The sequence below is a fragment of the Cotesia glomerata genome, linkage group LG7, assembly GCF_020080835.1.
Source record: "Cotesia glomerata isolate CgM1 linkage group LG7, MPM_Cglom_v2.3, whole genome shotgun sequence".
NCBI classification, from domain to species: domain Eukaryota; kingdom Metazoa; phylum Arthropoda; class Insecta; order Hymenoptera; family Braconidae; genus Cotesia; species Cotesia glomerata.
In genome coordinates, this window is record NC_058164.1 from 1,476,269 (window position 1) to 1,711,679 (window position 235,411).

At 27.7% G+C, this 235,411-nt stretch overlaps 23 protein-coding genes and 1 long non-coding RNA gene across 50 annotated transcripts; 10 read left to right on the forward strand and 14 right to left on the reverse strand.

The window, feature by feature from the left end:
- The first annotated feature begins 2,078 nt into the window (after positions 1 to 2,078).
- LOC123268519 (allatostatin-A receptor) lies at positions 2,079 to 17,862 on the forward strand. 2 transcript variants are annotated; one of them, XM_044733671.1, is made up of 5 exons: positions 2,079 to 3,714; positions 6,741 to 6,870; positions 8,754 to 9,026; positions 9,121 to 9,366; positions 17,742 to 17,862. In XM_044733671.1, exons 1-4 carry the CDS (start codon positions 3,278 to 3,280, stop codon positions 9,364 to 9,366), a joined length of 1,086 nt encoding a protein of 361 aa, XP_044589606.1. In that variant the 5' UTR covers positions 2,079 to 3,277; the 3' UTR covers positions 17,742 to 17,862. The 2 variants fall into 2 exon arrangements, with proteins under 2 accessions (XP_044589606.1, XP_044589607.1); XM_044733672.1 differs by having other exon boundaries at positions 8,772 to 9,026.
- Positions 17,863 to 42,940: 25,078 nt separating this feature from the next.
- LOC123268967 lies at positions 42,941 to 43,892 on the reverse strand. Its single transcript, XM_044734433.1, has 2 exons — positions 43,576 to 43,892; positions 42,941 to 43,473 (listed from the first exon to the last, which is right to left on the reverse strand). The coding sequence occupies exons 1-2, from the start codon at positions 43,859 to 43,861 to the stop codon at positions 42,941 to 42,943; spliced, it is 819 nt and encodes a 272-aa protein (XP_044590368.1). The 5' UTR covers positions 43,862 to 43,892.
- Positions 43,893 to 60,558: 16,666 nt separating this feature from the next.
- Positions 60,559 to 86,740, forward strand: LOC123268506 (trehalase-like). The gene is made up of 9 exons (XM_044733652.1): positions 60,559 to 60,860; positions 69,526 to 69,642; positions 70,468 to 70,769; positions 70,909 to 71,087; positions 74,109 to 74,290; positions 75,920 to 76,166; positions 79,858 to 80,098; positions 80,357 to 80,556; positions 86,602 to 86,740. Exons 1-9 carry the CDS (start codon positions 60,763 to 60,765, stop codon positions 86,731 to 86,733), a joined length of 1,698 nt encoding a protein of 565 aa, XP_044589587.1. The 5' UTR covers positions 60,559 to 60,762; the 3' UTR covers positions 86,734 to 86,740.
- Positions 86,741 to 90,918: 4,178 nt separating this feature from the next.
- On the reverse strand, positions 90,919 to 93,789 carry LOC123268539 (B9 domain-containing protein 1). Of its 2 annotated transcripts, XM_044733704.1 has the most exons (5): positions 93,584 to 93,786; positions 93,309 to 93,420; positions 91,815 to 91,923; positions 91,367 to 91,485; positions 90,919 to 91,058 (listed from the first exon to the last, which is right to left on the reverse strand). In XM_044733704.1, the coding sequence occupies exons 1-5, from the start codon at positions 93,704 to 93,706 to the stop codon at positions 90,946 to 90,948; spliced, it is 576 nt and encodes a 191-aa protein (XP_044589639.1). In that variant the 5' UTR covers positions 93,707 to 93,786; the 3' UTR covers positions 90,919 to 90,945. The 2 variants fall into 2 exon arrangements, with proteins under 2 accessions (XP_044589639.1, XP_044589638.1); XM_044733703.1 differs by lacking the exon at positions 90,919 to 91,058 and having other exon boundaries at positions 91,217 to 91,485; positions 93,584 to 93,789.
- A 135-nt stretch (positions 93,790 to 93,924) lies between these two features.
- On the reverse strand, positions 93,925 to 104,770 carry LOC123268494 (aconitate hydratase, mitochondrial-like). The gene is made up of 9 exons (XM_044733630.1): positions 104,592 to 104,770; positions 101,710 to 101,864; positions 99,172 to 99,338; positions 97,896 to 98,651; positions 96,842 to 97,044; positions 96,483 to 96,771; positions 96,139 to 96,412; positions 95,612 to 95,960; positions 93,925 to 94,899 (listed from the first exon to the last, which is right to left on the reverse strand). Exons 1-9 carry the CDS (start codon positions 104,622 to 104,624, stop codon positions 94,759 to 94,761), a joined length of 2,367 nt encoding a protein of 788 aa, XP_044589565.1. The 5' UTR covers positions 104,625 to 104,770; the 3' UTR covers positions 93,925 to 94,758.
- A 637-nt stretch (positions 104,771 to 105,407) lies between these two features.
- Positions 105,408 to 107,173, reverse strand: LOC123268510 (BUD13 homolog). 2 transcript variants are annotated; one of them, XM_044733660.1, is made up of 3 exons: positions 107,027 to 107,173; positions 106,271 to 106,825; positions 105,408 to 106,207 (listed from the first exon to the last, which is right to left on the reverse strand). In XM_044733660.1, the coding sequence occupies exons 1-3, from the start codon at positions 107,125 to 107,127 to the stop codon at positions 105,496 to 105,498; spliced, it is 1,368 nt and encodes a 455-aa protein (XP_044589595.1). In that variant the 5' UTR covers positions 107,128 to 107,173; the 3' UTR covers positions 105,408 to 105,495. The 2 variants fall into 2 exon arrangements, with proteins under 2 accessions (XP_044589595.1, XP_044589594.1); XM_044733659.1 differs by having other exon boundaries at positions 105,408 to 106,825; positions 107,027 to 107,171.
- Positions 107,174 to 108,538: 1,365 nt separating this feature from the next.
- LOC123268968 (ankyrin-3-like) lies at positions 108,539 to 112,301 on the forward strand. The gene is made up of 2 exons (XM_044734434.1): positions 108,539 to 111,896; positions 112,291 to 112,301. Exons 1-2 carry the CDS (start codon positions 108,539 to 108,541, stop codon positions 112,299 to 112,301), a joined length of 3,369 nt encoding a protein of 1,122 aa, XP_044590369.1.
- Positions 112,302 to 112,305: 4 nt separating this feature from the next.
- LOC123268521 (speckle-type POZ protein B-like) lies at positions 112,306 to 114,335 on the reverse strand. Its single transcript, XM_044733676.1, has 2 exons — positions 113,963 to 114,335; positions 112,306 to 113,478 (listed from the first exon to the last, which is right to left on the reverse strand). The coding sequence occupies exon 2, from the start codon at positions 113,455 to 113,457 to the stop codon at positions 112,402 to 112,404; it is 1,056 nt and encodes a 351-aa protein (XP_044589611.1). The 5' UTR covers positions 113,458 to 113,478; positions 113,963 to 114,335; the 3' UTR covers positions 112,306 to 112,401.
- A 215-nt stretch (positions 114,336 to 114,550) lies between these two features.
- LOC123268489 (exosome complex exonuclease RRP44) lies at positions 114,551 to 121,963 on the reverse strand. The gene is made up of 12 exons (XM_044733607.1): positions 121,812 to 121,963; positions 121,564 to 121,737; positions 121,147 to 121,495; positions 120,841 to 121,070; positions 119,676 to 119,954; positions 119,275 to 119,559; positions 117,706 to 117,943; positions 117,361 to 117,619; positions 115,797 to 116,261; positions 115,556 to 115,724; positions 115,186 to 115,467; positions 114,551 to 114,900 (listed from the first exon to the last, which is right to left on the reverse strand). The coding sequence occupies exons 1-12, from the start codon at positions 121,863 to 121,865 to the stop codon at positions 114,781 to 114,783; spliced, it is 2,904 nt and encodes a 967-aa protein (XP_044589542.1). The 5' UTR covers positions 121,866 to 121,963; the 3' UTR covers positions 114,551 to 114,780.
- LOC123268540 lies at positions 118,287 to 119,340 on the forward strand. The gene is made up of 5 exons (XM_044733705.1): positions 118,287 to 118,435; positions 118,488 to 118,651; positions 118,711 to 118,829; positions 118,884 to 119,125; positions 119,173 to 119,340. The coding sequence occupies exons 1-5, from the start codon at positions 118,419 to 118,421 to the stop codon at positions 119,192 to 119,194; spliced, it is 564 nt and encodes a 187-aa protein (XP_044589640.1). The 5' UTR covers positions 118,287 to 118,418; the 3' UTR covers positions 119,195 to 119,340.
- Positions 121,964 to 122,241: 278 nt separating the features above from the next.
- Positions 122,242 to 127,764, forward strand: LOC123268525 (nuclear distribution protein nudE-like 1). 2 transcript variants are annotated; one of them, XR_006510244.1, is made up of 9 exons: positions 122,242 to 122,357; positions 122,941 to 123,169; positions 123,261 to 123,551; positions 123,629 to 123,765; positions 124,864 to 125,055; positions 125,455 to 125,597; positions 125,777 to 125,961; positions 126,167 to 126,237; positions 127,427 to 127,451. XR_006510244.1 is itself a non-coding variant. In XM_044733682.1 (8 exons), the coding sequence occupies exons 2-8, from the start codon at positions 123,084 to 123,086 to the stop codon at positions 127,485 to 127,487; spliced, it is 981 nt and encodes a 326-aa protein (XP_044589617.1). In that variant the 5' UTR covers positions 122,243 to 122,357; positions 122,941 to 123,083; the 3' UTR covers positions 127,488 to 127,764. The 2 variants fall into 2 exon arrangements, 1 of the variants encoding a protein (XP_044589617.1); XM_044733682.1 differs by lacking the exon at positions 125,777 to 125,961 and having other exon boundaries at positions 122,243 to 122,357; positions 127,427 to 127,764.
- Positions 127,765 to 128,334: 570 nt separating this feature from the next.
- Positions 128,335 to 130,899, reverse strand: LOC123268549 (histone H3.3A). Of its 2 annotated transcripts, none has more exons than XM_044733718.1 (3): positions 130,508 to 130,899; positions 129,437 to 129,578; positions 128,335 to 129,317 (listed from the first exon to the last, which is right to left on the reverse strand). In XM_044733718.1, the coding sequence occupies exons 2-3, from the start codon at positions 129,562 to 129,564 to the stop codon at positions 129,035 to 129,037; spliced, it is 411 nt and encodes a 136-aa protein (XP_044589653.1). In that variant the 5' UTR covers positions 129,565 to 129,578; positions 130,508 to 130,899; the 3' UTR covers positions 128,335 to 129,034. The 2 variants fall into 2 exon arrangements, with proteins under 2 accessions (XP_044589653.1, XP_044589654.1); XM_044733719.1 differs by lacking the exon at positions 130,508 to 130,899 and adding an exon at positions 130,263 to 130,378.
- Positions 130,900 to 133,038: 2,139 nt separating this feature from the next.
- On the reverse strand, positions 133,039 to 145,264 carry LOC123268548 (histone H3.3A). 2 transcript variants are annotated; one of them, XM_044733717.1, is made up of 4 exons: positions 145,254 to 145,264; positions 141,997 to 142,003; positions 133,984 to 134,116; positions 133,039 to 133,864 (listed from the first exon to the last, which is right to left on the reverse strand). In XM_044733717.1, exons 3-4 carry the CDS (start codon positions 134,109 to 134,111, stop codon positions 133,582 to 133,584), a joined length of 411 nt encoding a protein of 136 aa, XP_044589652.1. In that variant the 5' UTR covers positions 134,112 to 134,116; positions 141,997 to 142,003; positions 145,254 to 145,264; the 3' UTR covers positions 133,039 to 133,581. The 2 variants fall into 2 exon arrangements, with proteins under 2 accessions (XP_044589652.1, XP_044589651.1); XM_044733716.1 differs by lacking the exons at positions 141,997 to 142,003; positions 145,254 to 145,264 and adding an exon at positions 134,596 to 134,755.
- On the reverse strand, positions 142,473 to 152,960 carry LOC123268493 (RING finger protein unkempt). Of its 11 annotated transcripts, none has more exons than XM_044733629.1 (11): positions 151,647 to 152,960; positions 150,115 to 150,324; positions 147,401 to 147,823; positions 147,089 to 147,312; positions 146,460 to 146,602; positions 146,079 to 146,258; positions 145,798 to 145,990; positions 145,438 to 145,709; positions 145,138 to 145,350; positions 143,360 to 143,692; positions 142,473 to 143,267 (listed from the first exon to the last, which is right to left on the reverse strand). In XM_044733629.1, the coding sequence occupies exons 2-11, from the start codon at positions 150,228 to 150,230 to the stop codon at positions 143,109 to 143,111; spliced, it is 2,256 nt and encodes a 751-aa protein (XP_044589564.1). In that variant the 5' UTR covers positions 150,231 to 150,324; positions 151,647 to 152,960; the 3' UTR covers positions 142,473 to 143,108. The 11 variants fall into 11 exon arrangements, with proteins under 11 accessions (XP_044589564.1, XP_044589562.1, XP_044589560.1 ...); XM_044733627.1 differs by lacking the exon at positions 151,647 to 152,960 and adding an exon at positions 151,238 to 151,501 and having other exon boundaries at positions 146,079 to 146,243; positions 146,460 to 146,590; positions 147,110 to 147,312; XM_044733625.1 differs by lacking the exon at positions 151,647 to 152,960 and adding an exon at positions 151,238 to 151,501 and having other exon boundaries at positions 146,460 to 146,590; positions 147,110 to 147,312.
- Positions 152,961 to 154,208: 1,248 nt separating this feature from the next.
- Positions 154,209 to 190,832, reverse strand: LOC123268484. 3 transcript variants are annotated; one of them, XM_044733589.1, is made up of 12 exons: positions 190,669 to 190,832; positions 175,387 to 175,706; positions 162,695 to 162,913; positions 161,264 to 161,568; positions 160,723 to 160,794; positions 159,767 to 159,990; positions 159,578 to 159,675; positions 158,624 to 158,935; positions 157,915 to 158,301; positions 157,315 to 157,834; positions 156,609 to 156,765; positions 154,209 to 156,507 (listed from the first exon to the last, which is right to left on the reverse strand). In XM_044733589.1, exons 3-12 carry the CDS (start codon positions 162,803 to 162,805, stop codon positions 154,875 to 154,877), a joined length of 3,819 nt encoding a protein of 1,272 aa, XP_044589524.1. In that variant the 5' UTR covers positions 162,806 to 162,913; positions 175,387 to 175,706; positions 190,669 to 190,832; the 3' UTR covers positions 154,209 to 154,874. The 3 variants fall into 3 exon arrangements, with proteins under 3 accessions (XP_044589524.1, XP_044589523.1, XP_044589525.1); XM_044733588.1 differs by lacking the exon at positions 175,387 to 175,706; XM_044733590.1 differs by lacking the exons at positions 160,723 to 160,794; positions 175,387 to 175,706.
- Positions 189,046 to 190,706, forward strand: LOC123268556. Of its 2 annotated transcripts, none has more exons than XR_006510251.1 (3): positions 189,046 to 190,121; positions 190,182 to 190,451; positions 190,631 to 190,706. It is a non-coding gene; the product is annotated as an uncharacterized LOC123268556 (long non-coding RNA). The 2 variants fall into 2 exon arrangements; XR_006510250.1 differs by having other exon boundaries at positions 190,197 to 190,451.
- Positions 190,833 to 191,407: 575 nt separating the features above from the next.
- Positions 191,408 to 193,972, forward strand: LOC123268516 (WD repeat-containing protein 89). The gene is made up of 7 exons (XM_044733668.1): positions 191,408 to 191,714; positions 191,783 to 192,009; positions 192,079 to 192,413; positions 192,513 to 192,641; positions 192,713 to 192,807; positions 193,566 to 193,668; positions 193,743 to 193,972. Exons 1-7 carry the CDS (start codon positions 191,548 to 191,550, stop codon positions 193,893 to 193,895), a joined length of 1,209 nt encoding a protein of 402 aa, XP_044589603.1. The 5' UTR covers positions 191,408 to 191,547; the 3' UTR covers positions 193,896 to 193,972.
- A 295-nt stretch (positions 193,973 to 194,267) lies between these two features.
- On the reverse strand, positions 194,268 to 210,772 carry LOC123268481 (rho guanine nucleotide exchange factor 18). 8 transcript variants are annotated; one of them, XM_044733580.1, is made up of 16 exons: positions 210,431 to 210,772; positions 209,718 to 209,809; positions 207,890 to 208,210; positions 206,457 to 206,836; positions 206,186 to 206,335; positions 205,888 to 206,078; positions 205,253 to 205,402; positions 204,840 to 204,915; positions 204,626 to 204,755; positions 204,091 to 204,277; positions 203,300 to 203,371; positions 202,293 to 202,346; positions 200,643 to 202,164; positions 200,384 to 200,566; positions 198,581 to 199,290; positions 194,268 to 198,437 (listed from the first exon to the last, which is right to left on the reverse strand). In XM_044733580.1, the coding sequence occupies exons 2-16, from the start codon at positions 209,755 to 209,757 to the stop codon at positions 198,077 to 198,079; spliced, it is 4,527 nt and encodes a 1,508-aa protein (XP_044589515.1). In that variant the 5' UTR covers positions 209,758 to 209,809; positions 210,431 to 210,772; the 3' UTR covers positions 194,268 to 198,076. The 8 variants fall into 8 exon arrangements, with proteins under 8 accessions (XP_044589515.1, XP_044589513.1, XP_044589514.1 ...); XM_044733578.1 differs by having other exon boundaries at positions 205,253 to 205,405; XM_044733579.1 differs by having other exon boundaries at positions 205,253 to 205,405; positions 210,662 to 210,758.
- Positions 210,773 to 211,633: 861 nt separating this feature from the next.
- Positions 211,634 to 216,840, reverse strand: LOC123268504 (probable ATP-dependent RNA helicase DDX55 homolog). The gene is made up of 6 exons (XM_044733647.1): positions 216,622 to 216,840; positions 215,529 to 215,636; positions 214,283 to 214,555; positions 213,855 to 214,213; positions 211,858 to 212,761; positions 211,634 to 211,758 (listed from the first exon to the last, which is right to left on the reverse strand). The coding sequence occupies exons 1-6, from the start codon at positions 216,724 to 216,726 to the stop codon at positions 211,720 to 211,722; spliced, it is 1,788 nt and encodes a 595-aa protein (XP_044589582.1). The 5' UTR covers positions 216,727 to 216,840; the 3' UTR covers positions 211,634 to 211,719.
- A 114-nt stretch (positions 216,841 to 216,954) lies between these two features.
- Positions 216,955 to 220,909, forward strand: LOC123268517 (porphobilinogen deaminase). The gene is made up of 4 exons (XM_044733669.1): positions 216,955 to 217,549; positions 217,725 to 217,797; positions 217,877 to 218,060; positions 219,776 to 220,909. The coding sequence occupies exons 1-4, from the start codon at positions 217,484 to 217,486 to the stop codon at positions 220,548 to 220,550; spliced, it is 1,098 nt and encodes a 365-aa protein (XP_044589604.1). The 5' UTR covers positions 216,955 to 217,483; the 3' UTR covers positions 220,551 to 220,909.
- Positions 220,830 to 222,278, reverse strand: LOC123268547 (mitochondrial import receptor subunit TOM20 homolog B-like). The gene is made up of 3 exons (XM_044733714.1): positions 221,843 to 222,278; positions 221,374 to 221,639; positions 220,830 to 221,045 (listed from the first exon to the last, which is right to left on the reverse strand). The coding sequence occupies exons 1-3, from the start codon at positions 221,964 to 221,966 to the stop codon at positions 221,001 to 221,003; spliced, it is 435 nt and encodes a 144-aa protein (XP_044589649.1). The 5' UTR covers positions 221,967 to 222,278; the 3' UTR covers positions 220,830 to 221,000.
- Positions 222,279 to 222,780: 502 nt separating this feature from the next.
- Positions 222,781 to 228,020, forward strand: LOC123268483 (tonsoku-like protein). The gene is made up of 3 exons (XM_044733587.1): positions 222,781 to 222,897; positions 223,003 to 226,029; positions 226,905 to 228,020. The coding sequence occupies exons 1-3, from the start codon at positions 222,885 to 222,887 to the stop codon at positions 227,849 to 227,851; spliced, it is 3,987 nt and encodes a 1,328-aa protein (XP_044589522.1). The 5' UTR covers positions 222,781 to 222,884; the 3' UTR covers positions 227,852 to 228,020.
- On the reverse strand, positions 227,907 to 230,044 carry LOC123268533 (U6 snRNA phosphodiesterase). The gene is made up of 4 exons (XM_044733691.1): positions 229,924 to 230,044; positions 229,671 to 229,822; positions 228,204 to 228,538; positions 227,907 to 228,122 (listed from the first exon to the last, which is right to left on the reverse strand). The coding sequence occupies exons 1-4, from the start codon at positions 230,031 to 230,033 to the stop codon at positions 227,931 to 227,933; spliced, it is 789 nt and encodes a 262-aa protein (XP_044589626.1). The 5' UTR covers positions 230,034 to 230,044; the 3' UTR covers positions 227,907 to 227,930.
- A 131-nt stretch (positions 230,045 to 230,175) lies between these two features.
- On the forward strand, positions 230,176 to 234,315 carry LOC123268502 (uncharacterized protein KIAA2013 homolog). Its single transcript, XM_044733644.1, has 7 exons — positions 230,176 to 230,356; positions 230,425 to 230,932; positions 232,321 to 232,558; positions 232,627 to 232,868; positions 233,028 to 233,252; positions 233,394 to 233,668; positions 233,801 to 234,315. The coding sequence occupies exons 1-7, from the start codon at positions 230,197 to 230,199 to the stop codon at positions 233,986 to 233,988; spliced, it is 1,836 nt and encodes a 611-aa protein (XP_044589579.1). The 5' UTR covers positions 230,176 to 230,196; the 3' UTR covers positions 233,989 to 234,315.
- The last annotated feature ends 1,096 nt before the right edge of the window (positions 234,316 to 235,411 follow it).

Genomic DNA, 235,411 nt, shown 5'->3' on the forward strand with positions numbered 1-235,411 from the left:
CACACTACTCACAAAAATTAAGGGAATATAAAAAAAATGCAAATTTTTTTTAGATTTTTGACGGGCTGTTTTTCAGCGGAAAATGATCGTTCGGTATTTAAAGCTCTGAGTCATCGACAGATGATTACGACGAGCATTTTGATTTTTTCGTTTGCTGGAAAATTTTTCAGATAAACGACCTTAGCGATAGTAAGCTTATCGCCAATTTTCTTAGCATTGGTCGCATTTGCGAAATAATCAATGCGGCCTCATGGCCGAAATCAGATGAGCCCATCGATGACAGCAGAATGATTTTTTCCTGTTAATTATTTGCAACAATACGACTGACCACATCGCCACGAACCAGCTTCCTGAAAATTGCGAATGCGACTTTACTCTCAGAAATGATTTTGTTTCGTTTTGCTCACATTTTGCCTCAGCTCATCAGTAAATTTTGAATAAAAAAGACAAACAAAAAAATTTTTAAATTAAAAAAAAAAATTTTTACAAAAAAAAAATTTTTTTTTAATTTTTTTGTTTGTCTTTTTTTTTATTCAAGTTTACTGATGAGCCGAGGAAAATTGAGAGCAAAACGAAAAAAAAATCAATTTTTCATTTTTCTGAAGATTGCAGCACGATAATGGATAAAATCTCATTCCTTTAATTTTTTCAAAATTTTGAACTATCGGGGCGGAAAAACTACTCAATGGATCAATCTGAAAATCTACAGAGTTTTCAGGGGTACATTGAGGTGTAAAAATTCCTGCAATGTCTAGCTTCCCCGTCGATATTTGTTAAGATACAGTCGATTAACCAAAATAAGGGAAAAAGTCACTTTTTTCAACTTTCTTTAACGCGGTATCGTACATCGATAAGATTTTTTTTTCTGAAATTTTTTTATGAGATTTTATTGGAAATTTTTTCCAGTTTCCAAAATTGTCCTTTTTTTTACTGTGCGATTATTGGTTGCAGAAATATTGATTGTTAAAGACATAAACGTCCTTTTTCGTCTAATCTCGGATATCTTCGCAACGAATGGTCATATCAAGCTAAATAAAAAATGACATTGAAGCTGAATAAACAGGCTATCTGTTCCATAAGGTCGCTTTATCTGAAAAAATTTTTCCGAACCCGTAGAGCGAAAAAAAAATCAAAAATTTCGAAAATTTTTTTTTTCGCTCTATTTCTTCGGATCATGTTAAAACCGTGCTTCCTAAAAAATTTTGACCTCAAAATCTGAAAACTAGAGACTCAGAGCTTTAAAATGCATTTTTATTTTTGCGAAACGATCATTTTCCGCTGAAAAACAGCCCGTCAAAAATCTAAAAAAAATTTGCATTTTTTTTTATTCCCTTAATTTTTGTGAGTAGTGTATAAATAAAACAAATATAATTTATATAAAATACAAACTTTATAAAAAATTTCTCTAAATAAATCTTAATAATTTACATTGAATATTCTCAGCATGTAAGTTTTTAAATTATCCATCATTACACAATTTCTACGATACTTGTTAAACTGGATAATAGCGTTTTATTATAATTTTAATGACGGGATAATCGTACAAAAAATAGTTGCCAATTAAAAACTCCTTTTTTTACAACCAAAAAAAAAGTTCAACATATTTAAAATCAAATATAAAAAGTATGTTTATTTAGGCTCTCGATTTTACCTAGCTTTTCCCTACATGTCTCTTTTTCTTCCATCTTTGCATAAGCTAATACTCGGGTATGGAACTCAGGATGTGTTTGATCCCCGTGATCCACAAATGTTGTAGTGTGAGAGCTATTACGACGGCGCGATCGTCGACACTCATTTAAAAGTCGGCGGCAGTTGTGGCTCGACTACTGAATCACTTTGTCCTGACGCGTCCTACCGTCAACTTACTTCACTTACTACCATAGTATCAAAAACTACCTTCAGTTAAAACCACTCAACACTAAGCAGGTGACAATCAGTGTGACAATTTATGTTTTTATATCAAGGTGTCATAAAAATTATTTTTTTAGTTACTGAGTGTTTCAAGTTTTTGATTTTTTATACGAAAATAAAATTGTGTCTATTTAATAATTTTTTTTTTAATTAATTTCACACAAAACTTTTTAAAAAAAAAATTTAAAAAAAGCATTTGAAAATTATGAAAAAATTATTTTTGAACTTTAAAAAAATTAAAGTGTACGTGAAAAGTTAATTTCAAAGAAAGTTTCGCTCAAAATGACAAAGCATGAGTATTTTAATAGAACCTCATCTATTTTCCGGTTACTCAATAATTGAAGGGCAATAGGGTTACTAATCAGTGGTCACTTTGTTACCCTGAACAAAACCTTTGTAAACATGGATCCTGAAAAGGCGAAACAACGTAAAAACAAAGAGTGTTTTCTGAAGACTTTGTTGTAAAAAATCTTTGTTCTTGATTAAAAGTTACTGTTTTATTAATTAATTTTCATCAGAACAACAATAGAACTCTGAAAGTTTTGTATTTGTTTCATTTCCTCGTAAAGTGCAATCCAAATATCCTCACACGAAACTTAAACAAAGTTTATCCGAAGATAGTTTTCCGAAGCTGTTTCGTATTTATTGCTTGGAGATAAACTTTTCATCGCTCAAGATACTTTAGAATTATCTGGGCTGTTTATATTTTAATATAGTTTGTAGTTTATTAATAGTCCACCCACCTGTGCCAATATCCAACAAATAGATAGATAAAAAATCAATAACAAATTTTGTTTTACGATTAATAAATCCGCAAAACTTTTTTTACTGACTAAATTTATATTTATACAAATATTTTGTTTTATTTATTTTCTTAAGCTAACCTTTGTTGATTTTGATTAACAATCCCTCGAATTTATACGCACCGGGTGATATTTTATTTGGCAAGTCTTGTACGCTAAATAAAGATTTAAATCAATACAAATGATAACTTATCAATGGGAAAAAAAAAATCCGGAATGTTTGAATTGAAGCCAAAGAAGACAACGAAAAATCCAAGGCAAATATTTATCACTCATGCTTTCATATCCATTGAAATAATAAAATGAATATTTTTAAATATTTAAAGTACATCGATGATGATAATTTATTTTTAATATTATTTTAATTATTATGAAAAAGTATATGTATATAAAATTAAGAAGACATAATAATAATATTACATGATAGTAAACATTCTTAAGAATGATACAATATTGTACTTAGGATTAAAGTTAATCCTAAAGCGGCAATATAAGTTACCGCTAAAGATTTACAAAGCAGTCCAACTTTTATTAATAAATTTTTAATGCCGTGAAAGAAAGTAATGCTGGAAGAAATGGATGGTTTTTCAAATCAAAATAGTTCCCGGTGGTGGGACACGAGCATCAACACTACTAACTGTACATCGATGGATCTAAACTGTGATGAGTATCCTTCTACTGGAGAGCTTAATGAAAGCATGGTAAAAGTGGTTGTGCCTATATTTTTCGGGATTATTGGGTTACTGGGCTTAGTAGGCAATTCGCTGGTGGTAATTGTAGTCGCGTTGAACCCCGGAATGAGATCGACCACTAATATTTTAATCATCAATCTGGCTATTGCTGATTTGCTCTTTGTTATATTTTGTATACCATTTACTGCTACGGATTACATCCTTTTGTACTGGCCGTTTGGTGACACTTGGTGCAAAATTGTACAATATTTAATTATTGTCACTGTATGCGCCAGTGTCTACACTCTTGTTCTGATGAGCCTTGATAGGTGAGTTTTATTTTAATTTTTTTTATTATAATCTTAAAAATCGGAAAATTTGAAAAAAAAAAAAAAACTGATTCTGGGTTCAAATTTTTTTTTTATACACGGAGAGAAATTTATAGGAACCTCTTCAAAAATTATGGGAATGATTCCTATAATAAAATGATCATTATAGGTATCAATCCTATGCTCATTATGGGAACCATACCCATAATTTATTGGAAACATTCCTGTACAATAATGGAATAGCTTCAATATATTATGGGAATGGTTCCTATGATATTATGGGAATGACGAACATAATAATAGAAAAATGTTTATGTTCATAATAATGAAGCAATCACATAAAAAATATATAGTAATTATTATATATTTTTTTGCTAATAAATTTTTTTTGTAAATAAAAATTGATTTTTCACTAGAGTGAAAAAATTTCTTTTTCATAATTTTTATTCACGTGTGTACTTAATCTTAAATTGTTTATTCTAACTCAGTTATTATTGTGTTAGATAATATTTAAAAATATTGTAGCAATTCTAAAGTTTCTCTAATAAAAGGGATATTTTCTCACTATACAATTAGAGGAGCAAGGTAGATATGGAAATTCATTGTTTATTTTTACAATTTCATTTTATTTTTAAAACAAATTATTTATTTACAATGCATACGTTGAATATTTATTAAATCCACCTTTTGGGTATGTAACTTTTATTATTTATATGAACAATATTACTTATTTTACATATTTCAAATGATGTTATTGGGAGGCAAGTAAAATTATCGAAATTACTAATAATTTCAAATGCTTCAATGTGGTCATCGAAGTCACAAATAACTTGAGTTGTAATGATAAATATCTCAATATTATTAGGCATCATCACTATATTATGGGAATGGTTCCTATAATATTATAGGAATGGTTCCCATAATATTATAGGAATGGTTCCTATAATATTATAGAAACTACTCCTATATATTATTGGGACCATTCCTATATATTATGGGAACCATTCCTATATATTATGGGAACCATTCCTATATATTATGGGAACCATTCCTATATATTATGGGAACCATTTCTATGTATTATGGGAGCAATTCCTATATATTATGGGAACCATTCCTATATATTATGGGAACCATTCCTATATATTATGAGAATCATGCCGATATTACAGTTATAATTATAGGTATCGTTCCTATAATTACAGGAACCATTCCCATAATTATAGTAACATTTCCCAAAAATTATGGGTACGATTCCCATAATTTAAGTAATCGCTCCTAACATTTCATTAAAATTATAGGAGTGATTTCCATATTTTTCTCTCCGTGTAGTTTTTTAAAAAGAAAAATTTTTTCCCCGAAAAATTTTGTAGAAATTACAAAATTTTTTTTCCTAGAAAAGAAACAAAAATTGGATGGTTTTTAAAACTTTTAAATGTTTACAATTCTTCAATACTTTTGACAGTTTTCCTCCTAACTTTGCTCAAGGTATTGATCAAAAAAAAAAAAAAGTATTATTTCTGTCATGTCAAAGTTACGATCGTTTAAATATGCAGGATTACGCAAGCCTCGATGAAACTGATTTAAAAAACTAACGATGTGGGGCTGCTGAGGGTTAAATTCATCGAGCGAGTGGCATATTCTAAAAAAATTTTCACTTTGATTTTTATATTTTTCTTTTCTTACAATTCTAATTATAAAAAAAAAATTTGCATTGCAAACGATTATAAGAATGACTTATACAAAAAAGTTTTAGTCATACATTTAACACCTCCTGAGGCTTTAATTAGCCTCTTGAATAAGTACTGCAAAATTACGTCTATTGTAATTTTCTTAATGGCTCATTATAACTTAAAGGGTCATTGTTATGTACGAATATAATTTAAAATGCAAAAAAGGATACTCTGCCGTAGAAGTTTCAAATTTAACAACTGTATATTTTTAGAATAAGTTTTTTTATAATCCTGCTTTTTGAATCAATTTCTATAAAAATAAACTTTTAAATTGAATTCTGCTTCGAAAAAAACTAGTTGAATTTTTTTGTTTATATATTTTTAAAAATATGTTTTAGAATGGGTTTTTTTTTAAGACAAGAAAATAAAATTCTTAACAAAAAAAAATCATCGTTAATTGAAAAAAAATAGAGCTTTTCGATAAAAAATCTGATTGTAAATTGAAAAAAAAAAATAAAATTGATTAAAAAAAAAATTCTTGACCTAAAAAAATAATTTTGAGGAACTTCATCGTCTTGATTTGAGTAGAAAAATTTTTGAACTGAGAAATTTTTCTCGATTTAAATAAATTTTGTTTAATTAAAGAATTTTTCTTGATTAAAAAAAAAAATAAACTCTTCAAAATAATTTTCTTAGATCATGTAGTTTTTTTTTCAATATGTGCGTAACACTTGTACCTATTAGATTTAAATCATTAATATAAAACATTTCTGTAACGATAGTATTAAATTCAAAAGAAAAATTACATTAATCATAATTAAATAACGGATTCAATTAGCAAGAAATCTAAATTTAAGCGTAATAACTAAAAAAAAAAAAGATTTCCCTCGGATTCCTTCGGCAGGAAAATAACTTGAAATTTCATAAGATTGAATTTGATCGTTTTAATGAGATATTTATTTATAGAGTGATATTGGAAGCCATGTATAATATTACATACATTTATTATCTTACCCTAATATAAATTATCATGATTCTTTCATGGACGTAAATAATCACCTCGAGCTATCCTCGCAACACGATGTTTATTCAATCTTACCGAGCGTACCATCTGTTGTCTGTAAACACAAAAAAATCAATAGCACATAATCGTGATAATAGTAACTGCAAAATTGTTTTATCCTTATCTCTGGCAAAGCTTCACGTGTGAACGATTAAACTTAAACAATTGGGGAGAAACTTAATACCCACTTGCCCTCGGAGTACCCTTGATATAAGTTGCGTATATATAAGTTGTCAGAAAATATATTATCAAGTATAATAATAACAAAGAAACTTTTTGTTTTATGCAAGGTACTTGGCAGTCGTACATCCAATAGCCTCTATGACTGTGAGAACAGAAAACCACGCCTTCCTGGCGACTTGTTTTGCGTGGTTAATTATTCTAACAGCGTCTATTCCCGTGCTTATTATCCACGGTGAGGTGAGTAATTTTTTTTTATTTCTACCAAGAACTTCTGGGCATAGATTCATCCTTAATCCGTATTGTATTTATTACATCAAACGGAACTTTATTGTAAGCTGAGTATTCACGTAATTGTAAGGAGAAGGACTTTTTTATGTAAATTATTCAGAATTTAGTTTCGGTTCATGTTGAAGTAAATAGTCACGATGCAACTCAGAGAAACTCACTAATTTTTTAAGATTTAATTTTAAGATTAATTGTTATTGCAAAAGTTTTGTTATTTTTGAATAAAGAAGAAGGTGGGATCAAACTAAAGATTAGACTTTTGTAATTGTTTTAAAATTGAGACGATAAAATTTATATGATTAAGTTGATGAAGAAGTCACAATACCCACATGAAAATAATTTATATAAAAAATATATTAAAAATAAATTAATACTGATAAAAACTCGTGAACTGAAAATTTTTTTCGATTCAAATAAATTTTACTGGATTAAAATATTTTTTTTTCATAATTTAAGACAATGGTGTACTCTTAACAATGATTTTCTTGGTTCAAAAATTTTTCTTTTGAGTCAAGTGAATTTTTTTTTTTTCAGCGCAACTTTTGCCCGATTTTTTGTATTATTTTCATTATAATTCAAATAGATGGGAAATTTATGTGCAAAAACATTTTTCAAAGTGTATAAAAAATGTAATTATGGAAGTATTATATAATTTTAAATACATTTTTTGATATTTCTATACATGCATTTTAATTATAGTTAAAATATATAAAATATTCACGAAAATCAGCCAAAAGTTAGCTATTGAAAATATATTTTTATACGTATATTATTTATTTTTATATACTACTTATTTTTAATACAGAGTGTCCCAGAAGTAACGGACGCCATTGTAGCATCTGATAAACAAAATAATTCTGAGACGAAAAGTCCTTAGCCATTTTTTAATCAGACGCATAGATAATTAATTATTAATTAAAATAACGTCCTTTTATGCGTTAGAGAGAGAGAGAGCACTAGTGTCAAGTCAATTGCGTTCCAACGCAGACGCTTGCACGTGTGAATGTGTAAGTAAATATGTGTGACTACGTTAGCTATAGAAACTAGTTAGTCATACAGTTAGTTGTGTCTTTGTTTGGCACATACTTTATTGGACACTGGCGCTCTCTCTCTAACAAATAAAGAGACGTTATTTTTAATTAATAATTAATTATCTATGCGGTTAATTGAAAAATGGCTAAGGACTTTTCGTCTCAGAATTATTTTTTTCATCAGATGCTACAATGGCGTCCGTGACTTTTGGGACACCCTGTATATTTTTTAAACAAATTTTTTTAATAGCACGGAAAAAAAGAGAATAATTTAATTATACATAGCTATACTCGGGTTATAACGGGTAATTGTAACGCCGTAAGGCAACAATTAAAATTTAATAAATAATAATAATTACATTATAAATAGTAACAAGCGTCGTTTTATATAAAAAACTAGAAAATTGCAGTTCGAAATAACATTTTTATAAATTCAAAATTTAATGTTAATTTTCAGAGCTTTCAATGTAATATTTACACTTTACAATGTAATTCTTACAAAATCTGTAATAATTATAATCTGAAACTAATTTTTTCAGTTTTTTATATGAAGCGCGGCGTTAAATTATATATTATAATTTTTCTCTTTTTCTTTTTTCGGTGTAGAAGTCAATAAAATGCTCAACATTGTATCAAAACTAAATGATTTACATTCAAAAAGTCCTTTTTTCTACAATTAAAATAATTAATAATAATATCAATACCCCGAGCAGAATAATATTAATTATAAAAAATAAAAATATCTCCAGAAGTTCTTAAAATTACGTGAAAAAGTTCAAGGAACTCGGAAGTTAATTTCTGCAGATTTATCCGTCATTACAGCGACCAAGTAGTCAAAGACCAAACCAAATGATGTGTCGAATTCGCCTCGACGATCGAGTGGTTTTTCAAGTAACATTTTTTTTATTGAGCTACGTGATCCCTTTAACGCTCATATGTGGTCTCTATATATGCATGCTCATAAGACTGTGGCGCGGCGCACGTACCAGTGCTGAAAGTCGCCGGGGTAGAAGGAGAGTAACTCGGCTTGTGATTGTCGTAGTTGGAGTTTTCGCCTTTTGTTGGTGTCCTCTTCAGGTCAGTTCTAATTTTTATTTTATAAATTTTTGCATCTACAACATAACATGTAAAATTTAATTTAATTGAATCAATTTTATTTCAATTGTTACAGTTGATATTAGTGGCAAAATCACTAGACTTTTATCCGCTGTCAACGGCATCAGTGATGTTTCAAATCGCGAGTCACGTTTTGGCGTACATGAATAGCTGCGTCAATCCCATTTTGTATGCTTTTCTGAGTGAAAACTTTCGCAAAGCCTTTAGAAAAATAATTTACTGTAGACCGAGATATAATCCTCAAGGAATTGGACCTCCTACGAAGACCACCAGAGCTGCTAGTAGTGGTGATATACTTTAGGTATGCTATTTTTATAAGTTAACAATTATGATTGAATTTTTATTTTTATAAAAAATCCTTATTTTTTTAAAAACAATTTTTCATTCTACTTTTTGTCCTCGAAAAACTTTTAAGCTTTGCCAATTTTTTAAAATATAAATCCTCGAACCTCAATTTATTTGAAGTAAAAAAAAAACTATCGCCACTGTCGAGCCAACTTAGTAAAATATTTTTAAGTGAATCCATAAAATATAAAAAATTTCACTATTTCACCCGACTTTTACTCGTAAAACACTCCCGACCTTGTAGGGTATTAATATTAAAAAAAAAAAAATGTATTATTTCTAGTTCAAGTACTTTGTTTTTGTTTTTTTTTTTTTTTTTTTTATGGGGTGAAAAAATTAAAAATAATAAAATAAGAAGGTTCATCGACTCAACTTAATAACTTAATTTTTTTTTTTAGTAATTAATTTATGAAGATTCTGTTAATTGTTTTTGCTCGTTAAAATTTAAGGAGCTTGATTTAAAATGAAAGTATCAGGAACTGAAGTATCTATTGTAGTTCAGAAGCAAGCGTAAATTACGAGAAATATATCGGTATGCTTTTCTCTGATCACCAAAATGGCAGATGATAGAAGGGATAGAAGGGTCGAAATAAGAAATGACTTGGTTCGTATATATTGTAATCGTCTGATTGAAGAGTATAGTCTGTGGCATTGTTACGAAATTTTATGGTATATAGAGGTAGGGAAAAAGGGAAATAATGAAAGAAAAACGTGTTGGTTTATAAATAGTCTTAATGTTTTTTTATTTTTCTTTTTTTATCATCACGGAAATGTATTGCGATCAATACTTTGAAAGTAAATTAATTTTTGTAATACCAACTGCAATAAAAGAGGAAAACATCAACTGCGTTTTATTACGTAATTTAGTTTATTTTTAGCACATAGGTCATTATTTGGTAAATTCCCGTACACTTAACTCAAGAAGATGAGTGCTTACATAAATCTCTTATGATAATTGTTAAACTTTTCTCGTTATACTTTTTTACCTCACGTACATCAGTATCTGTGTTTAAATATAATGAAGCTTCCCATCCTCATAAAATAAAGAAAAAAAAATTTCTTTTTCATTGGAATTTTTTTTGTAGCAAAATTGAGATCAGGAGTTACTAATGGGGCATTCCATAGTAATTGGTGGGACATTTGACTCTGGAATTCTATTAATTATCTATACTTATAAATGGAGAGCCGGTTTTTTTTGTCCGGTTATACTGCGAAAATTACTGAACCGATCGAAATAATACTTAGACCATAAGATGTAGCGTGTTTCGGAGAAGGTTTTAGTATATGATATGGTGGTGATTACTTATCCGGAACCTATATTTTTTTGACTTAGAAATAATGAATTTTTATTGTAACTAAATTTATCCTATTCGATTGTCATTTATTTAAAATACATTTTTTAATTCTATTGGTTATGTTTATATACTAGGCAGATTTCTTCACTTATGCGAACTGCTATTTCCTTAACTGAAACTTTCAATGCTCATTAAAAATTTTTTTTTTCATATCAATTATTATTCATTTTTGTAAGGAAGACACGGGAATGTTATAATGATTACACATTGAAAGTTACAATGAATATTAGTTAAAATAATTACATGGATAAAAGGTACATGCCAATTCGATAGAATTGGGAATCTGTACAAGTCAAAACAATACTCTAATTAAATTTCAAGTCTAGATCTAAAAATGCAATTCTATAAAGTGCCCAGCGGAGCGGGCGAGTAACAGCTAGTAAGCTATAATTATATGACTGAAACTTATACTATAGTAAAATTTATTTTATAATATAGAAGAATATCTAATAAACAACATCTCTTTGTCAAAAACCTCGATTACTTTTTAAATTTCTCGTAATTATCATTTGACAGAGTGCAACTGGTGGGACATCGAAAAATCCTTCTCTTTTACCGCGGTATATTTAAAGTCCAATTTCAGTTCGACCACTAAACTTTTAAAAAATACTTCCCTCTCAATAAAAAATTTATCCTACAAACATTCAATATTATGAAGAATTAAACTGATTCCCTACGTAGCAACAATTAAAAAAATTTTTTTTATTGTGACTGGCGGGACAAGTACAAAATGTCTACATCAAGTTGTTTATTAAAAAGACTTTTATATTATTTCAACCTTAGAAACATTATTGTTTATATATTTAACTATAAATTATTTAGGATAATAAAAAAAAACTAATTAAAAAACACAAATAAAGGATTTAGTATGCTGACAACACGATCTTGATAAATTTAGGTGTTAATTAATAATGAACATAAAAAAATTTGTTTTTAAAACTATAATAATAAGTATGTTAGTTAATAACAAACATAAAATGAATTTGTTCTTAAAACTATTAAAAAAACGTTTGACTCGGATAGAAGTTAGTACGGCTGAAAAGTTACTAGGAGAGAAATAGTATATTACACTACAAGGGCAGAAAGTTGAGATTCCTGCACTGCGCGCCATGATGCCCGAGGCGAAGCCGAGCTTCGCTCGACCGATAACAACGTACTCGGTTTTGTTGAGAATGCACTCATAATCTCAGCCTCGTGACGTCACTTCAAGCTTACCAAAATACCATTGCGCATATGTATAGGAAATAACTATTTAATGACCAAATATGTGCGTTGCAATGTTCAATTGATTGATTGAAAAATAATTGGTGCGGATTTTACTATCAAAATTTTTGTTAATCCGAAAATAGTGAACTACGGGCTTTTTCTATTTTCATATCACGCGTGGGATGTTTTTAATTTTCTGATATGAAAAATTTTACGTGGACAACAATTGACTTTGAATACTTTGCTTGATTGAAATATTTATTTTACTAAAACGATTCAATTGTTTGTTGTTTATTCTTTCATTCAATTAATTGTTGTAGAATTTGTAAAAATGTTAAGCCAAGCTTTTGGAATTTCTGTAAATGAATTAAGTTTGAGTCAAAGGGTATTAAATTTGTTGTGTAGTGTCCTACAATTGTAGAGGGAAATCCTTGATTTCAAACGTGGGGTCCGAGGACACTCTCTTTGAGAGAAACTATCTATTTCATCCATTGGATTTAAATGTTTGCATTGATTGCGTCAAAGACTATTTTACTCAGTACTAACTTTTTCTTTAATGTGAAAACTTGCTTCATGTTAATGTTTGCATAATTACGATGTTTACATAATTACGACATTGTTTCAAAAAATTATAATTTCAAATGAATAAATATTTTATTTTATATAAAAAATATTTTAAAAAATTGCATTTATAATTTTTATAAATTTCTTTACATGTCATTTTTATAAAATAATTTATTTGTTAAAAAGAAAATAATAGTTAGCACATAAATTAAAAAAAACTTTTAACTTTAATAATAATAACACAAACAAATTTTATTAATTCAATGCTCAGTAAAAAAGTCTCGAATCTTTTTTTCAGTATAAAAAATTTTATTTTTTTTTTGGTAAAGTAAACTAACGTTGCTTAAAAAATAATAATTAATTACTGTTTGCCGAGTAATAGCTGATATATAAAATATATCTTGTGTAACGGAATTATATTATTCAACTTTTGCAACGCTTGCCTGCAATATACAGCAGTAATTAAATGAACTTTTTAAATGCTGGTATATTATATTTTTCTGAACTAAATATCAAAGTGCATTTCAATATTTAATTGCTCTATTAATGATTAATTTTTATAATATAAGAATAAATATTAAATTAAGTTAGAAAGTTCGGGAAGATAAAACAAAAGTACAATTAGTAAAAGACAAAAGAAGTGCGAACTCTAAGGAAATATTTACAATTAATTAAAATGAAAAATTACCATGTAAAATTTTTAGTTTATTTTTTCAACACAAAAAAATTTTTCCTAGGATCCAAAAAAAAAAAAATCACTTAAAATATTTTTCTCGCGCTAATTGCCGTTGAAAAAAATTTCTTTTTTTCCTCAAGTACTAAAAAAAATATATAGCTGACTGAAAATCAATTTATTGAAATCGAAAAAATTTTTATGACAAATAAATTTACCGAACGCGACTATTGTTTACTCCTTCAGAGGGTTACTGAGCATAAATAATTATTAACAAAGAAACGAATGATGATGACTAGACAATGTTGTACTAGGACTATACTACTCCGGGTCTCCTCGAAGGGTCCTGATGGAGTAAAGAAAGAGGTCTCGGGGTTTAAGATATTCGCTTACATTAGAGAGTCTGAAAATATTAAAGGTAGGCTTCATATTTTCCGATGTACTCCACTTTGCTGGAGACCCTTCTCTACAAAAAACATTAATAAAACATAATGCGATACAATGATAAATACATTTTTCAAGTTGTAAGGAAGATAGTGAGCGTAAAAGGAATAATACATCAATCAGTTTGATACTCATGAAAGATATGGGGAGCCAAGAGTTTGTCAAATAAAACGAAATTTCTTCAAGACAATGTTAAGAAAAGAATTATATATGTTTTGCGGCAAACTACACTGGATATAATATTACATGTCCTTTTTTTATGATCGAATTCTATTCGACTTTATTTATTTCAAGATATCATCTTTGAGTAGTTTTCCATTTTTATTTTGACCTTAACGACAATATGATATTGCAAAATTAAAGCTTGTTCTTCCGTTATGTTATATCGCATATCATACTGTCGCAACAAAGTAAACATATTTTATCGATTGAGGGCTTTTAACGCAACCATGTATCTCAAATTTTTATAGTTAAAAGTTTCAACCCAAAAAGATAACAATTATCTGAAAATAAAAATTAATAATTAACTATAAATGCGTTATTGAAAATAATTATTAAATGTAACAATTATTATGGCAATATGTGTTTAACAAGATAAAATTTTTCTTCACTCAAAAAAATTTTGTTTCACTAAAATGATTATTATTATCTTCATAAATATTTTTTTGAATTTTTTGTAGGTTGCCTCAAAATTTTCCATTTTAAAGATACAAGGTTTTGTTAGAAAATAATTAGATGAGTTATTTTTAAATATTTTCAATTATTATCGAATCTATATTATTAAGAGAATAAGAAAAATTTTGTCTCTCGGATAGTCATATGATAAAGTCGGTTTTTTTGGTGAAATTTAGTGTCATTGCAAAGGTCTTGACTTGAATTTGAACCTTTTCAAGGTTTCATATTATTCTCACCGATAGTCAATTTATGATGATAAGTATTTAGGCTGCATTCAAAAATGCTCTATCTCTAGATACATAATTAAGAAATGACCTTGTATCTTGTAAACTATTGACATTTTTAAAGATATAAGCTCACCCCGGCATTACACTCATCAAGACCTTTCATTTGAGTACCCACATCAATTTTTCATATATTTATATATATTATATATATGTATATATGAAAAATATATCAAAATGTATGTGGGTACTCAAATGAAAGCTCTTGATGAGTGTAACATCGGGATAAGCTTATATCTTTAAAAACATCAATATTTAAGAAATGACCTTGTATCTTGTCAACTAATGATATTTTTAAAAATATAAGCTCACCCTGTCATTACACTCATCAAGACCTTTCATTTGGGTACCCACATCAATTTTTCATATATTTATATATATTATATATATGTATATATGAAAAATATATCAAAATGTATGTGGGTACTCAAATGAAAGCTCTTGATGAGTCTAACATCGGGATGAGCTTATATCTTCAAAAACGTCAATATTTAAGAAAGTACAGTGCAATTTAACAAAAGCCATTATTTAATAAAGCAAAATTTTAATTTTTTATAGTTCACAAGTCACGGCAGTCACATAGTGACTACAAGGCTGCTAGTTTTGATTATTCTTCGATATATTTTAATAAAAATTTCACTATTACAAATCAAATCTTATTTATATTTCTTTATATATTTTTTTATTATTATTATGAATCTAATTCATCATAAGTCTCTAAGTAAGAAAATTAATTATTTATAAATAATTAACATTTGTTGATTATTTTAACTCCTCTTTAGTCATGCTTTATATCTAATTATAATTATTCTTTGTTATATTATTATGTATATCTACAGTTTGCACACAAAATCTGTCTGTATTTAATATCTTGCCATTCGGCCTGTGCCTTGGCATTTAAAATAAATAAATATTACGATCATATATTTTTAATAATTACAAAGGCACCAAAAATAGTCGAAGAATTGAGTTATAACTCAGAGTTACGTCAGAGTTCATTCTACATGCAAAACCATGTTGTACTTCATTCCTCAGTTTTATTTATCTTATTTCAATTTTACTCGAAGCTATTTCGAGGTAAAGTCAACACGATAAATTTGAATTACATTTAAATGCATAAAGTTCATTAATTGTTTTCTATTTCACTTTTAAATCCAATAAAATACGCTTCGAGCAAGTATCTAATAAAGATCAAACTTTTCAAATGAAAAAGTAATATAAAACACAGACTTATTCGAATCCTACACAATTGTAGTCATTAACATTTATGTTATTTGGATTTAAGTTTCAAAATTTTTATATCCGAATATTATTTTTCTTTGAACATTACTAAGAGAATAAAACATCTACTTATTGCTTTATGATTAATGTCATTTTGCTTTCAAATCAGTTTATTTATTTTAGCATAAACAACACTTTTATTAGAGTAGCAAATCATCTCGTGGAAACAAACCCTTTGCTGTCATCACAGAGACAGTAAACAAGACGAATGTTTTATCATTTGTACACTGTATTATATTTAAAAGTAGAAAAATTTTTTCACATATTCAGATGACAATTATTTTCTCTTAATAAACAAAAATGATGGAGTGTAATTTATTGTTCTTGAAAAAAAAGTTATGAAATAACAAAAATATAATGATAATAAAGTATTATGGTGAGCACAAAATTATCAACGCTTCAACTTTCATCCTCTAGCTCACAAGATCCCACTTGGTAAAGCCAGCCTGGATATTTTACGCGAATATCTAGATGGAAAACGACAGACGTAATCTTTCAGGATTGGCTTTTTAGTTCTGCTCGTTTAACGCTGCTTTCCTTTTAGCTTGTTAGCTGCATTAAAGTTACAAATAGTAAAAGCATGTATGGATAACCTAGTAAAATGTAAAATGGGAAACTATTTAAAAAGTAGAAGTTTCTGATGTTCTGATGATGATGTCATTACAATTTACTCATAGGATTTATAGATAAAGAGATAAAATAAATTTAACGTAATGAACAAAGCAGTGACTTTTAAATTATTTTAACTCCAAATTTGGAAGTATTCATCGTGGATAAAAAAAAACTATTTTTGGCTTTGAGTATTGTTAGCAATAATTTGACAAGAGTTTAATTTGTTTTATTTTGTAATACGAGTATATTTTTTTACTGAACTTCAATTAAAAGAAAATAATATAACACAATAAATTAGTTTTAATTATAAATTCTATTCTAAAAAATTCATTATAAATTGGCTAAAATTAATTATTAATTAATTTTCTGTCAAACGTTATGCGCTTACTGACATAATAATGAAAATTTCTGACTCAATATCTCTTTGAAAAATTATCACCAGCGTATGAAATTAATCGGATACAAAATTGTAATTTTATGTAAAAAGTAAAGTTTATTAAAAATGAATTGCATACTATTATTAATTACAATTCACATTTATCATTGTTGTTATTCTGCCTTTGACGACTTTTAAAAAAATTGGCTGTTGATATTCTGGATGAACAACTGGATTTCGACGGTGTGGTTTTCAATATCCAGCATTGATTTATAGTTATAGTGATACCGCGCACAGAAACAGCTTGTATAAAATTAAATGTAGTACCGTGATATATGATATATTCTATACCCATATGCCATATTGTAAGCGTAATTGAGTTTTTAAAATAAAAAAAATCTCATTTCAACAATTCGCCCTTTGTAAGATTTTACAGAGCTTCAGTAGAAAAATATGGTGCACTAAAATATCTTAAAAAATTATTTAGCAATTCAAAACTTATCGTTGGCCTCTTCAGTATTTATTGGCTTTTAAAAAACCCCAAGCTATGAATAATCGATGGAGTATTCAAACAACGAATAAAATTTATAAAAATTGACTCTGCTATAAAAGTGTGACAGAATTTACAATTTTATTTAATTTAGCTCTTTCCGTTATCTTTGGTGAATTCGACCTGCGGAGAAAAACTTATTTAAAAAAAAGTATAGATCGAAAGATACGTACGTGACTAGAAGGAAAATCTAAGAAAACTCAAAAATAAATAAGGAATATTGAAGAAGTGAATATTTGCAAAGCAGATAAACTTTTTTCTCTATTTTAAGTAAATATATACTTAACCTTTTTTTTTTTTTTTCATTTCAGATAAATGGAACGCTTTCAAGGGAATAAGCAATTTTTGTTAATTTCTATTTCAACATATTTTTTTTTATTCAAAAAAATTTTTAAAAATAAATAAAAATGTATTCTTACTTAATCATTAAATTTTTATTTTTTATCAATTTATTTTTCAAATTATTTGCAAAAAAAAATTACATATTACAATTTATTAAGTCCACAAAATTTAAAATTTATTACTATCTCTCACCAATATTTACTAATTAATTTAAATTAATAAAGTCTCCTAGTGCTTCCAGTTAATAAAAATAATTAAAACCCAAAAACAAATAATTCTCTCCGTCCAACTAAAAAATTATTACCTCAGATATTAATATTTTTTCCCACTAATATATCTTCTTTATTCGGGCCTTGGTCTTGAAACAGGATCTTAACATTCGTTACCTTTTTAATAACTACCCAGCTGCGGATACGGCTGCGGCTGACTTACTTATTGTACTTAATTTGCCCTAGCTACATTGGGGTTCGAACCCACGCTTGGGCTCCAGATCGAGAAGTAAAGTCTAGATCTTACTCTTACTCTTTAGACTTAACCGCTCGCTCGTGAAAATTTATTTTTCCAGATGAAAAAAATAATTTCAATTAATATTATTATTTACGCCAGAATAAATTAAAAATAAATATCAATTACTTCGTGTCAATAATTATACTACACACTATTGTATTCGCCTCAATTGAAACGGAATATGTACAGAGACGGATGAAGAAATTACGATAGTATTATTAATACCGATTATACTTTATCATGCATGAATATTTCAGCGTTAATATTATTCCAAAGTCCTTTTTATTAAACAATTAACATATATACATGAAAAGTTGACTATCGAAAGTAAAATATCGATAGGACATATTCCTTCGTATGTGCTTACAGACAAGATAACATGATAGAACGTTCCCCAATTCTGTAGAACCATCTCAAGCAATCTGTTCACTTGACGTGCTTTAATCATGCCGGACAACTCCCATTAATAATGCTTCCTATCAAGTCTTGGCTACCCGAACTTTTTAATTTCGTAACACGGTTCATATTTATTATTTATTATGGTTTATGTTTAACGACCCCGTACAAAGGCAGTATTACTTTAAAACTTTTATAAACTCACTGAATAACGTATCAATATTTTAACTTTTTTTTTTCCTTATTTTATTTTATTTTATTATTCTTTTTTTCTCAACTTACTTTTTCCCTTTTTTTTTTACCGCAATAAATCGGCGCAATCAGATAGGTAGGGAGCAGTGTTGCCAAGGGATTTATTTTCCTACGATATCAGTACAGTGAATGTAGAGAGAAAAGTTAAGTGGAGTAAGGAGTAAAACGCAAAAAAATTAAATAATATAAAATAGAAAGTAAAAAAGTAATTTCCTTTTTATTTTACACATAATATTATTTTCCAATAAATTTTTTTTCCTCAAATTTTTACGTACTTGTTGATAAGACGATTAAATATATTTTACCTATAAAGTTTTTTTTTTAAAAGCAAATAAAGTTTAAACTTTTTTTCTTTGAATCATTGATTTTCTTTTAAGAAATTTAAATTTATTTTAAAAGCTCCGAGGTATAAAGTGTAAATTAATATTTAACTATAAAAATTAGTACTGAATTTTTTGAAATAAATTTTTTTTTTAAATTGATAAAGAAAAAAATTCAGATTTTACTACAATGAAGACGTGATGATAAAGAAATTCCCCAGAGGGATTACTTCAAATAGATTTTTCACCCTACACAGATAAAGTTCTCGAGTCGATAGCTTCTTTGAGGCTTATACATAAGGCCTTAATAAGCCGCGTATAAAGTTCATAGGAAGTGCAAGTCAGAGAATCGTTACAATAAAAGATTTCATATTTAGAGCTTTAAGATTGCGAGAATTTCACACCCTCGTAAAAGTACTACATCGTTGTTTGAAGATCCACGCTAGTTTTAAGACTTGTTACTGACAAAAGTTCTGCTTCAACTATCGACGACAAATACTTGCTTGGTTTAGTTATAAATCAATGAAAAGTGGTTATTACTCTTATTTCTCATCTCCTAATTTATTTCTAGTTCAAGTGATTGTTGTCTTATCATTTACGATCAAGATGAAGGTTTAATTGATGACTAATTATAAAATGAAGGCTTACGCAGGTGATTATCAGGCGTTAATTTTGGTTTACGGTCTCCTTGATATTGGTATGAAACCTTCCGTATTGCCGGTCGTATCAAATATCCTCGGGCTATTATCATCTTCTACGCTCAACAATGAAATTGCGTTTCCATCCGTTCGCATTTATGTTCCATCTTGAAAAACCCCTGTGCTTTGTTTTTATTTGGAAAAATAATTATTGTTATTTATTTTATCGTTCCAAAAATTAGTAAATTTTGTTTTCCATCTTTAAGAAAATTTATATATTTAACAATAATAAAAAATTAATTAAAAAAAATCATTGATTAACTAAGAGTACATTTTTTTTATAATTTAAGTCTCTATTTATATTTTTTAAATATTAAAATATTATGCAATGCCACCAAAAATGCGAATGTCAATTAATGTATAATCTAGAGTAATTAAAATGTAAATAGAAAAAAATGTCTATAAAAAAAAGTAATTATATCCATAATTAAAAAAAGATATATAATGTTATGTTACATATATAAATTATTATTAACGTTAGTAAATAAATGTAAATTGTATTAGGAATAATTGTTACTATATTATTAAAAAATTCAGTATAAATTTAAAAATATAATGAATGTTATTAGGTGTTCAAAATAATTGAAATAAAAAAATAGATGGATGATGAGTGAATTTGTGAATATTATAAAAAAAATTATGGCAGAATAATTTATCTAAAAAAATAGAATAGAAAATATCGAATCAGCGGATGACGGCTCACGAGCCCCGGCCTCTTCCGCTTGACTGTCGATAGAAAATTCAATGTCAGTTATAAAAAGGTTAATCTTTCCAACATATTTTTTTTATTTTATACTAAAATTACTTAACGTTCTCGTAGTCATGTGGAAAATTTAGGGGAGATATTTAACAAGATAGACTTTCAGTAGGTTGAACCATTTGCGTATTTCACGAATTCTACTAATATAATAATGCTGAGGAAATTCCAATTGAATTACTTTGTTAACGAATGCTTGAGTTTGAATCATTTTCAAAAGATTTTAATTTGTAAAAATTTCAATTGATGGATTTATAAGTAAATTTTCAAGAAGTTGAAGACATGATAAATTTATATTTGTTAAAAAAAAATATTTTAAGTAAAAATAATCAATGGTATAAAAATTGTGTCTAATGAAAAGCTCTTTGCTGAATATTACTTTTGATAAGAAATAAAATAACTCACCGATACATCAGATAGATAAATAAAATTATGCATGTTGTCTGAAATTGAGAAATCCGTATTTTATTCATTGTTCAATAATCAAGTGTCCTGTGGAGTAATTTTATCATCGAAAATAAAATCAAGGTTTGATTTTAAGATAAACTTATTTTTAACAGACCGTAGAAAATTATGAAATAAAAACACAAGTACATATCTATGCTAATTATACGTGAAATAAATTTTTTTTTATCATTCCAGTTCAATAGAAAGATTACTATAAATATTGGTCGCAAACATTTTTAAAATTAAATAAAATTATTCATGCTCTTTTATAATATATTCTATTAAATTTTATAATTTCAAGGAAATAAAAATGAACTTGTTAATATGCATCGACCAAAATATTAAATGTGAATATGAAAGACAAAAAATTAATTTAAATTTACTAATTGTTTTTTATGTAAAAAAATGTATATTTAGTAATTTTGTTATTAATTATTGTTATTAATTTTTTCTAATTATAAAAACGAATGAAATTGTATATATGTAGTGGAAAAATAAAAAAGTTACTCAATACAATTGTCTGAAAACTAATTTCATATCATTGTGTAATTTTATTTTTATTTTATTGACTCAATTTAAATAAGCTTTTATTTTTATTTTTTTTTCCTTTTTAATAACTCTATTGTGAAATGAAATCATATTCTCTATCGAGAAAATGGAATTGAGATTAACCTTCAAAAAAACTAAAGTCATGATCTTAGGAAGTAATAGCAAATTGAAGTTACTCGAAGGCTATGATCTTCCCCAGATAACCATTGACGGAAAGGTTATTCCATACGTAAATTCAACTAAACATCTGGGAATTTACTTAACTAACAATCTCTCCTGGGACATCCATGTTGCACATATTACTCGAAAGGTTTATGGAGCACTAAATAGCCTTAAACATAGGAAGAATATACTCTCCACATACACTCGCACACAGAAAGAAAGGTTCACTTGAGCCAAGAAAATATTTTTCTTCATAATTATTTACTTGGGCGAAAAAAAATTTTTTTTTGACACAAGAAATTTCACTTATTCCAACAAATCAATTCCCTTGCTTCAAGAAATATGTTTCTTGATCCAAGACAATTTATTTAAGTTAAGAAAATTTTTTTGTTTTGAGAAAATTTCTCTCTTGCTCCAAAAAATTAAGTTCTTGACAGAAGTAAATTTTCTTGTCTTGAGAAAATTTTTCTCTTGCTCCAAAAAATTAAATATCTTGATAGTAAATCTTCATTAATATTTCTATTGACTAACATGTCAAATGGGAAGATCAAATAATATTGAATCATTTTTTTCATTCAATATGTATAATTGCGCGCTAAAATAATCTAAAATAGGTATCAAATATTCAAGAGAAAAATTTTTTCAAGATGAGAAAATTTTTTTCTCAGCTAAAGTAGGTGGCGCTGCTTCCCTAAAGTATCTAAAAATCTTGATCAAATATAAAAATTTCTTGTATCAAGAATTTTGATAATTTGAATTAAGAAAAAATTACTTCCACCAAGAATAGAATTTCAAGAAAAATTTTTACTTCGGCCAACACAACTTCGGTCTTCCTTCGGGCGACCGAAAATTTACTTGAGCCAAGAATTTTGTTCTCCAGTCAAGAAATCTTTCTTTCTGTGCAAATTATTAATAACTGCCACAATTCTTCCGATAATCGAATACTGCTCATTAGTGTTGCTGGATTCCTCTAAACGATTGGATTATAAATTGCAAAGATTAATAAATAATTCAATTAGATTCATATTGGATTTGAAACGAGATGAACATATTACTCCTCATAGACTTTCTCTAAAGTGGCTAAACATTAAGACAAAGAGATTTTATTGCTTGGCGTGCTATTTTTATAAACTGTTATCCACTGGTGAATCAAAATTCTTACGGAATTTATTCATAGAAGAGGATCAAGACATTAGACGATCAGAAAGAATAGCAGAAAAATACAATAACGTCATGTTTAAAATACCACACTTTACTACAAAATCATATGAGCATTCATTTGTGGTGTCAGCGATACGGCTTTGGAGAGAACTGCCCATTGAAATAATCGAATCTCATAGTTTGGAAACATTTAAAACAAAAGTTTTGAATTTTTCATGAAATTACAAACTGACGGTAAATTGTAAATTGTAAATCTCAGAAAAATCTAGACAAATCTCTGGAATTTACATATCTACATGCATATTATATTATATTAAAATGTATCATAAGTATTCATTTGTACAATGTATTATTTATCATGGTAATACTTGCTATAACTGTACGTGTACTTATTCTTATCTTTATATTTAAATATTTGTAAATTTTGCCATTCGGCTTACTGCCTTGGCATTTAAACCAAATAAATAAATAAATAAATAAATAAATAAATAAATAAATAAATAAATATTATTGCGACAATATTTAAATTATATTTTCTAGTCAATAAACTTGCAATTTACTCTTACAATACATTTGCTGATCTGGAAATTTTCCCTGGGATTTAAAAGAAAGAAGTAAGGAAAAACTTTATAGCCAGCATAAAATTAAATGAAGCTGACTGACTATTATAATATTGATGACTTTATGTCGTCTTTTCTTTTTGTAAGTTTTTTTTTTTTTTTTTTTTTAGATCCGTGCAATTGCACTTTTTTATCATATAAATTACTATATTGATAAACAGAGAGTATAAATTATGTATTCTTCAATATAAAATTGAAACAATATTTTTCATTATAAGTTTCAAGTTATTACTAAAACTTTATTAACTTGTTTTCATTGAATAAAATAATTATAATATAATATAACTTTGAGAATATTAATTAACTTGTTAGCAAATGGAATGAATAGTATCAGAGTAAATTAAGTGCGGTCGGTTTCATTCACATATGCTAGAAAGTTATGATGTTATGTATAAATTGCTGGAAGTAAGTATACATTTGCATGATTAAAAAATTTGTTTTAAAGCTCGATAAATTTTGGTGAACGTTCACAGCTATTAAATTTGTTAAATCCCATAAAGTTTAACTTTTCTTTTTTAATGGCATATAAAACATAGCTTATTTTTTATTAATTTATTTATTCAATTTTCATGTCAAGGCAAACTAGCCGAATGACAATAATATACATAATTTTTATAATAAAGTACACGTATAACAATATTAAATATATAAGACTAACATCATCATATTTTAAGGAAGTTAATAATTTTGAATGATTTAATAACATAGTTGCAAAATTCAATAGTACTGTACTATTTATAGGAATGAGAACAACAATAGAATCAATGAGCAATATTTGAAAGCTAATTTTTTCAATGGTAACATATTAGATACTTTAGTAATTTAGAATGTAAATTTTTGATTTAAAATTTTTAAATGGCCTGTTTGACATTTATAGTACATTTTCTCGTTCTAGTTTCACAAAAAATTCAAAAGCTTTATTTTTGAAGGAGTCTAGGCTAAGTGATTTTATGACTTCAGTGGGTAGCTCTTTCCAGATTCGAATTGCAGAGATTACAAATGAATGCTCGTAGATTGTAGTCGAGAAATTTGGCATTTTGAAAAGAATGTTATTAAATTTCGCTGCAATTCTGTCAGATCTTCTCATATCAGATGGTTTATCTATAAAAAGACTCCTAAGGAACTTGGCTTCACCCGAGTTTAGAAGCTTGAACATAAAGCAAGCTAAAGCGTAAAGTCTTTTAGATTTAATTGTGAGCCAATTTAATTTATGCCTGTAAGAAGTGATATGTTCATCACGTCTAAGATTGAATATGAATCTGATAGTGTTATTCACGAGACGCTGCAGTTTGTAGTCTAACTTTTTTGGTGAATCAAGAAAGACTAATGAACAATATTCAATAATTGGGATGATAGTGGACATGACTAAGAGCTTGCGAGTGGACGTAGAGAGAATATTTCTCCTATATTTCAGGCAATTTAACGTAGCGTAGACTTTACGAGTAGTATGGGCAACATGGACATCCCAAGAAAGATTTCTGGTTAGGTGAATTCCCAAATGCTTGGTTGTATTAACATAGGGTATTACATTTCCATGCTTATTACCATTTTTAGAGCTTAAATTTCAATGAAAAGTAACATCTACCCTTGATTTATGGAAAAATCACTGACTAAAGTAAGCACATATTCTAATGACCTCATAAATTTAGCTAGGCCCTTCAACGTGTAAATTACATTGAAACAATTGAGATTCAATTTTTTTTTCATTTAAACATGAAAGTTTTTGGAATTTCAAAATTTATTTTTTAGCCAATTAACTAGATAATAGTCACGCATGAGTTTTATATTGCTAATATTTCATTTTTTAATTTTTATTTTTATTTAATTTAATTTTTATTTTTATTTAATTTAATTTTTATTTTTATTTAATTTAATTTTTATTTTTATTTAATTTAGTATAATCTGGAGTATATTTGCTATTTTCTGAAATTTTTTTTCACCACAGATATCACTGAGTATAATATGACAGGATATGCAGTGTCATTTTGTTCTTTCCGTGATAGTTGCGAATTATTCAATGTAAAAATTTTACATTTTTTAATTAAAATAAATTTAAAAACATCCATTTTCTTTAATTTATAATTTTTTCTTATTAATTAAAAAAAGCACAAATTATTTAAAATTTTCAAAAATTTTATTAATTGATCATTTTGTCCATTAAATAAAAAACAAATCATCAGAAAAAGTATTTTTTTTCAATATTGGTAAATTATTGGATTAATGAAAAAAAAAAAAAAAAAAATAAAGAAAAATATTGTTGGTTAATTTAATTATGCAAACATGAGCCGATAACAGTCTCGTCAATAATATCTTACTGAAAACAATTGAAATTGATCGTAATTTATGCACGTCATGAAGGTAGTATGTAAATTGTACTTTGTGATATAATACGACAATATGAAACAGGACTCAGCATAAATTAGTCCATAAATTAATGAGCTGACAAGTTGTTAACCTATTGGTAATACACTCAACAATGCATAAAAAAATCTTTTGCCTTACCTCTGGCAAAAATGAAGCAAAGTAACAAATTAACTTGACGTGTCAACCAAATGCGGCTGGTCTAGATAGGTTTACCGCGATCAATAGCACCACGATTGTATATGTATGTAGTAACTGCATAAATCACAGTAGTAACGAGTTCTGTAACTATTTTGGTTAATACATGTTAGCGTAGAAACTAATTATTGAATGCGGTTGATCTAACTTCTCATGTCGGCGGGCGTCCGTTCCATTATCTCGATCTTATTGTATTCAGCGTCATTACCGAAATTGCATTTATACTATATCACATGTGATAACCACTAATTTAATTTCGGATCATTCGTTTAATTAACTGAATAATTACGCGTATGCATACATATAGTAAGGATAGGGGAAAGCTGGCCTACATATAAGGGTGATCCTGTACTAATGGATTCATGAATTTTTCATTCATTCTCATATAAAATTGTAATTTACACCATTCCAATTATAAATATGTATTGCACTTAATATATGTTATTATATATTCATTTTAGCATTTAAAATTTAAATTGTTACGCTCGCACTTATGAAACTGGTTTAAATCAAATTACGAAATATTGTATAAATTTATGTATCAAATTTCACCCTATCAACCCACAATATTTTTAAAATTATTTATTCCCATATTCCAAAGCTGTTTATATAATAAATAATTTTTTTAAGACCACACACGGAAAAAAAATATTGCTAAAATAACTATCCAACGTATCCTCAAATGACGTTTACTTAAAATAACAGTCCGATTATCTGACTTAAAGATTCATTTGTTTGATTTAACTTAAGCATATGGAGAATAGCTTTTGTTAAGATATGAACATGAAAAAAAGTAAACTTTAAAGTTTACTCAGATTCCGGTTAATTTTTATAGTTTCAAACAGTACAGCAGACATCGGGGTGGCACAAATATAAATATTACAGAACTTAATAATGTAGAAAGTGCAAAAGCCACAGTATATAATTTAATATCGAAAATAAGTGATTAGTAGCTATCACAATAGTAAATAACGAGTCTCTCATCTTAAAAAATTACAGTTTCAAACAGTAAAAATTGCCATTTCAATATATAATCCATACTATGAGAAGAAGGGGAACTCAGATCAGGAGAAGGGGGTCTCACTCTGGGAGAATTTAACATTTGAAACAGTAAAAATTATACTTTTAAAATATACATTTTACCAATGCAAGCAAGTCAATAATTATAGTTTGATTTTTAGCTTTAAGTTTAAAATTTACCATTTAACTTTGTAAATATTGACGTTGCTTGTATATAAAATTTAGTAACCGTAGCATATATTTTTTACATATCATGCGATCATTTTTTAGGTACGAAATGATAAATATCAAAGTCAAAATTCTTAATTATTATACTTTAACATTTTCGACATTCACATAGCAAATATTACTGTTTGAAATAGTATTTTCTTCCATTTAAAGAATAAATTATAGCGTTTAAAGGATAAATATTATAAAATGAGTGGTAAAATCACGATTTTACAGTTTGAAATGGTAATTTTTAGCAGTTGATCATTACTTATTATAAATCGGCTATTATTTATTACAGTTTACTTTTTTCCGTGTAGTTACGTCAAAACATGCAATTGTTTTGTTAATTTGAGGATCTATATAGTTAAGTCAAAACTAAATGTAACACCTAAAATAACGATACGTATCCTCATTCTAACGATATTTTTCATGAAAAAATGAGTAATTGAAAAATTAGTCTCTGTAGCCATAAGATGAGCTCTGATGAGCAAAAATACGGAAAAAACAGCTTCGAATAATATTTTTATACGATAAAATTCTAAGTGTTAGTTTTTACAGTTTTGAAATATTCTTTTTACAGAGTTTACAAAAATTTAATATATTAAACTGTAAAATTAAACTGTTTTTTGTTTCCGTGAAGTCCATTTCCGGTGTATATACTAGTCTGAAATTAATTGCCCTCTGAAACGTTCATGATAAAAGTCGGATATCCCGGTGGAAGAACTGAACTATAAAGAATAAAAACAAATTGAAGCTCATAAATAACCTTCGCATTGTTTCAACCAAAATTTTTCCAACCCTAAAAAAACCCACATCATTGTAGATTTTCCTGACCAATTTATGCATCTACTCTGGTTTGCGTTAACCAATGCGTGACATGTACGTGTTCCACCAGTGACTACGAGAAAACTAGATCGATACAGTTGACCGGGCTATTGACAACCTTTCTATGCATGATAGACTTAATTCAGGGTATAATACATACTCCATTTCCTCCACTACGGAACTTTTTCCTCTGAAAAATTATTCCTCTATAATTTGGAATGGAATAATTTCTTCCGCCTACTAAAATACTTCAATTACAATTCACATTTTTTTTAAATATTACATTCGTAAAAAAAATGCAAAAATTTCCATGAATATTGTATTTATAAATATTAATTTTCAACTATCAAAGCTCGGTTCAATTGGTATTAAAAAATATAGAGGATGTAAACTGGAATAATCCGTTTCGATTACGCTAAAATTCATTTCAATTTTATTTTTAATAAAAACAGCATGGCTTTGCTCTTGTTGGATAAATTTGACCCTCAATAAATTTGTTTTTATTTTTAATATTTTTCAAGGACTAGATATTGTACAAATAAAAATTTATAAATTTTTTTTGTGCTCCGAAATCAATGGAGTTATAAATTAAGATTTTTTATATAATTTCGTGATTATTTATATTTTTTTGTTCTAAGTCAGTTATTTATATGAAAGTATTATAACCTTGTAAACTATTTTACACAATCATAGAAGTAAAAATTGTTTTATCCCCATAGTTTTTTCTTTGTATTGTTATACAGTAATCCACGATCCATTCTTCTCGTATTGAAATTGTACTATTTGCTTATTACTAACAGCTTTTATATCCGTGAATCATTTTAACTTCGCACAGCAATAAAAATCTCAATTTTATTTTTTTTGCATATGGTTTTCGTAAAATATTTGTTTTTCTCGCTTGCTGTAGAATTGGATTGACGCACAAAATAAATGGAACGTGTTAAATTACATGTTTTTCTGGCTTTAAAATTTTTGAAATTGAGCCAAAAATATGAATGGTTGTTCTTCTTGTTAAGAAATAGTTTATTGCAAGGCAAGTGGTGATAAAAAAGGATTTTAAACAAGTCTGAATATTGATAACTCAAGCGATGAAAATAATTTTTTTAGAACATTGGAAAAAATTAAAATAAAGAATTACTGTTCATGCTGAAAAACTTTAATCAAAAAGAAAAAATGTTTTTTTTTTTTGTTATTAAAGAAAATAAGTAGAATTTTTCATGAACTAAATTTTTTCTTGTGTGAAAATGTCTTTCTGGAACATTAAGTGACTTGACATAACTTTTTTCCGCATTTTAAGATTTCTGGAAATTAAATGATGTGAAATAGAAATGAATTATAAATGTGATTTTATTTTATAAATTATGTATACAAGATTTCGCATTTTAAATAGCAATAAGTTTATATCTTGCGTCTGAAAGGAGAGTGACAGTTTGATTGCAATTTAATAAACTTAAAAAAAATTCATTGACAAAACAATAAATAAAGAAAAAAATAAAAGTTTACAGAACTTAATAATTCATTTTTTATTGCGATGATAAATAGAAAATTCTTCTATGATTTATTTTTTGTTATTACCAGTAAATTGGCTTTATCAATTCCATATATTTTCAACCTCAAATGATATTACAAAAAAGACAAATTCTCCACAAAAAATTGCTAATTTTTATTTAAGAAATTAAATGTTTGAAAATTAAATTAAATATTCAGTTTTTTATTTTGGAATAAATTTCGAATTAAAATAAAATAAACTTGAATGAGATGGAAATCGAAGTGATTGTAAAATCAATCTGAGATTTTAGGAAAAAGTAAGCTTCTAGGTCGAATTTTCTACGCCAGAGAATCTTAATATCATTCGTCTGACTTCGCATTGATAGCGATAGATCTTGACAAGATAATAATTACGATAGTGACAAAAAAAATAACTACGCTGACATTACGGGGGACAGAAAGTTTAATAAGCGGATAAATAGATAAAAAAAGTAAAGCAGTAACTTCATATTTTTATTAATTGAACTTTTTGTTATACATTTTATACGGTACAATAATTATCTTCATCTATTTTTAATTAAATAACGGATCAAAAATTTTTATTTTCTTTTTCAAATTTTTTTTTTTTTAGTTAATTAAATAAAACTAATTATTTTTTTGTCCCTAAAATACGATGTAATATTATGACTATTAACTTTTGACTTATGGTATCGTAATTTTCACCCCAAATATTTAGTATCTTCAACGACCCGTAGATAAATAAGCTCTCAACTTTAATATGCGGCTTTACAGTCTATAGTTTTTTTTTAAGTTTACAAATTCTTCAACGCTTACTGTACAAGCATTTTGCTCACACAACTACATTCATCTTGTGTCATTGTCGTGATCTTGTAAAATGTCGCCCAAGAGACACTCAAAAACACGGAAGTGCTGAAGAAATAAATTTCTTGTTCCTGCATAATTTAAATTCTTGTTAAAATTTGATATCTTCATTGAACTACAAAAAAAAAAAAAAAAAAACAAGTTCATATGACTTGAGATAATTTTTTATGATCCAAGAAATTTTTCAATAAACCTTAAAAATTTCTTGAGTGAAGTAAAATAATTTCCTGAATTATAAAATCTTGGATTGAGAAAAAAAATTTTTTTAATAGCTTTTTTTTCAAGTTGCAAATAACTATACTAAAGGTTTTTTTTATCTCGTCTAGGTATTTTTGTTAAGAGCTTGATATTCCAGTACTGCATCGTACTCAACATCCTGAGAGATAGATTTAGCGAGTGAAATTGAGGTAATATGTACTCGAGTAAATATAGTTACTGATCTTCTTTGCAGTTAAATATCCTTCCTCGCTTCGTTTTTAGTGATCTTTCTATTAATGCTGTATTTGATCATGATACCGTGTTTATACATTTAGCTGTTTCACTGTGCGCTGCATTGTTCTACCTCATCATCTACATTAAGTGAGCCTGCTTTAGATATCCGTAGTCTGGCATAAGCACTTGAAACAAATAATCGGTCTTGGAATATGCAAGTTGGCAAATTTGCTAAATTTATAAGCAAGTACTGCTTGGAATCAAAAACAATTCAAATGCTATGAGGTTAGTTATTTTTTATTTATAACTCTATAAATATATACAAATTTTATTTATAAATATAGGGTAGAAGTACCGCTTTTGGCCACCTTAACACCGTTTTTGACCTGTTAACATTTGAATTAATTTATAAAAAATTAGAATATTCTAACCATATTTTTGTTGAATTTTCAGAAATTTATATTAAAACAAATTGAGTTTGTAATGGTTTATTAATATAAATTCATTTCTTTCGTGTATTTGAACAATAAATAGCCATAAACAGTATAGTGGCCACAAACGGTACTTCTACCCTATGAAAATCTCAAAGTTCAAGATGTCAAAAATCAAAAATCTGAAAAAAAGCTCATGAATAATTTTTTTTTTTTAATTTTCAATATTGCAACAAAAATTTACAACTCCTTTTAAAAATCTAAAATTTGTATATTACATAATGATGGTAACAATTTCAATTTATTTATTAGTCAAAATGCACAATATAGTCGTGTTCTATAGAGTTGAAAATTTGAACTGCACAATAAAAAATTTTGCGTCATTACATAAAAAAACTCAGTGTTAAAAATTTTTCTATTAAATATTTAACACTTTTATGTGTAAATTTAACATTTATTATATTACAACACAAAAAAGTGTTAAATATTTAACATAAAAATTTTTAACGCAAAATTTTTTGATGCAATGACCCAAAATTTTTTACTATGTGTGCATGGAACTGGGTACAAACAATAATAATTTACATAAAAAATAATATTGAATAAAAATGAGATAAATTAATTTATTTGATTTTTATTACAAAAACACATAATAATTTTATAATTACATAAGTACTATGATGTATTTATTTAAGGTTTAATTAAGTAAATTTAGAGCACCCTAGCGGTTTCGGTGCCACCGATAAAACTCTGTAGAAACTCGTCCGAAACTCAGCGTAACGACGGAGCATAGTCAGCGCATATGGGGAGTAAACTCGGAGTATTGTGTGCAGTTGTGACACATAAAGACGATAGTGGTTAATAGGTGTTTAATTGAGATCGTTACGGAATTTGGTTGGAATTTTGCTGGTGTTCTCATGAAGTTTTCCCCGAGTTTTATCAGTGTTTTTACAGGTTTTCTGTCGAGTTTAGTCAGCGTCTTTACCGAGATATTGTGGAGCTTTCCAAGAGTATTTTGCGAGTTTCATCGGAGTTTTTGATGGATAATGAATGAAAAACCGAAAAAAATAATTCGTACAGACCGGGGAACTCGAACCCGGACTATTTGATTTCTAGCCAAGGGCTCAATCGGTCAAGCTATCTTAGACATCATCAGTATTATCTATTTAGTCACATAATAAGACCCACCAAGTAATAAACAACACTGTCTATCTTACGGAAACCGAAAAAGTTTTGAATCGCTTTATGTATTGATAAAATTCTAATTTTAGTTATGATAATAATATTGATTCAGTGTAACAACTGTAAACTTTTGACAATTTCATTATGATGTCATTTTTTTTATATATCATATATTTTACTTATAAACTTCATAATATATTTATTAAATAACATATTCTATGTAGATAAATATATTTCAACTTGTAAACAAATAAATTAATTAATAAAAAGTACACCGTAATTGAAAAATGATTTATTTATAGTCATCTTTGTGAAATTAAAATTAATTTTCATGCCGTGAAGTATTATTAATTGCGAGTAAACTCCACAATAACACTACCAAAACTCCGAAAAAACACCAGCGAAACTCTTATAAAGCTCCGCAAAACATTGAAAAAAACTCGACAAAAACTCCCTAGCAACTCCGAAAATACTCAACAAAAACTCGACTGTAACTCCAAAAATATTCGACAAAAACGCGAGGAAAACTCCATAGCGACTCCGAAAAAACTCGTCAAAAACTTCTCGAAAACTCCAATAATACACTTTTGTGACTCCGTGTCGTAACTGCACACAATATCAATAAAAATCAGTAAATAAATTTCACAATAAATTTCATTTAGGTTAAATTAATATAATTTGATATACATTTTAGTAATTAATAATGAATAATTAATTAATTCACTAATTTATGCATGCAAGCTCAATAAATATACTAATCATATTTGAGATAATAATATTAACATTAATATAATCATTGATTATAAATTTACAATGGAAAAAATGTATGCAAGCTTTAGGAATAAATATATATTTTAACATAAAAATAAAATATTAAATGATGTACATCAACATGATCCAGACAGAAAACTATCTGGATAGATTTAATTAAACCATAAACCGCAGCTTGAGCTGCTAATGAAATGTGAAATTTCACCAAAGTAAGGTAAATATACTCCGAATATAATATAGATGATAACACATTAAATTATGTTATTATTATTGCTATTATTATAATTATTTTATTTTTGAGTTTTACTTGTATACCGTTATCTGGTTTTTACAAGGCTGATATCCCCACTTTATCTCCATTCTATATCTCCCTCTTTATTGCGGCTGTGGACCGACTTGTGCTTTCTGTACCGTATTCACCCTGAACCTCACCTTCTCAGGCTGTTGGAAAAGAATCATGGGGAAACCACAGAGAAAACCCATGATGAAGTACAGTCGGAGCTGGGCTAAGTCTACAGTGATTGATAAGAAACTCTTCTTTATCGACCACTGGAGCATTAGGCCCCTCTCCTAGTGTGCAGAGATCCCTCGCGCTAGCCAACGTTGACTAGAGTGTTCACCCATTCAAGTTGTTGCTTAAATGTGTGATCGCCCAAGTCAGAAGTGTGCCGCCCGGCTATCTCTGCCACTTCCAGAGGCTTGCAACGTAACGTAACACACATATTTTTAATTATAATCACTGAAAAATATTGGTGCGTGCTGGGATCGAACCCGGGTCGGGTCCCACTCTTTCAAAAAGCGAGCACCGAGCCGACCAGGCCATAGCCAGCCTCTTGCTATTATTATAATTATTATTACAATATTATTAATCTAATATGCATTAGCTTATAATATAGAAGTAGAATAAAATTATATTAAAGCTATTCGATCTTATTTTTATTTTTATCAAGCTTATAGACGATACTGTCTCAATTCTTTCAAGTAAACTTCGTTTTTATGCAGTAATAAATTTCAGGCATAAATGAAATAAAATAATAATTTTTGAACTTCGTTATTCGCACCTATTGTTCATATCTTATCTATTAATAAAATCGCAAATACTCAATATCATTTTATAAGAAAAGCCGAAATGATAATGCCATTGAATGAAAATTACTTTTGCTGTGATAAAAAAATGGTGACGTTTTAGTCTGAATTGAAGCAATTCATAGTACACCGACCGACTAAAATGAATAAAAGTGATGCTATGTGGAAAAATGTGAATAAATTTTCCAATTAAACACTTCACGATTGAGCATCAAATTTAGCTCAAGTCTATTTAGATCATTTTCAATCAAATAAATTATAAAAAAATTGTAAACAACTGAATTATTTTTGTTGGAAATTCAACTGTAAACACAACTTGTGTAGATACAACCGTGCAATTAATGTAAGCAATTCAAACTAGAAGGGTTTGATTGCGGTGGACCAATAAACAGTATTTATTTTGTATATCATTTAGTCTGTATAAATTTAGTCTCTCCTCAAAAGGTACTGGGACAATTAAAACTCTCACGGTGAAAAATTAAAATGTTAAAACATTAATTTGTATTTTTTATTTAATTTTCATCGAGCTGAAAAATATTTTTACTTTTAGTTATCAGGTTTTTAAACTTTAAAAGTTGTGTCAAGAAATTTGTTGCTGTGTATTATGACAATGAAAAAAAAAACTAAATTAATTCGAGAGAGACTCTTGAACTAAAACAATTATTTTAAAGAGAATTTATAAATATCAATTTTTTAGCGTATCTTTTGTGGCTTTTATTGCATTATTTTATAGAATAAATAAATAAATAAATAAGAGTATTATTGTCTTAAATGGTAATTAAAAAATTTTCTTGGGACTAAAAAATTTTTTTTGATTTAAATGAATTTTATTTGATTCAAGATTTTTTCTGCTTGACGCAAAAAAATGAAACTTTTTAATTTAATTAAGTTAATTTTTTTATCAATGAGTGTTACATTAAAATATGATCAAATTTTAACGAATATGTTATAGTTTTCTTATATCAATATAATAATTCAATAATCTAATCAAATCCGGCCGATCAAAACTGCTCGGTCTAATGTTCTTGAATAATACAATCAATATACATGTATTTAGTAATATCCTTCTATGTTACCCTTTGTACGGTACCCCTTTGGTATTTCTTCTATATATAGTTACACTTAGTTCTGCTGCCATGGCAAAACATATTCTGATTATAGGTACTGTCTTTCCTACTAATAACTCCTATAAATAGATTTATTTCCATAATTAACATTTTACAAAATCACGAAACATATTCGTTTGATTTTATTCAACTAGAATATTAATTTCAAACCCAGAAGTTGTTAATAAAAGTTTATTAGTGACGATACTGTTTTTATAATTACAGTACACAGCCACTAAGAACATAAAAATGAACGAATAAGCTTAATAAGCTCAAACAAAAGTACTCCAAGCTAATCTGAAAGGAGAATGTGGCATGAATGTCGAAATGAAACCTTTGAATTATTATTCAGTGAGACTGATTTCGAATTCATACTTTTTTCACTTTATAAAAGCTTCATAATAGAAGGCGCTAATCACATATTTTTCAGACATGACAAAATTTTTATGTGAAGAAAACAATCGCATGTATATTTTTATAAACTATTTCTTTTACCAACTCTGTAATAATTTAATAATTATTTATAACATAAATATTAAGCAGATGAAAATATACTGAAAAAAAAACTACTTGATTTAAGAAAATTACGTTGAAGAGAACCATATTATTTAACTCAAGAATTTCGTGTCTTGAATCTTGCTTTCTGAGCTTAAGGAGGTACTCTGCAAAATCACTTTTCTTACAATATTCTTCAATTGCACGCCTCATAGCGCGAAGCGCGTGAGGTTGTGCTTTATACTCGACTCGTCAAGGTCAAGCAATTTTGTGATCTTTAAATGTCTCTATCACAACCATATTACACTTATACAATAATATAAGTAGATGTACACCGAGAAAACACTTAAATTAAACCATCTTTTACTTTCTAAAATCATTTCATATCGCTATTTTGAAAAAAAAAAAACGTTTTGAAAAAAATTTTACGTGGACGAACAAATTGATATTTCAAGACCGGATATTTTTTATTAGTTTGAGAATGCGATGAACTGAGTCCGTATTTCATATCAGTAGCCTAGTTTACGTATTTTTTTTTTTAAATTGAAATTTTATTAAAATTCATTACGATACAACCGTACAAAGACAAACGAATTTTTCTTATTTGTCACGTGAAAACTATGGCGCCACTTGATGAAGCTAGATTTTTATAAACTGCGTGCGCATATGACAAGAAAAAAGGGCACTGGTATTTGAAAAAAAAAAAAATGTAAGAAATTACTTAATTATATTTTTTTTTTTTAAATCAATTACACAATTTATTTTTTAAAAAAAATGAATGAGCGTTATGAGGCATGCACTTTTGGATTTTCCAAACTTTTTTTGAATCCGCGTACTTTTAAGTGTCCTCTATACGAATAATTTTTTTTTAATAGTAATTTTCGAAATATTAGCAATTAAAAATTTTACATCTAACATGTATTCCCTATCTTGACCGTAGTTAGAGTGAACATTTTATTGAATATAACAACCATATTTTTCTTAGAATTTTTTTGAAAAACTGAGAATATTTAATTGAAGTTATAACGAGTATTTTTTTATCAAAAATAACATAAACGAGCGGTATTCATTTTTTTATAAAAAGTGTTTTAAGTTAGCGACTGTCGATATTTTACGTGAGTGGAACCCGTGCAAAAAAAAATTTGTTTCGTTATGAATTTCATTGTGAATTTGATAATGAAATTCAGATTTTGAAACAAATATGAGTTTGATAATGAATTAGCTATAAAAATCCTCTAATTTTCTATTGCAGCTGAATCTAACAGCTAACCAACAGCTGAAATCTAATAATTTAATGGGTTATTTTTAAAAAATTACTTTTCACTTTAAACAAGTGATAAGTACATTATAAAAATCGTATATTTCCAGCTTTGAAGAAGATTCAAAATTGTTGAATCTAAAGAAATTAAGACAACGAAGAGGAGTAATTCATGATGAATTTGATAATAATGATTATCAATTTAGTACGAGAGTCATATTGAATTAATTATAAGATAAATATGTTTTATTTTATAATTGTATTTTTTGTTTTTACCCCCGAAATTTCAAAAAAAAAACTATTTTATTTAACTTAGAGGAAATGTATTACTAATTTAACAGTAATCAACAAAAATCATGGAACCATATAAAATTAATACTTGATTCATAATAAATTTATCATAAAAAGGTTATAAATTTTATATTAATTTGATCTTACCTTAATACTTGATTCATAATAAGTTTATTATAAATCATAAATAATTATCATAAATAAATAAATAAATAAATAAACTTAATTTAATAATGCAGAATGAAATATATTTTTTAGTTTATTTCTTTTTTAAATTATTCAATAAATAGATTTTTTTTTGTAATAGCACAAACAACGAATTGTAAACAATAGATATATATTTTTAAAAATAAATTTTAAATCTTGTTAACGCTAACATAAGAGTCACAAATAATTTTTTTTTAAATAGATTTATTATCATCAAATTCATCATGAATTACTCCTCTTCGTTGTCTTAATTTCTTTAGATTCAACAATTTTGAATCTTCTTCAAAGCTGGAAATATACGATTTTTATAATGTACTTATCACTTGTTTAAACTGACAAGTAAATTTTTAAAAATAACCCATTAAATTATTAGATTTCAGCTGTTGGTTAGCTGTTAGATTCAGCTGCAATAGAATATTAGAGGATTTTTATAGCTAATTCATTATCAAACTCATATTTGTTTCAAAATCTGAATTTCATTATCAAATTCACAATGAAATTCATAATGAAACAAATTTTTTTTTGCACGGGAAGTAAGTGAGTGATAGTCTGTAAAGAGAGGCAGCACTAGTGCGAGAGAAAGAAACCAATAGCCAAAACCTATTGGTGTCTTTTTTTGCCGCAGTACCTCCTTAAGAAATTCTATACATGAGAAAAAAATTACAATGGTAACATCGTATACTCGGATCTGACTTTCAATACGGTCACTTTAAAATGTGAAATTATTAAAATGACCGTATTGATACGATATTATCATTGTAACTTTTCCTAAATTTTTTTTCCGTCTACAACTTCGATCAAGAGTATATTATTTTCGTGAAAAACAAATTCTCAATTGAAAAACATAATTCTTTTTAACATAATAATAATTTAGTTTTGCTTTAATAATTTTTTATTCTCGGTTTACAAAAAAAAAGGTTTTTTTTTTATTAAAAATATCAAAAAATACTTAAAAAAAAAAATTTCTTACTTGAACCTATTCTAAAACATTGAAGACTTATTTTTAAAGTATAGTATAGAACATAAATCTGAGCTTTGTTGGTATTTAATTATTAAAATAAGTCGGTAATATCTTGAATCAATATTTCCGTCTATCCTAATTCAAAGCAGAAAAATTTTCGTGTAAGACATAATTCACCTGGCTTGAAAATATTAGCAAGAGTGAAATTTTGAAGATAATATTTCTCATGAATAAACAAGTTTTTTTCAGTGTACACACATTGCCTATGGGCAAGATGGAACAATAAATAAAATTTATATTAAATCCTTGATCATCATTAATGCTAACAGACCCTTATCCTTTAATTTTTCTTATTTCCTTGGTTAATATTATTAGTGACATGATATAACTACGATTTATATTTTGTTAACGGTATTTGCAGTGTCCTCATGGTTTCCGTAACTACTGACAATAAATCTTTACGCTGCTGGGGATACTGTTGGGTCATCTTAATGAGCGTAGTGTCTGTTCTCTTATTTATTTAATATATACTTCCAAAAAAAGAAAAAACAAATATATCAATTAACCCTAGACTGGTCACCCGTATAGCGTGACGCCGCGTAACAACTACTCAACCTGTAGAGACTCGCTATAATGCGAGCGAGAAACTAAAAAAATGGTGACCAGTCTAGGGTTAATAATAAACTTAAGAGTAATCAAGAATGTTTTTTTTCTCATAAATCCGAAATAAATCTAACTAATTACACAATTAACGATACCTTGATGATAAAATAATAAATAACATAAAACAGTGTATTAAAACTTTAAAATCTTGGCTCAACTTTCAACACCAGTGAATTATCCTTAAAAGTTTTGATAAATAAATACAGAATAAAGTGAGAATTATAGACAGTTTAATTATCACAACGCCGCCGGTCATTGAAATGAATCCTTAATTCCTGTGTTGACTCGGCTTCCCACGAACTTTTTTCTCAGTTCACTGGATTCCTATGCCAGCCGTCATTCAGCCGCAAACTTTATTCGCAACCCAAACTTTTTTCTTTCCAAGAACTTATCTACAATCAAAATCCATTTTTTGCCCGTCTAAATCTAGAATTAATCAATTGTTATCAATAAAAAGCAACCTTTAGAAGTTTTAACGCAATTGAATTATTTTTAAAAGTCTCTCAGTGTTTTTCAAAAAAATCATTACACGAAGAGAAATTTATAAGAACCTTTCCAAAAATTAAGGGAATGGTTCCTATAATAAAATAATCATTATAGGTATCAATCCCATGCTCATTGTGGGAACCATACACGGAGAAAATTTTATAGTAGAGTTTACTATCTAGTTATGGTAAGTGTGATAGTAGTAAATATTATTTAAATTATTATGTAAACCATCTGAATTGTAGTAGTTACCATCCTGATGGTAACTACTACTATTATAATGGTAATCAATAATAATAGCTATTATTATTTTAACTAGTTAGATAGATAGATAGATAGATAACTTTATTTATGCCAAAGCCAAACTGGCCAATTGGCAAAACATATTTACATCGTATATAACAATTTTTACATTTACATTGTATAACAATTTTTAATTAAAAATATAATATAAACATAATCTGAAGATTTAATTTTTATATTTATGGCTTAAAACATAAAAATCTGAAGATTTAACCACTTAATATTTTGATTTGAATTTAACTAAACTACTTAATTATCTGAATTAAATAAATAATCAAACATCTTATTCTTGAAGACTTCTATACTAGACGCTCTTATTATGTCCACTGGTAATTCTTCCCAGAGACGAATGCAAGTTACTATTATTATCATAGTATATAATAGTTACTACTATTATCAAAATCGTAATTCCTAATATAACCTGATGGTTACAGTTACCATCAATAATAATAATAGCTACTATCTAAGCTAGTAAAAAATATTTAAAAAATTAAAAATTTGCGTTAGCGTGGATGCTTTTCTGAATGAACTAAAAGCAATTGTAGCGCAGTGTAGTAAAAAAAATTTTAATCTTACAAAAAATTTTTAAAAAACATAATTTTCAAAAAATCTAAGATTTTCAAAAAAAAATTTTGAATACAATGAAGCTTTAAACTAATTATTAATCATAATTATCTAATTATTTAAAATGAAATAAACTCATCGACCTGTTCAAGTTATGCATTCTGTTGAAGAAATTCAATGCACAAATTATCAAAACTAGCAACCTGCAGTCCCTAGTTGACTGCCAAGAATTGCGAACTATAATAGATAAAATTTTGCTTAATTGTATAATGATTTTCGTTAAAGGGTACTTTACTTTCTTAACTATTGACATTTATAAAGATATAAGCTCATCCCGATATTACGATCATAACGAGCTTTTATTTGAGTACCCACTTGCATTTTTGATATATTTTTCATATATACATATATATAATATACTAGCTGACCCGGCAAACGTTGTTTTGCCATGTGAATAATTTCTAGAGAATTTCTAGTGTAGAAAAAAAATTACTAACTTATTGGAAGTGTATAAGGATGTGGAATATGAGTGAAAAAGGCCTGGAGCGCTGTGAACGATGAGGGAATGTTGTTTAAAAATAACAAAACACCAAACATTAATTGTTTTAATTTATTAAAAGTAATAATTATTTATATAATTAATTAATTACATAATATTAATCTCTTAATGCTGCAGCGTGAACAATATTTTTTGTTAGCCCGTCTTTAGCTAATACAAACAAACTTGATGGTTTACCCACTCGAGAGCATGCAACGTATAATTGTCCATGTGAAAAACATGATATGCTCAAATCTAAGCCACAAACAGACATTGTTTGGCCTTGGGATTTATTAATAGTCATTGCAAATGCCAATCTAATCGGAAATTGAATACGCTTAAATTGAATTGGCAGATCTGTGGGTATAATAGGTATTCGTGGTATCAATATATTTTCACCTCGAAACTTGCCATTTAAAATGGTGCCTTCGATAACGTTTTTCATTAATTTTTTAATGACTAATCGCGTACCGTTGCATAGCCGTGGCGGGTTCAAATTACGAAGCAAAATAATTGGAGATCCAACCTTCAATTGTAAGTTATGTGGTGGCATGCCTGGCAAATCTAGTGAGTTCAAAAACTCTGTTGAAAAATTTACAGCTTCAGTGTCATCGCAAACTGTATCAATAGATTTATATGATACCAAATCCCCTGGCAATAACTGTTGTATCTTCAGATTTAAAATGTCAACGTCCACATTTTTTGTAGCTAACATTGCTCTTTCTGCAAGCCACTCGAGATTTATGTAATTCGTGTGTACATCGGGAAATATTTGTTCAATGAGAGCATCTTGCGAATCAATGATTGTGCAGAAATCATTCGCTAATTTTATGTATCCAGTTTCAGCTATAGTGACTTTTCACTGTCTCGTTCGTGAAATATACACACTGACCATTTTCAAGATGAACGGCTAACTGAACAACTGCTGGATCCCGTTCATGAATTGGAAAACCAAAGATACGCCAAACAGCTTTATTGGAGCTGATGTACCGATCTATTTGGTAGAGCGTTATTTCATCGTTTTTATTTACTGGAGGAGCATTCACATTAGTATTTTCCACTCTAAACACCGCCATGTCACTGCCTTTATGGACATACTTGCAAATGTATTTGATGCTCTTCACAGAACTGCAGAACTCAACATTAATATGAGCATTGTATGTTTTGCTCAGCAGGGGCGAATATGGCACGACCCAACGATTGTCAATATCAATGTCTGTGTTGCTGATGTTTTTAATAAATGATTGTCCGTCATTATCTGGATTCCTTCGACGATATATTGGATATCCGTCGACATTTGTGATTGTATCGTTAGTGAAATTTTTTGTACATTTTCCATCTGACATGCAAGGCGATGAACGATTAAAAGTACCACATGGGCCATGAATCATGTTTGCTGTAACAATATCAAACAGCAATTGATCAGTAGACGGATCGGGAATTTCTGCAGAAATTATATTATCTATTTCTTCAGGACGGATTTTGTCAATTAACCAAACCAAAATGTGGGCATGAGGTAATCCTCGCTTTTGCCACTCAACCTAATACAGCCAGCAACGTGTGGAACCGAATACATGTGATTTAGTAATAAAATTTATTAATGACTTCAGCTTTTGTCTAAACATACGTGCTGTAATGTCATGACGATGTATTGCATTTTGGCCAGGCAACAGCAAAGATGTAATCTCTGGCCATTTTGGATTACATGTGAACGTGATAAATAAACACGGTCGCCCATATTCGCGCACGAAAGTCAGAGCATCCTGTATATACTCTTGCATATGACGTGGACTGCCTACGTACGATGATGGTAGAATGACAGAGTTACCAATTTCGGCGGCGTCGGCGTTGTTGACAATAGCGTCTCGCAAGTGAATGTACTCTTCCACACGTAGCTTGAGTTGATTATATCGTAAGTATCGTAGTCGTTCGCCTTCTATCTTCGCGTACATGTCGACCATGAATTGTTGACAAAGCTCTCGAAATCGTAGAATGACGTTATCCAGCCCGCGTCTAATCATCAATCTATACGCATAATAATCCTTCGAGCTAACGTTCTTGTTTGTTTCGGCTCCTGTAATAATATATTCATAAATATTAATTTAAGTTAATTGCGTTTAATAATTTAATTGTTTTGTTAAAAGTGTAATAATCAAATTCATAATAAATGAAGTACCTGATACGGGATCTCGTTGTTTAATATTTATGCTATATCCGTCTTGTCCCTTCCAGAAGATTAGCGGATATTGGAGAGCGTCATATGAACGGTGTGTATCAGCAATGAACTGAAGATTATTATTTCTCCTACGAATCACAATTTCTCGTGCACCTGTACGATCGCCAACCATGATTCCAGCAACGTCGTCAGCAACAGGTGCATTGAATCTACGAATGTGTTCTCCAGCTGGTGTTTTATCAGGATTAATAACAATAGCGTGATTATCGCTTTCTAATTTGTGCATGTGGGATTTAAATATTTTCAACAATTCATTATGCTCATTCAATAGAGCATCCAGCTCACTGACGATGCGTCTAGCAAAGAATGAATCAAGGTTATTGTAGCCACAACGTGCATCCACGTGATAATAATTGATGTTATCGAGCGGGATAGAAAATGATAAAATTATGAAAATGACTATTAAAAAGCAAGGGTTGGTGATAAAAAAGTGCAAATTTAGAGTTTTATGTATTTTTTTATGCCACATAATAAAAAAATAAAAAAAAAAAAATTTTATCAAAAAAATAAAAAAAAAATTTTTAGGGTGAACACCCCTTATCACTTAGAGGTTAGAAAAATAGATAGTAGCCGATTCACAGGCTTACTGAATATGCATAAAAAATTTCATGAGAATCGGTCAAGCCGTTTCGGAGGAGTATGGGAACGAACATTGTGACACGAGAATTTTATATATTAGATATAAATATATGAAAAATTGATGTGGGTACTCAAATGAAAGGTCTTGATGATTATAATGTCGGAGTGAGCTTATATATGTAAAAATGTCAATAATTCACAAAATATACGTTCATTTATTAATTATGAATCTAGAGATAGAGTATTTTATCTTAATGATATTCTCTTATTAATATAGATGATAGGATTACAATCAATTCAATTATAATGGAACTATTAAATGATGTTTCATTATTTTATCTTGTGAAAAAATATTAATAATTGATAATAATAAGACTTTTTTAGTAACTCAAATCTTGGATGATAGCTATTTTGATAATCATAGTCAATCATTCAAGATAATCAATAACAGCTCTAATATTTGGAAATTTTTATCATAAATGGATTTAAACGATTGTGTTATTATTTGTTTTAATATTTTAAAGGAAAAAATGTTCATAACTAAAATATGGATGCAAATAAAGAATTAAATTAAATAAATTTATAGTATTTTTTCTTTTAGAATTTTTACAATCTGAGATGGTTACAGTTACCATCTTCGATTATAGCAGTTATAATTTTTAATAATTACAATTATCATTTTCGATAGTAATCGTTACCATTATTAATAGTAACTAGTACAATTGTCAATAATAACACCTATTATTTTGTGACTAATTAATTTTATTACCATTTCAGATAGTAGAAGTTAATATTTTCGTATAGTAAATACTATAATTAATTTTTCTCCGTGTACCCATAATTTATTCGAAACATTCCTGTACAATAATGGAATAGCTTCAATATATTATGGGAATAGTTCCTATCATATTATATGAAATGATCCCTATATTATTAAAGGAATGTTTCCTATAATATTATAGGAATGGTTCTTATGATATTATGGGAATGGCGCACATGATAATAGAAAAATATTTATGTTCATAATAATGGAGCAATCACATCAAAAATATAAAGTAATTATTATATATTTTTTTGCTAATAAATTTTTTTTTGTAAATAAAAATTGATCTTTCACTAGAGTGAAAAAATTTCCTTTTCATAATTGTTATTCACGTGTGTACTTAATCTTAAATTGTTTATTCTAACTCAGTTATTATTATATTAGATAATATTGAAAAATATTGTAGCAATTCTAAAGTTTCTATAATAAAAGGGATATTTTCTCACTATACAATTAGAGGAGCAAGGTAGATATGGGAATTCATTGTTTATTTTTACAATTTCATTTTATTTTTAAAACAAATTATTTATTTACAATGCATACGTTGAATATTTATTAAATCCACTTTTTGGGTATGTAACTTTTATTATTTATATGAAAAATATTACTTATTTTACATATTTCAAATGATGTTATCGGGAAGCAAGTAAAATTATCGAAATTACTAATAATTTCAAATACTTCAAAGTGATCATCGAAGTCATAAATAACTTGAATTGTAATGATAAATATCTCAATGTCATTAGACATCATCACTATAATATTATAGGAATGGTTCCTATAATATTATAGAAATGGTTCCTATAATTATAGGAACCATTCCCATAATTATAGTAACATTTCCCAAAAATTATGTATTATTACAATTCCCATAATTTAAGTAATCGCTCCTAAAGTGGTATAGGAAAACATTTCATTAAAATTATAGGAATGATTTCCATATTTTTCTCTCCGTGTACAGTTTAAATGATTAACGGAAGCTTAATTATTTTCGTTAAAACTTTTATTGTTTGCTTTATCAAAAACAAACTTTTTGACGCGCGCTTTTTTAGATTAAATTTTAGACAGCTAGATATTTCAAGAGAATTTACGAAAATTCACGTTGCTAATTACTATAATAATTATTATTAAACAGGCAAGTAACTGTTGTCAAGTTTCAAACAATTTTTTTCTCCAAAATTAATCCTCTATCTCCGCATAACACAATTCTGAGGTTTCATAAAATTATGCGTCACAAATTTACAGCAACAAAATTGCTAACATAGTCTTGAATATTTTGAAACTTCGTAGACTTAATTAGTTTGAAATTAATTAGTGTAAATTTATTTAAAAAAAAAATATTCTTTTAACGCAACTAGTTGTTTAATCCATTGAAATTCTACCAACGTACCTGTACGAGCTGCGGGAACGACATATGTGACGTCAATAAAACTGTGATCAAGTATCGAAGTTTTTCAACCACGATTTCCGTAGTTTACTTACGGAACAAAACTCACAAACTTAAATGCTCTTGTTTAAATATCAATAAATCAATATTTATTCACTGAAATTTGATCGATTATCTACCATCAATAAATTATAAGCAAACAAATGCTAAATTTTTTTTCAAGCACAAAATAAAACCTAAAATAAATTCAATAAGTTACTGAGCTTTTAAAAGTTTGAAAAATAATTCTTTCACCGGATAAAATAATGTATTACTATATGAGTGATTCTCTGTAAGGACGTCTTAAATCTGTACAAAAATGTACGACCAAATTATTTTTGATTTTATTAGAAAAAAAAATTAAAAAGGGCTACAAAACTATCAGCTTAATGACAATAAATACACAGCCGATTAAATTTTTTTTTTTCGATATTTGTGTATATTTTGCTATATAACATGACAGGGGATTGTTTTTTTTTTATCAAATTGAGAAAAATCAAGCAAACTATTTCAATGCATTCAACTTTTCAAGTTCTCAATAAATATTTACATTAATTAGAATCCGAACAAAAACAGTTTCACTGTAAAAAAAAATCGCGCCAAGTCCACGTTCATAAGACTATTAAGAAAAAAAAAATTTGTTTTTTTCTTTACAAAAATATATAAAATAAAAAAATAAAAAAATCCAAGTAATCGATATGATTGTTTATGATTTTCGGAAATTAAAAAAAATTTTGTTACAAATTTAAAAATTAAAAAAAAAATTTGGAACTTATTTAGTGTGCTCGGTTGCAAAATATTTTACTTTTAATGAAATTCGTAAAATCTATTTACTAGGACTTTAAAAAAATTGAAATACACAATGACGCACACCAAGTACGTTCCAAAATTTTTTTCTTAATTTTTAAATTTATAACAAAATTTTTTTTAACTTCCGAAAATCATAAACAATCATATCGGTTACTTGGATTTTTTTATTTTTTATTTTATATTTTTGTAAAGAAAAAAACAAATTTTTTTTTTCTTAATAGTCTTATGAACGTGGACTTGGCGCGATTTTTTTTACAGTGAAACTGTTTTTGTTCGGATTTTAGTATTTTTTGTAATTACAATAAAAATTTACAATTGGTACCAACTTAAATCTGGCGTTGGTTGCATTTTTTATAGCAAATTATCCCCTTGAAACTACAGTTTATGTAAAAATAATTCCAGCGCACCCTGGCGGGTGTAGATGCAAGCTGTGAAATATCTTTTTTTAACTGTAGTTTCCCATCTAATGAAGGATTACTATGCATTCTCGAATTATTTAGTCTGTAGCAGATCACTTTGTCCATCGAAAAAAAGTCAGGATCGAAATTTTTGCGTTGCTATAGTTTGTGCTGATTAAATTTAATAATTTCAAGTAGATTAATTGTTATAAGTGAATATAATTAATTAATAACAGTCAAATAAAGTATGAATTACTGTTATAATATACAATTTAGGAAAAAAAAGTACCGTGGAATTAAATAAAATTTTGCAACCTCAAAATAACCGTTCTGCTTACAGTAAACACAGTCGGTAGTCTGGCGCTCCGTTTACAGCAGATTTAAACGGAACTTGGCGCCAGATTCTACCGAATCTGTGGATAATATTAAGACTTATAGATCCAATTTTATAAATAACAATAGCTGCCAGGGGACTGAGATTTGAAGTGGCCCAGATACATATTTCCAGCACAAATGGTGTTTTGACACTAAATAAAATGGCGATAAAGCGCTAACAGCCCTATGGTTATTAACTCAAGGCTAGTTAGGTCCTTATAAACCTTACAAAAGGCAAAATAACACGCTGAATTTTTTTTTTGGCTTTGAACTTCTGGCAGGGGACTGTTCTTAAAGTCTTAAAGTGCTTGGGACAAGCTTTGGTTTAATGAATTTAATGAAACAAATTAATTTTCGGTACTTTTTAATGAAGAAGATTGTTAGTTAACTAATTAAGTTTATAAACATTATGGACCAAATTCTATATTATGGACCAATAACTTAAAATTTAATCCTAAAGTTTTAATTTTGGGAATGGGACGGCCCAGGTGACTGTTATTTCGGTGGTTTACCAATTTATAGCAAAAAAATCAAAATTTATTTCATTTTAGTTTTCAATGCTCCAAATAGAAAAGTTTTTTTACTTTCGAAATAAATTTTTTTTAGTAACAAAATAACAATTTTTCTAATAAAAACATGCCCGGGAGAGCAAAAAACATTCTTACAGAGAATCACTCATATATATTACGCTATAACAGGAAGAGGCTGGCAATGGCCTGGTCGGCTCGGTGCTCGCTTTTCGAAAGAGTGGGACCCGGGTTCGATCCCAGCACGCACCAATATTTTTTCAGTGATTATAATTAAAAATATGTGCGTTACGTTACGTTGCCAGCCTCTGGAAGTGGCAGAGATAGCCGGGCGGCACACGTCTGACTTGGGCGATCACACATTTAAGCAACAACTTGAATGGGTGACCACTCTAGTCAACGTTGGCTAGCGCGAGGGATCTCTGCACACTAGGAGAGGGGCCTAATGCTCCAGTGGTCGATAAAGAAGAGTTTCTTATCAATCACTGCAGACTTAGCCCAGCTCCGACTGTACTATCATGGGTTTTCTCTGTGGTTTCCCCATGATTCTGTTCCAACAGCCTGAGAAGGTGAGGTTCAGGGTGAATACGGTACAGAAAGCACAAGTCGGTCCACAGCCGCAAAAATTAAAAGTAGAAATGAAGTGTCGGGTGGGACTTGCTGAGGTCCAATATGAGAAATAAAAAAAAGCGTAGAGCTAGGAGAAAAAGAGGAATCAGCCTTGTAAAAACCGAGAGGTGTACAAGTAAAGCATAATAATAATAATATATAAAAAAAAAATATATTTATACTTTTATTAACTCTTTGAAATACCAAATTTTATTTTATGTAGGTTTTTGTCGTTTGTTTTCAGAAATTAAAATAACTACTCAAGCCAAAGCTTTTAAAACAATTAATAATTACCTTATATATCTAATCAAAAAAGATAAATATATAATTGTACTCCTCTTTGATTATTAATTAACCACAAGAAGATATCAAAGTTTGCCGAACGATAAGAAACGACAAAGTTAACTTTTCAATTGCTATCTCTGAGACTCAGACTCAACCCAGGGGTTTAAGAAACTCGGAAAAAAATTTTAAACAAAGTCAGTCTTAAAAAAATCAAAAACTTCTGAAGAAGTATTGATCTATGATATAATAAATTTAAATTTGAAAAAAATAAACCCGTAAATAACTTTGACGCTTAAAAAAGCTTTAATAACGCAAGCTCGAGATGATTTAAGTCATGGCCCCTATCCTGGCTCCTTTGATGGCTCTATCCATTGAGAAACTAAAATTGCTGTCAGCAAGGTCAAGGAGAGAAAATTGTTTCACGCAATAAATTGTTTTTTCATGAATTTTTTTATAATTTTTATTATTCTTGACTAGGAGATTTTGTAACGTTCTTCAGTTATTTAAAATTATTGTTATAAGTTATAACTTAACTTTTAAGTGAAAGCGTGAATAACATTTTAATAGAAAAATTCTGATATTAAATACGCAACAACGTTTTTTACTGGAGCTTGATTAAAAAAAAAAAAAAAAATATGAACGTTGATTAAATTTTCAAGGTCCAAAGATAACTTGCAAAGACACGTTTCCCAATCCGTAAATTAAGCTTGAATGTATGATGAAAACAAATCGATTATGTTTAAGATGTTAAGCGCAAGCGTACGTGTCGTTACATCTTAAGATTTTATTTAAATTTATTCATAAAAAAATGGTCAAACAATTAAAATTAAATGTTAGTAATTTTTTTTTAAATATAAATTTGAACTTTTTTATAATAAAGTTTTATAATTAATATTTATTTTCAATGTATTGGAAATTAATTAATCTGAAAGCAGAATCAACGCACAAAGCAAATAATAGCCAATGTTTATTAATTGAGTTTCTCCCTCGATAAGGCTGTAATATAAACTCTAATTTAATCCATTCTGCATCGAAAAAAAAATATTAATTATCCACGATAATCAACTAAATAATTAAAGCGCCAGAGGTCAGATTTTTTTTATTATTTTATTTGTTTAAACTTTAGGAGAACTTTGGATGGATGTAAATTTTAAACGAATCTAATTTAAATATCGTATTTAAGCATAAATTTTTAATCCAAAAATTTTTACTGTAAATATTAATTGTTAAAGATACTCTAAATAGAAACTGTAACATTTCAATGAAAATTACTCGGCACTTTTCACGCTCTATTAATTATTGAATAGTTGCAGAAAACCTTGGTAGTTATGTATTGAGAAGTCTTATAGAAGGTTTAGTAGGTACTTTGGTAGCGAGAAAAGCTTTCCAAGACACTTCATCTCAAGAATCTTTCTGTGAGATCACTTTTTATCCGGTTAAAGGTAAAGGATTATTATCGATTTTTCAGAACAAGTCGAACAAAGATTTGAATCACTGGTTTGAGATTGAGGTTATCCGGTTTATATTTCTAATATATAAATTATTATTAATTACTATGACAATTTATAGCAATGACCTTTTTTTTGTATAATGTATCGACGGCTTAATTAGCAATTGGTCTAACTCCTTCTTTTTTAGAGAGTAATTTTTTAACATTTTGATGTAGCAATAGTCCTATTATAAATGATTTGAATGATCCAAACCAAATTATTATACATTTATTAGATATTAAATTGTTTATAAAGTGATATTAAAATTTAAACTAATTGTTTTTCCGTACAAATGGAAGATTCTCTAAAATAGAGTTAGATAATTTACTAATTAGAATGTCGGTATGATTGTTAAGTCAGATAAATCAAATTTTGATTAAATGACAAACTTTTTACGAAAAATATTAAAATTTTCTAAAAGTTCAAGGGGTTAGATAGATAGATAATTTTACTTATGTCAAAGCCTTATGCGGCCGAATGGCAAGTAAAGTATACATTTTTTATAAAACAATTTATAAAATACATCAAAATAAATTTATAACAGAAGTAATGACTGTGAGAGAAATAAGAAATTTATATGAATAATTTTAACTTACAATATTGTTTGTAATTTAACTGAACACTTTAGATCGTTTAATTTGATTCAATTAATTATATATCTAAGTTAAATAATCGAAATTTTTTTTTCTTCAAAAATTTCATGACTAGACAAGGAGTTTCCTCTTCTTGAAAATAATAACCGATGAAAATTTAAAAACACTAAAAAATTTTAAAATTCAAGGCAATCGATTTGAAGTGAAATGTCCTTTGTACGCATAATATTTTCCCAGGGGATTGATAACTATTATTCAGCTCAAATATATTCAGATTGGTTCAACATAAATTTATACAAAAATATTCGTCATAGATATTAGAAGAATTTGAATAAAAATTTGCAATAACATTTTACTAATCGATTTTTTTAAATTTTTCAACAGAAAATTTTAAAGGTATAAAATTACCTCATTTACTTCTGAGCTATTAAATATAAATTTTACAGCATTACCTCCACCTGTTAATTGCAATATTTAATTATGTAATTAACTTGTAAACATCAAACCAACTTAGTTATATTTTCAGGGTTTCTTCCGAATCCTTTTCGATATTAAAGCAAATTTTCGGATCTCTTTGAAAGTTCAATTTTACAAATTAATTTATGATTAATAATGTCAAGCCATCAAGAATTTAATTACATCATTCCATAAATTATTTCCCCTGAAAAGCTTTACAATTTCATATCAATTATCGTTACTATGCTTGTAATTACATTTAATTATAATTTATAAAGAGTAAAGTATGAAGAATAACTTTATAGAAATTTAATATTGTAGTGATTGACACTTCATTTTGTTAGTTATTTACTGAAAGAACAAAATGTGATTAAAATTAGTTGATTTTATTAATAGATTCATTATTAAGTTTGAGCTTTGAACCTTGTAAGAAGAAAAAAGAGTTTAATAATTTATTAGTTTATTTATTCATAAACTTGTGAGAGAAATTTGCTCTTTAAAGGAACTTTTTCAGAAGCTTTTAGTATACGTTAAAATAAAACGCCACTTTCATAAAGTAAATTACATTTACTTATCCATTCGTTTTATTATTCATGTATTCATATTAAACAACAAAAAGGAGCGTGGGCTTTTCTATATTCAATATATAAACACATGCAAAAAATTCTAGTCTTATAACTAGTTCCTCTGTCTGCAAGCTTTTTCACCTAAAAAATATTTTAAAACATGTTTTTCGAATAAACAATATATTTAAAAAAAAAAAAATCTGAAAGATGGCTCTGCAAACTATTCATATAGAATTTCGAGTTCAAAACGTTTGAAAAATTTAGTGATTCGTTAATATTTAGATCTTTAAGCCCAAAAATAAAAAAATTGTTTAAGAACATTTTTTTGAAGTTTTGAAAATTTACTCGACCTTATTTTATAAGCACAAAAAGTATATATGCGTCAATTGGTTAAAAAATTTCAAAATTACACTGAGAAAAGAAACTTAACTTGAGTAAAATAAAATTCAATTAAACCAAGAAAAATTTTTCTACTCAAAATAAGAAAATGAAATTCTTCAAAATTATTTACTTGATTTAAGTAAATTTTTTTTTCTGTGTATCTCAAAAAAATTTTAAATAAGTTTTTTATTTATTTTTAACTATTCGTCATATATTCGCTTTACTAGGTATAAATTTAAGAACATATAAGGGCCTTACATTCACGCTGTGTGGATTTATCAGGATTTTTCTATGTGTTGTGACGCGCCTCGATATTTTATATAAATTTATATAAAATTATTATTAGTTATTAAAAATAAAGTCAGAAAAGAATGAGAAAATATTACGAGAGAGTGTGAGAGAGAAAGACAGCCGCGCGCAGCCTACCCGGAGAAAAGAAAGAGAGGAAAGAGACGGCGAAAGACGCCGAGAGACAAGCGAGAGTAGTAGGGGAAGCAGCCTGGGAAGTCCCGTAGCATAATTCCCGCGCGCGCCGTGAGGCAACGCGGTGTCGCTCAAACTATTCGCCCGAAGAGTATTGCTTCTGAGTTGTTAAAAGCAATTTTCTGAGTAGTTTTTGACAGATCAGCTCAAGCTTCTGAAGCGGGTGGTACACTTACAGAAGAAGTCTTGAGTGCTGTGTAATACAGATTAGAAGGATATAAGGTAAAAGACCCAATATCGGAACGATTTGAAAATTATTATTTTATACATTTTCTCGTACTCAATCAAATTAAACAAACTTTTCTCTATTAGAAACCTCAATCTTTTTTTCACGTAATAAAGATTGAATGGAACTTTAAATTATATTGGAAATATTGAAAAAAAATGTTAATGATGTTCAATAGTCTTAGATCTCTGACTTATCAAGGTCTCTTAATGGTTTTGCTAAGAAATCACTCGATGATCTTAACAGGCGAGACCATCTTTTTCTCGCTTTGCTCTCACGGAGCTATCTCTGTCGCACTTCCAACAGCAGAGCAATTGCAGTTTCGATTGGTTTCACGAAACGAATGAAATTTTTGAAAAAAATGCTTTGTGGTGAAATAGTTTATTAAATTATCTATTATCTCTAAAAACGTTTTTTCAAAATTTCCATTCGTTTCGCTAAGCCGATTGAAACTGCAATCACTAGTCTCGGCTGTTAAGCTCATAGAAACCTAATGGAAATACTTTTCACTAAAATTTTTTTTTTATGTATTAATACAAATACTAAGAATTCGATGCAATTAATTGATAATACAAAAAAGCTCCTATTGTTATTTAAAATTTACTGTTCGTCTATTGGTACACCCGAAATGAGCTAATACCCAGTATCGGAACAGTCAGCCATATTGATATTATTTATTTACATTTACGATATATACTGTGTTGATTGTTTACATCAAGCACAACAACAAAAGTTTTTGTGAAATAACATTTAATACAGAAAGTAATTTTATTATAAGAATTGTTTCAAATATTCGTAAATTTTAACTTGAAGAACAAAAGCAAATTTCTGTTTTGAAATTTTCATTTTTACATAAGTGTCGTCAAGTATGAACCTCGAATCGTTTATTTTTTTTTTTTTTTGATTTTTAGTAAAAATTTATTTGATTTTTTAATATTAAATAATTATTGTAAGTTTCACTATGCATACATGTCATTAGAGTTCTGAATTGACTGCTTAATTTTTTATAGGTAGTAGTAGGATGCCAAAAGTTAAGTCGAAGATAACATTTTATAAATTCGTTTTATAAATTCAGAAAAATTCACATAAAGTATTATGATTTGTTAATTAATTATTTAATTAATCCAGCTTACGAAAAGCGGACTCTTTAGATTAAAAAAATTAGTTTTATTTATCGTTCCGGTATTGGGTCAACCATATTCCGGTATTGGGACTAGGCATTTAAGGTGTTCCGATACTGGGTCTTTTAGACTTTTTCAAAAAACATGTTTTTTTTTTAATATTAAATTCGACAAAATTGATAAATTTAATTATTTTCGTGTAACTACATGTTTATTCTATATGATTGGATGAATTATTATTACTAATGAACCATTTGAATATTTTCTAAGTAATAAAAACCAGTCATGTACCCTTCGTCGTTCCGGTATTGGGTTTTTTACCTTATCCCCCTTCTAAATTAAATCTGTCCTCACAGTGGATCTTTTTGAGCCAGGTTGACCTGAGGTACTCGGGTCACCGAATAGCCTCTATTTCACGGCAAGAGGCGAGGTTTTGGTACACGACCTGTCGTTCTCGTAACGAATATTGTGGGAAATAGCTATTAGGAGGTTGGCGACACCTGGACTTGGAGGTACTCCTCGTCGGAACACCTAGGGGGAGATACGGCTGGGCGTCGAGGTACTTCACAAAATCCCGGTATCTCTATATTTGGACAACCAAGCCCTCTTGGTTGATAAGAGGGAACTGGGGAGAGTTAGATAGATCCGCGGACGCGACGCGTAGTCCCCAGTAGGCTGCAAGTAGGTTACGGCTTGTCAGTAGTATTTGTATATGTGTATATTAGATTTTGGGGTAAAAAGTTAAGATAATACGTATTGTTTATTGTTTGTAGTGTATTGAATATTGTATAATTGTATCTTGGTTTGCAATAACAAATTTGAGTTGATTATTATTTTTATGAGATTTGATGAATAAATTAACCTTATATTTGGAATCTGTGTTATTATTTGGTTAAGATTAGTTAGTTGTAAGTTTATCTGTGTTGCGTGATCCCCATCCCGACCCTGGACACGGCGAGCTAGAGCACGGGGAAGACGTGTTCATCACGACGAGGCTTTAAAACCTTCCGCAACGTCCCAGTGTTAATAGACACTTTTTAAATTTAAAGTAAGTAATAGGGTGCGTCAAAATTTAATCTTCGAAAGCAACTTTTTAAAATTGGAATTTTGAGTTTCGCTTTTAACAGGAGCTGCATTTGAACATTTACTAATATATTTTGGTGTGTCACGATTTATTTGATATTCACAGAATTTTTTAACAGGAGCTTCGTTTGGCCAAATTTTGAAATTTTTAAATTCCTGAAAAAATACTTAAACAAAACTCCTGTTAAAAAATTATGTGAATATCAAATAAATCCTGACACATCAAAATATATCAGGAAATGCCCAAACCTAACTCCTGCTAAAGGCGGAACTCAAAAATCCAATTTCAAAAGGTTGCTTTTAGAGGTTAAATTTTGACGTACCCCAGTAAGTAAATTTATAAGTGTAGAGCATAAAAATATGGATATTTGATAAAATTTCAAATTTTCAAAATCTGACCAAAGATAATAACTCATTACTTTTAAAAATTGTTATATTTTCAATGTGAAAAATTAAAAATATCGAGATTTATTAATTCTAATGCCACAGTATAATTTAAATTGCATTTATTTATAGTAGCATTAATTCCAATATAAACCTTTGTAAGCTCTTTAATAATTCAATAATTAATATTCCCTCATTATGTAATAAATTGAACACATTACTCAATCATTTATTGATTTTTCCACTCTGAATGATAGCATGTTGTTGGTAATTATATTAAATATTATATTTACGCTGTTACGTACAGTATACAAAATTAATCGTTTAATAGTATTAAATATCCTTTGAAATCGAATTAATGTTTAAAATCACAAATGGACTAAATTGAAAAAAACAACCAGATAACCCGGGTATAAACTCTTCCCGATAAATAGCTCTGGTCTGACCCACCTCATAGATATTGTCATAGATAGAGAGTTTTTGTGAAAGATATGTAACACAATTCTTGTGTTATTTACTGGAATTGTAGCTTAGTAGTATACAATTGGGGTTGTGATTGGCCAGAGGTATTTTATTTCCAGGAATGTTATCGTAAAGTTGACCCAGGTAGAACTGTAATTTGGAGATGTAAATGCAATGTAGACGTAGATAACCATAACCCTGTACATTAGTATTCTATCGACCGTTGTACTTAATACCGAACATATTCCACGGTTTTATCATCTTCGTAATGTCGTCATTATGAATAATTTCTAGACTTTCCAAAAAAAAAACAAATGGTTAAATTATTTGAACGTTTCTTGATATAAGTTTATTATCTCGCTCAGAAATCATGAATTTTAACATCCAAAAACCTTTAAAACAAGACAATTTAATCAGTAGGACGTGTATGAATTCTACTGTCACTCAGTTATTTTGAGGCTCACGAGTAAAATTTTAATAAGACACATTGATTAGGAATTCATGCACTTTTGACAGAAACAAGACATTTTCTTCCTTTGAAAGGACACTAATTAGATTAATATTAACTCTTAGAGTTTTTTTTTTAATCTCAATCAAAGTATCTACCAACCGCAATCTGAAAAAAAAAATTAACTTGATTCAAAAGAAAAATTTTCGAATCAAGAAAATCGTTCTGAAGAGTTTCATGGTCTTAAATTAAGATAAAAAATCCTGGAATAAGTTAAAATTTTGTTTAATTAAAAAAAATTTGTCTACATAACTCAAAATATTTTTCTTGGTTCCAAAATTTTTTTTTTTGAACTTAAATTCTTTTTTTTTCTATAATTTTCTTTTCAAGTCAACTTTTTTTTTCAGTGGATAAGAAAATTTTAAATTGATGATATTAATAAAAGCTGATAAATTTTATTTTCCTAAATATTTATCGTTATTATCTAATTTTAATATTACTTATCTAAATTTGCTCGATAAATTAAAAATTGACCACTATCAATTTTACTATTAACTCAATAATCTCCAAAAAATATTTACAATACAAATAATTAAGATATAGTAACAGTTACCATCAAAAAGTATAATAGTTATCATTTAAGCTAACTAAAATTTTATATAAAAAATCAGTATCCGTAATAATAACAGTTACCATCCTCAATAACAATCACTACCATAAAAATGAAAAATATTACGATACTTTATTACAAAACTTCTATTAAATGATAATTAATTCTAATTATACAATTATAAAAGTAATTATTACATCATTGGAAAATTTTATTATCTCAGACGTTTATCATAAAAAATTTCGTCTTGTAGATGATATAATTTTTAATTCCTTCTTTAAAAATTCAATCTATTTGAATTTTACAAGCGTGGTAGACATTGAAATTGGAATGATCCACTGTTAAATACAGGTGATAAAAAATAAATTATTATCTATTGAAGCTCGATTTTCAGACTATGTTTCGATATGTCATAGATAAATAATGAATATCCACAGATAGTGAACATTGACTTACATTTCACAACTTATCAACGTAATCCATCATTTCAAAAATGCATTAATCTTCGTATAATTCTGATCGTTTGATAACCTTTTCAGACTTTACACGTAATATCACTGAGTGCAATTTCTTACGCAGTAAAAAATTTTGCGTCATTGCGTCAAAAGAATTTTTGTTAAACTTTTAACCCTTTTTTGTCTTAGTTTAACAGAATAAGCGTTAAATTTACACATGAAAGTATTAAAGAATTTTTAACACTAAGTTTTTTCACGCAATGTCACAAAACTATTTAATGTCTTTTATATTATTCAATATATATTTTTGAATAATAAATTAATATTATGTGTAAAGTTTTATATTTTTTATTTGCAATTAGTTGAATTTCATGAACATTATAAATTAAAATTAATAACTAGTATAAGAATCGATTTTTCTATAGCATAATAAAAGTATAAAAAATTATAATAAGATTTCAATTTACATGCAGTAAAGTGCATTACCCATGGGAAATGAAAAACTTAACGAACTGTTGTTTATACTCAAGCTTAAAATTGGCTTGAATCTTACTCTACTATACACTTGCGGAAATTTAACTTAGTAGAGTGTAAAGGTTGAAAAATGAAAGTATAAAACGAAATTCGAAGTATAAAATAGAAAGCTAATTTTTTTTAATTTAATAATTGTTCATTTAATTAATCAATTAAATCTATTTTCATAATCATAATATACAAACAATGTTAAATGTCAATCCTACATCGGAGTTGATAACGTCATTGAATTTTATCAATCGTTAAATAAAAAATCTCGTCTCGGCGATAAGTATAAGCTTCTAATTGATTATTTCTACATTTTTGTTATAAAATTTCCGATAACACTCGAAAAAATAGAGCAATGAAATAGCGTAGTTAAATTATAAATAAAAAAATTTTAGCAAATTTTAATTGCTTTCGCAAGAAAAAATTGCACTCGAGGGCAATGTCACGTTAAATATTCTTCACTACACTCGGAAATTTATGTAATCTCTGTAGGCACTTATTTTATGCATAAGAGAGTAGAAATTCTAGGGTGTCATATCGTTTTATGACAGTTAACTATTTACAACTCAAATAGGTCATAAAATAACTATTTTTAGAAAGTTTATTATGTATTTGCAATTAATTAATCAATTAGTTAATTGACTACACAATCAATAATCATAATTAAGAGAATTAATCTAAATTCTTATAAAATTTGAAGCAATTTATTTGCACAGCGGAAACAATGCAAAAGTGGTCATCAGAGGAATATTTTTAATTAATTAACCTGAAAACAATCTAAAAACTTGCATTCTACCGGTCTGATAGTGATAACTGCAATTACAATCATCCTCAACTTGCATTTAAAGTGCTCTGAAATCTAATCGTATGTTAAAAACATGTTTGCTTCGTTGAATAAATTACCAAGTTATATTTATATCTGTAAATTAAGAATAATTTTTCACGGAAAAAAAGTTTTTTCTATTTTTTAAACGAGTTCACTTTGATTAAAATTGTCTGCTATCAAAGTTTCTTGTTTATTTCTACAAATTGCGTATTAATGATGATTTAACATCACAAATTATTAGTAATTTAAAGATTAGATTGACTTGATATCAAATCAGTGTGATAATTTAAAAATTTTTATCAATCAGTTTTTTAAGTGACTTTTTATCGAACTATAATAGTATTTTTTCAATAAAATAAGAGTTACGTACTGTTTAGATAAAGATAACTATCATTAACATCAATCAGTAGTTAATGAATAAAATCATTATAATACAATTTTCTTATTTCATTAGCATTTTAAAGTTAAGCTATGAAAATAAATTTTTTTTTAGCAAACTATTTAATTTTTATTACAACGTAAAAGTTTCTGTCAACAAAATAATGAAGAAATTTTTTACCTAATTTCGAGCTTCATTTATTTTTATATTCACTATAAAAATTTCATCACTTCTAATGATGAAAAAAAAACGGAGATTTAAACTTTTTTAATTCAGAATTGAATTAATATTCAAATCGAAAGGATCATAAGGGATAAGCCGGGTTAGAAAGTCTCGAAAAATTCAAATAAATTTTTTATAGGATTTCTTAATGAATTTCACGGCTTTCAATTAATTTAAATAAATAAAAATGACTTACCCCGTCCAATAAAACCGATTAAACAAAAAATTATTAGGCTCTGTGAATTGATAGTATTCACATGAGCCCGCCAATGGCAAGTCTCATAATCGTCAACCAATGAGGAACCTTGAATCCTCGAGTATTCTACCAATGGTCACTGTAACGTTATCAATTTGGACTGCATATAACTACGACTTGTTAAACGTTTTAGGGTCATTCGGTAAAGTGGCAGGCTTACAACTGCCACTTTTTGATTTAACCGGACAAAATACTGTCATAAAATTCTTATTTCAACCGAATGAGTTATTTTATTTGTAAATTATAAAATAATAGTGTCAATTTAAAATATTTTATAATTATAAATTGAATTAAACTTCAAAAGCTAAAAATATTGTTGTGTGACCTTTAACATGTTCTCACTTATTTTATTGTTGACCGCCGGTTTGGCTTGTCAAGCTAATGCTCTTAACATCATACCAACCCCGGAAAAATCAAATTTATGCGACAGGTAAATTTAATTATTTCTCAATTATATCACTGATGCATTATTAATTATTATTATTATTAACTTGGCTTTTAATAAATTTATTCGATATTCAATTATCTTTATTTTGTTAGAAAAAAAAATGGATTTTTAAAATTCGTGTCTAAAAATTTAATAAAATAAAATTTTTTAAATTTGTCCAGTGATAATATTTATACAAACATTGATTTAAAAAAAATTTAATCTATTTTATTATTCTGTAGGTATCAGTAAATTAAATTAAATTGACATCTAAATGTAAACAATAAAAACATTTAATATTTAACTGACTGTCATTGTTTCTATACAAACAATGGAGCTTCACTCTTAAATCGGATGTGAATTATCAAACTTTTATATTTTATCCTGATAAAATGTCAAGTTCATATGATTTGACGTTTCCTTTTTTGATAAAATGATTAAATTAAATATTTAAGTGAAAATATTTTGAAATAAGAGTATTAATTTTAATAGCACATTGTAATTAATTTTAAAAACTAAATATATTTATAGTTGACAAATAATTTAATTTTCTTAATAATGATACGTCAAGCTTATACCTTAATGCTATCAACCTATAGTATTGTACGGAGAAAACCTCATAATTGTTCAAACTTGGTTATTGTCCAAGTAAAAGCAATTATGTAAGACCGCTTACTTTAACAAAACAACTATATATAACGAGGAAAACCGCATCGACGATAGATATATAATGCAGCGTTCACTTAATCTCTTATTTTAATTATTTTGATATATGCAATTAATTATAAAATCAAACAGTAAAATTAATTGTAAATTCTATGAAATTTTACACTGATGAAAAATTAACTCGATTCAAGAGAAAAAAATCTTGAACCAAGAACGTTGTATTAGAAATTTAAACTATATTAAATTTCTGTTCTGTCCTTCTAAAAACGATTTACTAATTTTTCAGTCTTTTCATTTAATTATAATCATTGAGATCAAATTAAATATAATTATTCCCTGACGTTTTGACTTTTTCATTCTCCTAATTCTTCTTTAAACCATTAATTTAATTGCTATGATTATCTAATATAAGTTACTGATTGCTAAGCAAATTGAATTAACTATTAATAAATAGCCTTTTGCCGCCGTTTCCGAAATAATGGTAGCTACAAAATGTATATTAATTAAATCAAAAATCATTGTATTTAATTGTTCAAACTACTTTGTAACTATAAATTTATATATAATAACGTAAAAATTTATAAATTATCTACCTGATGTTAAATTAGGTCTATCTCAAATTAATAAATAAATCTTAAATTAATTATTTAAGAAAGTCGGAAATTCTCATTTTTTCATAAATTTAAACCTATTGATTTTATCTGGTAAAATAATTCTTCGTAATTGACTGGAAATTCCCATTCTGGTACACAATATAGAAATAAATTATGGCTTTGTATACCTAGACTATGATTAATACCTGTAGACTCAACAATTTAAATTCAATTGTTTGTAGGAATTTCCATTCGTTAAAGATCCAGACATATGCTAAATGCTTAAGAAATCTTTTTGCCAATAGCTTTTATAATATAATAAGTTTAAAATGTATTTAAGTAACACAATTACAAGATTGTAAATTTAACATTTAGCTTGCGAATAGTTTGGACTTATTTTCTATTTTTTTGCTCCAAACAACTTACCCTAGTTCAAGATATATTGTAATTATCTGTCTAGCCAGGTACGGAATTTCTAAATTAATGTCTGACTCGACTGAAGGCCTTGCTCTAAATTGCTCTACACGGAGAAAAAAATTTTTCTATAGGAACTCTATAGTAGTTAGTTAGTTGTAAAAAGTTCCAGTAGGTTAACGTATTCTTATGGTAACAATACCGTTTGGCTCCTGCAACTCTACATCGTTGAGCTCTGAGAGCTAAACGTTATTTACCTCTCACAACTCTACAGGATCGTTCTGAGACTATAACAAATTTTTGGCAGTCTGCTTAGTAATTTTTTCTTACGATTTAGCATTGATAATTTAATAAATACATGCGGCAGAATGAATTTATATTGCCAACAATAATTGTATATGACAAATAAGAATAGTATTATAATAGAACTTATATTACAAATAAAAATTATTTGTAAAATAATAAATAATAGTTTAAAAAAACTAAAAACACGCTTTTTATAGAAAACCAAACTAAAAAATAGAAAATAAATTTTAATAAATTTAAATTAAGAATAGTGTTAAAAATTTCAATAAATATAAATTAATAATAGTGTAAATAAAAAAATGTATTTTATTTTAAAAAAAGCGTGGGGTGCTTTTTAAGATATTATCAAAATGATAATCACTCTACTCATATCTGTCAATAAAATATTTATAACTATTGACACCATGCACCCCACGCTGTTTTTAAAATAAAATACATTTTTTTATTTACACTATTATTAATTTATATTTATTGAAATTTTTAACACTATTCTTAATTTAAATTTATTAAAATTTATTTTCTATTTTTTAGTTTGGTTTTCTATAAAAAGCGTGTTTTTAGTTTTTTTAAACTATTATTTATTTTTTACTTTTTAGTTTGGTTTATTTATAAAAGCGTGATTTTTTAGTTTTTTTAAACTATTATTTGTTGATTATCAAAAATATTCAGGCGCGCAAATTACCCACGGAGAGTTACATACTGACATACTGACATACTGACAAACTGACATACAAGTGAAGCTAATATAAAGCGTGTAAAAATATGGTCGTCACAAAATTATCTTATTTTCTTAATTATACCAATAAATATTGTACATAAAATCACTGCCATGTATGCACAAGAAAAGATAAATAAACGAAAACAAATTTTATTTTGTGTTAAATGGGATCTTTTTAATGTATTCCGATAACTTATTACTTATCACAATATATTCAACCAATAAATTAAATTAACAGTCACTGCAAATGAACCTTGAAAAACCATAAATACAAAACTGTCCTAACGAAATTCAATTTGACAAAAAAAAAACCTACTTCCTTAAATAAATAAACTGGAAACTTAATTGTCATATATTTTTAATAATATGGATGAGTAACAAAATAATTCTGTTTGTCATTTTAGAAGGTTTTGAAATATGTCAGCGCACTCCACTACTGCGCAACGTAGAGCGCTCCCAATTATACCGTTTGGTTCTGAGAACAATCCCGTAGAGCTCTGAGAGCTCAACAACATTGAGTTACCAGAACTAAATAACATTTTGTAAATGTTATAGTAAACTGTGTATAGTTGTGGTAACTCTACAGTTAGGTTACCAGAACGAAATTTTTTTTTCCGTGTACTATTTGTTACCAAATTTTTCATTTCAGAAAATATTTTTGGTTTAAGTAAATTAAACTTGATCCAAAAATTTTTTTATCGATGTAAAATAACAGAAAAAGTAAATTTTATTAATTAATAAATTGTTCAAGCCATTAATTTTTTATAAAAGCTCAACTAATATAATTGACTTCATAACACAACTTTTAAAAAATATGTCTATCATATAGTAGTATATAAATCTTTATTTCTTAATTACCTCCTTGTCAGGGAGCTCTGGAATATTTTACCGATAAATAAAACTCTCGTTTTTTCATATTTACTTTCTCAAGTCTTATCCTTAAATTACTTTATCATATCCATCTCTCGACCTTCATAAATCAAAATATTATTTCCTACGCTGTCCAAAAGATCCCAATGAAAATTTAACCGGAAAAACGGAGCATTTGATAAACCTAGAAAGAAATTAAATTCACAGCATGCTTCAGAAATTTATTAATTTAAGTCAAGATCATATGAACCAATTAATTTCAACTAAACAGTGACTGCTAACCTAAAATTTATTGCCAAATTTTTAAACTTTAGTCAGCTAATTTAGAAAAATTTTTCTAGGATATTACCAGTTGTTATTATTAGAATAACTGGTTTTTTTCTTTATCTATTACACTACGAACTTGTAAAGATACCGATGTGTAGGTCACTAACCATTCATGCATGATCCATATAAAGTACATGATCCATATGTAATATGCCGTACACGAAAGCATCTTAATGCTTGCACGTCAACTATATTATAATTAATGATCTGGTGCTAAATTGTTCAAGATTTATTGTTATTTAACTTTTTAACTTTCTTGTCATAAAAATTTAAAGTCTTTACAAAAAAAAAAGATTTGTTTTGATCGAAGTTTTATCAAATATGAAAATTTTAAAGTCTTCAATAAAAAAAAATCTTTGAATTTTAAATAAAAATAAAATCAGAAAAACTCTATAAAAATTTCAAAGTTTATCATTTTTGACAAGCAAAACTAGGGCTTCATGCATCACCCTCAACTTTTCGTTGAGCGTGTTTGGCAGAATAACAAAATCCTCAATAAACTCGGACCCAGTTTTAAGAACATCAGTGATACCCTAGTTAACTTATCCATAACTGTTGCCAAAACATAAATAATGTAAAGGAAATAAAAACTTTCATGAAACACAAAATAATTTTATTGAGTATCTTCGACAGCATTGTGAAAGATGATAACTGATTTTTTTACCAATTTAAACTTTTTACACTCAGAATATTGTTAATATTATTCAAATAATACTATTGAAGATTACAATCTTGTTATATTTTATTCCACGTCACATTTCTATTTTATTCAATAACTTCTTCTTCCAATAGGAATAAGATTTAACTGAAAAAAAGTGGTCGACTTTATCACCCAGTACATAATCATTAAAGTTTTTTCACCTCTTACGAATAAAAAATATATTATATCCCATCGTGACATTATTTTTTTGTCCGTTTTTTTTTTCATCGCTGAAATTTAGCTTTTCCCGTTTTTCACGTCTCCTTATTCGTCCATTTTTTTCGAATTATTTCTCTCGTTTCTAAAATAAAAAATTACTAGATTATGGTAATGATAAGAATAATTTTTCTACCAACTATCTTTTTATGGTTGTATGGAATTACGTAAAGCATATTATTAAAAGTAAAAAAAATTAAATTATATAATAAAAGTATTTTCGCATTTGCATAAATTTATATATCTACAACGAGTAAATAAGTGGATGAAAAGCGCTTTGTAAGAACGGGGAAGAGGGTGTGGGTAATGAGTAGAACATTCAGACACGTACATCTATTCATTTTGTGGCTTTTGCCGAATACGCGGTTAGCATTGTCGGGTTAGTTGGGAAATACACTTTCATACAATATAACACAATAATATAATACAGCACAATAACTTGGCTCTTTCCAAATGATCGAGATCACGAGTTAACCTCTCGCGGAAAATTCAACGATGCATATTCACATTGATAGGATGAACTATTCTTGCGGTGACGAGTTTACGGTTCTCTGAAATTGCCGTTTTCATTGGAATTTGATTTGTCTATTGATGCGATGCATCAGTCACAGATACGGTCGCTAAATTGTCATTCGATACAATGAAGAACTTTCTACAAGCTCAAACTCACATACAAGTATAAATATATATCTGTAACTCTTTACTAATTAAGCTATTAACTATGATTTAAATCAAAGATTAGATTATCGCTAATCAAATATTTGTTTGATATTATTTGTCAAATAAATAAATATTAATCATTGAATGAATCGCTCTATTTTACGATTTCCATTTTATTAAATTATTATAAACGTTATTTTTTTAAAAGTGTTCTTTTGTGTTAAGACTAGATCTTTTAATTATTTATCAAACTTGGAGATTAAAAGAATATTTTAAAGCTTAATTTTTTTATTTTTGATGAAAAATAATAAAAAAATTTTTTTATCAAAAAAAATTGTTAAAAAAAACTTTTCGTTGAAAAAAAAAATCTGACCTAATAGTTTGATATTTAATAGCTGACTAGATGAGACATTAAGCTGTAGGAAGATCGGGGCAACGAGCAAAGTGTGTGTGCCGACACACGAGCGCCAAAAGCTTCATCCATACTTAATTCATTCATAAATAAATATATTATACATCTTATTATATCATAAATCACATATCATTAAATTATCATGTATTTTATTTTTTAGTGGTGTTTTTTTGTGTTAAGACTAGATCTCTACTAATTATTTATCAAACTTGAAGATTAAAATAATATTTTAAAGCTTAATTTTTTCGCTTTTGACAAAAAATAAAAAAAAAAGTTTGGAAAATCCAAAAGTGCACGATTCATAAAGCTCATTTAATTATGAAATATTAATAAAATAAAAAATGTGAAAAAAATATATAAAACAGTTAAAATAGCACGATAATGCGTACGCGCCTCTTGTGGGATAAATGTACACAATATATATAAATATACAGTCTTATGGTTTTTGTTTTATTTTATTAATTGTACATAAACGACACTGAATTATCTAGCCATTCGCATTCGATGACCTACAATTTTTCCAAAGAATTAAAAAAAAAAAAATTTAACTCAATTAATGGATTTTTTCGCAAGTTACAGTGTTTCCGAAGTTTCATACATGACGGACAGGAAAATTTTTTGATCTATTTTGATGTTTTTTCCGTTTCTACTGCACTAAATTAATTTTTTAAAAGTGTTAAATTAATCTCCATTAAATTATCTTGGCAATAGTATACAAAATATCTCAATTCCGTCAACTAACAAGACTATAATAATAAAAAAGTTTGGAAAATCCAAAAGTGCACGCCTCATAATCTCATTTTTCACAATAAAATTGATTAAAATAAAATATAAAAAGTAAAATAATAAAAAACAGAAAACTCTGTTATGGTTTAGTGGCGCCATAACTCTACGGTGAGGAAAAAAAATACTATAATAAAATGTATCGATAGATATACAAAAAAATCCACAGTCATATATTAGTTTTTTATAAATAATAATTTAACGACAGTGAATATTTCGAGAAAACTGTTTTTTTTTTTTTTAAATGTCGAGAGTAGAGCACAACCTCAACGCTTCGCTTATGAGTCGTGCAAAATAGTTGCCGAAATGAGGCGAAAAAAATTTTTTGATCGTAAAGCACTCTCTGATGCCTCGCATCAAGAGTCATGCAAAAAATTTTTTTATCAAAAAAAATTAATAAAAACTTTTCATTGAAAAAAAAAATCTGACATAATAGTTTGATATTTAATAGTTGACTAGATGAAACATTAAGCTGTGAGAAGGTTGGGGCAACGAGCAAAGTGTGTGTGCCGACACACAAGCGGCAAAAGCTTCATCCACTTAACTCATTCTTAAATAAATATATCATGTAAAAAAAAAAACGTCTGATTATATTATATTATTAAAAAGAGTAAATGCAAATATATATTTCCACAATAAAATATCATTGTTCGTTAAAAAATTATTTTATCACGATATTGTATGAAATATTTACTCAGATTGACTAGTTCTTGTTAAATTAACACTGCTGAACTATAACGATCGAAATTAAAGTTAATTCAATGAATCAATACTTCTTCGTAGTATAGAAGTGAGTAATGGCCGACTTTTTTCGCACGGGTAACTAATGGAAAGCAATCATCTCAATGTCAGACAATTAAATACGCATTAAGCTCTTGACTGAGAAAATATTGATTTAAGAGTAAAATGGTTGATTCTCAGAATTATTGTTATTAAATATTAAAAAATTCTATCGTACATCAAACAAAAATGTCATTGGCATTTGTTTACTTCCACCGTTTTGAATTCTGTAGACACAAAAAGTGAATAATCAATTATTGAAATTTTATTTGAGTTGGCGATTCAATTCGCTTACAAATTGAAGAACAAACAAACTAAAACTTTTATTTTTGCCAAGCCATGAGACTTTTGAAATAGGAAAATAGTAATCTGCACATGTTGAGCCGCAAGAGTTTTCGTTCGAGGATTTAGTAACACCCAACTTAAGCAGGGATAAGACCGATGAAAAAGGTTCCAGCAAAGATGTCGTTAAGTTTGTTTTATTTTGGATTCACTTAACATTTCGTTTAAGCGATGGGAAAATATTTTACTTCTGAAGTTAATTGAATTTTTATAAAGTTTTTAATTTTTTGTCCAATTTAATCCAACGATTAATTACAAATTCTTGCTTATAAAGGTTCGCTTTTATACTGTATGCATAGTTATTAGTCAACAATTTTAAATGTAAGCAATTTCAATTAAAAACTGTTTAATATAATAATAAATTTGAAATATGCAATGTCCAAGAAAATTCAAAGTTACAGAGTCAAGATGAATTTAACATAAAGCTAACATACAATCTTAAGATTAAGTGTATTTCTTGTGTTCTGTATTACATAACTGTGATAGATCACATATCATGTCGGAATTTTATTTATGGTTTACAGAAAGTCAGCGGAAAATAAGATGCTAGAAAAATATAAGAATTGCCGAGTCACGTTGAGATTATAAAATACAAAATCACAACTGAGGATATTCTCTTTTTTGCTGCAGCTATGTTATTTTATTTATTATTGAATAATTAATTTTTAATCTTTATTTATTTATTTGTAAAGAAACATCTTCGGTAATTTACAACAATATGTTATATTTTCATGTGTAGAATGTTTAGTAATGATTTTATACAATAAATAGCATCGTCAAAGAGAAGATAGATTTGAGAAATTTAAGAAATTAAAAAAATTTTATAATAAAAATTATTTTTTAAAAAACTATTAATTTGATAATTTATCAAATTTTTTCAGTCCAATTTATTGCGGCGGAGAATTATTGAAAACTGTCCAATTGGCAGAAGTGTTTTCCGATAGTAAAACTTTTGTCGATCTTTATCAACTGCACGATCCGTCAGTGACCTTGACCAAGTAAGTTATAAAATGATATAATATGACATCAATTCTAATAACAGTAACTATAACTCTTGTTTGATTCTTTATTACAAAATCAAATAAAAATAGTAGATAAAAACATTAATACTCTAAACAATTATCTCATCATAATATTTACAAATCAGATTATTTTCTTATCTTAAATAAATTTCTAGTAATTTAATTAAATATTTATTTTGAAAGATAGAAATACGTCTTTATTTATTTAAACTTGACATTAAAATAATTATAATTACATATTACTAATTCTAATTTTTATTTGTTTAATTTCAATTCACTATCAAAAATTAAACATAATGATGGATATTTTGTACATAAAAAATATGATAAAATTTATTGCAATAGAAAAAGATGATATTTATAAACATAAAAAAACTTTGTTCACTTTATTAGCACTCTTCAATTGTTGAAGTGTAGTTTTATCGTTCGATTTTACGCTTCAGCACATAAATTGGTATCGATACTATCTTTCACTTTTTCACCGTTCTTCATACTAATTCCCATTTCTTTGATGTATATGTCGTTGGAAATAAACAAAAACGCCCTTTTGTAGTCAATCGAATTTTTCGCGTAAAAAAAGTTTGATTGAATATTTACATAGCAATAAAAATCAGTAACAATTGCTTTAACTTTTTACATATTTGTTTACTATTATTGATTGAATAAAAATAAATATTGAGTCTCAATTGTGTACTTTCAGTATTTTTTTTTAATAAATATTTTCATACTTTGAATGAAAAAATAATTATATAAATATATTTACTGAAATAAAATAAACAATAACGTTTTGAACTATTTTAGTTTCGAAAAGCTCATGTCGGCAACAGGAGGTAAGCCGAATAAAACGCAAGTCTCGAAGTTCGTAACAGAAAACTTCCATAGAAGCATTGACGTACTACCTTGGACGCCGCCTGATTGGCAATCAACCCCCGCAATACTTAAGCGCATCCAGGACCCGAAATTTCGTGGATGGGCCAATCATTTAAACAACGTCTGGCTGAATTTATCCCGGCAAATGTCACCGGATATAATAGCGCGGCCGGAAAGATTCAGTTCTATTCCTCTTGAAAATGGATTTATTGTCCCTGGTGGAAGATTTCAAGGTTCGTATTATATCGATTTCGAATAAATTTATATATTTATTTACTGCGGAGTACTTTATAAAAAAGTGTTGCCGCTCCTTTATTCAATAAAATAGTGAATTGCGAAGAAAGAGACGTTTCTTATTCCTATTTATTGCAGAAATTTACTACTGGGACAGTTATTGGGTTCTTGAAGGACTTCTTCTCTCTGGTATGAAAGAAACGGCAAAAGGAATCATTTTAAATTTCATATCTATGGTGAATAGATTTGGCTTTATTCCAAATGGTGCTAGAGTTTATTATTTGATGAGAAGTCAGCCTCCTTTACTTATTCCAATGGTAAGTTTTGAACTTCTTAATTTTTATTATCTTGTGAAACTTTAAAATTTAATAACAATCAGAATTTTAATAATCTCTGAAATCTTTCGACTTATTGGAATATTTATCAAAGTAAAATGCACATATATTTTTTAAAGTATGGTTAGTAAGATTTTTTTTAACTTGCAAAAGTTATTATTACATTGATTTTAAAATTGATATTTAAAAAAGTTAGACTGGAGATTGATTTAAGTTTTTTTTTTTATTTTTTTTTTTTTTTTTTTTTTGATAAATTAACTCCTTTAAAAGTTTTTTAAAGTTGAGATTTAATTTTTAATAAAAGTTTTGATTTTTTTATTTAAATATTTTGAATTATATTTTTTAAGCGTATTATATTAAAGAAAATTAAAAAAATTAAAGTATATTTTACAATTAATTTTTATGTTTAAAAATTAATAATAATATTTTTACTATTTTTTAAGCTTCTTTTGAATTTGTAAAAGTCATTTATATTATTAAAAGAATAAGAAAAATTTTGTCTCTAGGATAGTCATATGATAAAATTGTTTTTTTTTAGGGAAATTTAGTAACATTGCAAAGGTCTTAACACAAATTTGTGCCTTTTCAAAGTTTGATATCATTCTATCGATAGTCAATTTATGATGATAAGTATTTAGACTGAATTCAAAAATGCTTTATCTCTAGATACATAATTAAAAAATTACCTTGTATCTTGTGAAATATTGACATTTTTAAAGATATAAGCTCATCTCGATGTTTCACTCGTCGAGACCTTTCATTTGAATACCCACATCAATTTTTCATATATTTATATATATTATATATATGTATATATGAAAAATATATCAAAATGCATGTGAGTACTCAAATGAAAGCTCTTGACAAATGTAACATCGGGATGAGCTTATATCTTTAAAAATGTCAATAATTAAGAAATGACCTTGTATCTCGTGAGCTATTGATATTTTAAAAGATATAAGCTCACTTCGAAATTACACTTATCGAGACCTTTCATTTAAGTACCTACATCAATGTTTCATATATTTATATATGTATATATAAAAAATATATCAAAATGCATGTGGGTACTCAAATGAAAGCTTTTGATGAGTGTAACATCGGGATGAGTTTATATTTTTAAAAACGTTAATAGTTAAAAAAGCACAGTGCAATTTAACAAAAGTCATTATTTAATAAAGCAAAATTTTATTTATTTGTAGTTCACAAGTCACGGCAGTCACATAGTGACTGCAAGGTTGCTAATCAATACATTAATTTCAAAATTAACATCTATAAGTTAAACTAAAGATTGATTTAAGTTTTTTTTTTTTTTTTTTGATAAATTAACTCCTTTAAAAGTTTCTAAAAGTAAAGATTTAACTAAGTAGTAAAACTCTAGATTTTTATCTTTAATCATCTTGAAACATTTTTTTAACTGCATTATTAAAAAAAAATTAAAATTAAATGATATTTAGTTTATTTTCATCTTCAATACATAAAAAAAAAACAATAACATCATTAAAAGACACTAATGAACGAATATGTATAATAAAAAAAATGAAATGATGCATTTACAAAGTAGTAACCACAACTACGAATAAAAGTGACCTTACATAAAATTTATGTATGAGTCTCTGGGTAGAAATAGGATAGTCCCCAGAGTGTGAAACCAGAGGCCGTTGTCCTAGAATCTAATATCTCCCAAGCTTCCAGAATTCACATTAATTCTTTTCTACTCTTTGCTTCTTCACTTCTACTTTGATATTTTTTCTGTAGCTTCCTAGTTTATCTGTCTTTCAAACAAAAAAAAAGTCTGGGCGTGTAACTAGTAAAAAAGTTCCTTGAATTAATAAGCAATTAATTCAATCCTCGTTCACAGATTCTAATTAACGTTTGAATATACTTAAATCTAGTTTATCTCAGCAAAAGTAGTCAAGCCAATAATTCCAAATTGTAATAAATTTCAGGTTGTATATTTATTTCGAATTTATGCTGATGAGCGTAAAATTTTGTTCTAGCATTATTTACTTTTTTATTAAAATTTTTATACGCGTAAAATTTATGAGATAAAGGGAGCCAAGTTATTTTAGTAGAGAATAAACAGTGGATAACTTGCCAAGAGTGGTGATAGCAACGGAAATTGTAATGCAAGCTGGTGAATGGCACGTATAATGTTGCTATCAAGAGCAATACTTGTAAAATGTTTGCATGAATGTCAAACATATAATATCGGATTTCAGTTTATAGAATCGAGCTTTTCTCAACAAACCTTCATGTCACGTAATAATATGTTGACAGTAACAGTCATGTGATACCAATGTTTGTTACACTCTATATTTGTCACTACATATGTACTGCAATACCATTTCAAAAAGATAATTTACCATGATGGTAATTGATTACACGGGATTATTTTCATTAAACGACATTAAGTACTTTTTTTTATCGTTATTCGGAAACTAATCCTTTAAATGAACTCGCTGTGTAATAAAATCGTTGGTAGAGTCAAACTTATGTGTCTTTGTCGTATCACGGGTTATTACTTCAATAAAAGTTCTAATTTAATTAGTTTTTTATTCTCGACATAAAGTACAATTGACGCTAGTGACTTCACCATTATTCTTTGCATCTATTTATAGCGTATGTACATGATTTAAAATAAAAATTTAACATTTTATAAATTCAATTATAAAAACTTTGATTTGATTCGTAAATTTAAATTTAAAAACTTTTTCAAACAAATTAATAGAGCAAAAGTACATAAATATATATTTGTATGAAATTTTATAATTATTATCAATCATACAATGAATTTGGTTGGAAAAATTTACTTTCAATTAAACTTTGATTAAAAGTTTTAAACAATAAAAAAAAACTTTTTTCCATTTAATTTTTAAACTTTTCACAGTAAATTTATTAGTTTTTAAATTATTTTTATTATTACTCTTTTATTGATTTACACAAGGTATGATTCAATATTTTTCCCAAAATAAATAAATAAATGAATACTTTTTGTTCCAGGTTGAAAAGTATTTAGAAGCTACTGGTGATATAAAATTCCTGTCAGATAATTTACTAACACTCGAAAAAGAATTCGCTTTCTTTGTACGTGAAAAAACAGTAGAAGTCACGAAGAACAATAAAACTCATATAATGGCACGCTATGTAGTCAACAGTGACGGCCCACGTCCAGAAAGTTATCGGTTTGTAACTTTTGCTAAACATATATTACGTCATTCTAACACTTTTATCTGCACACATTAATTGTATATCATGTCGTTCTAAATGTGATAATAAGTTTCGCTACCGCAGAAAATGATATTACTATTAACAATAATTAGGTCTTTTAATTTAAATCACGATTTGGATTTATTTTATCATTTTAAATCCGGGTCAATGACCATTATTCAACTAAACTATCAACTAATTATTGCAATTACAGGGTAATGGTATTTTGCGGTTAACCTGATACGTTAATTACAACTTTAATTTATTTACACGTACTTATAACTTTACTGGCCGATATTAATCCTCTCAATTTATTATTTCTACCTTCAGTAAGGAATTTTTAAAATTAAATTAACTGTAATAAATTTATTACTAAATTTTATGTGATTAATTAATATCAAAAATTGTACAGTAAGTTTTAAAATAATACAATTCAGCTTAAAATTATAATTAGTACACTATACAACTAGTGTATTCAAATAGTATTTATCTACTGAGCTCAATATTTTTAGAACGAATTTAATTATAAAGCTATATATTATGTTGTCTTCTCATTACAATCAACTCTATTATTAAATAAAATTTGAAAGAGAATCTTGTAAATTATAATTATCACTGAGAGAAAAAATTTCTTTTTAAAAATAAGGAGATTTTTATGACAAGAAATTTGTTGGAAATAAAAATTGTTCTTACTGTAACTTTCTTGTTAAAAAAAAGTTTTTAAATCTGAGAAAAAAAATTTTGGATAAAAATTTTCAAGTTGTCTATCTAAAATTAATTTTTTGTTTCAAAAATTCCATATTTTTCAAAAAAAAATTTTTTTCTCAGTATACTTGATAAATTTTCTGAAATTTTCAAGCTTTTTTTCACTTTTTAAATATAAAACTCAAAAAAAATCTAATTAAAATTGTTTATACTTTCATATTTTTATACTTCATGAGTTTTTAAACTTTTAATTAATTTATTTTAAAAATATACTTCACAAAATTATTAATAGAATTGTGTAGAAAAAGTTAAAACACCAAATGATTAAAAACTATCACGGAAAATTTACATAGAATTTCAACCTTCATTTTACGGGTTTAATAAAAATGAATGGAAACTGACATCTTTGTTTTTTACTCAATGGCATAATATTCTATTTACAAGTTTTAAGACATAATAAGCGCATTGTCAGTTTCATGTAATCAATACTTCAAACTACTTCACTTGTTAATTCATAATTCCAACAGATGTTTTAATATTGTCTTCGCTATCCGGGTTTTGCGCTTACCTCGGTATTACCTCTGGCATTTTATTGTTCTTGATATCAAAAGCCATAAGCTTATAGTTGAATTAGCGAGAGTGGGATTCGGCATTTCATAAATCATCATAAATACAAATTTAAATTATTTTGCATATAACATTCTAAGGAAAATACCCAATTTACATTCTCTTGCTACTTTTATAAAATATTTTACTTATAGTATACTGTAGTAATACAAAATACACAAACAAAACAATAAAACAATCAATCAATTAATTTAATTTGACGCAATAAATTTTTATGGTAAAATAATTGAATGTTTTTTCAATGAATAAAGAATTTTAAATTTACGTTTCAGTGAAGACTACACAGAAGCTCAATTTTTTGACAGTAACGAACGTCGTAAAACTTTTTATGAAGACATGAAAGCTGGAGCTGAGAGTGGTTGGGACTTTTCGTCACGTTGGTTTATCCCCAATGGACCAGGAACGGGAAATCTATCGGATATTTCAACAAGAAATATTATTCCAGTGGATCTTAATGCATTCTTACAACGTAATGCACGTCTCTTGAGCCAATTTAACCAGCTTCTTGGAAATGAAGTGGTGAGTATTGTGCATGTAATTTATCAGAGCTTTTTTTCTTTAAAAATTCAATTTAACCATTCTCAAGTCAATCTAATAGATTTTTCTATAGAATAAATTATTAAGAAAAAAACAAGAAAAAACTTTTTTTTTATTTTACAAAAAAAAATAACTGATTATTGATTTCTCAAAAAAAAAAAAAAAAAAAAAAAAGACTATTCGGCATCCGAAATGGAAGTAGATTTCTTGAATAATAAAACATATTTTTTATAAAATGATATTAGTAATAATAAACAACTTCTATTACAATAAAACGATGACATTAAAACGAATACAAAAGTAAAATTTACTTCAATCTGTCTGAGAAAGTAGGTAATTTTTGGCCTAGACTGATAATGAGGTATGCAAATTAAATTTTGTTTAATAAGCTTTCAGCCCGTACAAAAAAAAATTTGTTTCATGGTGAATTTCCGGATGAACTTCAGATTGTAAAACAAATATGAATTTCATAATGAATTTCACGGCGAATTTCAGCTGAATTTCATGATGAATTTGAAACAAATTGTATATGAAACTTAATTTTTTAATCTATGAAAAAATATTTGCAGTCAATTATATTGGAATTTTTAGTTTAATTTATACTGACTTATAATTTACGATTCTTAAACTTCTATTTGAATATATTTTTTGGAGTAAAAGGACACAATATGCAAAATAATATTTTGAAATTCATCATGAAATTCAGCTGGAATTCGCCGTGAAGTAAAAATTCCAATATAATTAACTGCCAATATTTTTTTATAGATTAAAAAAAATTAGTTTCACTATATAATGTGTTTCAAATTCATCATGAAATTCATCTAGAATTCGCCCTGTAATTCATGATGAATTTGAAATTATTTTTTTGCATATTGTGGTCTTTTACTCCAAACAATTCATCTAAATAAAAGTTTAAGAATCGTAAATGTTGGGTCAGTATAAATTAAACTAAAAATTCTAATATAATTGACAGCGAATATTTTTTCAAAGATTAAAAAAATTAAGTTTCATATACAATTTGTTTCAAATTCATCACGAAATTCAGCTGGAATTCGCCGTGAAATTCATATTTGTTTCACAATCTGACGTTCATCCAGAAATTCATCATGAACCATAATTTTTTTTTATACAGGAGATGCAATTTACAGAATTTTGATAGAATATCGCGTTCAATTGTAATTGCACGGAATTACGGTAAAAGAGAATATTTTTGCGATTTTCAAAACTTTTTGAATTTCTGCCATTTCTAAACTATTCAATTTGAAAAAATTAATAAATATGCAAATTAGAGCTTATTAAATAAGCTTTCAGATGCAATTTACAGAAATTAAATATGATATCGCATTTAATTGCACGGAAATACGGTAAAAGTGAACATTTTTGCGATTTTTGAAAATTTTTGAATTGCTCTAATTTCTAAACTAATCGACAGATTTGGCTCATCTTAGAACTTAACCTCAGGAATCATCCCAAGAATGAGTATGTTACGTTTTTATTGAGATCCATAAAGAATTGCGGGAGTTAGAGAGAAGACAATGACGATTATATTGTATATATATATATATAAACTTTTAAACCATAGGGGACGGACGGGCAAGACGGAGAGGGCGGGTAAAATGAATAATCGTTTTAAATCGCTGGTCGGTCGATAGAAACATTTTAGACAGCAATCTATCAATCTATTATGTAACTACACATACCGTTATCGATAAAGCATTGGTTTTGCATACTTGTGGGAATTTTTTTTATAAATATTGAAATTTAGGAAAAAAAAAAAATTTTAAATCGTAAGTATACAGTACTTAGTTTAATGTTGTTAAGGACGATGCAGATTTGATTTTTTTTCTTCATATTCAGGACGCGGTTGATATTTTTGCGACGATTGTTTTGATTGAAATGTATTTTCCAATCAGTATTCGTTTTACGCGACCTGAGTATTCATTTTGCCCGCCCTGGTAGGGCAAAACGGATAATGTTGACTTTTTTTTTTAATTTCGAAGAAGAATTTCTTTGTAATTATTTTTATTTTACTTTAATTATAAACTTCAATTACCCAAAAAATTATTAGCCAAAGTTAAGAATGGATATGATTGTAATATATATTTGTTATTTCATTTTCAAATTAACATATCCGTTTTGCCCGTCCTTCCCCTATGCATTTTCTGAATCCGCTCGACGAGCTGAGTCGAAATATAGCAAAATTTTTCAACAGTTCCTTCATGAGGACCAATGCACTAGTTAGATTTCTATGAAATCTACTAAAAAAAGACCATTCGGCATCCGAAATTTATTTTATTTTATTTCTGTGGTCAAAACAACTGCAAAATTAAAATTTCTTAAAAATGATCCTAAAATGGATATTTTTTTATTTAGAAAAACATGTAAATTGATTAATTTCTCAGCTTTCTGATGAATTTCACAGAAATTGGATATCTCGACGCGTTCAAAAGTTATTTGACGGAGATTTAATGAGAGTATGAAGTTTTCAAAATTTTTAAATGCTGTAATTTCTAAACTAATTGACCGATTGAGCTCATATTTGAACTTGACCTTTGTAATCGTCTATAAAAAACATTATGTTGAGTTTCATTAATATCCCTTAAGAATTGTGGACACTATCGTCGTGACAAGCTGCGTTATATCGTATATAATAGGGTGTGCCAAAATGTAACTCCCGTGGAGAACCTTTTAAAATTGAAATTTTAAGTTCCGCTTTTAACAGGGGCTGTGTTTGGGCATTTCCTGAGATATTTTGGAGTGAGACGATGTATTTGATTTTCATAGAATTTTTTAACAGAAGCTTAGTTTGGGCATTTCCGGTGAAAATTTAAAATTTGACTGGAAGTGCCCAATTAAATCTCCTGTTAAAAATCTTATAAATAATCAAATGAATCCTCTCACTTTGAAATATCTCAGGAAATGCCCAAACACAGCTGCTGTTAAAAGTGGAACTCAAAATTCCAATTTTAAAAGGTTCTCCACGGAAGTTACATTTTGGCACACTCTAGTATATATATATATATATATAGTATATATATATATATATATATATATATATATATATACATACATATATAAACTTTTGAATCATATGTATTTTCTGACTCAGTTCGTGGAGTTAAGTCAAAATATAGCAAAAAATTTCTGAAAAGTTACGTCATAAGAACAAATACAATAGTTAGATTTTTATGTTAGAATCTATTAAAAACCTTTGACTTCATTTTTAACAAACGTTTATTTACACTTTCGCTACTTAAATACTCACGGCAATACAAAAACATAATCACTTTAAATCGTTTGTTTACTTTTTGCCGTACGCGTATAAATCACTATGATTTTACTGTCCCTCAGCTTTTTACGCTTCCATTCTTTAGTACACCTCACCCGGAAATATTTCATTCTTTTTTTTATTTATTGACAAAAAATAACACGACTTGTTTATTCACCAGAGAAAAATTCATACGATATGTTGTGTTTATAAACAAGAGACAAAATTTAAATTGATATAAAACTTGAATATATGTACATCGCTATTTATTTAAATTAGCTTACTATAATAATTTTATAGATATAAATATAAACAAAAATTACATTAAATATTTATTTTTTAATTTACACTGTATGATTTATTAAAAAAAAAAAAAAAAAACAAATAAAAACTGTTATTTTGCAGAAATCAAGAAAATACAGAGATATTGCGAGTGATTTCCAAAACGCAATTGACGATGTCCTCTGGAATGAAGAGATGGGTATATGGCTGGATTATGACATGAAAAATAAACGACCAAGGGAATTCTTTTACCCGAGTAATCTTGCTCCTTTGTACACGAATAGTTTCGATCGAAAAAATGCGTCGACTTATGCACGAAGAGCTGTCGATTATTTACACGCTGAAGGAATTGATAGTTTTATGGGTAATTTTATAAATTTTGAATTATTAATATATTTTTAATACGAACTTTAAGCTCACAGAAATTTACTATTTTTATTTTGTATTAAGTGAATAAGATTAATTTTTAAGTAGTTTTTATTTAAAATTTTCGATAATATATAAGCTGATCTGTCAAGAGCATTTCGAGCGCATCAATTTCTAGCTTTTAAACAGATTCTTGTAATCGTGTGTGGGTTTTATAAAGCATGGATTAATTCGATATTCTGTTTATGAATATTAGGTGGCACACCAGCGACTTTAATTCACACAGGAGAACAATGGGATTGGCCCAATGCATGGCCTCCACTCCAATCAATTATAGTTCAAGGACTTCGTAATACTGGTGCTGAGCCAGCTCTCGGCCTGGCTAAAAACCTTGCAATTAGATGGCTTAGGGCTAATTATCTAGGCTTCCAGGAAACTGGAATGATGTACGAAAAGGTAAATTTCATAAATTTTTATATTTTTAAATTATAATTTCACATTTTATAATAAAAAAAATTAATTTGCTTTTAGAAAAAAATTTTTGAATCAAATAGAAAAATTTTTAACTAATAAATTTTTCTTTTTGATTCAAAATGATTAAATTCTCTAAAATGATTCTCGAGACACAAAATTTTTGTTCTTGAGTCAAGTTAATTTTTTTATGAGTATATAATTTGATTTATACTCTAATATGATTATTATCAAAATAATATTTTTATAAAATTTTTAAACTCACACAATTTTTAAAATATTCTCAGCTGTTAAAAAAACAAATTATTTTGATGGCTAATTTTTAAAATTTATTCATGTCGCTTTAGGCGTTTGAACATCAATTCCATATAATTAAAATCAGCGAAATATTTCGAATAATAAAAAGTAATTTATTTTCAATGACACTGTATATAATTTTCCGTAGCCATTACTCGCTTATTAAAAATTCCAATTAAGCTATAATTGAAATCGATAGAACCTTTATTTTTGCCACTTCAGTTAGAAAATAACAATCCATTCTTTTCGAAAAGACTTCATTGGAATTTTTAATCAGTTTTACACTTTCCTTATAAACGGTCTATTCTCTACAAAATGCAATTACAAAAAAAATACTTATTTAAGTTATAAAATTAAATTTTTTTTTTATTTTAAATAACAAATTTCTTCGAGTTTAAATGCATAATTTATAAATATACAATAGAAATGAGAAAATGAAATTGTAATTAAATAAAATAATAATCATAGTGAATTGATATATCTACTGGAAAATAATTCAAGAGAAACAAAATCTGCTTGCTGAGTTTGTTTCATTTATCTTGAAGAAAATTATTATGTTACGCCCTTATTCATCGGGGGATCACAAAAAATGATTAAAAGTCTTGAAGGATTTAATAATCTAAAAAAAAATCGATAGTTATATCAAATGAAAAGAGTCAATTATAAAAAATTAATTACTTTGGTACTTGTACAGTTTAAATAATAGTATATTGTGTGACTAGGGATGAAACAAAACGATTTCAGACCAGTGAAGTTGCCTGCCCGAGCGAAGCGAGGGCTGGCATCACTCGGTCTGAAATCGTGTTTCATCCCGCGTCACACATTATATTTTTCATATAAATTGCATTAAAAATGCTAGTTTCAATGTCTGGAGCCAACCAGAACTAGATAGTTTCAGACGAACAGCGAAAATACCATTTTATTATGAAACTTATAATAAAATAGAAAGTAATAGTTTATTTTTTACCAAACATTATTCGTAAATTGACAAGTTTTCTTTTATCATTCTTATTTATGCTTAATAACAGAATTATAATATGTCAGTACAGTTAACGGTTAGAATGACAATTATAAAGGTATAAAATAAACAAACAATTGATAGAATTGAAAATAAAGCTGCAACTTCACCTCGCGGACAGAAAATCGTCATTTTCTGTCCGCCGGGAAGAAATAATTGATACCTGCCCGGCACAGTTGCATTGGTCTGAAATTGTCTAGTTTCGGTTGGCTCAACAGGCATTGAAACTCACATTTTCAATGCAGGTTATATGAAAAAATATTTTCTCACCTCCGGGCGGAAAGCGTCAATTTTCCTCCCGCTGCGCTAAACGAAAATGCCGCTTTCCGCCTCCGTCGAGGAGAAAAATAGATCACATGTTTATTGACCTCGGCTTCGCCTCGGACAACAATTACATGTAATCTGAGACATTTCTTATTTTACTGACCTAGATGTGTAATATACTATTTCATGGTGTTGACATAAATATAGATATAGTATTAAGTAAAAGAGCCAGTTATTGACACTAGCCTAATTGTTTGACACTTGCAATTTTATTCTACATTAAAAAATGATCGCATGATATGTAAAAAATATAAAATACAGTTATTAAATTTCCAATACAAGCAACATCAATATTTACAAAGTAAAATGGTAAATTTTAAACGCAACGCTAAAAATGAAACTATAATTATTAATTTGCTTGGACTAGTAAAATATATATTTTAAGAGTAGAATTTTTACTGTTTCAAATGTTAAATTCTGCTAAATTGAGACCCCCTTCTCCTCATCTGAGTTCCCCTTCCCCTCATAAAATGGACTATAGAAACGGCAATTTTTACTGTTTGAAACTGTAATTTTTTAAGATGACAGAGTTGATATTTACTATAGTGACAGCTACTAATCACTTATTTTCGATATTTAAATTATAAATTGTGGCTTTTACACTTTCTACATTAAATTCTGTAATATTATTGCCACCCCAATGTCCGCTGTACTGTTTGAAACTATGAAAATTAACCGGAATCCGAGTGAATTTTACAGTTTACTTTTTTCCGTGTAATTAAAAAAATGAAATGTTCTCAAAAAACCAATTATTTAAAAATTTATGATTCAAAAATTATATTTATTAATTTATCAGAGTTGATTTATTTTTTTTAATTAAAATAAAATTACAAGTGTCAATAATTGGGTCTTTTACCTTATCTAAGACAATAAACAAAAGATGACAAGTGAAAAAGATTAAACTGTTAATCCTTATAAATCATCCTATCAACTGGATAGACAATTTTTTACAAGATACTTGTATTTTATTTATGAAACAATTCATCGCACGTAAAAATAATAATAAAAGTGTTTTATTTTTTGTTTTGGCAATTTTCAACAGCGAAAAAGTTATCTATTGTAGAAGAAATATATGTAACTTTGTCGCAAATAAATCTAGACTAAAAATGTCGATAAAAACAGAAGCGGTAACTTTACTTTTTTACACTCAATGTTTTTTCAACTCTAAAGTACTGTTAAAAATTGAAAATAACTCTTAAGGTAGATAGAACACATAAATATTGGCTCGTAAATAGAGCATGAATTTTTTACTCTTTACTTTTCGGCATTTATCAATTGTTTTAAAGGAGAAGAACCTATACGAAGTATCAAAACTCAGTTTTTTATTTTTTTATATTTTTTAATATACTTTGCAAAATATATTGTGGATGATTCTATTAATATATATGCAACGTGTGCAGAAAAGTTCAACCACAAAGTCTCTTTTATTCGCTCCACTACTCGCCAGGGACAATAAAACATTCCTAAAACGCTCACGCGCTAAATTCTTCTGCAATGAAAATTTTTAAAAATATAAAACTACAAATTACTTAAATTCTTTACTTTTAATCTTTTAATATAAAAAGTTAATTTAACATAATAATATTCAGCTTTTAAATTTTCAGAATGAATAAACGTAATTACTCAATACAAAAATAAACGACAATAGCATTGTTTTATATAAAACAATGATCGTGAAAAAGTATCTATAAACTTTTTGCTATCGTATAAACACAGTGATTCATAAAAAATGTATTCATTTTTCAACAGTTTATCATTTATCGCTCAATCTGAATTTACACAATTCTGCGCTTTAATATCACATCAATCGATAATCTCTCGTATTCATTTTGTTTTTGTTATAGCGCCTAGTACTAAATAAAATTGTTCAAAGGATATATCGTATAAATTGATTCGCTGAATAAGTGATTCTGTAAGCTAGATAGTTGACAGTTTAAATCTCCGTAAAATATTATTATTTTATTCACAATAATTCTTTTTTATAAAAATACGCATGAGTGTGTAAATAAAGATTTACAAAAAATATGGCAAGCTCGCCCTTATTTTTTTAAAAAATATAAATAAAAAAAATTTAAGTACACAACAAATGTTCATTTTTCACCGGGCTTGACAATAGTTACCCAGTCATTGCTTTAATTTATGTTTATATTTTTTTCCAAATGATGAAATTCTTTTTTTTCCAATAAAGAAAATTTCATGAATCACCTACGTAATTTCCAAGTAAAATAAACTTTTAAAAAGCAAAATTTTACAGAAATAAATTTAACAAAATTTATTTTTAAATAATTTAATTAAACTAATTAATAATTAAATTAAATATGATTTTAAATTGAGATAATTTTATTTGTTAAAAAAAAATTTTATACTAACAACGGATGCGTTAATTAATTCCTTTTAAGCTCTGAAAAAAAAAAATGACCTTGATAATTATATTTATGCTTCCGTAAAAATATTTAATGTCCTTATTAAATATTCACAAAGTAAAAACAAAATCCCATTATCTTGAAAAGATTTTTTATCAGGGTGTTTATTTACGACAAAGTAATCAGCAATTTTTCCATGAGAGAATGACATACAAGGGTAATTAAAAAGCAAGTAGAAGACGAGTTTCATTCATTAAAGTAGAGTCTATATAAGACTACAATTCATGTATGCAAATACGAGCCTGAATAATATACAGCTGACTGATTGAAACATCAGCAGTCAAGTGTATAATATTCCAGCTTATTTTCCCTAGATATACAAGGATTCAACTAGTATTTCTCGATTTAAATTATTATGAGAATATTAATAACAATCTCTCGAGTATTATTATCAATGAATAGTATAAGCTATTATTTGAAAAAAAAAAATTGAAAAAAATTTTATCCCTGAATAAATGCTGAATGTTATTATATATAAATCGAAAAAAAGTTTAAAAAGATCTGACATATTTTTTAGAGCGTTAAAATGTATACTATGATATGACCCAAAGAATGAAATGTAATCATGATTTATCAACGCGCGTCAGAAATTTGATTTTTTAAAATTGGACTGCATAAAATAAAAAATTTTTTAGTACACGCAAAAACGAAAAATGTAAAAATTAAATTATAAATATTAATAAGCATCGAAAATTGCAATTTGAAATAACATTTTTATAAATACAAACTTTGAATGTTAATTTTCAGAGCTTTCATTATACACTGATAAAAGGATTTATTTGTGTTAAAAAATATTTGTTAATAATTAACAAATCATTTATTAGAGACCACTTTTTAGTATTAAACAAATGTTTCTTAGTATTTAAAATGATTTGTTTGTATTTAATAAAACTGATAATCATTTATTAAATATTAATAAATTTTTTTAAACACTAAGAAATATTTGTTAAGGACTAAAAAGTGGTCTCTAATAAATGATTTGTTAAATATTAACAAATATTTTTAACTATAAGCAAATCTTTATATCAGTGTAACATTTACATTTTACAACTTAATTCATACAAAATCTGTAATAATTACAATCTGAAACTGTAATTTTTTTATTTTTTTATGTGTAGCGCCACGTTACATTATATAATGTAATTTTTCCCTTTTTCTCTTTTCCGTGTAGTTGCAAAAAAATCTGCATTAAAAAAAAACGATCTTACAATGAAGAAAATTTGTAAAAAAATTTTGCTACTTGATCATTCTCGAAAATGGAGTGCTGAAAGCTGACAGATGTTTTTATACTCTCAAACCATCTGAGAAGAGATCGATACTGTTAGAACCCTCGTGTAGATGAAGAAAAGTCCAGCCATTAGCACATTTTAATCTTTAAAATTGATATATTTATATTCAATACTTCGATAAATGATAAAATTTTTCCACAAAATTGAATAACTTAAGTGCGCGTTATGTATACGGGTCTTAATTTTATTAGAGTTGAATAATTTATTTGTTGTTTCTGGTTAGAAGCACTTAAAATTTAATGATTTACATAGATATAATACCTATAATAACACAGCAAACTTTTGAGGTTGCTAAAGTAATCTTATATAAACAAGTTTTATAAAAGCTTTTACCGTATCACGGTGGATCATTAAAGAAAATCCTTCTGACGTTAAACATTACGTAAAGTTTACAAAGGACTTCGAAAATAGTCTACATACATGGGCTTAACTCGAAGAAAAAGTTTCCTCAAGTTACAAATCACATTGAATTTGTTGTGATTTTTCTTTTATACGCTTTATACAGAGATTTAGTTTTATTTTACTTCTATTTAAAAAGTACTTTATTCGGATAAATGGTCACGATAAAAAATAGCTTTCCATATCATAAAAAAGTTTTTAAGCGACATTGAGTTTTATTTTTTTCGAATAAAAATTTTTATGATAAATAATAATAATACTATTTTGTTTAATTTTTCAGTACAGCGCAATAGATCCTGGAAAATACGGCGGAGGAGGTGAATATGAAGTCCAAGCTGGTTTTGGATGGACGAATGGTGTAGTATTTGAATTTCTTGATACGTATCCAGATGCACAAGCTCCTAAAGTGTAGAAGTGATGTAACTAATGTAACTGATACAAAATTGACGGTAAGTTGAATTTTATACAAAAATAATTAGTATTTCTTTTCATAAATTTACTTCATTAATCTACCGAGTAACTTTTTAATGATTATAATTAAAGTAAGTTTTAATTGGATGAAATAGAACAAATACACTGTTGATCAAATTAAACTTCAATAGTTAACTTTAATGATCACTTGACGTTTTACTCGGAACAAATAAAAAAAAAAATTATTTTTTGAATTAGTTCTTTTTTTACGGTAGATTGAAAAATTTGACAGAGAAGACTGTATATAAATTATAGTCTTCTTTAATTTTAGGAATGAAAATTAATTTAACAGATATTTTATAATTTTAAGAATTTTTAAAACAAATAAATTATGTTAAAAAATTAACATGAAGAAATTTTTGAAAATTAAAAATGTAATTTGTTTTTAATAATTTTTTGGAACAAATTTTTTTGTTAAATTAATTAAAAAATGGTCAAGTGATTATTAACTTAATGTCATATTTGAGGAAATTAATTATTCTATTACTTTAATGTGGATTTAATTGTACTTTTGAAAAATTATAAATTTTTAGAAAAATGCTTATAAAATAAATTTATGGATGAAATATAACATTGAAAATATTAAAATTGCAGTACAATAATTTTTTGAAATTAGATAAGTAAGATGCAATTATATTTATCTCGGAAGAAATAAAAAAAATCTGGAAAATGGTTGACCCTAAAGGCCATCCCTGCAACTTCCCGCCAATTCCATACCTAAACGCTTGAAATTGTACTTATGACTTTTCTGAGCTCTTCGAGCTCAAAAATACTATTTTTGTGTTATTTTGAGCTCTCCGAGCTCAAAGAAATAGCTTTTGTATGCTTTTGAGCTCTTCGAGCTCAAAAGTCTGATAGAAGTTTAATAAAACAGTATTTTTTGAATTTCCAAGCTGCAATAATTTATAAATGAATGAATCGATTGTCATGCGGTTGGCAGAATTCCACGCAATTTTTAAGAATCTATGATGTACTTTTGAACACAAACTGATTGAACTAAAAATCTTAGAGAAATTTAAAAAATTCACTTTTTTCGAATTTTTTCGACAACGATAACTCACGAACCAATCAACCAATTTCCACGTTCTTGGTGGCAATCGACGTGATTTTTTGAGCTCTAATAATTATTTTATTTTGTCAAAAACGATCCGAAAAGAAATCTCGAAGTTATGTGAAAAAAACACTTTTTTCGAAATTTTTCGTTTTCGATAACTCTTGAACCAATCAACCGATTTTAATGAGACTGGTGGCAATCAACGTGGTTTTTCAAGCTCAAGAGCTGATTAGTTTTTGGAATTGATCGGTGAAGCCGTTTAGAAGTTATTCTAAAAAAACGATTTTTTTTTAATTTTATTTTTGAGATTTCTCAAAATTTAGCAAACCGAATCGATTCAAATTTTCACGAAATTTAATGGCACGGATAATCTTTGGATCGCCACCTATTTCGATCCGATCGGCCGAGCCATTCAAAAGTTATAAGAGGTTTACACACACACACACACACACACACACACACACACACACACACACACAGCCGCACGGACACCATCGCAGGAATAGTCAAGGAAGCTTCCTGTGATCTTAAAACGTCGAGATCTGATGAAAACTCGATTTTCGCAAAACGGGGTAAAACCAATAACTTCTCGATTTTTGAAAATTTTCAATTTTCTTAGTGGGAAGTTAAAAATTATTTTTTTAATTAGTTCCTTTTACGATGGATTGAAAAATTTGACAGAGAAGACTATATATAAATTATATTTTTCTTTAATTTTAGAAATAAAAATAAATTTTGCAGATATTTTATAATTTTAAGAATTTTTAAAACAAATAAATTATGTCAAAAAATTAACATGAAGAAATTTTTAAAAATTAAAAATGCAATTTTTTAAAAATAATTTTTTGGAACAAATTTTTTTGTTAAATAAATTAAAAAATAATCAAGTGATTAACTTAATTTCATATTTTGAGAAATTAATTTAAAGTGGATTTAATTTGTACTTTTGAAAAATTATAAATTTTTAGAAAAATACTTATAAAATAAAATTTATTGATAAAATATAACATTGAAGATATTAAAATCGCAGTACAATAATTTTTTGAAAGTAAATAAGTAAAATGCAAATATATTAATAAATTTATGTTTGTTAATAACTTTGTAAAGAGTAAAATTACTAAATAATAACAAGTAAAACTTTATAAATAAAGTTACTATGAAAAGATAGAAATTATTTAACTTGACGCGCTCATCAGCAGTTATAACTTTTTGGAAATACAATATAGTTTATAAATCACTTTTATAACATCACTTCGAGAGATTTCGGGGAGAAGTTTATTTGTTAAATTGAATTTCGAAAAGTTTGATTAAATTATTTGTTATTCTAATTAATAAAAATTTATTCAAAGCTATTCAACTTCAATTACAATAAAAATTCCCTCTATTTTTTTACTATAAAATACCATGAACTCTAACGTTGAAGATTTTATCAAGAATTCTATAGAATACTATACAATTGGTTTGCTGAAGCTTGAAAAAAAATTTCATTTTAACGTAAGTCAATATTCTAGTACCCAATATTTTATTCCAAGCACAGAATAAAATAATTAAATTGTACAAAACATGAAATGTTCGATGAACCGTTATGTCCTGAGAAATACAAAAGAAATTACACAAACGATTTCATGAAGAATTTTCCTCTTTTCTTCATGTTTTTCTTTTCCCTCTGTTATTATATAAGCTATTTAAAACAGTGAAATAAATCAACATTTTTCTCATTTCAGATACAAGATTTATTTTCATACTTCACTGCGGTATTATCTTTACACCATCTGGATGGTCACAAAATCGATAAACTTTTTAGTTAAATGAAAACAATAAATATTGATATTAAAATTGTATAAATATCATCGTTTTAAAAATTCAACTAATAAGTTAAAAAATCGAATACAAACTGTATTCAATTAACAGCACAATTAGCTAATTTATTTATGGCTGTGTTTGTAAAAAAATTTCAAACGATTAACTTTTAATTTTTGTTTAATTAATAGTTAGGATTAACAGTAATTAAATAAAATAAAAATTATTTGCATTTACTTTAAAAATTAAAACTTCTCCCCATCAAATATTTATATTTCACTATTTTAATCGCATCAATATATAAAATACTTGAATAATAAAACGCACTGAGCTGAAAAATTAAATTAAAAATTAATTAAAAACTTCATTGTGTTATTATCGTATTTTTTAACGCCTCTGTTTGCTAATTAGTAAAAATTCTCTCTGTTCTACAACTCGATGCTTTAATTTATGAAAATGTTATTCTATTAGATTATTTACGAATTCAACGAACTTAAAGTCTATTAATTTACTCATTTGCATTTGAACTATTTTCATTATAAATTCAATATCTAAATCATCGGAGTAACTATAAATAGTATTTAAAAAATAAAATTTTAACTTTTCCTTTAAATTTAATTCTTAAATACTAAAACTTTTAGTGTAAATTACTTTATAAAAAATAAAATAAAATGAGCATTATATCAAATTATATTTTTAGTTTATATTTTAGTGATCAATTACCTTATTGAAAAGAAAAGTTTTCTTTATTTTTTTTTTACCCACTTTTAGAAAGTATTTAGCAATAATAATGCAAAACACTAGTAGAGCGATAGTACACGAGTAGTGTTTGTAAATTTAATAAGGAATAGATAAATTGAGTGAATCCCGGAAAAAAATTTTTAACTTATGAAAAATTCATATTATTCCATTAAAATTATTATAAAATAAAAACAATAATAATGAAATTTTTTTAAATTTTTTTTTATAAAAAAAAATAAAAAATAGGGGTGCTTCTTTTTCAGGAAAATTATGGGTGTGATGTACAATTATTATTATTATAATTTTTATTTTATAATAATTTTAATGAAATAATATAAATTTTTCATAACTTTAAAATTTTTCCAGGTCTATTTTTTCCAATTACCAAATTGAGTAGAGAGCAATACCATTATATGCTATAAACTTAAAAAAAATTGAATTTTGGAAAAAAAATAAATTTTATTTTGATTTAATCCTTAAAAACTATAACTTTTATTGTAAATTACTTTGTAAAAAAAAAAATAAAATTAGTATTATATCAAATTATATTTTCAAGTACTATTTACAACTTTTTTTACCCTTATCATTATTGTCATATCCTAATTTATGAAAATCCTTTAACACAACGTTGAAGGATGCAGTTATCGACCCTTGAACTTTCATTCGTGTCACTGAAAAAAAAATTTCAATTTAATTTTAAATAAAAAATAAATTTTTAATTAATAGAGCTATTAGAACTGCAAATTAAAAATCATATTATATATAATACAAATAAATATATTGGAGAAATAAAATTCCAATTATAAGTCAACTCGGTGTATTAATATTGATGAAATAATATTTAACTCCAATTGTTAGTTCCGAGGAAAAAAGCTATCAGAACTAAATGAATGGATAGCATATCTGATAATTTTAAAATTATGTCCGTTTCTTTGCAGTTCTAATATCCAATATCCAATAATTAATAATTCAATATTACGTTCTCGGCCAGAACCGGATGCTAAGATTGATGGTTCAATTAATTCGGGACGTTTACCAGTTATCCATGCAGCGAAATGATGCAACGTTGAGGAAGATTCAGGTACGTATATTGGAATCCTAAATAATAAAATTTTATTGTAATTATTATGGACTAATAAGTACTATTCGGCTGCCCAATTTTAAAACACAGTAACTGCAAAATTTTTATACTTGATTTTTTTTAGTATTGCTAAATTTTTTATAATTTTTAGACCTTAATTTCAAGTAATTTTTCTTAAAAATATTTATGTTCAAGTATTTTCTATTCATAAATCAAATTTTTTATCAATGAGGCGCACAATTTTTTTTTTAATAAGAAAAATTTTAAAAAGTCTTAAAATTGTCAGTTACTTTGTTTTGAAATTGGGCAGCCGTTCTTTACAAATAAACTAAATAAATTACTTTACTTTGATTCTTGGCGACCTGATGAGAAAGGTATATGACAAACTCCGTATCCTCTCACTACATCATGGCCAAAAAAATCTAAGCCGTAAACCGACAGTACTAATTGCGGCCCTAAAATTCAGAATTTTTCTGATAATTTTAATAAAAAAATTTATACGTTTGCAATTTAATACTTGGCAAAAAACCCGTACAAAAAAAAATTTTAGTTCATGATGAATTTCCGGACGAACTTCAGATTGTGAAACAAATATGAATTTCATGATGAAGTTCATGATGAATTTCATCGTGAATTCTAGCTGAATTTCATGATGAATTTGAAACAAATCGTATACGAAACTTAATTTTTTTAATCTGTAAAAAAATATTCGCAGTCAATTATATTGGAATTTTTAGTTTTATTTATACTGACTCGACATTTACGATTCTTAAACTTATATTTGGATAAATTTTTTGAAGTAAAAGTAGACAATATGCAAAATTAAATTTCGATATTCATTATGAATTATTGGTCGAATTTCAGCTGAAGTTGATGATGAATTTGAAACAAATCGTGTATGAAACTTAATTTTTTTAATGAGTATCATATACAATTTGTCTTCAATTCATCATGAAATTCAGCTGGAATTCACCCTGTAATTCATGATGAATTTCGAAATATTATTTTGCATATTGTGTTATTTTACTCCAAAAAATTAATCCAAATAGGAGTTATAGAATCGTAAATGTTGTCAGTATAAATAAAACTAAAAATTCCAATATAATTGACTGCAAATATTTTTTTACAGATTAAAAAAATTAAATTTCATATACGATTTGTTTTAAATTCAGCTGGAATTCACGATGAAATTCATCATGAACTTCATCTGAAATTCACGATGAAATTCATTATGAAATTCATATTTGTTTCACAATCTGAAGTTCATCCGGAAATTCATCATGAACCAAAATTTTTTTTGTACGGGAAAATTAAAAAACTTTAATTAAAGTTAAGTAAATTCTAGAGCACTTGACTAGTAGATCGCTTTAATTTATAAATTTTTTAATTAATTTTCTAGATTATATATACACATTAAATAAAGTTTAAGGAGAGTTTAAATGCTATTAAATGTATTTAAATAAAGTTTTGCAAAAAAAAACTTGACGAATTAACGTAACATTCAAGCATTTGTTAAATAACATGTATAAAACTTTGAGACTTTAATTAAAATTACTCTTGTGATAATTAAATAGCGAAAATAAATTAAAATTACATTTAATTCTCGATTTTTATGCAGTGGAAATAAAAAGATTAAAAATAAATTATATTGTATGTTGTAAGTAAATAATACGCAAAAGCAAAATTTTGATGAGCTTAGTTTTGTTAGTCTTTAGTATTTAATTAAAATTTAATATTAATTCCGTTTGAGCTTCAAAGGGAATTCATTTAAATTTAACTAAACTATTCTAATTTAACTTGAGCATTTTATCTCAATTATTTAATCAAATAAAGATCTTACATCCATGAGGTGTTGTAGATTTAAAAGTTGCGTCTAAAGGAAAATTCCAGGATGTTAGACGCCTGGCATCATTACTGCACTTGCTCATTTGTGTCAAACCTTCTTCAATACCCTGTTATATATTAAAAAAATATATAAAAAAAAGTTAATAAAAAAAATGTAACAAAATATCACTCGATTAAATTTATCTGATAAATTTAATATTATATGATTTATATCTTTAAGTATAAATAAATGTAATAAATAAATAAATAAAAAAAAATTATTTTTCTTACCCCAACAATATTCCATTCCGGTCCAAAGTGATAACCGTATTTACAATATGCATTATCAATCTCGTAAAACTCTCCATATTCAATCGATCCCGTCGCACATAGATAAAATTCTTCATCAGACATTTTTATTTAATTATTTATGTACTCAAAAAAAATAAAAAATGTTCTATAATTAAAAATTATTAATTAAAAAGTTATTAAGGTTGTAAAATTAATTCAAACTACCAACTTGTGCATAAAATGGAAACATTTGTTTTGAAATATCGGTAGCATAGCAACGACCACTGTAACAAATGTAGAGGAGCAGCAGGTGTGAAGAATAATAAAAAAAATTAGTCAAATATTTTCAAACATAATTTTATTTAAAATTAGGAATCGTACAAGAGCATAATTACTCGAGTCGATAAAAGTCTCCTCGTCGTTTACTGATAAATAATGTACAAATTGATTTTTTTAGCTCTATCATTACAACGATGATTTTTTTTTTTTTTTTTTAATTTAAAAACACGAGTTACTGGTATATTTTTTATATACATAATTATACTAACTGCGTTCGGCTCTAATATGATTTAAAATTTAGAAAAAAAAAACAATTTAATATTAACTAATTTTGTAAATATTGGTAACGGGGCGATGTTAAAATTGACCGATATTTACAAACTTTTTTAATAAAAAACTGTTTTTTTATTTTTAAAGTAAATACCAAAAATATGACGAAAAAAAAATACTTGTAAAATTAACACGATATAAATAAGAATGGTCATTAATATTTGAGGTAAGTATTGTCGAATTGATTGCGTTGACATGAAACGATTCATCATTGGTTACCTCAAATTTTTAAATATCACATCCATAATTATTTATATCTTTAATAATAATCTAGAATGTATATTATAAATCAAGCATCATTACAATGCGATTTACAATAAAATTGCATAATTTCATTCATTATTTTCCAATTGTTGACTACGTTCTGGCCTATCGTAGTGTAAATCAACCATATATATAAATATCATCGACTATTGTAAACAAACTGCATTCTTAACAGTATATAATTATTAATTTTTTACAGCTAGATCAGCCTACGCGTAATTATCTGCGTTAATAATTTTTTGCAAAGATGTTAGCATTCAGTTTTGAGCACATTGAGAATAATTGTTGTGTTTATTAAATCATTAATGGCCTGATGCGATTTCCTTCATACGGTTTAATGCTGATCCGGCTTTGAACCAACCGATTTGCTGTTCATTCAAGGTGTGGTTTAGCGTAATCGTATCTACTTTGCCGTCTTTGTGTTTGATTTCGGCTTTTAAAGGCTGTAACAACAGATAATTATTATTAATGTGTAGAAATAATAATTTTATAGTTACCCCCACGCAAAAAATTTATAAATTCCGATAAAGAAAATATAAAAAAAATTTTAATTAATATATATTTAATATTTAGATTGGCCTGAAGATGTAAAATAAAATTTATAAATAGAATATATAAAAAATTTATAAATTTTCACAATCAGATAATTCATAATTATGCAATTTATCTACAAGAATTTCATTGTAAGAGTATAAAATTTAATTGATAAATTTTTTATGTATTTTAGTTGATAAATTCTATTTTATACATTTGAGCCAATCTAAATATTTTAAATATATACAATTAGATAAATATTTTTTTTTAGATATTTTCTATATCCAAAATTGTAAATTTTTTTCGTGGGGGTATATGTATATACACTGAATCCCGGAAAAAGTAGACCCGGAAAATTTTTTTTTTTTTTTTGTAACAAAAAATAAAGCGATCATTCTGGGGGTGCTTATTTTTCAAGAAAATTGTGGGTGTGATATTTTATAATATAAAATTTTTGTATTACTAAAGTGTACATAGCCGATTGGCGTTTAAGTATATAAATAAATAATAATTTTAATGAAATAATATGAATTTTTCATAACTTTGAAATTTTTTCCTGGTCTATTTTTTCCGGTTTATTTTTTCCGATTACTAAATACACTTTGTTAAACTAATACTTACTTTTCCTGGTGCAAGGTCTTTCAAACCAAGAATACTGATTTTGTCAGTTGGTTGAATTTTATCGTAATCACTGGCATTGGCGAAAGTTAATGGCAAAACACCTTGTTTTTTAAGATTGGTTTCGTGGATACGGGCGAAGCTTTTAACAATAATTGCACGACCACCAAGGTGACGAGGTTCAAGAGCAGCGTGCTCTCGAGATGATCCCTCTCCGTAGTTTTCGTCACCAACAGCTACCCATCTTATACCGTTCTTCTTGTAATGCCGAGCGACGTCAGGAACGCCTCCCCATTCACCATTCAGTTGATTTTTGATTTTGTTTACCTCATTATTTTCAGAGTTGACTGCACTAAAATTAACAAATATATTAACTAAATTATTTCCTTTAATTAATGTCTAAGAGAAAAGTATTTAAAAAAATTATTCAATTAAAGAAAATTAGATTAAATAAATATCAAAACTAGAAAAAAAAAAAAGTTAAAATTTTATTCAAAGAAAGAAATAAAATTTTTTATGTAATAAATTACCCGATGAACATGTTGTTTGAGATATTGTCAAGATGACCACGGTATTTTAGCCAAGGTCCAGCTGCAGAGATGTGATCGGTGGTACACTTTCCTTTTACTTTGATAAGAACAGTTAGATCGGTAAGATCTTTACCGTCCCATTTGTCGAATGGTTCTAATAATTGCAATCGCTGAGATTTTGGATCAACATTGACTTTAACTTTGCTGCCGTCAGCTGGTGGAGCGTCGTAAGTCTCCATACCAGGGTCAAATCCACGAGAAGGAAGTTCATCCCCTTAAAAAAAATATAAATTACAATATCTAGGAAATAAAAAAAATTTATTTATAAAATTTTATCGAATTACCGAATGGGTTGTCCAAAAGGAATTCTTTTCCGTCTGCGCCTTTGAGTTTATCAGTAAGAGGATTGAAATCAAGACGTCCAGCGATTGAAAGAGCTGTTACTAGCTCAGGACTTGTGACGAAAGCATGAGTTGATGGATTGGCGTCGTTACGACCAGTGAAGTTACGATTGTAAGATGTAACAATTGTGTTTTTGTCGCCTTTCTTGATGTCTTGACGGTCCCATTGACCAATGCACGGTCCACACGCGTTAGCTAATACAATACCACCAAATTCGCGAAGTGTTTGAGCCTAAAAAGTCATTATTGTTACTTTATAATTTAAATTTAGTATTAAATTGATTAAAAAATAAAATACGTACAATACCGTCGCGCTCAATAGTGGCTCGAATTTGTTCTGATCCTGGTGTTACATTGAATGTTGACTTTGACTTGATACCGTGCTTAAGAGCTTGTTTAGCGATATTAGCGCACCGTCCCATGTCTTCGTAAGAGCTGTTCGTGCATGATCCAATCAAACCAACCTTGACTTCATTAGGCCATCCATTTTTCTTGGCAACTTCACCTAATGATAAAAAAAATATGATTAGCAATACTTATCTATATTATTAAGAGAATAAGCAAAATTTTATGGTCAATGTATTTATATTATAAAATGGGTTTTTAGGGTTAAATTTGGTATCATTAGAAAGGTCTTGGAGTTGTGCTTTTTCAAGGTTTCATATCAATCTCATCAATAGTCAATTTATGATGATAAGTATTTAGGCTGCATTCGAAAATTCTCTATCTCTAAATACATAATTAAGAAATGACATTGTATCTTGTAAACTATTGACATTTTTAAAGATATAAGCTCATCCCGATGTTACACTCATCGAGACCTTTCATTTGAATACCCACATCAATTTTTCATATATTTTATATATTATATATATTTATATATGAAAAATATATCAAAATGCATGTGGGTACTCAAATGAAAGCTCTCGATGAGAGTAACATCGGGATGAGCTTATATCTTTAAAAATGTCAATAATTATGAAATGACCTTGTATCTTGTGAATTATTAACATTTTTAAAGATATAAGCTCATCCCGATGTTACACTCATCGAGACCATTCATTTGAGTACCCACATCAATTTTTCATATATTTATATATATATATTATATATATGTATATATGAAAAATATATCAAAATGCATGTGGGTACTCAAATGAAAGCTCTTGATGAGTGTAACATCGGGATGAGCTTATATCTTTAAAAACGTCAATAGTTAAAAAATTACAGTGCAATTTAACAAGTCATTATTTAACAAAGCAAAATTTGATTTATTTATAGTTCACAAGCCACGGCAGTCACATAGTAACTACAAGGTTGCTAGTAAATTTGAATGCTTTTAAATAAATAATTTACCTAGCTTAGAAATAGGGTGAGCAAGATCTGGAGTGAATGGCCCATTGACATGTGGCTCAAGAGTAGACAGGTCCAGCTCAATAACTTGATCGTATTTAGCATTGGCATCAGCAGTCAACAGACTAGTTCTAAACATGTCAGCAGAAGCAGCAATGTCAGCACGGTCTGTTGCTTTCAAGTAATCTTGCATGCGGTAATTGTACGGGAAAACAGATGTAGTTGCACCAATTTCAGCACCCATGTTACAGATTGTTGCCATTCCCGTACAACTGATACTGTCGACTCCCGGGCCAAAGTATTCAACGATAGCACCAGTACCTCCTTTGACCGTAAGAATACCCGCGACTTTTAGAATGATATCTTTCGGGCTCGTCCAGCCTTTAAGTTCTCCGGTCAATTTAACTCCAATGACCTTGGGACACTTAAGTTCCCATGGGATGTTTGCCATAACATCAACAGCATCAGCACCACCGACACCAATGCAAAGACCACCAAGACCTCCTCCGTTTGGCGTGTGAGAATCAGTACCAATCATCAGCAAACCGGGGAAAGCATAGTTCTCCAAGATAATTTGATGAATAATTCCTGATCCAGGATTCCAGAAGCCTACTCCGTATTTAGCTCCAGCTGTTTGCAAGAAGTTGTATACTTCTTTATTTAGATCTTTAGCACGGCTCAAATCTTTGTCTCCTCCTATTTGGGCTTCAATCAAGTGGTCACAGTGAATTGTTGATGGAACAGCTACTTTTGGTAATCCTAGATACAAAAATAAATTTTATCAATAATTGTTTAATCAGGTCCAAGGGAATATATAATTATAATAATCAGGTTGATCAGACCACAAACGCAATGTTGACAATTAATTCACTTTATTGCTACGTTTCGTCGGACATCCCGACTTCTTCAGGCAATCTACAAAAATACATACATCAAATAAATAAATTATACTCCAATATAACATTTTGAATATACAATTTGTCAATTAAGTCATTAAATTCCATTGTTACAATTTAATAACTTATTTAACAATTTGTGTATTCGCTATATTATATTGGAGTATAATTTATTTATTTGATGTATGTATTTTTATAAATTGCCTGAAGAAGTCGAAATGTCCGACGAAACATAGCAATAAAGTGAATTAATTGTCAACATTGCGTTTGTGGTTTGATCAACCTGATTATTATAATTAAAATAAATTTTGTAAAAAATTAATAGACATTACATTTTTGATAGTTTTTAATTTAATAATAAATTGAGAGTGATTAGAGCATACCGGAACTTATGAATTGTAACATAGCCATTTGAGCTGTAGCATCTTGCATGGCAACACGATCTGGTCGAAGTCGGAGATAGCTGGTTCCTCGTACTATTTCTTGCTTATCAGGTTCATCCAAATGGGAATATAATACTTTTTCTGAGAGAGTCAATGGGCGACCAAGACTGTGCACAAAGATAATGTAAATAAATACCATTAATATTATGATACTGACATCAGCAGACATTTAACAATTTTTTTATTTGTATAAAAAACTAGCGGACCCGACAGACGTCCTGTACATACGTCTTGAATTTAGAAATTCCGGGAATGAGCTTATATAGTTAAAAACATCATTAGTTAACAAAATGTAATAGTTATTCATTAATTATTAACATTTTCGTAAATATAAGTTCATTCTGATGTTATACTCATCGAGACCTTTTATTTGAGTACCCACATGAATTTTTTTATATATATTATTAGGGCCGAGAATTTAGTTTTTTTAAAAGAGAGAGACAGAAGATAGGTGTAGCCAAGTGTTCTGATTCGTCGTAATAAATTCATTGTTTTTTGTTTTTCGCAATCAAGTGAAGACAGCAGCTTGAAGAAAAAATAAAAATTAGATTGCTAATCCAACATGAAAATATGATAAATATGTCAAAAAAAATAGGTTGGTTTGCAAATGTAAAGATGCTTGGAGACAAATACAAGTCTGTAATGCTCAGATAAATAAAGAAGAGAATTTGAAGCACAGTGTTGGGACTAAAATGTTCGATAAAATTAATTTAAAGTGAACAGTGACAAGCTGGCAATTTCGCTGAAGATCGCGTAAAGGAATTGCTCCCGGTCTCACTGGTAATTTTGCTGGAGATCACACTGACGTTCTTTTTAAAGGTATCGCTAGAACTCTTGCTGACAGTCTCGCTGGAGATCACGCTGACGGTTATTCTAGAGGTCTCGCTGACGGTCTCACTGGAGGTCGTTTTGCTGGAAGTTGTGCTAATGGTATTGCTGCCGGTCTCGCTTGGTGATTTTGCTGGCGATCGCGCTGACGGTCACGCTGGAGATCACGCTGACGGTCTCGCTGGAGATTACACTGACGGTCTTTCTAAAGATCACACTGACGGTCTTTCTGGAGATCACGCTGACGATCTCGCTGGAGATCACGCTGACGATCTTTATGGAGGTCTCGCTGGTGATTTCCAGCGAGACTTCCAGAAAGACCGTCAGCGTGATCACCAGCGAGACCTCCAGAAAGATCGTCAGCGTGATTCCAGCAAGATCGTCAGCGTTATCTCCAACGAGACTTTTAGAAAGACAGTCAGCGTGATCACCAGCGAGACCTCTAGAAAGATCGTCAGCGTGATCTCCAGCGAGATCGTGAGCGTGATCTCCAGCGAGACTCTCAAAAAAACCGTCAGCGTGGTCACCAGCGAGACCTTTAGAAAAACCGTCAGCGTGATCTCCAGCGATACCATCACCGTGATCGCCATCAAAATTACCAGCGAAACTCCTAGCAATACCATCAGCTCGATCTCCAGCAAGATCTTTAGCGAGACCGTCAGCGAGACCTCTAAAAAGACCGTCAGCGTGATTTCCAGCAAGACCATCGGCAAGAGTTCTAGCGAGACCTCCAGTGAGACCTTCAAAAAGACCGTCAGTGCGATCCCCAGCAAAATTACCAGTGAGGCCGGGACCAATTCTTTTACGCGATCTTGAGCAAAATCGCCAGCTTGTTTACTGTTCTCTTTAAATTAATTTCATTAAACATTTTAGTCACAACACTGTGCTTCAAATTCTCTTCTTTATTTATCTGAGCAGTACAGACTTGTATTTGTTTACAAGCACCTTTACATCTGAAAACCAACCTGTTTTTTTTGACATATTTTTCATATTTTCATGTTGGATTAGCAATCTAATTTTTATTTTTCTTCAAGCTGCTGTCTTCACTTGATTGCGAAAAACAAAAAACAATTAATTTATTATGACCAATCAGAACGCTTGGCTACACCTATCTTTTGTCTCTCTCTTTTAAAAAAACTAAATTCTCGGCCCTATATATTATATATCTTATATACATGATATTTATAAAATATATAAAAAATGCATGTGGGTACTTAAATGAAAGGTCTCGATGAGTGTAACATCGGAATGAGCTTATATCGTTAAAAACATCATTATTTAACAAAATATAATAGTCATTCGTTAATTACTAACATTTTATAACATTTTTCTAACATTTACTAACATTTTCAAAAATTTCATTAAAATCTGTTCAGCCGTTTAGGAGGAGTTCAGTGACAAACACACACATAGAAAAAATATATATATATAAAGATTAATTAAAAAAAAATATTTTTTAAAAGTTTGCACTTGTAATTATTTTTATTTTCTAGATGTTGAATTTTTTTATTAAAATTTTTTCATAGAAATTTAGTTGTAAAATTAAAAAAAATTGATAGATGTGTGTTAATTTCAGTATTATTTAATATTACTAAGATATTAATGTTATTATAGAGATATTTTTTTTTTTTAAACTGAATGAATAATTACCGTTTCTTTACGACTTTCAAATTTTCGCTCAACTTGTCGTACGGAAGGTAGGTTGTTTGATCGAACTTTGACATTGCTACCCTTGCCGCAGCAAAACTCAATGGACTTAGACTGAAACATCTTTGCTGGATATCAGGTGTTAATCCACACAGTTTCTGTGAAATAATAAATTTTAATAAATGCATCAATTCAACTGAGTCACCAAAAAATTAATGACACTGAAGTTGACAGACATTAAAAATTTTTTTAGAATTTTATAGCAATTAAATTATTATCAAAAATAAATTAATTAAAAAGTTCCACAAGTGAAAATTGATATAAATTATAACGTTAAAGTTAGCAATCACTTAAAAATTTTTTAATTTTATTTATCAAAAAAATTTATTTCAAAAAATTATTTTTAAAAAAATGCATTTTTTATTTTTTAAAATTTCTACATGTCAATTTTTTTTTTTACCATAATTTACTTGTTATAAAATTTTTAAAATTATTAAATATATGCTAAATTAATTTTAATATAAAAATGACAAGTGAAAATTTTGAGAAGCATTTTTTTACTGTAATTAATTTGTCAAAAAAATTTTAAAATTAACAGCTGACAAGTAACTTCACTATTATAAAAATTAACATAATAAAGTAACAATTTTTTTTTATATTTATAATCACGAAAATTTATAGTCAGCATTTTTATTTATTATGCGCATCAAAACATTGAGATTAAAAATTATAATTGCGCAAGTGGTGTCAAAATAATAATAGTAAAAAAAATAAATGACATTTCAAGTAACAAGAATCAATAGAAAAAAATATAGTTAGTTATAATTTATAATAAAAATAACTTTTAATATAATTAGTCAATTATTTTATAAATAAATTAAATGCGTCGTATTTTTATTTACAAAAATAAATTCAACTGACTGTATAATTGTTGTCAACAGATATTACAAAAAGTAATTGAATATAACTTTTTTTTTCATACTTGCTAAAATGAAATTAAAGTGTAATATATTTTATCAGGACACTTAAAAAACAAAATGTTTTATCTTTGTGATTTATTATATATTATCTATTTTTATATAAATATTATATATATTATCTCATTATCAATATTATTTGATGTTTACAAAAATACGCTTAGTTGTTTATACACGGAAAAAAGTAAACTGTAATAAATAACAGTCGATTTATAATAAGTAATGATCAACTGCTAAAAATTATCATTTCAAACAGTAAAATCGTGATTTTACTATTCACATTATAATATTTACAATTTAAACGTTACAATTTACTCTTTACATGGAAGAAAATACTATCTCAAACAGTAATTTATTTATTTATTTATTTTAACAGGACATTGAACCCTACAGCAATGCCAATAATTGGGTTCCATAGAAAAGAAATGAATATAACAATTGTTTTATTATAGTAAAGCTTAAATATAAAATTAATAGTAGTAAGTCTATGCTTTATCTGATAAATTGATCATATATTATTTGATAGTAATTAACAATTAGATAGGATGCACTAAGTCAGTAAGTAATATTCGCTATGTAAATGTCTAAAATGTTAAAGTATAATAATTAAAAATTCAGACTTTGATATTTATCATTTCGTACCTAAAAAATGATATTATGATATGTAAAAAGTATAAAATAAAGTTAGTAAATTTCTAATACAAGCAACGTCAATATTTACAAAGTAAAATGGTAAATTTTAAACGCAACGCTAAAAAATCAGACTGTAATTATTGACTTGCTTGGACTGGTAAAATGTATATTTTAAAAGTATAATTTTTACTGTTTCAAATGTTAAATTCTCCCAGAGTGAGACCTCCTTCTCTTTCATCTGAGTTTCCCTTCTCCTCATAATATGGACTATATATTGAAATGACAATTTTTACTGTTTGAAACTAATTTTTTAAGATGAAAGAGTCGTTATTTACTATAGTGACAGCTACTAATCACTTATTTTAGATATTAAATTATAAATTGTGGGTTTTATACTTTCTACATTAAGTTCTGTAATATTTACATTTTTGCCACCCCGATGTCCGCTTTACTGTTTGAAACTATAAAAATTAACAGGAATCCGAATGAATATTACAGTTTACTTTTTTCCGTGTATATGTTTAATAAAATGGAGTAATTACTTGAATATTTGCTTGAGATATACGCGTAAATTTGATTAAGTATTTAGAATTCAAATATTTGTTTTAATTATAATGAAAAAAATATTATTAGGGGAAAAACTATATAATAAATGACAATGTAAATTGATACATATAAATTGACAGTAACAAGTATAAAATACAGGAGTAATGCATTACATGCGCACTTTACATTGTGAGCATAACCTTATATCCTAAAGATTCGTACTCTGCAATATATATGCAGAACATTGAGTTATGTAAGCTTTTAAAAATATTTTTCTATTACGAGATGAACATATTTTTATTGCAAGGATACCGCTGATTAAATAGTACATATCTTCCAAATAATATTCATCCGTTAAAATAAAAATAAGCCAACATAGAAAAAAAAAGTGACATGTTTCAAATGACATTTAAACGTTTGAATATTTTTTACGGACTTGGAATATAAAATTTATAAATTAATATATAAAAAATGAATAAAATTACAACTAAAAAATAAAAACCTGATTGACCTTATTTTTAAATAAAATCATTTATTTTTGACACATATTGAGGTCAAGAATATAATCATAAATTTACTCTAAGATAATCTGTATCATTGAGAAAATTAAGACAGATTAATATTGGAGTTATATGAATTATGATATGATTATAAAAGAAAGTATGTAATATATCATGTGACGTACAATAAAAAATAAAAACGTTATAATTAAAAAGAATAATCGCCTACCTGCGCCCGAAAAATTCTCGTGCAGTAAGACATTGTTGGAGAATTTGGGTCTTGAAAGACGACACAATTTAATACAAATTAAAAGTTAAAGCGCACGCGCTTATATTATATTTTTATTTTAAATATATTATCTCTAGTATGGCAGTCCTTCTCAAACTGGCCACCAGAGAACTGAAGTAAACTGAAGAACTAAATAGAAGTTGACCTATCAATTCTGAATCTTCTCAACACGCATGCGCTCTTATGTAATATCGTTTTTTACTCTGCCAGCTCTGTCACATAATGCTTTATTAACAAAAAAAATCAATTTCTGGAAATGTACTGCTGCGCTAAACAATTTTCCGTTTTTATAAAAATCAATATTAATTTAGCAGATATTTAATAATTTAAAAATTGTTTTGACAAATAAATTGTAAAAAAAAATATAATAAAAAATTGACATGTAGAAATTTAAAAAAATAAAAAATGCAATTTTTTTAAAATAATTTTTCGGCACAAATTTATCTAAAAAAACTAAAAAATAATTAAGTAACTGCTAAATTTAATGATGAAAATTAATTTAGCAGACATTTTATAATTTTAAGAATTTTTTTAACAAATAAATAATGTCAAAAAAAAATGAGAAAAAAAATTGACATTTAGAAACTTAAAAAAATAAAAAATCCAATTTTTTAGAAATTATTTTTCGGAGCAAATTTATTTATTAAAAAAAATTTTTAAATTGTCAAGCGACTCCTAACTTTAAAGTCATAATTTAATGTCATTCCGTTTTTGTCAAATGCATTTAAAAAATTTTTTACTTTAAAACAATTAACATTTTTCTTTTTATTTTATTTATAACTCATAAAAAATATTTACATTTAAATATTAAAAAATATTTCAATCCATAAAACCAAAAAAATTTTTACATATCCGAAGTACTCCATTTGTAAGCTTCTTCTTGAATAGCAGCACGAGCATTCTTCGCTTCGAACCATTTCTTTTCATAACCATTACTCCTATCAACGCCATCCCAACGATGTCCTGGTTTAATACCAAACCGATTAGGCATAGAAGCATTTTGATAAATCGGTTTGGGTTTTTTATCTTTGGCAAACTGTCGAAGAGGGTCTTCAAATTCATGCTGAATTGATCGCAGGTGAGCATCAAGGTCAGCATCATCAGCATACCTAGCCAATGGCTTGCTCATTTCATACAAGTCTTGTTTTAGTTTCTCAGCTCGGTCATCAACTTGCTTGAGTCCTCGGCCCCACTTGGCATATTTGTCATCAATTTCTTTCTGCCGCTTCTCTTTTTCAAGACGTTCTAACTCTTCAGCTGCTAAATCACGTCGTTTACCAGTTCTCCTATCTCTCATGACTGCAGCTTGTCCAAATCCACTAACTTCAGCACTCAAACTGTTGAACATTTCCTTTTCTCTTTGCCTGTGAGCTTCTGTTTCTTCGCGCAATGCATCAGCATTTTGTAAACCAGCGGTTTTACCATCCAAAGTCTTTTTAAGTCGACCATTAGTCTCTGGACTTCTGTCTGGAGATCTGTCTGAATTACTAGCCCATCTTGAACGTTTGCGGCCATTATGAGATTTGCTGGACTCCCGTGAATGGTGCTTAGATTTTCTTGGAGGACCCAAATCGGAATCTGAACCACGCCTTGACTCTCGTGAATGATTTTTAGACTTCCTTGGAGGGCTCAAATCTGAATCCGAATCACGTCTTGTTTTCCGTGACTCACGTGAGTGGTGCTTAGATTTCCGGGGAGGGCTCAAGTTCATGTCCGAATTATACCTTGAGTTTTGATGTTTACTTTTTTTATCTCTGGATTTTTTCGATGCTCTTGGCGGGCTTAAATCGGAATCTGAGCTCACTCGCTGCGATGATTTGTTGGAATTTTTACGTTTTTCTGATATTCTAGGTGGACTTATATCAGAAGAATATCTTTTAGATTTAAGTAATCGTCTTTCATTTTTATAATTGAACTCTGATTCACTATAAGCTGATAATTTGTTAAAATTATTATTATCAATATTATTATGAGTTGAATTTACTGTCACATTTCCCTCGCCGTCGTCAGCTATAATTTTCCACTTTTTTCTATCACCAAAGTCAACTGGTCCACGTTCATCAATAACTCCGACAATAATTGGCGCATCTTCTGTTGCATTGATGATGTCGAATTCAGCATCGTCCATTGGACGTATATTGTCGAGGTTGATGTCATCATCAATGATTTGGACTCTACAAAATAAAAAAAAAATAATATAATTAAAATTTTTAAAAATAATTTTACACCAAAAATATAAAATTCAGATTAAGTAATATGAATATTTAGCAATAACATTGAATGTTGACGTTTTCGAAACGTTGAAAAAATAAACATAACCTTAGTCAAGATAATGATAAAAATATCTGTTATTGAAAAATAAACCAAAAACTTACGTTGGATTTTTAATCTTCTTTTTTTTTATTTTCTTTTTTTTATCACCACCACTGAGATATTTTTTTAAATATTCCTTCTGACTTAATTTTTTAGATTCCATATTAATAACTAAATAATAATTTATAAAAATATACACAGTAAGTATTGAGCACTTGAACAGTAATGTTATGAATTGCCTAATTACCACCCTATATAGAGCCAAATTCGCTCGTTTAAGAACAAGGTGGCGGTAGTGTCGTTTTACCACTCCTCTTTGAAAATGCGCGCGTTTTTTTTTAAAGCTACAGCTGAAATCCAATACATTACTCAAACTAAAGTAGTCTTCAATGAAATTAGCTCATCAATTGATAAACAACTATTTTGTTCACAGACTGCGAGTATACTTCCTTCATTATCGAGTCAATATTCTTAAACGTCAATTTAATCACGTTATCAAATTACACTAATTGTTATTGTTGTAAATAATATTTAAAGCAAATGATTACAAATAATAATTATTTGAACTATTCTTAACAATTAATTATTTTATAATCATATTCTATAACATTATTATTATTATTATTATTATTATTATTATTATTATTATTATTATTAGCATTATCATCATTAATATTATTAACTGGGTTGTTAAATTTATTTTTTTTATTTTTAAAATTGAATGTTATTATGAAACTTACATTAGTCGACAGCGAAAAATTTTTATTTTTTTTTATTAATTGAATTAGCAATAAAAAAATTTTTTTAAAAAGTAGCACGTATAGTTTTTCAAATTTTTTACATGTGCAATTTTGTTTTTTAATTTTTTTGTAATTATTTTATTAATAAAAAAAAATTCTAAAAATTGTCAGCTGTCTGCTAATTTTATTTTCATAATATTTTTTATTGATTTTTATTTATTTAAAACAATCAGATAATAATAATAATAATAATAATAATAATAATAATAATAATATTTATAGTTATTTTAGGTATTATGAAACTAGTTCAAATTTCAGCTGTAACTGACTTGACAGGCGCGTCATTTGGCTAGAGATTAAACGACAAGAGGTTCATGGTTCGAATTTCTAGACATTTTTTTTTTATTTAATTCGAATATTCAACATCAATAAATATAAAAAAAAAACCCATGCTCCCACTATATCTCTGATTGAAGCTAATCTTCCTGGTTTTGAGATTAAAAAATTGTTGACGCTGAAAATAGCGATGACCTTTTCAAAAAAATTTTTAAGTTACTTTTAAATAAAATTTTAAATAAACAAAAAAAAACATACATTTGATGCTCAGCTATCAAATATATTTATTTTTTTTATTCGCTTTAAAAATTATCTGAATTTCAACCACTTTTAAATATAGTTTTTCAAATTGACAGAATTACTTTATTATAAAATTATGCAATTAATATAAGGAAAATTGATAAATTAATCACATCACTATCAGTAAGTAAAACAAAAAATTTCACTTAGTTTATATGTTTATCACAATAAAAGTAACCTGGAATTTTTATTTTAGAAATGAAAACTAGAAGATCGACTAAAACAAAATTATCACCATTTGAAACGACAAAAGAAGATGAAGTGCCTCGTAAAAAGCCAAGATATTCACATTACCGAGTCGAAATTGAAAAAAATGATAAGAAAATGGAAGTTGATGATGTATCAGAAACATCATTATCATCATTAGAAACATCATCATCAGAATCATTATCATCATTAGAAACGTCATCATCAGTATCAGAATCATCGAATCTCTATAGTGCCATTCAGAACCAGGACATCAAGTTGGTTGACAAATTTCTTAAACAAAAAATCAACCTCAACGCCATTCCAGAAGACTCATCATTACCATATCTTCATTTAGCTGTTAATTCTAGAAATTTAAATATAATCAAAAAGTTAATCGACTATAAAGCTGAGATTGGTATATTTCATGAAAATAAAACTGCTTTACACCTTGCCGTTGAACAAGGCGATAAAGAAATAATAAAAATACTTCTTAAAACTAAAAAAAATAAATCTAAAATCAATGCAAGAAAAAAAGGACACGACACACCTCTCCTTACGTCAATAAAATTCGGGAACTATGAAATATTTAAATTTCTAGTTGACTCTGGTGCATGTATAAAAATGATCATCCATCAAAAGGATCTTTTGCATTATGTTGCAAAAAATAACGCTCATAAAATCGCTGAGTATTTGATAAATCAAGGAGCTTATGTTGACTCTTGCATAAAAAAAAGATATTCACAATTTTATCAATATACCCCATTATGCATTGCTATAAAAGCAGAGAGCTTTGAGATGGTTAAGCTGCTGGTTTATAAAGGAGCGAATATTAATGTCGAGACAATATGCCGGGGGAAAAAACCGTTACATATAGCGATCGAGAAAGGTAATATCCAAGTGTTCAAATTGCTTAAAGATGCTGGCGCTGATATTAAAAAATCCTACAAAGATATTTACCCTTTTCATTGGGCTGCTTACCACAATTCAGTTGAAATAGCTCAATACTTAGTTGATAATCGAAATCTTGGTATTAATTCTTTATGTTGTTCCTGTTGGTCGCAATTTTATCGATATACCCCATTACATATTGCCATTCAGCAGGAAAATGTTGAAGTAACTAAATTTATTATTAAAAACGGAATAAATGTTAATATTACTGGACGGGACGGTCAGACTGCTCTTACCATTGCTATTAAGAAGAATAATTTAGAACTCTTCAATCTACTTTGGGATCCTAAATCTAAATTTATTAGTAATTCAACTAGAGTAGTGTTACCTTTGCACCAAGCTATTGTTGCCAACAATGATTTTGCGATACATTTTTTGATCGAGTTTGGAGTTGATATTAATGCTATCTGTAATTACCCAGTATCAAAGTATTCACATTGTACACCTCTGCAGTTAGCTGTTGCAATAAATAACCTGGCAGTAGTGAAACTATTATTGGAGAAAAGAGCAGATATTAACAAGAGTACTGAAGCTATGGGGACTCCTCTTGCAGTAGCGGTTGACAATGATAATTATAAACTCTATAATTTTCTAATAAAATCAGGGGCGAATGTTAAAATGCCTCTGCCTATGACGTTACTACATAGATCTGTTAATATAAACAATTATCGTATAACGCAAGATTTAATTCGACGTGGCTTAGATGTTAACGCGTTAAATGAACATAAAAAACATGAAACTTATAAATATTCTCCATTACAGATTGCAGTCACAAGAGAAAATCTAAAAATTACAAAACTGCTCATTAGAAGCAAAGCAAAAGTAAATGATGAAAGATGTATCAAAACAGCACTTGGTATTGCTTGTGAGCAAGCTAATTATGAATTAGTTAAAATCCTTTTTGAAGGGGGAGCAAATGTTAATGAAATTTCTGACGAAAAATCCCCATTGCATTTGGCTATCTGTAAAGGGAATTACGAAATTGTTGAGTATCTAATTAAATGTCAAGCGGACGTTAATATAAATAGTAAAAATGATTCACCTTTGCATCTAGCAGTAAAAGCTAGAGATAGAAAAATGATTGAGCTTTTACTCAAAAACATCGCCTTGGTTAATTGGTCTCACATTAGCCAACCAATTCTTATGCTGGCCGTTGAAAATTCAGATTTTGAAGTAATTAAAATGTTAGTAAATGCTGGCGCTGACGTAAAAGCTACAAATAACAAATTGTATTCGCTGTTACGGTTAGCAATTAAACAAAATAGTTTTGATATAGTTAAACTGTTAGTCGATTTGGGAGCTGATCTAAACGCAAATGATGTTCCATTGTATTGGGCAGTAAGTGCAAAAAATTATGAAATAACTGAGTACTTAATTACTCATGGAACAAAGAATATTGATCAGTGTCCACCATTTCAATACACACCTTTACACGTCGCCGTAAAGAATCAAGACATAAATATCGTTAGTTTGCTTCTAAAATTTAATCCTAATATTAATTTTGCCTATAACTACCCGACAGTTCTTGGATCAGCAATTAAAACTTCCAATTTAAAATTAATTGAATTACTATTAAAATATAAAGGTTTAGACATAAATGCTCCATGTTATGATCAATGTACTCCTATCGAGTTAGCAGTTGAAAAAAATAATATTGATCTAGTGAAATTATTGTTAAAGTATCATGTTAACATTAATTTTCAAATTGCCCAAAACAACCGATGGTTTATTTCTCATGTTGGATACGCTGGAAGATTTGAAATGCTAAAGTTCTTTATTAATAATGAAATTGTCGAGACTAATTATAAAGATCCTAGCAATGGAGAAACATTTCTTCACTTGGCTATTAAATGTCGCTCTTTCAAAAAAGCTGAATTCATAATACTAAAAGAAGACTTTGTTAATATTAACGCATTGGCAAATGGTGAGACTGCTTTCGACCTAGTAGTGAAATATGAAACGACTACAAGATATTTATCTGATCTTTTATTAAATTCTGGAATTGATATAGGTGTTATACCAAATAAAAAAGTTATTTATTCTTCATCAATTAAAGAACATATGATTAAACTAAAAGCTAGTGGTCACACTTTGAATGATTATTATCTAAATATCGTTAATAATAGCCTTAATAATTTTTTTCTCAATAATATATACATCGAATGTTTAAAAGAAATCGAGTTGACTAAAAATGTAGAGATCGATAGTACCAAACTTAGTTATTATGATATTTTACGTTTGAGTCAACACGATATTGCCATACGGTTGAATCAATTTAATGGTAAAAAGCTCGATAAAAGCTCAATAGTATCACAGTTTCCTTTGTATGGAAGTATGATTTATTACAAACTGATTAAAGCTTGTCAAAGAAAAGAAATTTTAATAATAAGCACCGAGATGTTAGCAAAATTGTTGTACGGTAAATTGCCGTTTGATGTAATTCTCGAAATTAATAATTATTTAAACAATTATGATTTTAAAATGTTAACTAAATTATAAATGGAAAATTTGATAGAATAAAATTTTATCCATCAATTTTAAATTAACAAAATATTTTTTCACACAAAATTAAATTGTATTATTTATAATAATAAATCAACAAATCAATTATATAAAAATAAAGTTAGACAAATTATAATATTTACTCCTATTTATTTTTTTCCTCCAAAAATAATATTTTATTGACATTTTTCACGTTGAATAAAAGTAGTAATGAATAATTTTTCAATCAAAAAAATTATTTTGCAATATTTAAAAATACATCTTTATAATTTTAACTTTAATAATATTTATGACTTACGACTTTGTCGTAGACTTTATCTAATCAATTACTTGTATAAAAAAAAGTGCTGTTTTTTCCGTAATATTTTACAGAAAAAAAAATTTGTAAGAGTAAAAAAATACAAAACTGATAAATTTAAAAATTAGTCAATAGTTTTAGGAACTGCTTTGATCAAATCAACAAATTTTTTTAGCAAAACTGATAACAAAACCGGCTTAGAGCTTTCTAGTTTTTTATAATCTTCAGTGTCCATAACTTTTTCCATATTCATTATCATAAAATCAACAACATAATCCATTAACAGCTTCGCACTGTGCTCATTTGCTAAAATCATCATGGTAACTGCGTTTTCAATAGTTATTGTCTTGCACAAGGATTCTTCACACAATATTTTCAATGTTTTTAATTGATACTTATTCGCAACGTCTAATAAACACTCAGCTTTACCATCTAAATTCTCAACTACATCAGTATAAATGAATTTCAGCACGTCTTTGAACACTTTAGGCTCTACATCATCGATATTTAACACATATTGTTTGCTCTCAGGAGTTTCATGTGATAACATCGAGGCAATTGTAGGACTTCGAGCGATTAGAATGGATTTATGAGCTCTAAATTTAATGTCTTTCACTGTGAAAGTGACATCACTACCCATTTCAGTTTTTAGAAGCTCATTGAAGTCATCGGAGATTTTAGTTTTCATAGTTTTGTATGGAATTTCTGATGTAGTTGTTAAATAATCTCCATATACGACAAGGTCAACGCCCAGAGTTAAAATATTGTCGGATAGAATGTCATTTTTATCTTCCAACAATTTACTTATTTCCAGAAATTTATTAGAACCCCAACTTTCATGGACCTTAAATATCCGAGTTGACTTTTTTATACTCACTTTTCTTTCGTTTTTATTATTCAAAACGTAAATTGAGTAATCTGCTCTAATTGCTGGCTTATTACTACTTTTTAAATACAAAAATACTGAGATCCACTCTTTAACTTTTGTATCTTCATTGTTTTTAAATTTTAAACGTAAGTACCAAACATCTTTAATATCAGATCCAGTTGAAAATTCCATTGACTCTATTTTAACGTCATCTGGACTGGTAAGTGATGAATCTATAAATGAATTAAACTGATCGATTTTCCATTCGAAAATAATTTTACTTTCCTGCATGGATGAATAACTTCTCCTCATTTTTAAATAATTGTTGATGATCTGAAAATTTTTTATTTTAATTAAAATTAACAAAATTTTATGAAAATTAATTTAGCAGATATATGATAATTTTAAGAACGTTTTCTTAACAAATAAATTATGGCGAAAAAAATTGACATGTAGAAATTTTATGAAATTAAAAATCGAATTTTTTAAAAATATTTTTCAAAAATTTGTTTGTTAAAAAAAAATTTTTAAAATGGTTAAATGACTATGAGAATAAAGTTAGCCGACATTCAAAAATTTTTTACTATTTTTTCTATTGAAAAAATTATAACAAAAAAATTTTTTTTTAATTTTAATTTATAAAAAATTTGAAAAATTCTAAGTGCAATTAAAAAAAAAATATTTTTTAGTTCTAATTTAATAAATAAAGCAAAATTAAAAAATTAAAAACGTCGACTAACTTTATTCTTATCAAATGACTGTTAACTTAAATTTCATCAAAATTGCATAAATCTAAAATGATATTTTCTTTAATTACCTTTTATTTTAAAAATATACATTCAAAAACTCAATTTATTTATATTTTTAATTAGTAATTGCGCTCCTCACTCCAACAAATTAAAATAGTTATACTATTTAAAAATATTTTTTACAATAACGTGATTTTGATAATAATAAAGATAATAACCTAAAATGATCACAATTAGCTATTATGGTATTTCACATCCATTATTGCTTACAGCGCTATTGCTGGACAATTTGACAATAAAGTCAACAATAATTTCTTTGCAAAAATATTTAAAAAGTGAATAATAAAAAAGATATTTTTGTTTTATTTTTTTATTATTTCTGTCTGACTGCTCTGGAGTGTCACAAACTATCTTTCTTCTCACTTTTCATTTGACTAACGTAGTAGTACTTGACGGACGTACAGTCAACGCTCTCTGTATTTGACCGCTCTCTGTTTTGACCACATTCTTCCTCTGTATTTGACGATTTTACACAGATCTTATGGACTAGGACGAGTCAAATACAGAGAATGGTCCTGTACGGGCGAGTCAAATACAGAGAGCGTTGACTATAGAACAGTTCTTGAAACATAAAGAAGGAAATGTAGGTGACAAATTGAAATTTAACATGGGTTCAACTTTGAAAAATCATTATTTTATTTTTGCAATTATTTATAAACATGAATACCAAAGTAATAATGAAAATAATATGTCTCACTTATAATTGTAAAATATAAAATTGACATTTACACTTCAAAACCACTTGCAAACTTGATTCATACGGTAAAAATAACAATTTCATTCAATTATAATAATATTATGCCATAATATTGTCAATAAATTTTAATTACTTCTTATTCTTCTTTTTCTTCTGTTTTTTATTTTTCTTCGCTGGAACTTCAATCGGTATTGGCTCTGGATCTGATACTTTACGTTTTTTAACTCCAGGAACACTGAATCCAGAAATCTAAAAATAATTTTTTATTATAAAATTATTTACACTCAAGTTTATGAAAATAAAGTTAGCCGACATTTCAAAATTTTTAGAAATTTTTTATTTAAAAAATTTCAATTAAACAATTAAAAAAAAAATTTTCACTTGTAAAAAACTTAAAAAACTATAAGTGTAATTTTTTATAATTATCTTTTTAGTTGTAATTTAATTAATTAAAAAAATCAAATATTTTTAGATGTTTGCTAACTTCAGTGTCATTAATGTTTGCATTAAATTAAAAAAAAAATAACAATTTACCTCTGGCTTAACAAGTTTGAATACTAATTTTTCGTGTTGGACATTAGATCTATCTAAGCTCAATTGTACAATAACAGGATCAAATGACCTGAAGACAACATCACCACACGTCTGTGTGTGTTCTTCTTCATTATAAATAAATTTAACTCCAGATGTGTCACCTTTTTTGTTCAAGTACAAAGTTCCTTCAAGTCCGTACTTAGGAATTAGGACCTGCAATGCATTCTTACGAACAAAAAGTATGTAGCCGTCTTCATCTTCAACTTTTTCACGGAAGAACAACTAAAATAAAATCATAAATATTATTAGTACACCAGAATTGCATTTCACTCAACTAGATATTAAATTGAATTAAAAAAAAAAAAATTACATGGGTATTCAAAGCAACTGAAGCACGTCCAGCGTACTGAGCCATACGATTACGATAATTTAAATTATGACAAAGTGCATGATTTTTCTTTTTATCCAGTAAATCTGGATAAGTTGCATCAGCTCCAATACAAACAGCAAGTAATCGATGGACCACTATATCAGCGTATCTGTAAATATTATACGTAATTTAAATCATTCTCAGAATAAATATTGCAAAAACAAGAGATATCGATAATTACCTTCTAATTGGTGATGTAAAATGGGTATAAATTGGACAAGCTAAACCATAATGGAAAAATTCCGATTGCTGAACCATACCACTTATAAAATAGACAGCCTGCATCATGCAGCGAGTAGCTAAAATTTTTAACATCGTATTAAAGTATGGGTTGTCTTCTTTATGGGCACATTCGAGTGATTGCGCTAATTCTTTTCCGCTGGAAGTGTTGATCTCAAAGCCTTGATGTCTGCCAGCTTTGATGAGCGGCTCGAAATTAGATTGTGGTGGCTCTGGATGTCTTCTTAGCATCGCACAATCAGGAAATTCTGCTAAAATTTTTTCTGCTACTGATATATTGGCCAACAACATAAACTCCTCGACCATAGAATTTGTGTCGCGTAATTTTTTAGCTTCTACTTCGATTGGATCATGAGTTTCACTGTCCACTTGAAACCGTATCTCTGGAGACGCCAATACTAGTGCTCTGTTGAATTATTGAGTAAATATTAATAAGAAGTAATTATAACTAGCAATCTTGCAGTCACTAGAGGACTGCCATGACTTGTGAAATATAAATAAATAAAATTTTGCTTTATTAAATAATGACTTTTGTTAAATTGCACTGTACTTTTTTAACTATTGACGTTTTTTAAGATATAAGCTCATCCCGATGTTACACTTTTCAAGAGCTTTCATTTGAGTACCCACATGCATTTTGATATATTTTTCATATATTCATATATATAAATACATAAAATATATGAAAAACTGATGTGGGTACTCAAATGAAAGGTCTTAATGAGTGTAATGCCAGGGTGAGCTTATATCTTTAAAAATATCATTAGTTGACAAGATACAAGGTCATTTCTTAAATATTGATGTTTTTAAAGATATAAGCTTATCCCGATGTTACACTCATCAAGAGCTTTCATTTGAGTACCCACATGCATTTTGACATATTTTTCATATATAATTATATATAATATATATAAATATATAAAGTATATGAAAAATTGATGTGGGTACTCAAATGAAAGGTCTTGATGAATGTAACATCGGGATGAGCTTATATCTTTAAAAATGTTAATAATTCACAAGATACAAGGTCATTTCATAATTATTGACATTTTTAAAGATATAAGCTCATCCCGATGTTACTCTCATCGAGAGCTTTCATTTGAGTACCCACATGCATTTTGATATATTTTTCATATATAAATATATATAATATATAAAATATATGAAAAATTGATGTGGGTACTCAAATAAAAGGTCTTGATGAGTGTAACATCGGGATGAGCTTATATCTTTAAAAATGTCAATAGTTCTCAAAATACAAGGTCATTTCTTAATTATGTATCTAGAGATAGAGCATTTTCGAATGCAGCCTAAATACTTAAATTGACTATCGGTGAGAATTATATAAAACCTTGAAAAGGCACAACTTCAGGTAAAGACTTTTCCAACGATACCAAATTTAACCATAAAAACCCATTTTATCATATAAATACACTGGCCACAAAATTTTGCTTATTCTCTTTATAATATAGATTACTACTAATATGGAAATAAATAAAAAATACCCATTTTCAAGTCGACGTTTCTTCAATTTCTTGGCTAAATTATTCAATCCTCTCAATGATACCGCTAATGCATCATTTTGCGATTTATCGTCGATTAATAATTGAGCTTCTTCATAAGTCATCGCTCGTCGTGATCGTATTACTGACTTACAAAATCTCGTATTAATAATATTAGCATCGTGATCGATTTCCCAAATACATGAGAAGGCAAATCTTTCTTCATTGCCACGAAGCGAACAGAGATTAGAACTCAATAAGCCTGAAAATAAAATGATTAAATGTTTTATTAATTAAAAACTTGGTATTACAATTGAATAGATTTAAATTTAATAAAATAAAAATTACCTGGCACCATGTCAATTCGTTTATCAACGAGATAAACAGTAGTTGCTCTCAAAGCAGCCTCTTGGTCCAAAGCAGTTCCAGGTCGAATAAAATGCGTAACATCTGCAATATGAACGCCCACTTCCAAGTTTCCATTTTCTAAATCTCGGCAATGAAGTGCGTCGTCAATGTCAGTACATCCTGGTGGATCTACTGAACAAATGTCCAGATGACGTAAATCTTCTCTCGATGCAATGTCCTATTAACAATTAAAATAAAATAAAATCGTTTCACTTCTTTTGTTTCATTTTATTAAAATTTTTGTTACTAATTTTTTTGAATATGCTCGTTTTAGTTTAAAAATTATTTGTGGTTAACTATAATTATTTATTAAAGAAATAAAAAAAAAAATGAAAAGAAATTTTAATTTAATAATAAAGCGTTCGTCTGAGAAGACAATTGATCAAATAATGGCGAAATTTAAAAAAGTTAAACAAAGTGTTGTAAATATTTAAATCTTGTTAAAAGTAAAGTATAATCAATTTGTTTGTGAAAATTAATATAATTTTGTTTAATTAAATAGAGCGGTTCATTAGATGAAGGAAATTCGAGTAAAGAAAGTCAGAGTGATGTTAAGCTAAAAATATCTTCAAAAAATATTGGTGTAATTTATGAAAAGTTGGAAGAACTTTTAAATTTTCTTTTCAAAGATACTAACTATCTAAGTTTTATTAATGACTATCCCGTGTAAGTATTTATTTATAAATTAGTTATAATATTATAAAAAATTATTTTTGTAACAGATTTCTGGAGAAAAAATTTTTAAACAGTGCTCAAGAGCTTGAATGCATGCTAAAAGAATTAAAACGCGTGCAAATTAATGTACAGAAACAAAAATTACAAAAAAAGTGCATTGACAAGGAGAAAAAATGCGTTGAAGAGACTTTAAAGAAATTAAAAGACACTGGTAAATTTTTTTATTATTATTATATACAATTGAGAGTAAAAATTGATAACTTGATATAGAAATACGTGAAATGGAGACTATTGTATCTGTTTTTGACCCTGCCATGTTTTCACGATGGGAGTCAATTAAATCGACACGAAAATTAGAAACTCTAGAGGGATTTTTATCGGATATAAAGGTTTGATAAATTAAATTTAGACTGACAAGTTTTTAATCGGTTAATTATTTGCAGAGCAAACAATTGGCTTTGGAAAATTTAAATACTTTGGTAACGAGAAAAGTCAAGAATACGAAAACTATTTTATTAAATAAAAACAACGGTAATAATAAAGATTCGAGTGTAGCGCTGCCGATTTTAGAAATTAATTCAACAGAAAGCACAATACCGCCCCCGCCACCGCTACCGGTAGTACCTTATTATACACATTCGCAAGTGTCAACACGGCAACGTCAGCGTATAGAAAATTTACGCAGGTAATTTATTTAAATAAACAAATTGATCAATGCTAATTTTAAAATAGATACGAATCATTTCGCGTGTAGAAATTGAGGTCACCGAAAATATTAACCATCTGGAGGCTTTGATGAATTGAAAAATGAATTGTAAAATAAAAAATACTTACTTCCTCGGTGATAATCCAAGGTAATTTTGGAAGAAAACTAAGAACAGCGTCGGAAAATCTACTGTGTGGTACATCGTGTTCCAATAAAAGCACTTCGTTCTCAGTTTCCTTATCACCGACTTTTCCTAGCGCGCGAACAAAATGTCCCGATGGATATCGAGAATTTCTTGGCCAAGAATCAATAGCAACAATTATTCTTTGGCTACTCAAAGTCTCTGATTGTCGTGTTTCGATTCTCACTTTAGGAATCTTCCTTTCAGCTGGGACGAAAAGATGCTTTACATTCTGAATCAAATAAAATTTTAATCTATTAAAAAAATCCATACCCAATTATTTACAACTTAAATCAATAACAACAAAATTAATACTAGTGCTAATAATTATTATTATTATTCTTTTACCCCTTTGACAGCACTTGGCTGCAATATGCCACAATATTGTCGCCATTTTCTTCTTATGATGCCAACTATTTTACCTGTTGGCGTTCGTTCAACTTCTGTCGTCGTCTTAACAATTATTTCCTTTTCTTCCTCCAAAATGTCACCTGGATCATCTTCATCAGCTTCGTCTTGCAGGATTAATTCACTTGGAACTGACCATTCTTCTTCTGGTAATAATTCAACAGCTACAATATCACCATCAATAGCTCTATTCAATCCAATTCTTCCTTGTACGAATATCTGTTTAAAATAATTAGTTAATAAATCGCGTGCCTAAAGGTAAAAGGGCGTATAGCTAAGGGTTAGTAGGGATTTGTGCTGAAAGGGCGCATAAAAAAAATTTTTTTGCCGTTCGGTTTGAAATTAAAAGTTATACATAAATGAAGTCACCGAAAACGTAATTTTTACTATTTTGATCATTTTTAAGAGCTACTATTTCTAAACTAATCAAAGGATTTCGCTCATTTTAAGGCTCATGCAAGCTAATTGTCTAAAAAATTTGCATACTAAATTTCATTAGGATCTGTTGAAGATTCTCGATAGAATAACATTCATAAGTCGGTTGCACTAAACATTGCCTGAAAATGGTTCAATAGAACTCTTAACTTTGATAAAATAACTAAACATGGTCAAAATGTCAGTGTTATACACATCAAATTAAAGGTAATTTCATGAGCTTTCACATGAATTCATAAAAAATTAGCCATCTCTTCTCAATCAAAAGTTATACATCAATGAAGTCACCAAAAACGTGATTTTCACTATTTTGATAATTTTGAAGAGCTGCCATTTATAAACTTATTGATGGATTTTGCTCATCTTCGAACTCACTCAAAGTTACTATCCAAAGGATATGTGTAATAAATTTTTTAACTAACGTTATTTTTGAGATTTACTCGACTAGTTAAGAGATATTACGACAAAATTCCGAGTAAATTCCAACATGAGGACCAATCCAAAAGATTGATTTCTATGAAATCTACCTAATATGCGCCCTTTTACCTTTGCGAAGGTAAAAAGGCGCATAAATTGTTATACGCCCTTTTACCTTTAGGCACGCGAAATCAGTCAATAAACAATCCAAAATCTTATATTAAAATTAATGAAGAAATAAAATAAAACATACGAATTTTTCCATTCCTTCAACGTTAACACTTCCTTCCAAAAAATTTTCCCGTGACGCTAAAAATGTTCCCTGAAGCAATTTTCCATTTTTAATTCCATCGTGCAATTGCGCTGGAGTCAAATGAGAGGGAAATAATGGTTCACCTTTCCCACCATCAATTTCATAATTTTTTTTACATAATTTATCTTCTAAGAACCCAGAATTCTCCAGCGAACAAACATATTCTTCCACTGTAAGCAAATAAAATAAATTAAGAAAATAGTCATTAATTATTATTTTTTTTTTTTAATTAGTAATTAAAATTACTTGTAAATGCAAGGCAGCCTTCAACCTGCGCTTTGCTCCGATTTTCATTATCATCAGTAAGCAAGACAATATTGATGTTGTTATTTTTCGATTGCTCCAAATGACTTTTGTACCACAGGCAGGCAGTTCTGATGGCCCTGTCATTGCGGTCATTTATTTTTTCACCAGGTACCCGCTCGACAAAGGTGTCTTTGTGGTGTTCGTTGACAAAAACGTAAAATTTACGTTTTGGATCAGCTATTATGTCTTTCAATTTTTTGTAAACATTAGAACTACGGTGCTTTACTTCTTCCAAAACCGTCTGGAGGATAATTACATTGCACAGCAAATCCTCTTCCAAGATATTTATCTATAATAAAATAAATATTATGTTTTAATTTAATAAAAGCGCTCAGCTGTTAAAAAAAATTTACTTACTTGATCAAGAACTATATTGGTGTCCAGTAATAAATAGTACGAGCCAGAAATAAGTGAGCTCTTGGTTCCTGGATTTTCTTCTTCTAGCACAAGATCTTTTTTACGTGGCTTACACGACTCACAAGCTTCAGATCCACACCAAATATCATCTCGCAGGTAATGATCTCTTACAATCTAAAAAAATTTATAATTATTTTGCAAGTGCTGCTAATAATTTAAAATTAATATTATTTATTAAAAATTCTTACCTTAAAAATATTTCCACTTTTAGTCTTACGAAAAAATGTTTTTGTAGCTAACATTTTGTAATATTACAAAATAAAAAAAATTATTTTATGTAATAAATAAAACCATGTGCGCTGTATATTTACATATACAGTTTTGCTATTCTTAAATTATTTTTAAATTGAGGTTATAATTTGTAAGCAATACTTTTAGTTTAAAATCTGACAATTGAGGGCAGCACAAGCAATTATTTTAATTTACAAAAAAAAATTATGTCAGTAGAAAAAACAAAAATTAATTAAAATTTTTTATCAGTTATTTTATTTTTAAAGAGAAATTAGGAAAAATTTTATTGAAATATTACAAGAAACAGAAAAAAAGAAAAATTAGTAAAATATTTAAAATTTCCCGCCATTTGAAGATTTCAAAAACATCAAGCACACCAATGTTTTCATTATTTCCATTTAATTAGCTTTCACATTCATTACTCGCCATTTTGTAGTCTTAATAAATATACAGTCTTATGTGAGTCGGTCGTGAATTGGGTTTTGTTAAAAAAAATTATAAATGTAAGTTGATCAGTATAAACTAATGAAAATAAGTATATGATAATCTAAGTAGGAATTAAAAAAATTAATGTTTTGAAAAATAATTAAAAATCAATGATTATCACGTGATCAATGTGACGCGGAATTTTTTAATCCGTTACCATCATCAGCAAGTAAAGTGTGTGTTGAATGATTCATATGATATTTTATTAAATGTTTTGGTAGAGGTATATTTATTCATGCATAGATGTATGTTAATATAACAACATAACAAATGTGTAATATATTATGAGCAGGCAACGCAATCGTGAAGCGTAGGCCAAAGTCTATTTATCCTTGAGTAATATAGCTCTAATTGTAAAATAAAACATAAATTATAAATAATACTGTATACAATAATTTTTTATCTACAATAATAATTTGGCAGGTGGATTTGTCAAAGAAAAAAAACATTTATATATATGTTCTGATTTTATTATACTTATCGCATCATTTAAAATTACTTAGATTAAATAGAAGGTCATTTAATAATTAACATTTAAATTTAAATTTATTTTGTGATGTTTTTAAGGTATTTATCATTTTTTTCTATTTATTGTTGCAGGATGTACATTTGCTGTTGATTATGATTAAATAAAATTATTTTTTAAATATTTAACATTTATTGTCGGACATAAAATTAAAATTAAGAAATAGGAGAAAAATAAATTTAAATTAACAACTCGATTTTGTTGCCTCAAAATAACAATGATGGAGATCGAGGTGCCAGAATTTACATCCAAGGATGATGAGATTCAATATTGGATGGATTTGGCTCAACAAATGTTCCAAAGGTATGTTAAATTTTTAAATACAGTTTTTTATAATTGCAAATAGATTTTAAATTACCTTAGAATGATGTTACTGATGTATGATTGATTATAGGAAACAAGACGTGGAGCAAGAGTTAGCAGAATTTGAGGAAAATTCAAAGATGCTGGAGAAAGAGTTGGAAACAGCGTTGGAGCAAGCTGAGAACACAAATCGTGAATTGAGGCAACGGAATTCACGATTAGCTACTGAAGTTGAACAGTTGAGAACACGATTGGATCAACAAGCAGTAGATTGTTCGGTTTTCCAAACACGAGCCACTGAATTGGAGAGCCAACATGAGCAGCTTGTCAAATATATTAGAGAGTTGGAGCAAAAAAACGATGATCTAGAACGAGCCCATCGGTAAATATTCTGCATTCATAAATTACTGGCAAAAAATAACATATGTGCGCTAAATTTATTTAATAAATTATTTACAGAATAAATCAAGCGTCTGAAGAAGCCATAGAAGCTAAATTCAATTCAGCAATTGAAAAAAATGCTCTATTGGAATCAGAACTTGATGAAAAGGAAAATCTCAAAGTTTTAGTTCAAAGACTGATGGATGAGAATAGAGGTATTTTTATTTTCGATATTTAATTAGTTTAATAAGCTAGTATGAGCACCAAGGCAACTTTTGATAAAAGGCTTGACATTTTGTTAATATGAAGTTTAAATATGTCTAAATAAATTCCGAAAATTTGAAGGAGATTGCCCGATTATTTAAATAAATAATTAACTTTAAAGTTGAGCAATTTAACATTGGTCTTATGAGGTAACCTCTAAACATTGATACATTTCTGTATTTTTCTCGTAAAACTGTTTATGAATATTTTTAAAAAACTTATGGATGAAAGTAAATATATTAATGATGAATTTAATTCAAAAGAATTTACACTTGCCCGACTAATTAAAGTGTATCAATTAAAAGAAAAATAAATACCGCCATTAGCCAATGTTAAATGTATATCTATATCGCGTTACAGGTGTCATAAGGGCGTATAAAAATTATACGCCCTTGTGGCACGCGGAAACCACGAAGGCATATAATAGAAATTCTATTTTTTTTTTTTCCAAGTCCAAAAAAAATTTTTAGTTTGGAGAAATTTTTTTTTTTGTATTTCTACACGTTTCATTCAAAAATAAGTTGATTCCCGAAAAAAAATTTTTTTCATATACCCTTATGGCTCCCGGGACCCACCTCGGATGTCAAAAGGGCGTATAAAAAAATTTTTTTTTGGGAACCGACGTATTTTTTCATAAAATGTGCAGAAATGCAAAAAAAAAATTTTCCAAAAAAAAAATTTTTTCCAAACTAAAAATTTTTTTTGTCTTAAAATAAAAAATAGAATTTTTATTATACGCCCTAATGGGATCCGAGGTAAGTCCCGGAAGCCATAAGGGCGTATAAAATTTTTTTTGCATTTCTGCACATTTCAGACGAAACTACGTCGATTCCCGAAAAAAAATTTTTTATACGCGCTTATGGCTTTTCACCGTGACCTTTTGCCGCTACACGCCCTTATGGCATCTGGAACGCGATATATTAAAAAAAATCATATGGCTACTGCTTTCCCCTTACCGTGCTACAGTCGATACCTATCCCCCCGCGCTCGTACTACCTTAATTATAAAAATAAAATATTAATCTTAATAATATTTATGTTTAATTACAGATCTTAAACAAGAGATTAAACATGTCAAAAGACACCTTCCGGATAATGACAAATCAGCAGCAGATAAAGTCCGTGCTTTAATGGACAGTAATAAACTACAAGTTGAACTTGAGACTAATAACACTCCTGTAATCTCTCCACTCTCGCAGCAAAATATACCGACAACTCATTCGACAACAGCACCGTTTAAACGTAAGATGCATAAAGCATTAAGAAAAACTAAAGGCTTTTTTACACGCCGGCACTAACAAAACATTTCCGATTAATTTTTTTTTCTTTTAAACACATTGACTATTTACTGAAATAACTTTGACTGTCCAAACACTCATATTTAATTAATTTTGATACTCTAAAAACTCTATTTAAAACTATGTGAATTAATGCTCATTTTTAACATTACTAAACATTATTCATTAATATAAATTAACAATTTGATAACTAACTGTACTTACTTTTTTTTTTCTATTTTTTTTTACTAAATAAAAATTAAAACTCAACTTTCTGTTTTATTTTTTTATTTTCAACTATTAATTTTTATTGCAACTCATAATCAATTATATAAATATTAATTACTTAAAAATTTTCAACCAGTTGCAAACGGTGTTGGCAATGTTATCAACAACAACAACAATATTAATAACAACAACAACAATAATAGTATGAACATACCAATGGCTCCATCATCGAGAATACAAGCGATGAATTTAATTGGCGACTTAATGAGACGAGTTGGGGTATGTATTAATTTACAAAACTATATATTAAATTATCCCGTAGTTGCACGTTTGTGTTGAATGCACGTTTATTAAAATTCAAACGCGCAAAAAACTAAGTACGAACGGAAAAAATGGACTAAAGTTATTTAATAAGAGGAAGAAATAGGAATTGGTGTGATAGACGGTATTATTGGTAGCTCGACAGGTGGGTCTGCATGGATTGTAGGAGATTGAAGTGCTCATGTCCTAATGCACTTGAGAAAAAGAACGATATTACACGTCAACAGAGTCCAGTGTCTATCCAGCATCCAAAGCTAACCAAATGCTGACATTGTTCTTCCTCTCGTTGTCTTGCACTACGACATCTTTATTTTTACACCAGGTCTTTTTTGTTTGTTATGTTTAGTTTTGTTTTTTTTTTTCCTGTCTAATGTTCCTCATCGCTTAAAACTCAAAATTTCCTGCCAGCTAATACAATTTATTCCTGATAAATTTATCAGTAGTACTACCAATAATAATTTAAAAAAATGCATGGGTATTGATAGTTAATAATTAGTTGATTAATAAAGTTTTATTTTTTGATGCAGGCTATGGAGAATAAATTGAACTCATGCAGAAACGCGTCACGAGAGGATCAAGCCATGAGAGATTTGTACAGGTAACAGCATAATTTTATTCAAAGACCTGCAGCTATTGTTCATTTTCACTGTACATGTGCGGCGTAACTTGATGGTTTATCCTGTACCTTTATCAATTTAATTTATTTAGTAATTAACGAATAATAATTACGACTCTCAATTCGATAAAATACTGGATAATGTTCGAATTATAAATAATCAATTGATTTAATAATTTAATCAACTACCTAAATAATTTGTTCAATTAGCAAAGACTATTTGGTACAGGGTATCATCGATTTGTACTTAATTTTTTTAAGTGTGCTTCCATAGAAATTTAAATATTTCTTTAATTTAATTTTAGTTAAATAGCTTTATTTAATTGACTCAAAATTCACGTAAAAATTATAAATATTTTTTTTATTTACATAGTTTATTATGTAACTGACTGCTCAATTTAAAGAGTGTACAAAAATTTTTTATATTATTTAATTTAAACTCAAAACATTCGATATCGCATTTTTTTATTTTATTTATGTAATATTTACATTTTATATCCCAGCATTTAAATTGCAATTTTGCTTTTATTCAATGAATATATTTATTTATGTAATTTAGATGCTCAATAATTTTTTAAAATTTTCAATTAAATTTCCATAAATTTAATCTACGATAATTTTGATAAATTTATTAATTTTAAAAACTAGATTTATTTTATAGTTTAAAACTATGATTAAAAATTAATTAACAATTAATTATGACTCTTGGTACACAATATTTATCAAATAAATAACGTAGATTACATTGCCATCAAAATAATAAAATGCTTTAATTATTTATGTATTAAATACACTTGTTTATAATTTGACTGTAATAGTGCTAATGATTAATAATTAATGCATTTAAAAAAACAAGTATATGATAATTTATTAATTTGACATATGTATCACATTAAATGTTTAAGAAAATATGTTTTTATATTTATATATTTTTTTTAATAATTGCAATTGAAGGCAAAGTAAAAATATGAGTCTTAAAACAAGCATGTTAACAATATCAAGTATCATTAATTCATATGTGTGTTTATTCAATGTACTTTTGTAATAAATGTCATTGTAGTCATGCACCTAGTTGTTGTCACATCGTCTTGTTTCTTTTTTAAGTAATATAACTTCCCACTATATTATTAATTAACACGAAAAATATTTTTATTTACTTGTTTTTCAATAGGACGACAACGATAAGACGACAGGTGCGAAGCCTCGCATCAAGAAATAACAATCACATTTGACTGTAAGATAATTTGTCAACGAATTAAATAATAATTATTTCACTTCTCGTTTTATTCCAGTGTTAAGTATATAATTAAAAAAAAAAAAATAATAATAAAATTGCTTAACTTTTTTAATAGCTTAGATAATTTAATAAAAAATTATCGTGCTTGTATTTGTAATCATCAATAATTCGATATGAGTTTATTGTTTTATATTTATTTATATTTGACTAGCCTTTAATGTAAAACAAGTAAAAGTTTATTAAAAAATCATGATGATTTATGATTGATTACTAATAATAATAATTAATAAATAAACATGTAAATATATGTCTGTTATATTTATAATTTTAAAAAATCAATTAATAATAATCGATAGCAAGATATAAATTTTTTGTTACAAAAAAATGATTTATGTTTATGGTTATTATGTTGAATATTAATATTGATTAATCAAACAAAAATTTAATATATTTATATAATATCGGTCTAAAATAAATAATTATTAGCAATACCAGTATTTATTTATATATTAATATAATTATTGAATTAATCATTTGAGCTTGATAAAAAATGATTACAAAAAATTAATTAATGAAAAGTAGCTTTAATGAGTTTAAAATTTAATTTATATTCAGATTGTAAGTCTATTTATTGTTTAATGTGACAAATTTTCGTAAACTATCAAAAATGCATGCAAGATGTAATTTATAAAAATTATAATTACTCAAATTACTCGTGAAAAAAATTGTATTTAATATTTTGCTCATTCAATAAACTCATGAAAAAAAAATTACTGTATTAATTAAATCCCTATAAAATTTTTCAAGGTGATTGGTAGGTATATTAATAAAAATATAAAAAATAAGGTTTTAGTAAATTTATTTATGAAATTTTTCACACAATGAATACTTGAATGTAATCCAGCACATTATCCTAGGGAATAATTAATTTCGATACAAAAAAACAAAAAAGAGAAAAATAAAAAAAATACAACCTTACAATGTTTCTTACAGAAACTGGATTACACTAAATGTAATATAATCTAATGCACATTACTAGGGTGTGCAAATAATCTTTAATTATTATATTATATTAATGATTAATGATGATTTAATGAAAATGTAATAATATATTCTAATTGATGTGTAACGACGAATCCAGACATCGTTTGCGCGTAATAATTTTGCAATTATTTATCATTAGAATTAGATATAACAATTAAATGTCATGTTAATAAACAAATTAGTTGACTTTTGGAAACCGCAAACTGTTACCATTTTTATTACAATAATAATTGATATATTTAATAAAGTGGCTTACGTGTAATGAATGATATATATTGAATGTGAATGTTTAATATAATGCTATAAAAAGAAAATTTTTTTTTCAATATCAAGAACAGGAATGAATACGATGTATTATTCATTATTACGAATAATCATAATTATAATAGTAGTAATGAATATTAATATCAATAATTATTAATAATAAGAATACAAATTGTGGCAAACTGTAATTTTGATGATCAGATAATCTTTTGTTAATAGATAAAATGTGATGATTTAAGCACGTTCACCACGGATTCGTCGAGCCAATTGGATGTCTTTCGGCATAATGGTGACACGCTTGGCGTGGATAGCGCACAAGTTAGTGTCTTCAAAAAGACCAACCAAGTAAGCTTCAGAAGCTTCCTGAAGAGCGCCGATGGCTGCACTCTGGAAACGCAAGTCGGTCTTGAAATCCTGAGCGATTTCACGAACCAATCGTTGGAAGGGCAATTTTCTGATCAACAACTCAGTAGACTTCTGGTATCTTCTGATTTCACGAAGAGCGACGGTACCTGGGCTGTAATTTTAATCAAACAAATTAATAATCAATTTAAATTTTTACTAACCAATTATAATGATTTAAATAAGTTAAATCAATAAAAAAAAATTTATTAAATAAATAAAAATAATAATTACCGGTAACGATGAGGTTTCTTAACTCCACCAGTGGACGGTGCGCTCTTACGGGCGGCTTTTGTTGCCAATTGTTTTCTCGGAGCTTTTCCTCCGGTTGATTTACGGGCTGTCTGCTTTGTACGCGCCATCTTTCACTTTAATACTGTAAAAAACACACAATTTAAAATTAATAATTTTTTCCTATCACTTACAAAAATTAAAAACTAATTTTCTACAATTTTAAAATAATATCTGTTACAATAATATTATTACTAAATATAACTCCCATTAACACAAAATGTAATTACAGAGCTTGATAATGAAAATAATAAAAAAGACGCTCGAAATTATAGTAGTAAAATATAAATAAACGAAAGAACTCAAAATAATCTAAGTAAAAGTGAGAAGTAAGTTGATTGACAAAGAAGAATTGCCCAACATAACTACGCATGTGTAAATATAAGTAGGGGGGGAGGTAAATAAATAAACTCGCCGTAAAGAGTGAGGGTAGTAATAGTATGGAAAAAATCTCAAGGGATTCATTATAATAGTGGGATGAAAATTTCTATTGTGGGGGAAAGATCCGCGTTGCGCAATGAACGAAATCACGATCCTCCCGTCTCCGATGTTTGGGTGCGAGTGTCTGCTCAAGAAAAACAACGCTCTCCCTTCTCCCTTGCCCCCAACCCAAGAGATCATTGTCCGAATCGATGTTTAATTAATCTAAATAACTATTCATCTCTGCTGACACCTCACAACTATTTCACAAAATAAATTATTAAAAAGTGCATTTCCATAAAACTGGAGCACGTCAGTACACTTATTTCCTTTAAATAATCACGTGTACCTGAAATAGAATTCACCATTAGTTTAGTCACCAACAAATGCTACACTGGTGCATTGAGAGAAACGATTCCCTCGCAAACGTCAATTACAAAATGGTGGCAACGTTAAAAACTCGTACGGAAAACAGCTATTTTATTTTATCAAAAATACTTATATTGCACCGCGAACACGCTAGATAAAACTAGAAATTATTAATCAGAATAATTAGACAGTCATTAAAAAAACGAATATAATTTAAGTACTTACCTTTTGTATTTACGGGTGCGTTAAAACAATAAAATAGCAGGAGCTAGCTGTTTCCTTGTACTTGGTTCGGATGGCAGTGGACGCTTTTGGATGCTCTTGGGTCGGTTTGTGTGTTGCTGCTCTTCCAAACTGTCTCTACTCGTTACTCGTTGTCGTCCGTGGTACACAGCTTACTCTCCCTTTGCGTCCCTTCCCGTCTATGTTACTCTTTATACTTTATACTTCACCACACACACACATAATATATCCCATGCTATGCCCCCAGCCCACAATTCTACCTCTAGGTGCCCCTAGAACTTTAGTCGAGTACTTACACTAGTGCAGAGCCTCTACTCAGTGAACCCGCGAGCAGTATTTCGGCCAATGGTATCGCGACAATCACCTAAATTCCAAACTTTTAGTCTTATCTCATTGGACAGTTTTATTCCAGACGCGCTGTTAATTTTTCACATTTCATATCATTTTCTTTACTCATATTTTGTTGGACTCACACACGCAAGCGTCTACAACTACATATACACTTACTTGTACATATATAAGTGCCTACTTCAAGCCGCCGAATGTCTAGATTTTTATTATACTATACTAAATAAAGAATAAAGATAATAATCAAGTTTTTCTGTTCTGGTACATACCTTGAATATTTATAATAATATTTATGTTGAATTAATTATGAATAGTTATAAATTTTCATCGGCGATAGAAATTTTTCTCCTGAAATGAACTTTGCCCTTCACTTCTATCAAAACCGCACCCTTTGGTTACTTTTTTTTTTAGGTACAGATTTTTTTATTGAAGAACTTGAGAGGAGTATTGAACGCTTTCATGGCTTCCATTTTCCTGTATGTTTATTGTTATAGCTCAGCCAAGGCTATTGTTTTTATTATTTTTTTTTGATAATGAAAATTCGATTGCAAATGGAGGAGTAATTAGATTTTTAATGAGTAATACTTTTATTTATTTTATGACTCATAGAATTTTCCGATAATGATGATTCAGTAATTTTAGGATTATTTTCTTTGAAGATATATGATGAAATATTGGGAAAAATTTCGTTAGAAAGTAAATTACCGATATGATCGGATTTATATTACGCTTTTTTTTTCCAAAATTAAATTTTTTCTCAGCCTTGAAAATTCAGTAATTAAAACTAGCATAAATAATAATTTTTATTTAGCAAATCACAATTTTATTTTTAAGTAATAAACTAAAATAGAAAAAAATGTGCTTGTATTAAAAATACGACCTGTATTTTATATTTTAGTTATTAATTAATTAAAAATTTCTAGAAGCTTCTATCAAAATTAATGGACGCAATTTCTTGAAGCATGAAGAAATAAATGCGAAGAAATTTAAGCATTTGTACAATTATTGTAAGCGAATAATTGTTAGCCATGATATATTTAGATGTAATAAATAATTAATAAAAAAAAATATGTATATGAAATTCAGAAGAATTATGTATATATATATATACATATGGTCATGTAATTGATGATTTCACAGTAGAATTATTTATTTTAAGATATAATGCAATATTTGCTATGTTTATTTAATGTTTCAATTTATTAAAAGAAATAAATACTTAATTATTTTTATTAAAGTACTTTATACTTATTACGTTAGTGAGATAATGAGGTTAGTCGTAGTGTTGACAAGCATGTGTGCATGTATAAACTGTAGATGATTATAGATGAACATGTATTTTAAACGATTGTTTAAAGGTTCAATGATAAATCTAATAAGAAAAAAATTGACTTATTAACTAATTATAATTGTCACTATTAGGTAATAAATAAATGAAGTTTTTTTACGTTAATGTACATTATTATTATTGTATCATGTCTACTTACATAAAATTGTACTTATAAGTCAGATAATATCAAGATTAATACAACACTATTACACGAAAAATACATTCGGTGATAACTAAAAGTTGAAATTTACTTAATTAATTAATAGTTAATGATACAACTAAAGTATATGCAAGTGTCTATTTATTAATGTGAAAGAGTTATGAAAATTTAAAATGATAAAATAAATGGTGAACTTTTTTTTAAAATAGAAGTCTTTGCTTATTAATTTATATAACTTTCGAGACGTTTGATGAGATTCTTGATAATTATAAAAAATATAAAGGACAAAATTTAATATTTGACACTCGAACATTCGTACAAAATATTATTTTTAATCATGTGAAAATCTAATTGTTTAAATTGTAAGAATTTATTTTTAATTAAGGAAACGATTAATCGATAAATTATATGAGACATAAGCAAGTGTGGAGTTATTAATCTAACAACTCTGCTTTCTCCTTAAGATTATATATTAATAATAATAATTAATTATAATTTTAATAGTAATAGCCTTAAATTAACTGCCTACAAAAGATGATTACATATTACTCTCTATTTGTACATATGAACCTTTTTGTCAATGTTTAATATTAACAATTATAAACTGTAGTTTAAGAAAACCAATCAAAAAGATTCATTGCCAACAGAGATGACATCACAATGCAAATATTTTTATTTACCATCAATTTTAATGATTAATCGGTTAATAATTGGTGCATAATAAAATTAAAAAACAAAAAAGATAAAAAAGTGAATTGTTCATTGCATTGTGAAACTAATAAAAAGCAATGTCATGACTGTCTGACACGTAAAAGTTTCAATTTTTCGAATCTCTCTGGCTGTTAATATTCATCACTTATACTTAATTCAATTTTTTTCATTGAATCTTTCTTAATTTATAAGATAAAACCATTTTTAAAAATTTTTTTTTGCTTTATATTACTCTTTGTATCAAACTTAATTTTAAACTCAATTTTTGGTTCATCTTTTCAACTTTATACCGATTGATACGTGTTTGGCAGTGATGACTATTAAATTAATAAATATTTATCTATTATTTTTTTTCCCAAATGTAAATTAGCAACTATAAATTATGGAAACAACAATGCTGAATTCATCAAAAATGATAAAGTGAATCATAATAGAAAGATGATAATTAATATTACGCTTGTGAAATGTTAAAATATTCAATACAATTTTTATTGGAGCTTGATTAATTTAAGCACGTTCACCACGGATTCGTCGAGCCAATTGGATGTCTTTCGGCATAATGGTGACACGCTTGGCGTGAATAGCGCACAAGTTAGTGTCTTCAAAAAGACCAACCAAATAAGCTTCAGAAGCTTCCTGAAGAGCGCCGATGGCTGCACTCTGGAAACGCAAGTCGGTCTTGAAATCCTGAGCGATTTCACGAACCAATCGTTGGAAGGGCAATTTTCTGATCAACAACTCAGTAGACTTCTGGTATCTTCTGATTTCACGAAGAGCGACGGTACCTGGGCTGTAATTTTAATCAAACAAATTAATAATCAATTTAAATTTTTACTAACCAATTATAATTATTTAAATAAGTTAAATCAATAAAAAAAAATTAATTAAATAAATAAAAATAATAATTACCGGTAACGATGAGGTTTCTTAACTCCACCAGTGGACGGTGCGCTCTTACGGGCGGCTTTTGTTGCCAATTGTTTTCTCGGAGCTTTTCCTCCGGTTGATTTACGGGCTGTCTGCTTTGTACGTGCCATTATTTCTGGAATAATATTAATAAAAAAACCAATAATCAATCGGTTGAATTGAATTTATCAACAGATTCACATGCTACTCAAATGTGCTGAATAAACAGCAACATTCAAAGTACTTAATATCACCACTGCATTTATTTATAATTTATTCAGCATAAGTAATTATTTAAACATGATAGAAAATTTTATTTTGCAGCTGTTATTGTTTTAATAACATAATTATCATTAATTATATTTAATATTGTCTATAAAAAAACTTTTCTTTGTTAACAAATTTATTTCCCTCCAAAAGCACGTAAACGCACAAAATGGCGGTCGGTCGCGTACATACTAAGATAATTGTGTGGAAGACGCTCATCAAATAATTTATCACAATTGTTCTCTAATCAAAAAACGCTATTTTAAAAATTATTACTTCAAAATACTCCGCTAATTTTTTACTATAAAGTTTTAATAATTAAAATAATATAGAGGTATAAATTCTTACCTTGATTGAGTTTTTAAAAAAACCACGATTTAATAAAATTCACAATGCAACGTTATTTTACAACGTAAGTGTAACAACTGACGTTGCTGCGGCTGTCGAAAGAGAAGAATAAGCAATGAAAGCACTCAAGAGGTAACCAGTGAACTGCACGGGCAACAACAGCCAAACTAATCCTATACCTAACTATACTTCGTGTACATTCAACTTGATCTCTGTGGTGGCCGAGTTATTTCTTGTGTGTTCCTGTTTGTGTAGTAGGTGTAGTTTGTTTTCATTAGTGTAGTGGTCGGTAGGTCCTCTACTGCGCAATCGTGATAAGTCCAGCGCCTCTATTGGTCGCTTGAATGTTTATAATGAAATTTCTGATTTGTTGATCGATCGTACATTTTATTTTTACTATACTCTATGAGTTATTTCTGTAAATTAATAAATATTTAACTATTGACATCTATTAGAAGTGTTATATTTATATCCGGTGTGAAGAAATATTTTATTTAGTTGCAGTTGACTCACGTAATTAAATTTCATTATATTTTTCAAATGCGCAGTTAAATCGGTACCGCCGAGAAATTTATAAACTGATTTATTATTGGTCGGTTTTGGCCTATTAAAATAACATTTTTACACGCGCGTTTTTTTAAATTATAAATTTTATGATTTTCAAATTGAGAGATATTTAATGAAAATTAAATTAGATATCTGAAAATTTTTAGAATTTTTTAATGAAAATTTATTTAGCATATATTTAATCATTTTCAAAATTTTATAGCAAATAAATTATGGCAAAAAAAAATATAAAAAAAGATTGATATGTAGAAATTTTAAAAAATAGAAAATGCAATTTTTTTTAAATAATTTTTTGAAACAAATATTTTTAATAAATAAAATTAAAAAATTGTTAAGTGACTGCTAACTTTAATGTCATAATTTTTTATTGAAAAAAATTAATATACAGAAAATTTTATAAATACTAAGTGTAATTTTTTTCAAATATTTTTTTTTCTCATAATTTTTATTGACTCAAAAAATCAAAAATTGTCAAATGTCTGCTAATTTTAACATCATGGATATTTGATAATTTTTTAGAATTTTATAAAAGATAAATTGTAGAAATAAAAAAAATTCTACATGAAGAAATTGTAAAAAACGATAAGTGCAATTTTTAAAAAATAATTTTTCAGATCTAGTTTATTTGTAAAATAAAATTATAAGCTAGTGAAATGACATTAAATTTTCAAACATTTATATACATTTAAAAAAGAAAAAACAAATAATAAAAGTTAAAAATTATTGTATATAATTATAAAGGTTAATAATAATAAAAGTAATAATAATAATATTAGATTTTTAAACTGTTTTAAATTTATTTCATGTACAATACATTTCATTTTTTTATTTTTCTAGAGTAGCGCAAAGAAGCAATAAAGAAATAATTCGTTCTACAAATCATATATATACATATACATAAACACATACATATGTATACATATATATTGATCATTTGCAATATTTATTATCGTTATTAATTAGATATTATAAATAATTATTTGTTTATTAATGTTATAGTTATTAATATAACTTTCAGTCGTCGAAAAAATATTTAAATAAAATATTGGCTATTTACTTTTAATTATCATTATTATTATTATTATTATTATAAGTAAATATTTGAATAATCTGTATTGCCAAAAATACGGGTTAACATTGATTTCTTTATTTTAATTTTTTTTTTTTGCAATTTATTGCAATTAATCGTCTTTATTATTTTGTTACAATTATTCGATTTGTACTGACATTTATTAGAATTTACTACAGTCGTTAGTTTCATTTTTTAAATCTTGATTCAACGCCGACACTATGACTGTCTTCGATTATTTTTATGCAGTTATATTTTTTTTTATTTATTTACATAGGTGATAATTAATATTTCAATAAAAATAATAATAAAATGCAAACGAGATAGATACGTTCATAGATTATTTTAATAAAATTTTGGAATGTCTCTTAAATAAATTTGAGTTTGTTAAAAAATAGTTGTTTATAGCTTTATTTATTAGAGTAAAATTATTAAGCTTCAAGTTTTTTTTTTTTATTTTTAACTTAGATAAAAATGATTTGTTTTATCGGAGTATACCTTTAAAATTACACCAAACTTAGTTATAGATAGCAGTGAGAAGTTGTAAAAAATGATATACATATAGTATATTACACACCGAGGGAAGTAAAGTAAGAAATGTCTCAGATCACTTGTAATTGTTGGCCGAGGCGAAGCCGAGGTCAACAAACATGTAATCTGAGGCTTTCTTATTTACTTCCCGAGGAGTGTATGCTATTTTTTTGCTCGACGAAGGCAGAAAGTGGCAACTTCGTTTAGCGCAGTGGGCCGAAAGTTGACGCTTTCTGCCCGTCGAGCAAAAAAATATTTATGATTTATTATTATTATTATTTTGATAATTCAATAAAAAATAATTTCCCATGGCTTTCATTTGTTACATATATATATCTTATTATTTTTTTATTTTTAATAAAGTTGTAGAAAATACAAAAAAATTAAATTATTAGTTACCAAGCTCATGATATGATCTTATTTAAAATATTTAAAAAAATTTAATTTTATTGTAATTCTGATTTAATTAGTTTGAAAAATTAGTAACTTATAAGTTACCACAACCTCACGACTAATTTTTATTTCTATTTATTTAAATTTGTTATGGTCTATTACTTTAAATACATTTTATATATTTAAATATTGTAAAACAATTAACTATCTCGTTTGTGTAAATTTTAATTAACGTAATTACACATTTTTAAGCACACACTCGAAATAATAATTTACTAGTTCAAAATTTCGATTATTTTATTTAAATTACGTTAATTATAATTATTAAATTTAGAGAATTGTTGTACAATTAAAGCTTTAAAAACTAATATCTTTGTTTAATAAATTTTTTTTTTTTTACTAATTTAGTCAAAAGCTAGATCTGCCTCGATATACTTAGTTTTTATCACTTAGTCATACAACAAAGTCTATAAATAATAAAACTCAATAGCACACTGTTAAAATTTTACGATTGCCAGCCTAATACTAAATATGATAATTTATTTAATTATTTTTTTAAAATACTATCTACGCCAAATTTTTAAATCTGCCTCATAAATTTCAATCGACGGTTAAAGTTTATTAATAATTAATAAATTAATATTATTTATAAACTTACAACCCTTATTAATTATTTAATATTCAATCAACTACAATTTATTTTATTTTTTTATTTAATTATTAGGCTACATAAATTATTGTTCCGGAAGACGGTTTCGTCATAATGATTTATTGTAATTAAAATAGTTGTCGCGATAAATTCGATGGAATCACTCTTTAATTTTAATTTTTACAATTTATATTTTTCTTTGTATCATTATTATTATTATTATTATTATTATTATTATCATTATTATTTGTAGACAAACAAACAAAATTTACTTCCTTTTTGTAACTTCTTAGTTAATAAATTTGTAATTATCGGTTGAATATTATTAATAGAAATAAGTCACATATTTTTAAATTTATAAGCCAATTTAAAAGAAATAGATCAAATTTAATTATGTAAAATTAAATCTTTTACAATTCATTTATTTAAGTAACAAATATATCATGATCGTGAGAAAATACATCATTATTAATCGTGACAATACCAGGTTTTTTTTTTTCGCACAACTATTCTGTTATTTTTCTTATTTTTTATTAATTTAAATATTTATAAATTGACGTATACATTTTGCCACGTATAACTTAATTAAATTACTTCAATTGATACATTCACATTGGTTAAAAAAGTATTCAATCAACACAATCAGCCGAAAATTGTGCTTAAGACGTAGAATAAATTTCAATTGAAATAATTATTTAAAAACTTGCTTTTTATATTTTAATTAAGCTTCAGGTAGCCTGAGATATTCCTAATATAATATTATTTAAGTTTATAAATCTGTATAGCCTTCAAAATTTATTTACTTTTTTTTTTTTGCTCAATCTCATAAAATATTTTATTATTATATTCTAAAAAAATCAAGAATTATTTTTTTATGTAATATAAACACGTAATATTTTAACTATAAAGTTGATTTTTAAAAGTTCACTCCCACAAATTAAGGAACAAAAAAATTAATAATACTTAAAGTTGTTTACGTATTCAATTTGTTTTCAATAATCATTATACAAATATTCTAGTGATTATGTGTAGATATTTTTTTTGTCTGGAGTGTGTAGATAATTCTTCTGTAATGTTAACTTATTTATTTATAAGTAAAATTTTTTAAATTTTTTATTTATAAATACTCTATTCAATTGTATACGTGTTATACAAATTATATTGTTATTGAAGATTTTATCTAACAGATTTAATTAATAAATTTCATTTATTATAAATGCAGAAGAAGAATCATTCGCACATACAGATCGTGTAAAGCGTTTATACTTTTCGAGTATGCTTGTTATTTATTTATTATTATAATTTGTCAAAAATATATTTATATATTTCATTTTCATGTATATTACGCTTAGTTTGGCCTGCCCTATTGTTGGTTTTTTTTTTTTATTTTTGTGCATCATTTAAAAAGTGATATTTTTAAATTTATTAAATTATTAATAAACTTGGTCATTAGCGTGATGCATTATTAAACTTCAAAGCTGGAAAATTTACATTAATAATATTAATAATAATCTCAGGCTATAGTAATATAAATATACGCATCAAGTTATAAAGCAAATCTACGATAAAATTAATTACTCAAACCTTTACCTCAAAGTATTCATTTTTAAAGTACATTATGCTGTACGTGTATTCACACAATGATTTTTTTCTTTTGATTTGAGATACTTTTCATTAATTACTTAGAAAATTGATTATTGAATAAAATTAGTTTTTAAAATCGCACTTGCAATATTAAATGAAGAATCATTTATAAATATTGTTAAGTTAAAAAAGCTAATAATTACATATTAGAAATGCATATAATTTTTTTTTAAATACAATTAATAAAAAATGCATCATTAAAGTAAATTTATAATAATTCGTAATTAAAACAAAATTTTTATTTGCAATTTGATACTTTTTTTATACATAGTATTTAATTAAGAAAAAAAAAATTAACCAACAAGTTGGGCAGTGATCTGTCACAATGTTACAACTGCTTCATCATTTTGAAAATAACTGCTTCGATTTATAAATCGCTACAATAATCGATCACTTTGTTAATCACCTATTATTCTATATTTTGTAATTAATTAATTATTTATTTTATTAAATCTAAAAATTTGTTGTCTCATAATTTAAATTTATATTCCTATTATTATATTATTACCAATAAGTAAAATAACATTACAAGTTTTCATTGTTTATTTTTAAATATATATTTTCAATGTAGAGGAATAAATCCTTCTTACATTCATCGTGATTGTGACATTAGTTGAATGTTTTTTATTTTCTTTTTCATTGTAAATAGGCCCACTACGTTATAGTGTTTCATTAATTAATCAGCTTCATTTTTTTATTATTTTTTAATCATCAATTTAAAAATATATCTATTCACAATCATGATGAACAAATGTTATCTTTACAAGTACAGCGTAATTAAAACCTATGACGGATGTGTCTTGATTATTTATTATTCACAATATAATCACTTGGTTACAACTCTCACTAATGTTTATTTGTTTACATTCATGGTTATTTATTTATATTTTTAATACTCTGTTATTGGGAAGGCTGTACTTATAAAGATTACTAAATAAACACTAATGACAATTATTACTTTTTTTTAATCATTATTGTCATAGTGTTGAATTGGTTAAAATCCTAAGTAGTGTTTTACTTTATATATATATATATATATATATATATATATATATATATATATATATATATATATATATATATATATATATATATGAATCTATGGTATGTACGGTTAGCAATTTATTTAAATATATATTTTTTTAATTAATTATAATAAAATAATTCATCTTTAATTATAAATTTGAAAATATATATATTTATATTTTTGAGTGATTAATTTAGTATTTAAAATATTAAAAATATACAATCGCAATTTAATAAACTGAACTGTCAAATAAACTATGTTATAATTTTAAATTGAAACATATTTCACATCACGCTGTTCAAATTTCTTTACAACGGTCAAACCGTCAATACCACAGAAAATTAAAAAATTTATTTGTTTAAAGCCTATATTTGTTTAGTATTTAAATCTTGATTTATTAATTAAAAATGACCTAATAAAATCTTTCATTTTCTTTTTGGCCTCGTATTTTTTAAATACAATGGTAATTAAATTAAAAAAAAAAATACATTTATTAAAACACTTTGTTATAATTTTATAGACTCTATCTATCATATACCCTTACTATTTTTTGTTTTAATTATTTAACTCCTAAAATGGCAATCTTTCATCTGTTGACAGACTTATTTTTGTTTTATATCTATTAATTTTTGAAACAACATACTTCATTTTTTAATTTTCTCAAAAATAAAAGTCTATAATAAAAAAAATATAATATACCAATGTAACTTCAATTTCATCTGGGTATTTGAGACTAAAAAATAATTTTGCTCTCATCTTTTTTCTTTCTAATAAATTGTTGAAAAATAATTAAATAATATTTTATCTCTTGTTTTTTTTTTTTTGCTTTTATATTTTTTTAAATTATTTTTATAATGTTTTTGTCCATTTTTTTGTTTTTTTTTTATTTTTTTTTTTTTTTTATTAAAATTGGTTGTAACATTATATGTCTATGAGGAAAAAATTTGATAATAACGTTCCTATCTATGCTAATAATTTGTAATATACCTTAAACAATATTAATTTGTAATAGTTAATGAATGAATTATTTTTCTTTTATTGTATATATTGGTTAACAACTGCATTTCAAAATTATCATCTGTCTCCATATATTTTTTTTTGGTATTCAATAATACCAATTACTCAATTTTACTTTACTTTTTTATTAATTAGTAAATATTAATTTATTCAAACAAGCGAGGTAAGTTCTCGTTAAAAATATTTTGCAGTTTTATTGATTATTACTTTTTTTTTTCTTATTATTATTCTTAGAATCGTCATTAGTATTAAAATTAATAATTAAGTCGTTCAATGTTTCAATAGCTGTTATATTAATTGAAAAAATATTATTATATATTTATTATCAGTTCCTTGTATTTAATTAGTTTTGATTTAAAAAGTGAAAAATTCTAAAACACCCACCTTAAAATTAATTTAAAACTCAAGATAGTTACTTAATACATACAATACAATTACTATTTACTACTTATGTGCACATTTTGTTTTTGCTAAATCTTCACACTTGCACTAATTTATTTTGACACTTTAACTATTTTTGTTTGAAGTACAATTAATTTCTATTAAAAAAAAAAAAAAAAAAAATTGTAACTTCTAAATTAAAAAAAAACTTATAAGACAAACGAGTATAAAACAAAACTAGATAAATTTCATGGAGATAATATATCTATTATTTTCATTAATAATTTAATGAAAAATACGATAAAATTCATTTAAATTGAAAAAATGCCTACCTAAATAATTATTAGATATTATTAAATACTAAAATAAGAAAATATAGTAATTATAATAAAAATAAGCTATTTAGAATAAAAAAAATCACTGAATGACATAAAACCCCTTGTACCGCTGAGTAAAAAAGTGTGTTAATACTTGAAAAAATTACTACCTAAGCCTAATTAGTTTGATAAATCTGCAAATAATATAAAGTGTTTTCATATGAAAACATGACTGTTTCATTTCATTAATATTAGTGTTATTAATATTATTATTATCATCAAATCATCATCAATACCAATACTGAAACATCTCACGACTTAATTAATCATTTACGTTACTTCTTTTACTTTTTGTTGCGCTTTACATTCATCGTTATTATTATTATTATAATAATTCATCGTTATTATTATCATTTATCTTCCATTCAAAAAACTAACCGTCAGACTATTATCATTGTACTGATTATTGTGTCAGTGTGCAAGTTTTTTTTAAATATAGTTTTAAACTCGATCAATTCCTAAGAATTTTATTTTGTTTCATTTTAGTTTAATTAGTCCATTTAACGTTATCGAGACTTGGTCTCTAAAAAAAAAGCATTACGAGACTTAGTCACTGAGGCAAATATTAATTGAAATTAAATAAAAAATTACAAAAGTGACTCAATAAATGTTTTTAAGTCTCTTATCATGTTCATTTAGTTTTTGTTTTGGTATTTTTCAAAACTAACTTATGATGATGCCAACAATGTCAGCAGTTAGTGTCACACTTGTTTCAATTGATGTAACGCGAACTTTTTTTTTTCTTGTACTGTTACACTAATCGTGACAGTTTAGAGAAGAATGTACTAAAGAAGATGAAAATGATCGTTATGAAGATGATGATGATGGTAATAACGAGTTTAATGGTAATAACTTGATTTAACTAGTTGACACAACGGGAGTTTGGCAGTATGGACATTCACGTTGATTTGGTGCACACGTTGAACATACGACGTAATGATTACATGGTGACAAAGTCACTGCACGGTTCTGTTCTTCACAAACCATGCACTTAGTTGCTGTTTCTCGATATAATACCTATTTCAAATCATTAATCCAACATTAAATTTTAAATATCTTCAATAAAATATTTATATTATTATTTAAAAATAATAATGTGAAACAATTACTTTTTCAACTTCTTCAAGCTCTTGACGTAACTGTGTTTGAAGTGATTTTAAGGTTCCTATTGATAAATTTCTTAATTCAGTATTATTACGTTTCATTGAAAGAAGATGTGAACTTCCACTCGAGGATACTGCTTCATTTTCATTTTTCAATACTTTAACTTGCATTAATGCCTCATCTCGCTGTTGTTCTGCAACTGATGCTTTTCTTTTAGCCTCTTCACTTTCCATTTGCCAAGCCGAGCATGCAGCTCGTGCTTGATTTATCCTCTCGTCCCAAGTAGCCAGTTGAGCGCGACTTGAAGTCAACTCTTCTCTCAATCTCTGAACCTGTAACTTATTGACTCGTATTTACCACTATTTAATATAATAACTACAAACATACATCAATACTGCCATTCAAGTACATCATATTCTACATTTAGAAAATTTTACAGCAGACGGTAAAAACAGTTCATTTTTAATATTGATTAAATGGGATTCAACGGATGAAAATATTTATTTAAAAATAGTTATTAACCCGTAGTGGTCACACTTCTTAAAAATAACGTAGTGGTCATACTGGGTCTAGTTGACTCCATGCACGGAAAAATTGTTGCTACTCGTGTTCTTTTCAATATTTTCACTCGAGCCGTACATTAGAATAATTCTTAACACTTCCGTTCAATAACTCAATCGTTTTTTAATTTTTTTTTTGATTGTTTAATTATAAAAAAAAAAATGCAACAAAGTCAAATTTTGAAAAATTTGACTTTTTTTTTTTTTACTAAAAACTTCATTTTTTAAGATAAATGAAAATGACCTCCAGGGTTCTACTCCGGATATGGCATACTTTGAAAAAAAAAAGTGATTTCATGTCAAGCTTTTCAAAAAGTATATTGATTTGTGCAATTGAAATCGTAAATTTCCATGAATCTCAAAAAATCTTCAAACAATAGTAAATGGTACCACAGATACCATTTTGAATGATATATTCGAAACAAGAGCAACTCAAAAATTGTCTCGGGTCATCTAGACCCATAATGACCACTACATGGAAAAAAGAAAACTCGAAAAATTAAAGTATATAATGCAACGTAACGCTTCGTGATGTAAACTAGAAAAATTACAGTTTCAGATTGTAATTCTTACAGATTCTATAAGAATTACATTGCAGAATGTAATATTTACATTAAAAGCTCTGAAAATTAAAGTCAAAAATTGAATTTAGAAAAATGTTATTTCAAACTGTAATTTTTATAGTTTTGATTACGACAGGACCGATTTTACATTTTATACTGTAATTATTCGTGATTTCTTTTTTCCATATACGGGTTAAAAACAGAATAGGCAAAATCATCAATAAATATACTATTGATATTGACATTGACGTGATTCTAAAATAATAACATTTCAGGTGTACACACAGTGATTATAAATTATTGATTATCAACTATTAATTAGTGATTATCAATTATTAAAAACTTTTATCTTTTTGTTTTTCTCTTCTCTCAGATCTCTCAAATCTTAAATCTATCTTTTCTTTACAGATACTATTTATTGTATATAAACATTACTAAACATTCTACACATAAAAATGTCACATATTCTTATAAATTGCCAAGGGCGTTTCTTTACAAATAAATAAATAAATAGACTATTTGACCTTTAAATTTTTAATGTGACTTGCATAATATTGTTGGAATTCTATTTTTCAAAAAAAATCAATATGTCAAATATTATGGGATGCGACGTATTAGAATGGCAATATTGACATAAGAAATATAAATTATAATTAATACCTCTGACATCGATCCGGAATTGCTAGGACTTATAGAAAATGCATTGACAAGTGGCGATGCTCCTAATGGTTGTGTACGAGATGGCGATAATCCTTGATTTGCAAAATCAAATAGACTACTGTTGAAACCGCTTAATTTTGACGTTGAACTACTCAACTGTGTTATGTGATTAGTAAATGGATCTGATACTGAATGACTTAAAAATGGCATTGTCTGTAACAAAATAAATTACAATTGATAACTAAAAAATTATTACAACTGTTTTATATGATAAAAATTAAAATAACTAATAAAACTTACAGATTCAATTGGATCTTGATGAGAGAATCTAGATCCAGTTAAAAATCCTGCAGATTGTAAATTTTGTAATGGACTTGACGTAGATGGTGAGAAATTAGATAAAACAGAGCGCTCAGTCATTCCAGGAATATTAACTGGCGCAGAGCTACCGAGTAATCCAGAGCTCGCGAGACCGGCAGATATTGAATTGCTTATTGGAGAGCTTGTTTCACGGTGTATTGAATCTACTAGATTTAATGGGTCATCTAAATGCAATTCATCCAATGCATTACCTGGAACCGTAATACCAATTGTCAACATAAATCCTTTTATGTTTAGCATTGATAAATTAATGATTTATAAATAAATAAAATTACACACCTACTACTGACTCAACAGTATCATTAGGATAAAATGAACTACTTGAAAGTGGCGATATTGTTGATGCTAGCGAGTGTCCCAATGAACCATTTATATTATAGGCTAGCACAATACTTTGTCTACGTTGTGACTTTTCAGATTTTGTCAACGTTGGATCATTCTCTATTGCTAGCACTTGTTTTCGTAATTCATTCTTCAAAAAAAAAAATTTATTTATAAAATATCTCCATAAAATAAAAAAAAAAAAAAAATAGATTTTTTCCTATTAAAAAAATACTTACAAATTGTAAAAAATTTGGATTATATAACATGCTGGATAATTTATGTTGATTATTTGTTGAATTTGTACTGGAATTATGTAATTGTGCACCAGGTGCTTTACTGTGTGAATTGTTACTACCAAGACTACTTGTACTTGCTGATTCAGATACTTCACCGCTTCCATTCTGTAATCCCAAAAACTAATGACATTTGATTACATTAAAGTTATTTTTTTTTATTTTTATTTTTGTTAATTCGATTGTGATAAAAAAAAAAAAAAAAAAAAAACAAAAAAAAACAATGTAATTCTAACTAAGTGACAGCTGTTAGTGCATGAAATATAATTAATTGGGTGTGTTTATTGGATGATTGTAGTGAAAGAAGATATAAAAAAAACTTACACTACTATCGCTCAGCTGTTTGTCTTTATCGTGTGAGCGTTTGTCGGGAGGTAAAGCATTGCTGAGTAAATCTGCCAAATTGGTGCCGCAATCAATTGGAACAGCCATATCCCGTGCGAGGCCCATGTCTTCTGTTGGCAATACTGCTCCATCAGCAACGATACCCATATCATCAATAGTTAAATGTATCAATGTCAAAACGTGTGATTAATATTTTTTTAATCGATAAATTTTTCGTATCATACAATCGGTTATTTTTTACTAATACACAGAAAAAAAAACTTCTTGCATCAAAAAAATTTTAAGAAAGACAAAAGTTATTTTGGATCAAGAAGAAATTTTCTTGGCTCAAGAAATTTTGACTTTAAGAAATTTTAAATCTTCCTTAATATTTTCTTGAGCCGAAAAAATTTACCCTCAAGCCAAAAAATTTTTTTTTCAGTGTATGAATAACTAATGAGTAAATGCAATTTAAAATAAAACATCGAATAAATTAGCAATAAAAATAAAATTTAACTATAAAGTTATATTGAGAATGTTTGATGAATAATTAAATAGAATTGAATTTTTTTGGATAGTTTGAAAGCACTTAAAATTTGATAAAATGTATAGTGACTGTTTTTACGTACGATTTATGAGAGTAAACTCACGGTCAACGTGTGCAAATGCACAGAAGACGCCACGAGGACAGTAACCAGCTTGTTGTACATCATTACACTTTGTTGATTTATAAATTTCCGGATGAAATTGTTGTTCTGTACGGGTGTGACAGTACATACAGTTATCTCCTTGGTCACAATTCCCTGGTTCACCCCACTCTTCACCATGTTTGACATTAGGACAAGGTGTTGACCTATTAAAAAAAAAAATTAAAATTCAATGTTTTAACTAATGTAATTTATTCAGCCAATATATATATAAATTATTAAAACATTACTCACCGATACTTTGATTTACGTGGGCTGCGTCTTTTGTCTTTGCTATTGTGATATTGAGGACACGCGTATCCCTGTCTACATAGACGTGGTGGTCTTTTACACGGCTCAGTTTTGTAATTACTGAGAACATAATTAGTGTCTTGCCATTTAGGATCCTCATTCATCAAGTTACGCTCTTTATCCAGTATATTTGGTCCATTTGAAGATGAATTGGGATCCGAGTCGGGATTTTCCAGGGCCTGGATTTCTTTGATATCATATACCGGCGGGCGTAGATCGTGATTCCCGTGAGCAAACGCACAATGAGGTCCATTTTTTACACAAAACCCACGCGTATCTGTGTCATGTACACACATACAAGTCTTGTAATATCGTAGATGATAACGTCGTTCTGTATCTCCGGCTGTTCGATGTAAAAATGGGCACCTGGAATAAAACACACATAGTCATCATTCATACATCAGATTAAAATAATTTTCATTTTAGTTTTTTAACAATTAAATAAAATTTAATTATTTAAACAGCAATAATCGTCTCCATTGGCTGAATAATTCAAGCAATTAACTGAAACTAATAATTGAATGGGTTTTTAAGTTAATCTTGTACAAATCCTCCTTAAAAATACAAAGCTTCGTATTAAATTCTGTAGACAAAGAAAATATATACCCAGGTATATATATATATACACGGCCAGCTGAGAGATGAAGTGGAGTATGTTAAACAGAAATTCTATATCTAAGTCCACTTATTAAAACTTTTAACCATCTGACGAAAGAAAAAATTTATTTTTTTAACCAGAATAAATAGTACATTAAATTAAAAAAAAAAAATGTAAAAACAATAATAATTATTTTTTAGATAAAAAAAAATTTTTTTTTACTATTCCAATCAGGTATATAGAGAGGCAAGCTTCATCGCGATGTGTACCCACGAGAAAATCAATATCAGGAAAGCTTCTTTGTTTGGTATGTATGGGCTTCCCCCGCACGCGTCATTTTACCAATTTTTTTTTTTTGGAGGAAAAATACCCATTCGTTTATTTATTTACCGACTAATTATTCAATTAATTAACGATAATCGATATTATATCAAATTAATATTGTTAAATTTATCAGTATAAATATATCTTGTATTAATATCAAACTGTATTGTATTTATTAATAAATTAAAATAGTTAAAAATAAAAATGTTTATTTATAAATTAATATCAAAGCTTTGCCTATCGATGACATGATTTGAATGGTTAAATTGTGTACGTCTATGAATTGCTAAATAATATCTCGTGTGGAGTATTATGTTGAGTTGTGTTTTATCGGTCGTTGTAAAACAACAACAGGTGAACGTTTCTCAATGAAATTTATATACGTAGACATAATAGTAATGAATATATTGTAACAATATGTTACAATTGATAACTATCTTTATTATTGTATCTGCAAGATAACAATTAAAAATGCAAACTTAAATAAAAGTAATATTTTTAGTTTTATATAATAAAATCAAATAAATAAATAAATGAATTATAATTATGAATCACAGGAAATATATTATGTCAAAAAAAATTTCTCAATCATTGACTCACGTACAATGATATAAGATTCTTTATGCATGCTTTTTTTTATGACTTCATCTTCATGTATTTTTAATACTCTACATCAGTATTTCCGGTATATGTTTAAGTAATGTCCCATATATTTATTTCTATTTTTAAACTAATAGTTATCTGTCTTTTTAGAGTATAAATTTAAATAAAAATTTTCTGTATAACTCGGAGAAAACAAATGGTCTTTGGATTTTATTTGTCCATAATCAAACGGTAAAATGTGTCGAGTAGAATAATAAAAGTAAAAGTATGAGGTTTAGGACAAAGCATTAGTGTAAGCCTTAAGCATCAGCAGTACCATTACCAGGAAAGTGAGTAGTCTAGTATGTAATGCACAGCATCAGGGTGAACCGTCGTCTCAGATTCAAAATCTCCATTTTTCTCCCCATTTACATTACTAGAGTTAAAAATCCCCGATGTGATATTGACAACAAAGAAAAATTCAGCCGACTCTTATTGAGGAAATGCGTCCTTTTTCCGGCAGACCCTTTACGAACAAAGAAAACAAATTCTTTGTCTCGATGAGCATGCAGCGTCGAGCACAAAACAAAGACCAATTTTTTTTTTCTTCATTATTTTTATAGACGTTTATGTAGGTAGAAAGTGTCGCAACAAGTTGCTGATATATGTGGAATAATTCATGAATGTAATGTTAATTTAATAGTAAGATAAGACATGTAGTAAGCCGTTGAAATAAAAAATTATTTTAAAATTATTTTCATTAAATGTCACGGACTCTGGCTGTCAAGTAACGCGTCATTGCCAAGTTCCCGAGATACTAATAATAATACTAATGCTACCAATCGATATAGATAAGGTCACACATATAAGAGTCGGCTCTTAAAAAAAATAACAATAACTATGATGATAATGAAGGTTATTATAAAAAATAGTCAAAAAGCAGTGGCTTGAATTTGGATCCGTCAGCTGGTGATAAGCCAGTGAAACAATGGAACAATGAAATGCTGATATCTATTAACTGAAAATTAGATAAACGAAATTATTAAGTTAATTTGTGAGATGGAATATCACGATGATAAGCTAGCAGTTTGTTAAGCAATTAATAAAGTTCATTAATAACTAAATAATTGAATATAATAGAATGATAACTTACTCGTCGCCGTCGGGACATATGCCGGTAGTCTCGTCGTACTTGCTGCAATAATTGTCCGCGCTGTAGTTGAAGGTGCGGTCTCGTTTTCTCACTGGCCTGCGTCTTCGCTGGTTCATAAAGTGCCAGTTGAAGCACGTGAATGGCCGATGCTGTGTGCACTTTCGCTGTATAAACAGTGGACATTGTTCGACACGAAATTCCTTCAAGTATCTGGAATGCGAATCCACAGAACTAGACATTATATTTAATTATTTGCTTTTGAGTGACAAAGTTTTAGACGTAACCACGCGTCTTTTTATTCAATAAATAATTTCCCTCTATTTTAACAAATATATACTTTTTTTTATTTTATTTATTCATTATTATTATTATTATTATTATTATTATCTTCATTAGATAATATTTTTTCACTAAACACTGGCCACTTTAGCACGTTCCAAATCCAACCCATTTAAAAATTATTTAAAATCTTTTTTACTTGTTAATAATTCCCTCGCTAACTCGACCCGTTACTCTCATTTCCCTCGTGCGTCTAATTTTTTATTTTTTAAATTTATTATTATTATTTCCCATTACACTCCTCGCTCTCTCAACGTATCACCCATTACGCATCTTACGTCTTGTCTCTTTTCCATTCCCGCGATATATATTTTCTCTTTCCTCACGACTTCTCTCAAAACTCCTCCACCACCACCACCACCACCATCACCATCACCAATAACCACCACCTTCTTTGCTGCTGCACCCTCCCACCCGTGATTACTTTTACTCTTTCCTCCTGTCCACGAAAGCCTTAGCCTTCTCTGTTGGTTGGATTTTTTTATTCACTCACGCGATCTCTCCATCGTTCTTTATTTTTTATTATTTATTATTATTTAAGTAACTCTATTAAGTTTTTTTATTTTCAATTTCCCTCCCCGCCAACTATTAAATTAATATAAAAAAAATATTTTATCATCTTTATTATTATTATATTTTTATTACTGTTACTTTTATTATTATTAATTTGAGGCAACAACTTTTAATGTGGTTAAATTCGTAAAATTAAAAACTCGCGACTTGTGATTATTGTTAGGAACACAAATGATAGAGCACGCGGTCTGAAGTGGCGAACGTTACTTACGTGTAATGATTCGCCTTTTCCGCTTGAGCTGTCAACAAAGATTTTGAGTCGGACTTCATCTTGGTGGACGTAAGACAACACAAAAACAGCAGCGGCGTCGTGACCGCTGCCACAGCCGCCGTAACACAAAACACAACACGCGCGCGCGCTGGTCCGACACCCACATATATAGAAATACAACACGCACGAGTTGTTACACTATTTTATTTCATATTATCTATTATCAATATTATTATTATTATTATTATTATTATTATTACTATCAATATTACAATAACGTCTAATAAAATTACAATTAATATTAAATATAAATCTAAACATATAAATTTTACATTTTTTATTCATTTATTTAACTAACTAGCTAACTATTTTTACAAAGTTTCGTTATTACAATCACACCAAACCGTACTTGGTAATTATTATCCATCGAAAACGTTGTTGTGCTGTAGCTGTAGGTTGTTGCTCGCTTTTTTGTTGGTGCGCGTGTATCAGTTAACAAACAACACACCCAACTACTAACAAACTATACTGACGTGTGTGACACTTAATAAACGAAAATATGAGATCCAGACTTTATATATATATATATACGTTGTTTAATTTACATATGTGTATATAATTTATATTGTATTGTAGGTTTCACATGCACAAGCTGACTCAAGAGCGACCGGTGGGAGGAAATGCGACGACAACGATAACGATGAGCAGCGACAATCAAACCAAATGGAAAGACTAAAATCTTTTTCTTTGTGTATCGCGGATTACACATATGATGTACGGGACACGCGTTACACTTACTTACTTCGATAGATATACACACACGTTGAAATTATTATTTATACTCGCGCATGCGTGTTTTGTTTTAATCCCAATTGACGCGTGCGCAGCCCGCTAAATGCGCGCGCACCTACACCTGGTTTTTGAAAAAAGATGGCGGTGAATATTTGATGCGCAGTTTGATTTCACGCAGGCAATTGCCCGCTAAGCGCCAATCACATCCTTTAATTTCCTTTAGTTTGTCATGTGACCCTGGATCGTTTTTTCAAGGTCATCCGTGTTATGATCCACCCTGAGGTAAACAACTCAAGGTAACTATGTGTGGATTCCGAATATGTATGTAACGTACGCGTACAATCTTTAGATAATATTTGCTGCGTAGGGCTGCTATACACTATTGATTGGCCTCTGTCCCCTGTCTCTTTGTCCTTGATATTCCGTTGGACCCTTTCATTTATTCGGTATCATATTTTTATCTACGCAGTATTTTTTTAGTTTTTAATCTTATTTTTTATGATTTCATTTTTATTGTTCAATTTGGTAATCAATGATAAGAGTAATTTTAAAATGCCGGTCTTTTTTTTTTCTAATTTTTTGTTATAAGAAACTAGATTGCATTTGTTTATTTATTCATTGTTCGGCTTTTATTTTTATTATTTATAATTGATGGTTACTGATATTATTGATAATACAACGTTGTAAATCTATCTATTCACATTGCGTGTCACAGAAAATAATTCAACTTTAATGTGATAAATCATCACAATTGTATTTCAATATTTTACACAGTATTTTTCGATAGTTTTCGGTAAAATTGATTATGAAAAAAATTTTTTTCAACTCACTAACAATACCCGGTAAATTCACACAGTATGTTACTTGTTTATTTTTTTTGTAATATTTTGTTTGACGCACGCACTTTGGTGCAAAGAGAACTATCTATTTATTTTTGCAATTTCACAAAATAAATTAGTGCGCATGACAATAATTGTATCGCGAATTTATTTACAATTTAAATTTATATATTTTTCATCATAATAATAATAATAATATAAATTCAAACCTGGTCAGTTGAAATTAAATTATTTAGAAGTATAATACTTAATATAATATTAAATAAATAATTCAAATTTATTGGTTTAATTTTTCTTTATTTATTAAAAAGTCATGGACAATTTTTATTTTTTTATTGATAATAAATCGCAAATAACGCACACCTCAAATATAAATACTTTTGATTTAATCCCGTATTTATTCATCAAATAATTATTCATTAATTATTATTTTTTAATCGATAAAATTTTACTGTAATATCTAATTAATATTTTCTTATGGATGGACAATGTTCAATTATGTCTATTAAATATTTCACCTGTTAATAAAATTGAATTTTATAAATTTAATAAGCATCATAATATATCAAGGAAACATGATTGCAATACTTTTATCTTATTTTCTATTAAAATTGATTATTAATATCCAAATTCATTTATTTAAAATGCATATTAGTGGATTTAAATTATTGGTAACTCTAATCTAGCAATTAATTTCTTACTGAGAACAACATAAAAATTTAGAAGCTCATACAACTTCATAATAATACCTTTAGCAAGAAAAATAATCTACATAAGTTATTATAAAATGTAAATGCAACCACGTTCAGTAGATTTATCAATTTTTTATTAATAAAATCTAATTAATTGAATTAACGTTAATAATTATCTTAATAAATCATTTTTTTTGTACCCCATCTACAGTACTTTAAACAGATTTAATATTATTTATTAATAATACGTACATTGGATGGAGTTGTACTTTTAAATTTAATTATTTAGTTAATACAGTAACAGAAGATTTTTTTTATATATAATATAATAATAGCTGATTCTTTGAGGCGCGCGTAAAAATTAATACATATAATTCGAACATCGAGAAGAGAGCTTTCTTTTAATATTATTCAATAATAATAATAATTCTTATAATCATTATTACTATTATTATTATTATTATTGTTAATCCATTTATTTTTATCTGTTTGGTATACGTCTTAATTGTTTTTAATATATTTTTATTTGATAATAACAACTTAACTATGTACATAAAAGATGTCTCGAGTCGCTCATAAAAACGACTTTTCGCGAATGATGGCTCGATGTCGCTGATTATTCAGTGCAATTGTATCTTATTGCATTTATTTATAGTTTAAATAGATTAATTGTTCAAGCAGCTTTTTTAAAATTATAAATTAAATGATTTCTAGCTGATATCTAGAGTACAATTTTGATTCTCTGCTAATATTCTATTCGCGAGCTCCAATTTATTTTTTAAAAAATCATGTGTGCGTCTAATTTTAAATGCAGCATTTATTTTATTATATTAAACATAATTATCAATTTTTATTATTATTATAAGAATGAAAATAAATTAAAAAAAAATAATAAAACTTAGAAAATAGATTAATTTTAATCGCTTAATTGTTCTTTTTTTGTTATATTGTATTCATAACACAATTCGCTACATTCTAATTTGCACAGAATGAAAACGCATACATGTTATGGCAAGTGAAATATTAAACAAATGAATTTCCCTCATAATAAATTGTTTAACAACATCCATAGATACATAAATTACTTGTTTATAACCTTCGCTAAAATATCTAACTGTCTTGATATAAAAAAATTATAAAACAAAGTTCGAGCCACTGTAATATCAACATCTTGAGCCCTCATTTATCATAATTTTATAAATAAACTAAAAAAAAAATTAACGAATACACGAGTCACTTAAAAAAAATAAGTAAAAAAAAAAAAAAATTAATAATTTAAAATGATATCATGGGGAAGCATTGAACGTCAAAATTTTAAACGGTCGTACCGTAAGTGCTGAACATCACCCGAGTGGTATCAGTGTCCAAAGTAACGTCTTCCGGTGACGCAAGATCAACTTTAATAGATCCCGAATTGTTTCTACGTCTGGCCATGCCGCCGCCCCAATTAGAAAGTGTCCAGTGGTAGGTTTCACTTTCGCCTTTGATCTCGCCCTCTTGTAGAACTTCCGCAGTGTCTAGGCCGGTCTCAAGCGACACTGATGACTGGGAAGCAACAGAGTCGAAGCTTGAATCACCACCACCCCCGCGATAGCGACCAACGCACTCGGTAGCCATTTCACCCGGTGATTCCTCGATAGCTCTCAGAATATTTTGACAGAGCTCAGAGTCAAGATCAATAGGGTCTTCGGAGTCGCGATTATGAATATTTACGGCAATATGAGCTGGATGTGGTATGGGAAGTGGTATTACTAGTTTTTCAGCACTGTAAGGACGTATTTCACGTTTCCATGGCTGCCAGCGTCCATCACTAACGGATAATCCCGAGTTAGTTTTACGTCTTGATCTTGGCGATGTCAATAAACTTGTCTCACATCTTTTTTCCGGCTTGCGGCTGTTGCTAGCCTGCTTGGCTCGCGGATTAAAGTACGAGACCTCGAGATACGGACTCTGTACTTGTATGTTACCTCGTGGCGCATAAATAGCGCCCAGTAGATCTAATCCATTGACACCACCTAGTTCAGTGCTGTGAACCATTTCTGTATAACGAGTTAGATCCACTCCTGGATGTGGTTCAAGCTTGAATTTGGTGTCAGTATCATCGAGAGGCTGCAAAAAGTCTAAACTAAATATGTCGGCATACATAAGACCAGCCAACCCGGCCCAGTCACCAACATTCAGGCCTTTATTTTCCCAGAAATCTTCTTCACAACCGTTCAGACGTGCCAGCACGTGCGATGGATACAGTCGCTCAAGCATCAACGCAGCTTGCTGTATAACAATTTTAAGATCAAATGTTGTCAACTTTATCTTGCTTCTTACAGCGACCCCGAGACCAGTTTGCAAATCCTTCCGTCGGCGATCTAGCTTTTCGTGAAGCACAGCAACTAAATCACGCGCCTCTTTCTCCAATGACTTGTAAGGATCACGAGTTTTAGCCAAACTAGTGGCAAATGGACTGAAGCACGCCTCAACAAACTGCGTAAAGTCACGTTGCGGTTGTGTTATAAGACGTTCAGTTTCTTGTTGGAAAGCCAGAAGTTCATCGAGTTCAAGTTTAGCTTCAAAAGCCGCTAATGCTTGCTCTGGTCTTATTTGATAATAATAGTCTGAAGCTAGTCCAGGGCCCGCTATTCTCTTTACAACAAAACTGTCGCTTGCAGGTACACGTCCTCGATTCTTAATCACAAGATGGAACATTGCCGTGTCCCACATTACTCGTATCCAGTATCTTATCACAGCAATTGTGAGTATCAAAAACGAAATTATTGGACATATACATACGGCGACTAATAGTGCGACGATAGGCTGTAAACAGCCCTGGATACCGATATTCCACACGAGTGCTTCCATTACAACTAAATATCGATTTCTACTTGGCTCTGGACTGTCGAGATCCATTACCAGCGCCATGAATGCATGCAGTAATAGTGTTACTATTGGCATCCTGGAAAATATAAAAAAGAAAAGATATTATAAAAGATTTAACTTCATTACTATGCTAATAATGCTGCTTTGAAACAAAGAGTAATAATAATAACAACAGACCATAAAAACGCAGAAAGAGCGATGACGAGTGAACTGAAACTCGCTATAATGCAGATTATGGGAAAGAGGAAGAGAATACCCATAGTTCCCATAAGACCTTTTACTCCATAATTCCAGAGTCTATTTATGTGTCTCGTCATTCCTTTTCCAATAAATCCTATCAAAAAATAAATAACAAATTTGTTTATTCATATAGACAAAGCGGTAATCGGAAAAAATTTTTAAGTTATGAAAAATTCATTAAAATTATTATAAAATAAGAATTATAATATCCACCCCCACAATTTTCCTGAAAAACAATTAAAATTTATTTAGCAGATATTTGATAATTTTAAGAATATTTTTAACAAATAAATTATGGCAAAAAAAAATAAGAAAAAAAATTGACATGTAGAAATTTTTAAAAATTAAAAATCCAATTTTTTAAAAATAATTTTTTGGACAAAATTTGTCTGTTAAATAAAATTAAAAAATTGTCAGGTGACTGCTAACTTTAATCTCATTGAAAAACAAGCACCCCCAGAATGATCGCTCAATTTTTTGTTACAAAAAAAAAATATTATTATTATTTTTATTTTATAATAATTTTAATGAAATAATATGAATTTTTCAAAACTTAAAAATTTTTTCCGGGTCTATTTTTTCTGGTCTATTTTTTCCGGGATTCAGACAAAACAATGATAATTAATTATTAATAATAAATTACCAGTGTCAGGCTCAGTCTCAAAGTGGGTCCGACTTTTACTGATATGCCGCCAAAGTGCAATCAATCGTGAACATAACGTCGGTGTTTGGGAGGATTTTCGCGGAAAAAGTGTCCCATTAAGTTGGCTCAACTCCAAATCCGGTGTGAAGGTCTCAACCAGTAGAAGCGCACGTAACGAGACACGGCTGCACCAGGGTACTGCTACGCCAAACAGAAACATTGCGTTCCACGTCCAGCACCACGTTCGGGCAATGTAGTTTATCCACCGCCACATTGGCCATCGTGTTGTCGTTGTGTGACAAATCTCTCGTTCAACCAAAAAGACCGGCTGACTAGGATCTGCTCTAGGGGTTGTAATCGATGTCGGCGTGTTGCTTAAAACTGTAGGGATTATTTCGGACACTCCTTGGAAATTTCGTCTTACGATCCAGTTACGTGGTAGCCAGATTTGCGTTGGCCATTGGAAATTACGTGTTGGTGTTTTTACTTTACGTAACTCTTTTAGTAAGACTGGTTCACGCTGTAATTTTAATGCAATTAAATTGTCTATTTATTTTTAAGTCATTAGAAGAATAAATAGATTGAAATAGATTAAAGTACCTCTTTCATGAATGTCAAGTCACGATTGAGGAAGTAAACAGTTTGACGTAAATTCTGTCGATTACACAAAGACAATGCTTCTTCGTGTGCGCTCCATTCACATTCTTCAATAAAATTAGCCTCAGCTTCTCTCATTCTGTCTCGCATCCATGGTCCTATTCGCGCAAGAACCGGATGTTCACTTTCCATTTTATAACGCAAAGATTCCTTGGTATGTTGCAACTTTCGCTGGACATTTTGAACCGCTCGGTGCATCAGTACCACAGATTGAGCTTGTTCAATCAAAAGCTGGGCTATCCCATCGCCTAGGGCCAAGATATCCGGATGAGAAAGTATGCTCGAGTACACTCGCTGGAGGTATTCTCGCATTACCGCTTCATTTACTTGCTAAAACATAATATTACAAAAAAAAAAATAAAATATAAATCTCATTTCTTTCAAGAAAAATAATATAAATATCGACGTTCTAATTAGGAAATTTCTAACTCCAATTTAGAGAATCTTCCATTTGTACGAAAAAAAAATTAGTTCAAAATTTATTATCACTTTAAAAAACAATTTAGTATCTAATAGGGGTATAGTATTTTGCTTTGGATCATTTAAATAATTTATAATTAGATTATTGCTACATCAAAATATTAAAAAATCACTCTCTAAAAATTAAGGAGTTAGACCAATTGCTAATTAGACCGTCGATATAAATACTTGCCTGTTCAATTTCTTCGTCGCTCTTTTTTTGTGCTCGTAATTCCGAAATAAGTCTTTCGCGAAAATGTAAAAACCATCCACGCGTTTCGCGTTCCAATATAGTTACCAGGGTCGATAAAGCTTTTCTAATGATGTCACGACTAAATAATCTCAAATCAACAGCAGTACCGGCAGGTGTCCCAAAGACAAAAGGCACCGAGACTGGTAGCAATTGCGATGATTCGCGTTCCACTTCAAACTTTTCCATCGTCGCTCTTCGTAATTGTTTGCGTATAAAACCGCAAAGTAATTCCAGTGAATCGTCATACTCAGGCTTTTGTTGTAAATACACATCCATTTTATGTACATGGAAATAATAATAATGATAATGATAATAATTTTATTAAAATCAAAGATGGTTAATATTATAAGCCAGACTACCCGGTAGAGCATTTGGCGCGTAACCAAAAGATCCAGGTTCGAGTCCTGGTCTGGGCTATCTGAATTATTTTTTCAGTCACTGAAAAAAGTTACACTGAGTAAAAAATTACATCTTTCTCTAATCATAATTGTCAAAACAAATTTTAATTGTTATTTTCACCTAAATTTTCTCTGATGGTATTGAGACTTCATACCGATAAAATAATATGGTGAAGAAATAATAATGAAAAATTAGTCATTATCCAAAAATTTGGATCGGGTAGTCTGGCTTATAATATTAACCATCTTTGATTTTAATAAATATAAAACACCGATCTTCATATATTAAATATACAATAATAATAATAATAATAATAATAACAATAATAATGAGATTAATTAAAATTAAATATGTAACTAAGTATAGTAACAGATTAAAAGTTATCAATTACAAGTTTGAAATTTCAAATTGCAAATTTCAACTCATAGAATCAGAAATATAAATTAATGTAATTGAATTTAAACTTTTAAAGAATAATTAACTCTGTCACCTTACCCGACAAACTAACTCTGCTACAAGATAACGACATCTCTCTTCACGAATTTTACCATCTAAATTTTGCGCTTGAAGTGACGGTACTCCAATAATTATATCTGAAATTTTAATTTTATTTATCATTTAGTGGAATTTTATTAAAAATAAATAAAATTATTAATTGTTAATTAGTAATAATAATAAATTTACCCAGAAGTCTTAAAAATCCAGTCAACAATGCTTTAAGTGCTTGTGAAATACTAAAACAATGAGATACTAGTCGCGCTCTAGCAGTAACGACAATAAATCTTGTTGCCAAAGCTAAATCTTTCAGTAAAGTCTCTCTTCTGCGATCTCTGCCTCGCTGGAGAAGTCCACTGAGTCGCCATCGGTGTGTTTGACCCGTGAAATTTATTGAATCCACCTCAAATTCTCTGTAAAGTTAAATCCTAATTAAAAATTAAAAACTAGGTAATGTCAGCGCACACGCCTCACTGTCTTGCACTCGTTAGCTTTTTTTGCCGCACATTTGACAAACCAGGTGATTTATACAAAATACGTGATGATTAAATTACCAGGATAAAAACGAAACTTGGACAGAAAACACTTATTAAAACAATTAATTATTAAATAAAATTAAACTATAAATAATATACATAAATAATTAATGAAACAAGATAGCATAAATTATTGATTTTCCACGCACCATATACACACCAATTGTTCTAATTAATACTAGTATAGGCTTACAAAGCTCACTAATGTTTAAAGAAATAGTTTAATTGCTTCTATTGTAAAAGAATGTAAGTGTATATTTATAAATACATTTTTTTGTGTTTTACACGTTCCCCCTTTTATGCTAATTAAACGTAGAACTAGTTTATACATTTATTGTGCTATTTTCTATTTAAAAACCTTCACCGTTGTTTTTGGCAAGTTATTTTTTATGTTTATGTACACAAGTCATGCTGGTAAAAAATTTCAAAAGCTCATATAAACTTTTAAATAGTCTGTTTTAAATTTGTTAGACTTGAGCTTCCCATTTATTAATTCACAGATTTATATTTAGTATTATATTAATTAAAAGTCAACACAGTGAATAATATTATTATAATTGTATAATTATTATTAACATGATGGAGTGTCGGGATTGTGTAATAACGTACCCGCATCTCCGAATGCTCTCCAATTGAGTGGCATTAAGCTTCTTCGGCTTTCCATACTTATCCTTGTGCAAGCTTTACAGAAATTGTTAACAAATAAAGTCAAGTATTTATCTAATTAATTATTTCATTTATGTTTAAGATTAATTTATTAATTTAATTCAATTTTTAAGTATTATTATTGACGCGCAAAATTGCCAATTGTGTAAAAAAAATTTTTTTTTTTTATTTAAACATGACTTTATAATTTGAAAAAAAAAAATTGATCTTTTAAATACGCAGTGTAAGAGTATAAAAATAAATTTTAATTAAATCTATATGACTATGATAATTTTAAAAATCTAAAATGTAAATGTTCTATAGCTACATTAATTTCAAGCGTATTATCTAATTTTTTACTAATTATAAGACACTAGCTGTATGAGGACGAGCTAAATTGTGTAAAAATGAAATTATTGATTATTAATTATAATTAATTATTTAAGTTTAATTTTATCAGATTAAAATCTTAAGTAGTTTTTTATGTTGGCTAAAAAAAACCCACCCTCGCTCTCGGATACTTTCTAGCTGCTTGTTTGTGAGCCTCCGCGGCTCTCCTTTGCTGTCGACGGCTACGGCATCAAGCTCGTCGAAACTCGGTGCAACGAATAAATCTCTCAAGTGATGCTTCTTCCGGACCAATGTATCTTCTCCATCAGTGCAGGCTGATAGTGGTGGTGGCAGTACAATTGGAAATGTTCGCCAGTGGTACAAAAATTGTTGAGCAACTTCTTTAATATTGTGTACCAAGGCCTCCACCTCGGCTGGTGCGCCTCGAAGATGACTTGCATCAAACTCAACAGGTTCTTTCTGTAAAATATTTTTAATAATTAATAACTAGCAACCTTGCAGTCATTATGTGACTGCCGTGACTTCTGAACTATGAATAAATAAAATTTTGCTTTGTTAAATAATGACTTTTGTTAAATTGCACTGTACTTTCTTAAATATTGACGTTTTTAAAGATATAAGCTCATCCTGGTGTTACACTAATCAAGAGCTTTCATTTGACTATCCACATGTATTTTTGATATATTTTTCATATATAGATATATATAACATATATAAATATATGAAAAATTGATGTGGGTACTCAAATGAAAGGTCTTGATGAGTATAACATCGGAATGAGCTTATATCTTAAAAAATGTCAATAGTTCACAAGATATTCGTTAAATTGCACTGAACTTTCTTAAACTCTTGACCTTTTTAAGGATATAAGCTCTTCCTGATGTTACACTCATCAAGAGCTTTCATTTGAGTACCCACATGCATTTTGATATATTTTTCATATATAAATATATATAATATATATAAATATATAAAATATATGAAAAATTGATGTGGGTACTCAAATGAAAGGTCTTGATAAGTGTAACACCGAGATGAGCTTATATCTTAAAAAATGTCAATAGTTCACAAGATATTCGTTAAATTGCACTGTACTTTCTTAACTATTGACCTTTTTAAAGATATAAGCTCTTCCTGATGTTACACTCATCAAGAGCTTCCATTTGAGTATCCACATGTATTTTTGATATATTTTTCATATATACATATATATATATATGAAAAATTGATGTGGGTACTCAAATGAAAGGTCTTAATGAGTGTAACATCGGGATGAGCTTATATCTTAAAAAATGTCAATAGTTCACAAGATACAAGGTCATTAATTAATTATGTATTTAGAGATAGAGCATTTTCGAATGCAGCCTAATTACTTATCATCATAAATTGACTATTGGTAAGAATGATATGAAACCTTGAAAAGGCACAACTCCAGGCCAAGACCTTTCTAATAATACGAAATTTAAAAATAAAAACCCATTTTATCATATAAATACACCGGCCACAAAATTTTGCTTATTCTCTTAATAATATAGATTAACAATTAATGAAAACAGAAAAATAATATAGCTTTATGGATAATTACCTCAGGTTGGAGTCCATCATTAATATGATAAGGTTGAGGTGGAGGATAAGCCTGATGGTTAGGCCCGGAATTAGCAGAGTTCGCAGACGTAATATTTAAATTATGGGGCATGTCGCGCGTAAATAGAGTGCGCGGGGGCTGGGGTCAGCTGCCCCGAACACCCACAATCTCATCATACACCATGTTGCTTGTTGCCACCATTTATCATTCCTCTTTCTTCTGTAAAATTAAAAAATAAAAATAAAAACACCGGTATAGTAATTAATAAATCATTTAGTTGTTTAACCTCAATAAAAAGTTAATCATTGATTTTGAATTTTTTATTACCACCTATAAGTTTAATTTACAGTGAATCGATTAATCAGTGAGAGCTGGTAACTCCCACACAAGCTTTAAATAATACTGCAAAATTAGACTATTTCAACGATCGATATTTTAATTTTTATTTTCAACAGTTTAAATTATGTTTAAATGAAGGCAATTTGTGAAAGTTTTTAAAGGGAATATTAAATGAAATTATTTTTAGTTAAACAGAAATTTTCTTCAATCAAGTTACTTTTTCTATCAGTGAAGATGAAGTTTTCTTCAAGAAGTATATTTCGCGTAACTAATGCCTAAAGGGCGTAGAAAAAAAGATTTTTTTTCCAATCAGCTTGGAAATGTATAAAAAGTAAATGCATAAAAGTAAAAAACTGTTTGAAAAGCTAAAAAGTTTTTTTTTTAATTTACGTCCTTTTGGCTTGAAGAAAAAAAATTTTATAAGCCAAAAGAGCATACATGAAAAAATAGTCAAAATAGCTTCTTCACTGAAAAAAAATTAACCTGATTTGAGAGAAAAATTTTTGAACCAAGAAAATAATTTTGAAGAGGGTAATTGTCTTGAATCAAGACGAAAAATTTTTCAATCAAGTAAAATTTCCTTAAATCAAGAAAAAATTTTTTAGTTCAAGAATTTTTCTACTCAAATCAAAAAGATTAAGTTCTTGAAAATTATATACTTGATTCAAGAAAACTTTTTTTTCTGTGTAAGAACCTCAAAACCTGGAAACCCAACAAAAAAATAATTTTTGGAAGTTAGACTGAAAACATCCCAATTTTTTGAAATTTTCAATTTTTCGTATTTTGTGAAAATTCATTGAAAAAATTTGAAATTTAATTTTTAACTTTTCGTTAAAAAAATTGAATATTTCCAAAAATTGGGCAAAAAATTTATTTTCTTAACAGGCGAGACCAGTGATTGCAGTTTCAATCGATTTAGCGAAACGAATGAAAATTTTGAAAAAACGTTTTTAGAGATAATAGATAATTTAATAAACTATTTCACCACAAAGCGTTTATTTCAAAAATTTCATTCGTTTCGTGAAACCAATCGAAACTGCAATTGCTCTGCTGTTGGGAGTACGACAGAGATAGTTTCGTTGAACTCCGTGAGAGCAAAGCGAGAAAAAGATGGTCTCGCCTGTTAAGGTATTAATTTTAAAAATTCTAAATTTTTGTATACTTATTAAGGACATGATGACACAATCACCCTTCAAATTTTAAGTCGATTAACCACCTATAACCCGAGGTGAATTCAATTAAAAATTGGATATTTAGCATTGATCGCATACGCTCTCTGCAGTTCTGTACCAGTTTCTTAGTTATAAAAAAAACTGTCAGAAACTTCCAAAAAACTGACAGTCTTTTGATGTATTTGTTGTGAGTTTAGAAAAAAATAAAAAAAAATTTTCGACCTTCTAATTATTTATAAATAACGGATTAAAATTCAACAATTTATGAAAAAGTACACATCTCCACGGGTACAGTCTTGGGTAAAAATTATGGATTACTTACAATTAGCTACAAGCTCATATACTTTTATGGCGCGTATAATCTCTAATTTTTTGACAATATTTTACCATAAAAACTACCTTAATGAAGAAAGATGAAGAATTACAAATTATTACAGCACAACACCTCGAGTTTCAATAAAAAAATCCGGTATTTTGTTTCGCTTCCGGGTCGACATGAAAAGACAGAGATCTAATTACGCCCTACGATATGTCTCATATCATGAATTTACAAAAGCTCTAACAACAAAAAAAAACTTTGGTTGTTTACTCAAAGGTACACTGCACGATACATGCTGGTTGGTAACTAACTCCTCTGACAGATGAGAATATTTAAAAAAGAATATAAAAAAAAAATAGGTCAGGTCCTTTTAGAGAGATCGGATATTCCAGTAACAAATTGTTCTCACGTACTGTACAATGAATAGAGTTTTACTAGCTCTTATTTCTTGAATTATGGGTGAATGCACGAAATAGTTTAAGTATTAATAGCTTGAATATATACATATATATTTATAATCAAGCTTCAGAAAATGTACTCGAGCGACAGTACAAGTACGCGGGATAGAAATTCAACGGAGTAATTTAAATTGTTGCTGAACAATAGAATGTTTTAAATACTATCGCATTAAAGTTATTTTATTTTATTTTATTTTATATTGTATTGTTTTATATTAAAGGCTAAATTAATAAATTAATCAGCTCAAATTTAATTGTAATTCATGTTGAATAAAATTTGATTAATATTTTAAAGTTTGAGGTATAATTAAAAGATAAAGATAAATATTTATTTAATGGATTTGTAATTAAAATACAAGATTACGAGTGAGTAAATATTAGCATTATCGGCAGGAGCTTGTTTAAGAGTGTCATGGATAGGTTAAAAGCTTCGAGATTACTCATACTCATGAAATTTAATATAAAGTGCATTTATGTCATTAAATAAGTTGATATTGCTATTGCTGTTATTTATAATGCTATAATGAAAGTAAAGAATTTGATAAATAAATGAATGAAATAGAAGAAAAAAAAGAAGTATGTTTATAGAGCAAAAAGCGAAAATATTGAAGACTTTATTGTGCAATAATTACTGCGCTTGAGACTATCTGCTTCAGAAAGCACATTTCTCTTTATGGTTTAATAAAACCACTGGTTGTAAAGATAGACATGAGTTTTATAGGCATCTATGAACGCCAATATAATTTTTAAGTAGCTATCAAATTAAGAGCTTTGATGTTGTATTTTAGTTCAACAAATAACTTTTTTTTTATTGTTGAAAAAAATTTTTAATTGAAATTATTTTCTTATTCAATTTTTTTAATTTTCATAAATTCTGTAAGAAATATATTTAAAAACTGTAAAAATTGATATTTAGAATTGTATTTTATATTTTAATCACACCCAAATTGTACAATGTAAAAAATTGATCAAAGGTAAGGATAAAAAACAGACCATCATAAAATGTTTATTTCACGACTTTTAAATTATTTATTTAGTCTACATCAAGCTCAGAAAAAAACCATGACAGTAAGTCATAAAGTATTTTAAGATCCGAAATACTAGTCATGAACAATCTAACATTACATTAATAAATTGTTCAATTAATTAATCAATATACGATCTCTACATTTGATAAAAAAAAATCCATTAACTAAATAAAAAAACAGACTCACAATTACAACGTGAGCGACATCATGATAATAGAAACGTCATAAAATAAAAATTACATAATAATAGTTAATTTTTGTCTAATTACCTTTGATCAATTTTTTGCAATTTATAAAAATATTATTTGAAACTAATTTTTATATTTTCAAGATGGACTTTTTGAAAATTATATTTTGAAACTGTAAATTTTCAATTTTTTTTGCTCAAAGCACCTGACTATTAAAATTTACATTACAAATTTAAAAAATTCAATTGTTCTTTCTTTTGCGTAATATTTATTTAAAATAAAATTTTTTTTAAATATTAAATTTATAATTATTTTGAGAAGATATTTAAAAAAAAACTCTTGCGTGTTTTTAAATGCATTTTATACAATGAGTAAACAGAATGGATCAGTGAGAGGTCGCAAGTACCAGAACCACATTTGCTGACTGTCAATTAGCGGTGAGGATAATGATGCCTCAAATAATACCAGTGATATTAAATTTTTTTCTTCTTATATCAATAATAATATTATTACATGCGTATCAAGTATACTCACTCACCGCACGTAAATTTATATAAAAACCATATCACATTTTCAGTATAAAGTATCTTATGAATAATAATTTTATTTATCATCATATACAAGCATAAAAAAACTGTCAAATAAAACTCGTGGTTTTTGACAAACGAGACTAGAAAAATAATTCCGAATAATTAGACCATGTGACGTGTTTCTATGAGAAAAATCAATAAACGCTAGGCTTCTGGATTCAATTTAATAATTCTGGACGCGGCACTGTTTAATATTTAAATACTTTCGGTATTTTCCGAGAATATTTATTATTTAAATAATTTTAATAATCTCTCACGCAGAAAAATCTTTCCAGATGAATAAAAATCTAATTTTAATTCTACTAAAAACGCCGAGTTTAGTTGACTCAAATGGAAAATTATTAATTTATATTTGAAGTAAATATATTATTGTGTGAATGAATTTATTACCCATTTAATTCTATTCATCGAAGCCCGATAAAATAAAATTAAGCTTGCACTGTAAATCGAAGTGTTTTAAAAGTGACTACAAAAGGGCATTTAACATGGGAAATTAAACCACATGGAAGTGTTTTAAAAGTGACTACAATGCTTCAAGATAGGAACAAAACACTTTATGTGTGTTTTGTTAAAACACTTGGATTTACAGTGTGGCAGATTTATATTTATTTATGTATTTACACACCGTAATAATATTATAAATAATTTCAATGTCAGAACTTTTGTAAACGTTATCGATTTTTCGGTGCGCAGTAGATAAGGGTCTGTATTTTTATCATTAATTTATTTATTTCCATTTTGTCTGCCTTCTTTATTTACCCGTATAATCGAAAATCATTACTACTGTTATTCTGTTAGTCTGTTATTTATCAGAAACTTATTCAAGGATTATTGAAAATTGAAGCGAGCAAACGGTTAAGTCGAGACGAGCAATCTGAGATAAAAAAGGTTAAAAAATTTTATTTACGTCTGATCCTTTGGTACGTGCCTAAACGGGTGTGGTTTTTAAACTTTTATATAGACACGAATAAAACTACAATGACGTACTTTTCTATTCACTGTTTTATTTATATTTTCTTTTTTTCTTTTTTTTTTTTCGTTTCACGATAGCTGCTAATCGATTGTTTGCGTGTAAGAGTTATTTGCAGTAATTATGCAGTCGCAAACGCCTCACTGAGAACACTAACTTTTAAATAATGAGGCCGGCTCAATTAACTTTATTTAAATAATAAAAATTAAAGTCCCCGAACAATCTAATTACCGAAAACAGTTAAGTGATGAAAGTAAAATCACCATTTAAATTTATCTCGGAATTTTTGAATTATTAAATGTTTTATCAGCCTAGCGATAGAATATACCTACTAACTGGATATTTATTTAAGACAAATACATCAACTAGATTTAATGATCTATAGACAGCATTCACCGACTTTTGACCCACTTGGAAGCTAACGAGTACTTGTAACCTTAAAACCCGGCTATTGCTCAAGTAAAGACACAACCTGGACTACTAATACTTCTAGGTATGTATGTATGTACAATGTACTTAAGCTCTTTTTTATACGAGCTTAAAAATAAATTATAAAAAAAGAGACCAGCCAGACTTGAAGACTCACACCATGTTAAATTTACGTAAACATCTTTTAACTACTCTGTAACATTTTTTATATTCTTTTCATAAATATTCCCCTCTTAGACAGACATTACATGCTTATTTTATGATGATTATTAGATATTTATTATTATTAGATTTAAATATTTGTTCATGGTTTTAAATAAAATGGAAATTTTTTCATGAAATCAGAAGCTTTAATCAAGTTTAAAAAATTATTATTATTATAATCATTATTAATTTGAACTTATAATCTTTATAAAACAAATAATAATAATAGAATTTTATTTGCATAACCAGTGTCTTTTACAAAGTTTTTACATGTCTATATAAGAGTAAATATTTGAAAAAATCTTAAATACTGTATACTAAGTCAAAAATTTAATTCTTTAGTGACTGTGATAAGGATAAACTCAGTGCAATACATAAAATTCTAATTGAACTAAGTATAAGTAAAAGTGAAACTAATAATTTATACCTTAAATCCCTATTTTTCTTTTTTTTAACAATTATTTACCAAGTGAACATCGATGTAATCCTAAACCAAATTTATCTAAAATATTCTTACTTATATAGAGTAAAAGTACCGTTTTTGGCCAGTTAACATTTAAATTAATTTATAAAAAATTATAATATTATAACCATATTTTTGTTGAGTTTTAAAAGATTTATATTAAAATAAATTGAGTTTGTAATGATTTATTAATATAAATTCATTTACTATGTAACGAAATTTGTCATTTGGCCTGTGTCTTGGTTTTAATAAGCCACATTCTAAATTCTAAATTCTAAATTCTATATAGTAAATTAATTACCTTAATACAAAATGTTACAAATAATTGGATTTAGGGTAATTAATACAAATAAAGTGGCTTTGAAAGTGACTGAATAGGAAATTGTAAGATATAAAGGACGTACACTGAGAAAAAAAAATATTTTTATTAAGAAAATTTTCTTGAGACAGGAATTTATGTTCTTGAAAATTTTCAAGAATATATATTCTTAGCTCAAAAATTGTTAAATTGATTGAAATAATTTTTAATTAATTTAAATAAAGCTATTCTTTTGTTTATCTATTATCCAAAGATAAATATTGATATTCTTCTCTTCAGAAATTAATAATTAATAATAATAGAATATTTGATCGTCAGCGAGTTTCTTGAGCCAAGAAATTGTTAATTGAGCAAAAGTATTTTTTTTTCTCAGTATAAGATAAAACAATTATGAATTTAGAGGCTGTTTTTGATTTTGTAACAAAATTTACAATATGCAAAAAGCTTTTGGGTTGATTCCAAGGTCCAGGTTTCTAAGATTTCCAAGGAGATCGTGACGTAGATCGTTGACAGTCCATTCTTTTAAAAATTTCTCTCTAGGTACACTAAGTGCTGGACAGTTGGACAACTAATAATAATAATACTTTTTGAAACTTGATAAAAACTTTTGATTTCATAGAATTATTATTATTTTATTTTTTTTTTTATACAAACTAAAATAACTTGTTATAAAATTGTCAGCAAGTGTTAAAAGTTGGGATGTATAGGTTGAGAAAGGTCAATGATCTTCGCATTAGTTAAACGAAGAAAAAGTGATAAAGAAAAGAAGACTGAGGTTAGTAATTCTCAGATGAACGTGCCAAGACTGTACTACTAATGTGTACAGAGATTGTTATACTTGTAGTAGTGCAGACTTAATGCTATACTATGACAAGCATAGCCAAGCTACTACAAGTATAAATCCCCGGGCGACGATTAACCACACCAGGTTTAGTTTTTACACACGTGTATCGTCGTCATATCAGGTAGTATGAGCATGAATGGAGGGCATTCACGAGTCAACATGTTCAGTATAACATACATCGACGTATACAATGTCTATGACCAGCCAGACGTCTATATGCATCATGATCCCTCACTCACGATCATGATAAATATGTTTTCTACGTGCACCAATGAAAGTTCAATTTCACCGACCCCTGTATCTCATACTGGTACTTGGGAATTTATGTCATGGTCTACCTTTGCGTATTTTCCTTATTAATTCTCTAGATCAATTTCCGGAAAATAATACGATTATTAATTGTTTTAGAGGACCCACCAGAAACATTGACTTATATTGGTTGGGAAGATAAAATAGCAGGGGGTTGATCATTTTAAGGGTCAAGTTGTGTTCTTTTTTCTCAAAACATAAATTCAAGGTATAGCTATCAAATATTTAGTTTAGAATAGGTGGAGTTTTACTTTTAGATATAAATTATTATTTCAATTTAATTTAATTAAATAGTATTTTTAAAAATTAATAAATTGAGAAGAAATAATTTATAAATTATTGTCAGAAATTTTTAATTAAAAAAATGTACAAGATTATTGTATTTTATAGGACAACTGTTTTTATTTTCAATGATATAAAAAAGGCAAAGTTTACAAACCGTAACAAAACTTATCGTAATTTATGTCTTCACATAAAACCCGTTACATATCGTCAGAATTTAACAATTCATCATCTACAGCGATAAAATTTTTTAAAGACTCTATAAAAATAAAAGCAAGTGGAAAAATGGAATAAAAGTGATAATAATAATGTAAACTTATGGGAACAACTTATTAGAACGATTGTTATCACAGTATTTTAAACGAGTACAATGGAGATGGAGAAATTCCTTTGAGCAATAATTAGAGGCTGACAATTGAGCTAATATTACCACTTTACAAGCTCGTGCAGAGCTACTTCTCCAATATTCGGTCAACTTAGACGCATCAGTTTCCGAGAGACTTACTGTCAAAGGTTACTTCAAATGATTAGACTTGCAATACACCAGCTATATACTGAAAAACTAAAGAGAAGCGACGTAGAGTTCAATATGCTCATTGAAGCTCAAAGAAACAGAGCAATACCCTGTAGATGGTTTAGCATATATATTGTTTAAGTTTAACCGAAGAAAAGAATGTTGGGTCATCACAAGAGCTTGAAATTTGAATTTTCAACAGTAAACAATGTCTTTGATTCTACAATCTGGATATTACTATGCGTTAGAAGTAGAAGATTATATTTTATTGGTGAAGAAATTTTAGTGAATTATTCACTAACTTCAAATATATCAATGAATATTAAAAACTTAAACTATTCAAAAATCTATATTTATACTGATGATAAATAAAAAGTTTTTTTCAAGTGCCTAACTGAACAAACTGCCAGATTAATTTATATTAAATGTATATCAAAAGGTGGAGCATATATCAAAGAAGGTTTTTAGTAACCTACATTTTTTGATTTAGTAAATAATAAATTAAATTATCTTCGGATTTTTTTCAATAATTAAATTAGATCTAAAAAAAATATTTTTTTTTTAATTTTACTTTTATTTTTTCAAATTTTCGACATGTGAGATTTTTTGGAATAATTTTAATCACTGAGAAAATTTATCATGTTTGCTAAATTTATTTTGATTAAATTTTAATTTTAAATTTGTTCTTTTTATTTGTCATTTATTTAAAATTTAATGATTTTTATTTATTTAAATTAATATTTATTTAATCAATAATATTTAATTGATACAAATAATAAATAATTGTAAAGCTTTATTTTAAATATCAAGCATTTTCATGAATTTTTATTACAGTATTTCAATTTTTGATAAGCTGTCCTAAAAACAAAAAAAAATATATAAAAAACAAGCAAATTTAATTTTAAATCCACCGAAGTGGACGATTGACAGCTCGAGTTTTTTTTTAACGAGATGATTTTTATAAAATATTTTACTCGGTCATAGATTCGTTGCTGGTATATTTATTTACGTGTACATAAAAAAAGAGGAAAGAAAATTTTATGATTACAGACTATGGCGTTTATCGATGACAGAAGAACCATTCAATTTAATCGCCCGACTATCAATTGGAAATTATCGAGACTATCGAAGTACTGGGTGTGTTATGACCCTCCTATCCTCTATAACATATACATGTGATGTACTGGGTGGATGCAGTATTCCAATATAATAGTTGAACAAACGTGTAAGTGAATACGCGCTGGTAAAAAATTGTCAATAATTTACGGTGATTTTTAGCGATGTTTATTTTAGCAAATAAACTCTGTGGAAAAACTGTATTTAGCAAAAAAAAATGTGTAACAGAATATTATTCCGAAATTCTCGTTACGTTTCGATTCAATCGATTTACGAATAAAAGCCTGATGATGAATATTCTTGAGGATTATGCGAGTAAATAAAGTAATGTAATGTGGTATCAGCGAAAATTGAATATTTTAAATTGCTAAATCTACTTTGCGCAGACTGAAGGCTGAAAAAAAGATATTGAAGCATTTCCTGCGAACATTAATCTTTTACGTCCATTATATATCATCATCGTCATTCTGGAATAAAATAAAACAAGTTGGTACACAGTAGAGTACGCAGTATGTAAGAAATAAAAGTAACAAGGGCGAGAATAAGAGATAACGCAAGTGGATGATGTATTCGAAAGCGGTCTATGTAATAAAAGTATGAGTAAGGTGGTTTTAAATGCAAAGAAACGTCTGCTCTGAAGGAATTTTTTTTCGATTATTCTGTACATACATGTATGCATCGTATATGATAGTATGTCAGTAGAAAACGCCGCGGCCATTTGTCATCACTGCGGATAGTTTTACATAGTTTCTTCGGATGTGTCGTATCAAAGAGGATGAGATGACAAAGAATGTGGGCAGGATGGATTATTATTTCTAAGTGAAAGAAGACATGAAAGATTTGGCAGTTTACTGTATATAGCAGAGAATTTTTTTACTTTCAATTTTAAAGAAGATATTACCAAGTATTGTAGGATGTATTTTATTGTTACCGAAAGAGTAATGAACAATGAACAATGATTGTTCGGCAAAGTAACTTTGCAATAAATTTTCTAGTTTATTCGGAAAAGCTTTTACTGGTTCTGATGTTAGTTTTTTTTTGCTACAACTTTGTACGAGTATAAATTTATTCAAATTCTGGATTGAATGTTAATGTTGTACTTTTTTTTCAATTAAAAAAGAAATATACGAAGTAATTTTTATTAAAAGTTGAAGACTACTGTCTATAAGGATAGCCTTCATTTGATAGCCTAGTACTTTGATGCTTTATTAAACAAGTAATTCTACTTAGTAAGTTAGTTTGACATTAATAGCTCTATTAAAAATTGATAAAATTATTTTTTAGGTTGCTATGAAAGTTAAACAGAGTTTAAAAATAATTAAGCCAGTTAAAAGTTAAAAAAATGGACGGCAAGAGCTATTAAAAATACGATAAACGATTTTTATTGATGAAAAAATAATTTTATGATGAAATAATAAATTTTAAAACCAAATTACGGAACTTAAATTACAAAACTTTAAAGAGTTAGAAAATTTATTTAGTTGTAAATTTAAATGATGTTGAGACCTTGATAATTTTATAAATTAGTTTTAAAGAGAAAATATTTCTAGATGAGAGTTTTTTCCGGAGAAATTAAGTTATTGGGTAATTGATTTGAGTTGATTGATAATTGTAATTAATAAAATTAAATTAAGTAAAGTTTGGAAAATCCAAAAGTGCACGCCTTACAACGCTCATTCATTTCTTAAGAAAAAAATTAATTGTGTAATTGATTAAAAAAAAAAAAATTATAATTAAGTAATTTCTTACAGAGTATTTTTTATTTTTTTTTTTTTAAATATCAGCGCCCTTTTTTTTGTCATATGCGCACGCAGTCTAAAAAAATCTAGCTTGATCAAGTGGCGCCATAGTTTTCACGTGACAAATAAGAAAAGTTTATTTGGCTTTGTACGGTTGTATCGTAGTGAATTTTAATAAAAATTCAATTAAAAAAAAAAATATGTAAACTAGGCCACTGACATGAAATACGGACCCAGTTCATCGAATTCTTAAACTAATAAAAAAGGTCCGGTCTTGAAATATCAATTTGTTCGTCCACATAAAATTTTTTTCAAAACGTTTTTTTTTTTTTCAAAATAGCAACATGAAATGATTTTAAAAAGTAAAAGATGGTTTAATTTAAGTGTTTTTTCGATGTATATCTACTTATATCATTGTATAAGTGTAATATGGTTGTGATAGAGGCATTTAAAGATCACAAAATTGCTTGACCTTGATGAGTCTAGTATATAAAGCACAACCTCACGTGCTTCGCGCTATGAGGCGTGCAATATATTAATGTTTTGTCAAGAATTAAGTAGGTCAACAGCTATCCAGGATCTCATGGTCCAGAACCTGCGCACTAGAGTTTAATATGCAAAGTAACTGGAACAAGATAACTGTAAGCTTCTCAGAAAACCAATTTCCTTTTCTGCTTAGTATTTTTTTTTGTACGTATTATTATCATTCATACTATTGTTAGATCACATTTTCACTAAAGCGTTTTATCACTCTATTTCGATAATTTAAAAAAAAATTAATTTGTCAGTACAGAGTAGTAATCCCGTGCTCTGTTGTGAATTGATCTAGGTCAACAAAGATGATGGTGGTTAGTTTCAGTTACCCTCGATTTACTGGACCATGATATTGTGAGATTTGAAAATAGAAATAAAGCCTTAAACTTTTTTATCTCAATCTATTTTTTTATAGTTATTGACGAGAAAGCGTTTCGAATGACAGCTTGTAATATCTTTTAAATTAATCATGTCTTCTCTATCATTGATACTAATAAAAATATTTATACCTTCCTATCAACTAGTATTTTCTTCACAAATCACTTTTCACGATGACTTTCAATTAAACTAATTTAATAAGTTTATATCCAGTCAATTAAAATACAAAATTATTTCATTCAAATGATTTAAATTTATTTATTGGATTTAATAATTAAATAAAAAATTTTAAGTTCTTCTATTACATAAGAATATAATTCCTCAATTTTTTATTTCATCATTAAAAATTATTTTAAAAATTTTTAATCACAACGTTTCAATTACAACCTATTTTTTTCTATTTTTTACCTAAAAATTAAATTTATAATTTAAAATTACTCTCGAAAAGTCTATTGTACTCTAAATAGCCTCAAATATAGGAAAAATATACTATCCACCTCAACCCGGAAATTGTTGGTCGCAGCAATGGTTATTCCAATCATCGACTACTGCTCTTTGGTCTTGATAGATACATCCAAAAGATTAGACTACAAGTTACAACGTCTGATAAATAATGGCATAAGATTCATTTTCAATTTGAAACGTGATGAGCATATAACACCTCATAGACGCTCGTTACAATGGCTCACAGTCAAATCGAAGCGGTACTACTTCTTGGCTTGTTTTTTGTACAAACTTTTTAACTCTGGTGAACCTAGATTCCTCAGAAGCATGTTTGTCGAAGAGTCACCAGATATTAGACGTTCTGAGAGAGTGGCTGCCAAACAGAACAATATCACATTTAAAATTCCTAATTTCTCAACTACCGTCTACAAACAATTGGTATTTTTAATTATAATTTATTCTTAATTTTTTTTATTATAATTGAAAACCATAAGCGTTAAATTTTAATGTTTCACTTAAATAAAATAAATGTTAAATTAGTAATTTTTTTATTCTAATGATTCTGTTCAGGGTAGGATAAAATTATTTAATTATTTCATTGTCATCATTCTTGATACGTACGCAAATTTTAAAAAATAAATCAGACATTTTATAGTTGGTGAAAATTAAAAAATTCTGTTAAACAGATATACAAGAAAAAAAAACTCTTAATTTAAGGACGTTTCTAGAGAAGAAAAAAACACCAATAGGTTATGGCTATTGGTTTCTTTCTCACGCACTACAGTCAACGCTCTCTGTATTTGACCGCTCTCGAACATTCATTTCTGATTTCATCGATACGCCTCTGGAGAGAATTACCACCTGATGTCACCAATGCACTTAGCATAGATACTTTCAAGACAAAAGCCTACAAATTCTTCCATGACCTTGAGCTTAAGGAGAACTTGAGTCCCGGCTTCACCGATGATGACTCAAATCATTAATAATTGGAGTGCTATAAACTATAAATTTAGATCTAAACCTAGTCTGATACCCACTTTAAAAACTTCTTGCCTTCTCTTCAGCTAAAACTGGAACTTTAAGAAATTTCTTGCTTACGTTTATTTCACCTTATATTTTTCTTTTGATTGTAAAAAACTGATGATATTTCTTAAATCTTTTGATTTTCACTATTTGTTAGCAAAATCTTAATATTGTTACAATATTTATTTAGAGACGTTTATACTCTTACATGTACTTTATATTCTTATATTTTTGTACTTTTGCCATTCGGCCATTGCCTTGGCATTCAAATTAAATAAATAAATGAATAAAATTCAAAATTTTTAAACTCATAAATTTTTAACTCCATTTTAGATACAAAAAAATAAAAATTATATCCAGAGAATAATTTTTTGACTCAAAAATTTGATAAAATAAACATTTCAATATAGTAATTTTTTTACAGAAAAATATCAATATTTGTTTGAAGTATTATAAGAAAATAAGCAAATAACTTCACTTGAATTAAATAAAAATTATTTTAATCAACTTAACTATTTCCATAGATAAGACAGAATTCTTCAGAAAAAAAAGCTAATCTATTTTTAATAGAAGAAACAATATTCTCTTAAAAAAATTCAATCACTTTTTATCGAAAAATAAATTTTTTTTCAAGATAACTATAAGTTCGCATCAGAGAAAGTGGTATATGACGTATCACTCTATATATTTGTCTTGTCATGAAAGGGAAAAAAAATTCCAGTAGCTCTAAGTCTTCCTTTGTTTAAAACCCTCTACTCGTTACACCTCATCCCTTTTCTCTTATATTATACGGCACACATTTATACCGGGCATCTACACATACATACAAATGTATGTAAGTAGAACTCTATATACCATGATAAAGTGTGTCTGGTAGACCCAACACTTTTTCACAACTCACACTAGATGTATCTGAAGCTTCAGCTTGTCACCCTCGTATAACAGAATGGCAGAACGTTGATGAAAACCGTAGGCGGCTAAATGATCGGAAAATTGCCTAGCAATTTTTACATTCCCTTACTATACTCCAGACATCAATTTAAAGCCGCAAAATTAAATGTTAAATTTATTATTTTTTCATTTTCCTCAACTATAAATAATCTCCAATTATAAATAATTTAACCACCCAAACTTTTATTTTTTTAATTTAAATTAATAGGTGATATAAATGTATTATTCTAAAGTATTATTTTACATTCGATTTGACCCTTTTACGAATAGAAGCGTAGAACATACAGTATAAAGTAACAAGGAGTAGAAGAACGTGATCAAGTATAAGAACCCAGAATTGCCCTCTACTCGTCTAAGCTTATTCTGTATTATCACTCAATTTAATCGCATTCTCCCGAGCAAACGCGTGTGTCAACTATATACATCTGTAATATATATTTATCGTGTATCGTACATTGTATATTGTATATAATACATAATATGTGTACCTGACTCTTTTATTTGTGCGCAAGTAGTGCAAGAGTTTTTTCTGCACAGAATAACTACTGATACACGACGACAATACTTTTAGTACAAAGAGAAAATTACTTTGTTCGCTTACAACTTTGCTTCTTATTCTTACTCATTTTTTTATACTTTCTGTACTTATAACTTTATCATTCAAATAATTAGTTAATTGCTACCATTCAACATCAGAAGTATCACAGTCACAATTCTTAATAAAAAAAAATTTACTCTAATTTAAAACTTCAAAGTACCGAAAAAATTTATGTATTTTTTTATGAGCTAAAAAAAGTAAAAATTCAAGTTTTTGTCGGAGTAATAAACGTAAATTAAGTATGTAGATGGAGATGCAATAAAAAAAATAAACAATGAACCGGGTCAGTTAAGATAATTTCAATAAAGTGTTATTTTACTTTTTCTGTTTCCGGCTTTTGATAGTATTTCTAAAAAGAGTTCACTGGCTGCCTGGCAATAGCCCAGGAAAAACTCATGACGTCAACAAACGAATGATGACAAAAGATTATTCCTGCTCTGCGAGTGCTATGGATCAAGTTTTACTCGTAGAACTATACATATTAGATATAGCGCTCTGAAAAAAAAAATCATAAAAATAAGGTTATCATTTTTTAGCCATAAATCTCCTTCATTTGAGCGCGAACTTTGTTCCCTTACTTAACTTCTTGAGCGTCGATTTTAAATTTTATTTTTTTACTTGCTCTCGTACTTAAGTTGTACTTATCAACTCTCGAGTGCTTCGTTAAACAAAGCCATTGTTTTGCTTTTTAACTACTTTATCATCTCTTGGCTACAAATATTGATGAAATCAACCTAATTAATCAAACAAAAATTTTCCTCATCGATATTTTTGTAAATTGTAGTTTAAAAAACTGAAAAACACGCTTTAAAAGAAAATTAAGCTATAAAATAAAATTATTTTAAATAAGTTTGAAGCAAGAATAGAATGCTTGATGAAATTGTTATAAATATTTTATTTGAAGATATTTTTCAAAGAAATTATTACAAAAATATCTCAAAAAGTCTCAATTATGTTTTATAATAAAATTAATTCTTTTATTGATCACTTAATTCTTATTTTAATTGAAAAATATTCCGTACTTTTTACTTTGATTGGTTATTAAACCGTTTTTTGGTATTTTTAATTATAATTTATTCTTAATTTTTTTTATTATAATTGAAAACCAGAAGCGTTAAATTTTAATGTTTCACTTAAATAAAATAAATGTTAAATTAGTAATTTTTTTATTCTAATGATTCTGTTCAGGGTAGGATAAAATTATTTAATTATTTCATTGTCATCGTTCTTGATACGTACGCAAATTTTAAAAAATAAATCAGACATTTTATAGTTGGTGAAAATTAAAAAATTCTGTTAAATAGATATACAAGAAAAAAAAACTCTTAATTTAAGGACGTTTCTAGAGAAGAAAAAAACACCAATAGATTATGGCTATTGGGTTCTTTCTCACGCACTAGCGCTGCCTCTACAGACTATCGCTCACCTACTTCCACTCACGTAAAATATCTAAAGTCACTAACTTCAAACATTTTTTTTTTAAAGATGAATACCGCTCGTTTATGTTATTTATGATAAAAAATACTTGTTATATTTTCAATTAATGATTCTGAGTTTTTTAAAACAATCCTAAGGAAAGTACGATTGATATTTAATAAAACGTTCGCTTGAACGTCGGTCAGCATAGGTTTTGTATCTAAAATATACAAATTTTAAATGCTAAATATTTCAAAATTTAATGCCTTAAGGACTATTTAAAAAAATTCCTGTGTATAGAGCATACTTATGGGTATAAGTACTCAAAATTTCAAAAAAATTAAAAAAAAAACAGTTTTTTCTCGGCACGTCCTTAAAGAAAAAATTCCTTAAATTAAATAAGAAAATATTTTTTAAGAATTAGGCAAAATTGTCTTGAACCAAGAAATATTTTTTATTTTAAGATTATTTCTGATTCAAAATCATAAAATTTTTCAAAATGTTGTTTTTGGTCCAAGATTTTCTCTCTTTATTCATTTTAATTTTTTTATCAGTCTAGATATACGTACGGGCTGTTAATAAAATAATATTAAAAAATTTTTAATTAAAACAGATGTCTAAATTTTTATTATAATTACTTAAGTATTTCAATATTTTGAATTGTTCCAGCAGCTATTTTACATCTAAATATGTTAAATGGACATACATGTAAAGCAAAATTATAATAATCCTTGTAGCAACATCGATAATTGTATTATATGCCTGATATGAGCAGCGCAATGTCACTCAAGCATCAAACCCACGTCTTCTGCACTCCCTAGTGACCATAACAGACACCCAAACCCACATGCTGGCCATCACAAAGTTCATATCACACACTCGTCTTCATGCATGCTTTTAAGTCCGGCGTGTGTGTGTCTAATGTACCGAATGCTGTAATAATTTTTCATAAAATAATCCTTTGATGCATCAGCCAGCATCAACCAGCAGTTAAATTTTCACTCTCGTCGTCCGTACACTCTATAGTTATCATTATCAACTAGAATTAACACAAGACTCATTTGCGTCTCCATAAACTACAAGAAGAAATATTAATATTGATAATAACAATACCAAGAATATAAATCACCTAGAAATTCTCCAAGGAAGCAGAGAAGTAATAAAGCGGGAGCACAACATTATAATTATAGAAATCAAATGATCATTATATGCTAAGCTCTAATTTGACTAATGTGACTTCTCATTAGCGTTTAATTTTATATTCTATCATTTTAATTGATACATTTCACTAAAAGTTTTATGAGTAATTTCGTTAACAGAGAAAAATCATTTTTTTTTTATTGTCTTTTTTTTAAGAGCTTAGTTAAGTAATTACAGAGTATTGCTGTGGAGTCATACTCGGGTTAATGCAAAATGCTAAAGAATTATTTTTCACAGTGTAACTTTTAAATGGGTCAAGTCGGTCTTTCATTGTTAGCAATTTCTATCAATTAACTCGAATGCACCGGCTTAAATCACAATTACAAATCCGTCATCGTAAAAGCACTGCTTTAATATTCTATCGCTTAACTTATTCAAGTTTTCAATTTTTTTTTTTTTTTTTTTTTTTTTTTTTTTTCATATTTATTTATATATTTATTTTATGTGGGAAACTGTGAGCGACTTTCAGAAGTGTAAATAAATTCATGTCTCGTCTGACAATTTTTTTTTATAATAAACTTTTAATACATCTTAGAAATTAAATCATTGAAATAAAAAATTGTATGTACTGAAAATTCAGTATCAAACTTGTTAAAAAGTTTTATAGATTGAAAACTTAAATAAGAATATTACCTTTTATATTATATAATATTATATTATGAAAAAAAAAATAAACTTTATTAACCTTGGTATTTTTTTACTGTTAAGAAAATTTATACGGAGAGAAAATAAGCTGGAGTTATTCCAAGCAAACACGACGAAATATACAAAAGTTGTATAGTTATTTGATATATTAATTTACGAAGTATAAAGTATAAGTTCCGCGGTACTTATGCTATACAATAGATTGTTCTTAAGCACACGTGAGAAATTTTCTGACTTGTATAAATAATACTTAGATAAATGTACATAAAAATGATACGTGTAAATAAAATATATTGTTGTTCTTTTTTCGCGTTCCCGCAGATCAGCTGAATTAATCATTTAGACTGAGGCAGGGTTCGAAGGATAGGTCTTTTAGTTTCTATAGAACAACTTCTAATTAACGGAATTCGATTACAAAGCTACTTAGACTTGATGGAATCCTTTGTGAATGATTTTTTTTCTCCGACTACTTCATTATCTCGTTAAAAAAATAAATGAGAAAAAAAAAGTAATTTATAATTATTTAAAACTATTTTTTAGCAATTTTAATTTGTTATTTTAAATACCACGAGTTTATATTTATCTAAATTTTTTTGACACTTTCCCACCGAATTCTCTGCTATTAAAACTCATCTCTAGTTCGTTGACCTTTGTGTTTTCTGCAAATTTATCATTTTGTTTGTTGAATTTTACCCACGATAATTTTGTTTTTAACAAAAAAAATTAAATAATAATAAAATAAAGTTTTATATATTTATTCAAGATTTATGCGTTTTAATTTTTAATATTTTTATAACCTTTAATTATTTCCAGCTTCCAGACTTTTAAAATAAAATTTTTATATTAATTTTTAAAAATTTTGTCGAGAAAAAATGTACTTAAGTTATCTTTTATTAATAAAATATATGATAAAAATAATAAAATAAAAAAAATCACGAGCTTATTTTCAAGTTGAATTATTTAAGTTGATTAATGTTGACAAAATCTCTGACAATGTCTTTGAGTCTTTGAGGGTTAATATTGATTTTAAAAAAAATTTAAAGACCCAGAGATTCCCGACAGGGATCATAAAAATTTAACGCCCTCGGCTGAAATTCTGGTCTAGTGAACAACCTTATCACCTCCGGGGAAAAACATACCTGTCTTTAAAAGCCCTATGTACACATAAATATATGTAACGACTATGGATCATACTTTGGTCTAGCAAACAATTTAAGCTCCCGGTTTATTTTTAGCTTTGACTTTAAGTTTTATAAATCCCAATATTCGTTTACTGAAACTAAATAATAAATAACTAATGGCAAATATTTTAAATCAAACGCACAAAATTATTAATTTTTCAGTTCTGCGCAAATTGAATGAAAAATTTTATGAAATAAAATAAAAAGTTCAAACATATAAATTTAATATTAAATAAAGAATTAACGAGTTGACCCGAAGAAGTTTTACTTTCTGCGGTGACGGTGGATTTTGTTCTCATTAATTCTGTCTGACGGTCCAAATATCTCATTTCCGGTCAGGACATTGCCTGTGCATTCACCCGAGTTGATAAGAAAATATGATTCTCCGTTTATCCATCGGTTGTTTAAAATTTTATAAGTCGAAAAATTTTTTTAAAACCTTAAAATTGAATTTCTGATTTTTTATTTCACCGCAGAATATATTATACATTTTTTTTTGTTTTTTAATTGAAGCTCGGCATCAATTCGGACATTGAAAGAGGTGAACTACGTTTCATGCATTACGAAGAGGGTCACAAACGTAATACGTGGAGAGTGACGCGAACGAGAACACATGAGTACAGAGCAGAGAGAAGCCAGAAATATCTCTTGCAGATGCTGGTGCTCCACTCGCGTTGACCAGCGGACCGAGTTGAGCAAAAGCTTGATCGATTTTGGTGCTCGGCCGGCGATGAAATTCGTGGAATGAGAAAAAAACAAAGACTACAAACATTAAAGAGTTTTTTTAAAGTTCTCTACGTGGTTTTCGACCCACCCAAACGCTATCTTCAAATAAAAGTTTTATTAATTTTTTGGGTAGCATCGTTTGATTCATTCTAATTTTTTTTTTAGAATGTATGCATTGCGCTGATGATGAATCACTGGGACTTTATATTAATAATTTAACCACACATGTTTTTTTCGGTATTTGTAAAACTGAGTAAACTTCTATTGAAGTACAGTTCTATGAAATGACCTCTTTACTCTTCGCTGAAAAATCAGTGATATTAAAATTAGTTACTTCAGGCTGAAGAGAAAATCTAAATAATAAAAAAAAGTTGAGAATTATTGGTATGAAGAAATAGAAGAAAAAATTTATGCAATGAATGTGTACAGTTTTTTTTTTATTGTATAGCTTAACCCATGTTTGCAATTTTATCATGCATAACTATTAATTTTTATGACAACTATCTTGAAAAATATTTTTTTTTTTTTTTTTCAAAAATTAAACACTTTAAAGAGAATTAAGATAATTTTTAGTATTTCGGTAACAAAATTTTAGTAATTGTTAAAATTTCGAGCTTTATCGTTTTTTGGTCATAGAAAATCAAAAAACTTTTACTTTTTTTTTTTTAGTTTTATTCTTAATGCAAAATATCAAAAGAAAGGAAAAATTTAGAAAGATTATCACTGTATCTATAGATCGTTCATCAAATGTCAAAATTTGAAAATTTTACAATAAAAAATATTTATGATAAAATTTATGCCTAAAAAATTTCGATAAAAAACAACACAAGTATGAATTTTTTGGCGTTAAAATCAAAAAATGTTATCGAAGTTATTTTGGAGCCAGAATAAAATTTCTAATATGTTTTAATTTTAATTTTATTTTTTTTTTAATAATAATACTACAAAAAAAAACAGTTAATTTTTTGTCGTCAAAAAATAGAGGAGTCTCAAATCACTAAAATTTGGTGTGAAATTTCGCTTGAAAAAGAAATTCTTTATAATTTATTAAACCATCAAGCTCAAGAATCAAACCTTAAAAAAAAATATTTTTTTCAAATCAATACATTCTTGGATTAAAATTGGAGTCATCTGAGCCGTATCAATTATTTACGACACAAATTGATTGGTTTTACAAATGAATTTCTAAAAAAAATCTCAATCCTAAATAACTGAACAGAAATATTAATTGATTTTACAATAAAATAGTAGCTAAAAATCTGAGTTAACAAGAATAGCAAAAAATTTACATTATTTATCTTGTAATCACAACCTTACAAAATGGTCTAGTCAGTAGTTTGAAGCCCTCTTATAGTGTTTCCTACACATACACACCAGTCTTGAGAGAAAGAACGTGCATTATTATTTGTCTCCAGCATCACACGTGTCGATGACGCCGTCTCCTTATACATTACGCTTCGCTGCGGTTTCGGAATAACAAAATAAAGTGTAGCCACCGGAATACGGGATCATGAAGACAAGTAATAAAAAATCTTTAAAAAAAGGTTACATATGTTCAAAACACATGAGCTTTCAGATCCCGGATATCTTCCCACGTAATACCGAACCCCGTTATTTAATTTACAAAATGAAAAAATATATAGTAAGAAGATAAATAAATAATAAATAATTAATTGAAATTTGAGACGAGTAGAGCGATTAGTCATGCTCTAGATTTCAATAAACCGCCAAAATAATCAGTCATGGTACGTTAAAATGTCAAGGTAAAAATAATGCGCATCTACGGCCTAGTTCCATGACATTATAATATTTTATTTGTATTAGAAAAAATGATTTAAACTTCTGTATGATATCATATATCCGATACCATCATATGCAAAGATAGACGTATTAAAGCAAACGAGTATTAAAAATACAGAACGTATAGTATGTAGTACCCCGAGGAAATACCAGTTATATTACATACTCGAGCGCAAGCACAAGATTACTCATATCAGTATGTACATAAAACCACTGTGCTTTTGAACTCTATTTTAGTTATATTAGACATATATCGGCTTGTTTTGGTATAATAAAACACTTATCCTTCTACTACCTCAAGAGTTTGCATCTTTACATATTGCAAGTATATATATATATATATATAATATCAATCTCGAGATAAAATAGTTTGAGGGATCCACTTCTACTTTGGATCTCTAAAACTTTAAAAAGTATATGTAGAGAAAACTATTTTTTTCTCCACTGGTAAAACTACTTTACAATATTTTAAAAACTTATATTTTATAATTAAATAATTTAATATCCATCTCGAGTTTTTATGTAAATATAAAGTTTAACGGAAAGTTTTGATTATAAGTTTAAAGAAAATCTAATGCTACACTGAAAAAATTTTCTGAGCCAATTAATATTTAATTTATGCTAGTAGGTTATTATTTTAGAATTTAAATCGGTAATTAAAAGTGTTTTAATTAACAATCCTTTGGATTGGATAATTTTAATTAATTTTGTTCTAGCCATAATATTTATTCCTACCAACGTAATCTGATATTAAATTTTAATTTGTGCAGTTGAATATTTACTTTAAGTAGATTTAAATAAAAACTAATTTTGCTAATCATTGCAAGTTAATTTTAACTTTGTATTTATATTATTTTTCAATTCTCACTTATAGTTTTTTTTTTTAAATTTTATAATCTACTTTTTTAATACTATACACTGAGAAAAAAAAGTATTACTTTTTAGAAAATTTTCTTGTCACAAGAATATATATTATGATAATTTTCAAGAATATATTTTCTTCTCTCAAGAATTGATCGAATTAATCGAAGTATTTTTTGTTTAATTTAAGTGAACCTATTCGTTTATTAATCTATCAAAATTAATGCCAACATTTTATTATCATCATAGATATTGATATTCTTTTGTCAAAAACCAAAATTCATTTTAAACGATTCTTGAGTCAAGAAATTTTTTTCTGGACAAAAATTTTTTTTTTCTCAGTGTAGGAATTTAATTTTACTAAAATGATACACAATAAAAAATTTTGCGTCATTGCATCAAAAAATTTTGTGTTAAATATTTCACACTTTTTTGTGTTAATTTAACATTTTTCTGTGTTAATTTAACACAATAAATGTTAAATTTACACAAAAAAGTGTTAAATATTTAACGCAAAAATTTTTAACACAAAATTTTTTGACGCAATGACGCAAAATTTTTTACTGAGTACTATGGTAGTGATTTTTATTTTGGTTTGAAAGAAAGTGACTGTGTTTTTGACCTTAAAAAGTGTGATATTAACTTTAACATCAGGGTCAAAAGTTATATATAGAGCATGAATATAAGTAAAGTCTTTATTATATGTACATAGGTCAGATGCAGATTCTAAGTGATAAAAACTGGCACAAGCCGTCATCGATTGACCCGATGGCTAAACCGATTTAGTTCACTGTATAAACATTTTATTTTATTACTATTGTTTATTTAATAACTCACCCTACATTGTGAAACCATTAACTTAATTAATTAATAATTTTTTTTTGTAATACAAAGCCTGTTTTTAATACAATTATTCTGTTATTCTTCTCGTAGAGCGTCGCTTTGAATCTGCACGCAATCATCAACAAACTAGATCTATGTTTTATAAATTAATAATTTTATATTAAATTTTTTACAGCATTCATATTTCATAATCAACTATTTGCTTCATTAGTTTTTAATTTTATTTTAATGTTAAAAAAGAAACGCGTGAATAGACCTGACTGAAATTAGTAACTTGTTAAATCATTAGAACTGAAAATAATAATGACTATAATCAATTCGGTCATTCGCTAGGCAAACAAGAAATAAATAAATAAATATAAATCTAAAGATACGAGTACTTAGTTATTATGAATAGTGAGATACAAATAAAGAAACGAAAGAGAGCGAAACGAGGAACAGGTGTACGTAAAGAACGCGACCAGCGTAACTACATAAATCGTATCTTCATTCCGACATATTTATTTTTTCATTTCAGTAAATCTTGATGTACTTTTTTTCCCATCATCTAATCCTCGGTTATGCTTTTCGGACTTTGCAGCTAGATTCGAAGAAACTGTAGCGAAACGCCTCCATTTTTTTTTTTTTCTATATCTTCCATCTTAAGAAAAGAAGAAAAGTAAGTATCTAATAATAAAAAGAAGAAGAGTATAAGCAGTTATGTTATTTTTCGTCTTAAGTCGATACATAAAATTTCTTTTTGCTTTACTGGGGTAAAAGTTATTTCATGCCTCAGTATCGTTGCTTTGGCGATGACGTAAGCTCTTTATATAAATATATATATATACGACATAATATAAGCATAAGTACATATGATAGGTACAAGAACATAAGTATACTCGGAGATTGACAAGACGATATAAGCTTCAAGGATACCGAGATTTAATAATTATAATAATAGTAAAAAACTAGGATGTGTATTTTATTTATTTATATTTAAACAAAATATTCCATTACGTGGATATTAAATTACTTGGGTAATTTTTCTCAACGTTATTATATCATGAATGGGTGAATAAATAGTATGATTAGAGATGTAAATAATACGATTAAGAGGGAAAAATAGTAAAAAAAAAGAAAATAGTATGTGTGGAGCAAAATGAGCATGCGTTATGTGGTGTGATGTGTGATGATAAATCTCCAGTGATGAGGAAGTGTGTAAATAAATATAATGATATAATGAAATAAAAAAAAAATAGCTCGCTTCCGCGGTAATAATACAGTACAACCGTAGGTCAATGTAATCCAAGATGAAAACTGCTCTAAGTAATAAGATCTCTAGCAGAGCAGACCAAATACCGAGATCAAGAGTTTAATAGGGAATCTAATCCAACACAAGTTGATAAAGAATAATACATAGTAGCAATCTTGCAGTCACTATGTGACTGCCGTGACTTGAAAACTATAAATAAATAAAATTTTGCTTTATTAAATAATGACTTTTGTTAAATTGCACTGTAGTTTCTTAACTATTGACATTTTTAAAGATATAAGCTCATCCCGATGTTACACTCATCAAGAGCTTTCATTTGAGTATACCCACATGCATTTTGATATATTTTTCATATATTTATATACATAATATATATATAAATATATGAAAAAATGATGTGGGTACTCAAATGAAAAGTCTTGATAAATGTAACATCGGGATGAGCTTATATCTTTAAAAACGTCAATAGTTCACAGGATACAGGGTAATTTCTTAATTATTGACATTTTTGAATATATAAGCTCATCCCGATGTTACACTCATCAAGACCTTTCATTTAAGTACCCACATGCATTTTGATATATTTTTCACATATACATATATATAATATATATATAAATATATGAAAAATTTATATGGGTACTCAAATGAAAGGTCTTGATAAGTGTAACACCGAGATGAGCTTATATCTTTAAAAATGTCAATAGTTCACAAGATATTCGTTAAATTGCACTGTACTTTCTAAACTATTGACCTTTTTAAAGATATAAGCTCTTCCTGATGTTACACTCATCAAGAGCTTCCATTTGAGTATCCACATGTATTTTTGATATATTTTTCATATATACATATATACATATATATAATATATATAAATATATAAAATATATAAAAAATTGATGTGGGTACTCAAATGAAAGGTCTTGATAAATGTAACATCGGGATGAGCTTATATCCTTAAAAATATCAATAATTCACAAGATATCTGTTAAATTGCACTGTATTTTCTTAACTATTGACGTTTTTAAAGATATAAGCTCTTCCCGATGTTACACTCATCATGAGCTTTCATTTGAGTACCCACATGCACTTTGATATATTTATATATATAATACATATAAATATATGAAAAATTGATGTGAGTACTTGAATGAAAGGTCTTGATGAGTGTAACATCGGGATGAGCTTATATCTTCAAAAATGTCAATATTTCACGAGATACAGAGTCATTTCTTAATTATGTATGTAGAGATAGAGCATTTTCGAATGCAGCCTGAATACTTATCATCATAAATTGACTATTGGTGAGAATGATATGAAACCATAAAAAAGCACAACTCCAGTTCAAGACTTTTCCAACGATACCAAGTTTAACCATAAAAACCCATTTTATCGTATAAATACACTGGCCACAAAATTTTGCATATTCTCTTAATAATACATATTCTATGCTATGTTGATGAAAGTAAACTTTTGACTCATCACCGAATAGAAGTTGGAATAAGCTTGAAAACACTCAACAAATCTTGACTTCCGCGTCGGGTCACAAATTCCTGCGGTGGTTGTTGTCAATGCTAATTTTACTTCACCGTAGAATTCAGTTTTAGACAAACAGTTCCTAATTTCTCAACATTTAATACTTATGATAAAGTTTTAAGATAAACTTTATCGGTAAATTTAAAATTGTTGAAGTTAAGTCTGCGGATGGAAGTTAGTCAGTGGATGAACTTAAAAGTATAATAAACATAAATAATCGATTGAATGTTCAATAATCTAATGATTGAATCAGAATTATATTAGTGATCTCGTGTAGAGCGAGAGAGAGAGAATGGAATGCCGTTGATGAGAGGTGACGTAGTCGGTACTCAAATTGAATTACAGCTCGGGACTCAATAAACTGACCACGAGCAGAACGACTACAGCAACGGCGACAACTGTTAAATGTCCGACAGAGTGATACTCGTGTTCACATGTGTACACAAGGTAAAACCATATAATCTATAATAAAATCGAGCTATTATGTCACATCAAACTAATCAGACAGCGCTTAGTTTGTATTATGTTATTATTGGCTAAAAGCGCTAGACCAGCTTAGATCATGAGATCAACGCTCGACGCCCTTTGATTTTAATCCAGCTAATCATCAATAATGAACACGCCAGCCATGTCAGGGAGCTCAGGGTGATTTGATCCTCCGACCCGATTTTAGTTGACAGACAAGTGAAATTCAATTAAAATCTCGAATCCGTATAAGGAGCAGAGTTAATACAAGTCTTGTCTCATCTCGGGAATGTAAGTATCTATTGTCTATCATCATCAACAATTCATCTTCATTAGCAATTAATTTTCTAGCTCTCCCTATTCCAGATCAGACCAGACCAGACCAATTTGTATTATCATAATAATGGATAAACGTCAATCGCTGAAATTACAGATTAAGTTATTAGGTTTTAAATTAATAAATTATTCGAGGCTGCGATGATTATTTAAATTTTTTAAATTAATAACTATAAACTTAAGATTATGCACTGAGATTCTGGCATTAACCTTGGCCTCAGCCAGCCAGCAATCGACCGTTTTTTACATACTTTAACCGGCTAAACTTGGCAGGTGCAATTCAGGGTAAGTTGTTTTTTTATTTTGTTACCAATATTTTTTTTTCCAACCCGCCAAATTGTTTTCTGGGTCATTTTATTGTCAAGATGAAGGATACAGCTGATCCTAAATTTTGCTCTGTCCTAACAGCTACGGATATTTCGTCGAGTTTTGTTATTGACGTTTTGGTAAATATTAAATCCAAGATCAAGATAAATTGACAAGCTTATCCAGAGATACTCACCTCGGTTAATCACTTGGAAAAACAGCAACCACTGGTGGTTTAATTAGTCACTGATTTTATTCACTGGTGAAGAATAATGTATTTCACGATCACTGAGACGACTTTTCACGACCACGCCAAAACAGCCCCTCGTCAACGACTGATTTTTATCGAACAACTCGCGCCAGCAACTGCTCTCCTGCTACAATTGTCAAACTGACGGCTAGCTCAGCGCCACCTGCTGTTTCTTGTCTATAATATTCAAATTTCCGCGGGTCGATAAAAAAACTCACGCGGGAAGATTATTCTTCTTCCATCTTGCAGGGTAATTACGAAGTACTTTTATAATAATAAAGTTAACCGACATTTTTGATTTTTTTATTTTGCTTAATTTATTAAATTATAACTAAAAAATATTTTTTAAAAATTGCACTTATAGTTTTTAAATTTTTTTACAATTGAAAAATTTTTTTTTAATTTTTTTAATAAAAAAAAATTATAAAAATTTTTACATGGCTAACTTTATTTTCAATGACACTAAAGTTAGCTGACATTTATAATGTTTTGATTTTTTTTTAATAATTAAATTAGAACAAAAAAATATTTTTAAAAAATTGCACTAACAGTTTTTAAAGTTTTTTACAAATGAAAATTTTTTTTCTTTTTTTTTTTGTAATCATTTTTTCAATAAAAAAAAATTTTTAAATGTTGGCTAACTTTATTTTCATAATTATTTTTGACTCATGCGCTTTCAACTCCCGGGTCTTTGCGATCTTCGAATCATAACCTATTTTACATACTTAAATTATTTTTAAACGCTAACGCGTGTTTTTTGAAAAGTGAATTTTTTAATTATTAAAAATTTATTGAAGATTTTTTAGTAAATGATATTTTATAAAAATGCCAAATATGATTGAAAATACCGAAAAGAGAGAAGGAGAAAATGGTGAAATACAGGATAATAACATTTGCAATAAGAGTATCAACAGATGTGAGATGATATTGTCAATGGAAGATACTATTTCCACCGAAGATAATTATATACTTGGTATCTGTGGCACTCAGAGGTAATTTATTTCCTGATATTTAATTTATTAATTAAATAAAATTCTTAAAAGTAATTTTTTAATTATAGCGAACCAGAATTCCGTATTTGCACCGCATTATCTGACTACACATGCGTTGTTTACAATGTCGGTGAACATTTATCAAAAATTTTAAAATTAGATCACAACACGTCACCAATTGTCGGCGTTAAATTCTGTCATGGTTCAAAAAATATTTTGTATACTGCTACCAAGCATGGAAGTATTACTGCATGTGATTTGAGAGCTAAAGGCAAACCTGTTGCCAAGTTGAAAGGTATTACTTTTTTATAATCAGTAGATACTCTGTCTAACAATTGCTTTATTAAATAAATTATTTGGGTAGATAATTCGTCCGAGGGAAAATTAAAACCACTAGCCAGTTTTGATATCAGCTGTGACGACAGGCTCGTTGCTGCAGGTACTGAGCACATCGGTGGAGATGCATTCATTCTATTCTGGGACATCAGGTTTAATAATTCCAAGTTTGACAGCAAGAATAATTTACTTGGCGGGTACTGGGAGTCTCACATGGATGATGTCACATCTTTAGCTTTTCACTGTGAAAAAGAAAATGTCCTCGCTTCGGGAAGTACCGATGGACTTATAAATATTTTTGATTTAACACAAACCACTGAAGACTCTGCTCTTAACTATTCTCTCAATACTGAATCGTCTGTGGTGAGACTGCAATTGATTTAAGCTCATCTAAGTTCATTTTTTCGACTCGGTGTTCTTAAAAATTTACATAAAATATTTAAAATAATTATTTGATTTCAGGATAGAGTAGGGTGGCTAGAAGATGGTAATATTTGGTGTACCACACATACTCATTCACTCCAGATGTGGAAATGTGAGGATGCATCACCTTTTATTAAATATAACCGCAGTTGTATTGCCAATTTTTTGGTAAGTTTACTTGTTTATTCATTTTTAATAATTCAGTTTTTTATTTAATTAATTAATTTTATTTATTTTAGAATGAAGATCCAGATAGTTGTTACCTTGTTAAAATGAACAAATCTGAGTCAATAGATCATTCATTTTTACTAACTGGTTCGAGTTCAGTGAAAGGGTAATTAATTATGATAGTAAATTTTAAACCATCGTACGACGTATTTCAGATCCTAGTTAATATAATAAATAAATAATTCAGGTTATAACGGATCAAATCTTTTTTATGCTAATTTTTTATTTCAATTCAGCGACGTTTCGCCATGGATTATGGCTTCTTCAGGCATCTAATTAAATACATACAAAAATTAGTCATGTTATATACAATATAAATAACAAACATATTTTAAAATATTTTTTCAAAACCAAATTTTTTTTTTTAAATGCTGTTATGTATATCTAAAAAAATTTTTTTTTGGTTTTGAAAAATTTTTTTAAAATATGTTTGTTATTTAAGGTAAAAGACCCAGATATTGACACTGGCCTAGTTATTTGATACTTGCAATTTTATTCTAATTAAAAAAATGAAATGTTCTAAAAAAAATAATTTTCTTAAAATTTATCATTCAAAAATTATATTTATTAATTTATTAGAGTTAATTTGTTTTTTTTTTTTTTTTAATTAAAATAAAATTGCAAGTATCAATAACTAACTGGGTCTTTTACCTTATATTTATATAACATGACTAATTTTTGTATGTATTTAATTAGATGCCTGAAGAAACCATGATCCATGGCGAAAAATCACTGAATTGAAATAAAAAATTGACATAAAAAAAGATTTGATCCGTAAAAACCTGAATTATTTATTTATTGTAAATTTTGAATTGAATAAATTTATTGTGAGAGTTTTGTATTTTAATGATAATTATTTTTCAGCGAAAATTTATCTGGAGTGATTGTCGATAGTGATGGAATGGAAATATGTTATGATTTTATAGGAAACAAACAAATTGTACGAGACAGTTGGCTTCATTCGAAGGTAATTTTTTAATAATTACTGTTTTATTGATACTTGATAATATAATCTTATGTCAATTTATTTTAAATATTTAGAGTGGATGCATGATAACTGGAGGAGAGAGCAGTGTTTTAAACTTGTGGAAGCAAAGTCCTGAGTCTCTGTCAATTCCAAGGCATTCGGAACGCAAATCCATTGCTAAATCCAATGGAAAAGCCCGTGATAAGCATAGGACAAAACCGTACTAATTGTGATGGAAATTGTCGTGAAATTTTGTACAATTTTTTACATTTAATACCTAAAAAAAATGCATCTTTATATTTAAAAATAATAAATTTGATAATTTGTGTATTATCTTTATTTTTATTACAATAACAGTTTTATTTACATTTATAATAAATAGTATATTTTATTCATTTATTTTCTTCCTCAGGCAGCTAATTATTCATATTATACATATATGATAAAAAACATAGAATGTTATTTTAAATTATATAGGAATGTATACTCTCCGTTCATTCAAATGCACGGTATTATTTTTTTAATTTTATTATTATGATTTTATAAGAAAGTTGTAAGGCGTCATTAGAAAATATAGTTAACATTGTATTTTTATTTTTAAGATAACTGTTCTCTATTAATTTTAATACTCGCGAATTTTAAGTTTTAGTACAGATAAATATGACCAGTGGTGTCTCTCCAGATAATTAATTTTAGAACATGGAAGTGAGATAACAACTGCCTTGCCAAATCGTTAAAATATTAAGCTTAAAAAAATTTTTCACTAAATTTTATTTCGAAAAAATCGTTCTAGCTCATTAAAATAATTTATCTACGAGCACCTTAATAAATGTTTTTTTTTTCTTTTTAAGATTTACTTTATACACGATTTAACAGGAATAAATATATAAAACTGCTTTTGTCATAACACGTGGCTAATTAAATGTAAGTATAAAAAGTTGGAATAAGAAGAAAATAAGTAGTAATATTAATTAATCAACAAGTCGATTAATTAATTATTATAATAATAACAATAAAGATCACTATTATGAGCGCGTAGATTGATTATGTAAATATAATAATTAGATTTAATAGTAACAAGTCTTTAAAAGGGAATATAAATTCAGGCAAAAATGATTTTCTCTTTAATTGCAATTTTAAAACACAGTCTCGCTTAAATACTTTTAATTGCATTATTTATTCATTTGTATATCATTTTATTACGAGACTCGTCAATCGAGTATTTTTTAAAAAATATATATATATATATATATATATATATTTTTTTTTTAAACATTCGATGCGAGAAAAAATACTTGAAATTTCAGCTATATAAAGTTTCATATTAAGAAAATATTTCAATTGTAAGCAAATAAAAATAAAGCGATTAACATTATTACCGATATCACAATAACAATAGAAGTAGTTACAGAGTTTAAGTACAAAAATACTTGCTCCGAAATATTTTTCAATAATTAGAAATATATATATGTATATTTGTCGTCACTTTTTAAATATGACAATACCGGGGCCGCTTATGTTTCTTATTCCTCCCATTTTTATAATCTAGAAACTTGTATTTTACTTATTATTGTTTATCTTTTTTTTTTAGACGTCTTAAAAAGTATAAGCGATTGTACGCACAAATAAATTTACAATTTAAAGCAAAAAAAATTTTTTATGATAAAAAGTAGGCCGTAAGACATTATCTAACGTTTCATCAACAGTACCGATTAATAAATGAATCGGCATTCGCATTAACAATTTAGTAGTATAATAATGATAGTAATAATCAACGACAGTGTCATTTAGTTGTATGAGCATAAAACAACATATGTATATCCTTAATTACAATTATATATGTATAATTATAATTATAATTGATTGCAGCAAAGACTTTAGTAAAGTTAAACTTAGTGAGCATGAACTAGTACATAATTTCTCAGAGTAACTTTTATCAATCTTTCATCAGTTAATATTAATAATTATTTTTTTTTTTTTTTTTTTTTACTACAGTACTATAATAATTAAATGACTTATTATATACCATATCCTCTACCGGAAGTCTTCTTAAATAAGAGTTTAATATTACTTCAATCAATCATCAATTATTAAATACAATTTCTTTTTTAACAATATATGTTTACCTACATTAATACACTCACACATACAAAGTACATACAATAATCCAATAACAATCTTACTTTTTTTTTTTTAACATATCACGATACATATTTATTATTATTTACTCTCTTACAATCGACAAACTTACAGTATAACGGTAAAATTCTATTGTCACCACAATTGATTTTTTGAAGAGTTATTATTAAATAACAGTAATTAATATTACTATTATTATAATTATATGATAATCTATAATTGATTTTTTTAAAATTAATTTATACAGATTATTAATTATTAAGTACGGATCGTTTTCTCTTCAGGTTTTTTGCATCGATTATTTAATTCGTTTTTTTTTTTCAAAAGTATTGCACGCTTACACGTAATTTTAATTAATTCATTTATTGAATAAAAAAAAAGACATTTCACTCTGACGTTTGTTCTCTTTAATACAGATTTTATTTTATGAATCTAGTTAATGTCATTTGAATGTTTTATCCATCGTATTTAACGCAATAATTATAATGATCATAAATAATTTTTAAAGTTATTAAAAAATCATTAATTAACAAATGGCAGTGAATAAGCCAGCCTTTCCAAATCCTCATTTGCTATTTATTATGTGAGATATAATTAATATGAAAATGAGGATATTTCCTCACAATTGGCTAATTTCCATTCTTAATGTTGACTATTACTTTTAAAATTATTTTGTTTAATTAAATGCAATATAAATGAGCTCCAGGTTATTCATTGGAATATAAATATTTTTTTTCGATTAGTTATTCTTGGAATATATTGGAGCACGCATGAAAAAAAATAATAAAAAATAAATGCATAAAAAATCACAAAAAACAGTTTTTTTTTTTTTAATATTTTGTAATTAATGAGGCACATTCGTTGCCTTTTATCGAGATTATTCTCTTCTAATATTCGATGATAAAGAATACTACCCGGACCCTATCATCATTTAATAAGATTCTCATTAAGCGTATTTGTGAATCAAAATTATTTTTATTAGTTCATAAATACACTTAGTAAGGATTTTTTTTTAAATAATCAGTCATAGGACACGTAATTAGGGTAACACCCGCCTTGTCTAATCGTTGGATGAGGAAAAGTTTTACTTGATAAATTTATTTTCATTTTTAATGGATTTTGTTTTTCCAAACTACGACAGTATCTCAAATTACAAATACAAAATCTTTAAAATTAATGATACAATTTTATTGTACATAATGACGAATCATTTTTTATATAATAAATTCAATCAAAACTGGAAGTTAACGATTATCAAGTACGCTGAATTTAAAATAACGATTGCTTTATTTTGTTTAACAGTGCGTTTATCATATCATATATTAATAATATTTATTTATATTCTTTTATTATAAATTTTTTTAATACTGTAGTATGTACCGATCGTCGTCGCTTTCAACTTTTTTTTTATTATTATTTCTTGAAAATGTATTAAAAAATAATTATTTTTTCCGCTAAACAGGCTTTTTTTACAACAAAAATAATTTCTTTTTGTAATAATAGTAGTAAAAAATAATAATCAATAATCATTATCCATATATTGGAGTAAGAGGACAGAAAAAATGTCGATTGCACATACATCCATACATACATACATATATATACTAATATATACATATGTACATAAATTGGAAAAGCAACACAAATATTATTTTTTATAATTACTGATCACGCTTCATATGTCCAAAAATCTTAATATTTATTATAATTTTCAACAATTATCCAGTTATCGACTCTTGTGTATGTGTGAGTTTGTATTTTGTCAGTATTATATAAGAAACTTTCAGTCGATTACCAGAATTAGCAACAAGATGATCTAAATTAGTTCACCAAAACGGTTAATTAATACTCATTTGAAATACTTCATTGTTTTTTTTTATACTGATCTAAAAAGTATCAATTTCATTATTAAAAAATTTTTTTCATCGTTAATAATCACGTTTATATTTAATAAAATAATTTCAATAAAAGCGAATGCTTATATCGTAAATTGAGTAAATAATAATTTCAAAAAAGCAAACTATCCAGTTGTTTATAAACGTCAATACCAAAAGGACAAATAAACAAACTCACTGACCTTATTCAGTGTATAAATAATACATTAATCATCAGTTTTGAATATTGGAAGTCAAAATGATTTAACGCGGCTCCTTGATTGTGCCTCCTTTGACGGGCTGCGCGATGGAGTTGGAGTAGAGGTGGGTGTGCCTGGTGCATTTGTAGATGCACGAGGTGGTCGACTGTGTTTTCGACCAAACCGGAAGAATCGTCAGAAAAATATAACTTCCTCTTCAAGTGGTTGCTGTGGCTCAGCACGCTGTTGATGTGGTTGAGGTGGTAGTGTCGACTGATGTTGCTGCTGCTGTTGTTGTTGTTGCGATTGTTGATGATGGTAGGATTCTACTGATGAGCGTGCAATACGAACTGAACGATTCGATGAAGATGCTGATGATGATGATGACGATGACAATAATGAATGATTTCCATTATTATGATGGTGATGATGGAGATGATGATGGTTATGACCTAATTCTGGAGATGAGTAGGCCGAAGTAGTGACCACTGAGGCTGGGCTACAACTCGTCCGTGAGTGACGATCCGGGCTGTTATTGCATCCAGTACTGACGCTCCTGTATAACACATCGAAGACTAATCTCAATGGAAATAAGCATCGATATCACTTTGATAAAATGTTTTTCGCCCAAAAATAAATAATACCACATGCGCCAAGTCATAGCTGTTTTTCTAATTTATTTATTTATTTATTTTTCACCTTGTACTATTGTTGTTACTGCCGCTGGCAAGCTTAAGTGGTAGTTGTTGCTTAACAGGCGGTAGATTACTTGGTGCTTTCTGTTGATTAGTAGCACTTATTAAATTCAACGGTATCCTTTTAGCATCCGGTAATGACTTGCGTGACTGAAGAGTGTCACTGGACTGGCTAACGTGAGACACGTGAGTTGCATTTGAACAAACTGTCGGCGTTGTAACAACACCCGAGCGTTCCAATGCTTCGAGTCGTCGATACAATTGATCACGTTGATTTGTCACGTCGAGCTGTTCAGCGGCTACTTGTTCTCTAAGTCTCGTTAATTCAGCACGCTCCTCAGACAACTCCTTCCGTTCTTGCTGAGTGGCTGCCCGGAAGGCTGCCTTTTCACGACTCAACTGATCTTGCAAATTTCTCAGCTCCTCTAATTGACGATTCGGATTTGGCCGGCTGTTTGATGATTTACCTACTCCACCATCTTTACACGCCGATAATTGAGCTTGGAGGCTATCTATTGTCGTCATTTGATTACTTATTATGCAAAGTAATGTGTAGATATAATGGGATAGTCTTATTGCAGCTATTTGCTGATCTTTGTTAATTTCATGAGCGTCACCCTCCTTTTTAATATCACTTTCCTTCACAAAGTCACTTGTTTTTGGTGGCGTCATTACGGAATGTAGTGTAGCTGAATCTCGCCATGGATATCGTTCCTGAATAAATAAAATAAAAAACTAATTAAAAACTAGCAACCTTGCAGTCACTATGTGACTGTCGTAACTTGTGAACTATAAATAAATAAAATTTTGATTTGTTAAATAATGACTTTTGTTAAATAGCACTGTAATTTTTTAAATATTGACATTTTTAAAGATATAAACTCATCCTGATGTTAAACCCATCAAGAGCTTTCATTTGAGTATACAAAAATATATGAAAAATTGATGTGGGTAATCAAATGAAAGCTCTTGATGATTGCAACATCGAAATTAGTTTATATCCTTAAAAATATTAATAGTTAAGGAATGAAATTGTATCTTGTCAAATAATGATATTTTAAAAGATATAAGCTCATCCTGATGTTACACTCGTCAAAAACTTTCGTTTGAGTACTCACATGCATTTTGATATATTTTTCATATATACATATATCTTAAATATATAAATATATGAAAAATTGATGTGGATACTCAAATGAAAGCTCTTGATGATTGTAACATCGAAATGAGCTTATATCCTTAAAAATATCAATAGTTAAGGTATGAGATTGTATCTTGTCAAATAATTATATTTTAAAAGATATAAACTCATCCCGATGTTACACTCGTCAAGAGCTTTCATTTGAGTACCCACATGCATTTTGATATATTTTTGATACATATATATATATATATATATATATATATATATATATATATATATATATATATATATAATATATGTAAATATATGAAAAATTGATGTGGGTACTCAAATGAAAGGTCTCGATGAGTGTAATATCGGGGTGAGCTTATATCTTCAAAAATGTCAATAGTTCACAAGATACAAGATCATTCCTTAATTATGTATCTAGAGATAGAGCATTTTTGAATGCAACCTAAATACTTATCATAATAAATTGACTATCGGTGAGAATTATATGAAACCTTGAAAAGGCACAACGTCAGTTCAAAACCTTTTCAACGATTCCAAATTTACTCATAAAAACCCATTTCATCATATAAATACACTGGCCACAAAATTTCGCTTACTCTCTTAATAATATAGATAATAAAATTATAGAAAAAAAATTTAAAATAAATTTACTTTATTGTTGTTGTCAAATCCAGCAAAAGTTTCTGCTCGCCGCGGAATACAAAGAGCCGGAGGAATATAAGCTTCACTGTGACGTTCACCAGCAGAGCTTAAACTCCGTGATAATGAACCACCACCCGCTCCGTATGATAGAGAGCTTGCAAGTCGTGTTGCTTCTTGTACAGCTACTACAACCTAAAATAATTTTTAAACCAGTTAATTATTAATAATTAATCAATAAATAATCATCCACAGTGTATAAGTTTTTTACCTCTTGCCATACTTGCCACGAATCAGAGCCATCACCACGACACAATCGAGTGTAATCGGGTATATTTTCATTCCGCTCGGTTTTATCAGCTTCATTATCATTCTCATTGCACATATTACCCTCGTATACCAATCTCATCTGTAGAGCCATTTTCTCTTCCAACAAAAGCGCTTGTTCGGTGTCTTTTTTTCTCAACTCACTTATTATTCGTAGTATATGAGTTTCCTTGGCTTTAGCAATACGTTGTCGTTCATCAATAGACAAAGTAGATGCAGATGATGACCTAGTACCAGGAATCTCACCAATAGAGCCTTCATCTAAAGTGTCATTTTCACAGTCCTGTGGACATGCTTCAACAGCAGAACGTATAGCCGATATCCACAAATGTTTATCTTTTGGTTTCTGTACTTTTAGCTCAAACATTTCTGGTTCAGAGGGATTGCTACTGATAACATATATACTACGAGACTCTTGGCCAGCCTTTTCACGGACCAATAATTTTTGCAGTGATACAACTCCAGCTTTATTATCAGGTACAAAGAAAGCGTACTTTTGATCTCGTGTTTCAGCTAAAAATAATAATACATCAGACAAGACGACTACAGTTACTGGTACCATTTTTCCACGACCTTGCATAAGGTATGCAGTACCCTCGAATTTTAAAACACGATTAAATGCCATTAAATCGGATTTCTTAAATTTAACACCACGATGATGAGCAAATGATTTAGCATCAATACGATTATATATTTCTAATTTTCTATCTTCACGTTCTTTATCAGCAACACAAGTGTCAACGTCACCCAGTATTTGTTTAACAAGATTTAATGCCTGACGTAAATTTTCTTTTTCCTCATTAACTGTACCCGTTTTAATCAACGGCTCAACGAGCAATGGATACTTTGTCAAACGTTGCGTTACAAATAAAATACATTCAGGTATGCCTTTTTTCTTCAACAAAGGATTAGTCTGACATAGTTTAACAAACCGTGCAAATCTAGCGTCCATGCGTAAATAATACTTGTATGTATCAACAGCATCACGATGACGGCTACAAAATTCACCGTAAGCACTTGTCATACGTGCTGAATTATCATCTGAAAATTGTTCAACAAGTATGTCAGCTATTGTCGGTACTACTGGATTAGCGCTTTGGCGTTTTCGTAATTTTAATAAAAAACGCAAGTGGATGTCTATTAAATCACGTAACCGTGGAAACATTCGTTCAAGATCTGGTGCACCCAAACGGAAATGCCGCCTTAATCCTTCAACAAATATTCTATCCATTGCTAGTAATACAAGACAGTGATGCTTTTCTGTAAGGACAAATTCATAAATATGCTCTTGACGCTTAACTTCACGATCATTATTGTCAACAAGTCTCAATGCTTCGCTACGTCCAATTGCTGCGCTCCAAGAATCTGGTTCATCTCCTCCCAGTTTTAACTCTGGATCCAGTCCTTCTATATCGCTGATTGTAAGTAAGTGGACGTCATCACCAAAGTCAAACTCTTCCCACCCGCTGTATAAATAAAATAAATCATTTTAATCGATGCTTTTTAAAGTTCAAGTTTATAAATTCATATTGAAAAAAAAAAAAAAAAAAATATGTATGTGTATTTATATATAAAAATATATTTTTTAACTGACCTAACAATATCTCGATGTCCAGTATCGCCGTCTTTTTCCTCGCTGATTATTTGACTGTAAAAAATTCTCTTAGCATGAGTCAGTGCATTATAAAGTCCTTCCGATAGATTAAACTAATCGGTTGGATAGGCAAAAAGATGATCGATTGTTGCCTTCTCCTAACGTTAGCGTAATCATTTAAGCATAGGTATTACAAATAAAATAAAATAAATAATAAATAAATAAATAACAATTAATAGTTTAACAGAGTGCACTGTATCAAACTTTTAGTGATAAAGTTTCAGTAAAAATTTTTAAATCAATTTTTATGTTATTGAAAAAGTTATACTTCTGATTGGGTAAACAAGGTCTATTTACATATCGTAAAAATTTTATTATTTCTATGCTTTCCATAGAGAAGGTTTTTTTTTTTTTTTTTTTTTTAATAGAAAACAAAAATAAGACACAAGGCACAAATATAATTATTTTTTAATTTTTTGTACTCTATTAATAATTAAGATAATTTTTTTTTCTTTTTCCATAGGAATGTATGCTTACCAACTATGGAATAAATTACAATATTTGATACAACAATTCAAATGATAAAGAAAATAACGATCAGTAATAAATGAAAGGTACATTTAAATAAATTAAAAATAAATAAATAAAATAAATACAAGCAGGCAAGTTTTAAAAGCTCAGGCAAGCAGAAAATGTAATTAAATATTTCGCAATATGTGCCGGTCATTCGGTATTTATAATAAATAGTAAGTAGTAAATACGGGCGAGTGGTATGTGTGCGAAAAATAAAAAACAGCTTGCGTCACGTTATAATTTTTTTTTTTTTCCTAAAGACAAAATACGTATAAATATAATACGTAGGATACATGTGTATCCAATAATACGGATTAAATATATATATATAAATAGGTAACGATTATGTATTATACATAATACAATAACAGTATAAACGATTCGATAAGGAAGAGTGAGACACATTGTGAGATGATATCTGTGGGTCGACTTACTTGACTCCAAGCTTGGTGGCAACACGCCGCCAAGGGCTGTAGCTTGTCACTGTTTTCTTGGTGCTAATTTCCCTTTTATCGTTGTTATCAGTGACCATACGGTATTCGTTGTGGTAGAGCACGAGAGGAAATGCACGGAGGAAGGAAAAAGCACACATTGCATTAGCGCAACCTTATGTTTTTTAATATCCGCGACAATACCTTATTTTGATTTCATTATTTATATTTTTTTTAAATCAATTTTTCCCTTTATTATTTTTACCTTCACTCCTTGCATTATCTTGCCATTTACTCACAATTTATTCTATCTATTTATTTATTTTAATTTATTTTTATTATTTTATTGACTAGCATTACCAATTAGCATTTAGTTGTTGTTATTATTGTTATTATGATTATAAAAATTATTATTATAAAATATTATTGTATCTTAGCTAAAAAATAATTAATTACGCGATTGTAAAGCACTATTGACCGGGCTACAACGCTGCTACTTTAATACAACGATCAGTAAATTAATTAATAAAAATTCTGCCGCTCTATTTATCTCTTGCAATAATTATAAAATTAATTTTAAATAAGCTCCTGAGCCAATTTGAATCTTCAAGTTGATAATTATTGTTGTTGTTTTTATAGAAAATATGGATAATTATCAGCTATGATGTATATTTAATAAAAACTTGTAGATTCAATTTGCCTGTGCATCGGCAGCGTGCGAAACTTGGACCATAAACACGTAAATTCGATGCAATAATCGAATTTTAATTTAAATAATATTATTAATAACTTACTTAGTGGAACCAGATGAGCTTGTCGGCGGTAGAGAAGCCGTTGAACCGCGTTTAACGTGTCCTACACTCGTAGCTATTGAAACATTTGATATTGATTTAATAGCACCTTTAGTACTCTTTGTCTTTGAACATTCTGTTGACACTTGATCGCGACATGATTGATTTTGATGTACTGATGTTCCGCAAACTTTAATTATGCAGAAATAAAAATAAGTAAATATTAATATGTACACAGAAAGAACAAGATGACACTGGATATCATCCCAGATTATACTGAGTGAAAAAAAATTTCAGATAGTAGCTAGTATAATCTAGATTACGATGAGTATAATCCAGATTACAATGAGTATAATCTAGATATCATGCAGTATAATCTGGATTTTTTTTAGCTATATTCTGAAATTTTTTTTCACCACAGATATCACTGAGTATAATCTGAGATGATATCCAGTGTCATCTTGTTCTTTCCGTGTACATAAAAAAATGATAATAATATTTTATAGTTTATATTGAGTAAATTGCTACTTATACTTACTTTCACACTGTAAAATAGATTTATTGCTGAGTTGTTTCATGCAAATATCGCAAACAACAGTTCCCTGAGTCCCAGCAGTCATTGTTATCCAATGATGGGACTGCGGACTAGGTTTCTTCCCACTTTTGTCCTTAAAAAAAAAAGTAAAATACCCAATTAGTATTATTATAGAATAAAATTAAAAAATAAAATAAATTAATTAAGAAATACCAACTTTTTTTTTACGGAAAAATAATGAACCTCTCTTCCTACGTGTTTTTTCCGAATGCTGATCGTCATAAGCTGTACCACTGTAATAATTACAGATGAATTATTAATTTAAAATAAATATTAAACAATTAAAATAATAACAATAAAAATAATAATAAACAAAAAGCAAAAGCATAGCTCGACAAGCTATTTGTGATAATGATTAATGATTAAAATTAAATAATGCAGTGATAAAAATTAATACACTCAGATATACACGACTTAGTTTAAGTACTAACCATAACCCTTTAAAGTAATGTGATTGATTATAATTATAATCATTAGAATTTGATAAATATTAAAATTGTACTTGTGTTAAATAGAAGATAGTTTAGTTTTTAAAACTATTTTATAATACATATACATCTAATTACTCACTCAGTCATAAGCTCGTCGAGAGAAACTTGAACATTAGCGGAATCTTCACGTATTAAATCTTCATGGAATGGGTGATGATGACTATGGGCTGTATGAAGGTCCTCAGTCTCAGTCTCACTTCCACTACCTTTCTCATTTCTTTCAAGTCGTCTGCTGTCATGCATGATCATAGCAAATGATATACAGTGCAACACACACTAAACTAATTAACTATTGTGTTTCTCTAAATCGCGATCGTGTCTAATTTTTATCATTTATCTCAGTATAAATATCAATTCATTACGTACTTTAGAAATAGAAACAAATACACCAAATTTATATAGATATTTTATAAATACAAAGTGTATTGAGAAAAAATTGATAAAATATTTTGATACTCTATTCTATTAATTTATTTATTTTATTTATATAAACAATTGATAGATAATTTACTGGCATGCTTAATGTGCGACAAATAAATATGTGATCCAAGCACTCATGAATCGAGCAAAAGATTCAGTCTTATATTTAAAGAAAGAAGAAAGAAAATTTGAAAGTGATTGCATATTATTTTAGCTAGCTAAATATATGTATAATAATATATAAAAATTTTGCTGTTTTATGGTATAAAATATCGACAATTAGAAATAACTTACGCGGCTAAAGAGGGGGTTGCGCGTGAACCTGACTCAGCAAGTAAAGTTTGTCCAGGTGGGGTGATGATTGATGGTGTGGAAATTGATTTTTGAAGGGGTAAACGTGATCCTGTAACCCCTGGTAGCAAGTTTGATGTTTCCGTCGACCTTTGATTGCCACCTCTTTTAACCGCTAGCTTCTGTAAATCAATCTGCATCCAAGAGATTCACACGTTAAATGTAAGATTCATTAATCTGTGATTAATTACATTATCCCGAGAAAAATATATTTTAAAAATGTGGTGTAATTAATTTTTACCTGAACAAGGTCAGCCTCATTGAGAGAGTGGGTACTTGTTTGAGATCTACACGATCTATTAGTAACTCCTGCACAAGGGGAACGTGATTTACCGTCCGATTCAAGGTCTATTTCGCTATCTAGACTACTCAAACTGATACTGCGTTGTCTCTGAAAATATCATTTTTTTCTTTTTACACCAAATCATCAGATAAATTAATCAAATAAATAACTGCATTAAATAACATAATATAATTTCATATCCAATATTAAGAAAAAAAAAATTATATACCATATTTTGTGCTTGTAAATGGTTTTGAATTTGACACCGATGACGGTGTCGAGTTTCCTCAAGATCAGTCCAACTGCGACGTCGATCTACGCCCAGCATTGAAGGTGGTAATTGTCCAGAATTTGGAAAATGTGTTGGAGAACTGTTGGTAGAACAATTGGCAAGATCAGGATCTGAACCAGGACCAGGACCACCACGATCACCAGTACGTCCTTTTGCGGCTGCTAAGCTCAAAGGACAAAGTGATGGACATGATGCACTTAGTCGCTGTGATGGTTCATTCTGTAGTAAACGATTCCCGAAGCCTAAGGTGCATAATGTCAAATCACGCATTCGCTGAATACTGTTGTGAATTTCGTGAAGCTGTTGGAGATTATCTTCTGCAAAAAATAAAAAATAACAAGCTCTTATTGGTTCAATACTAAAAATCCTGATGTCCATTAGGAATAGAAGTTAATTTATTCTCCGGTAATATCTTTGACCAAATAATGCAACATCACTAATTTAATTTATATTGGCCAAGTTTCAAATCTTAATAGATTTTTAAAACGAATATTTTCAGTTCTCTAACAATACTTTTTTATTTTTTTTTTATTTTTTCTGTTTCTTTTTTTTAGTAGATTTCATAGAAATCTAACTATTGCAATGGTCCTCATGACGGAACTTTTGAAAAATTTGGCTATACTCCGACTTAATTCGATGAGCTGAGTCAGAAAATACATATGGTTCAAAAGTTTATATATATATATATATATATATATATATATATATAACAATAATATATATATATATATATCAGATATAACGCGGCTTGTCACGACGATAGTGTCGCCAATTTACAACGGATCTTCACCAAACTCAACATACTTTTTCTACAGATAAATACCGAAGTCAAGTTCAAAGATGAGCTTAATCGGTCAAGTAATTTAGAAATGTCAGGATTTTAAAAATTTCAAAATCTTAGAAATTCATATTTCTTTACTTTCTTACTCGAATAACTTTTGAATGGGATAACTTATTAAATCTCTGTAAATTGCATCTAAAAGCTCATTCAATAAGCTACAATTTGAGTACCGTATCATATGTGTTGTCTCAAAATTAGGTCCTATTTCACTATGCCAATTATGAAATTTGCTGTTGCACTGGTTTTTTTTTATTTTTGTATAAAATCCTGGTAGTTTTTTTTTTCTATTCATTATGAAATCTACTTTCATTTCAGCTGCCAAATGGACTTTTTTTCTTTTTCAGTACATTAAAATATTATTTTTATTTCCAATTTTGTTTTCTACAAATATGTAATAAGATATTATAAAAGGACGTTAAATTTATACTCTAATGACCCTGTTATTGGCCATTGCTGTTGGGTCTTTATGTAAAGAAATAAATAAATGAATAAACAATACCAAATAATTGATATCGAAATTGAAGATTACCTAAGACAGGATAATGTTTAGCTAATCCCGGAGAGTGAGGAGTAACGCTGATAATCGGAACTAGTGGATTCTGTTGGTTACGAATATTAACTTCAAGCGTCGGAGGATCTGAATGACGCTGATCTTCACCGCTCTCAGACATTATGATATCCGGATTATCTTTGGTATATTCAGCGTTAGTATGGTTGTCGTCATCAAGATTCAACGACGCCAGTTCACCATTCACTACAGACACATGGTGATTACAGTCATTGATTTCCGAACCTAAGTAATCCGTAATCACATCTTCGTCACTATCTTCTCCGCTATTGGGGCATTCATCTGTAAAGTAAAATCACATTAAATTACACTTACTTATTTATAATAAGTGAAAATAAAAATTGAATAACTTGATAAAAATAAAAAATCTAAATTCCTATCCGTTTATTTTTATTTATAAAGTAACATCAGTACAGTGCTTGACATTGGTACAGGTAATTGAATAGATGGAATTTATCAAGATATGAGAAAACCGATACGGCATATCCATTTTCCATGTATAAGTATAAAGTACACACTTGTACTTGGTTTATAGAGAGCGAATAAACTCGTACTCAAACTAGTAGACATCTATCTCGAGATATTTCCCATTAGTAACCGCAAAAGATGTTCAATAGAAACCAGGTCACTATTTACACCTATGTATTTATACATATATATATTAACTATTATTTAAATCGTCATCGATATTTCGGACTTGTATTTTAACGCCATAGTACAATAATACTCCGCTGAAATCATGGTCAAGAGTTATCAAGCCACTGAATGAAAACGTCAAATAATTCTTAACTCACAGATTTAATAATAATAATAATATTAATAATGTATTCAATTGTTTTAATTCAATAGGCCATTATTAACCATTATCACCACCTACATCTCTATTTAACAATCCACATAAATTTTATTTCTATTTTTGTATGTATTTTATTATAATATTAAAACTATTGATCTCGCTCTTGAAACATTTTTAGTATTAAAGTAGCACAGCTGATACAAAATACGTCCGATGAGTTTTACGTCACAATACGTATTTTTTTTTATCTCTTTTTTTTTTCAAGTAAGTATGTCGTTTAATTTTAGTCGATAATTAAATTTTAATTACCGTTAGCATTTAACAGTATTGATAAACATTAATTTAAATTGACAGCAGTCAAAAAGATGGGTAAATAAATAAAAGAGTAATTACAGATAAAAAAAAAAAAAAAAAAAAAAAAAAAGTGAACAAACAAAGTGAAAAAAAGTAATTAAAAAATGTTCTGGCCTTTATCAAAGAGTAAAACGCGGTGCTGCATCCACTACAAAAAGCCTCGAGGACGAATTGATCGCGACCTCGCGCTCGCACAACTCCCAGTGCTCTCTATTCTGTCCTCTCAGTATATTCTACTACTATACTACCCTGCTATGTTGTTGGCACAAGAGTCAACCATCCAGGCCATCCCCAACCAACCAACCCCTTGGATAAAACAAAATCACAAAAGTCGTGCTGCTTCTCCCACTCCATATAAATATATAAATATATATACATATACATGTGTAGATATATAGCGATATATATGGCATCCCACTGGTACTTATCGTTAAATCTTTTTGTGGATAGAGCTTTATTTTTATCCTACATTTTCACGGATTCTTTTCAACTTTACGAAGCATCACAAATTCATTTAAATATCAATACAAATAAATAATACACATGAATAATTTACCTGTACAAGCGAAAAACAAAAACAAAATAATAATAAAAATAATGATAATGATAATGATAAAATAAAACAAATAAAAAAATTACCTGATGAAAATGGAGCGAGTCCTTCCTGACGTTTTTCCATATTATACCATAAAATTAATATGATTTTACTTAAAAACTCCAATTTTCACCAACTGAAAACACGTTAAATTGATTTTATAATTAAATAGTAAAAAGTAAATAAAAATAAATAAATATAAAATAGTAAGACACAAGATAGCCGTCACGGTGATGAATTATTGAAGATAATTGAGAAATCGTTGTAAAAAAAATTCCAACATGCGTGTCAATAAATTTATATTGTTATACGGTGTGAAAGTATAACGATTATAGTAGCTAAGGTAAAAGCCCCAATAGATGATCACGTACCAGTATATGATCACTCCATGTATTTGTATATCTATATTCACAAATATAGGTATACAAATACATGGAGTGATCATATACTGGTACATGATCATATATTGGGGCTTTTACCTTAATAGAAAAAAAATAAAATTATACATATGTATGTGTACGTGTGTGTACATTATACATATATATATATATATATAATGAGCGTCTAAGGCACGGGCCAACAGTCGATTTATTATTATTTCCGGAGGTGGAAACGACACTTGTTGCCAGGGAAAGCCGCAATGACAGGTAGTTATTGAGTCTGGCCACATTATCCAAAATACAAACTTACTTCACTAAAAAATCATGTGAATTTTTTTTTATCTAGATACATGTATGTGTACATTGTACATACATACCCAGCGCAAGTAAGTTTAAATGAATAAACCAATTCACTGCCAACACAGTCACACTACAGATGCTTCCATATTCAGTATTCCGTGAATACGTGTTTATTTATTTCCAAAAACTAAGTATCTCCCTTTGCTTCTGTCTTCTATATATATTTTTTATATTATATATTATTCTCATACACTTATCGTACGTCGACCATTTTATATATTAATACATGTACAAACAACGTAACTAACTTAAAGATATACACGCACTGGCTCCAAATCTGACACTCCTTTCTCTGAGCACCTCTGTGGTTGTTACCTTTTGCTTTTGATGATGTTGAACAACTAGCTAAAAAGTGCTCGAGTGGAGAAGTGAACAAAAGATAACGCTTTTATGTTACCAACTTAATCCACTAAATTTATTCAAATTCAAACTTTTTTGTTGGTCATACTTGATTTAAATTTATTGTATCGCGCGCTCTTTAAATAATTTTGTTTAATTTGACAGCTAACCTCAAAAGTTTAAATTTTCCTTGTCAATAATTATGTATTTATTATTAAATTGTGCAAGAAAAATTTTTTATCCCTATTTTTACATTAAAAAATTTAAAAATTTGAGAAAATGAGAATAATCAAATCGCGGGAACTCGGAAAAATTTTTTAATTATTTTTTATTGACGTTAGATATAGAACCGCAATATCTCAGCTGATGATAAGACAGTATATACAGTTTTCTATAGATTTTTTTTTAATACTACCAAATTTTATTTTATTATTTTATTGTATAAATTAATAAATGTATTTATATTCCATAATAAATTTTATTTTTATACTTTACAAAAATTATAAAAAAAACTTTTCGGACGAATAAATTCAATCTGAATTTAAACCCTAATTACCCAATAAATTTAATTTTAAAATATATTATATACATACGGAAAAAATAATCATATATATTATTCATCCGTATATCCGTATCAATAGTCACTGCGAATTATTTTTTAATATCTCGACAAATTAAATTTTTTTCGGGGGCCGTTTTAAAATATCTAAGTATAATACGTAAAAATACAGATTCATTTATAAGAAAACATTTAACATTTCTTTATTTACTTACATTCAAATATCTAGTATTTGTTTTATACAGAAAAACATTTAAATATTTATTTTTGTTATGTACATAATATAAAATATATTTTACATATTTCTTATTTTTTTTTTTTAAGTAATAAAATTTTGTAACTAATTTCAATTTATTAATTAATATAATTTATATTATAATTATAACTAATAAAAAGAATAGACACATTTTACACGTCTACAGCTTCATCGAAATCTTCTTGTGATATCTAGAATTAAATCATTTTTAATGAGTCAAAATTTTGAAACAAAATGAAACTTTTAAATGTATTTTCATCAATTGCTAATAATATTTAATGAAGCTTTACCTTTTTTTTCTTTAATTTCTTCATCAATGCATTTTCTTTAGCGTATACAGATAATTCATCTAAAATTTCTTGCATAGAAGCTTTCCGTTTTTTGAGCTTACCAGATTCATCAGTTTTTCCTTGTTTAGACTTTTTTTCTTTCTTCGTAATACGTTTATCCTGTTTCTCAGTTTTCTTTTTCTTCGCTTCAGACCAAGACACTGTATTTTTCATACGTCGTTTTACATTACTAGGCCATTTTCCAGTTTTACGATAAATATCAAGATTCTCCAATCGTTTTTCTTCTCTCTGTTTATTTTTGTATTTAATAGAATTAGTATCAACATCAACTTCTATAAAAGACGACAAATTTCGATTTTTTAGTTCTGGCATCCGTGGCATTCGTAAAAGACCAAAACCCATTGCTGTCAGACCGAGATCTAAATCTTTTAAGCTTAAAATTAAATTACATTCATGTTTACTATACGACTGTATGTATGAAACAAAAGCACAATTAGCTTTATCGAATAAAAGCCTATCACTGAGCTGTAAATTTCTCATCGTTTTCAAACATTGTTGAACAAGTTCATCAATTGAATTATCAAAATTCATTTGATCCAATTCTACTTTTTGATTTCGTTTAATAAATTCAATATAAGCATCTTCAGTACGTAAAAGAAAGAGTAGTGCATTTCCATTATGACCGATTCGTGCAGTTCTGCCACACCGATGTACAAAGTTACTGGCAGAGGATGGTGGATCATACTGCAGAACCCAATCTACTTCAGGAATGTCAATTCCCCGAGCCATTACATCAGTACAGATAAGAATACCACTGTCAATTTTATGAAAATCATCGAATATTTTCTTTCTTCGGCCTTTTAATTTTCCGTGAAGAGAAAATATATTTCCACCAGGAAACATTCTGTAAATTTTTAAATAATCTATATTATTAAGAGAATAAAAAAAATTTTTTGTCCAGGATAGTCATATGATAAAATCGTTTTGTTTAGTGAAATTTAGTTATTGCAAAGGTCTTGATTTGAATTTGTGCCTTTTCAAGGTTTTATATAATTCTCACCGATAGTCAATTTAAGTATTTAGGCTGCATTCAAAAATGCTCTATCTCTAGATACATAATTAAGAAATGACCTATCTCGTGAACTAATGACATTTTTAAAGATATAAGCTCACCCCGACATTACACTTATCGAGAGCTTTCATTTGAGTACCCACATCGTTTTTTCATATATATATATATATATATATATATATATATATATATATATATATATATATATATGTATATATGAAAATGCATGTGGGTACTCAAATGAAAGCTCTTGATGAGTGCAACATGGGGATGAGCTTATATCTTTAAAAATGTCAACAATTAAGAAATGACCCTGTATCTTGTCAATTATTGACATTTTTAAAGATATAAGCTCATCCCGATGTTACACTGATCGAGACCTTTCATTTGAGTACCCACATCAATTTTTCATATATTTCATATATTTATATATATGAATATATGAAAAATATATCAAAATGCATGTGGGTACTTAAATGAAAGCTCTTGATGAATGCAACATCGGGATGAGCTTATATCTTTAAAAATGCCAACAATTAAGAAATGACCTCGTATCTTATCAACTATTGATATTTTTACAAATATAAGCTCATCTCGATGTTACACTCATCGAGACCTTTTATTTGAGTACCCTCATCAATTTTTCATATATTTCATATATTTATATATATGAATATATGAAAAATATATCAAAATGCATGTGGGTACTTAAATGAAAGCTCTTGATGAATACAACATCGGGATGAGCTTATATCTCTAAAAATGTCAATAGTTAAGAAAGTGCATTGCAATTTAACAAAAGTCATTATTTAATAAAGAAAAATTTCATTTATTCATAGTTCACAAGCCACGGCAGTCACATAGTGACTGCAAGGTTGCTAGTATATATTATATAGTTATAAAATTTTAATAAATATTTACTTACAATTTTAATACTTCACTGAAGTAATCCACACAAGCACATGTAGAAAAAAATATCATATACTTCCGATTAGTACCCGTTGATTTAATAAAATTCACTAAAGTTGCAAACTTCTGATCAGGCTCAACAATAGCATAATAATTGTTTAATAATGCAGGTGTTGAAACGCTAGATTTTTCAGTAACAGTTATTATTGTTGGATATCTTAAGCCTGCTCGAATAAATTGTTGCACTTCTTTTGTTTGTGTTGCAGAAAATAATCCAGTTCTTCGTAAACGCGGCAAATGACTTAAGATTGTGTTTATTGTTATTGAAAATCCAGAATCCAATAGCCTATCAGCTTCATCTAATACCAATAATTCCTAGAGTAACATAAAATATTTCATAGTATCTCTACAGTATTGAGTTACAAATAATGATATAAAAATTACCAATGATTTGACTGCTTTTCCTAAATCAACATCTTTGCAATTAGAAAAAATATCTTCTAATCTTCCCGGAGTGGCAATGATAATATTTGCACCCTTTTTCAACTTTATAGCATCTTCTTTTACTGTTGTTCCACCAACTAGCAAAATTTGTTTTAATTTTGGAATATTTATCAGGAACTTATCTAATACTTCACTTATTTGAGTAGCTAATTCTCTTGTGGGTGAAATTATTATCCCACCAATTTCTGTAGTTTTCCACTCTTCATTTCTTTTCTACAATAATATATTTAATATGAATAAAATTGTTTGTAGTAAAAATTAATATTCGAAAAATTAAATTATCGTGATTAATAGATAGATAGATAAAAAATTTTATTTGGCTCTGGAACCTAAGCTCCCTCAAAGCCATCAATATTTAAATTACATTGGTTTACATAGATTACAAGATTACTTAACTAATTAAAGGTTTACAATTAGATTTGATTTAAAATGTAATAAAATCCAAATAGATCATTTAATACAAACAAATAACTTAATTTAAAGTCATAATAATTCTACAAGAAAAAATATTTAAATAAGATGAAAAATAAAGATTGCAATTGTTAATTGTCATGTTCAAAAAAGTGATTGAAGCAAACATTTTTAAATTCAACCAAATTATCTACAGCCACAGTCTCAGCTGGCAGTGCATTCCAGATACGTATGCCATGAATTAAGAATGAATAATCATACATGACACAATTAGCCTGCGGTATACGAAGATAGTCTTGTCGGACATCACCTCTACGCAGTGCTACAGGCAAAAAGTCTAGTTTTGAGCCGAATAGCTGCCGATAATTTAGTCGAATTTCCTTATAAAACAGACAAGCAATGAAATAATCTCTTCTCGCTGCAAGCTTTAGCCAATATAACTTTTTGAAATATGGAGTAACATGTTCATATTTTGGTACTTTATAGATAAATCTAACACATGAATTCAATTTACGCTGCATCTTTAATAATAATTTGTTTGAATTATTAAAGTAGATACTAGCTTAATACGTAAACTTTCACTAAATATTTAATTGTTTATTTTTAGCTGTGCTAGAATACTTATAGCGCGATTGCACAAATTTGTTACTTGATTCTCCCATGAGAGAGTACTATCTATAATCACCCTAAGGTATTTTACAGTGCTACTATAAGGAATAGCACACCCCTCCACAAAGATTATGTCGGCAGTTAATAAAGATTAATAAAATAATACCTGTAATATTTCTAGCAATGGGATAAGAAATGCCAAAGTTTTACCACTTCCTGTGACAGCTTCTGCTGCAACATCCTTTCCATTCAATAGAATAGGAATACAAGCTGACTAAAAAAAAAAAAAAAAAAACATTATTTTGTTATTGTTAAAAGAATTTTATATTTAATGACATTAAAGTTAGAAGTCACTTGATTATTTTTTAGTTTTTTTTGAAAAATAAATTTGTTCCGAAAAATTATTTTTAAAAAATTGCATTTTTAATTTTTTAAAATTTCTACATGTCAATTGTTTATTATAATTTTTTTTACCATCATTTTTTTGTCAAAAAAATGATTAAATATCTGCTAAATTAATTTTCATTTATATTCAATATCACATTCATATTTTATGATATTAAAGTTAGCAGTCACTAGAACATTATTAAATTTTATTTAACAAACCAATTTATTCTGAAAAATTATTTTTAAAAAATTGCATTTTTAATTTTTTTAAATTTCTACAAGTCAATATTTTTTTCTCATTCTTTTTGTTATTATTTATTTATTAAATAAATTCTAAAAATGATTAAATATCTGCTAAATTAATTTTCATTTATATTCAATATCACATTCATATTTTATGACATTAAAGTTAGCAGTCACTTGATAATTTTTTAATTTTATTTATTAAATAAATTTTTTCTGATAAATTATTTAAAAAAAATTGCATTTATAGTTTATTAAAATTTCTACATGTCAATATTTTTTTCTCATTCTTTTTGTTATTATTTATTTATTAAATAAATTCTAAAAATTATTAAATATCTGCTGAATTAATTACCATAATTTTTTTTCTTCCTTTTTGCTATAATATATTTGTTACAGAAATTTATTCTCTATTTAATGACATTAAAGTTAGCAGTCACTTGATTATTTTTTAGTTTTTTTTGACAAATAAATTTGTTCCGAAAAATTATTTAAAAAAAATTGCATTTTTGATTTTTAAAAATTTCTACATGTCAATTTTTTATTATAATTTTTTGTCAAAAAAATTTTTAAAATGATTAAATATCAGCTAAATTAATTTTTATTTATATTTTACTAAATTTACATACTTGTATTGGAGTTGGGTGTTTAAATCCAAGTTGTTTCAATGTTTTTATTATTGTACTACTTAAAGTAATGTTCAAATAAGTCCATTTTTGTTTATTATCAGCCATATTGTTAATTGGCGTTTAATAAAAAAATAATCAAATATTTTATCAACATTGACCCACGTGCTTTTCTAACCTTACCCCGACTGACTTTAGTGTCTATTTTTAACGTACTGCGCAGAGAGAGGTGGGGAGAAAAAAAAGAAAAAGCTCTACTACATAGGAGTATATAGCCGAGAAGGTTAATATGGTTTCTTTTATACCGCGCGAGTACTTCTTAGCACTTCTCTTAGCTATCCACACTTATTGCAGTTTTCTGCAATTTTACAGATACGTGTTAGTGTGTGCAACCGAGATACACAACATTGAAGTTGGATGTATATTATTATAATTATGAAAGAGTAGTTTATTGAGTTCACCAAGTCATCGTGCATTCACTTGATCTCCTCTCGGTGCCACGGTAGCACATGGCATACCAGGAACGTTATTTTTTAAATAAAATCTACAATATTTTTTTTAGTGTGATAATGTAGTTAGAATAGTAATTGTCAATTCAATTATTTAAATTCACAATCTGCTGCAGTGACAGTGACTGTGAATTATTCGTAGTTATAATTTAAAAGTTCATTATTAATTCTCTGCTGTATAATTTATCAAGTTTTACTTATAATACGTGAAAGTTATTTAATTTTTATGTTACCGTTATAAAAATACACATTTTTTCTTTTTCTTTTATAAATATATTTATATGAAAAATTTTTATAAATATTTTATTTAATGTTTATATTGTAAAAATTATTTATTGCTCGTTATTTTAATAATTATGTCTAAACATAATAATGAAAATTCAATTGTTGACGTAATAAGAGTTGGATCACGTAAAAGTGAGGTGAGTTATCATTTATTCACAAACATTAAAAAAAAATATGAGTGTAATAATAAATTTAAGTTATAAAATTATATTTAAATGACATTTTTATTATTATAAACAATTACATAATGTTATTTTCTTAAAAAATAATAAATTGATTGTTAGTTATTAATAATTATTTATTTTTTTTCAGCTGGCTCTAATCCAAACTAACCATGTAATCGATTGTTTAAAAGATTTGTACCCAAAAAAAAAATTTGAGATAGGTAATCATTAATTTTTTTACTATCCTAATCGGCCACTAATTACATAAATGATGTTTACGACTGTTGTTTTTGATTACAGTGACAATGAATACAAGAGGTGATAAAATATTAGATATATCACTGCCTAAAATTGGGGAGAAGGCATTATTTACTCAAGAATTAGAGATAGCTTTAGAGCGTGGACATGTTGATTTTGTAGTGCATTCATTAAAAGATTTACCTACCACATTACCTCCTGGCATGGCGTTAGGAGCAATTATGAAGTGAGTATCTGTTAAATTCTTTTGACATTATATTATTGATTCAACTGATTATAATGATAAAAATATTTATTTTTAATCTTATCTACCAAAAAAAATAATTAGTTGGAATTTTCCCAAGTAAAGAACAATTTCATAAGTAAAAATTTTTATTCTGTTTTTCAACCGAGGAAAATTTTTTTTTCACTTGAAAAATGATTAGTCATTTTCATGAATCGCTTAATAATGAAGATTAAAGATAGACAATTATTTTTAATAGTAATAAGCTTAAAAAAATTTAATTGTTGAAAAAAATAAAAATTATCAATCTATCCGTCAATAAAATAAAAATAGTTTTTATCATTAAAGATAAAAAAATTTTATGTTTTTTTTTTTTTGTATAAATAATTTATAAAATTTTAAAATGTATCAGACGAGAATGATACTAAAGTTAGCAGTCACTTGACAATTTTTTAATTTTTGCATTTTTAATTTTTAATTTGCATTTTTAATTATTTTAAATTTCTACATGTCAATTTTTTTTTTTGCCATAATTTATTTGTTACAAAAATTACCACAATGACGACGGGCAAAATTAAAAGAAAATCAAGAAAAGTGAAAAGTAAAATTAAAAATTAAAAAAAAGAAAGTCGAAAGATATATTTAATATATTATATCGACGTTCTAATTAGCAAATTGTCTAACTCCATTTTAAAGAATCTTCTATTTGTACGAAAAAAACAATTAGTTCAAAATTTATTATCACTTTAAAAATTCATTCAATATCAATATTATCTAATAGACATATAATATTTAGGTTTGAATCATTCAAATAATTTATAATTGAATTATTGCTACATCAAAATGTTAAAAAATCACCCTCTAAAAAATAAGGAGTTAGACAAATTGCTAATTAGACCGTCGATACACAGAAAGAAAGATTTCTTGACTGAAGAACAAAATTCTTGGCTCAAGTAAATTTTCGGTCGCCCGAAGGAAGACCGAAGTTGTCTTGGCCGAAGTAAAAATTTTTCTTGAAATTCTATTTTTGGTGAAAGTAATTTTTTCTTAATTCAAATTATCATAAATACTTGATACAAGAAATTTTTATATTTGATCAAGATTTTTAGATACTTTAGGGAAGCAGCGCCACATACTTCAGCTGAGAAAAAAATTTTCTCATCTTGAGAAAATTTTTCTCTTGAATATTTGATACCCATTTTAGATTATTTTAGCGCGCAATTATACATATTGAATGAAAAAAAAATGATTCAATATTATTTGATCTTCCCATTTGACATGTTAGTCAATAGAAATATTAATGAAAATTTACTATCAAGATATTTAATTTTTTGGAGCAAAAGAAAAATTTTCTCAAGAGAAAAAAATTTACTTCTGTCAAGAACTTAATTTTTTGGAGCAAGAGAGAATTTTCTCAAAACAAGAAAATTTTCTTGACTTAAATAAATTGTCTTGGATCAAGAAACGTATTTCTTGAAGCAAGGGAATTGATTTGTTGGAATAAGTGAAATTTCTTGTGTCAAAAAAAAATTTTTTTTCGCCCAAGTAAATAATTATGAAGAAAAATATTTTCTTGGCTCAAGTGAACCTTTCTTTCTGTTTATAATTATGTAAAAGCTTTGTAAAAGATACTAGTCATGCAAATAAAATCCTATTATTATTATTTGTTAAAAAAATTTTTTTAATTATTAAATATCTGCTAAATTAATTTTCATTAGACGAGAAGATCCAAGAGACGCAGTCGTAATGTCAAAGCGAATGTCTGACAAAACACTACACACTTTACCATCAGGTAGTGTAATTGGTACGAGTTCACTGCGAAGGTCAGCACAACTAGCCAGAAGCTTACCACACTTAGAAGTACGTAGCATCAGAGGGAACTTAAACACACGTTTAAAAAAATTAGACGACAAAGACGGGCCATTTGCAGCAATAATATTAGCAATTGCTGGATTGAAAAGAATGGGCTGGGAAAACCGGATAAGTGAACTAATGGAGTTACCTAACGAGGAGATATTGTATGCAGTCGGTCAAGGAGCACTAGGAATCGAGTGTCGTGAGTCTGATTGGAAGATTCTTTCAATTTTAGAACCACTAGCGGATGTAAATACTACTTTGCAGTGTGTCTGCGAAAGATCTTTTTTAAAAACCCTGGGTGGTGGTTGTTCGGCACCTGTTGCAGTCGCTTCATCTTTAATTGACGACGATCTGTCAATGACCGGTGCTGTTTGGTCTCTCGACGGTGAAACTCTGATAAAGGATACACTTTCGACGAAACTTTACCACCAAGATGATGACGACAATGACGACGAGCCGCCGAAAAAATGCTCTTTTTTAGAACCCCGACTTTATTGCAGTGCTTCTCCAGGTAAAATGAATGAAACGAGTCTTCTTAGTGCTGAGAAACTCGGCAAAGAGGTGGCTAATAAGTTAATTGATAAAAACGCATTAGATGTTATGTCAAGGGCTAGGGATGAAATATTACGGTCTTAATAAAATGGGTGTTTATTTAGGGAAATATTTATATAAATAATATATTATAAGTGTTCAATTAATTTTAAAAGCACAACCGACGGTATAGTTTTTTACCATGTTGTTATATATCATTGATCACGATGTGATGCGGCTATTTTATTAATTGAATTTACGTACGTAACTTATCTTCCAAACTTAGACGAATAAATAAATTTTATTGTAAACATCATGGACTAAATAATGTCTGTGATGATTGCAATGTAATATATTAATCAGGATATAAAAAAATGCTGTAAATATGTAGCAGAAAGAATTTATAGTATATTGATCGTTATTGATCAATTTGTTAATAAACAAAAATGAATTTACAAATTAAAGACCAATAGTTTTTTTTTTTTTTAATATTACTGTTTTTTAATTAACATTTTTATCGTTGTTTAAAATAAGACAAATAGTATGTAAAATAATTTATTCAACATCTTCATCAGCCATCGTAGTTTGTGATACGAGCCTCTGGAATAATAAAAAGTAATTTATTAGTTAGTTTATGTCTAAGATAAATTATTGGCTGATTAATTTATTATTTTAATATTGAAAATTTATAATACTTAAGTTAGCCGACGTTTTTATTTTTTTTTTTTTTTTTTTCATTAATTAAATTGGAACAAATATGTCTTTAAAAATTGCACTTAAAGTTTTTTACAAATTACATTTTTTTTTTATTTTTTTGTAATAATTTTTTCAATAAAAAAAAAATTATAAAAATTTTTTCAATAAGAAATTATAAAAATTTTTAGATGTCGGCTAACTTAATTTTTATTTATTGAAAATTTTTAGTTACCTGTCCAACCAATGGTAATCTTTGTAACAGTAAATGAAAGACTTCTGGAGGAAGTGTCTTCTGTAAAACTCTCAAGAGTTCTTGTGGTTGTCCGCAGACAGCAACAGCGTTTGCCAAATGCTCAATTCCACCCTCCAAGTCACCGTTAGCAAGCAACTCTTCGCCCAACTGAACTTGTTGAAGGAAGAACTTTTGTACGACTTCGGGATCTTTTAAATCAGGAATGACCGTGCCAGATCTCTGTGCTTGTTTTTTAGCTTTTCTCCCTTAAAAAATAAAGTCGCGTTAAAAATAACTCGTGCGTGAGTATATAACCTAAAAATTTAATAAAAAAAAAATTCTCTAATGACTCATTCATAGTAAAAAAAAAAAAAAAAAAAAAAAAAAAGTCATTGACAATGAATATTTTTTTAAAAGATTATAAAACTAGATATTATTAATTTTGCTATTAAAAAATTGTCTAACTTACGTTCGCGTAATTTATTTTTGAATTCTGGATCACTTCGTCGTTTTTTATCAAAGTAGAAGCAGTAACCAACGAATAATCCAGCAATACCAACGGCTATGCCCACCGCAGCTTTAGACATTGTCATTTTTTACAAAAAAAGTGTTAATTTTTTTAAAATAATATGAATAATGATTTAATTTATCAAGCTATAACTATTAAGTTTATTTCAGTAAACTGGCATTGCAGAGACTTCAGTAAAACGTGCAATTGATGAATAGTAATTAACACGCGAAACAAAATAAAGTTTATGTGATAATTAAACGCTGAATGAATAAACCTCTTAAGAATTGTACTTTTATGTAAAAAAAAAAGAGATAAGCTCCTCTTTACTAGCAATCAGCACGACGAAATGGAATCATGGAATGAAAATCGAGCGGAGAGAGCTAGTATCAAACTATAGAAAAGAGGTTATACATATACTTGTATATATCTAAATATATATCTATGATATATATTTGCGCATGCGAACTATTCAAAAGTGTCTTTTCTCTTTATGAAAATAAAGTTAGCCGAGTTTTTTTATTAAAGAATTATTATAAAAAAATGAAAAAAAAATTTTTTTCATTTGTTAAAATCTTCAAAAACTATAAGTGTAATTTTTTTAAAAATATTTTTTAGTTATAAATTAATAAATTAAGCAAAATAAAAAAATTAAAAATGTCGGCTAACTTTATTATTATTTTCTCTTTTCCCTCCATTTTGGTCCTTTTTTATTTCATACTCCATAAAAATTTTTATTTACCATAGTATAGTTAGTGCTTTAATCTTATGTGATGATCAATTCACTTGTTGATAGTGGTTAGCTTAAAAATTTTATTAAAGTTACAAACAAATATTTTTAAATAAAATAACAAGTGTTTATTGAAAAAAAAAAAATAATAATTCCAATATTATTTATTAATAAAAAATAATGATTTGTACATACTCATTTTTTAACTAAACTTTAAGTAAATAATTAATTATTAAAACTGTTGATTAAATTTTAATATTTCAATACCTGACAATGGAGGAAGAAAGTAAGTTAATATTTAATTTAATTACTCTGCTAATTAATTTAATTAACTAGTATTGAGATAAATACTTTACTGAAATTACAGTAATTAACTATCTTTAATTTACAGAGCTAAAAAAAAGAAAACAACGTGCAAAAAAAGATGGAAATATAAAACAACTAGCAGAGATAGTTAAAGAGCTTGGAGATTTATACTTTGAATCAAAACGAATGGATGAGGCTCTTGAAGAGTACGAGGAGCAATTAAAATTATGTGAAATATTGAATGACCCACTGAACACAGCAGTCGCTCACAGAATGATTGGTGAAATCCATACTGATTGCGGTAACTATGAAGAGGCTTTATCACATTTGAGTAAGTACTTACAAGGTGTAAAAGAAACTAAAAATTTAATTGAACAGCAACGAGCTTACGCTACATTGGGAAGGATGTATTTTTGTATGAGCGAAGCTTGTGAAAAAACGGGAAGCGAACAGGAGCCTTTGGCTGCTGCTAAAAGAGCTTACAGCAAGAGTTTAAAATTGTGCGATAAATTGGAAGAAAATAAGGACATTAAGGAGGTGGAGGTGATGATGATGCGCGCCAGGTTACTGTTAAATTTAGGATTGGTTTTAGAAGTCCAGAAAAAGCTTGACGAAGCTATCGAGTTAATTGAAAAGGCTGCTCAGCTTTGTGAGAAGCATAAGTTGAATGAAGATCTTTATAGAATTCATATTGCTCTAGCTGCTGTTCATGAGCGCCAAGAAAATTATGATGATGCATTAAATCAGTATGATTTGGCAATTAAATTAGCTCATGAGCCTGAAAAAAAAGCTTCTGCACGGATTAGCCGAGCTGAGTTGCTGATAAAAATGGGTGAATGGTCCGAAGCACGGCAAATTCTTGTTTCACTTTATGTTAATAGAAAAAAAGTGTCGTCATTGACTTCAACTATAGAAAAGTTATTAAGAATAGTTGTAGTAATTGATAAATATGAGCTTGACTTACGTGCAGAAGAAGACAATGAAAAGCGGATGACTTTATATGAAAATTTGGGAGATGCAGCGTCTGCTGGTGGTTTTTATGAAAAAGCTGTTGAATTTTATAAAGGTATGCTATTGTGTGCTGAAAAAAAACCTGGTGATAATCGAAGTAACGTAAGCGCTGCTTTGGTAAGTCTGGCACGAACGCTCAAAGATGCTAAGCAGTTTGAAGAGGCATGTATTTATGCTAGATCAGAACTCAAACTTTGCAATGAAAATTATCGAGAAGCCTGTCGATCAGCCTTGTTTCTCGCAGAACTGCTTAGTAGCATCAAACACACGCCAATCATTGAGTCAGAGACACGGGAGGCTTATCAATTAGCGCTAACTAATGCATCTAAATCATCAGATCAACGGTTGAAGCTTGCTGTACTGGAAGAAATGCAAGCGTATTATAATGAAATAGACTCTACTAAGGAAGCTTCAGAGATAAATGGTGAAATAGAGACATTAAGGGCATCGATAATTGATTATGAGTCTCCAATTATTAGCGAGGGGGAAGAAAATAATGATATAGGCAAGGATATTGATTTAGATGAATTGTCAGACGTTGAAGTTGAGCTGCAGAAGGAAGATAAATCAAAAGGGTCTCGTCGTTCTTCTAGACGTGGATTTGTTATTAAAAGAAATGAGAAAGGAGAAACTAAACTTCATGTTGCTTGTATTAATAATAATATACAAGAAGTTGTTAATCTTTTGGCAGCTGGACATCCTGTTGATGTGAGGGATAATATGGGGTGGACTCCACTCCACGAGGCTGCTAATTACGGTCACATTGAAATAGTTCAGCTATTAATAGATCACGGTGCTAATGTAAATGACCCGGGTGGTCCACAGTGTGGCAATATTACGCCACTTCACGATGCTGCTTCTTGTGGGCATTTTTCTGTGATGAATTTATTGATCAAACATGGTGCGAATGTTACTTTGAAGACTAAAGAAGGTGAATCGATACTAGATATCTTTGAAACTTGGCGTAGCCGTTTGGAGGATGATCGTAAAAAAGGAAACGTTGACTGGACGGACGATGATGAACAGGAGTATCAATTCATTCGTGACAGATTGCGTCGTGTTTTACCAACAAAACCTAGCAAGGCTATTAACGAGCCCTTAATTGACGAAGATATTTGTTCCCAAGCTACTGTAGACTTCAAAGAAGATGAATTTTGTAAAAAAGCATCTCCGAAAAAAATTTCTGCTGGTGAGGATTACCGGAGAACGATTGAAAGTTTGAAGAATCGGAATTATTTAAATCAATCGTATGAGTCGGCTAGCTCTAAAACAGTTAACAGCAAAGTTACACCATTAATTGATAGTGAGCAACAGCTGGTTGACGACTGGCTTGAAGATGATTTATCTACACCTGCGACTTCCAGTAGTTTAAAACGAGCTAGCAGTGATGAAGTTGTCAATCCAATTTCCAAGAGAATGTCCTTTAATTCTAGTTCTATTACTGTATCTGATGATGAAGGAGATGGAGATATAAATTATCGGGATGATAATTCTAATAGTAATTATATTGATGATGAAGATGATGATGATGATGAAGATATTTTTGAAAAAAAGAGCCTGACTAAAGGTGTGAGAAGATACAAAAGTGCTTCAGATACTATTAGTAATAAAAGTAATAAAGTAAATAAAAATATTTCACGAAGTCAGCCGAAAAAAGTAAATCAAAGTAAAAATAATCAAAAGACATTATTTGTAACAGGCTTTACTAAAAATACTTCCCAAATAAACCAGTTGTCAATACAGAAGTTCACAAACGATGTAGATACTATAAAAAAATCTAGCTTAAATATTGAATCGATAAATTTCAAAATAATTATCGAAAATATGACAATTAATTTAAAATTGAAACGTCCAGATGAAAGTAATTATTTGTATAATAATTTAATAAATGATATTACGAAACATATCAATCAAAATACTGGTTGCATTGCTAAATTAATTCTAACTACTGGTAATGATGAAGAATTACAGCCTGAAAATTTATTAAATTTAGTTTATACTAATCAAAATGATTTTATATGTCTTTATGGGCAAATCATTGATCTCGTTGTGCCAAAAATAAGTGCGAGATACAAAACAATTTGCTCAGCAATGGATATACGTAAGTTTTTTTTTTATTATTATCTATATTATTAAGAGAATAAGTGAAATTTTGTGACCAGGATAGTCATATGATAAAATCGGTTTTTTTTTTAAGTGAAATTGAATGTCATTGCAAAGGTCTTGACTTGAATTTGTGCCTTTTAAAGGTTTCATATAATTCTCACCGATAGTCAATTTATGATGATAAGTATCTAGACTGCATTCGAAAATTCTCTATCTCTAGATACATAATTGAAAAATGACCTTGTATCTTGTGAACTAATGACATTTTTAAAGATATAAGCTCACCCCGACATTACACTCATCGAAACCTTTCATTTGAGTACCCACATCATTTTTCATATATTTATATATATTATATATATGAATATATGAAAAATATATCAAAATGCATGTGGATACTCAAATGAAAGCTCTTGATAAGTGAAACATCGAGATGAGCTTATATGATTAAAAACGTCAATAATTAAGAAATGACTCTGTATCTTGTGAACTATTGACATTTTTAAAGATATAAGCTCATTCTAATTTTACACTCATCGAGACCTTTCATTTGAGTACCCACATCAATTTTTCATATATTTATGTATCTTATATATATGTATATACGAAAAATATATGAAAATGCATGTGGGTACTCAAATGAAAGCTCTTGATGAGAGTAACATCGGGATGAGCTTATATCTTTAAAAACGTCAATAGTTAAAAAAGTACAGTGTAATTTAACAAAATTCATTATTTAATAAAGCAAAATTTCATTTATTTATAGTTTACAAGTCACGGCAGTCACACAGTGACTGCAAGATTGCTAGCTTATATTAATCTTTAATTTATTTAATTACTAATTTGTTTATTTTTTTTTTTATTTTTCAGGTGTAAATAGTGATTCAAAGCAATTAAAATCATTACGGGCTTGTGAAGATTCAGAAATATTACGTCTAAAAGGTGAAGATGAAGATATTGAAATGATAGCATTACTCAAGAGTCTTGAGTATGAAAAAAATCTTAAAGTACTAGAACTATCATCATGCAGCTTGTTCGGTCATGGTGAATTACTTAATTACACATTGAACCAATTGAAACAACTACAAGAGTTACATTTATCTGGTTGTGATATTGACTCTGAATGTATTAAAAAATTAGATAGTCTTCCGTTACAATTACGAATTTTAAATTTAAGTTGTAATCCATTAAATACTGAATCACAAACTAAGCTGCGCGATTTGATTACATCACTGTACTGCTTGCAGGACTTGAATTTACATAATTGTAAATTGAAGAAGCTTGAATTTAATTCCACAAACACAATAAGTGCGAACTTAGTTAGCTTAGATTTATCGTGGAATAAAATGTATGATAATGAAGTTGATTATTTACTGCAAAGACAATTAGTTAATTTAAATTTATCTCAAACTACAAGATTTCCTATCGTAAATAATGAAATAAATCTAATGGCTTACGCAACCTTGGAGAATTTAGAGCTTGCTGGTTGTAATTTAACAGACTCGGATGTTATTCAATTACTGACCAATTGTAGAAATTTATCTAAAATCATTTTAAATAATAATTCTCAAGTAACGTCAATTGCTTTAGAATCTTTGTTGGCTTATAAACCGACGCTCAGTTTAATCGATACAACTGGATGTCAAAAAATAGATAATTTTCCAAATTATGATCTAATAATCGATGATCCATCAGTTTGTACTCTAAAAACTAGTATGACATCAGATGTTTGTGAGTCTTGGGAAAAATTGTGGTACGGGCGTGCTAAACAATTTAAAATGCCTCATGACATAGTTATTTTCAAACCATTTTACTGATTATAAAAATATTTATTAATTTATTTATTCACAGTTAATTTTTAAAATAAATACCTAAATAAATTAATTTTCAACGTGATTATGACTTTAATGTAAATATGTATATTTTATTACCAATTTTGCAGTGTAATTTTGATACTTTAATATAGTTTTTATCTAAATCTTTAATAAGGACTTGATTTAAACTATTATTTAATTCCTCAACATAAGATTTTAATTCCTTTTCCCGATCACCAAGCATCCAAAAAAAGCTTATGTGATATGAGGCTTCCTAAAATTAAAATTAAAAAAAAAATTATTTTCACAAGAATTACATTAAGCTTCTATAAAATTGATATAAGTGTAAAATTACCTCGTAAAAGGATTCCAGCTGATACTCTGCTAATAATTTATTCAATGACTCCATCAAGTAAGTGAAGCTTGGCTCCAAACAGTGACACTCGATCCCCAGGAACGTTCGTGTTCGCTGCTCATTGCAGTAAACTCTAACGTTATTTAACTCAAGTATAAATGGGTCGACTGATGAGCATATTTTCTTCATACTAGCCACAAAAGAGTCAATCCAGTGAAATTTGAATATTAAAGTACGTGTCAAACTAATATGACTATTTTCAATTATCAAATTACCATCAGTAAAGGCCTCAGTTGATGACTGCATCCATGTTTGCAGCAAATCCCATAATTCGTCTAAAAAAATTTAATTTTTTTTTTGAGTAATAAATATTTTAAATAATTAATGATACTGAAATTAGTAGACATCTGACAAATATTGAAATTTTTATACCAAATCAATTTTTTTTAAATTCGCATTTTTAATTTTTTTTAATTTCTACAAGTGAAATTTTTTTGCTAAATTTTTTTTTTATAATTAAATTGTTATAAAAATCTAAACAATTTTTAGACGTCTGTTAAATTCAGTATTATAATAATTAATGTTACTGAAATTGAGAGACATCGGGTAATTTTTTAAATATATTTATCTAATAAATTATAGCAAGAAAAATTCATTTACAAAAATTCCATCTTTGGAGACTAAAAAATTAGTAATCGGAAAAAATAGATCTGGAAAAAATTTTAAAGTTATGAAAAATTCATATTATTTCATTATAATTATTATAAAATAAAAATTATAATAATAATAATTGTATCACACGCACAATTTTCCTTAAAAACAAACACCTCCAAAATGATCGTTTCATTTTTTGTTACAGAAAAAAAAAATTTTTTTAATATTATTATTATTATAATTTTTATTTTATAACAATTTTAATGAAATAATATAAATTTTTCATAACTTTAAAATTGTTTCAGGCCTATTTTTTCAAGGATTAAAAAAAATGATAATTAAGTTAGCCATCATCTAAAAATTTTTATAATTTTTTTTCATTGAAAAAATTATTACAAATCAATGAAAATAAAGTTAGCCGACTTCTAAAAATTTATATGATTTTTTTTATTAAAGAATTATTACAAAAAAATAAAAAAAATTTTTTTCATTTGTTAAAAACTATAAGTGTAATTTAAAAAAAATATTTTTTAGTTCTAATTTCATAATTGAAAAATAATCAAAAGATTACAAATATCGACTAATTTTAGTATTATTACAAATCAATAGAAAAAATTATCATTTGTACAAAACTTGAAAAACTATAAGTGCAATTTTTTAAAAATATTTTTTAGTTCTAATTTAATAAATAAAAAAATTAAAAACCTCGTCTAACTTTAGTATCATTCTACAAAATTACAAATTCAATTTTTTAAAAATAACTTGTTAGATTTAATTTATTAAAGAAAAATAAAAAAATTGTTAATTCCTCACATTCAATGTAAACAAGTGTTGCCCAATTACCACGTTCGTGTTTAAAATTTCTTACACGACCATCATGCTTCTCAGGATTATCTTCAATAATTGACTGTTCAATTTTATTATCTGCCCAAGATAATAAATTATTTGGCAAAGGTAAATTTTTGCTGCAAAAAAAAAATTATTTATATCCACTATAAATTATTTCAAAACATAACCTACATACTCACAATAATAATAAAAATTATTTATTAGTTTAATAACTTACTTATTATTTGATTGATTATCTGCTACAGGTTTACTGTCAAATACTTCATTATCACAGTCATCATCAGAATCCGAAGATAAATAATTTTGTATCAACCTAAACCCTGCCATTTTTTTATGGTTAGGATTAAACGTTTGACGGTTTACGGATTCCGGTTGTTAAAGCGATGGTGAATAAAGAATCAGCTGTTTTTATAACACGCACACACTTTCGTTGAATAATAAATAATGCAACAGTAGTAAATGTTGATAATATCTATTTATTGTAAATAAAATGATGAGGAATGGTGGTATTTATGAGTTCGGTAAACGTTTACGTAGTAATTCAATAAATCGTAGAATATTTATAGTTCTTATATTATTTTGTTTATTTTTACTCTACTTTGGATCGTCATTAGCTCAGTGGTTTTTTAATGATAAAACACCAATAAAAGGTATTTATTTATAACAAATTATAAATTAAAATTAGTTGATTAATTAATTAATAAATAATTTATTTTAGCATTTGAAGATATTTGCCTTGAAGAAAAATTATCAAGTGCTTATGCAGAAGCTCGGATTTACGATGCAGCAATAACTGAACACACTAGCGATGACCAGACGTCTTCCTCATCATCACTGTCAGTCCCATTATTGTCATTTGATGGCAAATATTTACCTTACATAGGCAATGGATTGTTCGGAGTGGAAATTAATCCAAATAATGCGCGTGTTTTTATAAAACACGGCAGAACACTTTCGCTGAACACTCAATGGGACCCATTAGTCGCAATAACGTCTGATAATAATAACCAGCGGGTCGCTGATGTCATTCACTTCACTCAGGGTATTGTGTCCAGGTATCAGTGCATCAGAGAAGGCTATTCAATTAGCCACAAGTATTATGTACATCAAGTATTAGATAAAATCCTGGTTCAGGATGTCACTATCACCAATCCCTCTTCGTTGGCGCAAAGCGTTACACTGAAATTGAATGGTAATCAACATTGGACTGACAGCAAATCAACAAAGTACGTAAATTTAAATAATTATTTAATTTAATACTAGCAACTTAGTCACTATATGACTGCCGTGACTTGTGAACTATAAATAAATTAAATTTTGCTTTATTAAATAATGACTTTTGTTAAATTGCGCTGTACTTTTTTGACTATTGATATTTTTAAAGATATAAGCTCATCCCGATGTTACACTCATCGAGAGCTTTCATTTGAGTACCCACATGAATTTTGATATATTTTTCATATATACAATATATATAATATATACAAATATATAAAATATATGAAAAGTTGATGTAGGTACTCAAATGAAAGGTCCCGATGAGTGTAATGTCGGAGTGAACTTATGTCTTTAAAAATGTCAATAGTTCAAAAGATATTCGTTAAATTGCACTGTACTTTCTTAATTATTGACCTTTTTAAAGATATAAGCTCATCTCGATGTTACACTCATCAAGAGCTTTCATTTGAGTACCCAAATGCATTTTTATATATTTTTCATATATACATATATATAATATATATATAAATATATGAAAAATTGATGTGGGTACTCAAATGAAAGGTCTTGATGAGTGTAACATCGGGATAAGCTTATATCTTTAAAAATGTCAATAGTTCACAAGACATCTGTTAAATTGCACTGTAATTTCTTAACTATTGACGTTTTTAATGATATAAGCTCATCTCGATGTTACACTCATCAAAAGCTTTCATTTGAGTACCCACATGCATTTTGATATATTTTTTATATATTCATATATATAATATATATATAAATATATGAAAAATTGATGTGGGTACTCAAATGAAAGGTCTTGATGAGTGTAACATCGGGATAAGCTTATATCTTTAAAAATGTCAATAGTTCACAAGACATCTGTTAAATTGCACTGTAATTTCTTAACTATTGACGTTTTTAATGATATAAGCTGTCTGATGTTACACTCATCAAAAGCTTTCATTTGAGTACCCACATGCATTTTGATATATTTTTCATATATTCATATATATAATATATATATAAATATATGAAAAATTGATGTGGGTACTCAAATGAAAGGTCTTGATGAGTGTAACATCGGGATGAGCTTATATCTGTAAAAATGTCAATGGATCACAAGATACAAGGTCATTTATTAATTACGTATCTAGAGATAGAGCAGTTTTAAATGCATCCTAAATACTTATCATAATAAATTTACTATCGGTGAGAATGATATGAAACCTTGCAAAGGTACAAATTCAAGTCAAGACCTTTGCAATGACACTAAATTTCACTGAAAAAACCAATTTTTCCATATAACTATCCTGGACACAAAATTTTGCTTATTCTCTTAATAATATAGATTTTTTTTACATTTTTAGATAAAGTATATTAATTAAATATGTTTCAGTATTCAAGTAGAGGGATCTAATTATAAATACATGGTTACGTCAGGCTTTGTACCATCACCAAATTCTGAAAAAATAATTGTCTCGACAATTGTTTATGTTGTACCGTCAAAATACTTGTCTATTAAACCAAAAAGTACTACGAAATTAGAATTTTTGACGAGTATTTGTTACAGTGAACCTGTTGCTCTAGGACAGTATGAAAATGAACGTAAAAATACTGAACGAAAAGCTCTTAAAGTATATACTTATATTTATTAATGAAAAAAAACAATTATTGTTATTAAAATTTTTTATTTATTATTTAGGCATTGAAAGATGCTGTGAGTATCCAACTGCAAGAAGGATTATTAAATCAGCATGTAAATACTTGGCAAAGTTATTGGAATACTGGGTTCAGTATCAGCGATTCGAAAGCAAAAGGTGCTATTAATGGACACAAAATAAATTCAACTATTTACTATGTGCTATCACAAATACCACGCGGTACTCCTAATATTGAAAAATCTATGCCAAATAATGAAGGCTGTTACCGCGGGCATCATACGCTGTTAGTATAATTTTTATCATATCATACTCATTATTAGCATACAATTTTCTTTTATTGTTTACATTAATTAACAATTAAAAGTGTAAAATTAATATAATTATTAATAACTATAACTATTATTATTATTCATTATTTATTTATTATTAATTATTATTACAGCGACGCAATAAATTTGTGGAAAGATACGTCCACAATTGACGGAATAAATTCCGTAGTTAAAGCTTGGATAATAACTCTAGAAAAACAAGGTTGTCATCATTTACTAGCTGGGCCATCATCTGTACAACAAGCAATTGTATTGAGTCTTGGTGGCTTAAGATTTAGTAATCAGCATTTAGATTTTAATATTGATCCGCAATATCTACATCGTAATTATTTGTTTAGGTAAAAGCTTTTTCTTAATTATTATCTACTATTTATATTTATATATATTATTTTTTTCCGATATTATTATAAATATTATATTACTTAATTACTATTCAACAGTTTAAGTGTAATTAATAATTATCAAATTTTTATTTGCAGACGAATTAGTTATGGAAATATTACACACGTAAATATATCAGTGACGGTTGGTAACGACAATCGTGCAATATTAAGTGTTGCGTTGGATCGTAGTGATAGCGATTACTACGCTTGTGATGCTGGTTGTTTAGATTCACCAGTACTTCTTAGTCAGTCTTATACAAATTTTCCGGTTAAATTAACAAAACCACTAACATCTATATTATATATTACTTCCGATTATCAGCATATGCAGGATCTTCGCAATGCGCTGCATGTACATGAAGTCGAAGAGGGTACATTACAATTTTTTTTTTTTTTAATAATTATTACAATACTATTATTACAATTATTAGTAGTACAGATTATTAATATAATACAATATTGATTGTTATATTACTAATTAATAATTCAAATTAATATTTTAGCACCAGCTCATGATCATCATATTATGGCTCTTCATAAACACGGCCATCAACTTGGTGGATTGCCCACATTCTTTTGGGTCAGCATATGTTTTCTAATAATAGTATTCCACATGTTTTTATGTAAACTCATTTTTACTGAGTACTATGGCCGTCAAGATCGTCAGCGAGGACGATACAATAAACCGTGACTTATTTATGGTATTAATTAATTAAATTAATTAATTACAATAATATAATTAAAAGTAAAACACGTGTAAGTGTGTATATATTTTTCTTATTAAAAAAACAATTAAAGAAAATTTTTTTTTAATATTAATTGTATTTCTTCTGACTATATAATAAGTAAAAAGAGATAATTTTGATATCGGGTAAGGCCTTGGCAACGTGATTTTTGATATCGACTTTAACTATTTTTATAAATTTATATAAAAAATTTTCAGTTTCGCGGATTATTTGTACCAGCATTGTCGGAGGATATTAGTAATTTAATAAATGAGTATGTATTTTTATATATACATATATATTCATTGATAATTATTTTTTATAGAAATATAATTAATAATAAATAAAATCATCAATAGAATATATAGAAGTAATTACTATAACAATGATATTCGTGTTGTTAATTCAAATATACATATTTAATTAAATATAATTTAATATAATAATATAAATAGTCATAAATGCTGTTTCTATTTCAATTGAAATGTCACGCATCATGTTACGTATGGAAGACAATATAATACAGTTGGAATTAAGCAACTGAAGATTATTACAATAATTTGATTATGATTAGTTGCTATTTTGATTATCTAATTTTGCATACGATATAATTTATCCTCGATATTTAAAAAAAAAAGCAATAAATAATAAATAATAATAATAGCATTTCGAAGAAATAACGAGTGGACGGATCCCTTGAAACATTTTAAAAGTTACATTCAAATTAATACATAAACAGCATTAACATTCATACAAATAATAATAATAATAAAAAAAAAATAATAATAGTAATAATCGTTTTTACTACTGGTATGTAGATCTTATATATTAATCAAATACTTTTAATATTGAGACTTTTTTCGTCCATCGTTTTTCTTATTGATAAAATTAATAATAATAATAATTCGTGTTACTAATACCAAAAGGGCGCATCTCAACATCTACGCTCTTTTGGCTCTGCAAAACCAAAAGGGCGTATAAAAAATTTTTTTTCACTCCAACTAATCTAAAAAATGTTTATAACATTTAGATCTATGAGAAAAGTGAATAAAAAAATTTTTTTTGTATACGCCCTTTTGGCTCTAAGACAAAAAAATTCTAAAGCCAAAAGGGCGTATCATTTTTTTTTAATCATAATTATGATTAATAAAGGTAAAAGACCCAGTTATTGACACTGGACTAGTATTTGACACTTGCAATTTTATTTTAATTAAAAAAAAACAAATCAACTGTAATAAATTAATAAATATAATTTTTGAATCATTAATTTTAAGAAAATTGGTTTTTTGAAAACATTTAATTTTTTTAATTAGAATAAAATTGCAAGTGTCAAACAACTAGGCCAGTGTCAATAACTGGGTCTTTTACCTTATTAGCCTTAAAAAAAAA

Coding starts and splice junctions, on each gene's coding strand:
- LOC123268521 (XM_044733676.1), bottom strand. CDS start 113,457: ATGAGGAGAAGTTATTCATCCATGCAGGAAAGTAAAATTATTTTCGAA.
- LOC123268517 (XM_044733669.1), top strand. CDS start 217,484: ATGTCTAAACATAATAATGAAAATTCAATTGTTGACGTAATAAGAGTT. Junction 217,798..217,876: donor AAAAAAAAAATTTGAGATAG/GTAATCATTAAT, acceptor TTTTGATTACAG/TGACAATGAATACAAGAGGT. Junction 218,061..219,775: donor GCGTTAGGAGCAATTATGAA/GTGAGTATCTGT, acceptor AATTTTCATTAG/ACGAGAAGATCCAAGAGACG.
- LOC123268525 (XM_044733682.1), top strand. CDS start 123,084: ATGATGGAGATCGAGGTGCCAGAATTTACATCCAAGGATGATGAGATT. Junction 125,056..125,454: donor GACAACAGCACCGTTTAAAC/GTAAGATGCATA, acceptor ATTTTCAACCAG/TTGCAAACGGTGTTGGCAAT. Junction 126,238..127,426: donor GCCATGAGAGATTTGTACAG/GTAACAGCATAA, acceptor GTTTTTCAATAG/GACGACAACGATAAGACGAC.
- LOC123268489 (XM_044733607.1), bottom strand. CDS start 121,865: ATGTTAGCTACAAAAACATTTTTTCGTAAGACTAAAAGTGGAAATATT. Junction 121,738..121,811: donor AAAGTGGAAATATTTTTAAG/GTAAGAATTTTT, acceptor AAATTTTTTTAG/ATTGTAAGAGATCATTACCT. Junction 115,468..115,555: donor CAGTTGCTTTGAATACCCAT/GTAATTTTTTTT, acceptor ATTTTATTTTAG/TTGTTCTTCCGTGAAAAAGT.
- LOC123268494 (XM_044733630.1), bottom strand. CDS start 104,624: ATGTCTTACTGCACGAGAATTTTTCGGGCGCAG. Junction 101,865..104,591: donor CGAGAATTTTTCGGGCGCAG/GTAGGCGATTAT, acceptor ATTATTTCACAG/AAACTGTGTGGATTAACACC. Junction 99,339..101,709: donor TTGAAAGTCGTAAAGAAACG/GTAATTATTCAT, acceptor CTTTGTGCACAG/TCTTGGTCGCCCATTGACTC.
- LOC123268502 (XM_044733644.1), top strand. CDS start 230,197: ATGATGAGGAATGGTGGTATTTATGAGTTCGGTAAACGTTTACGTAGT. Junction 233,253..233,393: donor CATCGTAATTATTTGTTTAG/GTAAAAGCTTTT, acceptor TTTTATTTGCAG/ACGAATTAGTTATGGAAATA. Junction 233,669..233,800: donor TGTACATGAAGTCGAAGAGG/GTACATTACAAT, acceptor TTAATATTTTAG/CACCAGCTCATGATCATCAT.
- LOC123268549 (XM_044733718.1), bottom strand. CDS start 129,564: ATGGCGCGTACAAAGCAGACAGCCCGTAAATCAACCGGAGGAAAAGCT. Junction 129,318..129,436: donor AAGAAACCTCATCGTTACCG/GTAATTATTATT, acceptor TTAAAATTACAG/CCCAGGTACCGTCGCTCTTC.
- LOC123268547 (XM_044733714.1), bottom strand. CDS start 221,966: ATGACAATGTCTAAAGCTGCGGTGGGCATAGCCGTTGGTATTGCTGGA. Junction 221,640..221,842: donor CAAAAATAAATTACGCGAAC/GTAAGTTAGACA, acceptor TTATTTTTTAAG/GGAGAAAAGCTAAAAAACAA. Junction 221,046..221,373: donor GATTACCATTGGTTGGACAG/GTAACTAAAAAT, acceptor TTATTATTCCAG/AGGCTCGTATCACAAACTAC.
- LOC123268504 (XM_044733647.1), bottom strand. CDS start 216,726: ATGGCTGATAATAAACAAAAATGGACTTATTTGAACATTACTTTAAGT. Junction 214,214..214,282: donor GAAAAGCAGTCAAATCATTG/GTAATTTTTATA, acceptor ATGTTACTCTAG/GAATTATTGGTATTAGATGA. Junction 211,759..211,857: donor AGAAATTAAAGAAAAAAAAG/GTAAAGCTTCAT, acceptor ATTTAATTCTAG/ATATCACAAGAAGATTTCGA.
- LOC123268540 (XM_044733705.1), top strand. Junction 118,652..118,710: donor AAAGAAATTAAAAGACACTG/GTAAATTTTTTT, acceptor AACTTGATATAG/AAATACGTGAAATGGAGACT. Junction 119,126..119,172: donor CGTATAGAAAATTTACGCAG/GTAATTTATTTA, acceptor ATTTTAAAATAG/ATACGAATCATTTCGCGTGT.
- LOC123268510 (XM_044733659.1), bottom strand. CDS start 107,127: ATGGAATCTAAAAAATTAAGTCAGAAGGAATATTTAAAAAAATATCTC. Junction 106,826..107,026: donor AAGAAGATTAAAAATCCAAC/GTAAGTTTTTGG, acceptor TTTATTTTGTAG/AGTCCAAATCATTGATGATG.
- LOC123268493 (XM_044733617.1), bottom strand. CDS start 151,296: ATGAAGTCCGACTCAAAATCTTTGTTGACAGCTCAAGCGGAAAAGGCG. Junction 147,824..150,114: donor ATATGTCCCGACGGCGACGA/GTAAGTTATCAT, acceptor GTTTTATTCCAG/GTGCCCATTTTTACATCGAA. Junction 145,710..145,797: donor TACTGTTGAGTCAGTAGTAG/GTGTGTAATTTT, acceptor TTACGGTTCCAG/GTAATGCATTGGATGAATTG.
- LOC123268967 (XM_044734433.1), bottom strand. CDS start 43,861: ATGCACAAATTAGAAAGCGATAATCACGCTATTGTTATTAATCCTGAT. Junction 43,474..43,575: donor ACAACGAGATCCCGTATCAG/GTACTTCATTTA, acceptor ATATTATTACAG/GAGCCGAAACAAACAAGAAC.
- LOC123268484 (XM_044733588.1), bottom strand. CDS start 162,805: ATGCCCCATAATTTAAATATTACGTCTGCGAACTCTGCTAATTCCGGG. Junction 159,676..159,766: donor TGGATTTTTAAGACTTCTGG/GTAAATTTATTA, acceptor TTAAAATTTCAG/ATATAATTATTGGAGTACCG. Junction 157,835..157,914: donor ACTTGACATTCATGAAAGAG/GTACTTTAATCT, acceptor TTAAAATTACAG/CGTGAACCAGTCTTACTAAA.
- LOC123268516 (XM_044733668.1), top strand. CDS start 191,548: ATGCCAAATATGATTGAAAATACCGAAAAGAGAGAAGGAGAAAATGGT. Junction 192,808..193,565: donor GGTTCGAGTTCAGTGAAAGG/GTAATTAATTAT, acceptor ATTATTTTTCAG/CGAAAATTTATCTGGAGTGA. Junction 193,669..193,742: donor ACAGTTGGCTTCATTCGAAG/GTAATTTTTTAA, acceptor TTAAATATTTAG/AGTGGATGCATGATAACTGG.
- LOC123268539 (XM_044733703.1), bottom strand. CDS start 93,706: ATGTCTGATGAAGAATTTTATCTATGTGCGACGGGATCGATTGAATAT. Junction 93,421..93,583: donor CGGAATGGAATATTGTTGGG/GTAAGAAAAATA, acceptor AATATATAACAG/GGTATTGAAGAAGGTTTGAC. Junction 91,486..91,814: donor TCAGGTCGCCAAGAATCAAA/GTAAAGTAATTT, acceptor TTTATTATTTAG/GATTCCAATATACGTACCTG.
- LOC123268483 (XM_044733587.1), top strand. Junction 226,030..226,904: donor TTGCTCAGCAATGGATATAC/GTAAGTTTTTTT, acceptor TTTATTTTTCAG/GTGTAAATAGTGATTCAAAG.
- LOC123268548 (XM_044733717.1), bottom strand. CDS start 134,111: ATGGCACGTACAAAGCAGACAGCCCGTAAATCAACCGGAGGAAAAGCT. Junction 133,865..133,983: donor AAGAAACCTCATCGTTACCG/GTAATTATTATT, acceptor TTAAAATTACAG/CCCAGGTACCGTCGCTCTTC.
- LOC123268481 (XM_044733578.1), bottom strand. CDS start 209,757: ATGGAAAAACGTCAGGAAGGACTCGCTCCATTTTCATCAG. Junction 206,079..206,185: donor ATGAGGCTGACCTTGTTCAG/GTAAAAATTAAT, acceptor TCTTGGATGCAG/ATTGATTTACAGAAGCTAGC. Junction 199,291..200,383: donor GATTTGACAACAACAATAAA/GTAAATTTATTT, acceptor TTATTTATTCAG/GAACGATATCCATGGCGAGA.
- LOC123268519 (XM_044733671.1), top strand. CDS start 3,278: ATGCTGGAAGAAATGGATGGTTTTTCAAATCAAAATAGTTCCCGGTGG. Junction 3,715..6,740: donor GTTCTGATGAGCCTTGATAG/GTGAGTTTTATT, acceptor GTTTTATGCAAG/GTACTTGGCAGTCGTACATC. Junction 9,027..9,120: donor TTTGTTGGTGTCCTCTTCAG/GTCAGTTCTAAT, acceptor CAATTGTTACAG/TTGATATTAGTGGCAAAATC.
- LOC123268968 (XM_044734434.1), top strand. CDS start 108,539: ATGAAAACTAGAAGATCGACTAAAACAAAATTATCACCATTTGAAACG.
- LOC123268533 (XM_044733691.1), bottom strand. CDS start 230,033: ATGGCAGGGTTTAGGTTGATACAAAATTATTTATCTTCGGATTCTGAT. Junction 228,539..229,670: donor AACACTTGTTTACATTGAAT/GTGAGGAATTAA, acceptor AAATTTTTTTAG/ACGAATTATGGGATTTGCTG. Junction 228,123..228,203: donor AGCTGGAATCCTTTTACGAG/GTAATTTTACAC, acceptor TTTTAATTTTAG/GAAGCCTCATATCACATAAG.
- LOC123268506 (XM_044733652.1), top strand. CDS start 60,763: ATGTTCTCACTTATTTTATTGTTGACCGCCGGTTTGGCTTGTCAAGCT. Junction 69,643..70,467: donor CCGTCAGTGACCTTGACCAA/GTAAGTTATAAA, acceptor GAACTATTTTAG/TTTCGAAAAGCTCATGTCGG. Junction 70,770..70,908: donor CCCTGGTGGAAGATTTCAAG/GTTCGTATTATA, acceptor TATTTATTGCAG/AAATTTACTACTGGGACAGT.